At 32.9% G+C, this 288,358-nt stretch overlaps 2 protein-coding genes across 4 annotated transcripts in view; one reads left to right on the forward strand and one right to left on the reverse strand.

The window, feature by feature from the left end:
• Nucleotides 1-18,952: 18,952 nt before the first annotated feature.
• LOC114331037 (methionine aminopeptidase 1D, mitochondrial) lies at nucleotides 18,953-166,898 on the forward strand. Its single transcript, XM_028280500.2, has 5 exons — nucleotides 18,953-19,328; nucleotides 19,385-19,601; nucleotides 59,412-59,603; nucleotides 126,171-126,432; nucleotides 166,489-166,898. Exons 1-5 carry the CDS (start codon nucleotides 19,267-19,269, stop codon nucleotides 166,677-166,679), a joined length of 924 nt encoding a protein of 307 aa, XP_028136301.1. The 5' UTR covers nucleotides 18,953-19,266; the 3' UTR covers nucleotides 166,680-166,898.
• A 31,230-nt stretch (nucleotides 166,899-198,128) lies between these two features.
• Nucleotides 198,129-288,358, reverse strand: part of LOC114331034 (paired amphipathic helix protein Sin3b) — a 125,151-nt gene continuing 34,921 nt past the window's right edge. For all 3 annotated transcript variants that reach the window (XM_028280494.2, XM_028280495.2, XM_028280496.2), the window contains exons 3-12: nucleotides 270,478-270,705; nucleotides 255,727-255,993; nucleotides 254,316-254,710; nucleotides 253,976-254,191; nucleotides 234,989-235,253; nucleotides 234,635-234,875; nucleotides 227,448-227,629; nucleotides 221,337-221,798; nucleotides 201,010-201,561; nucleotides 198,129-199,790 (exon numbers count right to left, since the gene is read on the reverse strand). In XM_028280494.2, the coding sequence (XP_028136295.1) occupies nucleotides 199,545-199,790; nucleotides 201,010-201,561; nucleotides 221,337-221,798; nucleotides 227,448-227,629; nucleotides 234,635-234,875; nucleotides 234,989-235,253; nucleotides 253,976-254,191; nucleotides 254,316-254,710; nucleotides 255,727-255,993; nucleotides 270,478-270,705 (3,054 nt within the window). In that variant the 3' untranslated portion in view covers nucleotides 198,129-199,544. The remainder of the gene's footprint in view (nucleotides 199,791-201,009; nucleotides 201,562-221,336; nucleotides 221,799-227,447; nucleotides 227,630-234,634; nucleotides 234,876-234,988; nucleotides 235,254-253,975; nucleotides 254,192-254,315; nucleotides 254,711-255,726; nucleotides 255,994-270,477; nucleotides 270,706-288,358) is intronic.

The following is a 288,358-nucleotide window of genomic DNA, read 5'->3' on the forward strand; positions in this document are numbered from 1 at the left end:
AGCCCTACTACAATTTGGAGAAAAATGGCCAGTAGTATTAGAGAGACTGCTATTGAAATACTGGGGAAAACGTCAGGAAAAAAGTTTGAAGATAAAGAGACTTGGTGGTGGTCAAAGGAAGTTCAAGGAAAAATAAAAGAGAAGGGAAAATTATATAAAAAGTGGCAAGAAACCAGATCCAACACAGATCTTCAAAACTATATGGTCACGAAAAACGAAGCGAAAGTAGCAGTAGCGAAAGCTAAAGCAGAAGCGTATTCAAACCTATACGATGAACTTGATACCAGGGAAGGCGAAACGAAGATATATAAAATAGCCAAACAGAGAGCAAAGAAAGCAAAAGATTTGAATCAGATTAGATGTATCCGAAATGAAAATAATAAAATACTAGTTCACGAAAAGGATGTCAAAAAGAGATTGAGAAAGTACTTTGACAGCTTATTAAATGAAGAATTTGACAGACAGCCTGTGGAGTCAACGGACACAGTAGCAGCAATGGTCACCAAAATAACAAACGAGGAAGTGGCTCAAGCACTTCAAAAAATAAAGAAAGGAAAAGCGGTAGGACCAGATGATATTCCTGGGGAAGTATGGAAAGCATTGGGAGAGACAGGAACAAGGTGGCTAGCAGGTTTATTTAATAGAATTATGGAAGTTGGACAAATGCCAGACGAATGGAGAAGCAGTATACTAGTACCTGTCTACAAAAACAAGGGAGATATACAGCAGTGTACAAACTGCAGGGCTATAAAACTGCTTAGTCACACCATGAAAATATGGGAGAGAGTAATTGATAGACGGATACGTGAAGAGACCGACATATCCGAGAATCAATTTGGCTTTATGCAGGGCAGATCAACAACAGACGCAATTTTCATTATAAGGCAGTTGATGGAAAAATACAGGAGTAAAGAAACAAACGCTCATATGGTATTCATTGATCTTGAGAAAGCATATGATAGAGTTCCTTGAGAGATTCTGTGGTGGGCACTCAATAAGAAAGGAGTCCCTGGTGCATATGTAAAGATTGTGAGGGATATGTATGTGTATGAGGGAGTAACGACTAGTGTTAGGACAGGTGTGGGAGAGACTGATAAATTTCATGTGAAAGTAGGATTGCACCAAGGCTCGGTGCTTAGTCCGTATTTATTCTCATTAGTTTTGGACCAGATAACAGCGAAACAACAGGGTAACATTCCATGGTGCTTAATGTATGCTGATGATGTCGTGTTAGTAGGAAATAGTGAAAGAGACTTAGAACAAAAACTGGAACAGTGTTTGGAATGTTCATTTAAAGATGGAGTTACTACAAATAAAATGGTATCTTTGGATGGTGAACTGATTGTAAAAAGCAATAGTTTTAAGTACCTGGGATCGGTATTACAGAGTAATGGAGAAATAGATGGAGATGCATGCAGTAGAATTAGGGCTGGATGGATGAAGTGGAAGGAAGCGAGTGGTGTGTTGTGTGACAGAAAAGTTCCAATGAAGCTGAAAGGAAAATTCTATAAAACAGCCATAAGACCGGCTATGATGTACGGAACTGAATGTTGGGCAGTGAAAAAGAAAGAGGAACAACAAGAGAGAATGCTTAGATGGATGAGTGGAGTGACAAGAAAGGATAAAATTAAAAATGAGTATATTAGGGGAAGTCTAGGTGTGGCACCAATTGATGCCAAAATGAGAGCATAGGTTGAGATGGTTTGGTCATGTTCAACGTCGAGACGTTAATCATCCAATACGAAGAGTAGCTGAAGTGCAGATTCCTGGAAGGCGTAGGAGAGGAAGACCAAAGAAGACGTGGGGGGAGACGATTAGGCAGGACATGTTAGTAAAGGGGATTAATTTTGATATGACCCAGGATAGAATTGTGTGGAGAAATGCAATTAGGGAAGCCGACCCCGCATAGGAATAAGGCAAAGAGAATGATGATGATTGCATTTCAACAGATTATATAAAAAAAATTGTTTCAGTCCCTTCTGTGTTTTAGATTAAAATCATAGTATTTATTTATGTATGTATTGTAATTCGAATTTGAAATTCTGATATATTAGTCCAAATTTTGAATTTCTTCAAAATTATTTGTATTTAATTATGATTTTTTCTCTGCATGGTATTGCATCACTTATTTTAAACGTTTAAACTTATTTTAAAGGCCTAATTGTCTTTATCTATTATTTTTTTAGGCATGTCACAGTAACCCCACAGATTTTCACACTGTGGGGTTTCTGTGACAGTGAAACATGGGTATAGTGTGACATGTGACACTATCACCACTTACTACTTAAGTTTGATCATGGTTGACAGTAACTTGCAACCGTTCATCAGAAGAGCAAGTGATCGCTGGTTCATCATCTATCACTCTATTAAACGAGCATCAAATCACTGGCCAATCCTCCAGTCCATTACAAGGGTGTCAAATCACCGAACTTTCTGTTGGGCAAGAAACGCCAGAGAAAGTGTTTGAGCATATGCTTCTGGAAAAGATAGTTAAAACTAGCGTAAAAAAGAAAGTTACACGAAGAATTGATACTGCAGAAATAATATCAAAAGAAGAATACATCAGTTCTTTAAACACAAAAAGGCTGAGTCCATTAAAGGAAAACAGAAAACCTGTCCAAAAACAATCAAGAAAAAGTCAAAGAAAGATGAATCAGATAGTGATGAGGAGATAGAAGATATGTCTTTAGGGGAAAGTGACGAAGCAGAAGAGGAATTCTTAGAGAAAACTGCGACACTAAAACCTGTAAATGAGGAAGATATTAAACAAGGCTCTTTTATAGTTGCAACTTTCATGGGTGGGAAGCGTGGTAGAACTGCTTTTAAGTATATGTGTGTATTTGAAAACTTTGATGACAATAAAGATGAAATAGAAGTGGTAGGATTAAGCAGTGTTGATAAGGATAAAAAAGAGTTTTGTTGTTAATGAAAAAGACAGTTCATTTATTAGAATGTCTCAGATTATAGGAATATTTATGAATCCGATATTATCCCTTAATTGTGAAAGAATTCGGTATACTTTTAATGGAAAAGTTGATGTTTTTGAATGTAAGATATTACTGAATTTGTAAAATAAGAAAAGGTTCTCAATAAAATACCTACGTTTAATAAAAAAAATTGGTGTTTTAATAAGAAATTTCACATTTTTTTTTCTAAAATTGTCGAATTTTTAAATGCCAAAAATTATTACAATATTTTTGTATTGTCTTTCTTGGTCACACCAAGACACACTCAATCCTAGGTGCTTTTAAATGGCAAAAAAGCTAGTTGTCACACTATCCCTAATCCTAGTCACAGTAACCCCATAATGAAGGGATAGTGTGACAACTTACCCTCTTAAATAAAACATGTTGTAGAAGGAATTTTAAAAATGCAACATGCTTATGGACTCTGCAATGATTGTGACAATTAACCAGACAGTCTTCGTTAAAAATCTGAAACCGTTCAATTAAAAACAAATATAATTTTTTTATTTTAAAATCAAATTTGCATATTTTTAGGTCACACTAACCCTAGGTGACCCTATTTATCAAATACATTATCAATATTATTTAATCAACAACTCAAAATATTCCCGGGTCTTGTCATCATATTCTATTTGACTCAGTGCGTTGTATGACCAAGATAGCGAATGTTCCACCACGGACATGGTGTCCATTTTTTCGAATCCTGAAAAAACTAATAAAAATTTTTAAAGAATTTAAACGCAGAATGAAAGACTAAGTTATTATCGAGGGCCGAAAGTCCCTCAGAATAAATAAAAAGTTTCTTTTGAATGAGATATTTGAAACTAAAAATCATACTACATTTTCTATTAGTTTTTCACCCCTGTAATTTATTAAATTAAACATTATAGAAGTTGTCAGGGACTTTCGGCCCTTGATAAGAACGTAATATTTCATTCTGCTTTTAAATTTTTCAAAAATACTTATTAGTTTTCTAAGGATTCGAAAAAAAATGAATCCCCATTTGAATGGCATTGCAGCCGAAAATACGTACCCATCCCCTTTAGTGCGGCAGATTCGTGGAAATATTATAAGAATTGTGCATTTATTGATAGAAGCATATAATTTGGACCACATATACTACACATATAAAGGTTCAAAACTAGATATGAGGCCATCTCAGATTTTACCTTTTACAAAAATGGCGGGCATTCAAAATGGTGACGATACATATGTGACTAATAGCACGATAACTTTTAAACGAAAAGTCCGACTTCAACCAAATTTGGTACATAGGTTCTTTTTTTGATGTATAAGATCAAGCTCCTGAACCGGAAGAATCGGTTTACCAGAAGTTGTGTTTTTCCTGATTTTTAAGGAAAAATATGTTGTTTTTTTTTTCATTCTTTCACCCTGTATATATTAATTTTTTAAAAAGGTAATACCGGCATTGAAAATATCGTAAAAATATTTTTTAGAAAATATTTTGAACTTTTTAGTTATGTTAATTACCATGTAATAAATGCATAACTTATCTTTACATGTACCTATGTGCGGCAGATTCGTGCAAATATTATAAGAATTATTGTGAATTTAGTGGTAGAAGCATATAGTTTGGACCACATATATACTACACATAAAAAGGTTCAAATTTAGATATGAGTCCATCTCAGATTTTGCCTTTTACAAAAAAGGCGGGCATTATGGCGACTATACATATGTGACTAATACTTTTGAAGGAAAAGTCCGATTTCAACCAAATTTGTTATATAGGTTCTTCTTTTGATGCATAAGATCGAGCTCTTGAATCGAAAGATCGGTTTACCACAAGTTGTGTTTTTACTGATTTTTTTGTAAAAATAGGTTGTTTATTTTTTCAATTATTTCACCCTGTATATATTAATTATTAAAAAGGTATTACCAGCGTTGAAAAGAGCGTAAAAATATTCTTTAGGAAATATTTTGAACTCTTTAGTTATGTTAATTACTATTTAATAAATGCATAACATATCTTCACATGTAGGTACCTATGTGCGGCAGATTCGTGCAAATAATAATATAAGAATTATTGTGCTTAATGGTAGAAGCATATAATTTGGACCACACATACTACACATACAAAGATATACAATATGTTTACAATCTTTTTGAAAAATTTGTATAATCAGGGTGAAAGAATTGAAAAAGAAACAAAATATTTTTACACAAAAAAACAGTAAAAACACAAATTCTGGTAAACCGATTCTTCCGGATCAAGACCTCGATATTATTCATCAAATAAAGAACCTATTTACCAAATCTGGTTGAAATCTGATGTCTCGTTTAAAAATTATCGTGATATTAGTCACACTTGTATAGTCGCCATTTTGAATGCCCGTCATTTTTGTAAAAGGAACAAAAACTGAGATGGCCTCATATCTAAATTTGAACCTTTATATGTGTAGTATATGTCGTCCAAATTATATGCTTCTCCCATTAAATGCACAATAATTCTTATATTTGCACGAATCTGCCGCACGTAGGTACAGCTGGTTCCTAAAAAAACTGATACGACTCTTAGTAAGATTTGATCACTTTGAGCAGTGTATGTTTGGTCTGACATTATATTATATTTATTATGACAGACAAATAATAAAATAAACAAACAGCCATTTTTTGAGGTTGAAGTTATCTGACAAATTTTAAGATTTGTCAGTGACAGTATGTAAATAATTATTTCCGCAAATCGCCAGGAAATTTTGACATTCCTGTCAAAATTTCTTGGAGAAAATGTCAGGACTTCCTTACTGTAAGGAAATGTCATTTCCTTACTGTAAGGAAATGATATTTCCGTACAGTTGTTAGTGTTCTACATAAATGATAGAAAACATTGTCAAGTTTGACAATTCAACCTCAATACGTTTCCATAGTAACCCAAGTAATTTTATTAGGAATTTCAAAGCACCATTTATTTGGGAATAAAATTATCGCGTTTTTTTTTAAATCAATCAATATCTGTCGAATTTTAAACGATTTGCGGAAAAATAGTATGTTTACCTCGTAGGAAAAGCCACATTCCTGGACTCTGTGTTGCTAAGTCTCGGCTTGCGCCTCGACTTAGCAATCTTCACAGTCGTCCAGGAATGTTAAGCTTTTCCTACCCGGTAAACAATGTACTATTTATCCTTCAAAATATAATAAATTAAATATAATTAAACTCATATTCATTATATCACACCTCATCAAAAGCTTTTTACAAGAACATAGTCAGCGATTTTGATATGGCTTAGAGCCAGACTACATCAAGATCGCCTATAAATCGTGCTGGTAATTGCCTGGCAGCGAGACCAAAAACAAAAAGAAGAAGAAGAAGAAAGTACACTGCTCAATTTTCTACAAAATACGCTATAAGAGTCGTATCAGTTTTTTTTTGGAACCAGCTATGTACACCTGGTTCCAAAAAAAACTGATACGACTCTTGAAGCGTATTTTGTAGAAAATTGAGCAGTGTATTTTGAAGGATAAATACTAAATATTTACATACTGTCAATGTCACTGCCAAATCTTAAAATTTGTCAGATAGCTTATTCTGTTCCACGGTAATTAGACTTTATTATAAATCTTTATTATTAGGAATACTTTCTCCGCAGCTGAGGGTATCTTATCAACTGTATTGTTTTTAAACAATAGATGATAAAATAAAAATATTGACAGTTCAAAAATGTGAACATTATTGCATTGTGTGTGGCCTAAGTTTGGGCTGAAAACTGAAATGTATTACATTTTTACAAAATTTTGGAATATGTTTAATTATGTAGACCAATTTTAACAGTTGTTTTCAATACTCTACAAATAGTTTCTAATGTCTTTTGATGTCAAATAATTAGGGAAGCTGGAATTCAACAGTTTAGAATTTTACATTGAGTTAATGCAAAATTGTGACGCATGTCAAAATTCTCAATGTATTTTAATTGTAGGTATTCATTTTTTCGAATCCTGAGAAAACTAATAAATATTTATGAAAAATTTAAGCTCCGAATGAAAGACTATATTATTACCGAGGGCTGAAAGTCCCTGAAAACTTCTATAATATTTATTTTAATAAGTTACAGGGCTGAAAATAAAGGGGCTTTCCGCCCTCGGTAATAATGTAATCTTTCATCCTGCGTTTAAATTTTTCTAAAATACTTATTAGTTTTTTCATGATTCGAAAAAAATCATATTACGATTCAAATGACAGTACTCTCGTAACGTAATCCACGTTTGTTGTGTATTTGTTGTATAATTTGTTGTATAATCCACGTTTACAATAATTATGTGATCTATTTGATGTAAAAACTATCATTTATAATATACTCTTTATAAAATACAGGAATTCAAAATAATATAAACATTTAGACCTTAATAATTAGTACAATTTATGAATTAACATAATATGTAATCAGTTGCTTATTGTTTGTTTATTTTATTATTTGTCTGTCATAATAAATATAATGTCAGATCAATCAAATACACTGCTCAACATGATCAAATCTTACTAAGAGTCGTATCAGTTTTTTTAGGAACCGGCTGTACATGTGATACGTTTTGCATTTATTAAATTAATGGTAATTTAATTAACATAACTAAAAAATTAAAAATGTTTCCTAAAAAATATTTTTACGCTCTTTTCAATGGCAGTATTAACTTTTTGAAAAATTAATACATACAGGGTGAAAGAATTGAAAAAAAAAACAACATATTTTTACATAAAAACCAGGAAAAACACATCTTCTGGTAAACCGATTATTCCGGTTCAAGACCTCGATTTTATACATCAAAAAAAGAACCTATATACCAAATTTGGTTGAAATCTGACGTCTCGTTCAAAAGTTATCGTGCTATTAGTCACATATGTATAGTCGCCATTTTGAATCCCCGCCATTTTTGTAAAAGGCAAAATCTGAGATGGCCTCATATCTAAATTTGAACCTTTATATGTGTAGTATATGTGGTCCAAACCTACTTCTATTATTAAATGCACAATTGTTTCACATATCGGTTGCACTACTTAATAAAAAAAGTTTTTGAATCTACAAATTAAAGTTCAATTGGACGGGATTCTGCAGAAAGGATCCAAACCACACTTTGTTAAAATTGAGATATTAGCCCAAAACTTTAGATAAAATTTAAAATTCTCTATTAACAATAATCATGGTTTAACATTAAAATCGTGAATATGTATGCATTAGATTTGATTTCACACATACTGTTTGATTCAAGAAAACAGTTGTTGTTTTAAAAACTTGGTTCCCTTCTGCAAAATAACTTCAGGGGATTCACAGTTAACAAACATTTATTTTCCATTATTGAGTTGCATAATCAGGCGTATAATATAAAAAATGTTAATATGAAATTACTGAGATTTAATAATGTGTTCGATTTCAAAATCTGGAAGTCCCGTGAATTAAAAAAAACAGTTGTTTAACAAAAATTCACTTTTGTGGCTTGGTTCCCTTCTGCATAACAACTTAAGTGAATTCAAATTTAACAAACTTACTTCAGTTACAAAGTTACTTCACAAATCCACAAATTTTCGAAAATTTAAAAAACTCTTGCTATATTGTTTCTCCATAGTTTGTCCATGTTTGTCCACCACATATTTTTTTTTTGTCCACCCACTGATATTTTTAAAATAATTTATTTTTATATCATATATTGCTTACGGATAATAGGACAGTACCGCCGAAAAAGTACTTCAGACATTAGAATGAATGTTTATGCGGGAGCAAAATCTCAACTACCCATTTGTCCACACCCTCGCAGCGTTTGTCCAACCCCTTAAAGTGCAAAACAACCCCCTTGAAGACTTTAATTTATTTTTTTTAACTCTCAACCCGGGCAAATTTACGTCCGCTTAAAAACACATTTAAACGTTATTTCAGGTTCAGAATCCCAACTACCCGTTTGTCCACCCCTTCGCAACGTTTGTCCAACCCCTTAAAGTACCAAACCACACTCCTGCAGATTGTAATTATTTTTTTATTTCTTAATTCGGGCTAACTTCACGTCCGCTCAAAATGCGTATTTTAACGTTAATTCGGGTGGAGAATCACAACTACCCGTTTGTCCAACCCTTCACAGCGTTTGTCCAACCCCTTAATGTGCGAAACCACAACTTGTTAATTGTAATTATTTTTTTTATTTCTTAATTCGGGCTAATCTCACGTCCGCTTAAATGCGTATTTTAATGTTAATTCGGGTGCAGAATCACAACTACCCGTTTGTCCAACCCTTCACAGCGTTTGTCCAACCCCTTAAAGTGCGAAACCACCCCTTGGTAATTGTAATTATTTTTTTTATTCCTTAATTCGGGCTAACTTCACGTCCGCTTAAATGCGTATTTAAACTTTAATTCGGGGACAGAGTCCCAACTAACCGTTTGTCCACACCTTCACAGCGTTTGTCCAACCCCTTAAAATGCGAAACTACCCCCCTGGAGATTGTAATTATTTTTTTATTTCTTAATTCGGGCTAACTTCACGTCCGCTTAAATGCGTATTTAAACGTTAATTCGGGGACAGAGTCCCAACTAACCGTTTGTCCACACCTTCACAACGTTTGTCCAACCCCTTAAACTGCAAAACGACCCCCGTGGAGATTGTAATTATTTTTTTTATTCTCAATTCGGGCTAACTTCACGTCCTCTTAAAGGCGTATTTAAACTTTAAGTCGGGGGCAGTATCACAACTACCCGTTTGTCCACCCCTTCGCAGCGTTTGTCCAACCCCTTAAAGTGCGAAACGACCCTCGTGGAAGTTGTAATTATTTTTTTTAATTCTTAATTCGGGCTAACCTCGCGTCCGCTTATATGCATATTTAAACGTTAATTCGGGGACAGAATCCCAACTACCCGTTTGTCCACCCCTCCGCAGCGTTTGTGCAACCCCTTAAAGTGCAAAACGACCTCCCTGGAGATTGTAATTTTTTTTTTTTAATTCTAAATTCGGGCTAACTTCACGTCCGCTTAAATGCGTATGTAAACGTTAATTCGGGGACAGAATCCCAACTACCCGTTTGGCCAGAACTTCGCAGCGTTTGTCCAAGCCCTTACGGCCGGTTTCACAAATTAAAGTTAAGAGATAACCAGAGATCACCCCAATATATTGTAATGGGGGAACCTCTGGTTATCTCTTAGCCACAAGTTAACTTTACTTTGTAAGACCGGCCGTTAAAGTGCGAAATAATTTTTTTGGCTTATAAAACGTTTATTGTACATTTTAAGGAAAAATTGTTCAAATTAATAATAATATTGTTGATTTCAAAAACTTCTTTACTTTTTGAGGGATTTTAGAATTGACTGGGATAATTGGCACACACTGTCCACGAATTAACGTTTAAATACGCATTTATACGGACGTGAAGTTAGCCCGAATTAAGAAATAAAAAAATAATTACAATCTCCAGGGGGGTCGGTTCGCACTTTAAGGGGTTGGACAAACGCTGTGAAGGGGTGGACAAACGTATAGTTGGGATTCTGCCCCCGAATTAACCTTTAAATACGCATTTAAGCGGACGTGAAGTTAGCCCGAATTAAGAAATAAAAAAAATAATTACAATTAACAAGGGGTGGCTTCGCACTTTAAAGGGTTGGACAAACGCCGTTGAATTGTTGGACAAACGGGTAGTTGTAATTCTGCGCCCGAATTAACGGTAAAATACGCATTGACATACAGCGGACGTGAAGTTAGCCCGAATTAAGAAATAAAAAAATAATTACAATCTGCAGGAGGCTGGTTTCGCACTTTAAGGGGTTGGACAAACGTTGCGAAGGGGTGGACAAACGGGTAGTTGGGATTCTGTCCCCGAATTAACGATTAAATACGCATTTAAGCGGACGTGAAGTTAGCCCGAATTAAGAAATAAAAAAAATAATTAAAAATAACAGGGGGGTGGTTTCGCACTTTAACGGGTTGGACAAACGCTGCGAAAGAGTGGACAAACGGATAGTTGGGATTCTGAACATGAAATAACATGTAAATGTGTTTTTAGGCGGACGTGAAGTTAGCCCGAATTGAGAAATAAAAAAAAATACAATCTGCGGGGGGTCGTTTCGCACTTTAAGGGGTTGGACAAACGCGGCGAAGGAGTGGACAAACGGGTAGTTGGGATTCTGTCCCCGAATTCACGTTTAAATACGCATTTAAGCGGACGGGAAGTTAGCCCGAATTAAGAAATAAAAAAAATAATTACAAATAACAGGGGGGTGGTTTTGCACTTTAAGGGGTTGGACAAACGCTGTGAAGGACTGGACAAATGGATAGTTGGGATTCTGAACCTGAAATAACATGTAAATGTGTTTTAAAGCGGACGTGAAGTTAGCCCGAATTGAGAATTAAAAAAAAATAATTACAATCTCTACGGGTGTCGTTTTGCAGTTTAAGGGGTTGGACAAACGTTGTGAAGGTGTGGACAAACGGTTAGTTGGGACTCTGTCCACGAATTAACGTTTAAATACGTATTTAAGCGGACGTGAAGTTAGCCCGAATTAAGAAATCAAAAAATAATTACAAGCTCCAGGGGGTCGGTTCGCACTTTAAGGGGTTGGACAAACGCTGTGAAGGGGTGGACAAACGGGTAGTTGTGATTCTGTCCCCGAATTAACGAATAAATACGCATTTAAGCGGACGGGAAGTTAGCCCGAATTAAGAAATAAAAAAAAAATACAAATAACAGTTGGGTGGTTACGCATTTAAGCGGACGTGAAGTTATCCCGAATTAAGAAATAAAAAAAAAATACAAATAACAGTTGGGTGGTTTCGCACTTTAAGGGGTTGGACAAACGCTGCGAAAGAGTGGACAAACGGATAGTGGGGATTCTGAACCTGAAATAACATGTAAATGTGTTTTTAAGCGGACGTGAAGTTAGCCCGAATTGAGAAATAAAAAAATAATTACAATCTGTGGGGGGGTCGTTTCGCACTTTAAGGGGTTGGACAAACGCTGCGAAGGGGTGGACAAACGGGTAGTTGCGATTCTGTCCCCGAATTCACGTTTAAATACTCATTTAAGCGGACGTGAAGTTAGCCTGAATTAAGAAATAAAAAAACTAATTACAAATAACAGGGGGGTTGTTTTGCACTTTAAGGGGTTGGACAAACGCTGCGATGATGTGGACAAATGGGTAGTTGAAATTCTGCTCCCGCATAAATATTCATTCTGTCTGAAGTACTTTAAAAAAAAAATAAATTAATTTTAATTAAATTGATTTTAAAAAAATTATTTTAAAAATATCAGTGTGTGGACAAAAAAAATTATGTGGTGGATAAACATGGACAAACGATGGACAAACAATATAGCAAGAGTTTTTTTAATTTTCGAAAATTTGTGGATTTGTGAAGTTAGCCCAAAAAAAAAATTTTTGTTTATAAAAAAAAATTGATGGGTGGACTAACGAAATAACATGGTGGACAAACGTGGACAATCAATGGACAATCGAATGGTATCGATCACATTTTTTTCCCGACTTTTTCGGGCTAAGTTCACGGACCTATAAATATCAGAGTGGTTCCAATATTTAAATTTTATAATCCAGGTATTCAGTAACATTTTATATAATATGGTCAATAAATTATCTTAGATTTACACCAAGAAATTAGTTTTACCCATAAATGAACTCTTAAATAATTCAAACTGCTCTACTACATTTTTTGCAAATGAAATACATAAAACCTGTCGTAGCTCATTTTCATATTTTGGGTTGGTTCTCTTATGCATAACTACATCTTTAACAAATATTTAGTTTCCACTATTATATTATCTATAAGTATATTAAAAAGGGAAAGGGAAAGGAAAAGGCATACATTAAAAAGTTTGAAACCAAGAAAGGATTACAAGGAAAAGGAGACCCACTATCAACAACAGGATTCAATCTGATATTGGAAGGAATAATCAGGAAACGCAGAATAAACATGCCAGAAACAATATCCAAAAACATCCACCAATGCAGATGATCTCGACACTATTGGCAACAAGCAAGAAATAACTACAAAAGTTAATGAAAAACAATATTATAGAAGAAAAAAATTTGGACTTAAATTTAAATGAAGAACCAGACAAAATAATATGACAATGGGAGAGTTCCAAAAAGAAAAAATCATCATATTATTACAAATAAAGAATAATTGGGAAAAACATAATCGTTCAAAAGAGCCAAAGAAATTAATAACTTGGGAGCCAAAATAGATGAATATGGTCATAAGAAAAGGGAGATAAAGGCAAGAATAGATAAACGAAATAAAAAGTATGGAGTATTACAAACATTAACGAAATCCAAATACATAGATATCAAGAAAAACAAAAATCAGAATTTATAAGACTGTTATCAGACCTACAGCCTACAGTAACATATGCATGCGAAACATGGGTGCTGAAACAGGCCTTTTAGAAAGATGGGAGAGAAAAATACAAAAAGCAATATATGGATGTGTGAAAATACAAGGTCAGTGGAGAAGAACCAATAAAGAATTGGAAGAACTGTATAAAGAGCCAATGATAATGAAGACAATCAAAGTACAGAGAATACGATATTTGGGGCACATCGAAAGAATGGGAAGTGAAAGAATGCCAAAAATGGTACCTCTCACGTTGACCAATACAGAAGAGAAGGAAGGCAGGCCAAGAAAAAGCTGGGAGGACAGTGTGTACGAAGACCTGAAGAAAAGTAACATTGGGGGATGCAAAGAATCTAGGCCTACAAGGCCTGTTGAGCTTAATAAATAAATACGTAGGTATATTGCATGAATTTACAGATAAAGCAGGGCAATTTTTTTATTTACATTTTTGCTTAAGTCTAGTTAATCTCCCCTTTATCATCGCGCATACCTTAGAATAGGTTATATATCGGATGTAACACCCTTAAGTACCTAACAACCGTACATGTCTTTTTTTATTTTAAATTAAAGGCAAAGAGTATGGATCATTACGAACATTAATGAAATCCGAATACATAAGTATCAAGAAAAACAAAAATCAAAATTTATAAGATTGTTATCAGAGCTACAGTAAAATACGCAGGCGAAACATGGGTGCTGAAAAAGTCTGAAACAGACCTTTTAGAAAGATGGGAGAGAAAAATACAAAAAGCAATATATGGATGTGTGAAAATACAAGGTCACTGGAGAAGAAGAACCAATAAAGAATTGGAAGAACTGTATAAAGAGCCAATTATAATGAAGAAAATCAAAGTACAGAGAATACGATATTTGGGGCACATCGAAAGAATGGGAAGTGAAAGAATGCCAAAAATGGTACTCTCACGATGACCAATACAGAAGAGAAGGAAGGCAGGCCAAGAAAAAGCTGGGAGGACAGTGTGTACGAAGACCTGAAGAAAAGTAACATTGAGGGATGCAAAGAACCTAGGCCTACAAGGCCTGTTAAGCTTAATAAATAAATACGTAGGTATATTGCATGAATTTACAGATAAAGCAGGGCAATTTTTTTATTTACATTTTTGCTTAAGTCTAGTTAACCTCCCCTTTATCATCGCGCATACCTTAGAATAGGTTCTATATCAGATGTAACACCCCTAAGTACCTAACAACCATACATGTCTTTTTTTATTTTAAATTAAAGGCGAAAAGTATGGATCATTACGAACATTAATGAAATCCGAATACATAAGTATCAAGAAAAACAAAAATCAAAATTTATAAGGTACAAGAAAAAGATGTAGGACAGTGTGTAGGAAGACCTGAAGAAAAGTAACATTGAGGGATGCAAAGAACCTAGGCCTACAAGGCCTGTTGGGCTTTATAAATAAATAAGTAAGTATATTGCATAAATTTTTGGATAAAGCAGAGCCAATTTTTATTTACTTGTTGGCATAAGTCTTGTTAATCTCCCCTTTATCGTCGCGCATACCTTAAAATAGGTTCTTTATCGGATGTAACACTCCTATGTACCTAACAACCGTATGTACATGTCTTTTTTTATTTTAAATTAAAGGGCAAATTAAATTGTGTCCCCCAATACATTAAATTAGATGGCTAAAGAATTTTATAAAAAGTATACCTAAAAGAACTAACATGAAATCTTTGTATAATAATATTAAAAGTATAAATAACAATACCTGTAAGTATAGTATGTTTGTTTCTATGGTAGCACAGGAATACTTTACCAAAAATATTATTAAAGATTAGGCTAAACAAACACAACACTATACTATTACTATGGTATCTACTGGACACTATCTGAAACTGGATTGTGTTGTGGTGCAAGGAAATGCTCTATGGTATATCGAACATGATTTCGTTTTTGCAGGAATTGAGGAATTTATTATTAGCACTTCTGTTTTATTTTTATTAGTAAATCACATATCATCGGCGGATAGCTTATCTCAGCTCCGCCTTCTTCTTCCCTGTTGCCCACTGTTCTGACGTTCTGACTGTCACTGTCGCTTAACCACGTGACTAAAAAAGTGACATCGGTTAGGCCACGTTAGGCTACTCTTCCACTTGAGATTTGTAGTCGCGAACGCGAAGTCGCGCGAGTTTTTAGTCACAACTTAAACACAAGTCGGTTTTAAATACAAGTCGATCCATTTGCGACTAAATAATCACAGCGCTGTAAGAAAACGCAACCTGTCTTATAAAGCTTTTTATCGCTTTTCATTTGATTTTGGCACTTGTCTTATCCCTGGCAATATTATTATGACCACCAGACCACCTATGAATTTTTACAAAAATCAACTATTCCACTAGGTACGTTTTGTTTAAAATATGATTTTTAAATTTAATTTTGTTATGCAATGTTAATGTTATGCATTATCTATAATATATTTAATAATAAACAGCAATAAAATATTTGAAAATATTACATATAATTATATTTTTTAATATTTTGTTCAACTTCTGACCTTAATCAGATGGAAAATATTTGAGAGCTTTTAAAACGAGAAATTTTCCATGAAAAGGTCACTAACGAAATTGTTTTGATTAAAGGACTAATATATCGTTGAAACCACAATGACAAATTGAAGCAAAAAAATTTAACTGCATTCAAAGTATGCCAAGACGGGTACTAGCGGCAATCAAAGTTAGAGGGGGCTCGGCAAAATATTGAAAAAATAAAAATATGTGATATTTTTAAATGTTTTATCGGTATTTATTATTAAATATAATACATTTAATAATAATAAACAGCAATAAACCATTTAAAAATATCACATATTTGTATTTTTTTAATATTTTGCTGAGCCCCCTTTAACTTTGATTACTACTAATTAGTACCCGGCTTGACATACTTTGAATGCAGTTAATTTTTTTTTTGCTTCAATTTGTCATTGTGGTTTCAACGATATATTAGTCCTTTAATCAAAACAATTTCGTTAGTGACCTTTTCATCAGAAATTTCTCGTTTTAAAAGCTCCCAAATATTTTCCATCTGATTAAGGTCAGAAGTTAAACAAAATATTAAAAAAATGTAAATATGCAGTATTTTCAAATATTTTAGTGCTGTTTATTATTAAATATATTATAGTTAATGAATAGCATTACCATGGCATAACAAAATTAAATTTAAAAATCATATTTTAAACAAAACGTACTTAGTGGAATAGTTGATTTTTGTAAAAATTCATAGGTGGTCATAATAATATGGCCAGGGACTGTAAATAACCGGCAAAATAACGCAAAAAATGGAAAACATAATACATTGTGAAATAAATAGAGATGAAACTAGTAGAGGTGGAAATTATCGATATAAACGTATAAACTAACATTACATTACATAGTCTTCGACCTTTAGACGTCTGTGACAGGAGTATTTTATAACACGTCTAAAGGTGGGAAGGGGAAACTACGTAAGGTAATGTTAATTTATACATAATATATATTTATATTCATTATATTTATATATAATTATATCATTATATTTATATATAAGTTATACCTTAATAATAATTTATACATTTATATCGATAATTTCCACCTCTACTAGTTTCATCTCTTTTTACCTCACAATGTATTATGTTTTCCATCTTTTGCGTTATTTTGCCGGTTATTAGCGCGCTCATCCCTGCATATATCTACGTCATACGTTATTGGTATACATACTATAGGCGAAGCAAAAAAGCACTAAAATCAGCCTTACCTCCGAAAAAAAAAAAGACGGATTATCTTATAAAAGAATTATAAAGACGGATCTTAATAATTCTTTTTGCACTCGATCCGTAAATGCGCCAGGAAACTTTGTGATCCAGAGCCATGATATAATATTGAAAAACTGCACATATAAAATGCATTCTTAAAGTGCATCTCAAACAGACAATAAAAAAATTCAGAACTCCTCAATTATTATCGGCGGAAATGAGTTTAATTTTGTAACTTGGGGGTTCATGGGGTCGCTGAAAGCGAATATAACGTCGAAAGTGATCTCCGGAGTACCTGGTGCCCAGGGTACCTACTGTTTACCTCGTCTTGTGGAGTTTTCGTAAATTCATTAAAAAATTGGTCAAAAGTCATTACTCATGGGTTTTTGAGGTCTCTAACGACGAATATGACATCCGAAGTGATTTCCGGAGTAGGTTCCTGGTGCCCAGGGTACCTATTTTTTACCTTGTTTTGTGGAGTTTTCGGCAAAAAGTTTATTAAAAAATTAGTCAAAAATAATTACTCGGGGGTTTTTAGGCTCGCTAACGACGAAGATGATATCAGAAGTGATCTAGGGAGTACCTGGTACCGAGGGTACCTATACTGTTTACCTCGTTTTCTGGAGTTTTCGGCAAATTCATTAAAAAATTAGTCAAAATTCATTAATCGGGGGGTTTTTTGGGTCTCTGATGACGAATATGACATTGGAAATGATCTCCTGGGTACCTGGTGCCCAGGGTACCTACTGTTTACCTCGTCTTCTGGAGTTTTCAGCAAATTCATTAAAAAATGAGTCAAAAATCAAGAGTCACGAGATACACAGTAAGTACCCTATTCTCCAGGTACTCCGGAGATCACTTCCGATGACATATTCGTCGTCAGAGGCCCTAAAACCACCCGAGTAATGAATTTTGAATAATTTTTTAATGAATTTGCCGAAAACTCCAGAAAACGAGGTAAACAGTAGGTACCCTGGGTACCAGGTACTCCGTAGATCAGTTCTGATGTCATATTCGTCGTCAGCGACCCAAAAACCACCAAATAACGATTTTTGTCTAATTTTTTAATGAATTTGCCGAAAACTCCAGAAGAAGTAGGTACCCTGGGGTCCCTGGGCACCAGGTATTCCGGAGATCACTTCCGATGTCATATTCGTTGTTAGCGACCCCAAAAACACCCGAGTAATTATTTTTGACAAATTTTTTAATAAATTTTTTGCCGAAAACTCCACAAGACGAGGTAAACAATAGGTACCCTGGGCAGCAGGTACTACAGAAATCACTTCCGATGTCATATTCCTCATTAGCGACCCCAAAAACCAAAAACCCTCATGTAATGATTTTTGACTAATTTTTTAATGAATTTGCCGAAAACTCCACAAGACGAAGTAAACAGTAGGTACCCTGGGCACCAGGTACTCCGGAAAACACTTTCTAAAACATATTCGTTTTCAGCGACCCCAAAAACCCCCCAAGTAACAAAATTGAAGTCATTTCCGCCGATAATTGACGAGTTTTGAATTTTTTATTGTCTGTTTGAGATACACTTTAAGAATAATATACCGTTTTTTAATATTATATCATGGCTCGGGGCATAGCCACCTTTACTTTACGTTAAGTAAAGGTGGCTATGCTCGGGGTCACAAAGTTTCCTGGCGCATTTACGAATCGAGTGCAAAAAGAATTATTAAGATCTGTCTTGTCGTTTTTTTTCGGAGGTTCATTGCTTTATTGCTTCGACAAAAGAGTCTGCAAAATAGTTTTTACTTCACTTCAAATTACGTATGTAATACACAACATTTTACAGTCATCTGCTAATTTTGTTTCCATATCCAAAAGTAGTGTCGATGTCATCCACTGGAAAACTGATGTAATTCAACGATTTATAAATCACAGTGGAGTAGTGGAGGTACCCTCTAGATTTTTTGCGACATCGATTTTTTTGTCGCCGCGACTAAAAATCGTAAGTGGAGGACTAGCTTACCCAATATCGCCACCGAACACGATATCGCATCCGCTGCTGGTAGACACAGCATAAAAATAAAAGAAGATCTGAGAGAGAGGAGTGAAAATTTGAGATGTGAGGTTACGGTTACGTTACGTTAGGGTTAGGTTACATTTGGTTATGCTATTTTGGTTACAGTTACAAAAAGTTACATCGTTACCGTTACATTTTTATGTGTTTTACCGTTTGTTATTGTTTTTTAAACTATGAATTCTTCAAAAATTTATTCCGTATTCACCTATAGAAATTTATTTTGGAAAAGAAAAAAGTATGTATAACTGGGAAATATATTTATAATTTATAAAAATGAATTAAATGTTTTAGGTCATATTTTGGAAAGTACAATGTTGTTTCTCCTGGTAATGTTTCTCCAATGTTAACTGTTCCAGAAGAAATAGAAAAACCTAGTTATTCTTCATCTGGAAAACCTGGACCTTCACCTGACTTTGCAGAAATAAAAAATGTACATCAGATACACAAGATGATGGATTCATGCAAGTTAGCTGCAGATATTTTAAAAAAAGTAGAAAATATTATTAAGGTAAATTTGACAATGAAAAGTATTAAAAACGTAGAAATGAGGTCTTGATATTATATCCCTGATTATCCGTGCTCCACAGAACCGGATGTTTAAGAATAATTGCAATTTCATTTTATTTAGGCAATTATGTTTTGATTGTTATTGATAATTAATTATTATAGAGAGATAATTAGCAATAAACGTACCTTTTACATCTTGGCCACTGGTGGTACACGATGTCCTTGAACAACAAACTTATGTCATAGCCGTCATGTAGGTACCACTGGTGGTACATGTTTAAAACGACAAAAAACAAAATACCGTAAAACATATTATGTATATAAATATTTGTTGATCAATAATACACACAAATTTACTTGTTACTCAAGAGAAAAAATTACGGCTGTGAATTACCACATTGGTAATCCGCTACGGCACGAAAGTGTTAATGTGTACTCCCAACTAATATTTCAGGAGTCCAGGAGGCAGTAAGGGAAAGAACTAAAGGTGTAAGGATTTTAGGGAACATCATTAATAACATAAGATTTGCAGACGATACCTCAATCATAGCAGAGAATATAGATGATTTATAATTTCTTCTAGAATCCTTCCAAAAATTCACTACTTGTTCCATTTGCTGATATCATAAATCGAATGCTTGTTCCACAGTAAATGCTCCCAAATGTCCCCAACTCCCATGAAAACCATCCTGCATTCTCACCAATGCAAATGCCCAAACAGAAAAGAAATAACGACCTTACCTCGTACATTAAATCCTTAATACACACCAGATCCATAATTCTTCTTCCAGAATCCTGAAAAATGGAACATTATTGCACACTTTCTCAAGGAATTCTTAAACCGATTAAATGGATACGCAATTTCACAACTGCTTACAGCAATACTGTTAACTAAACATTTACACAATTACATACATCAACCTGCACAAACATACATACTACAACATGTACATACTCTATCAAACAACCTGAGCGCTCTCACTGGTCAACAAATCAACACAAAACACAATCATAAACATACCAAAATAACATTACCAAACACATTACACAACCTATAACTACACCGAAAACAGACATACACAACACAACTTATAAATACATCGAAAAGTGAGCAGCCTCGACACACTCTTTAATAGCTGCTTATCAATTAGACTGACAGGGGGATTGGTTTTCTGTGTTTCCCAATCTCATTGCACAATGATACCTGCTCATAGCTGATGACCTAGCCACAGCTAACCTCCACACTTTTGCTACAGAAGAAGTCCAACAATTTTGGAAGGAATTCTGTGTTATCCAAGGAGCTTGTAATTTGGTGGCAGGCTTGGTACGCAGTATATGGTGCATCTCTGTCGCACTTATACATATTGTTATGAATCACCTTAGTGTAGAAGGAATAGTTCTAGAAATTCCGTAAGTCGTATTATAATAATAATGTACTTATTTACAAAGGTCGCGTGTGTTCTTTTATCGGTGGTAATTTTCTCGAGTTCGTGTTTTCGAACATTCAGCTAAATTCTAGAACAGATGTTTAGTTATATAAGATGCTAGCGGTCTGCCTTTGTAGTTACAGTTAGTTAAAGTGTTTATGTGATTAAATGAGAAGTGATTATTAGGGTGGAACGAAAAATTCAAAGTCACTTTTTTTTCAATTCAATTCAAAATATCTTTTATTAAAAAAATTGTAAACAACACACTTATAGCAAATTGCCACAATTGAATAATAAGTGTCTAATATACCTACATACAAAATTACAATTACAACTACTATGAGTTAAAAGTTAAAATGTGTGATTCAAAAACTCATACAGAATATGGTTCTAAATCCAATAAAATGCTTTTTATTTCAGTTCTAAATATATTAAAATTCTGTTGCAATTTAATTCTAACAGGTAATTTGTTAAAAAATTTTATACGCCAATATGTAGGTCCTCTCTCTTTTGCGACTAGCCTTTGTATAGGGAAATTGAGCCCTACATACCTAGTGGGTATGCTGTGTTTTGGTTCAGAATGTGTATACCTATCCCTATTCTTGAACAAAAACAGTATAGTCCGTCCGCTCTAACTTTTCCCATGCGCTACGACTTATTTTCAAACAAATTAAGTCAAAACCTAAAGTGAACCGACCGTCGATGTGTATATACATTTTGTATACTGTACACTATATACTACACACATCAGCGTATGTTTCACTTTAGGTTTTGACTTAATTTGTCTGAAAATAAGTTGTGACGCATGGGAAAAGTTAGAGCTGACGGACTATAAACACTTATATATTATAAAGCCCTGCCACCATTAATCCTAACTCCTTAAATTTTCCCCTACAGGTCCTTTGAGCTTTTATCTTCGAGCATTGTTCTTATTGCTCTCTTCTGAGCAATGAATACTCTATCAACATCAGTTCCTCCGCCCAGAAAATAATACCGTATCTGAGCACTGAGTAGATGTTTGCAAAATAAACTGTCTTAAGGTGTTGTAAATTCAAATACTTAGACATTACTCATAATGAATAACATTCCATGTTGATTCTTTTGCGAACAACACCCAGATGCTCTGACCAATTCAGATGTTGATCTATATAAATACCCAAGAATTTTGTATTTGCTGATAATACAACAATTTGATCATCTAACTCGCAATCTCCTCTGGAATTATCTCATTATTTTGGTTTGTGTGAGAACAAACATAGTTAGTCTTCTCGGTATTTAAAACCAGTTTATTTTTTAAGAACCAATTCTGAGCTGTTTTTAAGTAATCTGAATACTCAGAAAATCTTCAAATGTTGATGCTAATGTTAATAAGTTTGCATCATCTGCAAAATTTACAAGGCGAGACTCACTGCTCAGTATTTCGCTACCAAGATTTTTAATGTAGAAAACAAAAAGAAGTGGTCCCATGACACTGCCCTGAGCAATACCAAGTTGTAAATTCCCTTCTTCTAAAGAAAACTGTTGTCCTTCTCGAGTTATAATAACTTTTTGTCGTCTGTCGGTGAGGTAATCTCTTATGCAGTCCCGAGCAGGGCCACGAATTCCATCTTTCTAGTTTGTCTAGATTCCCAAGGAAACCTCCCCGTTCTCCCATCCATTCAAAATCTTATCCACGAATTCGTATGTAGCTGTTTCAACAGACCTTCCCTTGAGATACCCATGTTATGACTCAGCAATTAGGTGATCATTATTGAAAAACGTTTTAAGTCTTGTGCACATTGCTATTTCGAAAATTTTTGAAAATATCGGTAGTAAACTGATGGGTCTATAATTTTTAATTTTCCAATTTGGTTTTATCTCCCTTTTTATGTAAAGGTTTCACTAGGGCTAACTTTAGTTGGTTAGGGAAAATACCATACTTAAAAGAGTTATTAATAATGTGGCACAATGGTACTGCAATCTCTTCTGCACAATGTTTCAACAGATTCGCTGAGATCCCATCATAACCTGCACTTTTTTATTTTTTAGCTTTGATATGATAATAAAAATTTCAGAAATAGTTACTGGCATGGTTACTGGTATAAGAAAAAAAGATTTGTTGTTATATGGAATACTGCATGAAAAAGTGGCTTGTGGTTGAGTTTTTATTAAATTAGGACCTGCATGAAGTACAAATTTGTTAAAGTTATTACAAATAATATTTATGGGGCTAGTGCGAAAAAGTTGCGTTTTGATGTAGAATAAAACTGTAAGAAATCTTTTTTGTATTGGGCCCTATCTTTAGATGCCATATTAAATTTAAATCTTTGAAATAACAAAAAAAATAAAATTTCAAAAATTTATTTTTTATCAGTTCTTTGAATTTAAATATGATGCAATATACATTTTATGATTGGTAGTCTGATTTTGTGTTAAAACGGCATAATATTTAGACTGCAACCTTGAACGAATAAAGTCATCCCTTGATTCTGGTCCACAAACAGCAGCTGATGCTTCAGTTACTAACTTAACAGTTCTTTTTACGGATTGGGTATGATAGACCCAATAGTTTAAGACCTCTTTGTTGTTGTGATTCCCAGAATCAATCATATCCCTTACATCTTCATTGGAAATATGTTTTAACAAAGGTGGAGTGGTAACACTGCATTCAGAAATAGAAATTTAGTCAATATAATCTGCATCACTGAAATTTAATGGTGGTATTTTGAATCTCCGGATCTTTTTTATTTCTGACTTTATCTAACAATAAAAAACTGAAAACGTTTGTTTTCTATACTTCCACAAAATTTATTATATCTAAGTGACTACAGCTGTTTCGGCGGAGTGCCTTTCTCAAGTAATATAGTTTACAATGTGTTTGCCTTTTTAATCTTCAACTGAAGAGGTTGAGGAGTGGGGAGCTGTTTGTCTCGAGTTGGTCATTCAGAATTATATCTGTATTTTTCAGTTTATTAATTTCCATAGATTCTAAAAAAGATAGCTTAAGGCCTTTATTTTGAATATGTAGAATTTTAAACTCTTCATTGAAAGAATGATTATGATCTAGAAGGTGAAGTGCGTATGTAGAAGTGTCTGTTTTTCTATTGTTGAATGCCCTTTTGTGTTCTGCTATCCGTTTGTCAAAAGTTCTGCCAGTTTGACCGATGTACGTTTTCGGACAGTCACCACAAGTTAGTTTGTACACACCACTCTGTAGTTGCTTTCTCTTTCGGCTTTTATTGTTCTTAATATATTTGCTTAAGTTGTTGTTAGTTCTGAAAGCTGGTGTTATTCCTTTCTTTTTTATGTATCTGGCTATTGTTGTTGTTATCTTGCCAGTATATGTGAGAGAGCAGAAGGTACTGGGTTCTTTCTGTGGTGGTGGATACACTAATTTCAGGGCTTTCTTATGGAGTTTTTGGTTTAAAATTTTGTTAACTGTTTGTTCGTTATAGCCGTTGTTTACTGCTATTTGTTTAATGATGTTTAGTTCTATTTCGAAGTTATTTTTTGTCATGGGAATTTCTGTCAGTCTATGTATCATGCTATGGTAGGCTGCTAATTTGTGTTGTGTAGGATGGGATGATGAATTGTGTATAGTTGTGTCAGTATGGGTAGGTTTATGATATATGGAGAACTCATGTTTGTTGTGTAGTCTGGAAATCGTTACATCTAGAAAGTTTATAGAGTTATTCTGTTCTGTTTCTACTGTAAACTCAATATTATTATGAAGTGAATTAATATATGATAGAAATTGGTCAAGTTGTCTGTTAGTTCCTGTAAAGCATACTAGTATATCATCCACGTATCTCCACCAATATAAGAACTGTTTAAATACGGGATGTTTAGAAATTGTTGTTTCAAGTTGGTTCATAAATATATCTGATAGCAATGGGCTTAGAGTATTACCCATAATAAGTCCTGCACTGTTGTTTGTGTATATTTGATTATTGAATTCAAAATCAGATATATTTATGAACCAACTTGAAACAACAATTTCTAAACATCCCGTATTTAAACAGTTCTTATATTGGTGGAGATACGTGGATGATATACTAGTATGCTTTACAGGAACTAACAGACAACTTGACCAATTTCTATCATATATTAATTCACTTCATAATAATATTGAGTTTACAGTAGAAACAGAACAGAATAACTCTATAAACTTTCTAGATGTAACGATTTCCAGACTACACAACAAACATGAGTTCTCCATATATCATAAACCTACCCATACTGACACAACTATACACAATTCATCATCCCATCCTACACAACACAAATTAGCAGCCTACCATAGCATGATACATAGACTGACAGAAATTCCCATGACAAAAAATAACTTCGAAATAGAACTAAACATCATTAAACAAATAGCAGTAAACAACGGCTATAACGAACAAACAGTTAACAAAATTTTAAACCAAAAACTCCATAAGAAAGCCCTGAAATTAGTGTATCCACCACCACAGAAAGAACCCAGTACCTTCTGCTCTCTCACATATACTGGCAAGATAACAACAACAATAGCCAGATACATAAAAAAGAAAGGAATAACACCAGCTTTCAGAACTAACAACAACTTAAGCAAATATATTAAGAACAATAAAAGCCGAAAGAGAAAGCAACTACAGAGTGGTGTGTACAAACTAACTTGTGGTGACTGTCCGAAAACGTACATCGGTCAAACTGGCAGAACTTTTGACAAACGGATAGCAGAACACAAAAGGGCATTCAACAATAGAAAAACAGACACTTCTACATACGCACTTCACCTTCTAGATCATAATCATTCTTTCAATGAAGAGTTTAAAATTCTACATATTCAAAATAAAGGCCTTAAGCTATCTTTTTTAGAATCTATGGAAATTAATAAACTGAAAAATACAGATATAATTCTGAATGACCAACTCGAGACAAACAGCTCCCCACTCCTCAACCTCTTCAGTTGAAGATTAAAAAGGCAAACACATTGTAAACTATATTACTTGAGAAAGGCACTCCGCCGAAACAGCTGTAGTCACTTAGATATAATAAATTTTGTGGAAGTATAGAAAACAAACGTTTTCAGTTTTTTATTGTTAGATAAAATGAACTTCCATCAAGTAACGGTCGAATCCATCAATTATTTCTGACTTTCTCTAGTTTTCAGCACTCTGCGTAGTCCTAACTCCCGTATATGTTTTCGTTCATCTTTCATCATACCGAGTAATAAATTTTCGGGATGGGCAAAACAAGCGTTTTCTATTCCAGCTAGAATACAGTTTATATAAAACCAAACTGGTGCATACACTTTTTGTACAAAACTTACTAACATAATTAATTGAGGGCTGGGACATTCAGTTCCAATATACAACCCAAGCAACCGATTAGCAAATGTCAGCCACCTTGTGTGTGGTATTTTCCCAGGTTAGGTTTTTTAAGGCTCAAATCGTTACATTTTCCCGCAGCAACTGCTTGACTTATTTGGTACAAGTAGGTACTTCTGATCATTACTAAGGTCTGTTTCTAATAATATTGGTAGGTTGTTTTCTATTGCGCTGAAATCGATGACAGTCTTCTGTTCACATCGTTTCAGAAGTCTCCCTATTGACCCTGAAAAACCAAGTGGTCCACTGGTGCGCTCATCTAACTGTTGGATTAAATGACGTAGAGGTAGTTCATTGCCATGAAATAAGCATACTAGTCATTGAATTGAGGTGCCGCAGTATTCTTCCAGTTTTCTTATACTTAACGCCTACTTAAGGGCTGGTGTTCACTACCGTACCATCGCATCCAACTGCGCTTAAATTAGATATTATATCCATATTATTTTTCTGGATAAATGTCTTTATGCTATTCGCGATGTTTGCTGCCGATCCTGATAAAGGAGACACGTGCCCTACATATTATCGAGAGCCTGATTCTTCAATAATTGTTACATGTTCTTCTGTAACTACTTTTCGATAAAACTTATTACCTTTTGTTGTTGCAAGACAGTCTTGTCTTTACGGCCATCAAAAAATATACTTCTGATTGACAGTCCTTCCTTCTGCTTCTGGAGATAACGTCTATGAGATGCACGATGTCGCCTTATTTTCATCCTATCGATTACTTTCGATTTATCAGTCATAGTTATAACTCCCATATCTTTTAAGACCGCTGATGCTATAATTGTAGCAGAACGATCAGACACTGGTTCTGTCGCACGCCGAAGCTAAACTTGGCAAGCAAATCCGCATTTGTGACGTAGATGGTTGGATTGTAATTGTTGACAAAGGAGCAACGAATTCCTCTTCATGATCAACTGCATCAGAAGAATTTGAGTCAAACAAAGCTGCTACTTATGGAACGATTAGAGAAATCAACGGTTTCTTCTTCTTAAAGTTCCCTCTCCTATCGGAGGTTGGATATCATAATGGCTATGGTCACATTGTTGGCTGCTGCTCTGAATAGTTGTAATGAACTACAGTTAAACCATTCTCTAAGGTTCCTCAGCCAGGAGATGCGTCTTCTTCCTATGCCTCTTCTTCCTTGGATCCTTCCTTGCATAATAATTCTCAGCAACTCATATTTTTCTCCTCTGGTAATGTGACCCAAATATTCCAGTTTTCTAGTTTTTATACTTTTCATAATTTCTAACTCCTTATTTAAACGTCGTAGCACTTCAACATTGGTAATCCTTTGAACCCACTGAATTTTCAATATTCTTCTGTAACACCACATTTCGAACGCTTCTATTCTTCTTATGTGTTGTCTGTTCAATGTCCAAGCTTCCATTCCGTATAGCAATATAGAAAATATGTAGCATCTTAGAGCCCTCAATCTGAGAGGCAACTGAAGGTCTTTGTTTGTAAGCAGTGTCTTCATTTTTATAAATGCTTGCCTTGCAGTTTCAATTCGGACTTTAATTTCTTTGCTTTGGTCATTTTTGTCATCAACCCAGGTTCCCAGATATTTGTATGTCTTAACTTTTTCTATTTGGGTTTGCTCTATCATTAACCTTTCATTTCCATGTTCTGTTTTTGAGACAATCATAAATTTAGTTTTTTTCTTGTTTATTTTTAGTCCGTATCGAATGCAATAATCGTTAATTCTATTTAGCAATTCTTGTAGTGATTCCAGGGTGTCTGCCATTATAACGGTGTCATCAGCGAATCTTATGTTATTTACTATTGTTCCGTTTATAGAGATTCCATCACTTAGCTCCGCTATCGCTTCCTGAAATATGGTTTCACTGTACAGGTTAAACAGTAGCGGCGACAGAACACAACCCTGTCTTACTCCTCTCTTTATATCAATATTCTCGGACTCCTGTTCTTCTATCTTTATATTGGCCTTTTGATTCCAATACAGATTGATGATAATTCGTAAATCTCGTCTGTCTATATCTCTGTTTTTCAATAATTCTATTAGTTTTTCATGTCGGACCCTGTCGAACGCTTTTTCGAAGTCGATGAAACAGGAGTAAATATCCAGGTTCATATCTAAGCATCTTTGAGAGAGGACATTAAACGCAAACAATGCCTCTCTTGTTCCAAGTCCTTTACGGAACCCAAATTGGGTATCATCCATATCATATTCTAGCTTTCTGTATAATCTTCCATGAATCACCTTTAGAAATATTTTGAGGGTATGGCTTATTAGTGATATTGTCCTGTAGTCCGAACAATCTTTGGCGTATATTGTTTTTGGTATTGTTACAAAGGTGGACACCAACCATTTCTGAGGGATTTTTCCGGTTTTATATACTTCATTAAACAGATCCAGTAGTACCGGTAGAGTTTCATCGTCTAGACATTTCAGTAATTCCGCAGGTATTTCGTCTGGACCTACAGTTTTTCCGTTTTTTGCGTTTCGTATTGCTTGTTCGATTTCCTCCATTATAATCTCCGGTCCCGTTTCGCTGTCGATTTCTTCCGGTTCTTGTCTATTATCCTCAAACAGATCTGTTATGTATGTCTTCCACTTTTTTAATTTCTCTTTGACTTCTATAATAATTTTTCCATTTATATCTTTAAGAAGGCCATCTCTCTTTTTTCGCTGTGTATTTGTGATTTCCTTAATTTTCTTGTGCATGTTAAAGCTATCATACTTTTTAGAATATACTTCTATTTCACTACATTGATTTGCCAGCCAGGTGGATTTGGCCTCTTTTATTTTCTTTCTTATTAATCTCTGGATTTCCTTGTATTTTGCCTTACTCCTGGCTTTATGTTTCCTTCTTTCCTCCATTAGCTCTAGGATTTCTGAAGTCATCCATCTCTGTTTTTTTATTATTTTTGTGGATAATATCTTCTTTCCTGCCTCTACTAACGTTTCTTGTATTACGTTCCATTTGTCATTTACATCTGTTGTCTTTATCACTTCTTGTTTGATTTTCTTTAAGTTATCATTTATTTCTGCTTTTAGCCTCTGACGTACAGGTTCTTCTTTTATATTTGAGACATCAAATCGTTGTATATTTGTTTGTTTTTGGATCTTTTTCAGTTTTATCTTCATTACGCCTACTAATGGATTATGATCTGAATTTATGTCAGCTCCGGGGTATGTTCTCACAGACTTTATAGTGTTTTTATATCTGGATTTGATTAAAATGTAATCTATCTGGTTTCTTACAATGTGATCTTCCGAATCCGCCGGTGATATCCAGGTATAAAGTCTTCTTTTAGGTAATTTAAATAAGGTATTCATTACTACCATCTCCTCAATCAACGGTAGATGTTTTAAAACAATTTCGTCAGTATTATATTTTTGAGAACTTGCCTTTGCCTTCATGGTTCTTTCCATTTTCTTCCTTATTGCAGCAGGTGCTGCAATATCCACTGGTTGACTTGACGTTGAACTTTGAATAATTTGATATAAGTACATACTATATACTTGATATACTGGAACAGATACTTCATACTACATCAAGCTTCAATGGTATTATGGAACCTGCAAACATCGCTTAATTTCAAAATAATTTTGAATAGGATGCTGTTCAATCCTAAAGACGACTTTTGATCACAGCCATATCGATTTTTTCGACAAAAATAATTTTTTCGTTTTTTGTTTTTTTAAATCCAATATGGAACCTCAAGATTTCTTTTTATTTTACAATGTTCTCGCACCGATTGCTTTCATCATCTGACACAACTTTTAAACGATAGCCACAAGAATTTTTACTTTATTTTATTTTTTTGACCTCTTTCCACCCTAGTGATTATTTATGTAAAGCGGTATACAGTAATTATTGAGATATAATACTTGTTATTTAGTGAGTTTTTGTAGTTAGTAAATTTAATAAAGTTGTTAAACCACGTCTTAGTTCACTTAATCCCCGACCCGAACCCACTTAGAAATACAACAATATTATACGAAAAGTTTCCAAAAAATATTTATGTATTAAATTATTTTTTTAATTTAATAATAATTTATTAATATTAATAATAAATGTCAAGTGTTTGTTGGGAATTTTTCGCTTAGGAACGTATAATATGTATAAGTGCAACAGAGACGCACCTTAATTTCAATCAGACTTAATTTCAATACGAAAAAAACAAAGTAATGGTAGTCAGTAAGCGTGAAATATTAAATGCACGGCTTTTGGTTAACCAACAACCAATTGACAGGGTGGACCAGGCCCGGCCCCAGGGGTGGGCGAACTGGGCGGCCGCCCAGAGCGGCTAATTTAGGGGCGGCAAATTTTAGAGGACGGCCAATTTTTGAAATTGAAGAAATAATAAATTATGTTTTTAATATTATAAAAGAACAAATTTATGAACAAAAGCGGCGAAGCCAACGACAGTCACCTAGGACTATCATCAGCATCCACAACTGCTGCCGCCCCCTCTCAGTCCAACGACAGGCATCTACGTCAGCTACTGATGACACTACTACTGTCTACTGTCACAGGTAACAATGTTATTATTTATTATGATCAGCAAAGTGGTCCAATAAAATTAATGATTTTGTTACAACAACTTTGACAACAAGAGGCCCCCGCCAAAATTATCCGTTGCAGAGGCTCAGTTGTGCCCGAAAGATAATTTAGATTTTTAGATAGATGCCCGTAGATTTACAACTAACTATACTACAGTTACAAAATCTGCAATGGTGAAATTCTTGAGAGAAAGTGGTTAATTTATTCTAAGACAAATACTTCTGTGTATTGGTTTTTTGTAAAATATTTTCTAATGTCAAAATTAAATTTAGTGAAAATGGATATAATAATTGGAAACATAAAATATGGCTGACTTCGTCCAGCCACGCTAAGTCTCCAGCTCATCGACAGTCACAGCGCAAGGAGCGAACTAGCAATTAGACAAGAATCGGACAAAACCATAGACGAAGCAACCCAAAAAGTTATGTAGAACGACTTATATCAATCATAAAGTTTCTAGCACAACATTGTCTTCCATTGAGAAGCGATTCTGATAAACTTTTTCATCACAACAATGGTAATTTTTTAAAGCTTGTTGAGCTTTTTGGAAAATTTGATTCCGTTTTACAAGAGCACATTAGGAGAACAACGATTGTTAGTAACAATCATCATCACTACTTGGGAAAACGTATTCAAAACGAAATTATTCAGCTCCTGTATGACCAAATCAAAAATAAAATTTTAAACTTTTTAAAATCAGCAAAGTATAATAGCATAATTTTAGATTGTACAACCTGATATTTCTGGAGTGGAACAGATGACTATTGTTGTACGTTTTGTCGATTTAGGTTCCTGTTCTTCAGAAAGTGTAAAAATTGCAGAACATTTTCTTAGATTTGTGCCTGTACTGGCAACCACTGGCTTGGGACTTACATAAGTTATTTTGCAAAAACTGAATGAACTGGGAATACCTTTGGAAGATATGAGAGGACAAGGGTATGATAATGCGGCAAACATGAAAGGGAAGAACTTGGGAGTTCAAAACAGAAGTTTGAAAATAAATCCTAGAGCATTTTTGTCCCATGTTCTAGCCTAGCCATTCACTCAATTTAGTCGTGAACGGCTGCTAAAGCCTCACTGTTTGCAGTTTCTTTCTTTCCCTTATCTAGTGACAAAAATTTACAACTTTTTCTCAGCATCTATTTATCGTTGGGCTGTACTGAAAAATCATATGTCTAGCCTAAAATTGAAACCTTTCTCCGAAACTAGATGGGAAAGTAGAATTGATGCCATTACTCCCATAAGATACCAAATTTTGGCAAATCAAATTCGTGATTTTACTTTTCTTTGCTCTGTGATAATATAACATGACATTTTACTTCACATCAACGTAGTCAGCAAATCATTGCAGAGTATTGATATGGGAGTGTATCAAGCTGTAAGTTTATTAGAAAAAACGGAAATCCATTTTAGGTCTCTCAGAGGTGATTTAAAATTCTAAAGTTAGAAATCGAGAATCCGAAAATCGGAGGCACAGTAAGTAATAGCAAGATAGAGAAAAGTAAAAAATGATTATTAAGTTGACTTCTATTTAAAAATTATAAACCGTTAATGCATTAAGTGATAAATTTCAGCAAATTATGCTGTGGTGAAATTTTTGAGTTTTTGGGTCTACCAAGGGGGAGGGCGGCAGTCGCCGATCTTGCCCAGGGCGGCAAATTCCCTAGGGCCGGGCCTGGGGTGGACAGCTACACATACCTTGGTACCAACATAAACAGTCAATGGGACCACTCTAGTGAAATACAACAACGCATAGGAAAAGCGAGATCAGCGTTCATAATGATGAAGTCTCGTTTCAGAAGTCACGATTTACCACTTGGTAGCAAAATCTCTATTATCAGATCCTATGTATTTTCTAGATTATTATACGGAATAGAGGCCTGGACTCTTTCCGAAGCTTCTTTAGGAAAACTCAAGGCATTCGAGATGTGGAATTACAGTAGCATTTTAAGAATTTCGTGGGTGGATCGTGTGACTAATGTTGAGGTCCTACGTAGAATGGGCAATGGGCAAGGAATACGAGATTATTAACACACATTATTATCGAAGAGCGCAAACTAGAATATCTTGGCCATGTTATGATGAATGAACATAGATTCCTGCTACTCATTTTTCAGGGCAAGGTATTTGGGAAGAGAGGACCAGGGAGAAGAAGTACATCTTGGCTTCAAAACCTGAGAAACTGGTTCAATACATCGACAAACAGACTATTCCGAATAGCAGCAAGCAAAGTTAGGATAGCCATGCTGATCGCCAACATCCGGAACGGATAAGCACCGTAAGAAGAAGAATTGCTTTTAGGCAACTTTCTTGCGTCTTGCAGGTAGAATTGCAAGCTGGCTTTAAGGGCGCTTTACAGCTTGCAATTCTACCTGCAAGACGCAAGAAAGTTGCCTAAAGGCATGCGCAGTATGTCGTCAGTTGATTATTGCATGCAACTTCTTGCAATTGCGCGATAATCGGTTTGGTGCCATTTTTTCTGCAAGTTTTCATGCAAGTCTAGGGAATTTGATTTTTCCACAATAGCAAATGTCATTGACGACACGGATTCACGAATACATGCCGATCAGCTGTTTTCTGTTTGTGAAATATATCAACGATGGAAATGAATGAATAATGAAATGGCACTTTCTGAGATTCTATAATTATTGTAAATTGTAATAAGTTACGGAAGCTCTCTCTCCTCTAGCTAAGTACCTTAGGATAATAATTAATTTGTGTTTCGCAGAAATAGTATTTCGAAATATAGATTTCTTTGTAATTGTTCAATTTTTCCCAAGGGTTTATTAAAATGTACATTCATTCCTAGAAAATTAGAGTCATTTTCATCATCTACTTGGATAAATTCTTTTGTTGGAGATACATTATTACCCCTCTTCTTGTTCAACTAAGACCTTACTCGCCATCTCCGATCTCGGCGTTCTAAATTAGTGACTAAAAGGCTGGCTGCAGCAATAATAATACTTAAAGTTGCTGCTACCGCCTTTTTCCTTTTATATTTGGTTATTTCTGATAGTCTTGGCATTTCGAAATTTACCAAGTTAAATAAACAGCAATAAAGTAATTAAAAAAAACAAAAGTTTATAAGTTAGGTTAAGGGTAAAACTTTCAAATTGCATGCAAGCCGGGTTGCAAGCTGTAAAAGACCATGCAATAGACTTTCATGAAAGTCTTGCATGCAAGAAATTGCAGCAAGTTTTCTTGCAAGCTGTAAAGCGGTCTTTGGCAAGTGATACCTCGTTTGAAAGGTATTGAAAATACCTATTCAGTCATACTAATTTTGATTGAGTTTAAGCTAATTTTGATGAATAAATGAAATAAATATAAAATTGTAGTTTCGCATTTAATTAATAAAAATTCAAAATTCCGCATATGATTACTTGTCAAAAAGGTTGACGTTGACGTAAAAACTACTAGAGAATTGAAAAACGTCAACTTTTTTGACGAAAAAACATAGGCGGACATTTGAATTTTTATTAATTAAATGCGAAACTACAATATTATATTTATTTAATTTATTCACCAAAATCAACTAAAACCCAAAAAAATTAGTATGCCTGAATAGGTATTTTGAATACCTTTCAAACGAGGTATCACTTGCCATAAGGTCCCATTTAAAATTATCGGTCACAGTGGCTCTGTAACGTCATCTGTCACCATTACGTCACCTGTCGTGACTAGTTAAGAAGCTTACGTCCGTTTATTTCCTTCCTCCAAATTTCACTCTTATAGGTATAACCGTTCAAAAGATACGAGGGGGGTACAGACTTTTGACTAGCACTGTATATATAAATGTAATTTGTAGTGTGTGTGTGTGTGTGTGTTGAGTAAATGTATTGTTACTTAGCAAAGTCGACGTCCTTGTCTTTGCAAAGAGACGCTAATTGTATCCGAACGTCTGTGATCCCTCCGGTGAGTACCGATCCCACAAGGAGAGAAACTATTTTCATTTATTAATTTTTAATAAATGAAAAATTCTTCACAAAAATGAAATTCGAACTCAGGACCTTTAGGTCAAAAGGTAGGCGTTCTTACCACTGAGCCACAGAGGGGTTACAATCATGATTGAAACTCAAACAAAGTCCAAAATGTTTCAAAACCACGTGATTCGTATTTCCATGGTTACAAAACTAGTTTTCAATGTTTTACAGATTTTTTAAAATCCTGCCAACACGCATCTGTCGCCATTTAATACATCACTGCTGCCATCTAGTAAATGACACGTGAACTCAGTTTCTCATCTATTAAGTGATAGCCGAACTAATTTATCATTAGAACAATGCCAACTTGTTACCGTTATATCAACAAATTCCCTAGATTGCAGCTTTTAAGGCTATGGGTACATAATTCGCAAATATTTTACGTGTATCCCTACTTTTTCTGTCTTTACACGGCAAATTACGTGTAGACATTACTATGTAAACATTACTAGAATGTCATTCTACTTGAAAATGTCATCATTAATTTAAAGAGATGGCTTTTGAATGTTCTTGGATAACTGTTATTTTTATAATTGCAAATTATTAATTCAGTTAATAAATGTGATAATTTTTTCACTAACTATGTATTCAGTGATTGTAATAATTTATTTGTACAATAAAAACTAATACTCAATCGAGAAAAGAGGAAAAGTGTTAAAAGTGATTTTTTAATAATATATTGTTATGGAACGCTTACAATTTTGAACATCTTTAACAACAAAATACTTGGATCACAGAATATATTATCCTGATGTATTCTCTGCTTGGATCTTCCACAAATAATACACAATAAATAACTTTTTATTAAGTTCACGTCTTAAATCAATTATTTATCAAATACACTATATACCAATAATATTTAATCAATACCTCAAAATATTCCCGATGCAATGTCAAATATTTAAAATTGTCACTGATTGTCAGTGTCTGACTGACAATATATGCTGACAATATTATATTCGGCTGAGTGCGTTGTAAGACAAAGATAGATTTGGAAAATATTACCACGTCATTGTGTTCATTTTTTTCGAATCCTGAAAAAACCAATAAATATTTTTGAAAAATTTAAACGCAGAATGAAAGATTAAATTATTACCGAGGGCCGAAAGTCCCTTAGAATAAATAAAAAGTTTATTTTGAATGAGATATTTGAAATTAAAAATCACACTAAATTTTCTCTTAGTTTTTCACCCCTGTAACTTATTTAAATAAACATTATAGAACTTCTCAGGGACTTTCGGCCCTCGCTAATAACGTAATCTTTCATTCTGCGTTTAAATTTTTCAAAAATACTTGTTAGTTTTCTCAGGATTCGAAAAAAATGAATCTCCATTTGAATAGCATTGCAGCCGAAAATACGTACCGATCCTCTTAACTATAATTTTTTGTCTTTAGGTACAGTTAATTTAAAAATTATGGAAGTATGGATAATGAACGTTTGCTTAAAATAAAGCTTATTGCATAGTTAGTCATTTATGGTAGTTATTTTGTACCGAAGTTCAAAAATTATTACATAAAACCAATTTTTAGGGCCAAGTAAGTTATGACATGGGTTCATTTAAGTACAGTTATAAAAAATTTAGGGCTTTCTTTGGAAATTTTAACTAGATACTATTAAAATAGAAAGTTTTCAGTTCACGTACATTCCCGTAAGTTGAAAATTGGTTTTGAAATAGTGACGGTAACTGTACCTAAAAACTATATAACATTGTGTCATACCACCTTAATCAGGTTAACAAAAATGACTATGGATGGATCTGGAGCTAAAGTAACGACAGAGGAAGGTAGCACAAAATCAATTGCAATATAAACAGGGTTGCGACAGGGCGATTCCCTGTCAACCACACTGTTCAACGTAGCCGTATAATGAATAGAATAGAATAGAAATATGCTTTATTGTCATGGAAAATTGTACAATTTTATCGACAAAGCTTATAAAATGTCATGAAAACAAAACAATAATATACAATTTACTAAAATTACATAAATCGTCAATATAATTAAAAAATAATAATAATGAAGGAAAACAGAAACAATCAATTGCAAAATTTAAATAAATTGCAAATTGCATAGTCTACCTTAGTGCTGCATATGACGCCCAAATATAGATACAAAAAATACTACTTGTACAAAGGGTACTGTAATTTCTTAGTTATTGATTAATGAACAATGAACAATTAAGGCTAGCGAAATTAAAGTAACTATAGTACACTCCTTAACACAAATAGTTGCATATGCAGATGGCATAGTTCTTATGGAAAGATTAACCCGCCATTACACGCGCTATGAGGGAATCCCTCACCATATTTGTTTATAACCAATGAAATTGTGTAAACTAATACGATAAACTTAAGCACCCAGGAATGCCTTTAGCATGGTTCATGAGAGGGTATGAAAAAGTTATAGAATATTTCAGGCGGTCAGTGTGCTGTGTGATAGTTGAAAGGAGAGACATCCCTCTTCAAGTGAGGGAATTGTTCACTGCGCGTGCAAACACGGTGAAATCACGTTTCTGTTATCTCAAAGAAACTTTTAGGTTTTTATTTAATATTTAGGTAGGTTTAATTAAAATATTATTGTTTTGATTAGGTTAGGAACAGTGGCACACCGAGGGGGGTTTGAGGGGTTAAAATCCCACCCAGAGCATGTAGAAATATATATAAAAGAAAGTAGGAAAATGCAACTTGTCTTTCACAAATAATACAAAAAACTTTGGGTGCCCAAGCAAACCCCCCTCCCCCGCCCTCAAAGGAAAATTATAGGTATGCCACTGGTTAAGAACCCATTTTTAAATTTACCTATTCTAATTGGGAAATAAGCCACAATTTAACTTGAAAAATTGATTTTATTGACGTTTCGAATTCCACCTCGGACGTCGTTATCAAAATACAAAATATTAATAGCTAATTACATAAATGCCACAAGGAAATAGCTTCAGAACAGTTGTTAATTTTAATTTGTATTTTTAGTAAAATGAATTCGCTTAAAGAACGTTAATTTCTTCAGTGGCTTGCTGAAATTGAAAATTAAGAAAACTTGCTTTTGATCTATATTATTTTTACTTTTGTTTTGTTAAATTAATAAAAAAAATTGGTTTACGAGACTTTCTATAATATGCGAGTACAACCCATTTTATATTTATAGATGTTGACATTCATTCTTCCTCGAAATAAGTCGAATTTATGTAGGTGAGGGCGACGCTCATACGCGTGCAACCACGTCCCAATAGAAGACGCGTGTAACGGCGGGTTAAAAGAAGCAGTAACAATCCTGGCAAAGGAAGCACGTAAAACAGGTCTAGAAATTAACGAAGGACAAACAAAATATCTACTCTGCTCTAGAAGAGAAGATAACAGAACGATAGAAATCTACAGTTTTGAAAGAGTTCAACAATTTAAATATTTGGGAGTAATAGTGATTGACCAAAATAAGAGAAGTGAAGAAGTAACGGAGCGAATACTCATCATCATCAATGGCGCTACAACTCTTCGTGAGTCTTTGCCGAGTTTACTATTGCCTTCCATGTTTTTCGGTCCTGTGCCACTAATTCCCATTGTCGCACTCCCATTTTCTCTAGATCTTCTTTGACTGCATCTTTCCACCTTTTTCTAGGCCGCCCTACAGACCTTCTTCCATCTGGCCTTTCCAAGAACACATTGTTTACAAGGCGATTGTCGCTACTGCTTATCACATGCCCTGCCCATCGGAGGCTATTAGCCTTTATATATCTGACTAGATTTTCTTTTCCGAATAGAGTCTAGCTCGTTATTGTATCTGCTCCTCCATTCGTTTGTCACACTGTCTCTGCAAGGGCCATATATCATTCGAAGGATTTTACGTTCCCACACCAGCAATTTATTTACTTCTCTATTTGTTACTGTCCATGTTTCGTTTCCATACGCGACTGCTGGTCGTATTATGGTCTTATATATCTGGATTTTTGCACCTTGTGAAAGAAGTTTTGACTTCATTAGATGTTTCATTGCAAAGAAAGATCTGTTTCCTGCCATTGTTCGCGTTTCAACTTCTCGCTCTAATTTGTTGTCATTTGTGATTGTTGCTCCTAGATATTTAAATTCTTTAACCACTTCGAAGTTATGATCGTTTATAGAATATTTTGCCTTATTCGCCGTCGTTCTTGTTTTGAGACGACCATGTATTTTGTTTTGTCTTCATTTATTTTTAGATCGATGTTTAATGCAGCTTCTTCAAAGCTTGAGAAAATATCCTTAATTTCTAATGTTAATTGTGCTACTGCGTCTACGTCATCGGCAAAGGCGAGTATGATTTTTGCTCCCCGAGCAGTTATGTCTGGTTTGATTTTTGGATAAATTTTTCGCATGACATATTCTAAAGCCAGGTTAAACAACAATGGGGACAACGGATCGGAGCGAATACTAGCAGGTAACAAAACATATTGGAGATATCATAGGCTAATGAAGGACAAGAACTTATCCAGGAAAACAAAACTGAAAATATACAGAGTTGCAATCAGACCAGTAGTTACGTACGCACCTGAGACAATGTGCCTCACAGAAAAAGATGAAGAAAAATTGAGAATATTCGAAAGGAAAATCTTCAGATGGATTATGGGCCCGATAAAAAGGGATAACGGAGAAATGAGAAGAAGAATGAACCGTGAACTAAGAGACATAATGAAGGAAGAAGATACAGTTAGATTTATTAAAGCGCACAGACTGAGATGGCTGGGATACATAGAGAGAAGAAAAAACGACCTACTGATAAAGATCACTAGATGGAAACCAGAAAGACCAAGGGGAAGACCCAGAGAGAGATAGAAGGACCAGGTCATGAGAGATATCAAAATTCTGAAAGTGAAAAACTGAAGGGAACTATGCACATAAGCGAATCAGAGAGCTCTAATTAAGAGCGGCAAACATTCCATCCGAAATGAAAAGCCTTGATGATGATAATGGCTGGCTTCGGTCAACCGTACAGAAGTTGCTAATGGTAAAACTAAATCTAGATTCAGAATTTACTATTATTGACCGGGTTCGGGTTGGTTTCAACCCTGTGGGGTTTATACGTTCAATTTATGAAAGTAAGTATGGATCCCGAATTTAATATTATTGACTGGGGTCGGGGTGGTTTCATCCCTATAGCTGTTTATATGATCAATTTATCCAAAAAATATAGTGCGACACATGCTTTTTATGGTGAAACTAAGTGTGGATGCCGAATTTAATATTATTGACTGAGTTCGGCGTAGTTTTGACCCTATAGGGGTTGATTTGTTCAGTTTTGGAAGAGAATACTTCTTAACGTACTTTAAAAAAAATATGATGCGGCACATGTTTTTATAGCTACTAAAACTTAATACTGGTTGAATAGCGAACAGTACACACGTGTTTAACTCGTATCTTAACTCGATTCTCGGGCAGATATAGCAATAAAACAATTGTGTTATACAAAATTGCAATATAATTATTAATCAATATAGGTGCATAAATAAACAACCTAATTAATTAACTAATTATACAGTGAAAAAATCCGAAAAAAGTAATCCCAACGATAAGGAATTAAATTCTTGTGTAAAGTGATAAAAACTTGTGTGATATCGAATATAAACAGATCAGGTTTTACAGTAGGTGAAAACAAAACAATATTGTTGTGAATGGTGTATTTCTACAGGAAAATAAAGCATATTAATAAACCGAATCAGCTGTAAGTAGAAAACTTTATTATAATATAAATATAGTAAATAATTTTATTATAAACAGATAACCAGGGCCGGATTTTGATTTTTTACATAGGAATAAAAGTGCTGAAAAATTAGTAACGGCCAGCGCGGGTGTGGGTGGGAATTTGAACTGTGAGTAGAGTTCTCCACGAAACTTCACCCGTGACGCATTGACTAATAACTCTAGCACGAAAAATTACTAGGAATTAAGAACAAAGAGTTCAGATAGCGAATTAACTGATGAAATGAAAAGAAGGGAAGAGGAGGAACACCCCAGCAAAAAATCAAAAATAACAGCTAGATTACCACAAAAAACAGATGAAGAAAACAAGTGGAATGGAACAAATGATGAAAATGATGAGTGAATTAACAATGGATATAAAAGACATAAAAAAAGAACAATGTAGATCTGGAGACGAAATCACACAAATAAAGAATGAAATAAAAGAACTGAAAGATCAACAAAGCGGCTACAAAGATGAAATAAGAAAACTGCGAGAAACAAATGAAAAAGCTATAAAACAAATAGGTCAATTAGAAAAAGAAATTGGTATAGTAAATGAAAAAATAGAGAAATTGGAAAGAGAAAGAAAGAGGAAAAATGTAATAATACAAGGAATAAAAATTGATACAAATGATCAGAAAGTTTTACGAGGGGCTATGGAGAATTTTATGGAAAAAGAGCTACAAGTTTCAGTTGATGTAAATGGAGCAAGGAAAATAGGAGAAAATACTGTCATAGTGGAACTTAACAGCGTGAAAAACAAAATAGAAGTAATGAAAAATAAAAGTAAATTAAAAATCAAAAAAGACGAAAGAATCTATATTAATGATGATATGTCAAAAGAAGAAAGAATTATCCAGAAAGAAATTAGAAGCAAGGCTATAGTAGAGAGGCATAATGGAAAAAATGTGAAAATAGGATACCAGAAGCTAATTATCAATGGTGAAATATGGACATGGAATAACAGCCAACAACAACTCATAAAAGAGAAAAATATACAAGCAAAAAACTGTTCAGTATCCTTTTTGAAATGGTCATCAGAAAAGCCGAAATTAACAGGACAGGACTTGTATACCAACGAAAACACCAATGCTTGGCATTCGCTGATGACATAGTGCTGATAGCCAGAAGTAAACAAGAATTAAAAGAAATACTAAAAAGACTAGAGGCGATAGGAAGAAAGAAAGGGATATACATAAACGAAGAAAAAGACTAAATATATGGAATGGACAGAACGAGAATACACGCATAGGCGTAACCAGGATGATCCTAAGGGGGGGGTTACAACTATCTGAAAGGGGGGGGGGTTACAACTACTGGAAGGTCTCTGAGGGCTATGGTGTTAAGCGTATAGAGCTCAAAGTACATCCCAATGGGGGGGTTACAACCCCCAAAACCCCCCCTGGTTACGCCTATGAATACACGCAAGGGCAATATCTGACAATAAACACAGAGGCAAAAATATATACATTTTTAGGTTTTATTTTTTTGTGAGCGCAATTTTACTTCAAAAAATCTGAAAAAATTCAAGAGGTTATATCTTTCGAATACAAAACAACCTAATTTTTTTCAGACTTTTGTAATGAAAAATGAGCCCAGGAAAAATTTTTGAAATTTTCAAAAAAATTTTAGGTTATGATAATATGATTTGGCCAACTTTTAAATAGTATTTTTTTGAGTACTTTTTGCCGTTCTTTTAACTGGCAGAGGCAGAATTTTTAATATCTGAGCGGAAAGACCGAAAAAAATCGAAAAAACCGTTTTTGGCTGTCTCGAGATGCATCTCGGGACAGCCAATTTTAGGATTTAGGATCCTGACTATAACAACTGAAAAGAAAACTAAAATTGTGAATTTTGTCATAAAATTTGGTATGTGGGGTTAAAATAATATTTGGAACAACTTTTCCAAATAACTTTTATCGATATCTGTAACGAGAAGCAAATCGAATCGCATATCGAAAATTCACCGCGTTTGTGGATTCGCAGTAGGCCGCGTTTAAAATTTAAAGTTCAGTTGACTATTTTAAAAATTGTGAACCATCACTCTGCATGACTGTGCAAAATTTCAAATCTGTATATATTTTTATAGCCGAAACATAGGGGTGTGTTCATCTTAAATGCGGCACACTGTACCTTATCAATTTGATAATTTATTGCAACTAATATAGTCGTTCATTGTCACGCAAAACGTCAAACTGACAGTGCCCATTAAAATGTGCTCTTAATAAAATTAACTCTTTAGTGAGTTAATTAGTAGAAAAAAGGACACTTTTAGTGTTTTTTGTTAATTAATATAGGTGTTTTAAAAACTAATATTGATTGAGTGCGCTAAACAGGTCTATAAGCGACCCCCCAATGGGGGAAGCTTTTTCCCCAGGGACACCATTAGGTGAAAACTTTTTAGGTGTCAGTGAGAATAGTGAAATGGATATGATTGAATCAAGTTTAATCGAAAATTTGGATGATTCTACTGCGAAAATTACAACTAAAACCAGAGATTTTATTAAAGTGCCGACACAACAAATCCCACCTCCGCAAAAAGTTTTAGAGAAAAAATTGTTCAACGTTGCATCAGATAAGTACAATTTTAATAACGTTTATGTATATATAGAAAAATCAAACAATCAGGATATTGGTCGTTTACATCCACTTACTGTTGCAGACATCTTGCATAAAAAATTGAACATTCCTAATATTATTGAAATTAAAGCCATTGGAAAAACAGAATTAAAATTTTGTTAAGGTCAATAGTAGATGCAAATAATTTGGTGAAAAATATAAAATTAAAAGACCAAAACTTAGTAGCGTATGTCCCTAACCATTTACTAGAAATTAGAGGTCTAATAAGAGATATTGATACACAATATGATGAAATGTATTTGTTAGATAATAGTAAATCTCCCTCCCCCATAGTAGCCTTTAGAAGAACTTACAGAAAAGTTGACACCGATGGAAAAACTAACTATGTACCCAAAAGGACAATGATAGTCACCTTCGAAGGAAATATTCTTCCTAGCTACATTGCAATAAATAGTGTATTTTTTCCAGTTGAAACCTACATTGGCAAAGTAAACAGTGTTACAATTGCTTAAGATTTTGACACATTTCCAAGCAGTGTCGCAGTCCACAAACACATTGCATAAAATGTGGAAAACTCAAAAATGAAGATCATATATGTCAAGATAATGATGTTCAGTGCATACATTGTAATAGTAAAGATCATGTTTCCATATCCAAGAAGTGTCCAAAATACGAACATCAAAAGAAGATAACGAACGTAATGATTGAGCAGAAAATTTCCTTTATCGAGGCAAAAAATTACTGTGAATCGTCCTTCTCGGGATTGTTCATTCAGAATAGATATTCCACACTAGACAATATCGGAGACAGTTTTCCTCCCCTCCCAACATCTTCAAAAAAATCAACCCCTTCTACTACCACGCATAAAAACCAAAACATATCATCAAATAATACATTCCAACCCTCCTCAAGCTATTATAATATAGCTAAAAAACGAAAAATATCACTAAACCAATCACAAAACAATTCACCCATGTTCCCTTTTAATTTTGGGCCCTCCAAACCCCTTCCTGCTAATTTAAACACTCCAATTTGTCAAAACAAATCAGATCAGAGAGTACTGGAAACACTCATTTCCAATTATATTTTTAATTTGATCACAAATTTCAAACTGTCGATGATATAAAAACTATGAGTCAAGATAGTATTTACCATGGTATAAAAACGATTTTAGAGGATATCACTAATAAATAACATGTACCCAGAACTTAAATCATTAAAAATTTTGCAATGGAACGGTAGATCCGTTGTTTCGAATAAAAATAGTTTAATTCATTTTTTAATAACTGAAAATATTGATATTGTATTATTAAGTAAACCTGGTTCAAACCAAATCAAAATTATACATTTAAAGGTTATAATGTAATTCGCCAAGATAGATATGACGGGTATGCAGGTGTTGCAATTTTAATTAAAACAACTATACCATTTTGTGAAATAAATATTAGAAAAAATTGTAATGAGGATATTTTAGTTTGCGGTGCTATCGTTAAATGCAACACAATAGAATTAAGTTTTTTATCTATATATAGACCACCAAATATTAGTACATCCAAAAATGATTGGATAAATATCTTCTCACAAATCAAATCACCTTTTTTAATTGGGGGAGACATGAATGCTCATCACTCACTATGGGGTTCACTGCGTAATGATCCAGTTGATAATCAAATTGTTAGCAGTATCGAAGACCTAGATCTTATAATTTTGAATAATGGAGAACCTACATATCTTCCTAGGTATGGTACGCAAAAATCTATGATTGACATTTCACTCTGCACAGCTAATATAGCCAGTAAATTCACTTATTCAGTTTTATCTGACACTTTAGGCTCGAATCATTTTGCTATAACTATGAATTTTTCAATAACCAACACCTCACAAGAAATAATTTATCCAAAAAGCAAATGGAATGTCAAGAAAGCCAATTGGTCCTTGTATTCATCCTTAATTGCAACCTTGTTTTCCAACTACAATAACTCTTTCAATACTTATAAAAATTATAGTTTTCTAATAGATTGCATTAATGATGCTGCAGATAGATATATTCCTCAATACAAAATTTTTAAATCCAAAAACCGATCGCCTACAACATGGTGGGACCCAGAATGCGATCTGATAATCAATGACAGAAAAGAAGCAGTAGCATTGTATAAACGTTCACCAACCCTTGATAATTATCTAAACTGTCAGAAAGTTACTGCTCATACTAAAAAACAGTTGAAACAAAAAGCCAAAGCTATTTGGATTAAATGGTGTTCTAATTTAAGCAAAAATACCTCCTCTAAGGAGATATGGTCACAAGCCAACAAAATGAATCGAAAAGCACCTATTAGTATAAAACCCTTCAATGATAATCTGTTAGACGACTTTTTTAATAAAGTATGTCCTCCATTTGCTCAAAATTCACCTACACGTTCTACACAAAGTCATCATTCAAATAATCACTTCCTGTTAAAACCTTTTTCTGAAACTGAATTAGATTTTGCCCTTAAAAACCGCATAAATACTTCTCCTGGTATCGATCACGTAAAATACCCCATGTTAACCAACCTACCAGTTGCTAAAAAACTTCTTTTAAATGTCTTCAATGATATCATCCAAAAAAATATAGTTATCGATTCTTTCAAAAACATCTTAGTTGTTCCTATCCTTAAACCCGGAAAAGACCCAAACATCGTAAGTTCATATAGACCAATATCCTTACTGTCTTGTATATTTAAAACTTTAGAAAGGCTTATAAAATTTAGATTAGATTGGTGGTTACAAAAAGAGAATTTACTCCCAGTAAACCAGTTTGGTTATAAAAGAGATTTTGGAACTCTAGACGCTTTAACAACACTTTTTGTAGATGTACAGAATAACTTAACTAAAAATAACTACTTAGCAGCACTATTCTTAGATATTGAAGGAGCATATGACTCAGTTTGTTTATCAACCTTAAAACATAAAATGGTAAATTTTTTTCATATGCCAATTGCTTTCGTTAACACAATAATCGGTTTCTATACAGATAGGGTAATTTATATCAGAGATCATAATAACAAACTAATAGGACCTCGACATAATTATCACGGTATACCACAAGGCTCAGTATTATCACCAATTTTATTCAATCTGTACACCTCTGACATACATAAGATGCAAATAAATTACATCCCATTCAAAATCATACAATATGCAGACGACTTTTGTGTCTATACAGAAATCAAGAAATATGAAAACGGTATGCAAAACCTAAGTACAGTTTGTAGTTCCCTCTTTCCGTGGTTCTTAGAAAACGGCTTAAATTTATCAATTAACAAATCAGCAGTATCTGTCTTTACAAGACACAACCTTCCTATAAACCAAGTTGTATTACTGAGAGATCAATCTTTTGAATTTAAAAATATTGTCAAATATCTGGGCCTCATTCTGGACAAAAAACTAACTTGGAAACAACACATACAATATATGCTGGATAGATGTAATAAAGGTAGTAATTTCCTTAGAATGACAACTAGAGTGTGGTGGGGCTGCGATGTTGAAACATCTTTATTGTTTTATAGAACTTATATACGATCCATTATAGATTATGGTGCTACTGTCTACGGTTCTGCTTCCAAAAACCTTTTAAGAAAAATTGACGTTTTCCAAAATTCTGCCTTGAGAATCTGTTTAGGTGCTATGATCTACTCGTATACAACCAATACATGTTGAAGCTTCTGAGCCTCCTTTGAAGATTAGAAGAAATTTACTAAGCGAAAGCACACTCTACAAATTTCGAATTATTTTCCAGTATGTCATCTTAACGAATCAGATCTTACTTACAAGTATTGGATTAAAAAACCATCTCCGCCTTTATGCACTGCATTACAGAACAATCCTATTTTTTCAAAGGAATTGAACACAGTTTACAAAAACTTACGACTACTTCGCTCTCTTCCATAACACTGATGTAATAATACCCACATACAACGAAAACAACATAATCAGCAACAATATCCTGAAATCTATTTTGAACTGCTACAGTGATGCCACAGTTATATACACAGATGCATCTAAATCAAGAGAAGGGACTGGCCGGACTGGCTGTGCTTATTTTTTACCCTCAGGAGGTTTCGAATGCAAGTACAAACTTCCCAATGAGTTTTCAATTTTCTCTGCGGAATCATTAGCCATACTCGAAGAGTTGAAATATATTAAAAACTCTTATACTAAAAAAACGCTAATTCTTTCAGACTGCCTATCAGTTTTACAGAATATTAAAAATACTTTTTTGCCCAAAACATTTAGTAATCCTTACATATTTTTAATAAAGGATATGTTAAAGCTTTTAGAAGATTCTGACTTCAATATAAAATTTATTTGGGTTAAGGCACATATTGGACTCAAAGATAATGAATATGTAGACTACTTAGCTAAATCCAGTATAACATCAGGAACTTTATTTTCATATTCTTTATGTGTATCAGATGTTATTACTATTTTTAAAAGAAACCAACTTATGATATGGAAAGATCAATGGAATCTTTACTGCTTAACAAACCCCACAAGATACACCACTTTACAACCAGTGATTCCACAAAGTTTTTGGTTTAAGAGTTTTAAAGCTCCACGTAAATATATAACAACTATAAATCGACTACGTTTTGGGCATGCTTGCTATCCAAGTCATTTATATAAAATAAATGTGATTGAAGATGATAATTGTAAACATTGCGGAAAACAGGGTGATCTTGATCATATCTTTTTTGAATGTACTAAGTTTCAACAGCATTCAAACTCTCTCTATGAAAATTTAATTAAACTTAATATGCATGCACCATTCAATATCCAGTCTCTGTTGGCTACAGGCTCACAACAAATATATAATATCATTATAGATTTCTTGTCAGATACACACACAGTCCTATAAAATTTGTACGCGGGAGTGAAATTTTTTATGATTTATGTTCAGATTTGCATCCTTTTATCATAAATGTTATATCAGTTTATCAGAAATCCATCATTGTTTTTATTGTATTATTACTGTATTGTATTTATTTTTGCATTAGGGATAGGATTGTATAGTCTTTATTGCAGCTGGCTGAATGACTAACGTCTATGCCATTAAATAAAAAAAATATAGTCGTATTTTTTATAGATTCAAAATATACAATCAAACTACTGACTAATTCACTAATTTTATCATAAAAAGTTCAAATTGATTGCATTGAAGTATTGAACCAGTTATTAATGTGTATTAATAATGTATGTGTAATAATATAATATAATATACAGATAGGCTATTGATTATATTCAAAATAAGATAGCTAAAAGGAACTACAACGTTAACGGGGTTTTATTATTTCATATGGTCAATGGACATCTATATATGAAAAAACCGCGGAGTGCTACCATTTAAAGGGGTGCGTTTTTGAGAAATGGGTGAATTAGTCCCTGGGCACAGGTTACATTAGGGTGAGTTCTATGCACTTTTGGTACAAACATATCTACATAAAAATTGTTCCTGGTTAAATTTTCTATCTAAATATCACTTTTTAAAGTCAATGATACTTTTTTTTACAAAAATATATTCGAAAGAAAAAGCACAAAGAAACCCAAAAGAAAGAAATAATAAAATTGTTTTTTGTCCCATAACTTTTGTCCACGAGGATATAGGTATAGACATTGCTTTACAGAAAAAAAACCTACATATTTCTTCTTTAAAATGTTGTTTAGTAGAGGTAATTAGGATTTATAGTTTTCGAAATATGATTTTTCAAAGCTCGCCACTCACAGCAATTTTGGGCAATTTTCCTTGTTATTTCGCAAATATTGTTCATTAACTTTTTTCTACGTAACTTTAGGTACATGCAATGGTACACGTAATAGGAATAGAAATCAATTACCTTTAAAATGGTCTACTGTATAACGTTGTACGACTTTTTTTAAAGGGATTATGGTTTTTCAAAGTTTTATACTTTTAACGATTTTTTATGATATAATATAAAAATAAAATAATATTATATAATATATTATATACCTATTATATAATACCTAATATATAAAAATATTTTTTACATTTTTTACGATTATTTTCAAAATTTCTCATTATAACTTTTTTTCTTCTACATTTAGGTATATATTATATTATATAATAAGGAAACCTTATTTTGTTTACTTTAAAATGGTGTAGGTATTACAAAAAATTCTAGGATTATTTTTGAATAAGATATTATTTTTCAAAATGTAATAAGTGCTTGCAACGATTTTTGATTTTAGGATTATTTTTTACATTTCTCATTATAACTTTTTTTTCTTGTACATAAATATACTATATATTGCCCAATAAAGAGGGCTTACTTTCTGTTGTTTAAAATGGTGTATCATCTATATTTAAATAATGGAAACCGAGTGATCCTTTGATATTTTTTTACCTGTATTATTTAAAATTATTTCTTTAACAAAAATTACATAAACACTTAGAAAACATCACTTTAGTTAAAATTATTTAAACGTTGACATTTAAAAAATTTTCAAAATCAAAGTCCATCTCTTCGTTAGCATTAGCTTCAATATCTTCCTCTGACACCTCAGTTGTCTTAGAGTTCCCACAATTAGTATCCATGCACATGCACCCTTTACAGAATATTGAACAACTAATTCCTATCTTCCTACAACCGCAGTTTTTTGTACATCCTTTGGTACATTTACATGCTATTTTTTCAAGCAAAGCTTGTGGTGCAAGAGCTTTGACAGTAAATATTGGAATTAATCCATATTTTGAAGTTTGCCCGGCCGAGTCAAGTGGATCCAAAGTATTACCTATAAAAAATAAGATTCAATCATAACACACAATCACATAAAAAAGTTATAATGAAAAATTTAAAAAATAATCCCAAAATCAAAAATCGTTGCAAGTACTTATTACATTTTGAAAAAGAATTTTAATAAAAAATTAATCGTATAATTTTTTTATAATACACCATTTTAAAGTAAACAGAATAAGCTTTCTCTTTTTTTATACAATATATACCTAAATGTAGAGAAAAAAAGTTATAATGGGAAATTTAAAAAATAATCGTAAAAAATATAAAATCTCATTAAAAGTATAAAATCTTGAAAAAGATAACCTCTTTAAAAGAAGTCGTACAACATTATACCGTAGAACATTTTAAAGAATTGAGTTCTATTCCTCTTACGTGTACCATTGCATATGCCTAAAGTTACGTAGAAAAAAGTTACAGAACAATATTTGCGAAATAACAACGAAAATTGCCCAAAATTGCTGCGAGTGGCGAACTTTGAAAAATCATATTTCGAAAACTGTAAATCCTAATGACCTCTGCCAAACATAATTTTAAAGAGAAAATATGTAAGTTTTTTTTTGTGAAGCAATGTCTATACCTATATCCCCGTGGACAAAAGTTATGGGACAAAAAACAAAATTTTTTTCTTTTGGGTTTCTTTGTGCTTTTTCTTTTGAGTATATTTTTGTAAAAAAAGTATCTTTGACTTTAAAAAGTTATATTTAGATAGGAAATTTAAACAGGAACAATTTTTATGTAGACGTGTTTGTACCAAAAGTGCCTAGAACTCACGCTAATGTAACCGGTGCCCAGGGACTAATTCACCCATTTCTCAAAAACGCACCCCTTTAAATGGTAGCACTCTGCGGTTTTTTCACACATAGAGATTCATTGACCATATGAAATAATAAAACCCCGTTAACGTTGTAGTTCCTTTCTATAGTACATAATCAATAGCCTAAGAGAGAGTTATGTATGGAAACCCTCAATTATCTCCGAAATGGCTTGCACGATTTTTGTGGATTGTGGTTGGGGTTTTCTAATGTGGCCCGCCGATATTATAGTAATACTTACATTGTTGTCAGATATTCCGTTTTTCTGAAAATCTAATTAACTTTGTTATTTCAAATGGAACACCCTGTATATTTTTTGCGTTTTGAAGTCCTTAACAAATACTGATTATTTTCCATGTTTCATTCCCTATACCTAAAGGCCATAATTTCGGAGTTATTGCTACATTTATTTAAAAAAACGTTTTAAACAAATTATAAAAATCAATTTTTTTGGCTTGCATAGACATTATTTTACGTTCTTTGGACCATTGGGAACAGAAAAGTTCTCTTGTAATTTTTCTCTAAAGTTAATCGTTTTTGAGTTATAAATAATTTAAAACTGAAAAGAAATCGAATAATTTAGGGGAGTGCAATTAGAACGAAAAGATACAATGTTTCGGAAAAAATCAAACAAAGTTACATTTTTCTAAAACTTTTTTGTTAGTTTATAAATATGTTAAAGTAAAAAGTTCTGCTCACAAATTTCGCCGCTAATTGTTTATTAATTGTTTAAACAATAACAATTGTTTTGTATAAATAATGTTAAGAATATGGGTGAATTCAACATTTTATTTTGATAAAAAATGTTTTTATTTTAGTTTTGACTATGCTGAACCCGAATCTGACATTACAATTTGCAAATTCAAAATTAGTCTGGGCTGATTATCGGAGAATAGGCCATTTTTAGGAAAAGTTATTTACCAGCAATTTTATTGCTGGAATCGAATCTTATGATTGTATATATTAATAATATAGGTATGCAAAGTCCGCAGATAGTGTGCTACTTTTTTTATAAACAAAATGGCGCCCGAAAATCGTGTTTTTTTCAATTTTTGCTCTATAACTCCAACGATTTTAACTTTACACCAAAAACACTCAAATAAAAAATCACCGCAATTAAATTCTGCATAGAAACGTGTTTTTCCCGATTCACTTCGACGAAAACTTTCCCCGGAAAAAGCGGGTTTTTCCAACAAAATCTTTAATTTTCAACTAAAATTTTAGATAGGTAATTGTTAATCAATAATTAAATAGCTTGGTAATATAAAAGCCCTTTTCGTATAGATTATAATTCCAGAAGCCGATGGAAACTGAATGAACAGTTTAGCAACAATTGAATTGTTAATTAAAAACTTACGTTCGCTATGATAACGACAATAATTATGATGCATAAGAATAACTATGATTTTTTCATAAAAAGCCACTATACCTATCTAATGTACTTTACAGAATTGAAATTGGACTATTTAAGCGGCCTCAGGAATATTTTAAAATTATAAAAAATTTTTTGGCTTATAAACAAATAGAATATCTCGGGAAATATTAAACTAAATTAAATTGTGAAAATAGTATTCGAAAAACAGCGGCAGGACGCTTCTTTTAAAAGAAAAAACATTTAAGGTACTAGTACACTTTAGAAGACCAAAAATGAGCATTTTTTCAAGATTTTTTTTCTCAGAACATTTATTAGAAATGAACATAAAACTTTTTACATATTAATATCTAACTCTTAGAGAATACAAAAAGTATATCTTTTTTCATTTATGCACATACACTAATATTGTAGAGGGCGCCAAAGTCGAGGCCTCGAAAAAAAGTAGTTCCGATGGCGGACAGTTAATCTCAGGATTGGGATCTCTGAAACAAAAGAATCGTACGGTATTTGAGAAAGGAAGGTTTCTTACGTGACAATTTACCACCGTTAGTGAAAAATTCCGTAAAACAAAGATTTTACGGAAACTCAAAAAATTTTTGTGAAAAAATCGCCCGTTTTCTTTCAGTTTTTCATAGTTAAAAAATATTTGTTTTTTATTATTTGGTCAAATTGTGGTAAATTGTCACGTAAGAAACCTTCCTTTTTTAAATCCAGTACGATTTTTTTGTTTCAGATATCCCAATCCTGAGATTAACTGTCCGCCATCAATTTTCGAGGCCTCGACTTTTGCGGCCTCTACAATATTAGTGTACGTGCGTAAATGAAACAAGATATATTTTTTGTATTCTCTAAGGGTTAGATATTAATATGTAAAAAGTTTTATGTTCATTTTTAATAAAGGTTCTGAGAAAAAAATTCTTGAAAAAAATGATTATTTTTGGTCTTCTAAAGTGTACTAGTACCTTAATTATGATGAGCAGTTCCTGAGATACAACCGGTCAAAGTTGACCGGAATTTACGGCAAAGATATAAACAGTAGGATCATAATTTTCAAACCATCACTTTTTTATTTTTGTCCTATTTCTCCATACCAATTTTCATATCTTTAAACTACTCGTAACATATATTATTATAATAAAAACTATCGATAATACGTGTGAAAATTGCCAAAAATAGTAAAATTCCAATCAAAAATTAGGTTGGAGAAAATGTAACCCTCAAAGTGCAAAATCGGTATACGTTAAAAAAATGCATTTTCTCGGCTTCCCATGCAGCAATTTCCTTCAGTCTTTTTTTGTTCCCAAGTAACTCGAGTAGAGCCATCGAACTAACGCATTATTAAATGTCAGACTTGCTTTTGTTTTGTTATAATAAATTAATTTATTTATTATAACACAAAATTTTAATTTGTTTAAATAAAAATTGTTTAAATAATTATACAGCTTATCTATAACTATAAAATGAGAATATTTATGTTTTTAACTTTAAAAGGTACACTTGTATTAAGTTTATCTAAAAAAAAAGCCTACAACTGGAAAACATATGTTGTTTTCTGTTCTTATAAATAAATTAATCTATTATAACAAAACAAAAGCAAGTTTGACATTTAATAATGCATTAGTTCGATGGCTCTACTCAAGTTATTAAGGAACAAAAAAAGAATAAAGGAAATTTCTCCATGGGAAGCCGAGAAAATGCATTTTTTTAAAGTATACCGATTTTGAACTTTGAGGGTTACATTTTCTCCAACCTAATTTTTGATAGGAATTTTGCTATTTTTGGCAATTTTCACACGTATTATCGATAGTTTTTATTATAATAATATATGTTATGACTAGTTTAAAGATATGAAAATTGGTGTGGAGACAGAGGACAAAAATAAAAAGGTGATGGTTTGAAAATTATGATCCTATTGTTTATATCTTTGCCGTAAAGTCCGGTCAACTTTCACCGGTTGTATCTCAGGAACCACTCATCACAATTACACGATTTTTCTTTAAAAGAAGCGTCCTACCGCTTATTTTCGAATACCGTTTTCACATTTTAATTTAGTTTAATATTTCCCGAGATATTCTATTTGTTTATAAGCCAAAAAATTCTTTATAATTTTAAAATATTCCTGAGGCCGCTTAAATAGTCCAATTTCAATTCTGTAAAGTACATTAGACAGGTATAGTGTCTTTTTATGAAAAAATCATAGTTATTCTTATGCATCATAATTATTGTCGTTATTATAGCGAACGTAAATTTTTAATTAACAATTCAATTGTTGCTAAACTGTTCATTCAATTTCCATCGGATTGTGGAATTATAATCTATATGAAAAGGGCTTTTACATTATTAAGTTATTTAATTATTGATTAACAATTACTTATCTAAAATTTTAGTTGAAAATTAAAGATTTTGTTGGAAAAACCCGCCTTTTCCGGGGAAAGTTTTCGTCAAAGTGAATCGGGAAAAACACGTCTCTATGCAGAATTTAATTGCGGAGAATTTTTATTTGAGTGTTTTTGGTGTAAACTTAAAATCTTTCGAGTTATAGAGCAAAAATTGAAAAAAACACGATTTTCGGGCGCCCTTTTGTTTATAAAAAAAGTAGCACACTATTTGCGGACTTTGCATACCTATATTATTAATACAGACAATAATAAGATTCGATTCCAGCAATAAAATTGCTGGTAAATAACTTTTCCTTGTATTTTGCTAATTAGCCCAGAGTAAATGGCGGATTCAAAATGGCGGATTTTTCCTAAAAATCCTTAAAAAGTTGTAAAATCCGAATTTTTTTTATAAAACGTGTTTTTTTACATATATGTGGATATTTTTGAGAGGTTGCTGAACCTGAATCAAATTTTGATAATTTAAATTATAAAATGGCAGATCCAAAATGGCGGATAACTTAAAAAATAGTTGTAAAATCATAATTTCTTTACAAAATGTATTTATTTCTACAAATATTTATTTTTGAGAGCCTTGATAAACCTAACTTAAATGTTAACATTATAAACCATAAAATGGCGGATCCAAAATGCGGATTTTCTAAAAAGAACATAAAAAAAACATTTTTCTAAAACATTTATTGTCTTTATTTTTAACAGGTTGTTGAATCTGAATTAAAGATTAAAAATTTAAATTTCAAAATGGCGTATCCAAAATGACAGATATTTAAATGAAAAACAAGTAGAATCCATTCAAACAAATATGGAATTTCATTCTTAAAAAAAGATAAACAAATAATTTTCACAATAATATTAAAAATTATAATGTATTAGAAAGAAAGAACAAATTCTTCAAAATCTATCTCTTCAATATTCAAAAAATTGTTGCAATGGGATCATAAATAAAAAAGTTATTCTTAGTAAAAAGCTCTCCATATTTTAAAACTTTAAATGCAATCATAAAATATCAATTTTTATCAATTTTGTACAAGATATGTCAATAAATAAAAATTTCAGTTAGGAGTAAAATACCTATATTTTTCATAATACTGAAAATTGTTATTATGGAAAGTTGTTCAGAATTAAAAACGATGTGTCAATATGCAATTACACTCTTCTAATCGAAATATTGTGAACTATAAAGGTACATATTTATTGAGCGAAATATATATTTTTTACATACCTCGTATAATATTGATAAAATATAATATTTTATATTTGCATATTAAGTGTTAGACCATGCACAGCTATTTATGACGAATAACTTTCTTCATAAAATTAATAATAAAACAGTTGTCATAAATAATAAGTGAAAATTAAATGATGTTGGGTATAATTAATTTGAAACAATATTAAAAAAAACAAATTTTCGATTAGAAGGATATAATTACATATTGGAACATAGTTTTTAATTACAAACAACTTTTCTTTATAAAATTTTCGATATTGTGAAATATAAAGGTACTTTACTATTGAGTAAAATTCATATTTTTTGACATACCTCGTACAAAATTAACAAAATTTGATATTTGATGGTTGCATCTTATGTTATATACGATGCAAAGTATTTTATACAGAATATCTTTTTTTCGTAAAACTGATATTAAAAAAGTTATCAATAGGTTCCAAGTTACGCAGACATACTGTATAAGAGCTAAAAAAATTTTTTTGTTGAACATTTATTATTGTTGAAGCTTATTATTAAATGCATTTTAGGTAAGTTTTACAGAAAAAAGTTTTGATCACTCTGTATATACATTTTTTCAGCTGGTAATTTTCGGTTTTTGTATTACATTTTTGTTATCTTTCTTAGTTTTCTCAAAAAGTAATTGTTTATTTCATTTTTAAACTAAAATAATCCAGTGTTTTTTAAAGATTACATCCTAAGCTTTAAAAAAATATCAAAAAAATTGTATTAGATTTATTCAAACTTAAGTAATACCGTCTTAAAGTGGTGGGAATTCTGTAAAACTACGAAGTTTTCAAAAATTACATTTTTTGAGACATCGTATTATTTGAATTAAATTTTTGAGATTTTTTTGAATAAAACATCATTTAGTAAGATGATTGAGAGGTAAGTTGTGCAAATTTGAGAGTTTTATAAGTAAAATTGTATTAGTTACACATTTTTAAATCATTTTTAAACAAAATTCATGTAAGGCTCACTATCCGCCCATACCGTCCTTATGTCCATACATTTTATTTCTTTTTATTACAACCATAAGATAGCTTATTTCATGTTCTTTCATGTCCAATTTGTAAAATTTCTTGTGATCCATTAGTTAAAGCATTACATTAAAAAAACTCATCCGTGCACTTCTTCCAACGCTAGTTTACAGTGCGCCAATGTGTGTGAGAAGGGTGACTTTAGCGTTATATATAACAAATTACAGAAGCTAGAGATTTAATTTTAGAAAAATCTTTATATAAGGTTTTTTTGTAAAATTTTCTTAATTTTTCAATGGTCAAGCCAGTTTTTTTCTAAAAAATATATTTTCGGAGTTATTTAAAAAACATCTAACTTCGCTGTTCATTTGTTTAATAAAAAATGAAGCACCCACTTCTCGAGTGGAACTTTTTGATATGTTGTTTATTAAACATTTCTTAATGAGATTACAAAAAGTTTTATCTTGTTTGATTTTTTCCGAAGTGAAAGTCTAAATGCACTCCCCTAATTACGATTTTCAAGGTTAAAAAACAAATCAAAAATATTATTTTTGAAACTGCCAAGTATAGAAATTCAAGCTAAAGCCTTATTTTATCAGTTACCAATAAGTAATTTGAGCTTGTTTCATTCTAAAATATTGTTTTTTAGTTGTTAATGCAGCCCGATCACCCGTCCTCTCATAAGCGCTTCATTAACATTTATCAAAAAGCAATGTTTTAGAATAAATCGTGCCAAAAAATTTTACAGCGAGCCCCTGGAAGAAGGGTTTGGGTACTCCGTAGTTTCAAAAATAATGTCTTTTATTTTTGTTTTTGAACCTTGAAAATCGTCATTATTCGATTTTTTTCAGTTTTAAATTGTTTATAACTCGAAAACGATTAACTTTAGAGAAAAATTACAAAAGACTTTTTTTGTTCCCAATGATCCAAAGAACGTAAAATAATGTCCACACGGGCCGAAAAAATTGATTTTTATAATTTCTTTAAATTTTTTTTAAATAAATGTAGCAATAACTCACATGGCATTTAGGTATAGAGAATATAACATAAAAAATAATCAGTATATCTTAAGGACTTCGAAACGCAAAAAATATACAGGTTCTATTTGAAATAAGAAAGTTCATTAGATTTCCAGAAAAACGGAAAATCTGACAACAATGTAATTATCACTGTAATATCGGCTGCATTAGAAAACCCCTACCCACCAAAACCTATGAAAAACGTGCAAGTCGTTTCCGAGATACTTGAGGGGTTTTATACATAAAACTCACTATATTTATTATAATAATACTATATTAATACGCATTAATTGGTTCAATATTTCAATGCAATCAATTTGAACTTTTTATGATAAAATTAGTGAATTAGTCAGTATTCTCATTGTATATTTTGAATATATAAAAAATACGACTATATTAGTTGCAATAAATTATCGAATTGATAAGATACAGTGTGTCGCATTTAAGATGAAGACACCCCTATGTTTCGGCTATCAAAATATATACAGATTTGAAATTTTGCACAGTCATACAGGATGATGGTTCACAATTTTGAAAATAGTCAACTGAACTTTAAATTTTAAACGCGGCCTACTGCGAATCCACAAACAGGGTGAATTTTCGATATGCGATTCTATTTGCTTCGCGTTACAGATATCGATAAAAGTTATTTGGAAAAGTTGTTCCAAAAATTATTATAACCCCACATACCAAATTTTATGACAAAATTCACAATTTTAGTTTTTTTTCAGTTGTAGTCAGGATCCTAAATAATAAAATTGGCTGTCCCGAGATGCATCTCGAGACAGCCAAAAACGGTTTTTTCGATTTTTTCGTTCTTTCCGCTCAGATATTAAAAATTCTGCCGCTGCCATTTAAAAGAACGGTAAAAAGTACACAAACATTATCATAACCTAAAATTTTTTTATAAATTTCAAAAGTTTTTCCTGGGCTCATTTTTCATTACAAAAATCTGAAAAAAAATAGGTTGTTTTGTATTCAAAAGATACAACCTCTTGAATTTTTTCAGATTTTTAAAGTAAAATTGCGCTCACAATAAAATAAAACCTAAAAATTCTCCTTTTCTCGATTTAAGACGTTTTAGGACCTCTGGGAAGCTAAAAATTTACATGAGGGCCTAATTTTATATCCTTTATCGAAAACATAAGTAGCGGGGCTGATCGGTGCGAGGCATTTTTGACCATCTTATCCCGCTATAGCCTTTGTGGGGAGCTATTATAATATTGTGGAACCATATTACATATTTTGATTTTCTTCTTAGTAAACGAAGTATTTTGATTAGTAGATTCTGTTATGTGCGTGGATCACACTCTTTAATAGGTATATTGGTGTACTTCATCATATTATAACTCGTCTTATGGGCAAATTTCGCTTTCGAACTATCATTCACTTAATTTTTCCCGGTACATATAACTAGATACATATGTAGTTCACCTTTGTTGCGCTGGCACATCTTAATTTATCATAATTGCATTTTTCTTGGCTCACACACTCTCTTTGGTAGTTATAATAGGTATCAGATTTTGTTTAAACACATTATTGCTTATTTTAACGCCAATTTGTAGCTCTGATAATTTTTGTCTAATCACTTTTTTCAAATAGAACTTTAAAATTTGTCTTTTATTTTAGGTTGGAATTAAAACTGATGAAATTGATATATTTGTTTTTAACTCATGCTTAGCAAATAACGCTTATCCCTCTCCTTTAAATTACAATAATTTTCCAAAATCTGTATGCACATCAATCAATAACGTAGCTTGTCATGGAATTCCAGATGATAGACCATTAGAAGATGGAGATATTATTAATGTTGACATAACGGTAAGTACAAAATGAGAATCATATTTTTTATTTCAATTCTTTTTGATGTACAATATAAATCAGTAATATATACCGGGTGGTGAATCGGAAAACGGGCCATAGGAAACTCAATGTAAAATTCTAAACTGTTGAATTCCTGCTTCCCTAATTATGTTACATCAAAAGTCATGAGAAGTTATTTGTAGAGGATTGAAATCTGTATTAAAAACAGAAGTTACAATTGTTCTACGATTTAAACACATTCCAAAATTTTGAAAAATATAATGTATTTACCGCAGTAGGTATGTGTGGGTATGTTAGGCCACACGTTACTATTTAACTGACAGTGAGCACATTATTGACTGAAGAAAATATCTTTATTATTAATATTTTCTCCTTAACTAAGGGTATCTTATCAACTTTATTGTGTTTTAAACAAAAAATGATAAAATAATTAAAAAAATTGACAGTTCTAATTGTTAATATAATAAATTCATTGTCAACAAATGCAATCTTATACACATTATTGTATTGTGTGTGGCCTAGCTTTGGCGTATTACTCTGAAAATTGTATTATATTTTTACAAAATTTTGAATAATTATTGTTCATAGAACAATATTAACAGTTGTTTTCAATAGAGAATTCAATTCTCTACAAATAGTTTCTGATGACTTTTGATGTAAAATAATTCGGGAAGCAGGAATTTAACAGCTTAGAATTTTACATTGAGTTTCCTATGGCCCGCTTTCCAATTCACCACCCGGTATATATATATATATATATATATATATATATATATATATATATATATATATATAACAGGTATATAATCTTTGCTGAACAGTTAGGAAACAAGGTTGAAATATTGGGGTAGCAGCAATCTCAAAGAAAACTCTTTATAATAATTCCAAGCTTTCGATAATGTTTATTATCATCTTCAGGAAACTACAAATATAAATATACAGTATTTAACAATTAGTCTAACTAAAATCAATAAAAATTGTTATCTTTGTGCCATCAAAAATCCAAAACACCATAGTTTTCTCTCACTAAACTAGGTGTCTAGGATCCCCAGAAACACAAAAATAACAAAATATTGCTCTGAGAAATGCAGAGCTAATACTCTCACTATAAACACCGCATATCACAGAACAATCTTACTAAAAAATTATTTATATGTTTTGGTACTTACATTATTTGAGGATGTAGAGCCTAGTTGTTAAATACTGACATAACAATGAAATTTTGTCTTGGTAAATAGTAAATAATATAAATTAAAGTAAAAACTATATAAAAACTTATAAAAATCTGAGTATAAAGCGATAAAAGCTAAAATATTTTTTAAAAAATTATGTATGTCTAATTGGCATTTTACAAAATGTCTAACAAAATGTTATGGATGTTTATTCATTTTTCTTTGAATTCATACGGAAACGTCACATTCACTGAACCAATTACAATTTTGTTATAAATTTCTAATAATTTTGAAATAGGAAAAGAGCGAAATGATAATATAAAAGTTTTAATAAATGCAAAATTGTTTCATAGTCCTTGTCTTTTATTATTATGTAGTATACTGAAAAAATCTACAAATTATGTATCAAATTAAAGAAGAATCTGAATTATTAAATTTAAATTGGTTATTTTTGTCTAAAGTGAGCAAATAAGAATAAATTTCACTGAGATGTCTTACATCTGATTTTTTGTTTATCGAATTTTCTTCTTGAAAGATAAAAGCCATTTCCAAAAAAAGTCTTTTTTTATATGAGTTCTCAGAAGCTAGTACTTTAGTATGTTGATAATCCATTACATGACCCTCTTTGGAAACATGTTCTGCTAAAGCACAACGTTCAGGATGTAGTCTAGAATCACTTTTATGTGAAATTATTCGAGATGATAAAGTTCTCGAGGTGATACCTATATAGCTCATATTACAACTACGACATGGTATATTATAAACTACATTTGAACAAGACAATGCAGGAGTTTTATCTTTCAGTCTAGTAAAAATTGAGTTAATAGATAATGTGATACTATTAGCTATTTTTATGCCACTAATTTGATTAAAGATTCTGCTTAGCTTTGGTGTGATGTTCTTAATGTAAGGGAGTGAAAAATATTTAAAGTTAATGGGTTCCTGGTTTTCTGCAACATTAGTAAGATTATTTAAATTTTGGTTGTTAATATTATTATTATTTGTGTATGAGATGTCAGATGTATTAAAAAGTAATTTCTTTATAAGGGTTTTTGGATAGGAATTGTCAATGAATATATTATATAATATTCTTAGATTTGTATTATGAAATGAGTTGTCTGATATTTTTAAAACCCTTGATTTCATTTGTTTTATTAAATTAACTTTTTGAGAAAATTTATGGTAAGACCAGTAATTCATATACCTGCCTGAGCTTATTGGTTTTTGGTACCAGTCAATCATTAAGGTGTTTGTAGTAGTATTACGAATAAATTTAGTATCTAAGAAAGGTAGAGTACCATTTTCATCTTCTCTTTCTAAGGTAAATTGAATGTAAGGATCATAACTGTTGAAGATGAACAAGATTTCATCCAAGGCATTGGAAGGTAGGCTAAGTATTATGTCATCAACATATTTCTTAATAAAACAAAGGTCAAAAGGTAGTACTGGTATTACTACGTCCAACAAATCGTCCATCACATAACATGCAATAATAGGTGAAATTGTCGCTCCCATAGGAGTACCAAATTTTTGAGAATAATATTGATTATTAAAAGAAAAATATGTGTTATTAAATAAAAAGCTAATTAAATTTAAGAAGGTGTCTTTCTCAATGTTACAGAAATTACGAATAGAAGACCATTTTTTATTAATAGCTCTTAGAGCTGCATCTAAGTAAACATTACTAAAAAGGGAAACAACATCCAAGCTTGCAATAACATAATTAGGTGGAAGTTTAAAGTTGTTGAATTTGTTAGCAATTTCAAAAGAATCTTTTATGTAGTAATCATTATTAGTGTCATAAGCTTTAGTCAATATATCAGTTAAAAAAGAAGCCAAAAACTGTGTAGGAGCATTAATACAAGCTACTATAGGATGTACTGATAGTGTAGGTTTATGTATTTTAGGAAGAGCATAAAATTTTGGTGAAATACCACTATAACACATAAGTTTCTTTTTTGTATTAGGATCTATTTGGTTTGTATCTACTAGTGATTTTATTAATTTATTACATTTTTGTTGAATAGAAGAAGTAGGGTCCTTTGATAACATAGAATAGGCTTCTCTATTATTTAGTATATTTGAAGATAATTCTAAATATTGTTCTTTATACAAAATTACTGTTATATTACCTTTATCAGATTTTGTAACAACAATATTAGGATTATTTTTCAGAAAATATTTAGTTTTAACTAGTAGTTTATGGTAAAAGACAGATGCGCTACTTTGGTACCTCCCATAATTGTGAATTTGATTAGTAATTACGTTTGTAGATTTAGCTATCAGTACATTCCTTACAAGTGTATCAGATATAGACGAGGTGATGTTGTCGATACAAGATAACATTTTTTTAATAGGAATGTGTATTCCTAGTATAGGTTCAATACTAAATTTGGGGCCAAGAGCCAAAAAACGAAAAATATCATCTGGTATCACAACCTCTGTTAGATTTTTTATCCAGTTTGGTTTAATATTTAACAAAGTATCAACATTATCTTTATATAGCTTATCAAATTTTTTTAAATTATTATTTTTAATTATGTGAAATTTACGGTTATATACTCGTTGTTGTTTTGATTGGAAATTTAAAAAAATTAATTCTGATGTTAAGTTAATAATGTCTATTTTAAATTTTGTTAAATCTGATTCTAATTTATTAATAAGTTTATGGTTAGATTTAATTTCAATATTTAGAACCTTAGATCCCATTTTATTACATAATCTTATAGATTCCTCAGTGTAGGTATTTTGTCTATGGATCAGTGAGAGGATCGGTTTCGTACTATGTCTAATGTGAGGTGGAAGTGTGCCCGTTGTTCGGCATTTTAAAAGGAAACATCTTCTGTTGTATTCATTTGCCAATTTTATTTTGCTTTTTGACCAAGACTTTAATTTCTGGACTGCAATGTCACCAAATTCAATACCGATGTTCTGGTAAAACCCCATTGTCTCTGTAGTTAACAGGTATATAATCTTTGCTGAACAGTTAGGAAACAAGGTTGAAATATAGCAATCTCAAGCAAGCAATCTCAAAGAAAACTCTTTATAATAATTCCAAGCTTTCGATAATGTTTATTATCATCTTCAGGAAACTACAAATATAAATATACAGTATTTAACAATTAGTCTAACTAAAATCAATAAAAATTGTTATCTTTGTGCCATCAAAAATCCAAAAAATTTTTATCTTTTTTAAAACTTTTATCTTTCAAGAAGAAAATTCGATAAACAAAAAATCAGATGTAAGACATCTCAGTGAAATTTATTCTTATTTGCTCACTTTAGACAAAAATAACCAATTTAAATTTAATAATTCAGATTCTTCTTTAATTTGATACATAATTTGTAGATTTTTTCAGTATACTACATAATAATAAAAGACAAGGACTATGAAACAATTTTGCATTTATTAAAACTTTTATATTATCATTTCGCTCTTTTCCTATTTCAAAATTATTAGAAATTTATAACAAAATTGTAATTGGTTCAGTGAATGTGACGTTTCCGTATGAATTCAAAGAAAAATGAATAAACATCCATAACATTTTGTTAGACATTTTGTAAAATGCCAATTAGACATACATAATTTTTTAAAAAATATTTTAGCTTTTATCGCTTTATACTCAGATTTTTATAAGTTTTTATATAGTTTTTACTTTAATTTATATTATTTACTATTTACCAAGACAAAATTTCATTATTATGTCAGTATTTAACAACTAGGCTCTACATCCTCAAATAATGTAAGTACCAAAACATATAAATAATTTTTTAGTAAGATTGTTCTGTGATATGCGGTGTTTATAGTGAGAGTATTAGCTCTACATTTCTCAGAGCAATATTTTGTTATTTTTGTGTTTCTGGGGATCCTAGACACCTAGTTTAGTGAGAGAAAACTATGGTGTTTTGGATTTTTGATGGCACAAAGATAACAATTTTTATTGATTTTAGTTAGACTAATTGTTAAATACTGTATATTTATATTTGTAGTTTCCTGAAGATGATAATAAACATTATCGAAAGCTTGGAATTATTATAAAGAGTTTTCTTTGAGATTGCTGCTACCCCAATATTTCAACCTTGTTTTATATATATATATATATATATATATATATATATATATATATATATATATATATCTTCATCTTTCTGCGTCCGCTACATTTATGCGTCCATATATGGACGCACAAAAGTAATCCGTGTATAATTCGGAAGAAAGTGGCAGGGACGACCTCTCTTGTAACACAACGAAATTCCTTTATAATCTAGATTGTAATAAGATAAAAATTCATTCTTTAGTTCGTATTCTGCTTTAGAAATAAATTAAATAAATTTAACATCCGGACGCAGAATCATTGCTAAATGAAAAATAATATTCAGAACAAGGTTTGTGCATTTGCTACAGACGGCGCTACCGTCGATCAGCGTATATTCGTGTCATGAATACTTTCTTTCCAAGTTTTCGATGATTCTGCTTCCAGCAGCTCGTTTGATTGCCGGCAACATTGCTTTCATAAAGAATTCTAAAAATAGAACTCTGGTATTTGTTTTTCGGTCCTAAATGTAAATTATATTTGTCACAGGTGGGTTGTCTCTCGATATACTATATTATATTACTTATCTAAGTTTGTCTCTGGTGACGAGTTGTAAATAGGTTATGTTTTCGTTAGAAGGGTGTGTTTTTTAAGAATATTTTGAGAAAGTTAAGTAACTAGGTTTAAATAGTAATAATAATAGTAATAATGTTCTATTACTAGGAATTTATTCTATACGGAAAATATTCTAATTATTGGATATTAAATTTTATTTATTAAGAAAATAAACAGCAGCAAGCAATCACATTAATTCCAATTTTGTATTATGATCTTTCTAACATTAACCTATTTATTGTAACAATAATTGTAATAAATACAATAATATTTTCATTACTGTCTATACGATAGTATATATATATATATATATATATATATATATATATATATATATATATATATATATATATAACACAAAGAAGAAATATTTTTATTTATGGTATTGCGAAAATTTATTCTGAAATAAACAGTAATAATTAATGATATTTTATTAATCTTAATATGTACATTTGTCTCATTTATTCTTATCCTCATAAATTAAATTCTATGTAGTTATTGTAGAAATAATTGTGTCCATATAATAAAAGTCCTAATATGCAAAAAAAAGTTGAAAATATAGCAGCTGGTATGGATTTCTCTATTGGAAATAAATAGACTATTGTTCCCACAATAAAAAGGCTTAAGTTACTGTCAACCATATTTTTCATCGAAATTAATAAAAAATAATTTTGTCCATTTTGCTTGCATAAAATATCTTGACACTCTTTTAGAACTTAACTAACTTGTATTTGTATTTTCTGTAGGTAAGTCTAATTTTTGTAATCCTAGTTTAGCAACCAATAATAGTTTTAATAAGATTAAACCCTAAAATGTCCGAGCCTAAGCCTTATAATCTAAGTCTCCCGTTTTTTTATACCGCTCACGTGGACTTGGGAGTATAGCAGAGTAGTCTGCTATATCTAGGGCCTACGGTATACAAGGAAGGTAACAGAGCCAGTGCTGCGCGTCAACCGCCTATTATTACCCCTGGTTTTACCCAAGGTACTCATTTTATTCAGGCTGAGCCGACATGGGGCCTATAGACATTTTTTTAAAATGTCTAGTTGTTCTTGCCGGCGCGGCGGTGGGATTTGAACTCCGGTCTACCAGCACGCGAGCCCAGCATACTACCGCCGATGTACGCCGGCCCTGCCTAAGCCTTATACTTATAAAAATTTTTGGTAATTTTGCTAAACTTGATAAATATTTAAATAAAGACACGTTGGTATCCAATAATTACTACTAACATAACAAATAATGTCCAATAGTTTTTAGATGTTTCAGTAACTTGTGTTCTATCAAGTAGAATACTCTATGGTAGGGGAGCAAAGTATACTAATGTGCATTCACTCGAGCGTTGTGGGGACCTATTGGGTTTTGATTATTAGGTCCTACAACCAAAAAAATTTAAGTAAAATTTTCCATTTTAGTGGGGACTTTCCATTGTTTAATTTAATTTTCCATTTCCAACAATCGTTTTTCCGATTATAGCGCTATCTATCCATGATTCGAAAAAATGTTTCCGGAAAAAAAATAGAAAAAATACTTGAACGTCTGCAATACTTCCTGAGATCCAATAATTTAATATGTAAACAACAAAGCGGATTTAGAAAAAACAGATGTACATGTACAACAGACAACATGATTAAGCTAGAATCTGTCATACACTAGGAATTTGCAAGTAATCGTCAAGTACTGACCGTCTTCTTTGATATAGTAAAAGCCTATGACACTGTGTGGAAGTATGATGTCCTAACAAGATTAAAACAACGGAATGTGGACGGAAATCTAGCTTTTATCAAAAATTTTGTTTATAGCAGAGATTTTAGAGTTACTAATCATTTTTCAAGTTTGTATACCCAAGATAACGGAACTCCCCAAGGATTAACACTAAGGGCCGGTTGTTCGAACGCTAATCAAAAATGATCATTATCAAATATTTAATTACTGTCACAACTGTCAATGTCAACTTTGATTGGGTTGCTGAAAACATAATTATTGATTACAATAATTATGAAATTAGTTAATCAATTATGTTAATAATTGTTATCTTAATTGATTAACTAATCTCATATATAATCAATACGTTTTCAGCAACCCAACCAAAGTTGACAGTGACAGTTGTGACAGTAATTAAATATTTGATAGTGATCATTGTCGATTAGCGTTCGAACAACTGGCCCGTAGGGCCGGTTGTTCGAACGCTACACTAATTTCAGGGCTTTCTTATGGAGTTTTTGATTTAAAATTTTGTTAACTTTCTGAAAGCTGGTATTATTCCTTTCTTTTTTATGTAGTGTATCCACCACCACAGAAAGAACCCAGTACCTTCTGCTCTCTCACATATACTGGCAAGATAACAACCAAAATAGCCAGATACATAAAAAAGAAAGGAATAATACCAGCTTTCAGAACTAACAACAACTTAAGCAAATATATTAAGAACAATAAAAGCCGAAAGAGAAAGCAACTACAGAGTGGTGTGTACCAACTAACTTGTGGTGACTGTCCGAAAACGTACATCGGTCAAACTGCCAGAACTTTTGACAAACGGATAGCAGAACACAAAAGGGCTTTCAACAATAGAAAAACATTTGACGTTCCGCCCCTTATAGAATCAATTATTGATGGGAAGATATTATTTAATTATTGAAAATATTATTTTATTATTTTCAGAATTATTTTCTTTCAATGTTCATTAAAATATAACGTAAACCAATCACAGTATTTTTAAATGCTTGCTGACGTCAGATTTAAACGTGGCAACATTGATTTCCTCACGTTGACAGCTGACTGATTAGTAGAGGGGTATAGAGAATTGAAACGACGATCGTTTAGCTGTCGAAAGAGGTCTATTGAGGAGTGGTTTAGATAGTGCGCGGGGTAGATTAACTAAAATTTTCACCTATAATTCTAAGTTCCAGATTTATTAAAAAAATATTATATTGAAGTCATCCAGCATTAGTGAACAGAGTGAATAAATTTGAAGAATTTTACTGCATAGCTACATGGAGTTCCGCCCCGGTAAATAGAAAAAATTTATTAATTTTATTCAGCCATGTTGAATGTCCTTGACTAATTTGCTAATTAAGTTTCATGTAGGTTATTTTCATGGTTTGATCAAACTCATCTAGAGAAAATTGTATATTCTTTGCTGATTTTTGCTTTCACTTGGAAAATAGAGCTCATTTAAATTAATTTTTTTATATTCCTTTCAAGTCTTCAGATCTCCTATCTTTTGAAAGATGATCAAATAAGTATCCATTGCATAGTCATACTATTTCAGCCTAATATAATATGTCTGTATACCTGTGTATATATTATAATAAAATATTATTTCACAGTAATTATATCTTGTAGTCAAATTGAAAATTACATGTGTTATTTGACCAAGGTCATCTGATAACAACTTAATAAAGAGTCGAGCTGTCTAGTCGTTCAAGTTTTTGGACTTAATGACCTATTTCTTCTTATTCCCATAGGAATAAAAACACCTCCTCGTTTCTCTTGCTTTTTTTGACACATTGGTAGATTGGTAGTAACACCGTACTGTGTTTTTTTTAGACACTACTATGAAATCTTAAAACTACCTAACAACACCAAGGACAGACCACTCCTCGAGAAACGATCACTAGGCGACCAGCCTGGATTATTAACAGCTTTGTTTTTTCCTCTTGAGTACCTCCAGCTGTTTCCACAGCCTTCCTGTACCTCCAGCAGGACAGCTGCAAGCGAAAGTTAGCACCACTGGGTGCTCATTAGATCAGCTCAAAGATTGTGTAAAAGGGGTTTGTTTGGGGACATTTGATGCGCTCTTAGTAAAGACAGACTGTTTTTTTGTGATATTCAGGACATTTTTTTTATAGTTTAATTGCACACAAATTTTTCCTGCTTCATATTTTTATAGTATTTTTTTTTAACAACATAATATTTAATTGATAGCTTTCCCCAATACTGCGTAATCTCTAAAGTAAAGATCTCTGAGCTCAGATATTTTCCCCTACAATAGTTGTCGGTACTCTCATTTTGATTATTTTTATGCTGGTTTCCCTTTTTATATAACTATTTAAACTTATTTCATTATTTTAGTCTATTTTTAAATTAAATTCTTCAAATTAACTTCAAATATTATTCAAAATTTCAATTATTTGCTTTATTGAACTTCAAATTTTAAATTCAAATAAACTTCTGGGCTCTATTCCCTCAGAATAGAGTTTGGTTTCACTTGTTAAGTAAATATTATAAACCACGAGTTATAAAAAGGATCTGTTGTATCCAACCGTAGGTTTATTTATTAGGTAAAGGCTTGTGCCGGCCCAACTCACATTGAGTTATTTTTATATTGTATTTATAGTATCAGGTAGTATTTAATTAAGGTGTACGTATAATAAACGTACAATTATTATTTGGTGAAGGTTCTACTAACCTAGGTGAGTTGTACTTTCTATATTAGAGGTACCCCATTTTGATTTTCTAACCTCATTAAGATTATTCTTAGAGTATATTTGTACGGTAATTCTGTAAATGACTTTCACTAGTATCTATCATTTCTTGTCATGTTAGAGTCACATACTAGTCACTTGTTTTAACTCAGAGATTGTGAAAATCTAGGAGTTATATTTAATAAATATACATTTATTGTGAATATTTTTTTCTTATTACTCCTTTATATTTATACATTTAATATACTTGTACTACAAATTTAATATACTCTATAGCAGCGTAGAATACCTGGAAGAGTGTTAACCTAGTTGGCCCCCTTCTGGCGCCCAAAATTTATTCTATTTTTATTATATTATTATATTTACTCTATCTCTTTTCTGAACACTATCTTAATATCTCCTCTTCTAGTCATCATTGTCATTTCCTTTAATTTACTGTCTTGCAAAATAGGCGTGCAAATTGGCCGAATCCTTCCTTGAGTGTCAAGTGGCCATTCTCTTGCATATTTAGCTAGCCATTCAAGTTACATCTATCTATTCATAATTTTTTCATCTCCAGTTCTATAGCAATTCTATACTCTTTGTCTTTGCATCTTTCCATACAAGTACTACTGCGAAGTAGTATTTTAGTTACTTCGGCTTCTTCAACGTAGAAGCCACACATTTTTGTTCCATTGGCTACATTAAGTAGATCTTCTTTTTCCTACGTCTGTTGGAGTTTATCACTCTCTGTGCATTCACTCCAACAGAAATTCTTTTTCTTACTTGTTACAAACAGACACCTCTACATACGCACACCTTCTAGATCATAATCATTCTTTCAATGAAGAGTTTCAAATTCTGCATATCCAAAATAAAGGCCTTAAGCTATCTTTTTTAGAATCTATGGAAATTAATAAACTGAAAAATACAGATATAATTCTGAATGACCAACTCGAGACAAACAGCTCCCCACTCCTCAACCTCTTCAGTTAGAGACTTAAAAAGGCAAACACATTGTAAATTATATCACTTGAGAAAGGCACTCTGCCGAAACAGCTGTAGTCACATAGTTGTAAATAATAAATTTTGTGGAAGTATAGAAAACAAAAGTTTTCAGTGTTTTATTGTGAGATAAAATGAACTTCCATCAAGTAACGGTCGAATCCATCAATTATTTTTTCATATATTATATTTTGCTATTGAATAAACTTAAAAACAACCTGCTAGTTTTCACAATCATAAACTTGTCAGGATGACAAGTTCCACAATTAAAACTTCCCCTTTTCCAGTGTTCCCATTTATCAAAGTTTGTCCGACTAGACACCGTGAAGCTATTAACAACTTTTCAGCTTGCTATTAATGAACTTTTTTTCTTGGTAGGCTGGATCCAGGCCTTCTACCAGATATCTATCGGTCACAATATTATTGGTATCAAAGCTGTTTTCATTAGATTTTATTTGAAACTAAAGATGAAGACTCTTCCATAAATTTACTTCAAATACAGGGTGATTCATTAAGAATGTCCAATATCTGAGTTGTAGATTCTATACCTCAAAATATTAAGATTTAACCCAAATCGCTTAAGGCTATGGGTACATAATTCGCAAATATTTTACGTGTATCCCTACTTTTTCTGTCTTTACACGGCAAATTACGTGTAGTAAAATTCACACTGGTGTGGATATGTAAACATTACTAGAATGTCATTCTACTTGAAAATGTCATAATTAATTTAAAGAGATGGCTTTTGAATGTTCTTGGATAACTGTTATTTTTATAATTGCAAATTATTAATTCAGTTAATAAATGTAATAATTTTTTCACTAACTATGTTTTCAGAGATTGTAATAATTTATTTGTACAACAAAAACTAATAATCAATCGAGAAAAGAGGAAAAGTGTTAAAGTGATTTTTTAATAATATGTTGTTATTTTGGAACGCTTACAATTTTGAACATGTCTAACAACAAAATACTTGGATCACAGGATATATCTGATGTATTCTCTGCTTGGATCTTTCACAAATAATACACAATAAATAACTTTTTATTAAGTTCACGTCTTAAATCAATTATTTATCAAATACACTATATATCAATAATATTTAATCAATTTCTCAAAATATTCCCGATGCAATGTCAAATATTTAAAATTGTCACTGATTGTCAGTGTCTGACTGACAATATATGCTGACAATATTATATTCGGCTGAGTGCGTTGTAAGACAAAGACAGATTTGGAAAATATTACCACGGCATTGTGTTCATTTTTTTCAAATCCTGAAAAAACCAATAAATATTTTTGAAAAATTTAAACGCAGAATGAAAGACTAAATTATTACCGAGGGCCGAAAGTCCCTTAGAATAAATAAAAAGTTTATTTTGAATGAGATATTTGAATTTAAAAATCACACTAAATTTTCTCTTAGTTTTTTCACCCCTGTAACTTATTAAAATAAACATTGTAGAAGTTCTCAGGGACTTTCGGCCCTCGCTAATAACGTAATCTTTCATTCTGCGTTTAAATTTTTCCAAAATACTTATTAGTTTTCTCAGGATTTGAAAAAAATGAATCCCCATTTGAATAGCATTGCAGCCGAAAATACGTTCCGATCCTCTTAAATAAAGTGCGGCTCGTTACTGAGTTACAGGTACAGGGTGTTTTATTTAAACATTTAATAACTACTTTTACCCAGTACTTTAAGACTATTTGACATCTCCTTGTCATACGTGGCAGAAAGTGTAGATACTGTACACTTCACTAATTTATGATAAATAAACGTTTCTGGCTACTACCAGAGGCCTTACGACAGGGGACAGTGAATGGTTTACCCTTCCCAAATTCTACGCCACTGGCAGAATTACTATTTTAGCGCAATATTTCGATTATCCAATACTTTCTATGTAAATAATAAATACTCTTCATTCGTAAAGATTAAGTCATTAGTTTTCGAGATATTTGAAGTTGAAAATGAAACGGCACAGCTATTTTGATTATTGTGTTGTGTCCCTTCATTTTTAACTTCAAATTATGCTAAAGTAGCAATTCCATCAGTGGCGTAGAATTTGGGAATGGTAAATCATTCACTTTCCCCTGTCGTACGCCTCTGGTAGTAGCCAGAAACGATTATTTAACATAATTTAGTAGGGTGTACAGTACCTATACTTTTTCGCAAATATGATAAGGATATGTCAATTACTTTTAAAGTACTGGGTACAAATAATTTTTAAATTAATTTATTTTTGGGTTAAATATTAATTGTATTCTGTAAAATTTTTTGGTATTTTTTTAGACAGCAACCTTAAATGGTCCCACCATATCGATTTGTTAAGGAAGAAACTATCCTCAGCTTGCTATGCTTTAAGATCTGTTTCGAATGAACTCAATTTAGCATCTTCCAAAATAACATATTTTTCTTTGTTCGAGTCCCATCTTCGTTATGGGCTTCCTTTTTGGGGTTCTGGTACAGCAGCCCAATTCGATGTTATTTTCAAATTACAAAAAAGAGCAATTAGATATCTGTTTGGCCTCAGAAGAACAACACATTGCAGAAGTTACTTCAAAGATCACGGAATTTTAACCCTTCCATCTTTGTATATTTTAGAAACTGTTTGCTTAATTCGTAAATATCTACATGTCTTTCCACCAAGACCTAATCATGACTACTTCACGAGAAATTCTACGTTTGACGTCTATATGCCGACTCCGTCCTCTGAATTAGTAAAGAAATCTATATTATATTCCGCAAAAAAACTTTACAACCATCTCCCTCTACAACTTAAATCTGCAGCATCTTTCCCCAAATTCCGTAAACTGACAAAAGCCTACCTATCTGAAAGACCATATTATTCAGTAGAAGATTTTCTTAATCAATAACTAAGAAATTACAGTACCCTTTGCACAAGTAGTATTTTTATTATCATTTTTTTTGTCTATATTTGGGTGTCATATGCAGCAGCTTAACTTTTAAACTTATTAATTACTAGGTAGACTATGCATTTGCAATTTACTTAAATTTTGCAATTGATTATTTCTGTTTAACTTCATTATTATTGTTATTATTGTAAATATATTGACGATTTATGTAATTTTAGTAAATTGGATTGTTATTGTTTTGTTTTCTTGACTTTTTATAAGCTTTGTCGATAAAATTGTACAATTTTTCATGACAATAAAGCATATTTCTATTCTATTCTATTCTATTCTATTCTATTCTATCCAGTACTTTAAAAGTATTCGACATATCCTTATTATACATACATCCTACTAAATTATGTTAAACAAACGTTTCTGGCTACTACCAGAGGCGTACGACAAGGGAAAGTGAATGGTTGACCCTTCCCAAATTCTACGCCACTGACGGAACGATTATTTTAGAATAATTTTTATTATGTAAATAATACGGCCTTCATTCGTAACGGCAAAATCATTAGTTTTAGATATATTTGAAGTTAAAACTGAAAGGGCATAATATATTAATCAAAAAAACTGTGTCGTTTCATTTTTAACTTCAAATATCTCGAAAATTAGTGACTTTATCTGGTTTACAGGATCTGGTTTACATCATATTCTTGTAGAGGATATTCAATTCCATGTTCTTTAACGACCAGGAACTTTGTATATTTACATACAATTTGTGTAAAGGCGGAAATACATATCCGCGCCGCGAACTCCGCGCCGTGTGTGCGCCGCGCGTTCGTGGCGCGGTTATTGTTCGTTAAAATTTTTCATTTTGACGATCCAGAGGAAACTTACGAACGTTTAGTAATTGTAGATAATCATGTCTCTGTCCTGTACTTCTACTACATCTTATTTTGGTATTGTTCTGAAACTATTTTCTTGTGTCATCTTATGCAATTTACTATTTTATGTGGAATAAGCCACAGTTTGAGAACATTTCGGGAACTACCTTTTTCGCTTCCTGGCAACACAAATATAATGGTAGGGGAGCCCAAGCGGGGATTTTTGCAGTTACTCGAGCGCGTCAGATTATTATATGGGGAGAAACGTGGTACCCTGCAGCTGTACCTCCACCATATATTGGCTCTTAACACAGGAGAGTTCGTTCGGGGGGCCCCGAAAAAAAATCTATCCTTAAAATATTCGAAATTGTCAGATTAAGATAAGGTAAGTTAAGTACATGCAAAAGAGTCTATATTTCAAAAATATGACGATTTGAGCGGGGCGTACGGAAATGGGTGAGTCAAAAAGTTTCACAAAAAAAAGCGAATATTTCGCGAAATGAACGTCAGATTGAAAAACTAAAAACTACGTGTTCAATATTTTTCAAAAATCTATTGAAAAATACCAAACTTGACCCCCCACTGAGAGGGGTGGGGGGTAAATTTAAAATTATAAATACAAATCCCGCGATCTTTCGCAAAATAAACATCATATCGAAAAACTGCAAAATACACTTTATCAATGTTTTTGAAAATTCTATCGAATGGTTCCAAACACGACCCCCCACGGAGGTGAGGTGGGGGTTACTTTAAAATCTTAAATGGCAGACCCCGTTTCTTATTGCAGATTTGGATTGTTTGTATAAAAATAAACAACTTTTATTCGAAACATTTTTTTGAATTATGGATAGATGGCGCTATAATCGGAAAAAAGATTGTTGGAAATGGAAAATTAAATTAAAAAATGGGAAGTCCCCACTAAAATGGAAAATTTTACTTAACTTTTTTGGTTTTAGGACCTAATAATCACAATCCAATAGGTCGCCAAAGCGCTCGAGTGACTGCACATTTAGCATACTTTGCTCCCCTACCATAATATATCTGCTTGTTCCTACAACCAGAAACAAAATTAGAGAACTATAGGTACTTTCAAGTCATGCGATACCTTTTTCGTTTTCCGGTGACACAATTGTAATGTATCTGCTTGTTTCAACTGCGTAGCTTCACTAGAAACGAAATTAGAGAACTATAGGTTCTTCCAAGCCCTGTGTTACCTTTTTCGTTTTCCGGTGACCCAATTATAATGTATATGCTTGTTTCAACTACGTTGCTTCACCAGAAGCGAAGTTAGAAAACTATTGGGTCTTCCAAGTTGTGCGTTAGCTTTTTGGCTTTCCGGTGACCCAATTATAATATATCTGCTTGTTCCAACTCAGTTGCTTCACCAGAAGCGAAGTTAGGAAACTATAAGCTCTTCCAAGATGTGCGTTACCTTTTCGCTTTCCGACGACACAATTATAACATATCTACTTGTTCAAACTCCGTTGCTTCACCAGAAGCGAAGTTAGGAAACTATAGGCTCTTCCAAGTTGTGCGTTACTTTTTTCGTTTTCCGGTGACATAATTATAATATATCCGCTTGTTCCAACTCCGTTGCTTCACCAGAAGCGAAGTTAGAACACTATTGGGTCTTCCAAGTTGTGCGTTACCTTTTTGGCTTTCCGGTGACCCAATTATAATATATCTGCTTGTTCCAACTCCGTTGCTTCACCAGAAGCGAAGTTAGAAAACTACTGGGTCTTCCAAGTTGTGCGTTACCTTTTTGGCTTTCCGGTGACCCAATTATAATATAACTGCTTGTTCCAACTCAGTTGCTTCACCAGAAGCGAAGTTAGGAAACTATAAGCTCTTCCAAGATGTGCGTTACCTTTTTCGCTTTTCGACAACACAATTATAACATATCTACTTGTTCCAACCCCGTTGCTTCACCAGAAGCGAAGTTAGGAAACTATAGGCTCTTCCAAGTTGTGCGTTACCTTTTTCGTTTTCCGATGACATAATTATAATATATCTGCTTGTTCCAACTCCGTTGCTTCACCAGAAGCGAAGTTAGAAAACTATAAGCTCTTCCAAAATGTGCGTTACCTTTTTCGCTTTCCGACGACACAATTATAACATATCTACTTGTTCCAACTCCGTTGCTTCACCAGAAGCGAAGTTAGGAAACTATAGGCTCTTCCAAGTTGTGCGTTACCTTTTTCGTTTTCCGGTGACTCAATTATAATATATATGCTTGTTCCAACTACGTTGCTTCACCAGAAGCGAAGTTAGAAAACTATTGGGTCTTCCAAGTTGTGCGTTACCTTTTTTGCTTTCCGGTGACCCAATTATAATATATCTGCTTGTTCCAACTCAGTTGCTTCACCAGAAGCGAAGTTAGGAAACTATAAGCTCTTCCAAGATGTGCGTTACCCTTTTCGCTTTCCGACGACACAGTTATAACATATCTTCTTGTTCCAACTCCGTTGCTTTACCAGAAGCGAAGTTAGGAAACTATAGGCTCTTCCAAGTTGTGCGTTACCTTTTTCGTTTTCCGGTGACATAATTATAATATATCTGCTTGTTCCAACTCCGTTGCTTCACCAGAAGCGAAGTTAGAAAACTATTGGGTCTTCCAAGTTGTGCGTTACCTTTTTGGCTTTCCGGTGACCCAATTATAATATATCTGCTTGTTCCAACTCCGTTGCTTCACCAGAAGCGAAGTTAGAAAACTATTGGGTCTTCCAAGTTGTGCGTTACCTCTTTCGTTTTCCGGTGACCCAATTATAATATATCTGCTTGTTCCAACTCCGTTGATTCACCAGAAGCGAAGTTAGAAAACTATTTGGTCTTCCAAGTTGTGCGTTACCTTTTTGGCTTTCCGGTGACCCAATTATAATATATCTGCTTGTTCCAACTCTGTTGCTTCACCAGAAGCGAAGTTAGAAAGCTATTGGGTCTTCCAAGTTGTGCCTTACCTTTTTCGCTTTCCGGTGACACAATTATAATATATCCGCTTGTTTCAACTGCGTTGCTTCACCAGACACGAAGTTAGAAAACTATAGGTTCTCCAAGTCGTGCGTTACCTATTTCGCTTTCCGGTGACACATAATATATATCTGCTTATGAATGTTTTTTTGATATTGATAACTATTTCCGAAGTGAAAGTCGAAAGGTCAAGTAAACTTGATTTCAAACTCGAATTGTGGCTTATGCCCAAATAAAATAATAAATCTTATTTTTAATACATGTTATTTTTAGTACAACAATGAACTAACATTTTTTAAAAAGGTCCGCATGTACATTTTTTATTTCAGCTTCTATTTCCGTTCAGATCGGATTTAAGTTGTTTCTTTAAATTAAATGGTTCTTTATTGAGGATCCCACAATAATGATTTTCCACGGTAAACATCAATTTCCTTCCGACAGTTCCGACCATTCCATTACTAACAAATATTCAACTCATGTTCGCCAAAACCAACAAACCACTCGCAAACCCGTCCAAATACGTATTGCGAACCATCAAAGTGTTTGTTGAAAAACCGACAGAATTTAGATCGTGGTGCGCCGTGTGCGTGCCGTTTGTGCGTCACTTGAAAACACGTACTAATCTGACGAATACGCTGCGCGCGAGCGGCTCGCACACCGAGCAGAGCGCATATGTATCTCCGCCTTAAGTGTGCAATAGTCATCAATTTTAAATTCAACGGGATTGTACTCGTGACATACGTCGGCAATTCTATTATGAAAAAATCTTCCACAATTTGTATAAATACCGCAGTTAGGATAGTCCACTCGAATGTAATAAAACTTATTTTTCGTACTGCTTGTGTTCGTCACATAAAACAATTGCTGGTGAAAACTGCCAGGCAGGAGAAATGCCAACTTGTAAACCATAACGTTCAGTTGGAAAGAATACTTCTAGTAGATAATATCGTTCATTTTTGATCGCTTCTTCATACTTTTCCAAAACTCATATCATACAGGGTGATTGATTAGTGGGGTAAAGCTCAATAAATCCGCTATGGTAATAGATAACAATAAAAGTTAATAACAAAAATTGTAGACAATTTTGAGATTCATATTACAAAATTAGTTAAAATGTTACAGGGTGTTCGATAACCTAGTGGCAGACCAAACTTATGTTTTTTAAAATAAAACACCCTGTATTTTATTTTATATTCGAAATCTCCTGAACTGTCCCATCACAAAAATATAAAGGTTTGTTATGTTATACAGGGTATGTACAAAGTTATGACCAATTTTATATGAAAATCGTAACAAGTTCAACATCCTGTATAAATAAAAATAAACGCAACAGAAATGGTTTATTAGTGCCATATTTTTTATTTATTGGCAAAATTTTCAAACATGATTGATATTGCTAATTTTCTTTATATCAAATACAGGGTGAGTCAAAACGCAAGTACATTATTTTCTCAGTAATTTTAAATGGAACACCCTATATTTTACATCACTATTGAAAAGTACCATTACCGTACTTTAATTTTTATATAACATTCCCTATGTCTAAATTTATTAGTTTTCGAGATACATATTTTCATTTTTCAGAGCAAATTATTAATTAGGTGTCTAAATTTTTCCAAATTTTAAGTAAAAAATAACTGAACCGTTTTTATGAAACGTAGCTTCATCTAAAAATAGTACATTATCAGTAGTAATTGCACGATAGTTCTAAAATTATCGATTTGTTTCCCGAGTGACACTTTGACAGTTTTAATTTCACGACCCGATGGGGAGTGAAATCTGTGGTACTGTGGCAAAACCCGATATGTCAAAAATTATCGATTTTTCGTTTTTAATGCCAATATGTACATTGAGCGCTAAAGAATATGATGACAAAACCCAACATGGCTAAACGCATCCATATAACCAGTAGATGATCAAATTAGTTTCCGATATGTCCACTATTACAACAACACCACGAACTTTTAAACTCATCTGCTGCAAAATAACGTTTTTTGACATATCGGGTTTTGCCTTAGCACCACAGAAATTATGTCAAAGCTTAAAGATTATTTCATGAATAAAACTGTCTTTTTAAATCATTTTAACTAATATTTTATTGATATCTTCACCTGAATATTTGCTAAACCTCTTTCTTGGTGTTTTCTGTGACAAGTTCTAAAACATTCATTAATTTCACTGAATGTATTTTTGCGTAGCAACGAAGGACATCTGACGTAATACTGGACGACGGGATATTATCAAAAATTATCGCTATAATTTTTATTTCTGTAGCTTTATATTGGTCAGAATCTGTATGAATGAAATAATCGCTGTAATTTTTATTTCTGTATTTTTCTATTGGTCAGAATCTCCTATGAATGAAATAATCCAGGAAATATATCTTGTTGATTGATTTTATCTAAGGCCCATTCACAAAATAATATTCACTTTTCAAAATCTTCCTGAATTAATTTTTGGTGCATTTGAATGCTGTAAGGGTGCATTCTATTTTTTGCAAGAATTTTTTGTACAGAGTAGTAAGTTTGTAGTATGTGGATTTTCAGTAACTGCCAGCAACACATTCATTTCGTTTTCCTCTGTTACAGTACTTTTTGTACGTTCGTGTTTTTTATACGTAACTGAACCAGGGCTGTTAAACTGATCATTTAATCTTTCAAAGCTTGCTGTTATAGGTTGTCGTCTTTCAGGAAACCGTTCATGTTCATGATAAATTGTTACTGATAATAACGCATTTTTATTGCACTCCCCCAATATCCAGCCAGATCAACTATTTCCTCAACAGTAAAATTCATCTCAACTATTTAATAACACATTAGCAGTTTTATCGTGATGAACTTTCAGTTTTCGACAATTTGGTCATGGCTTACTTAAAATTTGGAAAAATTTAGACACCCATTAATAATTTGCTCTGAAAAATGAAAATATATCGAAAACTAATAAATTTATGCATAGGGAATGATAATAAATAAAGTACGGTAATGGCACTTTTCAATAGTGATATAAAATACAGGGTGTTCCATTTAAAATTACTGAGAAAATAATGTACTTGCGTTTTGACTCACCCTGTATTCGGTATATAGGCAATAAAAAAATATGGCACCAACAAACCATTTCTATTGTGTTTATTTTTATTTAAACAGGATGTTGAACTTGTTACGATTTTTATATAAAATTGGTTATAACTTTGTACATACCCTGTATAACATAACAAACCTTTATATTTTTGTGATGAGACAGTTCAGGAGATTTCGAATATAAAATAAAATACAGGGTGTTCCATTTAAAAAAACATAAGTTTAATCTGCCACTAGTTCATCGAACACTCTGTAACATTCTAACTAATTTTTTAATATGAATCTCAAAGTTGCCTACAATTCTTATTATATTTTATTGCTATCTATTACTACAGCGGATCTATTGAGCTTTACCCCATCAATCCTTTCTTCAGCTTAACCCATCCGCCTTTATCAATCACCCTGTATATGTTTAATTGGCCCATTGTATCTGGAGAACCCATACCACTACTGCAACTGAACTACACCACTGTCTTGAGAACTCATCATCATCTCATTGGGTGCGTTCGGACGACCATAGCGGCTGGCTGGCAGCAGAAATCGGCTGAGTGGTTGCATCCAGCCGTGATAGGGAAAGCTTAGTAAATCTCTCAGCGGCTGGCTTCCAGCGGTGACGTCTGACAGCTACTGCTGGCTCAGCTGTCCAGCCGCTGTGGTCGTCCGAACGCACCCATTGTATTGATTTGCGTGTAAAGATAAAATGCTTTGTGGAAATGCTATCAATGAGTGTCCCCGTTTAGGATTTTGTCCTCTTCAGGGTTTGTGGTGAATGTATTGTGTTGGATCGCAAAAGCAAACAGTCCGAAAAACGCACTGGGGCAAGTGTGGTTTCCTGATGTTCCTGGGTTATGCCGGACGGTGGTGTCCAGAAGGCCAAAAGACAACAGAGAAGAAAGTTAGATGGAGTTGATGTTGGTTCCATTGACATTTACGTGTACTGTCCGTGCTTTGCCCTCGACCACCCCTCTAGAAACCATTGTACGCCAACTGGTAGAACCAGCGGCCCTCGTCGGCGGTCAAGAGGTGGTTTTGAGCGCAGCGTGGACAGTGAGCGTTCGAGTGGTAAAAATAGTTGCGGCTATTTTCTTGGGACGAACAGGTATAATTGTGCAATGAAGTTGGGAAACCGCAAAAAACCAACTTCTCCCTGTTAGGGGTAGGGAAGAGGATGTGTTATAGGTGGGTGCGGTAGGCTAACGGGGTAGCCTCGAGGATGTTTTCGTATTCTACTGGGAGTTCGTCAATGCATGTTTGCATTAGAGCAGACGGTGGATGAATCTTTTTGCGCTTGGGCTTTGCGCGGTAGAATACGTGGCCAGAAGATGAACAGGAACATTTGAGAGATTCTTGTGTGTCGGAGGGGGGATCGTTGATTACTTTGGTTGTGAAGTTCCTGTTCAGAGAGTTTATTCTCTCGATAATTGTGGGTATGTTTTAGAGGTTATGGATTTCGTTTGAGGGATATCTCCAGTGCTCGTAGTTGCATCTACGCAAGATTCTCCGTTCCACTCGCAACAACCTCTCTTTCTTTGCTCTAGTGCATAGAGAGTAGAGGCATGATTTATACTCAATGACGGGTCGAATATAGGTCTTGTAAGTGTGTAAGAGAGTCTTCTTGTGTGTCTTGCCAATACGTCCTGAGAGTGGATTGAGAAGTCTGGCTCTGTTCCTTACCCTATCTAAAGTTGCCTTTAGGTCTGCGTCCCAGTTAAGAGTCCTGGTAAACAGTACTCCCAAGTAGGTCGCAGTCGGGCTGAGAACAAGCCTTTCTCCCATCAATCTCAGTGGGTATTGGTCGTCATCATTTCTAATGATTTTTTCTGACACAGAAGGGGCGCGAAACACAATTGTTGTTGTTTTGTTCGCGTTCAGCGTGACTCTCCACTTACAACACCAATCCCCGACCGCGTCCAACAGAGCCTGGGCTCTTCTGTGGATGAGTAATGGGTTGTATTGAGAAGTTGTCGTGAGTAGAGCCGTGTCGTCTGCATAGAGAAACAGCCGAGTGCCTGGGATATTTTGGTTTGTGATGTCACTGTTGTAGATAATATACAGCAGTGGTGCTATGACTGAACCCCGGGGAACTCCAGCTTGTGGAGTGAAGGGAGTAGACTTTTGATCGCTTACTTTCACTCTGACAGTTCGGTTGTGGAGGTATGAGTGTACAATTTTGGTAAATTGTAATGGTAGCCCGATGTCCAAAAGCTTCCGAACAAGTCCGTCGTGCCAGACCTGATCGAAAGCTTTCTGCACATCCAGGAATGTGGCTATGGCGAATGAACCATCGTTGATGGTTTGAGTAACTTTAGTTGTGAAATCTATTAATGCATGTTTAGTAGATTTACCAGACTGGAATCCGTATTGAAATTTTGGGATGATGTTGTGTGTTTCGAGAAAGTTATTGAGCCTTTCTTTTAGGATTAGCTCAAGAACTTTACCCAGAGTGTTTATTAGTGAGATTGGTCTGTAGGATTCCACGTCGGTTCGGGGTTTGCCTTTTTTCAAAAGCATGATGGTATTGGCCACTTTCCAAGGACTAGGGAAGTGGCTGTTTTTGAGACATGCATTGAATATTTTAGTTAGAAGAGGGATGATACTCTCAGGAAGTTTCTTGAGGCACCTACGGTTGATGCCATCAGGTCCGGGAGAGCTGTTTTTACCTATTTGGCAAAAGCTCTCCGTTTCCCTGTTTGTGAGGGGGTCCATGATAGGATCATAGACTGGAACGTGGTAGTTGAGAGTAACATTTACTATGTATTCTGTGTGGAGTTTAAATAAGCGATCAAAGTTTGGGTTGTCTGGAGTTTGAAAGTTGTTTTGAAGCGAATTTCTGAATGTTTCAGCTTTCCCTTCTGGGGATTGACAATGTGATTGTTGACCAACAGATGAGATGGTTGAGATCGTTTTTGATTAGTTAGGACTTTGAGTTTGTTCCAGAATTTACTTCCATCCCTGTAGTCCAGTTTTGAGGTAGCATCCTCCCACCGGCGAGCCGTTAGGTCGGATATCTCTCTCTTTATCCTGGCACAGATTCGGTTGTATTCTGTTTTGATTAATGGATTTCTGTTGGCCTTATATTGGCGTAGAAGACGCCTTTTTTGTTGAATTTTGGCTATGATATATTGTGGAAGTGCCGGTGATGTACAGGTTATTTGTTTAAGTGGAATTGCGTGCGTGATAGCCTCGGTGATGAGGTTCTCAATTTGTGTTGCACTTGTGTCGATACTATCGTTAGTATCGAGTTCGCCTAACATAGGAAGATTTTGAGTGATGAAGTTTTGGAATTCAGTCCAGTTAGCGTGACGATAGTCTCTTATAGATCTTGGAGGGTTGGGTTGTTTTGGAGTTGTTATGTCTGTATTGACAAGAATGGGTACGTGGTCTGACGTTATTGAGTCACCAATGTGGCAACTATCAAACCGATCCAGAATGTTACTAGTAACTAGGATGTGGTCGACAATAGAGGCCCCATTGGCGTTCAGAAACGTGTATTCAGTGTTGGTGATTCTTGAGATAGGAAGGTCTAGTAGTAAATCCGTGAGGCGGATGCCTTCTGCGTTTTGTCGGTGATCACCAAACTGTGTATGTCTACAATTCAGATCACCCATCAACACAGCCCTGCCGAGCGTTGAAAAATACTCTAGCAAATGCCTGTTGAGTGGTTGATCCGGGTGTTTGTAGTAAGAGACTATCGTGAGGGTTTCGTTGTTGGGAATGTGCACGTCAATTGCCAGGAAGTCCACATCAGGTGGACGAAAATTTGGTGGGAATGTATGAGCGCTGTGTGGTATTCCGCGTTTTATGAGAATACCATTCCCACGTGAAACCTGACAGCGGTTTCGATGGATGATCAAATATCCTGCGAAATGTGGATCGCTTTTCGACAGAGTATCTGTGAGTGCGAGGATCTGGATGTTATGTTTCGACAGGATATTCTTGATGAGGGGTCTCTTTTCGGAGAGACCCTGACAGTTGACTGCACCTAGGGTGAAATCCATATGGGGTGCGCTTAGTGGTTGGAGTGGAATGTCAGTTTGACATTGCTTCCGTGTCCATGTACCACTGTGGAGTGGTCATAGACTTGGCTAATTAGGTTAGCCGTGATAGGAAGTTCGGGCAGTAGGTTCAGCAGCAAAGCGGTCTGGATCGACAGGATGTTTTTAGTCTCTGTTGGTAGATCGAAGGGAGGGAATGATCTTTCGATCGAAAGTGGCTGTACCTCGTGTTGTACGGAAGGGATTGTGTGTCTCTGTGGGCACTTGTTGGAATATGCAGGGTGTTCACCGCTGCAATTAGGGCATTTTGGTTCTTGCTGTTTGGTGCAGGCACTTGACTTGTGGTTGCCACCGCAGTGAGGGCAGACGAATGCTTTTTGAGGGCATTCGTCGATGGAATGTCCGTTTGTGCAGCATTTGCTGCAATATTTGGGGATTGGTATGGTTGGATCAGAGCTGTGAGGAAGTTCGACATTGTAGATCTCTCCATCTAGAGTGATGCCTCGGCTCAGTGCTGTGGTGTACTTATCGAGGGATTTCGTCACTACCTTGACCACCTTGGAATCCCTGCCGAGCCTGAAAGATTTGACCCCCTAACAGTTTTTCAACTGGGAATTCCTGTTCGGCAAGCAAGGTAGTGATTTCGTCCTCCGTGTAGTCCACATCGATACCTGTTATGCAGAAGAGGTAGGTAGGTTCTTTGTTGCTTGAATTAGAGTTTTTGTTACGGCTGTGGACCGTAACCATAGTTTGGCCTGTGGCTTTATGGATAGCTTTCTCCATATCTTCTGCATTAATAGAATTAAAGAGTCGCAAGTGAGCGATACCGTGAGAGAGAACTTTGCATGAATGTATTTTGTTCGCTAAGAGTCTTGTGGCATTTATTTGCTGAAAGAAGGTACGCTTATTGCAAAGATCTTTTGGCAGATCTTTAATTAAGTATTCGGACAGTGTAGGATCGTTTATGGCGTTGACTACGTTTTGGTTTTTGGGGCGAGAACTTGCTGCGGCGCTGGCGTATGATCGACGTTGTCTTCGTTGGAAGACGAATTCAGAAGATTCTTGGGAATTGTTATTGCTGACGTTTGCTGGTGGTTGAGAGACTGGAGATTGAGAAGAAGATTGAGTATTGGTGGTAGATGATTTGGGTTTAGAGTTAGTTTTTGGAACTCTAGAGATTGCACCCTGTTTTGCCTGTTCGCTTTGATGCTGAGAGCTCGTTTTAGCTTTTAGTGACGGAAAATCGTGGGAATATCGCTTAAGTAGGGGATTGCCGGCGTCTTCCTGCTCCATGCGGAGATAGACCTGTCGATACCTATCGCGTACAATTTGCATTTCCGCGTTTAGGCTCTCCAGGTCCAGCTCCGCCTGGAGCCGGTTGTAATCGTTGGATGGTGGCGTTGTACCTTCCTGTGATAGGGAGGCGAATTGGTTTGATGTAGTGGTGGTTGCGACATTTGTCTGGGCCGTCGTCCGTGAACGGAGAGACCGGGTAGAGGAGACAAACCTTACAGAGGAAGGCATTGTCGATTGGATTGGATGCAAGTCTGGCGATCCGGAGGGCACCTCAGCCTCAAGGTGTTCTGGGGGGTAAACCCCAGGGATAAGGGTGGCTTGTCCTACCCCTCCGTGCTTTTCCGGCGTTTTGACAGTGACTATAATTACCTAATTGGTGCGATTTACCTCGCTGCTATATGGTCCCTCGTTGAAAGCCTTATAGAGTTTGGTTTATCCCCGTACTGGCACTTGTTCTTGGAGCCGTACTTAACTCGTAGATAGAGTACGGGGTCGAGTGTATTGCACTTGGCCCAGGGCCAGAGTATTCCTCTGAAATGAGAACTCAGTATGTTAAGAGAATTTATACTTGTTTCACTCCCCACTCCTTGTGATTGTCAGCCTTTTCAAAAAAAAAAAGTAGATCCTTAAACTACATCTGAACTGTTAATCCAGCTGTTATATTTGCTACCAATCCTAAACATTTAACAACTTTATCCACCCTAACAATTTACATCTTGTTGCCTTTTCGTCTAAGTACTTTTTCAACCAAGTAAATGTCGGGATATTTTGTTTTCTGCAATTCTTCTTTGTAAAATCCTCGCTCCTTTGATTAGTCTTGCATGTCTGGTGGTATGACACAATGTTAAAATTTATATAATTTTTAGGTACAGTTACCGTCACTATTTCAAAACCAATTTTCAACTTGTGGGTGTGTACGTGAACTGTAAACTTTCTAGTTTAATAGTATCTAGTTAAAATTTCCAAAGAAAGCAGTAATTTTTTTATAACTGTACTTAAAGGAACTTTTTATAACTGTACTTGGTATCCTGCCCTAAAAATTGGATTTATGTAATAATTTTTGAACTTCTGTACAAAATAACTACCATAAATGATTAACTATGCAATAAGCTTTATTTTAAACAAACGTTCATTATTCATACTGCCATAATTTTTAAATTAACTGTACCTAAAGATAAAAATTATACTTAAAAGCTGCAATCTAGGGATTTTGTTGATATAACCCTAACAAGTTGGCATTGTTCTAGTGATAAATTAGTTCGGCTATCACTTATTAGATGAGAAACTGAGTTCACGTGTCATTTAGTAGATGGCAGCAGTGATGTATTAAATGGCGACAGATGCGCGTTTGCCAAATGTTAAAAAAATTTGCTAAACATTGAAGACGAGTTTTGTAACCATGGAAATACGAATCACGTGGTTTTGTTAAGAAAAGTGGTCCCTCCCCCTGCCAGTAAACATTTTGGACTTTGTTTGAGTTTCAGTCATGATATTGTGACCTCTCTGTGGCTCAGTGGCGTGGTAAGAACGCCTACCTTTGGACCTAAAGGTCGTGAGTTCGAATCTCACCTTGGTGGAGAATTTTTCATTTATTAAAAATTAATAAATGAAAATAGTTTCTCTCCTTGTGGGATCGGTACTCACCGGAGGGACCGCAGACGTTCGGATACAATTAGCGTTTCTTTGCAAAAACAATAAGGTGACCAACTGTACTCATTTACTGAGTTTTGTACTCTTTTTTCGTTAACTGTACTCTTTTGAAACCTGTACTCTGAAAGTACTCATTTGTATAATTTTATATTCATTGTGAATGGATAGAATGGCTAGTGAACTTTAGAGCATTAAATTGTTTCAAATGGACCCTTCTAAAACAGTAAATTTGCCTCGCACCATTTGCCTCGCACCATTTGCCTCGCACCATTTGCCTCTCACCATTCGCCCCGCACCATTCGCCTCGCACCATTCGCCCCGCACCATTCGCCTCGCACCATTTGCCTCGCACCATTTGCCTCGCACCATTTGACTCGCACCAGTTGCCTCGCACCATTTACCTCGCACCATTTGCCTCGCACCATTTGCCTCGCACCATTTGCCTCGCACCATATGCCTCGCACCATTCGCCTCGCACCATTCGCCTCGCACCATTTGCCTCGCACCATTTGCCTCGCACCAGTTGCCTCGCACCATTTACCTCGCACCATTCGCCTCGCACCATTTGCCTCGCACCATTTGCCTCGCACCATTTGCCTCGCACCATTTGCCTCGCACCAGTTGCCTCGCACCAGTTGCCTCGCACCATTTGCCTCGCACCATTTGCCTCGCACCATTCGCCCCGCACCATTCGCCTCGCACCATTTGCCTCGCACCATTCGCCCCGCACCGTTCGCCTCGCACCTTTTGCCTCGCACCATTTTCCTCGCACCAGTTGCCTCGCACCATTTACCTCGCACCATTTGCCTCGCACCATTTACCTCGCACCATTTGCCTCGCACCATAATCTAAAGTTTCTATATATAATAAACTAACTTTAAATTTGTATAATATTAATGTACTTTGGATGAATACATAAGACAAGTCATGTAAGACTGTATTTCAATCAGAGAAATAGAGACTTTGTCATTGTGTCGTTATATAAAGTGACTAATTGCGCGAATTAAGTGAGAAAAAACTATTATTTAGTAGATAGCAAAAACTCATATTATTTATTTAGCGTATACATATTTACAAGTTTTTGTTCGTAATCCTTTTTTTTTATGTAAATATTTTATGGGTCCGCGGTACCAGACACAGATTTAGTAGTAGGATTTAAATTTTTAGCCCAGAAACATTTTAGGACCAATTATTTTTGGCCCAGAAACAAATTGAGTATTAGGATTAATTATTTTTGGTCCAGAAACAGTAGGATTCATTATTTTTGGCCTAGACACAGATTTAGTATTAGGATTAATTAAATTTTTGTCCCAGAAACAGATTTAGTAGTAGGATTTAAATTTTTAGCCCAGAAACATTAGGATTAATTATTTTTGGCCCAGAAACAGATTTAGTATTAGGATTAATTATTTTTGCCCAGAAACAGATTTAGTATTTAAATTTTTCTGTAGGTTTAGGAGATTAACATATTTTCAATACTTGCAAAGTGTACTCTTTTTGAACAAAGAATAGTTGGTCACCTTAAAAAACAATGACTTCGACTTTGCTAAGTAACAAGACATTTACACAACACACACACTACACAGTACACTCATATGTATACTTTGGAAAAGTCGTCCACTCGAAATAGGATCAAACAACCGAAATACGGTCTAGAATTGAAAAGGCCAGAGCAATATTTATGACAACATGAGAAATATATTCATCAAATTCGATATATCTATCCCACTAAAAATACGGCTGCTAAAATGATATCTTTCCGGTCTTGCTGTATGGAGCAGAGGCCTGGACAATAACGGAAACATTGATGAAAAAGCCAGAGGAATTCGAAATGTGGGTGTACCGACCTATCCTCAAAATATCCTGGACGACTCACACTACCAACGTAGAGGTATTGCGCCGAGGGGAAAACAAAAATAAGAAATCTCTTTCACAATTAAGAAACGGAAACCTGAATACCTCGATCATATTATGAGACATGATAAATATCGTATACTGCCACTGACAATACAAAGTAAAGTAGAGAGCAAACGTGGACCCAGAAGAAGAAGACACTCATGGCTTCAAAACTTACGCCAATGGTTTGGAGTAACGTGCCAATGTCCGCAACGGACGAGGCACATGAATAAGAAGAAGAATAATTTAAAATGAAGTATACTTCTTCTTCTCACGGTGCTTATTCGTTCCGGATGTTGGCGATCAGCATGGCTATCCTAACTTTGCTTGCTTCTATTCGGTATAGTCTGTTTGTCGATGTATTCAACCAGTTTCTCAGATTATGAAGCCAAGATATTCTTCGTTTCCCTGGTCCTCTCTTCCCAATACCTGGCCCTGAAGAATGAGTAGCGGCAATCTCTATTCATTCCTCATAACATGGCCAAGATATTCTACTTTGCGCTCTTTGATAATAATGTGTGTTAATAATCTCGCATTCCTTGCCCATTGCCCATTCTACGTAAGACCTCAACATTAGTCACACGACCCATCCACGGAATTCTTAAAATGCGACTGTAATACCACATCTCGAATGCCTTGAGTTTTCTTAAAGAAGCTTCGGAAAGAGTCCAGGTTTCTACTCCGTATAATAATCTAGAAAATACATAGGATCTGATAATAGAAATTTTGTTACCAAGTGGTAAATGTAACTTCTGAAACGAGACTTCATCATTATGAACGCTGATCTCGCTTTTCCTATGCGTTGTTTTATTTCACTAGAGTGGTCCCATTGACTGTTTATGTAGGTACCAAGGTATGTGTAGCTGTTCACTCTGTCAATTGTTTGTTGGTTAACCAAAAGCCGTATATGTATATATTTCGCTCTTACTGCCTACCATTACTTTCTTTTTTTCGTATTGAAATTAAGTCCACGTTCACTACTTATATGTTATATGCGCGACATTATTCTTTGCAAATCATCTAGGCTATCTGCAAAAACTACTGTGTCGTCGGCATATCTAATGTTTAGATCTATCTAATCCAGTTTCCTCCAAGATGGTTATGAGTATGAGCTTATCATGTACTCTATCAAATGCCTTTTTGTAGTCGATAAAACAAATATATAGGTACGTCATAGTTGACATATCTGCACCTCTGCATAAGCAGTTGGACAGTCAATAGAGCCTCTCGGGTGCCTAAGGGCAAGGCATTGCGGAATCTAATCTTTGTCCATGATACTTGTTCTTCGCATTTTTTATATATTCTGCTGTACCTATATCACTTTTAAAAATGTTTTAAGTAAGTGGCTCATTAGGCTAATTATTATTCTGCCTCGCATGATGAAATGAGAAATGAAATGAAAATGTGAAATTTTCCGAGGAAAAAACTTCCCCTGTTGAAAAAACATTCAATATGAAAAAAGTTATTGTAGTGACGCTGTTTTTCAATTGACTTACGTATTTTACATTTATTAAAAATACTAATTTTATACTCGATCTTCATTCTGAGAATTAGCATAATAGGGAACTTGCACTAAAAATTTTTTTTTGCATAAAATTGTTAATTTATGTTTTAAAATGTTATATTTAAAATATTACGTCTTAACAATGAATAGTGTACGTACAACATATAATCAAAGTTCCGCGCCTAAAATTTCCGTTTTAAACAACTTCAAAAGCGAGACCTGGGGTCTGACGTCACAGGCCACTCGTATCGTTTGGCCGTTCGGGGTGGGCTATTGCATTTAATGCAGTTTGCCCATAGATAAATAATATAGTTGAAATATCTTGTAGCACTCTGTGGCAAAAATGATTTTTTCTGTGACAGGCAAAATATTAACATTTTATCTCTGTTGACCTGTATCAAAAAGTTCTTTTTTATGAAATTACTTTTGTCGTTTCTTGTGTTGAAGAACAAAGAAGAAACAAGTAACTTAAAAATAAACAAAACTTTTAGTAATAAAAGTAAGAGTAACTAAAAAGTATTGGTGCTACTATAGTATGCGGTCTACAGTCGGGTTTCTACTACAGCTTGCGGTCTACCGAGGGATGCGGTGTAAGTATAAGCTGAGATGATAAAGATATTAACTTGTAAAATTACAATAATGATTCTTCTTATTTATGCGTATTATTAACTTTGTAAAGAAGGATTTTGTTGGCTATGTACACGTTCTATCGGTACGTCTGCTAATCACCATAATCTTTTCTCAGAAGGCTTTGAACACAATAATGAAAGGCTCCAGTAGGTACTAATAAACATTACAATAAAATATAATCTTTATTATAATGCAAATTACACCGTAATCTTTTCCAGGATATACGAAATCCTTCGATTAGAAGTAGGTAGATCAAACCCACGGGGTAAACCGTATACTATAATATCATCATATATCATACATCTCCAAGTGGAGCAAAGGGCACCTTGCGGTGTTTCAAGTAGCATGAGGAATGATGGTGAGGTTGCTAGTCCCACGCATCATCTGTTGAGTTCCGTCCAATTTTGTTTACTAGTTTTCTCCATTCTCTTCTGTTTTTTGCTATCTTTTTTGCATCGTTCCATGTTAAATTATTTTCTTTGAGTTCTTTCTCTATTGTTCTTTTCCACGTATAAGATGGTCTACATATTCTTCTTTTGCCTTAAGCATTGTAATGTAGAGCTTGTCTAGCAATATTTGTTGCTGGTTTTCGTAAGGTGTGTCCTATCCACTTCCATTTCCGTTTTTTTATTGTATGTTCTATCCTTTCTTCATTTGTTATTCTCCACAATTCGTCATTAGTAATTTTGTTTGGCCAAAATATTCTCAGTATAATACGTAGGCACCTGTTAATGAAGGATTGTATTTTCTGAAAGAATTTTTTATGGTGTTTCCATGTTTCTGCTCCATATAACAGGACAGACTTTACATTAGTTTCAAATAATCGTAACTTTGTTCTTCTGCTGATGTTTGTCGAGGCCCATATCTTGCGCAAAGAGTTGAAAGCATTTTGTGCAAAGCTTATTCTTTGTGTTATGTCCTTTTCTATGCCTCCTGTTGTGTTTAGCAGACTGCCCAAATAACAGAAATCTTTTACTTCTTCTATTTGTTTCCCTTCCAAATATATATTGTTTCCGTTCGTTTCCCCATTTGATAGTATTTTCGTTTTTTTCGGATTTATTTTTAAGCCGGTTGTTTTTGCTATGTTGTTCAATCTGGTGATTTTGTTTTGCATGTGTTGTCTGTTTGATGTTATGAGACATATGTCGTCAGCGAACTCTAGATCCTCTAGTTTTGTAAATGGTGACCATTGTATACCTGTTTTTTTATCTTCAGTTTGTTTCATTATCCAATCTATGACTATTATAAACAATGTCGGTGACAAGACACAGCCCTGTCTTACTCCTTTTTTGATGCTTATTTGTTGGGATAGTTCCCCTTCATGTTCAACTCTGGCAAAACATTAGTCGTAGAAAAGCCTTATTACTCTTATATATTTGTCTGGTATTCCATAGAGTTTTAATATCCTCCACATCATATTACGATTTATTGAATCAAACGCTTTTTCGAAGTCTACAAAGTTGATATAAACTTCCCGATTCATTTCTGCTGATTGTTCCAGGATGATTCTTAGGGTATTTATATGGTCAATACAGGAACTGTTCGGTCTGAATCCTATTTGGTTAATTCTTAATTTTTCATTTATGGGATCTTTAATTCTCTCCAATATTATTCTGGCCATTATTTTGGTAGCTACAGTGAGAAGAGTGATTGGTCTCCAGTTTTCGCATAGTGTGAGATTTCCTTTCTTTGGTAGCTTTATTATAACTCCTTCACCCCAATCTTTTGGTATCTTTTCCTCAATCCAAATTTTTTTAAATAGTAAGTAGTATATATCCACTGAGAAGTTTAAGTGTGATTTTATCAGTTCTGCGGGAATTCCATCAACACCAGCCGCTTTGTCGTTTTTTAAAAGGTTTATTGCATACCTTATTTCGTCCTTCGTAAATTCGTCGTTTCTTATGATTAATGTTTCGTTTCTCTCAGTTTCTTCCATCTCTATTTGTGATTCAATTCCTTCTTCATAGAGTTCTGCGAAGAATTGTGTCCATCTTTGGGCAATTTCTTTTTGACTTGTGAGTGTTTCTCCTTCTTTCCCCATTAGTTTCGTTCTTTGCTGGCTCTTGTCCCCTTTAATTTATTTGGTTATTGCGTAAAGTGTCCTTGTGTCATGCATTATCGCTGCTTCCTGTGCTTTTTCTGGCATTTGTTCCATATACAGCCTTTTATCTGTTCTGGCTTGTTTTTTAACTTCTTTATTTTTTTCTGTGTATTTTTCCTGCATTTTTTTTGTTTTATCGGGTTTGTTGTTTTGATCAATTCAGTTTTGATTGCTCTTCTTTCCTTGATTTTTGTTTTAGTGTCCAGCGTTATCCATGGTCGATCAGCTTTCTCCTTGCACCCTAATATCTCTTTCCCTGCTTCCATGTACACGTTTTTATATATTTCCCATATACCTTCAATGCTAGATTTTCCTACTTGTTCCAAGTTCCCCACATGCCTCTCCAACGTTTGTTGGTATTTGTTTGTTATGCTAGAGTCTCTTAATTTATTTGTATTGAATTTTCTATGTTTTTTGTTTGATTTATAATTTGCCTTGAGGCTAATTTTTATTTTTGCTCTCACTAATTCGTGGTCTGATGCACAGTCGGCTCCTCTCATTGCTCTCACATCTTGTAAGGAATTTTTCCACTTCTTTTCAATGAGAATGTGGTCAATTTGGTTTTTAAATTTTCCTCCTGGTGACGTCCATGTTGTTTTATGGATATCTTTATGTTGGAATAATGTTCCCCCAATCATCATATCGTTTGTCGAGCAAAGTTCTATTAATCTCGTGCCATTGTCATTCCTTTCTCCCATGCCATGAATCCCCATTACATGTTCCTTTCCATTTTTATTAGATCCTACTTTGGCGTTCCAATCCCCCAAAACGATTTTTATATCCCGTTTATATGTTTTTTGTATTTTTGCTAGCAACATATACATCTGGTCGTAGAACTCTTCCTTTGTTTCATCTTCTTGTTGATTTTTTGGAGCATACACATTAATTATTATTAAGTTTCTAAATTTGCTTTGAAATCTTCCCCATATAATTCTCTCGGAGACATTCTCCCACTCCACCAGTGCTTGGGCCGATGCTTTATTTAACATTAATGCCACCCCTTTTTCTTTGTCTGAGTTTATATCTTTGCCAGAATAGATGACAGTAGTTCCACACTGTAATTGGATTCGTCCTGACCCATTCCATCTAGTTTCACTGATCCCTAGTATGCTTATGTTGTATCTACCCATTTCTGTTGCTATCTGATGTGCTTTACTTATTTCCACCATTGTTCGTACATTCCAACAACCTATAAATATGTTTTCCCTTGTATCAATTTCTCCTTCTATTGATTTCCAAGTTTTGTTTCTATTTCTTTTTTTCTTGCTATTTACCCTATTTCTCCCCACCTTGTCTGTTATATCAAACCATACTCATATCCATTTCGCGCGATGTTGTCTCCGTATGTTGTTCTGGTTTTAATCTTAGTTTTTTGCTGGATGGGTTACTTTCATCATTTTTTCTCTTTGGTCATTTTCGCTGTGTGGAGATCTATCACTCATTGTTCTGGCTCTAGTTTTATCTATGGGAGTTTCTGCAATATTTTCCTTTCTTTGTTCATCCGTTGGCCATGTTTTGACTTCTTCTATTCCGTATTCATCTCCGTTTATTATTAGCTTGTCATATTTAATCTTCGCATTATATCCTTTTGTTCTTGCTTCTTTCATGTGCTTTAAAAGTATTTTTCTTTGTTCCAAGATGGTTTTTGGGTAATCCTCATTCACGAACCATTTTGTTCCTTTTAATTTCCCGCTTGCCTTTAGGATTTCCATTTTTTTACTTCCACTTGTTAGCTCAACAAGGACCGGTCTTTCCGAGTTGTTAGTTTTATACTGTTATATAAATTACAATAATGATTCTTCTTATTTATGCGTATTATTAACTTTGTAAAGAAGGATTTTGTTGGCTATGTACACGTTCTATCGGTACGTCTGCTAATCACCATAATCTTTTCTCAGAAGGCTTTGAACACAATAATGAAAGGCTCCAGTAGGTACTAATAAACATTACAATAAAATATAATCTTTATTATAATGCAAATTACACCGTAATCTTTTCCAGGATATACGAAATCCTTCGATTAGAGGTAGGTAGATCAAACCCACGGGGTAAACCGTATACTATAATATAATGGTACCAAACTATTGTTATAAACGGTTTAAACATGCTTATTAATAACTCTTACTTATTTGCCTTGACACCTCGCATTTCTCCAATAAAATAGCTTTCACTACTTTTTATAAAAGTTGCCACGATGAAGACATCAACGGTAGGTAAGTTAGTCAGATTGACCTTTTGAAAAACCCTCGTCCGTCATATTATGCGTTTTAAACTCTTTACAAAGTAGCACTCAATATCAATTTCAGTTTAAAACTAAGCTGATTGGGGAACTACTTATTATAATATATAAGATGAACATGAATAATACCTAGTAATTTTCCATTAAAGACGATTAAAATGTAATATACCCGTGATACCTACCCTAATCGCGTTGTTTCCGACTAGCTAGCCCGGTTAAACCGTGGCCCGTGACGTCGAACCAATAAAAGGACGTTCAAGAGCCTCCTAAGATATTTGAATTTTATAGCATTTTCAAAGCGTCGTAATTAGCGTACGGGTTAAAAATATTTGTTGTTTTCGCATGCAAGCGTTTTAAGATCATGTTACCTTATGTTTTTTAATATCATTTTAATATTTAAAAATTTATGCAAGTTCCCTATTTTGGTCATTTAGATAGGCACTTACTTGTATTTCAAATAATTGCAAATTTCTTTAGTTTGAAATAAATCTTTTTGAGCAGGTAAAGAATTACGAATTGCCGTCTGTAAATACAATATTAAATAATAAACTATTTCCAAATGAATGAACGTTTAGTATCTATTAATCTATTAATGAGAATTTACCCTAGGCAGGTAAAGAAAGGATTAAAAACTGTCGTCTGTAAATACAAAGTACGATTGAGAGCGAGCTGTGCCGAGCTTAAGTTGCAATACGTGGCATCAATGCTGTGTCGTTCAGAGAACTAAATTTAGTAATAAAATATATGTACGTGCTGCCATCTATTCAGAGAATTGTTAAACGTTAGTTTACAAATTCTCCACCTATTTTGACCATAGCGTGCTAATACCCCCTTAAGTAAATACACAATGGGACTGGTAATAGGCCTGGATCCCGCGTAAGAAAAAAAGTTGAATAATAGCAAGCTGAAAATTTGTTAATAACTTAACGGTGTCTCGTCGGACAAACTTTGATGTATGAGAACACTGGATCAGGGGAGGTTTTAATTGTGGAACAGGTTAATAATTTGGAACGTCAGACTATGAAAACGTTCCATGTATTTTGTCGGACAGAACTTCCAATTGATTTGTTACCCTTTCATTAAACTCTCATCCAAAAATCAGACGGGTATTTATCACCAACTGGGCATTTTAATAAGTCCGACACGTAGAACATGTCAAATGACAGGAATTATGACAGGTGGTAAATAGCAGTCTGACTTGTGCATGAGAGTTTAAGGAAAGGGTAACAAATCAATAGGAAGTTCTGTCCGACAAAATACATGGGACGTTTTCGTAGTGTGACGTTCCAAATTTTTAAACTGTTCCACAATTAAAACTTTCCTGTTCCAGCGTTCTCGTACATCAAAGTTTATCCTACTAGACACCCTTAAGCTATTAACAAATTTCCAGCTTGCTATTAATCAACTTTTTTTAATACGCGTGATCCAGGCCTATAATATTCTTTGGTAATGCTAAAGAATTCAGCAGTCCGATTGGGTGTGTAGGCCTTTTCAATGAAATGTTTTGCCTTTGATATAAGTACAATGTCGCGGGCTATACCTACAACTTTAAATTTCCGCGGGCCGACAATCTTCAAATGGCTATATCTTTTCCTTGAAATGACTTTTTCGTTGAATTTGTTGACCTGAGATGGTTTGTATCCTGTTTTACTGTGTTTTGTATTGTTACATGTCTCAGTAAGTATAGGTATAACATCTATACTCTGGGCTAATTAGTAAAATACAAGGAAAAGTTATTTACCAGCAATATTATTGCTGGAATCGAATCTGATGATTGTATATATTAATAATATAGGTAGGTATGCAAAGTCCGCAGATAGTGTGCTACTTTTTTATAAACAAAATGGCGCCCGAAAATCGTGATTTTTTCAATTTTTGCTCTATAACTCCAAAGATTTTAACTTTACACCAAAATCACCGAAATAATAATTCACCGTAATTAAATTCTGCATAGAGACGTGTTTTTCCCGCTTTACTTTGACGAAAATTTTCCCCGGAAAATGCAGGTTTTCCCAACAAAATCTTTAATTTTCAACTAAAATTTTAGATAAGTAATTGTTTATCAATAATCAAATAACTTGGTAATATAATAGCTCTTTTCGTATAGATAATAATTCCAGAAGCCGATGGAAATTGAACGAACAGTTTAGTAACAATTGAATTGTTAATTAAAAATTTACGATCGCTATAATAACCACAATAATTATTATACATAAGAATAAATATGATTTTTGTATAAAAAAGACACTGTACCTATCTAAGGTACTTTACAGAATTGAAATTGGACTATTTAAGCGGCCTCAGGAATATTTTAAAATTATAAACAATTTTTTGGCTTATAAACAATTAGAATATCTCTGGAAATATTCAATTAAAATAAATCATGAAAACGGTATTGGAAAAAAAGCGGCAGGATGCTTCTTTTAAAAGAAAAAAGTTTAATTGTGATGAGTGGTTCCTGAGATACAACCGGTCAAAGTTGACTGGCATTTACGGCAAAGATATCAACAATAGTTTTCTATTTGTTTATAAGCCAAAAAATTGTCTTTCATTTGGCTTTCTACTAGTCTTTTTAGTACAACCAGACACTGTTCTAACTCTGGCTTTCTTTAATTGTAGCATTTAATTCACTTGTAACGCTGACCTGGAGATGATCTGTATATTGTAGGGATCGAAACCGGTCGTCGTAGTGAAATTAAAAGATTGTGAGTACGTCTGTCTTTCTTTACTTCATTTACTTCGATTAATTTCGTGTTTAATGCAAACTGTCATTATTTTTCATAACTATAGAATTACTCCTTAAAGTTTGTCACACTTAAAGCGTTAAAAGAAAAATAAGTTTCTACGATGATTAGAACCGAAGATATAGTTGAAAAACGGAAAAATACGTTTCTTTTTTTTTGAGATTATGTTCAGGTCTAGGGCTCCAAACATGTTTTTGATCTTTTTTGGGTTGTACTTAAACGAAAGTAAAGCAGAGAATGCTTCTAAAATTGAATCAGAGTCAAAACGGTTAAGGTGATACAGTAGCGATCAACAGGTAGCCAAAACGCGTTCCAAGATTGCGGCTGTAATTTTGAATATTTTTTCGAGATATTTGGCACACGTATTCGTAATATAATAAAGAATGGCGGTACAGAGCCCAATTTGAAAAATATATTAATATGTGGAAATTACTCTGTAACTAAATACAATATTAAAAAAACGAGCCTGTACCGCCATTAAGAAGAACAAAAAAATACACTTGATAGTGGTCTAAAAATTGTTTGGTCGAATACTCTTTGATGTAGTACATAAGTACATGGTATTTTTGTTTTTGGAATATCACTGGGAATATTTTTCACTACCTTAACCAGCTAGAACCTTTCTTTAAATAGATACGTACCTGAATCAGATTCTTTCACTTTTTATTTTTTTTTGTGTGTGTGAAGTATCTACTATGTATGATATCATTTGATTTCTCATAGATTTTTACAATTAAAACCACCTTTTGGAGGTTTTACCCTGGTCCTCTTTGCATCTCTCCTCATATCATTAAGTCTCATAAGTTTTTTTTCTATCTAGTCAGGTGTAATCAGTTGTTTTAAAAAAATGTAGTTTCTACTCTGTTCATTCATATATTATCAATTATACCTTGTCTTCTTTATAGATGTATTTTTACAAACAACACCTCTGTTTGGTGTTTTTCTCTTTTGTGGGTTCACTTTTAGACATTAAGGTATATTTTTCTATCAAATGGCTATCTATAAATAACTACGTTCTATCTATCTAAAGCCCTTGATTCGTCCAAAGCTGAACATAATACTTCCGTTCCTGTCTCCATTTTCGTATATCTTGGGCTATATTTGTCCACCTTGTCCTTACATGTTTTCTAATGTAATATGTCCATCTAAACTGTCCAACAAAACCAACAAAATCATCATAGCCAGAATGATCGCCGACAGGCACCCTAAGAAGAAGAATGTCCATCTCTTCTACGTCTGTATTATTCCTCTCATGGCTCTCTGTGTCTTTGCTATCTTTTGCATGTTCTCTTTTGCGAACGTCCACGTTTGTGCTCCATATTTAAGCACTGGTAGAATATATTGGTAGGGCTCTGGTAGGGAAGCCCAAGTGGGGATTTTTGCAGTTACTCGAGTGCGTCAGAAAATTACATACGGAGAAACCTTGTACCCTGTAAATGTACTCCTACCATATATGTATAGCGCTTATCTAAAAGGTACCAACAGCCATTTTGCAGTTTTGAGTAAAATAAGATTAAAAACTTAACAGCTTTAAAAATCGACATTTCATTATTTTTTAATTTTCTCAATTTTTTTAGGAGAAAGATTGAGTTTAGATATTTGTCTTATATAAAAAAATATAATAAAATAGTTTTTCTCTTTGTTGTAGTATGAAATGGCGCTTGGTTCTTTTTTGATAAAATCTAAATAATGTATGTGATTCTGTTTAAATGCTACTTTTAGGATTTGGATCTTTTTATATAAAACTACTGTTTACTTGGATCGGTTTATTAAATAACAGAACATTAATAAGTAGTTGTTCGTACCGTGTCAATTATAACCTTTTTTAATAACATGTCAACATTCATTAAGCGTTTCCACATCAAAGTCAATAATAGTCTCGCCAAATCCTTCTACGTCATCTTCAAAATTCGCACCTCCTAAATCTCTATAAAAATGTCTTACGTCATTTGGTACAAACGACATCAACGTTTTAAGATCAGCAATTTTTTTTGTGATAATTCCTTCCCGTCTGGATAGAGTTTAAAAAGTTTGGATGCAAAAAAACTGTTATTATTATCGGAAGGTCTACCTTTGGTAATCTTTTTTATATTTATTTCTTTAAATTCTTCACTCTCTTTGTGAGAATATTTCATAAAAATGTACTGAGGATGGTCTTTATCTAACATTATTACTCTAGCTTTAAGCCAACTGATTTTTTCGTTGTTAATATTTGTTTTTCTGTTAGTTATAGATTTTTCAATTTGTGAAGTGCCAAAGAAGTCGTCCTTCGTCATTTCACATGCAACGAACTTCTTTTTCTTAGAGCAATTCTCTAAGACTTGTTTAAATTCATTAAGCGTATACAAGCGTATTTGGTATTTTAGATATCTTTCAACTTCCCCAAAATCTGTGTCATTTGGAAGGAAGCTATGGCCGGGAATCAAATATTTAAAGTAAAGAGTTTTTAAAGAAGGGTGAGTTTCTAGCTTTCAACAATAACACAATTTTTATGTTTCTATTTTGCCCACCGCACGAGTCGGACCATAAAATTAGTTGTTCTTTTCCTTCAGCCAAATAATTATCAACAAATTTTTTTAAGCAGGACCCTACTTCCTGAGCTCCACGAGCAGCCATACTTTCTGTCCATATAAAGCAGTATGGTGTGTTGGTTGATCCTACATGTACTCCTTCATGGTAAAGTGAAAGTTGCCGTTTATAATACACTAAATTAGTTGGTAGTTTCGGTAAACCCAAAACCTTTTCCATATCGTATGTTACAACTTCAAGTTTACGATTACTTTTTGCTTGCTCCAAATCTCGTTTCATCGTTTCGCGTTCATCTTTTGAGTATGATGATTTTCATGCTCAGATTTATATTGTTCTTCTAAAAGATCCTTATTTCTAATTTTAATATTAAAAGAGTCGCATACGTTGCATGTATCTTTTACAGGGGGTTTGCGCCGTAGGTTAAAATTTTCGTAAAAAATTGTCTTGTTTGTGGAGAATCCGATCTTATCATTAGTTTCTTCTTCATTATATAAGTTATACATTTTGTTAAGTGTCAAATCTGTGGCCAAAAATCTTGCATCTGTTTCATTCCTACAGTAATGTGAAATATATGTAGGAAATTTAGCTATTTGGCTTATAACTTTATTTTTGATTTCTTGTGATATCTTGTTATGCCCACCAATTTTAAAACCCCTTTCGTCCTTAACATTTCCGGTCTTGATTTTGTTTAACGCAGTGTTAACTCTTTTTGGAGAAATTCTCAACGTCTGTATGTACATATCTCTGCATACCCTTACATTATTTATTTCATATATCCTGGTGTTTTGTCTTCTGTTGCTTTCTATGTTTCTCTTTCTTTTTATGCCTTGTACTTTTATTGTAGCAGCAATAAAGGCTGTTTGGGCATTATAGGATTCAAGACCCCAGAATTGTTGAAACCATTTTTCTCTTATGGAGGATAAAACGTGTTCATTACATTTTAATGTACATTTACACTGAAAGTCGATATATTGTTTTGGTTCCTTCAATATTCCTTTAACGGTGTAGTGTTTTTTGTTGCCGTCTTTTAATTTTTTTCTAGATTTAAAAGTCTGCCCGGGATATTTTGCAACTCTTCCTTTCTTTGGCCGACTTGTTTGACGAGTGTGGTGTTGTGGTTCGTCTTCTTGTTCGTCTTCTTGTTTGTCTTCTTGTTCGTCTTCTTGTTCGTCTTCTTGTTTGTCTTCTTGTTCGTCTTCTTGTTCTTGGTCTGTAGAGTCAGACTCATCAGCTATGGCTTCTTTCGGGTCAAATTCACTACCCGAGTCTTCAAAATCGGTAAAATGGAGCTCATTATCTTCGTCTGGCATACAATCAATGGAGGCGGTAAAACTAGGAACCTAAAATATTATTGAATTTTCAACACCGTTACAAGCATTTCTCTAAATTATTTAAAAGAATATGTAATTTAATACAGATTTAACATACCTCAGTTTTCGAACTGTCTGTTTCACCAGGCACTTGTTGCAAATCTAATAATTGGATTTCGATATTATTTGTTTTAGCACAGTTTGCTTCCAAACAGTTGTTTATCTAAAATAATAAACAGATCAGTTTCTGAATAATCTAATAACAAGATACATAATAATATAAATTATTAATAATTATGAAATTACTATTGTTTGTTATTATAAAAAATTAAATATAACATACCGAAGTTGTCATTGAAATGATTTCGCTGGAGGCTGTGGCAAATCAACAGTGGGGTTATTTGTTCTGACACCGTCCATACAGTTGTTTGGCTAAAATAATAACAAACGTTATTTTTTCTGAAATATCCAATTGACGAAATGAACAGAAATGTAATAATATTAACAGTAAGTGGTAATATGAATTTCTACTAACTATTATAAAATCAACAAGTAATATTTAATATCCATTACTATAATAATTTATACCGGAACTGTACATCAACATCGGAAACTATATTATTTCTAAACAGATCCAAGCGAATAAAATTTACAGAGATCCATGCGTCAATTATAAAAAAATCATTGTCATGTTTTGCTACGGATTAAAAAGAATATGCCTAAATTACGTTATCATGCCTGATCAGCGACAAAATCAATAAAATTTACAGAGATCCATGCGTCAATTATAAAAAAATCATTGTCATGTTTTGCTACGGATTAAAAAGAATATGCCTAAATTACGTTATCATGCCTAAAAGTAATGTTTTACATCGCTATGAACAAGTAATAGAGGATTAATACAAGTCCTATTTAAGTATTTTACCTCTCTGTGAAATGTTCTAACCTTAAAACCGAGTAAATATTTTATACATACATACCTGTTTAGTCTCTATGTCATTATACAATCCACAATCTGGTTGGACTAAGGCCATATTCAAAATCAAAGCACTTCTTCCGCTCATTTTATATATTTTAGCACCACTTAAACAGGATTATCAGAAGCAGTTTACGAAAACACGTTAATCGAAAGAAAACCAAATGATTGAAATGAAGAATGTCAAAAGTAATCCAAGCGACAAGATAAATCTTTTGTCGCTTGGATCCGTTTAGAGATAAACAGATTCCTGTAATTCATAACACGCAACTTGGTAACCTTTGCCAAAAGAGGTCTCTGACGCTCAGTTGGTGTTTGAGACTTTTTAGATAAACAAAGTTTAATATTATCAGGTAGTTGATATATTTAGGTCAGAAATGGCAATTTGGCGCTTGGTCCCTTTTAGATAAGCGCTATCCATATTATGGACTCTTCATACAGGGGAGTTCGTTAAGGGGGGTCCGAAAAAGAAAATCTATCCTTAGAAAAACTCGAAATCGTCAGATTACGATAAGGTAAATTAAGTTCATGCAGAACAGTGTATATTTAAAAAATCTGACGATTTGTGCGAGCGTAAGGAAATGGGTGAGTCACAAAGTTTCCACAAAAAAAGCGAATATTTCGCGAAATGAACGTCAGATCGAAAAGCTGAAAAATAGGTGTTCAATATTTTTCAAAAATCTATCACAGAGAGGGGGATCATTTTAAATAGGAACACGGCGTTATTTCGCGAAATGAACACCAGGTCAAAAAATTGGAAAATATGTGTTCAATATTTTTTTAGAAATCTATCGAATCACATCAAACACGACCGCCCACGGTGGAGGGATACTTTAAAATCTTAAATAGGAGCCACATTTTTTATTGCAGATTTGAATTCCTTACGTAAAAATAAGTAACTTTTATTCGAAACATTTCTTCGAATTATGGATAGATGGCGCTATAGTCCGAAAAATCGATTGTTGGAAATGGAAAACTAAATTAAAAAATGGAAAGTCCCCACTAAAATGGAAAACTTAACTTTTTTGGGTTTGAGAACCTAATCTTCACAACCCAATAGGTAATAAAATAACGCTCGAGTAACTGCAAATTTGGCATACTACTATTCGAAAGAGATAGAGGTACCATCTGGTGTACTTCAAGATTCGCACTTAAGCCTTCTTTTCTTTAAAATCTATGTGAATGATATTGTATCCTGTTTTGTCCATTCGCACTCCTATGTTCGCGGATGATTCATAACTTTATAAGATCATGAATATCTATGGTTACCAAGACTTACAAGCGGATTCGAACCGTTTGAACCACTGGTGTGAAATAAATGGTATGGAACTCAATGTTAAAAAGTGCCAGTTAATGGTTTTTATTCGTATCAGAAACCCCACCAACTAAATCTACGCTATAAAATGTTGTCCTTGATTCCATTTTATAATTCATACCCCACATATCGATGACTATTTTCAAAGTCATTTCAAATGCTGGGCTTTTGAATAATTTGAATATTTTATTAATATCCCTTCTATTAAATTATTATACTGTTCCCCAATGAGGCCTCACTTGGATTACTGCTCATATGTCTGGTCCTTCCAGTATAATGCTCATATTCAGGCTATTGAAGGGGGTTCAACATAAATTCCAAAGATTTATTTCATTTAAGAATCATGATACTGCTAACGAAATCAGTTACTCTACTTCAGGTCAGACGCATGCACAAGGATCTAACCACACCCTCTTATCTATGGATCTAACTATGCTGTATAATCTATTGCACTCCCATAGTTTCAGTCCACAACTGTTAGAAAGAATTAACCTCTATGTCCCTTCTAGCCAAAATCAGACTTATCAAACCTTTCCAAATTACCCACCATCGAACAAACTATGGATATAATTCTGATCTATCTAGGTCTGCTAGATTTGCAGATCAGTATACGGATAGGTTAGATTGCTTTGAAAAGCGAATAGCACAGTGTGTTATTTAAAGAAAATGTATTGTAAATTTAATTTTTTATCTTTTATTATTTACGATGATCAGGTTTCTTAAACTTCTATTTTTATTGGTAGATTTCCCAAATATTAAACGCCATCAAAGTAGACACACCGATCCATCTAGTTTGACTAAAAACGCAACGTGTAAGGAAAAGTTAGATGCTCTATGTATAACCAATAGTGGAAGCGATGAAAATATCAAGAGCCTTACATCACTTCCTTCAACACTCACAACTCATTCAACCCGTATGAAAGAGCAAACGAATTCTACCAGTAAGGCAAGGTTGGATAATTTAAGTTTTGAAGAACTGTTTACAAAATAAAAACGTTTATAAATTGTTTAAAAGGTAGTTTAACGCAGCTTTCATCTTTTAATAAAACACATCTATGTAATAATAGGTTAGCTACGTCATCTGTTGTTTACTTGTTAGTTATTTTAAAATATTGTTATCTTTCAACATTAAGTTAGAATAATTTTGATCTAAAAGACCACGGTATCATAAATTTTCAAGACCCTGTATATGGTAAATTTGTAAATAAAACAATTTAGCATTAAGAATTGTTTTCGCAGAATAGTGAACTTTTATAGTGAATTAGTTTCTAAGAACAATTAATAACGGTTAGTGTGGGCACAGTATAAAGAGGGAACCTCTATATACTGTGGTGTGGGGAAACTTTTAATGCATTATTTAAAATAACGAACAGAGGATGATTTACAAATAGACAATGCCTTTTGTATTGTTTTCCTCGGAGGCAGTACTGTTACTTAAGAAAATAAAGTAGAGATGGCTAGCAAATAGTATGGTGAGAATGAATGCGTGTGATTGGCTATGGGAAACGATGGAAGGAGAATAGAGAGTCGATGTTAAAATTGTATGAGAAAATTTTCATCATTATGTTGTTACCATCGAGAACAAGCAGTCCAGTTGAAAGAAGTGTGTTACAAGATTAGTGCAAGTTGTGTTAAGTTGGTGATAGCAGAATCATGGAAAGCGAAAAGGGACTAAGTCGAGAATTCCAAACTCCTTGTGTCCGAAGAGATTATATTTTCTGTAAGTAAAAAAATTAGTATTATATAAAATTGGCACGAGGTACCCAGTCTAGGAGAAAAATCTCTGGAAACTAAAGATTGCTATTGTTATTTTGAAACGAGTCGGAGATTTGATTTGTGGAGAGAATCCGAACGAGTGCTGTTTTGAAACAGTTGGAAGGAGAAATAGAGTTTGCAGAATCAGAAAAACACGTTTGTTTGGAGAACTTGTGACAGTTTGGGGATATCACAGTCAATGAGAATTGATAGGTGTCCGTCGGAGAATGTCCTAGAGAGGTTATCAAATTATTTGTGATATAAGATTTGTATCACATACCGTATTTGTTCACTGAAAGCCACATCAATTTACTATTATTGGAACATTAATTAAGTGCATTCGCGGATACCTGTCGGCGACTAGTCGTTAACAACTCATAACCTCACCTAATATAAATAATACCGTTAATAGATAAATATACAAGGTATATTTACTTTGAATTAATATTAAAGGTATTATTTATATTAGGTGAGGTATTGAGTTGTCAACGACTAGTCGCCGACAGGTATACGCGAACGCACTTATTATTTATCCATAAATTCATAGAACTATAAAGTAATTGATTTAAGAAGTAGAATTCACCTATCAAGTAATTTGAAAATAAAATTAAAATCAGAAAGTTTGTACATAATTAAAATTTGTTTTTTTTTTTTTAGATATAATAGAGCAATTTTCAGATTCATTTAAATTAATTTGATTCACAAAGGAGATAATAAAATGAAAGGTTTTTTTTTTGTGATTAGATAAGAAATTTTTCACATGATAAAGGTAATTTGATTTTTTATATGTTTTATGATATAATAAATAAATGGTGTTTGAAAGTTTATGTTTTGTGTTGATTATATTTATTTTCCTTGTTTATCCTGGATAAAGCAAGTAACCGAGAAATACTAGAAACCACAAATTAAAATTAATTCATATGATAAATTAGCCCTAAAAATTTTGATTCACTGCATAATTTTATTAAATTTTGAAGATAAATTAAACATGTTACATTAATTGTAACAACTTGAATGAAATAAAACAAGTCATCTCAAGAAACAGATTTGAACTTCTTCTGAACAATTGACATTTTACTGGTAACGAAAATTCATGTATTTCCAAAAGACAGTATGACCGTATAAGATAAAGTTGCTCATAAATCACTTCAGACGAAAATTTCAAAACTCTAAAATGTTGTTTGCAAAATTTTACAAGTGCTAGGTATATAGTTAGAGCTTCACGAAAAAAAAACTATTGCAATTTTGTTTATACGAAGACACCTTCAACCAATGTTTAAAAAAATAAATATGGGGAAATTTTAACTGAAAATGGAATTAAATTTTAAACGGGATAGTTCCCGGCAGGGTTGGCAAAAACCAAGGTTTTTTTCAAAAAACCAGGTTTTTTGGTTTAAACCAGGTTTATTTAGTTTAAATCAGGTTTATTTGAGATAAAGTATTATAAGTCTAAATACTTTAAAAATGAATAAATTATTTTATAGCATAATAGTAATAAACAATGCAAAAATGATTAAGACAAATTTTATTTTTATTTACATACACAAAAAATGAATATACCTAACAAAAAAACATCTTCAAACGTAATAATATTCAAATAAAAAATACATACGTTCGAAAATACAAAAATAGAATTTATTTATCTTCAATTTCTTCATTTGCGGCAGATGTATTAAAGACTTTAAATAAAAACACCAGTTTGGTTTTTTCTTTAAAAAGCCAGTTGGTTTTAACCAGTTTGGTTTTTTTCTTAAAAAAACCAGTTGGTTTAAACCAATGTTTCAAGCATGTTGGTTTAAACCAGCCAACCCTGAGTTCCCGGTAGTTTTAGCCTATATACCATGTAGTTAAATAACTCTTAACATCGAAGTAAAAAACTTCTTAGTTTTAATTATATATTATATAATTATATAATTCTTAGTATAGTTTTAATCGAAAATTAAAATCATAAAAAATCCAAATGGGGTAGATAAATATTGAAATGTTCAAAATGAACTATAACTGCTCAGTGAACCTAAAATAGAATAAGTAATCGAGTAATCCCACTAATGAAATTGAAAAAACGTGGTTGAAATTTTGACTGTTAATAAAAAAATGTGGTTATGATTACCTACTTACTCTTATGTGGTTATGATTACAATCTTGCAATAGTCCCAGAACCAAACAGTGGTTAGATTTTAAATGCAATTTCTTCTTCTTCTTACGGTGCCTATCCGTTCCGGATGTTGGCGATCAGCATGGCTATCCTAACTTTGCTTATTGTTATTAGAAATAGTCCGGTTGTTGATGTATTAAACAACTTTCTCTGGTTTTGAAGCCAAGATATTCTTCTTCTCCCTAGTGCTCTCTTTCCAAATACTTGCTCTCAAGGATGAGTTGCAACAAGCCGTATCTCTGTTCATTCCTCATAACATGGCCAAGATATTTTAGTTTCCGCTCTTTGATGGTGTTAATTATTTCGCATTCCTTGTCCATTCTACGTAGGACCTTAACATTAGTCACACGATACACCCACGAAATTCTTAAAATGCGTCTGTAACACCATATCTCGAGTTTTCCTAAAGAAGCTTCGGACAGTGTCCAGGCCTGTACTCCGTATAATAACGTAGAAAATACATAGCATCTGATGATAAAGATTTTGGTACCAAGTGTTAAATCGTGACTTCTTAAGAGATTTCATCATTGTGAACGCTGATCTCTCTTTTCCTATGCGTTGTTTTATTTCACAAGAGTGGTCCCATTGCCTGTTTATGTTGGTACCTATGTATGTGTCCGCATTTAGTCCACCCTGTCAATTGCTTGTTGGTTAACCAAAAGTCGTGTATTTAATATTTCGCGCTTACTGACTACCATGTATTTTGTTTTTTTCGAGTTGAGATCAAGTTCATGTTCCCTACTTATATCTGATATGCGCGACATTATTCTTTGCAAACCATCTATGCACCTGCAAAAACTAATGTGTCGTTGGCATATCCAATGTTATTTAGACGCACTTCGTTGACTAATACGCCTTTCTGTACTTCTCCCAGCGCTTGCTCGAGGATATGTTCAGAGTATATATTAAATAATACCGGGGACAGAATGCATCCTTGTCTCACTCCTCTATCTATGGAGTCTGCCTCTGTTAACGTCGTCGTCCACTTTAATGTTTAGTGCAGGCCGTGGAAGCATTTGAGTATGCAAAACCTGAGGACCGGCAACTATGTTCGGATTCTTTTACCTGAGACCTTGAACAATGAAAAACTGAATCTTGGCCGAAGGTGCGATAGTGCCTTGTTACCCCCTCCCCCCCCCCTATTTTAACGGCAGATCAAAAGTGATTTTTCGCAATACAAAACTCTTTTGTATTTTTTGGGTCATTCTAAGCAAAAAATGTTCTTAAAAGTTTTTTCGTAAAATGCATAGTTTTCGAGATAAACGCGGTTAAACTTAAAAAAAATCGAAAAATTGCAGTTTTTGAACCCGAATAACTGTTGATAAAAAAATAAAATAGCAATTCTGCTTGCAACATTTGAAAGTTCAAGTCAAATTATACTCTGTTGGATTATTTGCATTCCTAAAAATTAATTATTTTATTGTTAAACAAAGCTATAAACAAACAGTATTTGAGCGTTTTGTCACATGTCCGCACCGCGCCAAGGAAGTCCTACCTAGTCGGTTCCGTTCAGTTTTAATCCTTGGCGCGGTGGGGACATGCGACAAAACGCTCAAATACTGTTTGTTGATAGCTTTGTTTAGCAATAAAAAAATTATTTTTTAGGAATGCAAATAATCCAACAGGGTATAAATTATTATTTGACTTGAACTTTCAAATGCTGTAAGCAGAATTGCTATTTTATTTTTTAATCAACAGTTATTCGGGTTCAAAAATTGCCATTTTTCGATTTTTTTTTAAGTTTAACCGCATTTGTCTCTAAAACTATGCATTTTACGAAAAAAATTTTAAGAACATTTTTTGCTTAGAATGACCCAAAAAATACAAAAAAAGTTTTGTTTTGCGAAAAATCACTTTTGATCTGCCTTTAAAATAGAGGGGGGAGGGGGTAACAAGGCACCATCGCACCTTCGACCAAGATTCAGTTTTTCATTGTTCAAGGTCTCAGGTAAAAGAATCCGAACATAGTTGCCGGTCCTCAGGTTTTGCATACTCAAATACTTCCAGGGCCCGGTCTAGTTGGCGGTTTGGTTATAATATAATTTATGCATATGCGCTCCGTGCATGACTGACGCGACACCTAGCATAGTCGCCTGAAATTTTTGGCGAACACAATTTGACGTTAAATATATAATACTCATATGACATATTTGGCGTTAATATAATATTTTTATTTACCATTTTTGATAAAATTTATTATACAAACAAGTTCGTATATCAAATAAACGTCAAATTAAACACGGATATTAATTTGGAAGTCCTCTAAAGAAAATATCAATTTTAAGGGTTTTTCTTCTTTTTTCGTTATAGTTTAGTTGTCGGTGTTAACATGAATTAAGTGTACATCGAAAGCAGTTAGGCAGAGTAAATTATTATTATCAGATTTTAACATTAGCTATCTATTGAACTATTACTTTTGTGGTGTGTGTGTAACACAAATGGAAATATGTGGCGATAGGAATATTCCACCAGATCGGGGAAGGAAAGAAAGTCAGTATGAAAATATAAAAATAAATAATAAAAATCAAAACCGCAATAATAAGATAAGCGAAATATCTATTGAAAAAAATTATTATTCAATCATTATTCGCCAAAGTTGTCATATTTAGCCGCCACAGGCGCTGGCAAAGTTTCATATATCCCCACCATGGTCACGCACGGAGGCCATATGATTCTCAAGTCTCGAAAAGTTTTAAGAATTCTGAGAACTCTAACAAAAATTTCGATACAGGTTCAAAAGTAATGTCATTAAATTATCTGCGCAAAAAATGGAAGCAAACCATTAAACTTATTTTTGTGCTCTTTTCATGTCCAAACGGTTTTTGAAAATTTCAACATACAGGATGTGATTAAAAGTGGGTCGTTCCAATGTAACCCAGTGGGTCGTAATTATTGATTATTTTTAAAATGATTATTCATTAACTTTAATAATTTATTATTAAAAGTGCTTTAAAAACAGGCTTTTTTAATTTCAGAGTTCTTAAAAATTTCAATATATTTAATTTCAAAATTAGAGTACCTAATTAAATTTTTTGCGCAAAAAAAGTTAAAGCTAACCGATAGGGCTTTTCATCGATTGTCATTTGTTTCGAGCTTCTGTCATATGTTGTATAATCTGTGTACAATATTAATTTACACAGATTATACGACATAGGACAGAAGCTCGAAACAAATGACTGTGAATGAAAAGCCCTATAAACTCAGTTTTTGTGCTCATTTCAAATTTGCAAACGGATTTTGAAAATTTCAATATACAGGGTATTCTTTCAAGGTCACAATTACTTTATGTTTTTTTGTTAACCCGGACCTGGACTTTTCGTGTGATTACTAAATGGGTTGTTCCAATTTAGTAAATAAGTGCTGATTATTATTAAAATGAGTATTTGTTCAGTAACTTTAATACCTTGTTATTAAAAGTTTATAATAACTGCTTTTTAATCTAGGAGTTCTTAAAAATTTCAATATAATTTCAAAATAAAGTCATTAAATTTTCAGACCAAAAACTTGAAGCTAACCATTAAACTTAATTTTTTCTTTTTTTTTTTTAAATATGCAATCGTATTTTGAAATTTCCATATATACTGGGTGTTGTTTCAAGTTTACTATGAATTTATATCTTTTTAGACCGGACCTGGATTTTTTTTGTGATTAGTAGTTGGGTGGTTTGGATTCTAAATAAGGCATGTATGTACTAAATATAAAAAAAAAACATACAAGGTGGTTCTAAAGTTATGGATCCAGGAAGAAATCGACAAAATCGATAAAAACCCTGCCCTAATAGCACAAGGACGTCCATAGGACATCCTTCACGGACTTTAAGGACGTCCGTTTTCGTCCGAGGAACGTCCTTTATACGTCCTATTTTGGTCCAAATGTCGCGTTACCGAACGTCCGTTGGACGTCCATCTAAGGTCCGTTGGACGTCCATCTAAGGTCCGAGGGGACGTAAATTGGACCTTAATCGGACGTAAATTGGACCTTAATCGGACGTCCTAGGGGACGTAAACTGGACCTTCATAGGACATCCTAGTTTAGTCCAAATGCCACGTTGCCAAACGTCCACCTAACGTCCACCTAACATCCGAGTCGACGTTCGGTGGACGTCAATTAGACCTTCATAGGACGTCCCAGTTTGGTCCAATGTCGTGCTGCCGAACGTCCAAAAAATACCCTCGGTGGACTTCAATGAAGAATGTATTTTTATTTTGGAAACTAAACATGTTAAAGGAACTTTTATTACAAATTACATTATAATATATTAATTTATTGATATTTATTTATTAATAACAAACTGGACAAACAAACTTTCAAAATTATACATGAATGCAGCATTAAAGAAATACATAATGTACAATTATTACCTATTACTATCTATATAAAATTATAAATAAAAATAAAATAATAAATTAATACAATAAAGTACACATTTATTTAAACAATGTAACGTTTTGCATTTAATGCTTCAAATAGTACCTAAAGCTATTGATATTGCTACTGTAACAAATCATCTGAAGCACAGTATATAGAGGTTCCACAGTAAAATCACTCTTCTGTCGGCGCTTTGATCTCAGGAAGTAATACCGGCAGTAGGCAATTGGTAATTCACTAGTGGTGGATGCGGGTTTTCCCTGTTAAAAGCCGTACGGTTCTATGCGAATAGCAATGCGAGAGTGGGGCAAAAGCGACTGCCAACATTGCGCGGTCGCCATGCGCGACTACAGATTTTACTTCCAATTTTTCGGAGAGTGGTTCTACTGTCCCTCTTTATACTGTGATCTGAAGTAAGCGCCCTGTATTTATATCTAATGACCAAATGAACAGTGATTTACTGAACACTATGTAAAAATTCGAATATTTCGAGTAACTGTGCAATAGAGTAGTTTGAATGCTATAAAAATCTGATATATTTCAATTGTTTGAAAGACAATATGTCCATATTTCAATGATAATAAATATATAAAAAATTTGAATAATGCAACTAAGAAAATGATTGGATTAAACGTATTCAAAAACAACACCATGTCGACATAATGTACCTACATTGTTTAAAATAGTATTGTTTAAACAATGGTACCTAATTTATTATACCTCCGAGTTAAGTACAGAAATAAGACGACCCTCTCGCAAATTTATATACCTACATAAATAACAGTTAATACCGATGGGTATTGTATTGTATGAACGATAGAGAAATACGGAGAAATCTTTGCACTTGAAGACAACAACATCGCTTTCAGGTAAAAAGATTTTAGTCAAAAAATAGGAAAAATATATTGTGAGATGTATAATAATATCGAACTAAATTAAAAATTCAACGAAACTGCGTAGAAGATCGTAAATTATCAAAAAATATATATATATATATATATAAAATTGGATAGAAAATATACATGAGGTATAAAAAAGTATCCAATTGTCGAAAAATGTGCTAAAATGCAAATATGTACCTATATGATAAAATTGTAAAGAAATTTTTTGTTTATTGAATTTCGACAACACAACACATAAATTAAAAATCTCACTGTTTAAAATGATTACCATAGGCTATGTCCAGACGGTAGTAGCAGAGTCTGAATGCTTCTTATTCGGCGTTCAGTTACCAGAAAGAAAGTGACTGGCTACCCCGGGAAACTCTATGAGCTGTATGGGGTTGATTATTTCCAAAACTCCTCATCCAGTCGAAGAATCAGGAACATGGACTGCTTCGGGACTTCAGAAAAACTCCAGGAACAGGAATCCTCAGCGTAGTTGATTAAAATGTTATGCGCCTATGTCGTAGGGGCACATTATAATCCATTGGATGGACCTATGCATTGATGCTCTAAATGGCCCGATGAGGCGGCCGGACGCTGTGTTATGCTGTGAAACAGCGTCTTCATTTCTTTATATAATAATATGTAGTATATTTATGATATTATACAATTCGTATAAATATAATATAATTTCTTAAATTATGAAAATAAGTGGTTGATGAAGAAAACACTAGGCGGGAGCCCTAACGACGACAACGACTGAGAGATCAGCTCTCGAATTTCGAACTGAATCGGTGAATCGAAAATCTATCGCCTATCGTTTTAGTTTTTTGAACAAAGAAACCAGGTAGTGGGGGCGATTTTCAGACGTCCAGAAAACGTCCGTATTTCGTCCAGTACGGACGTCCAAAGGACGTTCATATTTATTCCACCCGAAGGACGTACATATTTAGTCCACCGAAGGACGTCCAACGTCCGAAGGACATCCATTTATAGTCCATAGACATTAGGACTAAAACTGGACCTATTTTGGGCACGTATTTTCAACTTCAAAAAGATGCTGTCAAGATTCATCTGTAGTACGGATACATTGATAAAAATTATATTTTTGCTTATTAGAATTACATAATTAGCAAACTTATGTTATCTTGGTAACTAGAATAATAAAACATTGTAACAAATAATTTACAAATAAGATTTTCACACTTTACAAAAAAACTAAAACATGTTTTGGATATTAAACTGTACAATTTTGAATTAAATATGATTATCTTTTCGATTTAAACCATTTTATTAACATAATTAATTATATTTTATTGAATTATTTTGCTATTTGATCCCGTAATTCATATATGTCCAATATAGACGATAAGAAAACGTCCGTATTTCGTCCAGTACGGACGTCCAAAGGACGTTCATATTTATTCCACCCGAAGGACGTCCAACGTCGGACGTCCGAAGGACGTACATATTTAGTCCACCGAAGGACGTCCAACGTCGGACGTCCGAAGGACGTCCGTTTTTAGTACATGGACGTTAGGACCAAAAATGGACCTATTTTGGACGTCCATAGGACGTCGTGTGCTATTAGGGTGTAACTCGGTTAAATATAAAAATCGGTGAGGCAATAAATGTAGTATATCTAGAACCGCCTCAATAACCTATATTCACCATTCAAGTATTTCCGCTTCCCAATGAAACACCCTGTGGAATTATGAAATGATATGTATTATGTCATTAAACAGAGAATGAAATTGATGAATAAACTGTTAATAGGAAATAAGTTGATAAAGATATAGTCAATGACATAGAAGAGAATTGTAACGGATTGAAATAATTACAGTGAATGGGAAATTATTCAGAATTATGAGAAAAAAAATATTTTTGACAATGTGGTAGGGGTGTAGAATAAACTTAAAGATTCCTGAAGTGTATCCTTGATACACAAAAATAAACTAAAATAATAGTATAGCAAGTAAAATAAATAAATTATAAAAATAAAATTGAGAAGGAAATATTAATATAAGTTTACTGAATTAAATTGTCTGATCAAAAATGAATAACCATTTTCCATTAAATAGCCGCATCATTATTCCAGTTCAATCAGAGAGTGCAGCAAGCACCTCTACCGGTTTCGAAACTTATTAGTCTCTTATCAGGAGGCACATATGCTGCTCTCTCTGACCCAACTAGGACAAACCCCGGCGTGCAGTCACAGATTGCAACGAACGAAATGGCAGGGATGCCCTAGCGAGAACTGCTAGCAAAAGACATAAGTTTTCAATCTAACAGCACATAAAACAACACCAAAAAATGTTACTCTACATCCTACCAGACTGAAGACAATGGGAACCTTCTCTGGTAACACCTCAGAGGCTTCTAAAATTTGCAAGCCATAACGGATGCTGAGACTAAGGAAGATGAGGGAATTTTACAATTTATAATTCACGTCCCATCTGCTCAGCGCGGTAAAGTTCCAACGAGACTGGTTCCCTTCGTTGCCGCTAGGGCATCCCTGCCATTTCGTTCGTTGCAATCCGTGACTGCACGCCGGAGTTTGTCCTAGCTGGGTCAGAGATATGTGCCTACTGATGAGAGGCTAATAAGTTTCGAAACCTGTAGTGGTGCTTGCTGCACTCTATGATTGAATTGGAATAATGATGCGGCTGTAGTTTCGTGTTGCAACGATATTAACAATGGTTATTCATTTTTGATTTACATGTTTACTCTGATTGGAGTACGAAGGGGACCATTCTCGTTGGAACTTTACCGCGCTGAGCAGATGGGACGTGAATTATAAATTGTAAAATTCCCTCATCTTCCTTAGTCTCAGCATCCGTTATGGCTTGCAAATTGTAGAAGCCTCGGAAGTGTTACCAGAGAAGGTTCCCATTGTTTTCAGTCTGGTAGGATGTAGAGTAACATTTTTTGGTGTTGTTTTATGTGCTATTAGATTGAAAACTTAGTCTTTTTTTTTAAATTGTCTGAGTTTAACTGTGCAAATTTAAATTGAAGGATTACATGATGGGATGAAATATAAAAAAATTATTTTTGGAAAAGATCAAAGACAAGATGAGAGTGTAAAAGGCCCGTAATGAAAAGTCAAGTAGACAAACTGTATTGAGGAGTAAGGAAGAAAGGAATGAAGTAGGGGATGTGAAAGATGTGAGCGAAATAAGGAATGAAAGATAATGCGAAAAAATGATTGGGTGAGTTAGATAGGTTGAGATTAATAGGGATTTGTGTAGTTAATATTGATTAATGTATGCAGGAAAAAGTGGGAAAGTGAAGAAAGAAATAATTGAAGAATAAGTTAAAAGCTTAAAGACGAGGACAGATGAAGCGTTGATTGATAAATACGGAAAGATACGAAAGCCTATGCATTATTTTGTTGTCTTTAAAACCTGCCCGTATAGTGGCGCGCCTAGCTTAAATTTGTTGGAACTAGTACGGAAACTAGTTGGAAAAATAGTACGTTTTTAGACGGATTTTCGCAAATAACTTAAAAAGGAAGTACTTCACCAAAAAAAAATACATTCATAGCAAAAATACAGCTTATCAAAAAGGGAAAAATATGTTTTATATAAATATGACATATGAAGTCGTAGACCCAGTAAAAGCAGAGTTGTAGCTAATGAAAAGTAGGTTCTTATTATTTGTCAAATTTAAAATTGAATAATTCTACATGAAATAACCAAAAAATTAAGAACTTTTCGGGGAAAACTCATCATAAATTTTTTAAAAAGTTTAAAAACAGCTTTATTTTTTTTGAGTTTCTAGTATCAGAAGTAAACAAGTTGCGCATAAAATAAAGTTGATCCCTTTTTTTTTTGTAAAAAAATGCTTTTTCACGCTTTTTTAAAACTATCTTTTACAAAAAAGGACCAACTTTATTTTCAGCGTAACGTGCTTACTTTAATGCTAGAAACTTTTTTAAAAACAAAAACAAAGCTTTTTTAAACACTTTAAAAAAGTTGCGATGAGTTTTCCCAGAAATGTGCTTCATTTTTTGGTTATTTCACGTTGAAATATTCGATTTGGAATTTGACGAATAAGAACTTACTTTTCATTAGCTACAACTCTGCTTCTACTGAGTATAAAGACTTGATACAGACATTTTTTTAAATTTTTTATAAACTATATTTTTATTGAATACTTTTTTCGATAAAATACTTACTTATTGTGTTATTTGCGTAAAACCGTCTAAAAACGTGTTTTTTTTTTGTTAAAAAACGAACATATTCACTCGCAAATAACTCGAAAAGTATTAGCTTAGTGAAAAAACTCAATAGAACAAAACTTGCTACAATTTAATCAGTTTATCCACTTGATAGATACTAGATAGTATTAGACTTATTGTTATTATAGCTACCTAGCCTTATACAAAGTGGATTTAGAAAGTCCACATCTACATTAGACAACCTAGTGGATATTGAATCTGTAATTCATGGGTCATTTGGATGTGATCAAGTATGTTTGGCTTATGGCTATCTTTTATTATATTTTATAATGCGTGCCATTTGGGGATTAGATGTAAGAATTCTATTAAGTTGGTCAATTCCAGGAAATATAAAATTTATTAGTAATTTCCTATATAATGAAACTTATTCGAATAGATAACGTTCTTTTAGACTCAAATATCCAATTAAACGACATTCCTCAATGGTCTACTCGTTGCACTTTTCCTTATTGCCATCAATGACATCGCTAAATCACTTAACCCACTAGTCATTTAGAAATTAGAGAACTGGTCGAACACTACTGGCCTAGAATTTTCTCCCACTAAAACGAAAACAATAATCTTCAGTAAAACTCGAAAGAAGCACATTATACTACCAAAAATCTACCTAAAGAATTTCTTCTTCTTCTTTTTTTATATAGGTAGTACTGCCTGTTTTTCTTCAATGGTGCCTTTCATTCTGCCCCTAAGTTGTCATTCCATCTTTTCCTTGGGCGTCCTATACTTCTTCTGCCTAACGGTGACTTGTCCCTGGCTATTCTTACTATCTTTGATTCAGACATCCTGCTCATGTGTTCATTCCACTCTTCTTTTCTATTCTTTACCCAGGTATTTATATTGTCTACCCCACATATGCATCTGATTTCCTGACTTCTTACCCTATCCCGTAGTCCTTTTCCAGCAATCCTTCTTAAGATCTTCAATTTCGTTGGTCTCCAGACGTCTTTGTATTTTGCTTGCATCTGGTCTTGTTTCGGCAGTGTAAGTCATAACTGGTCTAATAACTTCAGTCAAATGACTTATATATTCGGTCCTTTGTTTCCACTCTAAGGTATTTGTTTTTCCAAATTGTGTCGTTTAGGCATCCGGCCGTTCTACTGGCTTTAATTATTATTAGTCTTTAACCTCTTCTTCGATATTATTGTCGGCTGATAGATTAATTCCCAGGTATTTACTTTTATTGTCTAAGTCCAATTGGCATCTTATTGGTTCTTTGGATATTACTAAGCTTTTTGTTTTTTGGGCTGATATTTTCATATTCATTTCTTTTGCGTTAATGTTGAATTCGTGCAGTAATCTTTGTAGGTCGTCTTCGCACTCTGCTACTAACACGGTGTCATCAGCGTAACAGAGTATTTTTATCTCTTTATCGCCCATTTTTTACCCTCTTTTTTTCTTCACTTGTTTTATCATTGCATCCAGCATTATGTTAAACAGTAGAGGGCTTAGTGAATCTCCTTGCTTGATTCCTGTGTTTGCTTCTATATGGGTTCTGTTATTATTCCATTGACTTTCATTTCTATTTTATTTCGTACATAAATGTTTTTTATCAGTTTTATAATATCCAGTGGTAAATTTTTGTCATACAGTAGGTGTAAGATGTTTGTTTTTCCAAATTGTGTCGTTTAGGCATCCGGCCGTTCTACTGGCTTTAATTATTAGTCTTTAACCTCTTCTTCGATATTATTGTCGGCTGATAGATTAATTCCCAGGTATTTACTTTTATTGTCTAAGTCCAATTTGCATCTTATTGGTTCTTTGGATATTACTATGCTTTTTGTTTTTTGGGCTGATATTTTCATATTCATTTCTTTTGCGTTAATGTTGAATTCGTGCAGTAATCTTTGTAGGTCGTCTTCGCACTCTGCTACTAACACGGTGTCATCAGCTTAACAGAGTATTTTTATCTCTTTATCGCCTATTTTTTACCCTCTTTTTTTCTTCACTTGTTCTATTATTGCATCCAGCGTTATGTTAAACAGTAGAGGGCTTAGTGAATCTCCTTACTTGATTCCTGTGTTTGCTTCTATATGGGTTCTGTTATTATTCCATTGACTATCATACCCATTTTATTTCGTACTTAAATGTTTTCTATCAGTTTTATAATATCCAGTGGTAAATTTTTTTCATATAGTAGGTGTATCACATCTTTTAATTGTATTCTATTAAACGCTTTCTCTAGGTATATAAAACAGAAAAACCCTCGCTTGTTATATTCTAATGATTTTTCCGCTATTTGTCTTATCACAAAAACTGCATCGTTATGATCTTCCACTTCTAAATCCTTGTTGTTAAACCGATATATTTATGCACGCCATTATTTTCTTCATCAGTATTTTTGTTGTGAGTTTCAGTATAGTGCTCTACTGGGGTCTGCCCTATCACTTTTCTTAAATAACGCTATCATCTGAGTGGTACTCCATTCTTCTGGAATTCTTCCTGTATTTATTATTTTACTTATCAGGATATTCAGTTCTTTGTGAAGTCTCTCTCCTCCGTATTTTAAAAGTTCATTAGCTATTCAATCTTTCCCTGGTGCTTTTCGATTTTTCATCTGTTTTGAGGCGTTTGTTATATCTTCCTCTTTAATTTCTGTTTGTTCATCCGATTCTAATCTTGGTTTTCCAGTTCTTCATGATTAGCTGTTTGATACAGGTTTTCTAGGTAAGTTGTCCATGTATTTGTATCAATATGTTTTACTTCTATCAATTCCTTCATCTCTGCTGTTTGACCTCTTATCATTTTCCACATTTCGTTTTGCATCCCGTATAAGTCGTGCTCCATCTCTTTTGAAAATGCTTACCAATGTTCTGTTTTCTTCCTTCTTACTATTGAGTTTAACTCATTTCAAACTCTTTTATATTCTTCATATGTTTGTCTCGTTCTTTTGAATTTGTATTCTAGCTAGATTTTCTTTTTTTCTTGGCATTTTATTTTTATTTCTTCACAGATCCATGGTGTTCTCCTTTTCTTTCGTATATGTTTACTTATCGTACGTTCTCCAAGTGCGTCCGTTGCTGCCATTTTGATATTATCTCCAATCTTCCTCCAACTTTCTGGTATAGATCTCGTGTTGACAAGTCTTGTAGCTGTTCTACCTTTATTCTTGTCTCACATTTAATAGGGTCTTTTTTGCTGTTTTTTTTTTGTAGATGTATTCTGATTTTTCCAAGTACTAGGTTGTGATCACTTCCGATATTAGCTGCACTTAAACATCTTATGCCTAGTACTTGAGAATGATGGATGTTTCTGTTTTTCAATATATAATCAATATCGGATCTGTGTGCTCTTGTATTTTTGAATGTATATTTTTGTTGATCTTTGTGTCTGAAGAACGTATTGTTTATTCGAAATTCGTTCTGAGAGCAAAAGTTAATAAGTAGTTCCTAAAGAGTTTACAATAAATTATTCAGAATTGATTAACTTCTTGGGAATAAAACTGGATAATCGTCTATCTTGGTAAGACAATATCCACTCACTCCGACTGTCAGTTCAAACGGGCTCAACTTAATGAAAAATATGTCTCATAAACAATGGGATGCCGACTTCCAAACTCTTATGACTGTTTACTGAAAGTTGGGTTTCAACCTGAGATACAAACAATACGCTAAAGTGTTACGTTTTGCTTGTTCTCTTGTATGGAATGAAAGCATGGATAATAAAGGCCAGCTCCTAACAAGCTTAAAGCCTTTGAAATGAGGTGCCTGCACCGAATGCATGCTTAAAATATCATGGACATACTTAGGGACATATTGCGAGGAGAACGATATACTTGTCGGCAACTGGAACTCGAAGGAAACATAGAGGGTAAGAGAGGTCTAGAAAAAGATGTCATGGCTGGGTAATATTCGCCAAATGATATTAATGAAATTACTCTTAATAGAATAATGTAATCGTGACTATCTAATATCTCACCTGACAATACAATGCACGGTGGACGCCTACGCAGAAATACACGGCGCCTTTAAGAAGTAAAGTTAATAATAAATAATTCAATAATTATACTTATATTAGTCACTATTTTCCCCCTAACTCGGAAAATATCGACCGCACGAAAAAACTTGGAAGAAATTGTAGGAAATCGCGATTGCAACAATTTAGGAGTCCTTACCATTTTTCTCTCGAAGAGTTTAAAGTGGCCGAGCGGGTTAGTAAGTCAATTTCATTTAAGTAAATACGGTTGCAATATCTCCAAACAAAATATACAATCATCAGAAGAGACTGTAATTAACGAAAATAACTACCTAATTTTGTATCGAGATTATGAGGCAAATAAGAAATTTACAATATCTAAAATCACCCAGTGAGTATTTTTCTCGTTAAATAAATTTTTTATTAAATAAATAATATTATTATATATATTATATAAAATTATTAAATAAACTTTAGAATATTCAATGATTTGTTTCAAGAATTCAAATTAAAAGACAAATTACAACCACAATTATTCTTGCTAATTTAAAAACGAGTTTTTAGAAAGTAATACATAGGTACACTCGAATAATTATATTAAAGATTGCCATTGTTATCGTTGAATGAGAACTCAAATTTAAATGCATCAAAAGAAATAAATAATTTTTATTATAATCCGTTCGACCCGACTGACCCCAAATTCCGATAACCCAAGCTACCTGAATACGTCTCATCGTTGTCTCATGTAAATTCAATCTCGTACCTAGAAAGTAGAAAGCTGCTAACGCCATCTATTTCTAAAACCACTGGTGTCCTACATAAATGCTCATTTAGTTTCGTATCTTCCAGTATATTTATCAGTCAACGGATGAAGTATGATAGTTGGAATAAAAGAATAAGGTAATTGATGAAGTAATAAGAATTAAGAGAATAGCTCACGGTGAATGGGGACAAAGTTACGGTTCAGGGATGTTTGTCTATTGATACAATTGGGACTGTTCTTCAAGTCTTTGATAATTTCCAAATCCTCATATAAATCTAAGAGAGTGTGTTTTTTGTTGGATATTGCGTACCAATTGGACACATTCAGGAATCTTGAGTTCATGTCTATTAACTTTTAAGTGATGTGAAAAAGCTGAAGTGGTATCTCTCTTACTGGGTTCTAAAGATCTGGTGGAAAGGAATCTGTAAGTTCTACCGATGTAGGTAGCATCGCAGTCTGAACAAAAGAGTTTGTATACCCCACTACGATTCACGTAATTAATTGGATCTTTGGTGTTAGTTAAACTCCTATTGAGGGTGTTATTGACTTTAAACGAGATTTTGATGTTATTACAGGAATTACTCGTAGTAATGGTATGTTTGACTCTTTCTCTAATTTATAATTGTGAAATGGTATAGAAGCATAAATCGGAGTAGTTGTGGATGTTGAAGAGAAAGCTGACTGTTGAAGTAACCTAAGTTCTCTTTTGTGTTGTAGTTTGCGAATGATGTCTGGATCATAAACCTGTTTAATGATATTTAATTCATTATTGAATTCTGTTGTAGGTAAAGGAATACAATTTAATCTGTGAATAAAACTGCGGAAGGCGGGTACCTAGCTTATGAGTAAGAGGATGGTTCGAAGATTAATTGATTACATGATCTGTCCGCGTGGGTTCACGTTAGGTAGATACCAAAGTTGAAGTGGTAATTTAGTTTGGTAATAGATAAGTCCAGGAAGTGTTATTTTAGGATGGAAGCAGTCATCTACATAAATCCTGAGATTTTACACTGGTTCCGTTATATCGATGACTACTAAGTCTTCATATCAGGTAACTCCGATTCAGCTCACAGTTTACTTCACAAAATTAATGATATCCATCCTAAAATCACTTTTACTATGGAACTAGAAACTTCTAACTTCATTAACTTCCTGGACTTATCTATCACCAGACGAAATGACCACTTCAACTTTGGTATCTACCGTAAACCCACACAGACAGATCATGTGATCCTTCATCTTCTAACCATTCTCTTTTTCATAAGATCTCTGCCTTCCGCAGTTTTATTCACAGATTAAATTCTATTTTTTATTCCTTTATCTACAACAGAATTCAATAATGAATTAAACATCATCAAACAGATTGCAGTAAACAATGGTTATTCCAGGCATCATCCACAAACTTCAACACAAAAGAGAACTTAAGTTACTTCAACAGTCAGCTTTCTGTTCAACATTCACAACTACTCCGATTATGTTCGATTTTCTCAGTTGAGGTATACACCGTTAGACGCGTATGGAGTCCTACTACAAACGCTCAGTTATTGGCGCAATCGTTGGTGCAAATTTTGAGTAATTGTCAAAAACCAACATCTGCAAAGATTAGTTTGTGTGCTATACTGGGCCGTGTATATGTCAGATGCTGACCACTTAGGAACCGTTTGAAAGCTGCACTTTGCTCTTTGAACCCAGTCTTGAACCCTTTTACCCAATCCTGTACCTGGCTTATGGTTGGTCAAATGTCAACAAACTAACACACACCCACAAACAATTTCCCCTTTTTAAATAGAAACTGAGCCAAATTTCTGAGCTCGGTAACTTTTGAATGGTATAACCGATTTTCAATATTAGTTAAAATTAAAACTGCCATAACTTTGGCTCTAGAGTTTAGGTGTTGAAATTTAGGTTTTCTTATCTATTTTAATAATTTGTTGAATTTAAATATTTCAGAATAATAATACATATGAGAGAAATTATTAACGACAACGTGTATTGGCTTACTTATGAAGCAAAAAGCTAAATTTTTAGGCGGTAAAAAATAGTTCAAGGCATTCAAGTACATTCACCTAAATGTTTAGGCAATTTATAGTGTCAGGCAAAAGTACTATCAGTTTGCAAATAACAAAAAGTGCGATTTTCGATAACTGGCTATTTTTAAACAGTTGTACTTTTGAATATACTAGAAGAATTTTAATTTACAAATGCTCGTTTGAAAGGTACCTATTTAAAAACCCTTTGATTTTCCGGTTTCTACATTTTTTCCTAGTTTAGTTAAATTTTGACAATTAGATTCGTTCTTGTTAACCTATAAAATACAACATATATTTTACGATTTTTCAAATTATTTAATCAAAAAGTTGACATTATAACAAGAAAAATGAGATCTTGTGCGATAAAATCGGTCCACTGGGCTCAAAGCTCCTCAAATATAGCGTAAAATGGCTATTTTTGACCCTTTCGAGGGCCATATCTCAGGTACAAGGTTACCTAGAGGGCTAAAAAAATTGCTATATGGTACTTATTTAAAGTAGGTACAATAATTTACTATTTGGTAAAAATTCGCGGACTCTACCCACATAAGTGGTCGAAAATGAAAAATATTGCTCATATACAGGGTGTTTCATTAAGAATGTCCGATCTCTGAGTTAGACCTCAAAATATTAAGATTTAAGCCAAATCACTTAAATAAAATGCGGCTCCTTACTGAGTTACAGGTTTTATTTAAAAACTCTTTTTACCCAGTACTTAAAATCTATTTGACATATCCTTATCATACATATTTGGCAGAAAGTGTGGCTACTACACACCCTACTAAATTATGAGAAACCTTTCTAGCTACTATCAGAGGCGTACGACAGGGGATAGTGAATGGTTGACCCTTCCAAGATTCTATGCCACTGGGGGGATTAATATTCTAGCACAATTTTTCGATTCTTCAATACTTTCTATGTAAATAATATACTCTCCATTGGTAACAATAAAGTAATTAGTTTTCGAGATATTTGAAGTTAAAAATGAAACGGCACAGTTATTTTGATGAATGTATTGTGCCGCATCATTTTTAATTTCAAAATCCCGAAAACTAATGATTTTATCATTACGATTGAAGTTATTAGATATTATTTACATAAAAAGTTTTGGAAAATCTAAAAACTACCCGTTACAACATTTTATTTAAGTGATTTGGGGTAAATCTTAATATTTTGAGGTCGAGAACCTCCAACTCAGAGATTGGACATTCTTAATGAAACACCCTATATATTATTTTGGCTATATTAATATTTTTAAGGTGTATTACAATGGATACCATGGTGACTGTTCAAAGACATTTTTAGTTGGTAATGTTGATGACGAAGGAAAACAGTTAGTGGAAGCAACAAAAGTCTGTTTAAATGAAGCCATTAGCATATGCAAACCAGGTACTTATTTCCGTGATATAGGATTCTGTATTCAAGAAAAAGCCGAAAAACTTGGATTCCAGATTATACCATCATTTATTGGACATGGCATAGGAAGTTATTTTCATGGACCCCCGGATATATATCACATGAGTATGTATATTATTTAAAATATTAACAGAAACAACAAAAAAATCGCCTTTAGTCAATTCTTGAATTAAAATCCTTAGTTCCTTGTATTTTTTTTTTGGAGGTCGTCTGACATATGTCTCCGATGGCACTGCAGCCTCATGGGCTTATTGTGCCAACCATTCTACCTTTTATGTCACCCAATCCACAAGCTCGGTTCCACGTACCAAATTGTACATCCCTAGCATGGGTTGGGTGGCACATTCTGCTGGACTTAATTTTGGTTGTCCATAAATAGCCTGCCTCTTGTGATCCAAAGCCTCACATTCGTACAGTACATGATATCTGTTTCAGTTCCCCTATTGACAGTCTGCAGTTAAGGTTCCCTTCGTACAGCCCAATTCTATTCAGGTGTCCTTTCAGGGCACAGTGACCCGTGAGAAGACCTGTAATTATGCGGAGCTGACTCCTATGTAATTTTATTAGTTCCTCAGCTCTCCGTTTTGAGGGTTCCCTTATTAAGGGCCTCCCGTGTCGCTGACCAGGTCGTTCCCCCAGTATTCTTTGTGTTTGTTTTTGATCCATTCCCTGACTTGTCCCCTAATTATTGTTTTAGGTACTCCTAGAGCAGATTCTGGGCCAAAATATGAAGTTGATGGACCGTTCCTTGCCAGCTCATCTGCTTTCTCATTACCGTCTATCCCGGTGTGTCCTGGCACCCAAAATAGAGTTACACTATTTCTTTCGGCCAGTTCTTCCAGTTCTTGCCGGCATTTCCATACCAGCCTTGACGTCACTTTCGGGCTCATTAGTGCCTTCAGTGATGCTTGGCTGTCTGTGAGTATATTGATCCGTCTATTTTCTATTTTGTTGAAACACAGTTGTGTATGTTCCTAGTTTCTCTGTTTCACTAAAAATACCGGCTCCAGTGCCTTCATCGGTTTTTGATCCGTCCGTATACCAGATCGTTCCCCTGATTTTGCTACTGATGCTGTTCCACTCCCTTCGGTCATTGATTTCTATTTCGAAGTTCCTATTAAATGTGTATTTTGGTACCATGTGGTCAGTGTATGTATCAGATATACTTACCCCACCTTGGTTCCAAATCTGATTATGCCCAAGGTTCTCGTATTTATCCCTTGGTTTTCCTTGCAGCCTGTATGCTCCCATCATCGCTTCCCCTTTGATAAATATATCAAGAGGGGGTAGGTCTAACAGGGTTTCCAGTGCCGCCGTCGGTGTTGTTTTTATTGCTCCCGTTATTCCCAAGCATGCAAGTCTTTGTATCCTGCTTATCTTGTTTATTACCTTCGCCTCCGCTCTTTTAATTACTCTTTCAAGCTGTCGGTTCCAGGTAAGTTCTGGGTCCAGTATAACCCCTAGATACTTTACCTCTTTAGACAGCTCCAATTGTTCACCATTAAGGATCAGAGGCCCTAAGTCCTCCAGCTTCCTTTTTCTGGTGAACGCAATTGTGGATGTTTTGGAAGGACTGACTCTCAGCCCTTCTTCCTCAGTCCATTTGGTGACAATATTAAGGGCCTGCTGCATGCGTTCCCTTACTATGTTTTGGAATTTTCCCTGAACAAGGACTACCAAGTCGTCTGCATAGCCCAGGGTTTCATGGCCGTTCAATTCCAGGGACTCAAGCAAATCGTCCATGACAAGGTTCCATATTAGCGAGGACAGAACACCTCCCTGCGGACACCCTCGTCGGACCTGGGCGATAATACTCTCCCCTAGAATGGACGTATATACGGGTCTCTGTTGTAGCATGTGGTCTATATCCACTTGCAACAAATTTCATCGATCCCTTTTCTCTTCGATGCTCTTGAGATTGTTTCTAAGGATATGTTATTGAACGCTCCTTCTATGTCCAAAAAGGTCGCTAATAGTACCTCTTTGTGCTTGAGAGCATATTCAGCTTTTTCTACAAGCTGATGTAATGCTGTCTCTGTTGACATTCCTGCTCTATATGCATATTGGTTCTTATGTGTCGGTCTGTTTTCCAATACGCCATCCCGTATATGCCTATCTAGCAGTTTTTCTGGCGTCTTAAGCAGAACAGACATAAGACTTATTGGTCTCAAAGACTTTGCCCCATCCTGTCCAGTTTTTCCAGGTTTTGGTATAAAAGTTACTCTGATCATTCTCCATGCCTTTGGAATATATCCTAGAGCCAAACTGCTCTGAAGCACTTTACATATTCTATTTGCCAGAAGGTCGGATCCCTTCTGCAATAGTACTGGATAAATCCCATCTAATCCTGGCGATTTATAAGGTTCGAATGAGTGTAATGCCCATTTTACTTTTTCCCCAGTTACTACTTTCTTTGCTGCCTGCCATTTCTCCTTGGATGCCCACAGAGGGGTATCTAGTTCTGATTTCTGGCAGTTCTCCAAAATTAAGTCTGTAACTTGGGAAACGGGGAAGTGGACTTTCAGCAGTTCTCTGATAGTTCATTCCACTGTTTCTGTGTACTCTCCGTTTTCTGTTTGGAGAGTATATATCGAACTCTGAGGTCCTTTTGAGAGAATCTTATGGAGTCTGGCGTATTCTGGAGTTCTTTCTATATCCTCACAGTACCTTCTCCATGATTCTCTTTTCTGCTTTCTCAGAGTTTTATTGTACTCAGTTAGGGCCTTTCTGTATTCATCCCAGCTGATATTCTTGTTCATTGCGTTGTTGAATTTTTTAGGAACTTTCCTTCTTAATTCTTTAAGTTCCTCATTCCACCAGGGCACTTTCCTGTTGGATTCCTTATTGATTGAAGGACAGTTGTCATTATACGCCGAGATGATAGTGTTTTGCAGCTGCTCCACAACCATTTCGAGGTCTGTTGTATTTCTTATCGTATCTTTAGTCTGTTTTAAACTATGTTCCAGATCTGCTTTATACGCCTCCCAGTTAGTTTTCCTAGGGTTACGATAGGTTTCTAGGGTACATGTTTTTCCTCTACTTCAAATTGTATGTGTCTGATTTTCATTTCGGAAAAAATCAAACAAGATAGAACTTTTTGTAATTTCATTAAGAAATGTTTACTAAACAACATATCAAAAAGTTGTACTCGAGAAGTGGGTGCTTCATTTTTTATTAAACAAATGAACTTCGAAATTAGATGTTTTTTTAAATACATAGCTCCGAAAATATGAATTTTAGAAAAAAACTGACTTGACCATTGAAAAATTCAGCAAATTGTAAAAAAAAAACCTTATATAAAATTTTTTTTAAAATTAAATCTATAGCTTCTATAATTTTTTATTTATAACGCTAAAGTCACCGTTCTCACAAACATTGGCGCACTGTAAACTAGTGTTCGGCGAAGTGCACGGTTGAGTTATTTTAATGTAATTCTTTAACTAATGATTCAAATGACATTTTACAAATTGGACATGAAAGCAGGCGCGGATCCAAGGGGGGGTCAATGGGGTCAATTGTCCCCTCCTTGAGACTTCGCCTGGTGTCGCCTTTTTTAAGAAAGAGATAATTACGATTGAAAATAAATAGTGAGTTTTGTGTCCTGTTGACTGAATAACGGAATGAAACATAAAACAGAATTCTTTCTCCAAAGTACGTGTTCTTGGTCTTACACTTGGACACTGTATGGTGTCGAGTCTTGGACTGTGAATAAAGTCGATCTACTTACCTAAATCGCCTTGAGGCTTTCGAAATGTGGTTCTATAAAAGAAAAAGTATCTTGGGTGAAAAAGATTCGAAACTCCACAATACTAGAACGTCTCAGCAAGACTATCTGAGAGTATAGAAATCATCAAGAAGAGAAAAGTGGAGTATTTTGGACATGTAATGAGAAGTTTCAAATATAGGTTTCTGCAAAATATTATGCAAGTGAAAATAGAAGGCAAACGCAGTCCAGGACGAAAAAGCACTTCGTGATTGATTTAGGGTGGCAGTGAATAAAATTAAGATAGCTATGATAGTAACTAACGTTCTGAAAGGACATGGTACATGAAGAAAAATAAAGTAACAGCCCATACCGAAAGAGAATCCTGCGTACGCAAGTGACGAGAAATTTTTTATTTCATTGCCCCCTCCTTGCAAGGTTGCTGGATCCGCCGTTGCATGAAAGAAGAATAATTAAGCTATCTTATGGTTATAACAAAAGGAAATAAAATGTATGGGCATAAGTACGGTGTGGGCGGAAAGTGTTACATGAATTTTGTTTAAAAATGATTTAACAATGTGTAACTAATACAATTTTATTTATAAACTCTCAAATTTGCGCAACTTACCTTTCAAATATCTTACTAAACGACGTTTCATTCAAAAAAATCGCAAAAATTTAATTCAAATTATAGGACGACGTCTCAAAAAATGTAATTTTTGAAAACTTCGTAGTTTTACATAATTACCACCAATTTAAGACGGTATTACTCAAGTTTGAACAAATTTATTACAATTTTAGAGGTGTTTTTTTAAAACTTAGGATGTAATCTTTAAAATGCACTAAAGAACTTGTTTGTGAGACCTGTTTGTAAACACACGTTTATAAATTACTGTCGATTTAAACAAATTACCGCCAAATAAAAGCCTTTTAACAGCTAAGTTTTACTAGTGCAGTGACATAAAATACCAAGAACAGCAACTGTGAGTAAATTTTCAATATTAACTGCATCCAGACGATTTTGTTAGGCTGATTGAGGTTAAAAATTCATATCCACCCGACTGAATCCACACGACATTTCGCCTAGCGAAATAACGAATTTTTAACAACAAAAGGCAGGGTCGGCCTGAGAAAAATGTTTTGGACAATAATTATATTTAACAAAATAACTTTGAATAGCAAAGCAAATTGAATAGCAAATTTGAATATTTTAAATATAATGTCACAACCAACATTTACAAATCAATCTTCATCCACCAACACTCACCCAGATAATAATGATAGCTCCAATTTAAATAATATGAATACCTCCAACGCATCTTAGCAAGCACTGTCTCAAAAAATATCTACAAGTATCCTAACAAGGACCAGGCACTTATCTTCGGCTCCATTCAGGGAGCAAAACTTCAAGATTATCTTCTTCAATTGGGACCTCTGGTAAAACCAATAAACATTATTTTCTGTAGCAGAATTTCACACAACAGAATATGTGTTTATCTAACCAATAAATCACTGGTTGAGATGAGTTTTTAACTAATCATGGTCAAATTGTTGTAAATAATGAAGTCATCAAAGCAAGACGTCTAATTTCACCAGCGGACAGACTAGCATTATCGAATGTAAGCCCAACGATCCCACATGAATCTCTTGTAACCTTACTGGAAAATATTGGATTAAAATTAGTTTCTCCAATAAACTTTCTTAGAATAGGTGCATCAAATCCAGAATACCAACACATATTCAGCTTCAGAAGACAGGTGTATATCGCTCCTTCCCCAGATATTACCATACCCGAATTCTTAGAAATAACACATGAGAATCTATCATATCATATCTTTTTAGCCCTAGACAGTCAACGCTGATTCACCTGCAAACTATCTGGTCATGTTGCATCCCACTGCCCTTCGGGCAATATTTATCCACATACCCAACAATCATCACAACCTACACATAATGTTCAAATCTCGTCAATATCTCAACCTGAAGAAACATCTCCTAATGACTTAAATTCCCACACAATAAATAATATTCTACCCGAAAGTTCCTCAGGAGTAGAAAATTGTGCAAAAGTCCCCAATACTGCTTTAATCACATCCAATCTGGTAACAAATCCAGATCACACTGCTCAATCTGGAAATATTTCAACCTCGGACAAAACTACTAATTCAACAACTTCATCCGCAACAAAACGAACAGCTGAAGATATGTCTCCAGCTACTCCAGAAGGACAAATGCCACCCAATACTTCTACCTTCTCTCTTCCCCAAACAGTCGTTCAGAAAAACAAAAAACCCAAATCTAATACATCAGATCAAGAAATAGAACTTACTGAATCCATTATAAACTATATCGACTCCCATTCTCCTCCCTTCATAATCAACAGCCATCAGCTTAAACAGCTCCTAGAAAATACATACGGATCGAAGGATGTTCTTAGCATTGCTGAAGACTTCACAGAAGATATTTCAAAACTAATAGATATGTTAGAAGAACTTCATCCCCACGAAAACACTAAGAAGCTAAAAACTCGTGTCACAAGGCTAAAAAACAAATTACTAAAGCAGTCCCAAGATTTAAGTGATACCCAATCTGATATCTCAAATCCATCTCAAGATACCCAATAAATACATTCGAATCATTACTCCAGTGGAACTTAAATGGGTACTATACCCGTTTAAATATGCTACAGCATATCATAGCCCTCCATTCTCTGGGCATATTGTGTTTACAAGAAACTCACTTCCGAGACGAAAATGTCCACAAAATGAGGGGATACAATGAGTTCGTAAAAAACCGAAATGTACAAGTTGCGAGTGGCAGTGTAGCCATTTACGTCTCAAAGAATCTACAAGCAACACAACTTAGAATAAATACAAAACTAGAAGCGGTAGCCGTAAAAATTAAAGCACAACTAAATTACACCATCTGCAACATATACATTCCTCCTGATCATTATTTAATTGAGGATGAATTGGAATCGATAGTTAATCAACTTCCAACTCCTTTCATTCTTCTAGGAGATTTTAATGCCCACAATTACTCCTGGGGTTCTCAGAAAACAGATAGAAGGGGACGAATTCTATCAAACATATTCAACACCATGAACATAAGTCTACTGAATGATGGCAGTAATACTAGATTCAATATAGCTACTGGCAATTCTTCTAGCATCGATCTTTCATTATGTAGCCCAACTATTAGTCCTTACCTAGAATGGAGAGTTATGGATGACTTACTAGGCAGTGACCACTTTCCCATAAAATTAACGAATTCAAGTATAAAAGACAAAATATCAAACGGAGATAGTATCCATCAGAAATGGAAAATAAAGAAAGCCGACTGGAGCTCTTTCTCAAAAATCATTGAGAATAACATATACAAAATTAATGAGTTGAAGGACGCAAATACAGCATTAACTCAACTTAACGAAATAATTATAAAAGCTGCTTAATTTTCAATAGGATAAATCAAGCATATCAAGAAATTTAAACCGGTGCCTTGGTGGAATGATGAATGTGCCGAAGCAATACAAAACAGCAAATCTGCTCTAAATAGATGTAGGAAGGAGAAAACTGCAACAAGTATAATTGAATACAAAAAACATAGGGCAAAAGCAAGATATATTACTAACAAAAGTAAAAAAGAGTCATGGAAGAAGTTCGTCTGAAGCATAAACAGAAACACTACAATATCATCGGCATGGAGGAAGATACAAGGTATTTATGGAAACAAAACTTACCATGTCATTAAAGCATTAGATTATGACGGCAAACGAATAAACCAAACAAAAGAAATAGGTGAAGCATTCGCAGACTATTATCATAAGCTTTCCATAAACAGAAATATAACCAATGATAACATTGCTCTCCCTACGGAATTCAAAGAGCTGGAAAATCTTGATTCTCTAAACAAGCCACTGACAAAAGAAGAAATGGAGGAATCTCTCTCATCACTAAAAGACATTTCTTCTGGTCCCGATGACATCCCTACTATTTTTCTAAAAAATCTCCCAGAAACGGCGAAACAAATCCTGTTGAACATCTTTAATCACATGTGGAATAATAGTGGCTTCCCCTTAATTTGGAAGGAAGCAACAATCATCCCCATACTTAAATCTAACAAATCTTCACTCTTGCCTGAATCTTACAGGCCAATCTCCCTAACCTGCTCCATGAGTAAATTGCTAGAAAAAATAATCAATAAGAGACTAATATGGTTTTTGGAAACTCACAAATTATTGATTCCCGAACAATCCGGATTTCGACCATCTAGAAGCACACTTGATAACAACATTGACCTAGAAAGTCATATTCACGAAGCATTTGCTACTAAAGATAAATGTCTAGCAATTTATTTTGACATTAATAAAGCCTTTGATTCTACATGTCATAAAATCATCCTAAATAAACTACATCACTGGAGATTGAAAGGCAATATAATAAATTTCATACGCAATTTTTTATCTCGAAGAGAATTCCAAGTCCGAATTTCTGGAACAATATCATCAACCAAGAAACAATTAAACGGCACACCACAAGGATCAATTCTCAGCCCAACTTTATTTTTAATTGCTCTGAATGATGTCTTAAAAGACTTAAAGAAACCAGTTGTAGCCAGACTTTACGCAGATGACATGATCGTGTTTATCAAGGGAAGATGTCTTAGCACCATGGCTCAAAGCCTTCAGCAATACATAACATCCTTCGAACGTTGGTCTATAATGTCTGGGTACAATTTTTCCCCAAACAAAACAAATTGCCTATTATTCTCAAAAAGAAACATAACAGAGCAGCAACGACCATCAATATTCCTATACAACCAGAAACTCAGCTATACTCCACACATAAATTTTCTGGGCATGATATTCGACGAACGTCTGTCGTGGAAAAATCACATTAAAACACTAACTCTTTCTTGCCAAAAGGGCTTAAATTTATTAAGATGCTTAGCAAACAAGTCTTGGGGATCTGATGGTCTAATGCTGCTAAAAATATACAGAAGCCTTATTTGATCGAAAATTAATTATGGATGTATTGCATACACATCTGCTCGCCCTTCAATATTAAAATGCTTAGATACTATACACAACACCGCATTAAGAATAATTCTAGGGGCTTACAGAACAACGCCTGTAAAAAGCCTATACTGCGAACTGGGCGAACCAGCTCTATTTTTCAGACGACAAATTCTTAGTTTATCCTATGCCTCAAGAATAGCATCAATACCATCAATTCCTGCTCACAAAAACACTTTCTGTAATCGTTTCAAATCAACTTTTCAACATAGCACCTCTCCACCACACTTTTATGTTAGAATTCACCGGTATATATCAACGTTAAATCTCCAAAATTTCCCCAGAACGTGGTTAATGAATGAACCCAGCATTCCTCCATGGATTATCAAAACCCCACATGTAAACACCCAATTGACGAAATATAATAAATACGATACCAATCCACGTCTTATATATCAAAATTATAAACAAATAGTCTCAAAATATAAAAATTACACCCACTTATTCACTGATTCGTCTAAGTCAAGTCTTCCCAAGGCGTAGGAGCAGCAGTATACATAAACAATGAAACCAAATATTTATTTAAGCTTCCCAGTTCCTACAGTATCTTAATTAGAGAACTTTATGCCATATTACAAGCGTTAAAGCACATTTCCAATGCACAAACCAAACACTCTTTAATAATATCTGACTCACTCAATTCACTGAGACTCATACAACAAACCTTCACGAAAAATCCTATAGTCATATTAATCAAAGAAATATTGCACAGTCTGCATCAAACAGACTCAAAAATAGTTTTTCTATGGGTTCCCTCTCATTCTGGAATCGAGGGAAATGAAAACGCTGATCGTTGGGCTTACACAGCTGCGCAATTACCTTCATTGGCAGAACAATCAATTCCAGCGGCAGATACAAAACAGCTACTAAAATCGATGACCCTCAATTTATGGAATGAAAAATGGAAAACATCTACGAGCAAGTTAAGAGACGTTAAAGAAGATACTGGTCCATGGAATCCACATACAATCAACAGATCGAACCAAGTCATCTTATCTCGTCTTCGGTTAGGACACTGTAAACTTACTCATGAGCATCTCATTACCCATACCGAAGCACCAAAATGCAAAAGGTGTAATATACCATTATCAATAAAACATGTGCTAACAGAATGTGATGAATTTGCCGCTTACAGACAATCTATATCTGGTTATTCAAACAATATGAAAAACATTCTTAACCTGCAAACCGACTGTAAACCTCTTTTCCAATTCCTTAATAAATGTAACCTAGCAAGTAAGATTTAATTGTACACAATTTCATACTTTTGTAAACTTATTAATTGTATTCTCGTTACCCCGCTGATGACCTTCGTGGTTGATGCGGTTATTTCTAAATAAAAAAAAATGCACTAAATTAATTTTACTTTAGAAATGAAATAAATAATTTATTTTTGATAAAATTAAGAAACATAACAAAAATGTAATGCAGAAACCGAAAATTACCAGCTAAAAAATGTTTATACAAAGTGATCAAAACTTTTTTCTGTAAAACTTACCTAAAATACATTTAATAATAAGCTTCAATAATAATACATGTTCAACAAAAAAAAAATTGAGCTTTTATACAGTACCTACCTATGTCTGCGTAACTTGGAACCTATTGATAACTTTTTTTATTATCAGTTTTACGAAAGAAAGTTATTCTTTATAAAATATTTTGAATTGTATAGAAGATGCAACCATCAGATATCAAATTTTAGTAATTTTATACGAGGTATGTCAAAAAATATGAATTTCACTCAAGAGTAAAGTACCTTTATATTTCACAATATCGAAAATTGTTATTAAGAAAAGTTGTTTGGAATTAAAAACTATGTTCCAATGTTCAATTACACCTTTCTAATTGAAATATTGTGAACTATAAAGGCACTTAACTGTTAAGCGAAATTCATATTTTTTTACATACCTCGTATAAAATTGAAAAAGTTTGATATCTGATGGTTGTATCTTAGATTTTAGACCAGGTAGAGCATTTTATGAAGTATAACTTTTTTTCGTAAAATTGATAATCGAATAGTTATCATAATTGTAATAAAATGATGATGGGTATCCGTAATTTGAGAAAAAGTTAAAAAAAATCAATTAGAAGGATGTAATTTTATTAAACACAGTTTTTAAACATAGTAAACATAGTTTTTAATTTCAAACAACTTTTCTTATTAACAATTTTTGATATTCTGAAATATAAAGGTACTTTACTCTTTAACGAAATTCATATTTTTGATATACCTCGTATAAAATTGATAAAATTTGATATCTGATGGTTGAGTTTTAGATTTTAGACTATGCAGAGCATTTTATAAAGAATAACTTTTTTTCGTAAAATTGATAATAAAAAAGTTTCCCATATGGTTCCTAGCTACGCAGACATACTGTATAAGAGATAAGAGCTTCTGTATAAGAATTTTCAAATTGTAATGCCATATTCAGATTCAGCATAATCAAAAACAAAATAGAAACATATTTGATCAAAGTAAAATGATGAATTAAACGATATTTTTAAAATTATTTATACAAAACAAGTGTGATTGTTTAAACAAAATTAACAAACAATTAGCGGCAAAATCTGTGAGTAGAACATTTTATTTTAACGTGTATATAAACTAACAAAAAAAAGTTTTAGAAAAATATAAGCTTGTTTGAATTTTTCCAAAATAATGCATATTTTTGTTCTATCTTGACTCCCCTAACTACCGAAGTTGTATTTCGACAACCAGCAGTTTATTAAAATAAAAGTTAATCAAGTGGATAACGAAATGTATATATTTTTATTATATTTTTTTTATTATTCCAGCTTTTTATAGCGTTATCCTCCTTCCGGTTCCTAGTTTCCAGCTTCGTTGGTTGTTCCATTCGCCAAGGTGAAGGTTCCTTTCCGACATTGCCTTCTGAATGCTGTCTACCTTGCTTAGGCCTTCTTGTCTTCCTTCTTTCACTTGGTATCCATTTTAAAATTTGTTTTGGCAGCCTGGCGTCGCCCATTCTTTCTACCTGACCATACCAGATCAGTTGTCACGTTTTGCATCCATACAACACTATACTTTTAAAGATGGGGTTACAGTTAAGATGTTTTCTTTGATTTTATAGTTCTTTTGACCATAGCATCGGTTTTAGACATCCAATTACCCTTTTTCCTTTCACGATCCTTTGCTCTATCTCTTTTTCGGTGTGTTTAATATATAATGTAGAATATAAATATAAATTATAAATAATAAAGTATCGAACATCTTACCGAGGACTGCCAGGTATTTACTGCAACTGAATGTAAGGAACAGATTCAGTGGGAAAGATTTTTCACCAAGAGATATACATTTATATAAAACTGGAACTAATTCTAATCGACCATTTTCCTTATTATCAATACGTTCTTGAGAGTATACCTACGAATGACAACTACAAGCTCTATCGGAATCGCACTGTACTCACAAACAGTAGCATATAATAGACTAGATCTCAATAGACAAACAACACTAATTAATGTGGCTATACCTAACAACAATAAGAAAAAGATTGCCAAGTACAGTGTAAGGCAAGCCGCACACCAACGAAATATGAAACGTAAAACATGAAACATGAAACGTAAAACACGTTTCATGAAAATAAAACACGGTTAAACAAATCTTGAAGTCCGCCTACCAATGAAACGAGTGTGATCCATGCTCATAAAACATTTTTATTTTCGGAGAGTTTCATAAATGGTCAGACGTTTATTTATTTAGTAGTGTTTTATTTCCATGAAACGTGATTTACTGTTATGGACAAACTTCTGATAGAATGGACTGTAATATATTATATTAAAAACTTCTTGTATTCAGCTAAAAAATTAATTACAAATTGTTAAAAAATGTGATTTTATAATATGACAATCAATCTAATAATTTTAATGACAATCTGACAAATATATGTTGTGTATTTTTGATGCTTGTTTTTTCCCGTCATTGAGCAAGGGCGGAACTGTCTATCCAATAATAAATAATACTTTTCGTCCATACTCCCCGCCTTGAACAGCTCCAAGACCGTTCAAACACAAATCACCTAAGTTAATGAGGAACACTAGAAACAAGTCTCAGCTAATGGTAATGGACAAATTTTAGTTATTCCTCGTTTATAAAGTCCATGAGCGGTTTTAACAGTTACCACTCGAATTTCACCATCATCACCAGGGTGAACAGACACTATTCTTCCTAACTGCCACTGACAAGTGGGCAAATTGTCAGATTTTAAGAGCACTAAAGATCCGACTTGAATGGTGGAAGTACTACTTCTCCATTTATGACGTTGTTGGAGATCATTCAGGTAAATCTTTGACCATTGCTTCCAAAAGTCTTGCAACAATTTCTGAATCAGTTGGAATCTGGACAATTGGTTTATTTTTATCTCTCCTTGAAACGTATGATCAGGGACAGCGGTCATCGGTCTTCCGATTAAAAAATGTGAGGGAGTTAAAGGAGTGTAATCGTTAGGATCAGATGATAGAGCATATAAAGGACGTGAATTCAAAGTGCCTTCAATCTGAATTAAAAATGTACAGAATTCTTCATAAGTTAGAAGGGTTTGACCAATAATACGAGATAAATGATATTTTACCCCTTTTATATTACTTTCCCATAATCCCCCGAAATTTGGAGTACTAGGAGGAATGAAATGCCATATAATATTCTGAGCTGCGCAAGAGGTGACAATTTCATCCTCTGATTTTCTAATGAAATCATACAAAATTTTTAGTTCATTTTTGGCACCTACAAAACTTGTACCGTTATCTGAATACAGATGCCCGGGTTTACCGCGTCTAAAAACAAATCTTCTAAGGCCTGCCATGAAAGCTTCAGATGTCAAAGAACTAATTAATTCTAAATGTACTGCTTTCGTGGCGAAGCAAATAAATAAACATATGTACGCTTTATACGTTTTACATCCGCGACCTTTTCTATCCTTTAATGTAACTGGCCCTGCGTAATCTAATCCAGTTATGAAAAAAGGTTGTGATATATTAACACGATGTTCTGGCAAATCAGCCATAATCGTAGAACCAGGTTTGGGTTTAAACCGATAGCATCTAATGCAATTCCTTACAACTGTTTTAGCTAGGGACATTCCCGCAATTATCCAAAATTTTTGACGAACTGTCGCTAACAAGAGTTGTGGACCTGCATGTTGAAGTTGCACATGCTCATGTCTCAATATTAGTTTGCTTAAAACATGAATCTTATCTAATAGTAAGGGATGTTTCCCATCATAATTCCTAGAAGATTTTCTAAGACGTCCTCCTACTCTCAATAATCCAGTTTCATCTAGAAAAGGCGTTAAAGGTAATAATCTACTCTTTGACGAAAGGTCTTTACCGTTATTTAATAATGAAATTTCTTCAACAAAACTTTCTGTCTGAGCTAATCTAACAAGAAAAACCTCTGAATCAGTAAATTCGATTGCTGAAATCGGGCCATACCTTCTACTATTAGACTTTGACTTTGAATTATTAACAAATCTTCTACAATAAGCCATAATTCTAATTAATTTGTTCAGATTCGAGTATTTATAAAAAAGTGAATTAAAATCATTTTTTATAGAAACTAATGCCTTAGATTTCTTTCTCATTTCAGGAAGGTTTGATATATCAAGTAAATCATAGAACTTAGTTTTATCAAAATCTGTTGATAAAAATTGAGGGCCATTAAACCAGAGCTTACAGTGAGCTAATTGGTCTGGCAAAATTCCTCTACTACCAATATCTGCAGGATTCTCAGACGAGCTAACATAATTCCAATTTTCAATTGTAGTACATCTTTGAATTTCTGCAACACGGTTTCCAACAAAAACTTGAAGGTTTGCTGGGTCATTATTGAGCCAATGCAAAACAATTTGTGAATCACACCAATAATATGGAGTGTACTGAAAAGTAACAGAATCTGAAACAGATTTCATAAGTTGGACCAATAATAAGCTACCACACAATTCTAATCGAGGAATAGTCAATATTTTGACTGGGGCGACCTTAGTCTTAGCACATAACAAATGAACATTTATAGAACCTTGTGAATCAATGCATCGAGTATAAATTGTTGCACAATATGCGTATTGTGAAGCATCACTAAATCCATGTAATTCTATTATTTTAGGTTTATTACTCAGAACGCACCGTGGAATTCTTAAATCATTTAAGTGACATAACTTAGACTGGAACTTTTTCCATTTATCACACAAATCAAAGGGGACTTCGGAATCCCAATCAAGTTTTAACGACCAAAGAGATTGAATCATAATTTTTACTAGGATTATACAACAACTGGCTAAACCTAAGGGATCATAAGTTTTCATAAAAACTGAAAATATCTAACTTACTAGACCATTGAATACCAAGAGTTTTAATACACTCGTGATCTCCTAAATTAAGTACTTTTAAAGGATCGGAATAATCTTTAAAGTGATCTAATACCAATTGGCTGTTTGAAGACCATTTCCTTAAATTAAAACAAGCTGACTTCAATATTTTGACCACTTCATCACATCTTTTAATAGCTTCAGCCTCACTTGAAAATCCAGTAATGAGATCGTCAACATAAAAATCTCTCAGAATAATTTCACTTGCTTCAGGAAACTTGATTTTATTATCAAATGACAATTGCTGGATACACCTAATGGCTAGATATGGCGCACTGGTAGTGCCATATGTTACGGTTTTTAAATTATAAATTGAAATTGGCTGAGAAGGACTATTCCTCCAGACAATTTTTTGCATTCTTCTGTCATCGGGATGAACAAGTATCATCCTATACATTTTGCTGATGTCGGAAACAACAACAACTGCATGTTGTCTAAATCTAATCAAAATACTCAAAATATTATTTTGAATTGCTGGTCCTGAATATTGGATATCATTCAATGACTTCCCATTAGTCGATGGGGCAGAACCATTAAAAACAACACGGAGTTTGGTTGTCAGGCTTTCATTTTTGATAACACCATGATGTGGTAAAAAATAATTAGGTTCTGTGGTGCCTTCCGCATCTAAATTATAATCAATTGACATGTGATCTAAATCTAAATATTCTTTCATGAAATTTAAATAACCATTTTTAAGTTCGGGACATTTCTTAAATCTATCCTCTAAATACAATAATCTTTTAACAGCTAATTGTTTAGAATCGCCTAGGACAGAAGGATGTTCCTTCCAGGGAATTTTAACAATAAATTGACCAGTTTCTGATCGAGAAAATGAATTTTTAAAATGATTTTCAACATAAACATCATCCTTTGAATAAGAAATATGAGACTTTGGCTCTTCAACAGACCAAAATTTCTCTAATTGTAAATCATCACTACTAAATATTTGTGAAAAATGACATCTAATATGATTTTTTGTTGGATATGGAACTTTACCAACCACAATATAACCAAAAACAGTATTTTGGAGGGAGGGTAAATTCTTTCCAAGATCTATGCGACCATATAACATTATATCCCAAAACAAACTAGCATCAAGTAACATATCTACCTTACTGCTTACATTAAATGAATCATCTGCCAAAGTTATATTAGGGGGTATTGAGAAATTTGAGACATTAAAAGTATAAGTTGGCAAATTCTCAGTAATCTGTTGCACCACTATGCAATGTAAATTTGACTTAAAATTGTTTAATATAGAACCAATTTTTAATTGACATTTTTTATTTAAAGATGAAACGGAATTATTAATTCCTGAAACACAAATATTTGCTCTATTTGTGTCTAAATCGAGTTTACTTAGAAAATCCTCTGTAATAAAACATGATTGGCTCCCTGAATCTAGGATTACTCGTGCGATATGAGTATTTCCGTATCTATCATATACTCTAACTTTAGCAGTACTCAACAGTACATAATCATTATTTGAACAATTATTTTTTAAAACAATCTCATTTCTATTAACATTATTTTCTGAAGTATTAGTTGACAACTTAACTTTATTTGGTTCATTCTCGGAATCATTGTTCGGGTTGAAATTAATTGAACTGTTTTCTTTAACATGAATATCAGATGATTTATTTTCATGTAAAAGAGAACTGTGTTTGGCTTTACATATCTTACAACCGAACGATTTACATTGTTTGTAGGAATGTCCGGTACATAAACAATTTCGGCATAAATTTAATTGTTTTATTTTATCCCATCTTTGGGCTACTGAAAGTTTAAGAAATTCTTCACATAGGTAAATCAAATGATTTTGTTTACAAAAATTACAACTTCTGCTTTTACTAGTTAGCAGAGATCTAGAGCGTTTATCTTGGTAATTAGATTTATAATCCGGTTCTGTCACATTGCTTAACTCTATAGTTTCCAAAAAATCAGCACGATTCTTCAAGAATTCAAGAAATTCGTTTAAACTTGGCAAAGAATTATCTATTTTTCTTTTTTCCCATTCCCTAGAACTAAATTTATCCAATTTACCACTTACCAAATACACCATAATAGCATCCCAATGTTCAGTCGGTAGTTGAAGTGATTTTAAAGCGAATAAATGCTTTTTAACTGAATCTATCATGCTTCTAAGACCTAATGCAGATTCTTTATTTAAATTTTCAATCTCAAAAAGAGCTTTTAAATGATTGTTTACTAACATCCGAGAGTTGTCAAATCTGTTGCATAGAGTCTGCCATGCAGAATTGTAATTTTGTGCAGAAAAATCTAAACTTTGTATAATTTTCAATGCATCACCTTTTAAACTCGCACGTAAATAATGATATTTTTGAATATCTGCCAATACTTTATTATTATGAATTAACCCTTCAAAAGTATCTTTAAACTCAATCCACTTCAAATAGTCCCCATGAAAGACAGGTAACTGAATAGGAGGTAATTTGACACCTTCTAATCCACTATATTCATGATTTATATCTAACCTTTTCGACTCTGAACTGGATGAATCGGAACATTTTCTTTTTAAAATCGTTCTTGCTTTAGACAAAGTTTTTGAAAATATAGTATCTAATCGTTGTCTTTTCGCATACTCTTGCTGAATATCTTGATCCTGACAATTTAATTCAATTGACATTTGGATTTCATCAAATTCCGTAACTAAACTTTCAGTTCTTTCAGTATTCCATTCTATTTGCGAAAAATGGTCTTCGCTTAAATCATTAATCGCGATATTTGTCATCGACTCTATAAATTTAATAAAATTGTTTAATCTTTGTTCAATTATATCTCTTTTGCGATATAATTGACGAAAATCAGAAGCTTTCATAGGCATTTTTAGCTTTATATTAATCAAAATACGTAGCAAATAATATTATTTAATTGTACGAACTCAAAAATCAACGCTAATCAATCAACTAATAAAAGTCAAATCTAAATCTGTCTTTTATCTAATAATCAAACTTAGCCGAATATTGGCTATGGTCCTATAATCATTTATATTTAAATAAATCCAATAATAATAGCAATATCTACTAATAATAATCAGAAATCGTATAGCATTCCACAAACTAATACTCCAAATCAACTCAAATACATATTTGCATACACACAAAGGTGTACAAATCAATCTAATAAGTAATTATTTTTTAGCTAAATAAAATTATAGGTTATAAATCAACTATTCAATGCGCAAAATCAAAATTTTTAATTGAACCCCAAAATCCTCAAAAATCTAATAATTTATTGGCACTTTGTTGAAAGGAAATAAATATGAAGGATAAACAAAGAACAATCAAGATAATAAATGGAAAAACCTCACATTTAATTCAATCGGCAGAGCGGATCCAATCTGGCTGAATCATAAATTCTTCAAAAACCAATAATCTTCATACCCATCTGGATCTATTAGACCATTGTCTCAATCATCGGGTTCGATCGGACACAATTTTATGCTTCTCGGGCTCGAAGGTACCAAATGTTATGGACAAACTTCTGATAGAATGGACTGTAATATATTATATTAAAAACTTCTTGTATTCAGCTAAAAAATTAATTACAAATTGTTAAAAAATGTGATTTTATAATATGACAATCAATCTAATAATTTTAATGACAATCTGACAAATATATGTTGTGTATTTTTGATGCTTGTTTTTTCCCGTCATTGAGCAAGGGCGGAACTGTCTATCCAATAATAAATAATACTTTTCGTCCATTTACGTTTCATGTTTCTTTGATGTGCGGCCTGCCTAATAGATAGATCTTTCGGACAACAGACTTAGTAAGATGCAGGTTTAATTAAAATAAAAATATATTATTTTTATCACAATACAAAATAAAATCAATGTAACAAAATAATGAAATTATATTCTATCCTTCACCCCTGTTCGAAGGAAGTCCCCTTGACAGTTATCAAAAAGAAAAACAAAATTGTATTTACCTACTGATATTAAAATACAGTGACAGTGTTAGTACATATCGACAATAAGTTGGAAGCATTTGTTGAATACCTACACGATTTCATTAGACGCGAGCGATTCATCAATTCTGAATCATGTTAGTATCGACACACACTATCTTCACACACATATCGACAAATCTCCAAGATGCGAAATCATCGCGAGCGATTCATCAATTTTGAATCGCTCCGAGGCTGGCTTCGACTCAATTCATCTCGGCCCGATTGGTTTCCACTAGCTCAGTAATCTAGTTTAAACCAGTGAGTCTATTAGATAAATTCTTCGTAAGACTCCGGTTGGCTCCAACTCGATCCGTTGGAAGCCGGTTGGCCACCACGCAATTTCTTGTGGTCAGTGAGTTTCTGCCAGATCAATTCTCCAGCTGGAACTAACTTTCTGTTACTTCGACCTCTAATAAATATAATTCCGACGGACCATCTCCTAGTATTCATCGGTAGTGGTGGGAACTCTGGTGGGACGAAGTTTGTTCGATGCTCGTTCGGTGTCCACTAGCGACTCTATCGTTACAACAATGACCTGGAAATTCAAATACGCAGACAATGGAAAATGGAAATAACTCAGCTAATACCTATTATTCCCTCAACTACTGAAGCCATTCCAAAGAACCTCCTAGAAAACATAAATAGACAAGTCTGAATGAGTGAATGAGCATCTCTATGAGACCATGCAGAAAGCTGTACTACCCTCAACGTCTAGATGTGTACGAAAACTTTTGGGTGATTCTCTAATATACCAAGTCACCTAGGACTCGATAACACGGAGAGAGCTCCTCCAGAGCTCAATCCTTTCGATACCGTATCTGGGATGAATGAATTCCCCTTAGAGAAAGTGAGAGCCATATGGTTAAATCTGGGATAATAAACAAAAATGATAAATTTATATTATTCACCTTTTATACGAATTCAAAAATTTATCTGCAGACGAAAATTATCGCAGCATATATTGGCCAAAAATGTCAGCCAGAAATAAATATGTGTACAATTCGTCAACCATTCAGCCAATGTGTCGTCGATCCGAGACAGAGGATAATTATCTTTCTTGGTAACATTGTTCAACAAACGGTAGTCCACTCAGAACCTCGTAGTTCCGTCTTTATTCTTGACCAGGACTACCAGGGAGACCCATAAGCTCGTAGAAGGTTCTATACCCCGTCTTTCTTCATTTCCTGAACAATCCTTTCAGCCTCCTCTCTCTTCGCCTGCGGTAATTGTCAAGCTGTTTGACAACGGTAGTTCTTCCCGTTTTTCCTCCTTTCGGTACAAAGATGTCACGATACCGCCAAAGAAATGCCGATATTTTTCTTTTGTCCACCTGATTTCGCGACTGGCCTGCAACCATTTGATCGAACTTGTCGTTGGAATGTTCGGATGTTGTCGTCTGACGGATTATAAACGTCAGGGTACACAAGTTCTTACTTTTGTCTCTATCTTAAAAGTCACTGGGTAGTCATTGACATTAACCAGTCTTCTAGGAATTTATTTAACAGATGTAACCAATTCCTTTCCAATTATGATTCCTCGGCCAACCTCCTCGTCGTGGTTCCAAGGCGTCTTAACAGGTGTTCCTTCTTCCACAATAGGGAACTTGCAAAAAATTTTAAATATTAAAATGATATTAAAAAACATAAGGTAACATGATCTTAAAACGCTTGCATGCGAAAAAAACAAATATTTTTAACCCGTACGCTAATTACGACGTTTTGAAAATGCTATAAAATTCAAATATCTTAGGAGGCTCTTGAACGTCCTTCTATTGGTTCGACGTCACCGGCCACGGTGAACCGGCGGAAACAACGCGATTAAGGTAGGTATCACGGGTATATTACATTTTAATCGTCTTTAATGAAAAATTTCTAGGTATTATTTATGTTCATCTTATATATTATAATAAGTAGTTCCCCAATCAGCTTAGTTTTAAACTGAAATTGATAAAGTTGAGTGCTACCTTGTAAAGAGTTTAAAACGCATAATATGACGGACGAGGGTTTTTCAAAAGGTCAATCTGACTAACTTACCTACCGTTGATGTCTTCATCGTGGCAACTTTTATAAAAAGTAGTAAAAGCTATTCTATTAGAGAAATGCGAGGTGTCAAGGCAAATAAGTAAGAGTTATTAATAAGCATGTTTAAACCGTTTATAACAATAGTTTGGTACCATTATATTATCGTACGTATACGGTTTACCCCGTGGGTTTGATCTACCTACCTCTAATCGAAGGATTTCGTATATCCTGGAAAAGATTACGGTGTAATTTGCATTATAATAAAGATTATATTTTATTGTAATGTTTATTAGTACCTACTGGAGCCTTTCATTATTGTGTTCAAAGCCTTCTGAGAAAAGATTATGGTGATTAGCAGCCACAAAATCCTTCTTTACAAAGTTAATAATACGCATAAATAAGAAGAATCATTATTGTAATTTTACAAGTTAATATCTTTATCATCTCAGCTTATACTTACACCGCATCCCTCGGTAGACCGCAAGCTATAGTAGAAACCCGACTGTAGACCGCATACTATAGTAGCACCAATACTTTTTAGTTACTCTTACTTTTATTACTAAAAGTTTTGTTTATTTTTAAGTTACTTGTTTCTTCTTTGTTCTTCAACACAAGAAACGAGCAGAGTAATTTCATAAAAAAGAACTTTTTGATACATGTCAACAGAGATAAAATGTTAAAAAATCATACAGAAGTAAAAAACTTCATTTGTACAATGGTATAAAAAGTTTATTAAAAACTATTAAAAGTCATCCAGAAGGATCTGCAAAACGTTTTTTATCTGCTCGATAAAAAATCGTGGTTCTTGCCAGTTCAATGGACACAGACCAACCTGTGTCTGACCAACCTGTGTCTGACCAACCTGTGTCTGACCAACCGGTTGGTCTGTGTCCATTGAACTGGCAAGAACCACGATTTTTTATCGAGTAGGGAACCATGTTGCCCTTTGAGCACTCCTAACATATAAATTAATCCTTTAACATCGACTTGGAGTCGCTATAAATATTCTTCTTCTTCATGTGCCGTGCTCGATTATCGAACGTTGGCTATCAAATTGGCTATAGTAATTTTGTTAACGGCAGCTCGGAAAAGGGATGCAGAGGATCTGTTATACCATTCTCTCAGGTTTTTAAGCCATGACGTTCTTCTTCGACCTGGCCCTCTTCTTCCGTCTACCTTGCCTTGTATTATTAAATGGAGTATATTATATCTCTCTGGGTGTCGCATAACATGGCCAAAATATTCAAGTTTTCGATTTTTAACTGTTCTGACGACTTCTGTGACTTTTCCCATCCGGTGCAAAACAACTTCGTTACGAACTCTATCCACCCAACTTATTCGTAGGATTCTTCGGTATACCCAAATTTCAAAGGCTTCCAATTTCTTGAGAAGAGTATCTGTTAAAGTCCAACCTTCGACACCGTACAAAAGAGTAGAGAACACATAACATCTCACTAATCTAATTTTAAGATTCAAAGTAATGTTGTTTCCACATAAAAGTTTCTTTATCTTAAAGAATGCAGCTCTGGCCTTCTCTATACGTATTCTAATTTCTTTGCTCATGTCCCAGTTCTCATTTAGATTACAACCAAGGTAGGTGATACTGTTAGTTCTTTCTAATTGTTCACCATAAGCTGTTACTACTTCCGGTTGTATTGGCGTCTTACTGACAACCATCACCTTGGTCTTTGCGGTGTTTAGCTTGAGTCCATATTCATCACACGTTGTGGTAATCCTATTAATCAGATGTTGAAGTTCTTCATAATTGCTCGCAATTAACACCGTGTCATCCGCATATCTCAAATTATTAATATTGACTCCATTCATTTTGATACCACATTGAGCATTATCCACTGCTTTATTAAAAACAAACTCAGAATAGATGTTAAATATTAGTGGGGACAAAATGCAGCCCTGCCTTACTCCTCTTCGTATTTGAAGTTCTTCAGACGTGTCCCAGCCAATCCTGATGTTTGCACGTTGATGCCAGTAAAGATTTTTGATAATGCGTAGGTCTTTATCATCAATACCCACTTTCTGAAGAATAGCAATCATTTCCGTATGTTTTACCCGATCAAAGGCCTTCTCAAAGTCAATGAAACACATATAAACCGGATGTCCGACATCTCTGCATCTCTGTACCATAACCTGAATACTAAACAGTGCTTCTCTGGTCCCAAGGTTATTGCGGAATCCAAACTGTGTATCACCAAGCTGTTCTTCTATTTTTTGGTACATCCTAGAGTGCAAAATTCGTAGAAATATCTTTAAAACATGACTCATCAAGCTAATGGTGCGGTAGTCACTACATCTTTTCGCGTTTGCCTTTTTAGGTATCGTCACAAAAGTCGACAGCAGCCAATCCGTTGGTATATAGCCAGTTTGATAAACTTTATTAAAAAGATGAAGGAGAGATCTTTTACCTGAATTTTCGAAGAGCTTTATTATTTCATTCGGTATTTCGTCTGGTCCCGTCGCTTTTCTGGTCTTTGCTAATCTTATTGCTTGTTCAATTTCGTCCATAGTTATGTCAGGTCCTGTAACTACTTCGTTAATTTCAAGCTCGGGCCTTTCATCATTAAACAGTTCCTCAATGTATTCTTTCCATCTGTCTATTTTATCCAAATCAGTGATAATCAGTTTTCCGTCTCTATCAACGATGTTATTTGCATGTTTTTTGTTCTGACCGGTGAGTTCTTTTATTTTTTTATACATATTAAATGAATCATGTTTTCTCTGCAACTCTTTAATTTCTAAACATTTTTTTTCAAAGTATGTTTCTTTTGCCGCTCGTATTTTAGTCCTTATCTCTTTATTAATGCGTTTATACATTTCGATGTTTTGATTCTTAAATTTGCGTCTTTTTTCCATCAAATTCAAAATCTCATCGTTCATCCACTGTTGCTTCTTTTGATTTTTCTCTTTGAAGTTTGGAGTTGAGTTGTTTATAATCGTTTTGATTTGGTTCCAATGATCCTCGATGGATTCTTGTTGTTCGCTATTCTCAAAATTGCTCTCTAAATTGTTTGAAATCCCCTGACTGTTGTTTCTAATAAAATCGGTATCCAGTTTGTTAGAGGATCGTGGTTGTTTTATCCGTTTAAGTTTTAATTTTATTTCGGCTAACAATAGATTGTGATCAGATGGCACATCGGCGCCAGGATAGGTTTTTACAGACTTTACTGCATTTCTGTAACGCTCACTGATGGTTATGTAGTCAATTTGGTTTCTTACGATATTATTGGGGGTATCTGCTGGAGATTTCCACGTATATAATCTCCTTTTAGGTAATTTGAAAAAGGTATTCATTATACATAGATTATGTTCTTTGCAAAAATCTGCGAAATAGTCTCCCCTTTCATTTCTATCGCCCAGTCCATAACAGCCAATAATATTACTTTGTCTGCCTTTTCCTATCTTAGCATTAAGGTCACCCATCAGAATGGTGAGATCTCTAGTCTTGAGTTGGTCGGTAACAGTTTTTACATCGGCGTAGAACTTGTCAAGTTCTTCCAGTTCACTTTCCGCTGTCGGTGCATACACTTGTATTAAATTTATGTTTCTGGGTTTCGCGTTCAACTGAATCATTATGACTCGTTCAGATACCTGGCATACCGCTCTAACACATTTGCTAACCTCGTTTGAGACTATGAATCCTACACCATGACGATGGTAATTACTCTCTTCTCCTGCATAATATACTTCATGATCATCCACATGGCATTGGCCAGATCCGGGCCATCGCATTTCACTGATACCCAGAATTGATATTTGCAGCCTTTTCATCTCATTTATGGCATTGTGTGTTTTTCCTGGTTCATATAAACTCCGCACATTCCATGTGCCTATTCTACAACTTCTCTGTATATCAAATTTGGCCAAGCGGGAGATTCTTCGCACCCCTGCCCCATTTAAGAAGCGCCCGTACTCGGGGCCATCGTTTATTTCCTCAGCCATATTGATTAACCTGGGAAAAATAGTGTAGTAGTCATTCCCTTGGCTTTCTACACCGCTGTGTACACGCTGTTTAAGTGGTTGCCACCGCACCGAGTACTATTCTGTATTGACCGTTCTGGCCTAAATGACTTCCGCTCAATACAGATACTGAAAAACCAGCTGCCGATTTCCAGGTTCGATTTTATACAAGCCCTAAAACCAGGGGGCTGCCACCTCCGTCCTCCAGACCGTTGTGAAGACCTTCTTTTCCGCCCTGGATGCCGTTGTGGGCTTCATCCGTGACCCTGGACAGGGGACCCTTAGCAGGTACTAGTTTCCCGGGTCAGGAAACACCTGGAATCTGCAGAAGGCAGGGATTGATTCAATTTCCCTGATAGGACTATCCAAAAGGAGTTCCTACCTGCTACCGGCAAAATTAATATTAATAATATTAATATAAATATTATAGATTTAAAATGTAAACCATATTTCTCGATGTCACCATTTTCATAAGGTTGCTAGTTACATGTACTAGGCAGAACGCACTGAAGATGATCTGATCTAGATCGAAAACGTTTTGCAGATCCTTTTGGATGATTTTTAATAGTTTTTAATAAACTTTTTATACCATTGTACAAATGAAGTTTTTTACTTCTGTATGATTTTTTAATTATGGTATACAGCCAGCTACTGGGTATTTTCCCATTGAAAATGTTAATATTTTGCCTGTCACAGAAAAAATCATTTTTGCCACAGAGTAAAACAAGATATTTCAACTATATTATTTATCTATGGGCAAACTGCATTAAATGCAATGGCCCACCCCGAACGGACAAACGATACGAGTGGCCTGTGACGTCAGACCCCAGGTCTCGCTTTTGAAGTTGTTTAAAACGAAAATTTTAGGCGCGGAACTTTGATTAGATGTTGTACGTACACTATTCATTGTTAAGACGTAATATTTTGAATATAACATTTTAAAACATAAATTAACAATTTTATGCAAAAAAAATTTTTAGTGCAAGTTCCCTATTCCCTGCAGCCGCGCTACTATGATCGTTTCACTCCTTGCAGGCACAATTGTATATTCTTTAATGGCTGCTTGCACAGTGCGGTCATGTGGCATTCTAATGTTATTAGCACTCTGTGCTAATGTGCATAGAGCATTCTCGTTGCCAACTTTGATTATCCTATTCTTAAAATCCAATTGAAATCCATACAAATTTATTACGTCCATTCCTTTATAACATCCTCTTCGATGTCAGCAACTATGACAGTATCGACGAACTTTTCTATCCCAATTCCTAATTGTATTTTGATTTCTCCAAGAATGTTTGCATTTTCATCTGTAGCAGTCTGCAGTAGCAACCTGGTTGGTAAAAGTTTCTTACGGCTGTTTTTAAATGACGGTCGTATAATGGTCCTGGTCGCCCCGGTATCCACCAACAATGTATACTTTTTACCATTTATTCTCCGTATACATATAGAGTATCTTCACGGCATTTCAAAAAAGCTATTAGTATGAGAGGGTCTTTCGAAAAGTTTCGGGTCGAAGCTGTCTCCTTAAGACCGACCCGTTCTAGTTTTCCTGCTGGTGAGTCTCTTCATTTGTGTTGTACCTAGGGTACTTACATGAAATTCTTACGTGTCCCATTTTACCACAATTCCAGCACCTTATTGTTTTCGTTTTCTTGGATGTAATACCTTTCATCATATTAACAAGCTGGTCAAGTTTGTCTTCATCATCTTCCTCTTCACAGTCGTAATTTTACTGTAGCCGCCAGAGGCCTGCGTAACTGAACAGTCAACTGAACTGTACAATCAGAACTAACTCATATGTTTACCTAAGGTAATAAATCCAGAACGTTCCTGAAGAAATAGAACAAAGGTACAGACATGCGAAAGTAAACAAATACAATTTGGTCGCGAACCTTCTCCAGACCTGTAGAGAATTCGACCAACAAAGATGGGTTTCGGGTGCCCGCTTGTCTGCTAGCGTGGCTACTGGGATCGACGGGTTTTCTGGTAACAACAATATTTTCGTGAGTTTTCACCAAGAAATTAAGTCGAAATTTGATTGTGTTACTAATATTTTTGGGAACACACATAGGTATAATATTTTTATGCATTATTTGATGATGCTGTTTGGTGAATTTTATTTCGATTCTGGTGTATTTGAAACCGTAAATGATTTAACTTATTTACTTGTAATAATGTACAAAGTTTAAATTTTTGGTGTCTATTTTCAAACTATTTTTGAGGTGCTTACAAAATTAAATATTAAAATTAATAAAATTGCTATAAATATTTATCCAAACACCTTGACGGCTATGGCCTTACGCGCGTCCTTCCTTTCTACACCGTAATTGTCCATACTTTAAGAATTTGTCGCTTCGTATAATTTCCAGACCGTAGTTACTCCGGTCAACTTACACATCCGAGGTTACAAAAATTACCATCAAGCTGAAAATTGGCAGGATTGTTCAAAATACCATCATAAATGAAATCTAAAAAGTCCTCATAAATCCGACCCGAGCTAAAAAATTTACGCGGGGTCAAAAGTCACCAAATATAGTTTTTAGCGATTTTCAGCGAAACGGTAAGTTTTATCATAAAATTAGGTCTAACAAAAAATGTAGATTGGGTAATTATCTATAAAAAATGTCTTACTTTTTTTCCTAAGAGCCACCGTTTTTGAGATACAACGATTCAAAAAGTTGTAATCGTCATAATATCCGCACACGTTTCCACACCACCTTTGAGGTAGTGTCCTTAGCGCGTTTTTTTAACGTGGTTTCCCCAGTAGGCCTATTCCACGGATCTGTTATGATTCTGTTTAATGGCCCGGCTACACAGTACGTCTTGCCTGAGAGCATGCCTGCAGAGATTCGTTTGTGCAGGTAAGAGCGTGTGTATAGACGGCAAGACGGTATCGCGCGCAGGCCTCTAAGCGCGGCTTGTAGGTACTCTCGTCGACATGTTGAAGATTTTACCTGTGCAGTTTTAGGTGCTACAGTTTTACTTGAACGTGTGGCCGGAAGTTCAGTCCGTTCTTCAGTTCCGCAAAAGTTTTGAAGGTGGATAGACCAAGACCAGGCGAAATTAGCGGCATAAGAAGTGTTTCCAAACAATTCTTAACTGAATTTATAGACTTATACAAATCTTTGTCGGCATCATGGAAGGTGAAGAGTAGAGAATATTCCGACAGGAATAATAAAAATGAAGCATTCGCTTCAATTTTTAAGCTCTACCAGTTGCTAGAAACTTTAACGTACAGGATAATATTTCATGAGGAGATTTAGGATGGCGCATAACATTATCTTCTTTTTTAATTATGGGTGTCACCAGACGCAGTAAATCAGTATAGGCTGTTTCATCCATTCTAAGATAACCAAGCCAGTCTTCAGGATCTTCTCTCAAGTCTTAAATTAAGTTAACATGTGAATATATGTTTCTCCGCAGGAGCCACTTAATTTTACTCCACTTACTTCTACAGCGTCGTTGTTTGTTTGTTGCTTTTGTATTAATAAACAATACAATACGCTTCCATTAAAAAAACCTCTTCCGTGCTGCTCATCGTGTCGAGTTCTCGAAAGACTGAAGTTTGCGCAGTCCAGTTTCCAGTAGTCTTCACGTGTAAACAACGTACGGTATACCGTCTTTTTGTTCCGTCATACCTGCACAGTTTTGAACTGCACAGGTAAGACGTAGTGTGTAGCTGGGCTTTAATTTGAAGCTATTGAATAATTGAGATTGGCAAGGGTTAAAAATGATAAAAGGTATAAAAAGCTGTATAAATTAAAAAAAAAGGGAAATTTATCCAACTGGTTCATAATTTTCTAATACTTCTACTTCCTCTTCTCCTTGTTCTTCTTCTTCACCTTCTAGTTCTTCTTCTTGTTCTTCTTCTTCTTCTCCTTGTTCATCCAGGGTGCAAGTAAATTGCCCCAATAACGACACATCGCATGGCTCCTCGATAGAATCAAATGAATCCTCAATTGTTGGTGATTCAACATTGGAGCACGACCGGTTTTGACAATTAGTGCTTGCTTTTTTTGTTTTAATGGAATGGACTTTATGTCAATCAGCCAGTCACAACATGACTACTATATTAAGAAGATTACATATTTAAAGACCGTAAGTCCATAAAATATCAATAACGAAGAAAAATTAGTTCAATAGCTGTTGAGAGGTAATTTATGTACTGAAATAAAGAGATGGTACTAAGCTAAGGTAAGCTAATTATAGCCTCCTTTCAACTTCATAGGTGTGTTCAAAAACGATCTGCAAAAATTTAATAACAATAAAAATAAGATAAGAATAATAAAATAAGAATAATAATAAACAAGACGGCGAGGTCCTCAAAGTTCCATAGCAAGTTTTTTCTTTGTTTTTATCTTCCGCGGCTCCCTACTCAATTCGAAAGCCGCCTTGCTGTGGACTGTCCAAGTTGCTCACCATATTACACTACAAAACTATTTTGGTACTTGACAGAAACATCACCAACGCATTATACATACTCTCTTGTCCATTGGCTAATATACTAAGGATATTAAACGGAGCTGGTATCTTAAGTCTATGTAGCTGCTGAATAAATCGATCTGTTTCATTCTTATATTTTTGGCATTCAAAAAAATATGATCTAAATCACATTTTTTTATCACAATTTGGACATCGATCATTTTCGAGAACACGAATTTTATGCAGGTGTGTGGGATAACAGACGTGACCAAAACGAAGACGTGTTATAGTTGTGATGTATTTTCTTGAATAATTATATGGCTGGAACCACGTTCTATTCGGTATTTTCTTTTGTATACTACAGTACCTAGAAGGGTTGGTATAAGTATGATGAGACCAACATTCATTCCAAATTTTGAGGTATTTCATTTTAATATAAGAGACTGCATCACAAAAACTTACAGGATGTTTATTAGGCAAGCCATTTTTTACACTTTTTTTCGCCAGCATATCAACATGCTCATTATATTCAAGACCGATATGTGCTTTAACCCAAACAAAATGAATCTTTTTATTAACTTTATGTTCCAAAAAGCGTTTTTTGATTGCATATATGATATAATTGGAGGAGTAACTTGGGTACTTAGTCAAAACCAAGGAATTTAAAACAGACAAGGAGTCCGATATAATTATTGCAGAATCAATTATTGTAGACTGACTTACATCCGTCAAAGCTTCGTAGATTGCAATAGCTTCAGCACTAAATATAGAAAATATGTTATCTAGTTTTTAGGAATAATTAATATTTTTGGAGGGAATCTAAAAAGCACAATTAGTGCATGCTACCGAACAAAACAGTCCAACTTTTTTGCAACCACATTTAGCGCTACATCCCTTTTTACAGTTGCAAAAAATTGTGTTCAGGAGTTTTTTCCGGCGCAGGTGGGAGTAAAGTTTGAATTGGTTCTAATGAACTGTCGACTAATTTCCATCCCCAGTCTTTTGGATTTAGCTGATAGCCAAGCCACACTTTAACTTGGTAATATACCCGAAAAAGATGTTAATGAGCAGCCGCTGAGATTGGAGGAAGACAAGATAACTGCACTTGGGCGTAGTTTTTTAGGCGCTCCATACATAGAGAGAAGAAAGCTAATTCCGTTGGAAATAACTTCTTGTGGAGTTAAATTAGTTTTTTTAAAAACTTCAGCTCATTCAAGTAAATCTTGTTTTTCAAACATTTTAAAAACAGTCGTTTTACCGCTCCTGAAAAATACCGATGTCGTATCACAGCCAGTTATTGCGTGTAAAAATAGTATATGATTTGGACACTTTGCAAAAGTAGATAAACTTTTCGATGAATATATTTCCGATTGGTGTTGAGCCAGCTTCTCCAGGTTTTAAAAAAAGATAGTTTTTTCGATTGGAGTTCGAGCAGTGAGTAATACGAGCAAGTCTACATATTCACCTACAACAATAGTTGTATTTGTTAAATTGAATTGCTCTATGGCTGTTTCAATTATCATTACGTCATCTACCTGAATAGGTCTGGATCCTGCGTACGAAAAAAAAGTTGATTAATAGCAAGCTGAAAATTTGTTAATAGCTTAAGGGTGTCTAGTCGGATAAACTTTGATATATGGGAACACTGGAACAGGGGAAGTTTTAATTGTGGAACAGGTTAAAAATTTGGAACGGTCAGATTACGAAAACGGCACATTTATTTTGTTCGACAGAACAGACTTAAACTCTCCGAACAGAGATTAAACTCTCATGCAAAAATCAGACTGCTATTTATCACCTGTCATAATTCCTGTCATTTGACATATTCTACATGTTCCACTCATTAAAACGCCCATTTGGTGATAAATAGTAGTCTGATTTTTGCGAGTTGAGTCTGAGTTTTGAGTCTGAGTTTTGAGAGTTTAATCTCTGTTCGGAGAGTTTAAGTCGGTTCTGTCGGACAAAATTCATGTGCCGTTTTCGTGATCTGACCGTTCCAAATTTTTAACTGTTCCACAATTAAAACTTCCCCTGTTCCAGTGTTCCCATATATCAAAGTTTGTCCGACTAGACACCCTTAAGCTTTTAACAAATTTTCAGCTTGCTATTAATCAACTTTTTTTCATACGCGGGATCCAGACCTAGAAGGATTTCGCCACCCAGGAAGATTACGGTGTAATTTGCATAATAGTAAACAAACTAAATTTGCATAAAGTTTATTGTATATTGAAATGTTTACTAGTACTTAGCAATAAACATTTTGCCTAAAAAGTTGGCTTTCATTCTTATGTTCAAACCCTTCTGAGAAAAGAATATTATCCCTCGGTGGACCGCAAGCTGTATAGTAGAAACATTATCATATTTATAATATCTTATATTATTATGTGTAATATAAGTTAAGTTGACCGATAGAATATTATGTTTACTTATATTACAGCTTCAGTGATGTAGGTATATACGTGGTGTACTAATACATATTATGACGATTAGAACTCTTTCAACTCTTTGAATCGTTAGTATCTCAAAAACGGTGGTTCTTAGGGAAAAAAAGTATTAACGATATTTTTTATAGATAATTATCTAATCTACATTTTTTGTTAGAACTAATTTTATGTTAAAACTTACCGTTTCGCTGAAAATCGCTAAATACCATATTTGGTGACCTTTGACCCCGCGTAATTTTTTTAGCTCGGGTCGGATTTATAAAGACTTTTTGTTAGATTTCATTTATGATGGTATTTTGAACAATCCTTCCAATTTCCAGCTTGATGGTAATTATTGTAACCTCACTCCTATTTTTGAGTCTAACTAGACCGGTGTAAGTATAGTATAATATATTCTTCTTGTTGTGATGCTGTCTCCTTTAGTGGACTACACTGGCAAATCTGTCTCTGTCCAATGCGGTTCTAAACAAAGATGTTAAATCAAGGCCGGTCCAGTCTCTGATATTTCTAAGCCATGAAATCTGGCGTCTACCGGGACCCCGTTTTCCTTCAATCTTTAGCAGGTAGCAGATAGGTAGCTTTAAGCTGAGCTGGGCTAAGCTGGAGCTTAAGATTTTTGGGTGCAACCAGGCATAACTTCTAACTTTGATGATTTTTAACAGCTCCTTATCTGTACCTATTCTGTGTGTGGGTTGTCCAAGGTATTTGTTGAGTGTCCAGGCCTCCGTTCCATACATAAGTATTGACCATCTATTGCAATGCGGAAAACGACATCTAAGGCTGATATTAATGCCACTGTTACTAAATAAGCTTTTCATTTTGATAAAGCCTTTTCGGGCTATCTCTATTCTCGCTCTTACTTCTTGTTTATAATCAAGTTGATTGTTGAACCAGCAGCCAAGATATTTGTATTGGTTTACGTATTCAAGCTGCTGATGATTCACATATATTGGAAGGGGTAAACTTTTGTTCCTTGATATTTTCATAACTTTGGTTTTCGCAGTATTGATATTCATCCCCATGTGTTCACAACTCTCAAGTAACCCTATTTAACAGTATATTTAAACTATGGTCCGAATCAGTTATTAAAACAGTGCCATCTGCTTAGCCGATGTTATTTACTCTTTGACTGTCCTGATTCCTTCTGAAGAGTGTGATAAAGCGTTCGCAAATATTACCGCAGAGTAGGCATTAGAAATATTATATGTACAGTATGTCCCTGTAAGTTTGAACCATATGGAAAACTTTTTTATTATTAAGTTTACGAAAAAAAGTTATTCTTCTTAAAATGCTCTGCATCTGCATGGATGGTCTAAAACCTAAAATTCAACCATCAGATATGAACTTTTATGAATATTATACGAAGTATGTCAAAAAATATTAATTTCGCTCAAGAGTAAAGTCGCTTTATTTTTCACAATATTGAAAATTGCTATTAGGAAAAGTTGTTTGGAATTAAGAACTATATTCTAATATGCAATTACATCCTTCTAATTGAAAAATGTTTTTTGAAAAATTGTGGATAACCAACATTATGTTCAGTTATTTTAATTCTGATAACTCTTTTATTAATAATTTTACGTAAAAAATTTCTGCATGGTATAAAACCTAAAATACAACCATTCTTAGATCAAATTTTATTAATTTTATACGAGGTATATTAGTACAATCATTCAAGCTTAAAATGGATCCAAACCTCGCAATTCTAGTTGCCTTCATCGATTTTCTTTAAATTTTGGAATTCATTTCATTTTACCCTCTTCTTCAAACCTGACTTAATCGCAAAGTATGTATTTTATTTTTAGGGGGTGAAAATTACCCCTTACTCCAATAAATTGAAAACTAATTAATTAAAGCGGAAATGGGCTATAATTATGTTCAAATATGTTAAATGTTGATTGTTTTGAATCATGACTTTAATATTTTGATATTTTACAGCTCACAACCCTTAAAAACAACCCCTCATACAAAGATTATTTAAAAAGTATGGTCACGAAACATGAAATTTTTTTTATTTTGGATCGTAATAGGAGAATTTCTTTCCTTCAAGTACCTACCTACAATAAATCTGACACTTAATTTTTTTAATAATGCAGCCACCAAAAACCACCCCAGGAATGAAACTTAGGAAAAAGTTGAAAATTAATAAATGGAAGCAATTACAGACATCAATCTGTTTAAACACGTTCAATTTTTTTTGTTTTTTTTTACAATATAACTATTAGTTTGATATTTTTATATGTAGCTACCCTTAAAAACTACCCCTCATACAATTATTTAAAAAATGGCTGAGATTATGAAATCATTTTATTTTCGATCTTAAATAGAAAAAATATATGTTATTTAACTATAAAAAACCTGATACATACAAGATTTTAATTTGATTCAACTCCTAAAAACTACCCCTTATCATAAAAATTAGGGAAACAATCTTTTTGAAAGCTTGAAGTAATGGAATTCGTTAAGAAAATGAAAATTAATTGTTGCTTATGATATAATTATGTGTTTATAAAATTTGTATCCCATATAAAAATATATGGATGAGGGAAATTAAATATTTTAAACTTCACATTTTGATGGTAATGAAAAATATTTATTTTACAACATTAAATTAAGTATAAAATTAATATGATTTTTAAAATATATATCAATACTTTAACTTCAACTTCCAATTTCTTCTGCATCGCAGATCACCAGAGCAGGAACGCAAGATTGATTGCAATATAATCCAAGTTTGCGACACCCACCAGTTGAGCCACATCCTTTTTTGCAATTGAAAAATATCATTTTAAGTAGTTCTTCTGGTGCAGGAATATCCGTCATTTTGTTTGGTACCAAGGTGCCATTCACTTTTGTCCATCCCCAATCAGCAAAATTGAGAGTTTTGTTGCCCGATATGTAAATACATACAAAGCAAACATTGCATGTATAAAAGAATAAATACTCCAAAAACGTCCAAATTTAGACGCTCCGTAATTTTCAAACATTATCTCTAGAAAAATTTATTTGGTTTTTTAACAATAACTCGGCTTCCCTTTAAGCTTTCTGCATTCACTCACACATCATTTTGTAGGGAATTTCATAAGCTATGAGATCATGAGAGTTTCAATCTTTCTAGTCTCTTTTATTCAAAGAATTTTAATGTTAGAGGGCTAAAAAGACGCTCACTTTGCATTGAAATCAATACTTTAAACACTTATATCTCGCTTAATTTATAAGCTACGTGAGTTATAAAAAAAGCAAAATTTTAAGTAAAAAATAAGCTAAATTTTTGGTCAGAGTACGTTTTTTTCACAAATCCAATAGTTTTTAAGTTATTTTGAAAAAATAGTATATCTTTTGAGAAATCGAAAAAAAAAAGAAATTTATGTTGTTCTGAAGCTATTTCCTTGTGGCATTTTTATAATTAAGTATTTTCTATGGGAAATAAGCCACAATTTTACTAAAAAATGAATTTATTAACGTTTCGAAGCCCAAATCGGGTTTCGTTGTCAAAATACAAAATACTATTAAAATAAACAAAAATGTTGTTGCTAAGTAAAAAAATTCTTCTAATAATTTATTTAATCTGACTCATTTATATTGGCAATTCAGACGTATATTATACATTTTAACCCATTTAGCGCCAAAGGTGCGAAAACGCACCATTTTTCTGTAGAATTTTTTTTTGGCAATTCGTTAATTTTTTTTAAATCTTTGTATTTTTTAAGCAACCAGAAGATATAACTGTAACTAAATTTAATTTTATCTAACAATAAAACACGAAAACGTTTGTTTTCTATACTTCCACAAAATTTATTATAACTAAGTGACTACAGCTGTTTCGGCGGAGTGCCTTTCTCGGAGTGCCGAAACAGCTGTAGTCACTTAGTTATAATAAATTTTGTGGAAGTATAGAAAACAAACGTTTTCGTGTTTTATTGTTAGATAAAATGAACTTCCATCAAGTAACGGTCGAATCCATCAATTAAATTTAATTTTGTTTAATTTCCAAACTCATGCTTTCATCACAAAAATATTTTCTAAATGTCCGACATTTTCAATCCTTCGACGCAACTTTATTTTTACTGTAGTAATTTTATCGGCATAACACTTTTGTGGTCAAATAAATTAAAACATTATTTTTTTAACATATTTGTACACCAATTGTTATAAAAATACAAAAAAAATAATTTCTGAGTCATCAAATCTCGTGTTTGAAAATAATGGTTCGATAACGAACCATTGGCGGAAGTCGACATATAATCCTGTCTGATCAGGAATAAGTTCAAGGTGATGCACAGGCAGTAATTTGTTGGGATATTTCTTTATTATGTGTAAAAACACGTATCCACTATGCTTTCACTCCGAGCTCCTGCAACTGCTCCACATAGTGGACACGTTTGGCGCTCCCGGGCTGTGCAATTTTGCGCACTCTGCCTCGGCGCTCCAATCTGGGGCGGTTTATATGTAAGGGAGCGCATACCATATCGATTGGAGCAGTTGCAGGGAGCGCGGAGCGCAAGAAGTTCGTGAACATAGTGGATGGTTGGCGCTCTCGGACGATGCAACAGTGTGCGCTCCGCCTCAACGGTCCAATAGGTGGCGGTTTATATGTAGAGGAGCGCATGCATGTAGATGGGAGCAGTTGCAGGGAGCGCGAAGCGCAAGAGGTTTGTAAACATAGTGAATGGTAGGCACTCCCGGACCGTGCAACAGTGCGCGCACCGTCTCGGCGTTCCAATTGGTGTCGGTTTATATGTAGAGGAACGCATACCGTATCGATTGGAGCAGTTGCAGGGAGCGCGGAGTGCAAGAGGTTCGTGAACATAGTGGATGGTTGGCGCTCCCGGACCGTGCAACAGTGCGCCAAAGACCGTGCGGCAGTGCCTCGGTGGTCCAATATTACGAACATAGTGGATACGTACCTTTAGAAAGACGGGTATTCTGGTATTCAGTTTTGTTATAATCTAGGGTGGGGGAGGGGGGGGGCTCCATAAGGGAGGATGTGTAGTGTTGTAGACAGTAGACAATATGTCGATTCGTCAAATTTATGCAACTGGCACAGTGCAAGATACAGGATTGGAAAGTGTAAACTTCAAATATCTAAAATAATTTCTAAAAAGGATAGAGGGCCGTTCGACTTCATTTTTGACAAAGAAGCTGAAGAAGGTGTAGGCAATGTTCTAACCATATTATTTTTGTTTATGAAAACTTCCAGGTCCATTTACACTCTTAGGGCCGGTTGTTCGAACGCTAATCAAGAATGATCATTATCAAATAATTAATTACTGTCAATGTCAACTTTGTTTGGGTCGTTAAAAAGTCTGTGGAGTCTATAATCAATTAATATAACAATAATTATTAACATAATTAATAATAGATCTCATAATTGTAATTAATTATGTTTTCAGCAACCCAAACAAAGTTGACATTGACAGTTTTGGTGACAGTAATTAAATATTTGATAATGATCATTGTTGATTAGCGTTCGAACAACCGGCCCTAAATGTTTTGAGACTTTTCACAAAAATATAAAATTGTGTATTTCAATTTTTATATCTCATTTCCGCCAAAGGTTCGAAAACGAACCATTTTGTTGTTGTGACACCTGCCATTATCAAAGTGTAAAAAAATTTTTTTAAGAATGTTTAAGTTTATTTTACTCTAGTTAATCAAATTTATTACATATTAATGCAGTATTTCTTTGCTTGGCGGTTAATGGGTTAAAGTAGAAGAGTTTAAAATGATATCGCCAATATTTATGAGTTGCGTTCCTGGGACGACTTTACTAAAAGATAGTTCATTCGATTACATGAAATCAATCCCAACTCAAGAATATCCGTCGCAAAAAAATCATAGCATGTGATCTGTCTTTAAAAAGACAACCAAATGCAACGATGACAGTAAAATTCTCGCGTTAGAGATTCCATAGTAAATCACGAGGGAAAACCAGGAAAAAAAAACCTCGTGATACTATCCCGACATCGTAAGTATTTGGTCTTACATTTAATTTACCTTCAAAAAACTAATACCAAATTCTGACTTTAATGTCTTTGAATTATAAATATTATTAATAATACATAGATATACAATAAGTAATACTAAAATATAATTATATTATAATACATTGATATACAATAAGTAGTACTAAAATATAATTATATTTTAGTATTGCTTATTGTATATCTATGTATTATTAATAATATTTATAATTCAAACATATTAAAGTCAGAATTTGGTATTAGTTTTTTTAAGGTAAATTAAATGTAAGACCAAATACTTACGATGTCGGGATAGTATCACGAGGTTTTTTCCTGGTTTTCCCTCGTGATTTACTATGGAATCTCTAACTCGAGAATTTTACTGTCATCGTTGCATTTGGTTGTCTTTTTAAAGACAGATCACATGCTATGATTTTTTTGCGACGGATATTCTTGAGTTGGGATTGATTTCATGTAATCGAATGAACTATCTTTTAGTAAAGTCGTCCCAGGAACGCAACTCATAAATATTGGCGATATCATTTTAAAGTCTTCTACTTTAAAATGTATAATATACGTCTGAATTGCCAATATAAATGAGTCAGATTAAATAAATTATTAGAAGAATTTTTTTACTTAGCAACAACATTTTTGTTTATTTTAATAGTATTTTGTATTTTGACAACGAAACCCGATTTGGGCTTCGAAACGTTAATAAATTCATTTTTTAGTAAAATTGTGGCTTATTTCCCATAGAAAATACTTAATTAAAAAAAAATTTACTTAAAACAAATTTTTTCAAAATGTAATTATTCTAAATATTTCAGACTTTTGGAACGTGTTGTCGGAACATAAAGTTAATTTTACGTGGCCTACATTAATATTAATTTTGACGCACATGGCATACATTTTACCGTCATTTTTTCTTTTATAAATTTGAGGTATTTGACTAAATTTCATTATAACTTGCCTAATTTTCATGCTAGAGGCTTCTGTCAAAGCATATTTTGAAGGTCTAAAAATGTAGGTACTTTAAAAATGTGTATTAACATTTTCTATGAAAAATTAAGCATTTTTCCGTTATTTGTACTCAAATCTTTGCACAAATTTACGAAAAACAAAAAATTCGTTTTCAATGACTCATAAGTTGCGTAATATTATCTAAAAAATTTAATTAAGACTGATTAGTTTCTTTGCTTTTTTATAAGCTTCAATTTTAATAAGGATGATTTTTCCCGAAAATGCGTAATTTTCGAGTTCTTCGCGAAAAACTATTGAAAAACGTGTTGTGTAAGTTAGGTAAAAATTGTGTTCTAGATTTTCTTCATAAAATTCAATTTTCTATCGATTCCCGGTGTCATTTTGAAATTTTAAATTTCCACTCTCGAGAGAGGGTGGCATTCACCCCCGGGGTTGAATCATACATTGGCACCAAGTCAGGTTTGTTATTTGCATCATTTTTGAGCTACTTTCAAAATTTCAAACAAATCCATGAAGGCCTTTAGAATTGCGAGGTGAATTGCTTGAATTAATGTACTATATCAAAAAAGAAGAATGTCGATCAAGAGTAAAGTATTTTTATAGTTTTGAATATTTCAATTAGAAGGATGTAATTACATATTGGAACATAGTTTTTAATTATAAACAACTTTTCATAATCACAATTTTCGATATTGTGAAAAATAAATTTTACTCTTGGGCGAAATTCATATTTTTTTAATATAAGATGGTTGGTTATATTTTAGGTTTTAGATAATGCAGAACAGTTTATAAAGAATAACTTTTTTCGTAAAATTAGTAATAAAATAATTATTTTAATTGAAATAACTGATGTTGGTTATCCATAATTTAAGAAAGATTTACATTTGTTTTTTAATTAGAAGAATGTAATTGCATATTATAATACAGTTCTTAATTCCAAACAACTTTTCATAATAACAATTTTCACTATTGTGAAAAATAAACCTACTTTACTGTTGAGCGAAATTCATATTTTTTGACATACCTCGTATAATATTCATAAAATTTGATATCTGATGGTTGAATCTTATGTTTTGGACCATGCAGAGCTTGTTATGAAGAATAACTTTTTCTCGTAAAATTAATAATAAAAAAGTTTTCCATATGGTTCCAACTTACAGGGACATACTGTATATTACCTATTTTTTAAACACGTGAATTTTTATTTATTTATTTGTTATAGAAAATAATTATCCAGGACGAATGGAATCAGGCATGACATTTACAATTGAGCCCATATTAACACAAGGTGATCAATACATTGTAATATTAGATGATAACTGGACAGCAATTACAGAAGACAATGCACGTACGGCGCAATTTGAACATACAGTGGCAATTACTGATACCGGTGTGGAAATATTGACTAAGTAATAAAATGAAAAAGAGTTTAACAGTGTTAAGAGTTTAACAGTGCTTAAAGATGTGCGAATAACATCTTCCATTTAAGGAAAAAATTTTGTAATTGGTTTATTATAATCATTTTAAACTTTTAGATTTACCATATCTAACGATAATCACGGTAATCCTTGTGAATTAATAAAATATAAATTGTTATACCTATTTGCTAATAAATATGAGTGTGTCATTTAATATTTTTACTTTAATACCAATATGACAAACATCAATACGATTACAATTTTATTAAAACTGGTTCGTTGTGATCAAAAGATTTCTTACTATAACAATAACACATTTATTATAATTAACTATTTTTAATGGGAAATAAGCCACAATTTTACTAAAAAATGATTTTATTAACGTTTCGACTTCCAAATCGGATGCCATTGTCAAAATATAAAAATGTTAATAAATTAAACAAAAAGGTACTTGCTTAGTAAAAAATTCTTCTAATAATTTATTTAATCTGACTCATTTATATCGGCAATTCAGACATATTATACATTTTAAAGTAGAAGACTTTAAAATGATATTTCCAATATTTATGAGTTGCGTTAATAATGTATAATATATGTCTGAATTGTCGATATAAATGAGTCAGATTAAATAAATTATTAGAATAATTTTTTACTAAGCAACAACGTTTTTGTTTAATTTATTAATATTTTTTGTATTTTGACAACGGCATGCGATTTGGACGGCGAAACGTTAATAAAATCATTTTTTTTTAGTAAAATTGTGGCTTATTTCCCATTAAAAATAGTTAATTACAAAAATGCCACAAGAAAATAGAATTCAGAACGAACAACATTTATTATACTTCCCACAATACTGTTTTTTCCAATCTGGTATGCATTGGTATGCCTTAGGCCTGCTCTGGAATTAACAATCTACAGGTCCGTCCACTTAAATTATACCAGATTGTATACGCTTGTTCAATTGAATCTCATCTTTGGTCATGTTAGCCTTGGAAAAACTATTATTGTAATCACTCAACTGACTTTTTTTTGTTATGGCATGGACTTTATGTCAATCAGCCAGTCACAACATGACTACTATATCAAGAAGATTAAATATTTAAAGACCGTAAGTCCATAAAATATCAATAACGAAGAAAAATTAGTTCAATAGCTGTTGAGAGGTAATTTATGTACTGAAATAAAGATATGGTACTAAGCTAAGGTAAGCTAATAGTCTCCTTTCAACATCATAGGTGTGTTCAAAAACTGACCTTTTGCAATGTTAGATATTGTTTATAAACGTCACACTGCTTTAATCCTACCATTTGTATTTGACGGCAATTTTAAGTACTGTGACTTGAAAATGACGTTTGTTGTCAACAATCCGTCCACATACATATACTCGAAGAGTGCGGTCATTCAATTTTTATTAACATTTTTTTTCAACCATTAAGGACCCTTGCTCTTACAGTTTACAGTACCTAGAGTGTACATCAATCAAAACCTGTGAAATGAATCTTTGAAACAAGCTCTATCAAGCAATTTGATGAAAACATTCAGGGACGTTCTCATAGGTGGGTCAGATTTCAAATCGATAAAGAAATTTTCAATCGAATGAAGTAAAAGACAGACGTACTCTCAATAATTTATTGTAACTTCCGACGACCGGTTTCGCTCTCTAAAGTATGCAGAGCATCTTCAGGTCAACGGTTACAAGTCACTAAATGCTACAAATAAAAAACCAGAGTTAGAACAATGTCTGGTTGTAAAAGATGCTAAAGATCCATAAGATCAAGCCAATGTTGAACATACATAAAAGTAGTGAAAATAGCAGAAAAATACATATGCATGTAAAATCGGGGGCGGTAATAAACGTCCCCAAGCTTACAAACACATGCAGATGTATGCCGTCTATAATCATAAAATTATAACGTGTCGTACTTACATTCGGATACAAGGAGCTACTACCTCAGTATTCATTAACATGATGTTTTTGCTTAAGTTATGCTAACGGGATATGGTGGAATAGACGGAGAATGTTGCAAAGGTAAACAAGTTTATGGGATTTGAGAATTCTTGAGGGTGAAGAGATAGTTGTTGAAAGGCAACCAACAAATCTGTGCCTGTTATTATGTTTGTGAAGTAAACTACAGTGAATGCCATATATACAATTTTTGAAGTTATACTTTAGGCGCGATTAAGAGTAAAATTTTTCATAAATCTGCGCGCATGCGCACACAGACAGTATGACGTTTAGTTGCTAATCTTTCAAATTATGTATCAGCGCAAATACATAAGCCATTAAAATAATAGATTAGTGTTTTTTAGTAAATGTATTATTTATTATAATTTTGTGTCTTTGGATTTGTCTTCCTTGGGCGTAAAATAATAAAACATCTATTTTTATAATAAATTAAAGAAAAGTCTCAGGTTTAAACTACTATTTACCATTTTAATTTTTATTAAATTGGTGGATTCTGCATCTGAGACTCTTCAATTTGTTATCTATTTTTATATTTCACTTGTCACCGTGATGTGTAATTATGTATATCTGAAACGTCAGTAACATGCGCCTCGATGGCCTGGTTGGTAGAGCATTGGACCAGAGATCGAGAAATCGCGAGATTGCGGGTTCAAATCCCGGACAATTCATACTTTTTTCTTTTTTTTTAATATTTGGCATTGTTAAGTTTTGGTTAATTTTTGGTAATTATTGTTAATTTTTTGTATTGTAACTGTAAAAGTATATTTATTTCGTTGAAATGATATAATAGAAGTATAACTTCTTACGTGCGTACAAAGTACACACAAATTCTTTTTTTTTTAAATGTGATGGTGTTAAAGATTTTTATTTCTATTTATTAAAAGATTTTGTTTTTATCAATATTTATTAAAAGACTTCTATTTAAATAAATAAATAGAAGTCTTTTAATAAATATAGATAAAAACAAAATCTTTTAATAAATAGAAATAAATATCTTTAAAACCATCACATTTTAAAAAAATTGTATATATGACATTCACTGTAGTTTACTTCACAAACATAATAACAGGCACAGATTTCATCATGTTAATGAATACTGAGGTAGTAGCTCCTTGTATCCGAATGTAAGTACGACACGTTATAATTGCATGATTATAGACGGCATACATCTGCATGTGTTTATAAGCTTGGGGACGTTTGTTACCGCCCCCGATTTTACATGCATATATGTATTTGTCTGCTATTTTCACTACTTTTATGTATGTTGTTCAACATTGGCTTGATCTTATGGATCTTTAGCATCTTTTACAACCAGAGATTGTTCTAACTCTGGTTTTTTATTTTGTAGCATTTAGTGACTTGTAACCGTTGACCTTAAGATGCTCTGCATACTTTAGAGAGCGAAACCGGTCGTCAGAAGTTACAATAAATGATTGAGAGTACGTCTGTCTTTTACTTAATTCATTTAAAATGAACTCTCACATGCAACCCATTCAACAAATTTTCAATTGTTTGAAATACAGGTCTAATGTTGGTTAGGAAATACCTAATGAATTAAAAAGGGATTATGCTAATTCTCGAGAGAATGAAGACCGAGTTAATACTAGGTATTTATTTATAAGAACAGTATTTCTAAGAAATCTAAAATACTTAAATCAGTAGAAAAACAGCGTCAACTACAATAACAATTTTTTTCGTTAGTAAATTAACTCACAGTAAAATATTGCAAAACCTCCGAATTTTAAACAACTGCTTGGATTGACATGAAATTTTGCATACACATAGCTAACAGTCAAAGAAAAAAAGTATATTACGTTTTTTCACAAATAACTAAAAAAGTAAGTATTTTATCGAAAAAATATTCTTAGCAAAAATATCTTCTTACGGTGCCTTATCCTTAAGGACGTTGGCCATTACATTTGCCCATTTAATCTTATTTGCAGCCTCCCTGAATAGTCCTATAGAGGTCATATTCGTCCATTGTCGTAGGTTTTCAAGCCAAGAGTTGCGTCTTCTTCCTGGTCCTCTTTTGCTATTAATTTTGCCTTCGATTATAAGTTGGAGCAGTTCATACTTTTGATTTCATACGATGTGACCAAAATATTATGTTTTCCGTTCTTTTGTCTTTGGATGAATAAGAAAAGAAAGCATAAGCTCTCTTTTCTTATTCATCCTCACTTCCGCATTTGTTGTATGGCTCATGTAGAATATTACTGAGCATTTTACAGTAACACCAGAGTTTGAATGCTTGGATTCTTTTTGTGTTGCTTCTGTCATTGTCCAGGCTGCAACACCATAGAGCAAGGTGGAGAAAACATAGTTCTCAATGAGATACCCAGCTGGCGATGTTGCATAATATAGTCCAAGAACCGAAGCTTTTCACCTCGCAATTTTTACAGAATGGATCGATTTGCTTGAAAATTTGAGAATAAGTAGTGGATAGTCCAAGGATCAAAATCTATCTGATGCCGAAAGGCGCTTTTACCATGGGGGTGGTTGCCACCCCATCTCGGGGGTGGAAAATTTTTATTATATTGACCGCAAAAGTTGATAAAAACATTCATTCTAAGCAAAAAATGTTCCATACATTTTTTTGATAAAATTAATAGTTTTCGATTTATTCGCTATCGAATGTGTTAGTTTTATATCGAAAAATTCAATCCCTTTGAGATCCACTCCGACCAAAGGCGAAACTTTGATAAAAAAAAATTAATAAATAAGGGGGGGGGGGCGTGAAAGGCAGTTTTGTTTTAATTTGATTCAGAATTGGACCACCATCTACAGATAGCTATTTCTGCATCTTATGCTTCATCAGTGTAGCTCTGCAGTCCCAACTCTGAATCAAAAATCAAACAAGCCTGTCTTTGCATTAATTCCACCTTTGAGACGCAAAACATCGACATCTCTAATAAAACTAGGAAGACGACGAAAAGACCTAGATGCAAAGTTTACTGTAATAAAACAATTAAAATAATTGAAATAAAACAATAAACAATACAGTAAAACCTCGATATACCGGACCTCTATTTAACGGACTTCTGATATAACGGACAAAAAATCTGGTCAAATGTAAATTAATTTTTTAATATTAAAATTAATTTTAATATTAATTAAATTAATATTAAAACATTGTGTGGACACCACACGCTGTATTTTACAAATAATTTGAAAGAATCGAAATCTGTAAGAAAGATCAGCAAGGACAGGATCTCGGGACTGCTTTGTGCTAACGCCGATAGATCGCATAAATTAACTCCTGTAATTGCTGGCAAATCTTGTAAACTTAGGGCCGGTTGTTCGAACGCTAATCAAAACTGATCATTATCAAATATTTAATTACAATTATATTTGATTAAGCGTACTTCTGACAGATGTCGCATTTTGAGGTTATGTTGACTGATTTATTTTATTATTTTGGTTTTAATTTAAAATAAAACATAATTACACTGTTTCTGATGTTAATTTCTTGTTTTTACTTACAAATCAATAATAATAATAAGCAATTTTTAATAATTTAAGAGCTGCGGCTATATTTTAATTACTGTTTTACCTACAATCAATAACTGATTAGTGTTTTACATGTATTTTTCATGTCGCGATTTGATTCACATCAAGAAAATTTATTACAATAAATGATTGAGTATAATCAACTTCTTGATTAGCGTTCGAACAAGCGGCCCGAGTTTTAATACTTATAAAATATCATCTGCTCATTTCATATTACAGCATATATTTTCAAAAAAAAAATTTTTAAGAATTTTTACCTGCTTTGAGAAATCTTCAAGCTAAGAAACTGGGAATATAGCTGGAAGAGGTGAAACCTTTATCGATTTTGTCCTGTTCATCTGTCTGAAAATATTTTACGATCAGAAGATGGCAACTTTAGTTGTAGTATGTTTTTGCTATACTAATACAACACCGCTTATTTATCCAATGGATCAGAAAATAATTTTGGCAACCAACCGAATACATCGCAGAAAGTTTTTAGATTGTATTGCATGATGAAGATAATGCAGAAGATACAAGAGGACAGTGTTACAAGAGGGCAGTGTACCTTGTAAAACGTAAATTGTTAGAATTTAAAATCAACAATTTTTTGCTGCGGCATGGAAAGAGATGAAAGAACAAACATTAAAATATGATTGGAAGAATTTGTTTGATGGACAAGATGTAGACACAGACTTAGAAGGGTTGGAAGTTTCTGATTTCTGTAGGATAATACAGAATAATGCCGGAGAAGAAGTAGCTAAGAAAAATGTTTTATAATGGCTAGAAGTAGGTGAAGGTGACCCTGGGTATAACATAATGACTGAAAATTAAATAGCAGGTGAAGTTATGAACCTAAAAAATGAGAATGGAAATGAAGATAGCGAATAAGACAAAACAAGACCGCCAATTTCTTTATTCGGTTATTCGCCAGATAACAAATTTCAACTGTATTATACGCATTTTCGTAATTTTAGAAAGTTGATTATAAAAAAAACAGCAAACTTCAAAAGAGCAAAACGTGGTTGATTTTTTGTATTTTTTATTTATATCTAAATACAATGTACCTAACTACATATTTTCAAAAAACAGTGTTTTGATTTATGTTACACCTATTTTTATATAACGGACTTTCGGCATTAACGGACACTTCGTCCCTCCAATTAGTCCGTGATATCGAGGTTTTACTGTATTTTAAATCCAAGACTTTTCGTCGAAAGAAACTGCTTTCTGGTTACATCCTGAATCTCCGGCTTTATAAGCACGGAGACGACGAATATAGAAGAAAGTAGAAAGGACAGTGGTCACATATCTACTCCCTTTTCGTCCAGGAAAAAGTGCCGAAAGACAGTTTCGAATACTCAAAAATCTGAGTAAAAAAGAACAAGGGGGAAAGGCAGTTTTGTTTTAATTTGATTCAGAGTTAGACCACCATCTACAGATAGCTATTTCTGCATCTTATGCTTCATCAGTGTAGCTATGCAGTCCCAATGAATCAAAAATCAACATTCATGAACTTGCCCGACAACATATCCAGATAGCCAGTGACAGAATGAAAGATCAATATGATTCTCGATGCAAGAATGAAAGCTTCGAAGTAGGTGATCTTGTCTGGCTGTATAGTCCACAACGTCATCGAGGCTTGTGTCCTAAACTGCAAAGACAATGGGAAGGTCCGTATGAAGTTAAGAAGAAAATAAATGACGTAATATACAGAATTAAGAAGTTGTCAAACGGTAAACCAAAAGTTATTCACATAAATCGTCTTGCACCATATGCTGGCTCAAACGAAACAGAAGAAGCCCGAGTCCTCCAACAGGAGATGAAAAATGCCGCACAGCCAAGTTTTAAGGAATTTATGTCCAATTACGCAGAGAGAAAGAGTGCTAGATTCGGCGTGACCACAGAAGTTCAGCAAGATCTGTTTAGTGTTTCAGAAAACGTCTCTCTATTCAATAGAAAGTTCGGCCGCCTGGACGAGTTAAGAAATCAGCAGCCTAAAATTGGAAGATGGTCCTCCATCTTTGCTGTATATCGTGACCAGGGAGTCTTATACGGACACGCCAAGCTACGAGAACATATGGCGTGCTCTAACTAATTTGAAGAAAATCGTGTGTAATTATGACATCAAAGATTTGGCTTTACCAAAAGTAGGCCATGCAGTAGAAAATCTGGATTGGAAGATTGTGAAAGCATGCTTGAAGTGATTTTCAGAGAAACTGGCGTACGAATTACTGTGTGTTGCATGAACCCGAAGATGTCGTACCCTTCAAAGACAGTAGACTGTTATTTCTTCTTAAAGGGTGTATGCAGAGCTGGAGAGTCGTGTAGATTCCGCCATCCCTGGGTCTTCATCTAGAGTTGCTGATCGGAACGCTCAGATCTTAAGAGGCGAGCAATGTACCAAAAGAATGAATCACCGGCCGCAAGTAGCCGCTCCAAACGGTTCCATCTCCAGAACATTCTGGCGGAAGCACGATATACGTGGAATCGGTAGAGAAAGACGTGCGGTATGTGGAAGGTCACACAATAGCTAGAGGTGGCGAAGTCTGGAATGATCGAGAATAACGTTATTTGCTATTTAAGCGGAGCGCGCTTTTATTTTAGTTACTTTAAGCTAGAGATTTGTAAAGAAAACTTGTATATAAATAAATTAATAAAGTCGTATATAAATACGAACGCTCGTTTGAATATTACAGTATATTTGTATTGTTGAGACACTGTGACAAACAAGGTCCAAAATATTTACTAGGAGGGGGAGGGGCCACTTTTCTAAACAAACCACGTGATTCGTATTTCCATGGTTACAAAACTCGTTTTCAATGTTTTGCAGATTTTTTAAAAATCCGGCAAAAGCGCATCTTTTGACATTTAATACATCACTGCCGCCATCTACTAAATGACACGTGAACTCATTTTCTCATTTATTAAGTGATAGCCGAACTAAATCACTAGCAAAATGCCAACTTGTTACAGTAATATCAACAAAATCCCTAGTTTGCAGCTTTTTACTATTATAATTTTTATCTTTACAGTTAATTTAAAAATTATGGCAGTATGGGTAATGAACTTTTGCTTAGAATAAAGCTTTTTGTATAGTTAATCTTTTATGGTAGTTATTTTGTACCCAAGTTCAAAAATTATTATACAAAACCAATTTTTAGGACAGGTTACCAAGCAAGTTATGGCATGGATTCTTTTAAGTACTATTACAGTCATTACTAATTTAAAACAGCTCCCGAGGCTCTATATCATTGTAATGATTTTAACACTTGTTTATTTAGGTCTTATTTTACTTTATTTACACTTATTTTGAATTTGTTTATAGACTGCGCGTTAGAGAGAACGGGCCACCCACAAAATTTAGAAAATGGTATATTTTTTATATTTCCTCCTTTTTATTATTTTATTTTATGTTAATTAAATTAAAGGGATTATCACGTAGACTCAAACAAAAAAAATCTCAGAACTTATTATTTAGGTACGAATCAACGAATCTTGTATTGAAGTACTGTGTGAACTATTCTATGTAGTGTTCTAAAGAGTTTATGAGACAGCTTACGCCCGGTTTCATAATCAACTTAAAGTGAACATTAACTAAAGTTCACTTTAAAGATGACATTTGCCCATATGAATTGCATTGACCAAGGTACCAACTTAAAATTTAAAGTCCACTTTAACTGATTATGAAACCGAGCGTAACTATTACACTGGCCTCCTCAGTGAACTACATATATTGCTTAATAACAATGGAAAATATCGAACTTCTGTTCAGATTCAGACATTGCTGGAAAATGGAGCAAGCCAAAACGACGCTGCAAGACAATTGTATGTTAGTCATCCAACTGTGCAGGGAACTTGCCAACGACTTCTTGACACCGAATTTCATCAACAGCAATCCGGCACTGGTGTAAAAAGGAACATAACAGTCAGAGAAGACCGCGTTCTCACTATTGCTGAATTGCGAAACCAGACGCAAACTGCTAAAATGCTCTGAACTCATATTCAGCAATCTCATGGGCCAGTAACCAACGTTTCTACTGTTCGACTAAGGAAAACAGAATAAGGCTTGATAGCTTTCAGTACAGCAACGGAGCCATTACTTACTTCTGTTCACAAAAGACGCAGACTTGCATTTACCCGTGAGCATGTCAATTGAACGATTGTGAAAAGGTATTGGTTACGAATAATTGTAGAATGTTTTATAACAGTCTGAATGCGTGTCTTTTTTATCTGAGCATTTTCGACTTGTCATGTAATCTTCAATACATCAAATCAAGCTTTAAAAGATGTCTTATGGATGGTTTCACCAACTATTAATTTTAACTTTAAATTATCAACATTGTATTGAAACAGAATAAAAGTATAATCAACTATCAATTTTATTCGACGAATAACTTTCACTGATCTATCTGTTGTTGGTGAAACCAGCCCTTGTATATTTAGAATCTACTGCTTAACATTAATTCTTATTTAATTTCTAAAGTAGGTACTATTCCATTGTTCCGTTTTAACACACAGCAGTATAGTGATGAGCGTGCTAATAACCGGCAAAATAGCGCAAAAGATGGAAAACATATTAAATTGCGAGATAAAAATAAATAAAACTAGTAGAGTTGTTACATTTAGCGATAGTAACATGTTAATTGACATTATATTGATTGTTTCCCACCTTTAGACGTATCAGAGGAGTATGTCAACTAAAACTGTCACTGTGACAGCGGCATTTCTCAAAATCGTCCGATACGTCTTAAGGTGGGAAACAATCAATATAATGTCAATCTATAAGTTACTATATATAAATAGACAATATGAAATCATTTAATGTAATTAAGAATTTACATGTTTTGTGGCAAATAGATTTTGTCTGATGCCAGGATCTCCCTCTCACACACACACACACACAAGTTACTATCGCTAAATTTAACAACTCCACTAGGTTTATCTCTTTTTATCTCACAACTTAATTATGTTTTCCATCTTTTGCGTTATTTTGCCGGTTATTAGTGCGCTCATCACTGTATAAACCTCAGTTTGTAGAGCCGAGTGACGACATCGCCTTTTTTTGTGGTTCGTTATGTCTGTCTTACATCAAGTAAGTATAGCAGAGACTATTTTTCGTGGGTGACAGAGAAAGAGAGTGAGTGAGGAGTTTCAATGTGCTACAGAGAGATAGATCCAACAACCGCAAGAGCAACGGCGTAACCAGGATGATCCTAGGGGGGGGGGTTACAACTTCAAAATGGCTTGATTTGTCAACCACACATATTGTTGTTAAGAGTATAGAGCTCAAAGTAGATCCCAATGGGGGATGGGGTTATAACCCCCAAAACCACCCCCTGATTACGCCTATGCGCAAGAGACCTTGTTGTCAGTACGCGCGGCCTGTATGCTCGGTCTATGTTAATATATAAGTTTATGATTCAACTTTGTCTTCTCAACAATGTTCCATTTTTTTAGTATTCTACTCTCGCAGAGGAAGAGCGTAATTCCTTCAGTCTCAGTCTACACTCAAACAAACTGTGATGAAACACAATGTATTGAATACTTACTGCCTTGCACGATATATCTGCCAATTCATCCTAAATCATCTACTAAACTGTAATAAATCTGATCTATAATCTTAACTAGTTTGCTGAACGCATATCTCAGTTAAAATGCGTTTTTTTTTTCGATTAACTTTACTTGGATATGCTTATTTACCAAGTCTTAGTATGATTTACATTAACATTCTCTAGTTAAATCAATTATCTGTTATGTACCTTGATTCCGTGCACGTGATCTTTCCACACACACACACACATATTGTGAGCGTGACGCCATACCCCTGTCATTTCAATATATGTGAAAAGTATATCTGCTGTGGAAAAATAAATAAAACTTCAAACATTTAAATCAGTTTTTTTATAAATTGTATGTACAAGATTTTAAAATCTTAGATGTGTACATATTGCCTTCCACTTTTAATTTACTACATCTATTTTTACAGAGATTAAAAGTGGATAAATGTATGTGAAAATAACCAAATATTTTCTAAAATTCCTCTTTAAATGATTTTTTACTCGCGTATAAAATGGAATGTTTTTTACCATATAAAATATTTTGTTTGGTTATTTTCCCATTTTGAAATGTATATACATATATGGATGGTTCAGAATGCTGATATATCTTAAAGCGCTATACTCTATCTATAAAAAATAGAATTTGTACTTTTTATACATCTTCGAGACAATTTCAAGACATAAATAGTTAAAATGATTATCTAAACAAAGTATAAATATGATTGTTTGGAATTATAAATGCCAAACCTTATACTTATTAACCTCTTTGAAAATGTTTTATGGTATAATGTCAACATATAATAAAAATTGAAGAGATAACCTTGCGGATAAATAGTTTAATTTCTTGTGTTTTAAACAATAAATAGCGTTCAAAAAACTTATAATTTTTGTACTATAAAATTCGTATGAGAACCTTTTATAAATAATCAAATGTGTTACTAAAGTCATAAAAACAATCCTCGATCATACATTATAAAATAATGAATTTAAATTTTCCTTACCAAGTATTGTAAAAACATTTGATTGAAAAAAATCCCTTTTAGTAATAATATTCTTAGAAAACTTTTAATTTCTTCACTTACACAAGTAAGGGCGGCTTACAAAATTGGTCATTTTTGGTGTCTCGAATTTCCTAAACCTGTTCTCCGATTTAAGTAATTTGTTAATATGTTATAGCATAGCCTTATTCTTTAACAATATCGCTGTAATAATATTGTTGCTAAACAGGTAAATTTTCATTGCATACCGGGTGGACCAATCGAACTGTGTTTTTTTTCTCAAAGTTCGCAACACCCTGTGGAATATTCTAGCATTTATTACTAGCATTACTGAAATTAAAACCCAACTATAGCCTCAGGTTTTCTTAACATTATGTTTTTTGATTCATTCGCTTATGTTGGATAATAAAAAGTTAGGTAGTTTAACAACTAGCCATGTCGTTTCATAAAATACAGGGTGTTTCTAAATAAGTGCGACAAACTTTAAGGGGTAATTCTGCATGAAAAATAACGACCGTTTGCTTTATAAACATAGTCCGCAAATGATTCGTTTCCGAGATCAGGAATATTGAATTTTTTCTTACAAACTGACGATTTATTTATTGCTCTAAAACCGGTCGAGATATGCAAATGAAATTTGGTAGGTTTTAAGAGGTAGTTGGCGTGCTTACGGATAATATGACCGTTACCATTTGTGGGGTTACGAACTGTCATAAAACTGCCCAGGACGTGCATATCAGTCACCGTGGATACCTACTAGATGCTCCGGGTGTCGGTAATGAGGACGTATCCGTGATCAGCGATCTCAAAAACCCCCGAGTAATCTGTTTGTATCATTAAGTGCGTTCGCAGAGGCTGCCGGGGGCATCTAAACATTCCGTATATGTATTTGGCACTTAGGACTTTTCTATTGGTTCTTTGCAGCACGCGGCCATATTTCAACCAATAGGCAGCGAGGTCCAAATACGTATACGGAATGTTATTCGGTGCGAAATTCATATACGGAATGCTAAATATTCGTAGACCGAAAAAGACAACTTTTTATTAGAGTCGGTTAAAAGGAGATTGATTAAAATACTTTTTAATGTATTATTAAATAAAAATAAAACAATTATATAGTATTAGGAATGTTATTTGGTGCGAAATTCATATGCGGAATGTTAAATATTCGTAGACTAAAAAGATGACTTTTTATTAAAGTCAGTTAAAGAAGACTGATTTTAAAATATTTTGTTAATTTTTTAAAGAAAAATAATCACACTACCTCGTTTTTAAGTCCGAAGGAGTAATTCAAATTTACCGCGCCGTATTGCTTGTTTGTAATTGATCTTCTTCTTCTTGTGCCACTCTTATCGGAGATTGGAAATCATCAAGGCTACCCTGACTTTGTTTACAGCTGACCTAAAAAGTTCATTAGTGGTGCAGCCAAACCACTCTCTCAAATTCCGCAACCATGACATTCTTCTACGGCCTGGATTCCGTTTTCCTTCTATTTTTCCTTGCATTATATTTTGAAGTAATGCGTATTTATGACCTTTCATCAGGTGACCCAAATACTCGAGTTTTCTTCGTTTTATCGTTAACAAAATTTCTGGGTCTCTTCCTATCCTTCGTATTACTTCAAGGTTTGTGATTCTTTCAACCCAACTTATCTTCAGCATTCGACGGTAGCACCACATCTCGAAACTTTCAATATTTTTTATGTTGTTCTGTTTGAGAGTCCAGGCCTCTACACCGTATAATAGCGTGTTAAATACGTAGCCTCTTAATCGTAGAGGGATGCTTATATCTCTGTTGCAGAAGAATTTTCTCATCTTTATGAACGTGGCCTTGGCAATTTCGATACGTCTTTTTATTTCATTGTTCTGATCTCCAGTTTCGTTTCTTAAAGTTCCCCAGTATTTGTAACTTGATACTTTTTCAATTTGAATGCCGTTTATACTAATATGTGCTGGTTGTGTCATGATTTTACTGAAGACCATATACTTGGTTTTTTTGATATTAATGTTTATGCCATAATTGTTGCACGCAATATTTATGTTTGTAAGTAATCGTTGTAATTCTTCTACTGTTCTTGCAACTAGTACAGTGTCGTTCGCGTATCGAATATTATTTACAACCTCTCCATTGATTACGATTCCTTCATTTGCTTGCAAAAGGGCTTCCTGACAGATGCTTTCACTATATACATTAAATAGCAGTGGTGACAAAATGCATCCCTGTTTTACTCCTCTACGTATTTCTATTGCTTTTGATATCTCATTTTCTATTTTGATGTTAGCTTTCTGATTCCAATATAAGTTGAGAATTATTCGCAGATCTTTATTATCTATGTCTTTTCTTTCAAGAATGTCTCTTAGCCTATCGTGGCGGACTCTGTCAAACGCTTTTTCAAAATCGATAAAACATGCATGTACTTCTTGATTAACGTCTAGGCATCTTTGTGTAAGAACATTCAAACCAAAGAGAGCTTCTCGAGTACCTAGTCCTTTTCTGAACCCCATCTGTGTATTACTAATATCTGACTCCAACTTTTGATAAACTCGGTTGTGGATGATTTTTAGAAATATCTTTAGTACATGGCTCGTTAAAGAGATTGTTCGATGTTCTGAACATTATTTTGCATTGGATTTCTTTGGCAGTGTAACGAATGTAGACAGCAGCCACTCTTGAGGTATAATACCAGTATTGTATACTGTGTTAAATAAGTGCAATATTATACCTATTGATTCATCATTCAAGAGCTTTAGTAATTCAGTAGGAACCTCATCGGGTCCATTTGCCTTTCCAGTTTTGGAATTTCTAAGTGCCATTTCTACTTCACATTTTAGGATTTCAGGTCCCGTTTCACCATTTACCTGGACAATGTTATTTCTGTTGTCCTCAAACAATTCTCTTATGTATTCACTCCATCTATTAATTTTTTCTGTTAAGTCTATAATAATATTTCCGTCTTTGTCCTTAAGCAAACTTATTTGATGTCTTCTTTGGGTTCCTGTAAGTTCTTTTAGTTTTTTATGTATATTGAATGTGTCATACTTTCTTTCATAGTCTTACATTTCTACACATTGTTCTTTAATCCATGATTCTTTGGCCTTCTTTATTATTTGCTTTATGTTCTTATCAACCTCTCTGTATTTTTCTGAATTATTCTTCAATTTGCGTCTTTCATCCATTAGTTCTAGTATGTCTGGTGTCATCCACACCTTATGTTTTTTTGTAGATTTGGTTAGGTGTTTCTTTCCCGTAGTTCTTATTATAGTGTTTATATACTTCAGTTTTTCATCTATGTTGTCTGTTCTGCGGATTTGGTTTTCTGCTACACTGAAGCTGGTGTTGATTTCTTCTCGCACTGTATGTCGTCGGTGTTCACTTTTAAGCTGGCTTAAGTCTAACGCTGGGATGATGGTTTTTCTCATTTTCTTTGGTCTAGCTTCTAACACAGATACTACTAGATTATGATCCGAACCGATATCAGTTCAGTTTAACTGCAGGCGATTTCAGTCTAACTGCAGGCAAGTTTACTCCTCTAAATTATGAAATTTTGACACTACTGACATTTATGAAATTTTGACACTACCGACATTTATGAAATTTTGACACTAATGGCATTTAAAATTCATAGGTTAATTAAGTTATATCGACGATTTTTTTGTTTTCTGCGTTATTCCTTTAATTTTTTTAGACTCTTCAAACTGCTTTTACATAAAAACAATTCTTTTTGGAGTAATTTAGCGACGTATTAGGATAATATAATATTTATGTATAACATGATCAATCAAAAAAGAAGATGAATCTGGTTATTTTTCTAGTGACATTATTGGGTGTGAATCTGTCTTTTGAGTTTACTCCTCCTGGTTTAAAAACAGGGTATAATTATGTTTGGGTTTAAGCTTATTTTGACCAATAAATCAGATACTAAAATTATAGTTTCGCATTTAATTAATACAGATTCTAACATCCGCCTCTGGTTATTTGTCAAAAAAGTCGACGTTTTTCAAATTGTCTAGTAGTTTTTTTTATTTTGCTAAGTTTTTGCAGAAGTGTTATACCTTGACTATTTATTTTATAATTATTGATGAATGTAGAAACAATTTCCATGCAGCCTAACGTCTTTTTAATGAGAGATGCCCCGATCGCCCTATATCGAGGACTTATTTGAGGAAGATTCTTCTGAAGAAACAGGTAGTGTTTATTGTATTAGTGTTGACAAAAAAATTGACATAATTGCAGAAAATGTCGTGAACCCTACTTTTTCTACAGCCTAAGTTGTGTCTATTCGCGGTGTGCAAGTACTTGGAGGGGATACGAGAAACGATCGTGCGAGAATAGCGGAGAAATATTTCAACTTTCTCAAATAATTCATATTGTCAATTGAAATTGTCAAATTGACGTATATTTCATACCTACTGCCATTGAAGAAGAAAAATTATATATTCCTCCACAATATTGATATGGTATGCAATTATTATATAAAGGTAAATTTAATTAATTGTATTTTGCTTGCAGTACTGCATTTTAATAACTAATTTTATTTACTACATACAATTGTTTACGTTTTAATAACATAACCTGAATCTTATTTTTTCTTCTTATTATTTTTTGGACTATGGCCTTGACAATTATCCAGTAACCAGGACTAATATAATTGGCCAATATAATTAAAAGTGCGAATAATGTTGCTAAGCGTAGAAACCAGGTGTCGCTTTGCCGAACTTCCACGGTCCCAATCTGGAAATCAGTCAAAGGACAGTACACCGAGTGATGGATAAAAACAACTTTCATCCATACAAATTAAAAATTGTGCATCAACTTTCAGATGACCGAACACTAGATATCTGTGAAAATGGGTCCAATCAAATTAACCAAAAGTCAGATTACAGAAAAACAATTGTTTACAAATTATTGCAAATTTTCTTAACCTTTAACACTCTTTATTTCGGTTATAATAAATATTTTAAAACTACGTTTGTGTTAATGACTTGATCTCTTATTTCTCCAGTATGATTTATGGGTTCCTGTATACAGGGTGAGGCAGATAACTGGCCTATTAGAAATATCTCGAGAACTAAAAGCAACAGAATCATGAAATTTGGAATACAGGGGTTTTGAAGGATGATCTATTAAATGAAAATATTTTCATCTCTTTGCAACTTCCGGCTATACCGGAAGTTGCTTATAACTTCGTTTTTTTTTAAATGGGACACCCTGTATATTTTTACATTTTTGGATTCTCTTCGATGTCTTCTTTCTTAAAATATGAGGATTTGTAATGTTATACAGGGTATTTTAAAAGATAATTACGTTTGTTTATTAATTTCGTAGCAATATTCACACCCTGTAGAATTGTAGTAGTTTGACAACTAAAACTCTACTTACGTTCAAATGATTTTTAATATAGTCTACTATTGTTAAGAATCATTAGTATAGCTAAATTTTTAATTTTAGTATACAGGGTTGGCCGAAACTCGGAATGAGTATTTTCTGAGTTTTCTTAAATGGAACACCCTGTATTTTAGTATTGTAATGAAATGATATTTTATGGTACTTTTTTATTTCTTAAGCATTCCCTATACCTAACTGCTTTAATTTGTGCTTAATTGTTAGTCGCACCAACAATCTTAACTACGTAGCTATTTTGATAGCTAAACCATTATTGGTAATTTTAAGGATCGGTCTGGATTAATATGTATTTATTTCTGAAAAATTGTTTGTGATTGAATATTTCCATGGCCAACCTAATAAAATTTTACGTATTTTTTGTTGCAATTAATGTTTAGCTTGAATCACCAATAACTCACAAATTAAAGCAGTTAGGTATAGGGAATACTTATAAAATAAAAAAGTACTATGAAATATCATTTCATTACAATACTAAAATACAGGGTGTTCTATTTAAGAAAACTCAGAAAATATTCATTCAGAGTTTCGACCAACCCTGTATACTAATATTTCAAAATTAGCTATACTAATGATTCTTAACGATAACAGACTATATTAAAAATCACTTGAACGTAAGCAGAGTTTTTAAAGTTAAACTATTACAGTTCTACAGGGTGTGAATGTTGTTACGAAATTAATAAAAAAAACGTAAATATCTTTTAAAATACCCTGTATAATATTACAAAATCTCATATTTTAAGAAAGAAGATATTGAGAATCCAAAAATGTAAAAATATACAGGGTGTCCCATTTAAAAAAACCAAGTTATAAGCAACTTCCGGTATAACCGGAAGTTGCAAAGAGATGAAAATATTTTCATTTAATAGATCATCCCTCAAAACCCCTTCATTCCAATTTTCATGATTCTGTTGTCTTTAGTTCTCGAGATATTTCTAATAGGCCAGTTATCTGCCTCACCCTATATATTCCTCTATCTTCCTCTTTTATCTTGTAGTACACTACTTAAGAATCAGTACATAACTAATTAAGAAATTCCCTAGCTATGCATTTTTGGTGTTAGACTAGGTCTTAATTAGTTATTGACTGTTTCTCAAGTCGTGTAGAAAAAGTGGTAAATTATCCTATTATCGTGTATGCCATCTTAATGGGCAGTAACTGATTATTATTAAAGGAACATTAACTTACATGGACGAGCAAATCAATTTACTTTCAAAATTTAAGTGTTAAACGTTATTACCATATTATTTGGTTTATGTTATGGATCGTATAAGGATTTTAAAACCAAATGTTTTTACAAAGTTTTAATAAAAAAAAGTTATTACCATATTACAGATCATCCCAAACCCTTTTTTCAGTGCGTCACAGATTATCGAATTCTCTCTAACGCACTACAGTTGGAAGCGACAGAAAAAACGTACCTCTGTGATTATTATACATTGAACTTGAAAATTATGTATTCCTGGACGGGTATTTGCATATTAAAACGACTTATACTTGTAGATGTATAATTGGTTGACGATTACAATACTCTAAATAGATAACCAATCAATGATGAGAATAAAGATAATTTGACACAAAGGGAATCGACGGTGACAGTATTTTCACAAGATCATATGGTAAAATGACAATTGTAATTTCTAGGTTAGTATTTTTGAGCGATGTAAATATAAATTTTTATGTCATTGGTATATTCGAACATTGTATAGTGAAATTTGATTTTATATTTTTATTTATTTTTACATTAAAATATTTTAAAAATTATTATTCTGGCAAATATTTGTATAAATAATCATGTTTATATAAATATTCTGACAACTGTCAGTGTCAGTTTGAACTAAAATGTCATGAAATGATTTGCGACATTCTTAAAATCCTATATATCAAAATTAATGACGCACTGAAAAAAGGGTTTGGGATCCACTGTACTTGGTTTTTGTTATGGATCGTAGAAGGATTTTAAAACCAAATGTTTTTGCAAACTTTTAATAAAAAAGTTCCCTTTACAGGAATGCTGGCCGATTTTGTTAAATCTTTTAAACAATTGTAAGTAGATCTTTATGCAAGACATATCGGTCGATCAATTTTATCTCTACTACTCTTTTATATAAATAATGTTTTAATACGGAAGGCCTTTATGGATTTTGTAATCTTTTTGTTCAGGAATACATATGTAAATACAGTGATGAGCGCGCTAATAACCGGCAAAATACCAGGAAAGATGAAAAACGTATTAAGTTGTGAGATAAAAAGAAATGAAACTATCGAGCTGGGAAACTTAGCGATATTAACCTACAAATTTACATTATATTGTTTGTTTCTCACCTTTACTCGTATTAGAGGAGTATGTCAACTAAAACTGTCACTTTAACAGTGGTAGTTGCCAAACTCGTGCGATACGTCTAAAGGTGGGAAACAATCAATATAATGTAAATTTATAGGTTAATATCGCTAAATTTCCCAGCTAGACTAGTTTCATTTCTTTTTATCTCACAACTTAATACGCTTTTCATCTTTTGTGACATTTTGTCGGTTATACGCGCACTCATCACTGTATATAAAATAGTTTAGAGGAAATTTAAAAACACGCAATGAAAAACCAGCACACGCCGTCCCAATTAACACAGCAGTAAAATAGAGAAATGTTCAAAAATAAGTTTTAATGCAATCAACTTAACTAGATTTATTCAGTAATCCAAAGCTAATCCAAAAAAAGGTCAATGTGTCAAAATAATTGTTTATTTAAATAGGGGAAATCTTTAACAAATTTAATTTAATACAATGTTAATATATTTGTACATATAGAATATAGAAGGTATGCAAATCTATCGAGTGATAGCTAATGCCTGTTAACCATTCATAAAAAATAAAAGGACACTATTTTAATATATTCTAATCAATCTATGTATTTTAAACAATCAATCAATATGATTTCAACTCAAACATGATGACTTAAATGCATAAGTAAAATGCAGTTCATGACATATTGAAGACTATTGCCCAAAGGACGGGAGAAAAGTCCAATAAAATTAACCATTTTTTCAAGAATTTTTTTCTTAGTCCCTTTATTAAAAATAAACATAAAGCTTTTTACATAATAATATTTGTCTTAGACAGTACAAAAATTTTTTTTTTCATTTATACATTTACACTCACATTTTAGAGGGCGTCAAAGTCGAGGCATCCAAAAAAAGTTGTTCCAATGGCGAACAGTTAATTTCCGGATTTGCTGGACCGATTTGAATAAATCGTGGTGCGTTTTTATTTGTTATTATATCCTGTATGACAATTTACCGAAAATTGATAAAAATATAAAAAATTATTTATCATGAAAAAACAGCAGAAAAAATGACGATCTTTTTACAATTTTTTTTACAATTTCCCGCCATTTTTTCTGTTTGGGTAATTTTTTACTAACGGTGGTAAATTGTCACGTGAGAAACCTTCCTTTTTCAAATGACGTACGATTTTTTTGTTTCAAAGATCCCAAACCTGAGATTAACTGTCCGCCATTGGAACACCTTTTTTGGATGCCTCGACTTTGGCGCCCTCTAAAATATGAGTGTAAATATATAAATGAAACAAAATTATTTTTTTGTACTGTCTAAGACTTATAGTATTATATTAAAAGCTTTATGTTCATATTTAATAAAGGGGCTGAGAAAAAAAATTCTTGAAAAAATGCTTAATTTTAGCCTTCTAAAGTGTACTAGTACCTTAAACAGAAACATAAGCTATTGAAAACATGTTAATGTTAACATTTGTTATAAATAAGCGGACAGGCGACGAAATTTGATACATCATTGCCTGCCGTTTTAACAAATAATAATAATTCCTGCCAGGCATTTGCTACAACTGAATACAAGGAACGGCATGACCCAGTAGGAAAGATCCTTCATCAAGAAATAGCTATTAAGCTGGGACTTCTCCAAACAAACCATCTCCCATATTATCAATACGTTCCTGAGAGTATGCTTGAAAATGACAACTACAAGCTAAATTGCGACCGCACTATGTTGACAGACCAAACAGTAACACATAATAGACAAGATCTAATATTAGTTAATAAATCAACGAGACAAGCGACACCAATTATTGATATGGCGAGACCTAACAACAATAATCTGCGTGTCAAATACAATGAAAAGATCGCCAAAAAAAGTACAGAGATCTGGAAATTCAAATGCGAAGACAATGGAGAATGAAAAGTATCCTTACAATACCTAATATTCTCTCTACTACCGGTGTCATTCCAAAGAACCTCCTAGAAAACATAAAAACATCTCTATAAGACCACACAGGAAGCTGTACTACTCTCAACGTCCATACGCGTACCTAGGGATCGATAACACGGAAAGTCCCACCAGAACTCAATCCTTTATTATATTAGTATCATAGTAGTTTAGATATTAGTTTGCAGTTCGGTCTAGGCAAGTGCCGTGTTTTGAATATAGTTAGAGGAAAGATATAGTCCGGAGGATTCGATATGCAAAATGGCCAGAACATCGAGACCATGGGTGAAAAGGATATGTATAAATATCTCGAAATACTCGGATCTTACACGTGTTCTCTGCATAGCTATTCATTTGGTATGGTTAAGTGGACATAAACGGATATAGAAAATCTTCAGCGAAAAATACCAACACACAAAACTAACTAACTCACAAAAATACCATTCTCTAAGTGCAGTAGAAAGAACTGCGGCGGCATTTAAGAGGACGATAACTGATGGATATAAGTGAGCAATTAGACAAACAGATCGCTAATTTAAGAACTTATTTTCAGATGCAGGCAGAGCCATCTACTCCGCATCGCTCGATTTGCGCATTAGATGACGCAGTACCGATCAAACTGAGGGGACCAGAAATGCGCATAAACTACATTACTAAGGTCGGAGAAATGCGCACTTGAATGGGTAAACCTCTGCACGGGCGACATCCCAATGAAGTCAGTCAAGACTATATCGACAATATAGCGTCGTACTACTGGTTGCCATCAGGAAAGATGTTCCGTGAAACAGAAGGTTCATTACTCGCCATTCATAATCAGGGTATACCAACCAAAAATTACCTGAAATATATCTTCGAAAACCCTCGGCTCCAAATTGAAAAATGCCGATATGAATGCCAAGTCCAAGAAATCATCAAACATCTTACCGGGGGCTGTCAGGCATTTGCTGCAACTGAATAGAACGAAGGGCATGACTCAGTACGAAAGATCCTTCACCAAGAGATAGCTATCAAACTGGGACTTCTCCAAAGAAAACATATCTCATATTATCAATTCGTTTCTGAGAGTATGCTTGTGAATGAAAACTACAAGCTATACTGGGACCGCACTGTGCTCACAGACCACGCAGTGGCGCATAATAGATCAGATTAGTTAATAAATTAACGAGACAAACAACACTAACTGATGTGGTGATACCTAACAACTATATCTTGCATGTTAAATATAATTGAAATCTTTTCATGATAGCCAAGTACAGAGATCTGGAAATTCAAATAGGGACAATGGAGAATGAAGGCAATACCGATTATCCTTTCTACTACTGGAGTCATTCCGAAGAACCTCCTCGAAAACATAAAAAGGCTGGGTCTGAATGAACATCTCTAAAAGACCACGCAGAAATATTACTTTTGACATCCAGAGGTGTACGGAAATTTTTGGGAGATACTCAAGCATACCAAGTCACCTAGGGTTTGATAACATGGAAAGAGCCCCACCAGAGTTCAATCCTTTTTATAGGTACCGTAGGTATCTGGGATGAGTAAATTTCCCATTTGAGGGAGTGAGAGATATATGAGTAAATCTGGATAAGATTAGCTTCCAATCAATTTATGGCCGGTTTCACCAACGACAAATAGTAGATTAATCTATGAATAAAGTTATTCGACCAATAAACTGACAGTTCTCCATTTTAATAACGTCAAATAAGACTTATTTTATATATTTATCAAATAAATATTTATTCTTCGAATAAATTGGCAAGTTAATCTCGCTGTAAATATCTATAAGAAAGTAAATTCGCCAGTTTAACTTTAAACTATCAAAATTGTAAAATAAAATAAAAATGTATACCATTTTTATTCAGTTGCAATGCGAAGTCAAAACAATCTTACTTTTCAATTAGAATACGGAGCGCAGTCCAGTCCTCTGAACTACTTCATCTATCAAAATTGTATTGAAACAAGATAAAAATATAAACGTCTAATAAATTTTATTCGACGAATAAGTATTCATTGATTTATTTGTTGTTGGTGAAACCGGACCTTAGTGTTATAAAATATATTCGATAGTTTGCTAAATTTTATAAACTAGAGTGCAGGGGGAAAACAAAAGAGGGAGACCAAGAGTTATGTGGGTAGATGAAATCAGGAAAGAAGTCGAGAAGGAGGGATTGACATTGGAAAGTGCAAGAAACTTATAGCAAGATCGGAAAGCATGGAGACTACAATGCCAAACTAAACTCCACCAGTCTTACACCTAAAGGTAGAAAGGCTTAGGACTAAGTAAGTATGTATTCATTGATTTATTTGTTGTTGGTGAAACCGGACCTTAGTGTTATAAAATATATTCGATAGTTTGCTTAATTTTATGTTAATATTCAAAATAAAAAAATGCAACTTTGAATAATAATTTTTTTGAAGCGATTGTGACATCAAACTAGATATTCTTTGTTAGACAAATAGATCCCAGGATCAAAAACTGATGGAAAATGCTTTTTATGAACTTTTATTAATTATTATTATTTTATATTACTATACTTGAAATAAAAATATTAAATAATTATATATAAAACCCAAAATATACAGAGTGAGTCTGTAATTTGGAATAAATTAAATAGTTCAAATATGTACTAATAATTACTGCTTTTTTTGAAAAATGCTCAGACTTCTCGATTAATATTTCAAATCGAATTTTTTTCCATACAATAATAATGTATACAGGGTGTCCCAGAGATATGACGTCATCGTTGATTTTCTTAAATGACAACACTGTAATTTTGATAGGGTGTGTAAAGTTATATATAACTGCAAAATATCAAATTTTTATTTTCCACTATTTACAAGATAATAAAAAATAACAAAGTTATGTCTATAATTTGGAATAAATTCAATAGTTCAAATACTAATAATTGTTTTTTTGAAAAAGCTTAGACTTGTCGATTAGTATTTCAAATCGAAATTTTTTACATGCAATAATAATGTATACCCAATTTAGAGATATGTCATCGTTGATTTTCTTAAATGGCAACACTGTCATTTTGATAGGGTGTATAAAGTTATACATAACTGCAAAATATCAATTTTTATTCAGTGTTGCCATTTAAGAAAATCAACGATGACGTCATCTCTAAATTGGGACACCCTGTATACAATATTGTTGTATGTAAAATATTTCGATTCAAGATACTAATCGACAGGTATGAGCATTTTTCAAAAAACAATTAGCATTTGAACTAGTGAATTTATTCCAAATTACACACATAACTTTCTTATTTTTTATTATCTTGTAAATGGTAGGGAATAAAACTTTGATATTTTGCAGTTATGTATAACTTTACACACCCTATCAAAATAGCTATAAAAATTACAGTGTTGCCATTTAAGAAAATCAACGATGACGTCATATCTCTAAATTGAGACACCCTGTATACATTATTACATGTAAAAAATTTCGATTTAAAATACTAATCGACAGGTCTGAGCATTAAAAAAAAAAACAAATAGTATTTGAACTATTGAATTTATTTCAAATTACGGACTCTGTATGTATGAAAATAGGACAAAAGGATTGCACGCTGGAGGTCATATCGCTGGTACCTATGATTAATGTGATTCCTAATACATTTCCAGTGAAAATAATAACTCTTTCATAAGTATTGGCGATTACAGTTTTTTTATATGCGTGTCCGCGAAGATTATAACTCCCAAAATATTTATAATGAAAAGATTTAGTTCATAATAGATGCCGACGAAAACAATTATTTCCCTTTCTGTTTCCGTTTCTGCCCACGAAAACAATTATTTCTGAGAACTTTTTACTAATTATAATTTTCGTGGACCCACAAACAGAAACGATGTTTTTTGACGATACTCCTCAAAAAATAAATTTTTTCGCTAACACTTTATTAGGGGTTATAATTTTCACAATCATATACTCGAAAATAATATTTTTCGCGGCGTTCATTGAAAGTTCTACTCTTAACGGCATTTTTCGGAGTTATACTTTTCGTAGACGGCGGCGATATACTGTATCAAAAATATCAAAAGGCTGACAGCAAATAAGATTGGGAGACGGTATTTCCACTATGGAAATAAAGACTCAAGAACGGAAGACAATGATAACGGAGAGACAAATAAATAGAATTTACTAATTTTACTAGAGATGAGCCATAATTTTGCTTTAAAATAAGTTTATTTTGACGTTCACTTTGGAAATCATTCTCAAAATACAAAATAAACAAATGTGTGAATTATTTGAATAATTTTTTTATTACTAAGTAACAAAATCAAAATTTGTTCAATTTGTATTTTGAGAACGATTTCCGAAGTGGAAATCAGAATATAAAAATAAAATTATTTTGAAGTAAAATTGCGGCTTGTTCCCAATAAAAATAGTAAATTGTATTAGCATGCAACAAGAAAATAGAAGCAACAGAATAAATAGAATGAATGACTCTAGACAGACGGAATATTGTTTTAACCTAGGGCATAATAAAATTGTCAAAGAATATTACTTTGTCATAACCTTTTTAAAGAATATTACTTATTGGAATCGATAGCTAAATTCTTACCTGAACTTTTTATTTGAAACTACTTAAAGTCTTCAAGTATTAAAGAACAAGTCAGGCCCTTTCAATATAATTTTCGTCTTTTGGATGTGGAGATTTCTAATTAATGAAATCATATTTAGATATACAGCCCAATAGTAGGTAAGTATGTGTATCGCCATCCGAGATAGTAACTAATTTCGTTTAAATACTTCAACATGATATTGGTTATGGTAGGGGAGCCCAAGCGGGGAGTTTGCGCATTACTCGAGTGCGTCAGAAACCTTGTACCCTTTAAATGTACCCCTAGCATATTATATGGTCTCTTAATACAGGGGCGTGCGTGTAAGGAAATGGGTGAGTCACAAAGTTTCACAAAAAAAGTGAATACTTCGCGAAATGAACATCAGATCGAAAAACTGAAAAATACATGTTAAATTTGCGATTGAAAATGAATATATAGGACAGGTTGAACGCAGTTACATGGAAGAAATAAATGGTATAAACAAACATTTAATTGAGGAACAGAACAATACCGATTTGATTTAAAATATTTTAATGTTCTCCTAATGCTGAAGTTTACTAAATTTTTTTAATAGTGATCAAATTCCATTCAAATCAACAGCTTTCTGGTTTGTTTATAGCACTTTTAGTAGTTTAAATTTATTCCACCAGAGGTCAGATACTTTGTTTTCAATTGCGAATATATTTCAAAAATCTATCGAATGACACCAAACACGATCGCACGGAGGTGGGATTAAATGGAAACCCTCATTATCCTGTGACGTCATCATTTTTTTTGAGATTTAGAGTCCTTACGTAAAAATAAACTACTTTCGAGACATTTTTTCGAATTACGGATAGATGGCGCCATAATCGGAAAAAAACGATTTTTGGAAACGGAAAATCCCCAATAAAACGGAAAACATAACTTTTTTTGGTTTTAGGACCTAATCTTCACAACCCAATAGATCCCCATGACGCTTAAGTAACAGCAAATTTAGCACCCAAGCCTCTTAGCATTCCCTACTATTACATATTTGTTAAAACATAAAATAAAACCGTACTCACAGTTATACTCGTATTCTTGAGTAATAATCTTATCGTATCGATATTTTCTTTGGAAATTTTTATTAAGTCGACGAATTTGTGACTTTTTTTTTAAGCACAATATTAACCATTTAATCCCTATTCCACGAATATACCACTGTGTTGGATTATTTTGACAACGAATATTTTATTGTGCAAAATATGAAGAACGAAAATAAATTGCAAATTACATTGTTGGTTATTGGAATAATTATTAGGGCCATTTACTTTCGTACTTCTTATGTTGCACACTGAAATATTCGTTGTCGCGATAATCCAAAACAGTCGTATGTTGGTGGAATGAACCATATAAATGCTTTCTAAAAAGTCGGGCATGACTGATTTATCTAGATGAAACAGATTAATGTGTGAATATGAATTTTCATTAAATAGTATTTGTAGAAGATGCATATTTCAAATTATGTAGAAATTGCGATAAGTCTTGGGTAGACATGATTTATTCGTTCATCCAAAATTGGGCAGCAAAAGAATTAAAACAATTTGCTTCTCGTTTTTTATCGGTGGTTGTCGTTATTCACATGTAGCCAAATTGTTCTTTTTTATAATGTATCTATACATTTCTTGACATATCACTAATTCAGTAACTTCCTTAACTTGGCAAGTAATTCTACTTTAAACATTTATTAATAAAGCAGCTATAAATTAATTCATTATGACGCATAATATAAAATAGTTGAAAAATCACTGTCACGTCTAACGCACCTCAATATTTTATCGGTTAAATGCGCGAAGTGGTGGGCGTTCTAGATATTACAACGATCTATTGGACGATTAGAATCAGGACTGCATTCCGCAAAAGGTTAAACATGATTTCTAGTTCCAGTCAACTTTTTTAATAAGTTTCAATATTTTTCAAAATAAAGGCACTTTCCATACCTACCTTCATTCTCTATAAAATGATTTATCACTTTTGTAAGAGGTACCTATCGGAATTAAAGGACTTATGTGGTTCATGCATGACGGTGCTGTTCCACATGTTGCAGTAGTAACACGGGAGTTTTTAAAATAACGTTTTCTCTGACTGTTGAGATAAGATGTCTACTTGTATTGACGCCCCAAGGTCACCTGAACAGGCATTAAGTTTTAGTGTCGTGAGATATTTAAAATCGATAGTGCAAACCGTACAATTGAAGACAATATGTTTGGCCTCTTTTCTGCATTTCCACAGAACCATGTTGCTATTTCCATCTCGTAAGAGTTGTCTAAGAGCATTTTTGAATAGAGAGTAGAAGCTGGTAATAACATTTTGCTTGCCTTCTTGCTTGACAGATTCTTTGGACAGGTTCCGGCGCCATTTACATCTTTAACCCTGTTTCAAGTAACAAGTGTCGATGTTACACTAGCCCAGGGGGACCGAAAGCTTAACGTACTTTCCGAGGCATGGTGAACAGTATCATTTTTAGAAATGAAAAATGGATTGTCTGTGCCGGGGCTCGAATCCGGGCGCTCTGGCTTATGAGGTCAGTTGTCATGGCGCTGAGCTACGGCTGTTCACTGTAGTATAGTTTGTCCGATAAAAGTAGTATTGGCTCCTGCTTTAGCCAGACTATCAGCAGTCTCATTATCAATAACTTTATGGCGTCCATAATAAAGTTACTTTGTTGTGCTCCGCCAGTTGCTTAGAGTTATACAATTATATATGTTTAACAAAGATTGATAAATGGAGGAGACGTAAATATTAGAAAAGCCGACCCCACAAAGGAATAAAGACAAAGAGAGCGATGATGACTAATGGAGGTGCATGAGGAAAAAAATTTTCTCCAAACATGAAAAAGACAAAATAAATGTAACATATAAATATAAATGAAGACTTAATCCTTTCAGTCACCATGTTCGTTTAAACGAACATCAACTTTTCATAAGCGCCAACCATAGCTAATTCTCATTTTTTTACATTGAATCACCATGATAGTCTCAAAGACAATCGTCTCTGTACGTTGTACTAGGAATATTGTCCCGCTTGTTTTGAAGAGCTCAGTTTCGTTGATGAGTACCGCATGGTAACACATGCTTTGAGGTTAGCTCCAATTCGTGAAATTTCATTTGTGTTTAAACTTATAGGTAAAGTTAAAATCTGATTATAAAATTATTTTATAGGTACTTACTTTTTTAGGTAGTTAGTTTTTACATGTATGCATGTACAAAATCATAAAGAATATTAGATACTTCATATAGTTTCATACAAAAAAATCATGTTATTTTAAACGAACATGGTGGCTCAAAGGTTACTTAATTTTCAGATTTCTTATTTCGAAAACATTTCTAGAAAGCCACTAACTTAAGCTGAACTCCTTGATATTATCAATAATTTGTCAGATATCGAAGTTATAAGCGATGATGAGGAAGATGATGAATTACAGAAGTCACAGGATACCTCAGATGTTGATAATTCTAATTTAGAAGGTAAATTATCAAGTAATACCATCAAGGGATACCAATAAAAAAAATTTAGGACGTCCATTAAGCACCAATCGATCTTGTACACCACCATCCACTAAAAAATTGAAGATGGAATAAAGGACATTAACCCGGCACTTGCCACGTGGCTTTGCAAGGCGTCAACTGCCACGTGGGGTGCTCACAGCACCCCTTAAAAATTTTTTGTGATCTACTTGTTTAAAAAACAAAATAATGTGTTGAGTAACACAAGAATATAAAAAAAACATGTTTTATTTACTTATTAGCCACTAATATGTTATAAAAGTTAAAAAATAAAATGAAAAAGGTGTTAAAAAAAAGCAAATTAGCAAGTACCAAGCCGTAATAAATGAAGTGAAGTAAAATATCTAAAAAATTGAGATTTAGTGAGTATAGAGTCTATGTTAATAATTTAAATCAGTTATTTCAATAAATAATGTAAATTTGACCTGTTTATCAAAAATATAAAAAAAATTAAAACTTAAAGTGCCAGATGATGACACCCCAATTCGACTTTAGAGCTACAAGTTCAGAATGACACTAAATAACCACTTTAAACGCTAACACATCTATGCTATATAATATTATGGAAAGCTAGTATGACGTACAGCATGGTTACCAAACTTGAAATACCAAATATTTGATAAAAATGTGTTATGGGGTGCTAGTAGCACCCCACGTGGCAGATGCCGGGTTAAGAGAAATGGTTTTGAGAAATCGTTTTGACGGCGTGGATCATTTGCCCATATTTGACAAGAGCAAGCAAGCTGCTCACAGGTGTAAAGACACACATTAGTTTTAGTAGATGCAAAGTTCTTTTATGTATTGTCAGTGAACGCAATTGTTTCATTGATTTTAATTCAAAATATATTTTTTTACTGTTGTTCTGAAGCTATTTCCTTATGGCATTTTTATAATTAACTATTTAGCTGGGAAATAAGCCACAACTAAATTGAAAAAATAATTTTATTTTTTTATAATATTTTTTTACGATTTTTTGGGTATTTCTTTTACATGCGCGACTCTTAAGTCACCTTGGTTGTTTTAACAAACATCAATTTTTCGAAAAAAAATTGTTTTTATAAGAAATTTTTTTTGTTAAATCTCTAAATTTTTTTGTTAAAGTTTAAAATTTTTATCTCTGCAAACAGAAACTCATGACTGAAAGAGTTAAAATAGAAAGCAATCTAAGAGAACGTGTAATAAGAAGAATACACTTCGGGTCCCATTTATTGAATATCAAAAGACAAATGTATCAAAAACTTACATACAAAACTAAACATATTAAACTATTAGAAAATAAATGAAAAAGGTAGGCAAGTTTGACCTGGATTAATCACCTCATTATTCTTTTGCGAGTAGATCATCATAAATATTTTGCTAGGATTTGCAAACTTAGAAGGCAGAATAACGAAATTACTTTTAATTTTGTAAAACTTTATAACGAATTTGTCCAATTTTATTTTATAAATGTAATTATTGTGGCGAAAAGATTCTACTACTAAACTATAGTAAAACAAATGTTGCAAAATACAACCTTCAGAGATCATAAAAACCTAAAAATTAGCGATTTATGCCATAACCTATTGTTTTTAATCTTGTTACTGCAAATTATTTTAAATGAGATAGATTCGCTAAAAATAGCCTCCGCAACACCGTCAGTATGCTAGAATATTACTGTGCATGGGCTGGATCGTTCGTTTTCAGATGACATACAATAAAACAAAAGTAACAACTAATGTACATTTATTAATTTAATATCTGATCGACCGATGCATACATGCATGCTAAGATCAAAAAAATCTCAGCATTAAATTAAAATTAAAAAATCTGAACAAACAAGTACAATGAGTTTTGGACTTAAATAATAGGTTACATACACATAAAAATAGTATCACTGCGAGGGCTTCTTCTTAAAAAAAAAATAAATAAATAAAATACTTTCGAACTTTGTTTAGAAATTTCGAAAAAAAATAAACAATGGTGCTCGGACGATTTTTTACAAAAGTGGTAAGTGATCAAAGCGGTCATAGTTATGTTAATTTTCACATAACAGTTAAAGTATTAACAGTTTAGTACTTACTGGAAGACCAAGATTTTGATATAAAAATCATATTGAACATTTAGTGAAGCATTTTCCATTGTCAATTCACATAAATGAACTTTTAACTAAAATTGGTTTTGGAAAAATATTTATTATGATAAAAAAAATACAAAGAATATTTATTGTCTAATGAATTAAATGGTTAAGTACTTTGGATTTAAATCATTATATTCAGATACTATTTTGCTTTGAACACCTACATAAAAAATCCTGTAAGTGACGAGACAAAAATATAAAACTTACGAATTGAAAGCCCCGCCACAACACCATACAAAATATGCCTTTATAAGGAACCGGATTAAGGTCTTGTAACAAACAACAATTATAAAAAAATAACACAATATTGCAAATCTGAGCCAGTTCCTAGAATTAAAGAAAACAAAACTAATAAATATGTAGGACACCACATATTTTAATTTATATTGGCCCTCTCTCAAAATATCTCGTAACAAAACATTTAAAACGTGCGTTGTTTTAAATGAAACTAAAAATAGTAATTAAACAGTATGTCTACTAGATGCAAGAAACAAAGGTTATGTGGATAAAACCCATTGGCAATTTTATAAAGAAAGAAAATAGTTGACCCCATTTGACAGTATCAATTATTAGTTTTATAGCAATGATCACATAAAATTAAATTTCGAATAATTTACGAAACAGTTATAATAATCCCGGCTAGAATTATAGATTATTAAAATATGAAGAATTGTTGAATAAAATATTGTGACGAAATAGATGTGGCTTATGAAGTTTAAACCACCTAATATTGATTATTTGATCTCGTAACTCCATTTAAAAATAGATTTTAACCTTGCCAGCCCAGTTCTTATTGTAATAATGGAACTAGTCAACATATAAAATCTAACACAAAAGTTAGAAGGAGAAAACCTGAATATTAAAAATATATTACAAAATTTTAAAATATAAACATTTTTTAATCTAGTAGACATTGAAATGTAATTCAATTATTGATTCGTTGACAAGTATTATGGAAAACTATTAAATTCTAGGAAATCGCCCGTTTTTAAATATTTTTGATTTTCAAACGCTTGAAGTATCGACCGAGCTCAAATGTTCAACACGATACCTGTTGTAAGATACATATGGAGTCCTAGTTAGATCGTTATCAGTTAGTACGCGCGTTCTGTTGGGTACCACGCCGTCACATCTACCCATCAGCCAATCTGTACACTGCTTCACTTGAATGTCACTAACATGCTCGCTAGTCCATTCTTTCAGCCACGAGCGGAAGCGACCCGCTTTTTTTCTCGTTACCTGGGGATGAGACTGTAAAAAAAATAAACATTAGGTACTATATAGTATAAAGCATCATAAAATGGTTGTTTTAGACACTACTAATAGTATGGTTCTTCTCATAGGCTTTTTTTCAGTGTGACGCAAGTGACAGAAAAAAGGCATGTCGTGATACATACACATGTATAACAGTTATTCCAGTTGTTGATAGATGGCGCTATAATCGAAAAAAAAAATATTTAGGTTTACCGATTTACTGATTATTTACCTATTACATATCTGTACGACAATAATTTAAAGTTCTTCTCAGTCTTTCAGTGTGTCATTAATGATAATATATGATTTTAATAATGTAGAGAATCATATCATAGCATGACATTTCAATTAAAACTGACAGTTATCAGAATCGTAATCGTAATTTGGTATAAAAACAAATCAATTGTGTTTATTTCATTTATAAAAAGGTATGTTCTTTGATTTGTATAGTTTTATAAATTGTACAGATTATAGTCGTATAGATAATACATAAATAATTTTTTGTTCGATTATAGCGCGATTTATCAACAACTACAATAAATGTTATAAATGATTTTAATCACTAATCGCGTTAATCACGGACGTACTTTTTTCTGCCACTTCCAACTTAATGCGTTAGAAAGAAATCGAAAAACTGTGACGCACTGAAAGATGCCTATGAGAAGGAGAATAACTATTGGGGCTTAGTAAAGAAATTAAGAACTTCGTATTGTGGATAGTTTATTTTTATTATTTCGTAAGTAACTTAAAAAAAAGTAACTATTAACTTTTAAATCTTTGAGAGTAATACTAAATTTTTGACTATTCATTAAATTCTAAATAAGTAGAATTTATTAGTATTACTGGATCTAGAAATTGGCAAAAATTGTAATTTTTTTTCCACCGTTAATAAGTGTGACACATACTTTCCAATTTCTGACTTCGGGTTTTTATTATCCGTCATATTTCAATAAATCTTAATAGAAAAATGAATGTGTTAATTTTGTTTTCTTTCTTTGAGTTCTCGAGATATTTCTAATAGGCCCTTTATCTGCCTCACCCTGTATATATATATATATATATATATATATATATAAAAATAAATAAGCAAAATCATTGGCTAATACTGTATATATATATATATATATATATATATATATATATATATATATATATATATATTGTCAAATCTAAAAAACTAAAGATAATAAACATATTTATATATAATTACAATTACCTTTCTTGCTCGGTGGAAGGCACTTATGTTGTATAGATAACTATCTTTTTGTATGGTGAACATAATTTTCGAGTCTTGAACATTAAATTTACATTCTGTTTCGTCATTAACCTCATAACCAGGATGATGTGTATGATCTCTTAGAGGTACTGTCCTTTCATTAAGCTTTCTTTCGATGGCATCTAGAATATTGAAACTTTTTCCATCTGTCTTTTTATTCTCTCCAAGTGATTCGTCATCTCTATTTGATTGGTGATTTTTAATTTGGCGCCTGTTCTTACTGGAACAATTCACCACTTTTCTCTGATACAGCCTGAGATTTCGATGCAAGTACACAGGTGATCTAGGCTTTGCTTCATCAACAATATTGGCATAATGTTCCTTGTAATCGCTCCACTTTTTTCCATCTTCAACTTTCTTCATGTCATCTGAATCAGTATCTAGGAGTTCAATCGTCATTCTACAGTCTTCCTTATAGATAAAAATTTTAAAACAATTTTCTTCTTGGACTGCCTTTTCAGCTGTTCGTTGGTAAGCCATTTCCTGGTATACCTGTCAAATAATTATTGATGCTTAATAACAATGGATATAAAAAAACTATTTAAAAACATACAGTGCTAGCCAAACGTCCCCCCTCGTATCTTTTGAACGGTTATACTTAAGTAGTGAAATTTGGAGGAAATAAACGGAGGTAGGCTTCTCAAATAGTCATAACAAGTGACGTAATAGTGACACGATAACGTTAAGGTATGTATAGATATGCGCCGTGCGTTCTTGGCACCGACAGAAGTTGGATCGTGTACGCACCGTTTGTGTGTCACTTGAAAACACGTACTAACGCGTACTAATCTAACGAACCCGCCACGAACGGCGCGAAGTGTTCGGCGCGCATATTTATACGTATCTTAACAGAGCCACTTTAGCTGATATAATTTTAAGTGGGACCTTATGGCAAGTGATATATTCTCATTTTAAAGATATTGAAAATATGTACTTATTCAATCATGCATTTTGTTTGGGTTGAAGTTGATTTTGATGAATAAATTAAATAAATGCTAAAATTGTAGTTTTGCATTTAATTAATGAAGATTCAAACGTCCGGATCAATATTACAGAGTAATGGGGAAATATATGAAGATGCATGCAGTAGAATTAGGGTTGAATGGATGAAATGGAAGGAACCGGGTGGTGTGTTGTGTGACAGAAAAATTTCAATAAAGCTGAAGGTAAAATTCTATAAATCAGCCATAAGACCGGCTATGATGTATAGAACTGAATGTTGGTAAGTTAAAAGAAAGAGGAACAACAAATGCATGTGGAAGAAATGAGAATGTTTCGTTGGATGAGTGTATTGACAAAAAAGATAAAATTAAAAATGAGTATATTAGGGGAAGTCTAGGGGTTGCATCAATTGATGCCCAAATGGGGGACCATAAATCTAATTCACAAAATCATAACACTAACACCAATTTTTTTTCAACCAAGGCTAAAAAACCTGTAAACAGTTGTCTTTAACAAACATGAACTGAATTATTAAATCTACGTCTCCAATACTCCATTCTGAGAAAGGTTTCTGAAAAAGACCTTCAGCGTCTCTGAATTGAGCTAAAATCAGTATCCAAAATCTCTGTCCTATTAAATAAAAAAACTTCGATCAGAAATTCATGTTTCATAAGTATAAATAAATTCAAAAATAAATATATACAGTATGGTGCAAATGAAAGGAATAAATTCGTTATTTCGTAAACCAGACACTTTAAGGGAAAATCCCGAAACAGGTCGATTTTTATTTTTAAATTATGATATTTTGGCATATATGTCATACTAGTGACATCATCCATGTAGGCGTGATGACGTAATCGATAATTTTTTTAATGAGAATAGGGGTCGTGTGCTAGCTTATTTGAAAGACTATTCAATTCTCTATGCAGTAATACATATAAACATTTACATAATTATTTATACAGGGAGTTCAATTTTTTTTAAATTAAATTATTTGACAAAGAAAAAAAAGAATGTATGTAATTTATTTAATTCAAAATACATTTTACTGCTATCAGAAATCAGACAATAATGTTTACACATACCCAAACCTATATGGAATCATCTGATATTTCTTATTATTTCGGGCGTTAAAAAACGAACACGCGGAGTCAAACAATATTTATTTTAAAGCAATTTAATAACAAATAAATAACAATTAAATAAAACAATAAAGTATTTAACAAACAAATTGAATCTAGTTGTTTTACAGTCAATAGCATAAAAAATTTCAATGTAAAACGAATAATGTTTAAATTGTTTTTATTTATTTCTTTTGTTTTTCTTGGTAGTCAGTGTTATCACCTCTAGTCCTTATGCAAGCTTCAGTTTGCGTGGGCACGCTCCTAATCAAATTATCAACATTTTATTGTGGTAGGTTGCTCCATCCTTCAAGAGCAGCTTGTACTAGCCGTGCGGTGTTTTGTGGATTATCTCGGCGAGCTCTAAATTTTCTTTTAGGCATATCCCACAAATACTCTATAGGGTTAAGCTCGGGTGAGCAAGCAGGCCATTCCAAACAAGGGATACCTTCTGCTTCAATGATGTCTCTAGTCAATCTAATGGTATGTGGAGGTCCATTATCATGCAAGAAAATTAAATTTTCTCCCGTTGCACCTTTCTAGAGCCTAACTACAGGTTATCAACATACCTGTGAGCTCTTAAAGTTGATTGGATGAAAACTAAAGGAGTTTTTTACGGATCACAATTCCTCTCCAGAACATTACACTTCCCCTTGTATATTTGTGAACAGAACTGACAATTTTCGTTCTTGCTTGTCTTCCTCGACCTCTAAGTACACGATTTCGTGGGTCATCTGATTTTACACAAATCCCGACTTTTTCTGAAAATAGCACATTTTGTCAATTTCCAATGTTCCAGTTTTGGTGGGGAAGACACCAATTTTTATAACTGTCTCCTGCTGTATACTTCTCGGCACGAACTCTTCTTATCGTTTCAACTGAAAAGGTTACACCTGTAGCTTCCAAAAGCTGCCTTTGGAGCTACAGATGAGTGTCTTCCAGCTGATTGGACAATTAAACGATCGTGGCGAGCCGTTATCACTTTTTGGTGACTTTTTCTTACTTTATTTTTGAGCTTTCTTAGTCCTGTTACCTAGCATAGGTTTTGGACAGAACGCCCTGTGTTACGCCTAGCTCTACTGCTATGTCCCTCTGAGAACATTACTTGGTCCACAAGACCAATAATCTTTCCCCGTTGAAAGTTCTATAACCCCACATGACGCATATTTTCATATTTGGACGCAAAAGTTAGTTTATTTATTTTCGTTCAATTTGCATCTCAAGCAAATAACCTATACCGTACCGAGCTGTACTACTTGATTGCCTTATAGATTTGTTTATTTTCAATAAAAACCTTCATTCTTCGCAACAATAACAAGTTTTTTCAAAAGAAATAAATATTACTTAGAAATGCATGGTAATTCCATATAAGTTTGGGTGTGTGTATATCACAAATAAACATTGCTTTTCGCTTAAATTAAATGTTCAAACTTCCAAGAGGCAAGTGGCTGGCGGGAGCTGTCTTGAACATTGAATTTAATCGAAAAGCAATGTTTATATCTGAAATAAACATTTTTTTTTGTTTTCGGGAAGCAGTAAAATGCATTTCGAGTTAAGTAAATTATATACATTCTTTTTTTATGAAATAATTTAATTAAACAATTTTTTCGACACCCTGTACAAATAGTTATGTAAATGTTTATATTACTAAATATAGAATTGAATGACCTAGCACACGACCCCTATTCCTATTTAAAAAAATCATCGATTACGTCATCACGCCCAGACGGATGGCGTCACTAGTATGACATATATACCAAAATATCATAATTTAAAAACAAAAATCGACCTATTTCGGGATTTTTCCTTAAAGTCACCAGTTTACGAAATAACGAAATTACTCTTTTCATTTGCACCATACTGTATATATTTTATGCCTTCTAATAATTCTAATCCCAATGTTTCAAATATCTCCAAAATGCTTCCTCCTTTAATTTACCCTCTTCTTCTTACAACGCATATTCTACCTCTCCATTTCCTCAACTTTCAGACAAGAAACGTTTAGACCAGGGGTGGCCAACCTTTTTGGCAGCCGGGCCAAAATTAGGAAACACAATTTCGCACCGGGCCGCACTACTAAATAATCTTATGTAGCTAAGTAACGAACAAAAAAAACATCATTTTTGAAGATATTTTTAAAAACAAAACAAATTTCTTAGTAAAACAATTTAATGAAAAAATAAAAGCACACATTTTTTGTTTTATGTATCATTTTCCTAACTGAACAAATTTGTAAATTAATGAGATACCTGACTTTGTTTAGTAGAACTAAGCTCATCATTATTAACCCCGACTGAAGTCGTTGCTACACGCAGACAGTTTTCTAGATGAACATCGGTAATCCGTGTTCTGATATGGGATTTAATACGCTTCATCCTACTAAAATGTTTCCAAATAATGACATCATGAACAGAGCATGTTTGTAAAATGTAGCCAAATGTCAAAAATAGCCAAAAAATGTAGTAAAATTGAATTCTTCCAAGCCAACCTGATCAAATTTTTCTTTCAGCTGTGCATCACATTGCATTTCGCAACATTCCATTTGTAAATGTCCCGGCAAGGAATTTATGTCTGTTGAAAATGGTGTTGCAAATGCAGAAAAAAGCAGATAATGCTTTTTGAAATCTTGGAATCTGTTTTAGAATTCGACTTTTAAATCAGATATCAAAGATGCGTGTTTAGTTGCTGTCTCCGATGTGATATCTGGTCGTTCAAAGTGTAGTAAAATGAGTGAAGTTTTTAGTTTGGAGCTACTGTTCCAAAAGCCCTAGTTTTATTTGAAACGCAGATATAAGATCATACATGCCATTAATAAATCGATCTTTGCCTTGTAGACGAGTATTGAGTTCATTTAAGTGGCTAGTTATATCTACCAGAAATGCAAAGTCGGAAACCCACTCGTCGTCTTGAAACTCTGAAATACTCTTTGATTTGCTTTCAAAAAATGATTATATTTCTTGCCTCAAATTAAAAACTCCTTTTAACATTTTTACACGGGTCAGCCATCTTACTTCTGCATAAAATATAACATCTCCATATTCTGATTCGAAGGACTTGAGAAATTCTTGAAATTGACGGTGATTCAAAGCTTGTGAGTTAATAAAGTTCACTATTTTGATAACTACCTTCATAACATGGTCCATTTTGGGAGATTTGGCACACAAATTCTCTTGATGAATAAATACATAATGCAATGAAAATTCAGCATCGAGGTATTGCCTACTTTACAGGCCTCGTTTTCCATTGCTGGAGCACCATCAGTTGTGAAGCCCACAACTGGTTTAGTTGCAATGAAAAGGGATTGAGTGTGGTGTGAACGGCCTCTAATAAATCTCGTGACTTATTGATATCCTTAGTGGAAATAATGCTGCTAGTTCTTCAGTTTTATTAAAATAGGCATCAACACCTCTGATAAAGCACCATTGCACTTGTGCGGTATCCGTCATATCGGTGCTTTCATCCAATGCCAGAAAATAATATATGAACTCAGATGCGCCATTTTTTAACTTATCTTCGACATGTTTTCCAATATCATCCACACGCCTTGTAATAGTTTGACAAGGTAGGCTTATTTTTGAGAATTCCTTTTTCTTTTCTGGACATAAAAATTTCAGCGACACTGTCCAAACACTCCTTAACAATTTCACCGTCTGAAAAAGGCTTTGATTTTTTTGCTAGGATTGCAGCTACTGCATAACTCGCTTTTACATAACATGTTGACTTTGAACTCGCTCTTGTAAATACTTGTTGTTCTGCAGAAAGTTTTCTTTTTAAGCTATTGACCTGGTCCTGTCGAAACTGTTCTTTGTACTTGTCGAACTTATTTACATGTTTAAATAATGTCATAACGACGTTTAGTGTTGTACTCTTTAATAAAAGAAACTGATTCATTAAACATATTGGTTTTAGTTTGTTATTTGCTATGCTATTGGCATAGCTTCGCGGGCCACAAGCTGACAGTTGACGGGCCGCATGCGGCCCGCGGGCCGCTGGTTGGCCACCCTTGGTTTAGACCATTTCAAAACTCTTAAATCAATCAAAACCAAAGATAAATGCAACAATTTTATCGTTAGCAAAGCAGACAAAGGAATTTGTCTAATAATTCTAGACCACACCCTTTACATTGATAGTCACTACATTTCTCTCTATAACTTCACTTTAATCCCTGAATATCGTTCCAAAAGTCCATAAATAACCACAAACCGTTTACAGAATTTTTCTCAGAACAATTTGCCCTTGTTATATACATAAAGAGGACATCCCTATTCGTTCAGTTGTTTGCTTCATAAACACTTTTTTCATTCTTTCGAAATTTATGCTCAAACAACAAGACGAAATTCCCCCCTAGCTTTTCAGTCAAAAACACCAGTCGTCTAGTCAATAAACTCCAGCAAATCAAGCTTTATCCAAACATTACCATCCTTTCATTTGATGTTAGCAATCTTTTACTTCTGTCCCTAAACAAGAAACTATTAATCTGGTACACTCCCTTCTATTACCATGTCTACTACTAATTAAATTATTGCAATTATGTCTAGCTCAAGACTTTTTGTATTCAACAATAAACATTACAGACAATCTGATGGTTTAGCCATGGGCAGCTGCCTACCTCCTCTCCTAGCTGATATTTTCATGGATCATTTGGAATACATGCATATCATAAAAAATCCTGAAATTCTCCAGTGGTTTTACAAGAAAGAGTTAAATATCCTTCGTCAAATAGCTTTCAATAATTGTTATGATCCCAACATTATAAACAAACTCATTCCCAAAAGACAGCTTAGGGTCTTGAGACAGGCTGCGTTCCCTGGAAATTTGACCACCTAGCCCATTTATGCGTTTTTACCTTTCCACCAAGAGAGTCTTTCTGGTGATATTGCAAGTATTATAAAAAGATCAGTTAATAACATCCACATTTCTTTAAAAGTACCCAATAATTTAGGACAGTCTCTTTGATTGTGATGCTACACATATAGGAAGAACCTGTAGATCACTTGCTTCTCACTTTTTCGAATACACTAGAAGATAGAACACTTCTTCCTTCTCCCAACATCTAAAACAAATCAACAATACTCTTAATAATCCAGAAGATGTCTCTCTACTGCACAACATTCCGCAGAAAAATTTGTTAAGATTGGACACGTACAAAGACCTAGAAATAATCAAAGAAAAGCAAGGAAGCCCTAACTGTGTTAACCTTCATGTCTTTCCATCGTGACTTTCAACCTTTACATCGCCAACTTTTTCATAACCCGTATTATAATTTTACCCCCACCTTCTTTTGCTTTTCCTTCACGCTTCATCTACTTGACTACATCTACTCTACTCCTAATCGATTTGGTATAAACAAAGAATACAGCACCCAGTTGGGTGCTGTATTGTTTGGTATAAATCACAATTATCTACTTCTCATTCTCATCTAATTATTCTCATTCAATCATCTATACTCATTTAAATTATCGATACCCATTCATCCACCTGCATTTCTATTATTAACAATTTTAATCTCTAGCCCATCAGCCCCCTATTTCTCAATATGTTTAACTCTCATTCCATCTATTCAATCAGTCACATCAATAACACAATTACATCACAACCCCTATTCACACTCTATTTCTCCCCCCCTTTCAGTAGAATGGTAGGGGAGCCCAAGCAGGGATTTTTGCAGTTACTCGAGCGCGTTAGATTATCATATGGGGAGAAACCTGGTACCCTGCAGATGTACCTCTACCATATATTGGCTCTTAACACAGGGGAGTTCGTTAAGGAGGGCCGGAAAAAAAAATATATCCTTAAAAAAACTCGAAATTGTCAGATTAAGATAAGGTAAGTTAAGTACACGCAAACGAGTGTATATTTAAAAAATCTGACGATTTGAATGGGGCGTAAGGAAATGGGTGAGTCAAAAAATTTCACAAAACAAAAGCGAATATTTCACAAAATGAACGTCAGATCGAAAAACTTAAGTTTTCAATATTTTTCAAAAATCTATCGAATAAACATCAGATCAAAAAACTGCAAAATACACTTATTCAGTATTTTTGAAAAATCTATCGAATGATACCAAACACGACCCCCCAAGTAGGTGGGGTGGGGGGTTACTCTAAAATCTTAAATAGGAGCCCCAAATTTTTATTGCAGATTTGGATTCTTTGCGTAAAAATAAGTAACTTTTATTCAAAACATTTTGTCGAATTATTGATAGATGGCGCTATAATCGGAAAAAACGATTGTTGGAAATGGAAAATTAAATTAAAAAATGGCAAGTCCCCACTAAAATGGAAAACTTTTCTTGGTTTTAGGACCTAATAATCACAACTCAATAGGTCCCCACAGCGCTCGAGTGACTGCACATTTAGCATACTTTGCTCCTCTACCATAATGACCACCATCCTTCTAAATTATTAACTTGGTAACATACAAATTTAAAATTTTTCGAGGTTAGAGTCTTTATAACGCCACTTTAAAAAATGTACAAATTATTATTCATCAGGTACCAGATGTTTATAACATTAAGGGCCTTAATTATCTCTAACTTTAAAATCACTTAATATACCAACATTAGAAAATCGTCGTTTAATGCTAGATTTGGTTTTTCTTTTCAAGATTGTAAACGGAATGATAGATTCGCCGCAAATTTTGCAGAGAATAGGTCTTAGGGTTACTCAAAGGTGCACAAGATCTAAGGACGTTTTTCACTTAGAATTCCAACAAACAAACTATTGTCTAAATATACCTATAAGACGAATGTGCCAAAATACAATGTAGGCTGTCACTGTAAACTGTCATTTATAGACCAAAAGGCAGCGCTGAAAAATCTATTTGAATTTACTAAAGCTAGATTTTTCACAGTTGATTACTGTGAGTGTGTAGAGAAACATACTGCGGTCGGTCAAGCGAAACGTAGAACATGGGTTACTGAGAGGGCATCAAAGTTGCTTTCCTACGAAGGTAATTATTTCCATTTACTAAGGCTGAAAATCAGTACACACGTTCTAAATTAAATATAAATAAAAGTTATTATAGTCGGTCAGCTGTATGACGGGACAGAGCCGGTCGGTCGGCCGCAATAGTCGATTGAGGAAATGAAGCATTTTGGCTCGCAATTTTTTCGTCCAGCATGGATTTACTTGAAATTTTCACAGAAGGTAGGGAATAGTCCAAGGATCATTTTATATATCATACCGCTATCATAGGCTAAAACCTTGGGGTGGTTGCCACCCCATCTCGGGGGTGGGAATTTTTTATTACATTTTAACCATGTAATTCGATAAAACGTGATTCTAAGAAAAAAATATTTTTTACATTTTCTTCGTAAAACTAATATTTTTCGAGTTATTCGCGCTTGAAAATAAGTTTTTCGACGAAAAAATCGACTTTTTTAGACGGTTCTTTGAGAATACCTCGAAAAATATGCATTTAATCAAAAAAACTGTAGATATCGAAATTGTATCCTTTAGTAACGCAAATCAAATTCTTTTCCTATGATATCTTTAAGACCAATACAAACCGAGATACGGCATGCATGTTCAAGGTTAGCTTTTTTCTTCAAATGCATAATTTGAAATATTCAAAGCCAAATAATGGGAAAAATGTGCATTTTTCGAGGAAAACTTAAATAATTTTTTTTCAAGTATACAAATAGACCTTTCAAAGAAAAATAATAAAACCTTCCTAATTCAAAATTGGTCTTCACCTTTCTGTAGTTCCTTTTATATTTATATCATAAATACACTCAAGGAGTTTGACCTATTTAAAATGCCTAATTTTGGAAAAATTGGAGTTTAAACAAAAATTGATTTTTTACAATTTGGTATTTTTTACCTTTTACTTCAAAATATCTCCGAAAATACTGAAGATACGAAAAAAATTAAAAATTACTAAATTGTAGCATTTTTAATGACTAAAATTACCCTTTGCATAGATTTTCATTACAGTAAACAGTTAGCCAGTTAGCTGTTTAAACCTCTATTTACCAAACACCCCCTTATTCGAGCCCTTTAAACCCGCCCCAATTAAAAACTAAGGGATCTTACGGAATTTAATTTACAGTCTTATAGCTCTTTAAAAATCCTACAAAATCATTTTTGAAGAAACTTTTTGTCGCCAAAAATGTATAGAATATTTTTTGAGGTATTCTCAAAAAACCCTCTTTGTCGAAAAACTGTTATTTTCAAGCGCGAATAACTTGAAAAATATTAGTTTTACGAAGAAAATGTAAAAAACATTTTTTTCTTACAATCACATTTTCCATCGAATTACATGGTTAAAATGTAATAAAAAATTCCCACCCCGAGATGGGGTGGCAACCACCCCAAGGTTTTAGCGTATGATAGCGGCATGATATAGAAAATGATCCTTGGACTATTCCCTACCTTCTGTGAAAATTTCAAGTAAATCCGTGCTGGACGAAAAAATTGCGAGCCAAAATGCTTCATTTCCTCAATCGACTATTGGGGCCGACCGACCGGCTCTGTCCCGTCATACAGCTGACCGACTATAATAACTTTTATTTATATTTAATTTAGAATGTGTGTACTGATTTTCAGCCTTAGTAAATGGAAATAATTACCTTCGTAGGAAAGCAACTTTGATACCCCCTCAGTAACCCCTGTTCTACGTTTCGCTTGACCAACCGCAGTATGTTCCTCTACACACTCACAGTAATGAACTGTGAAAAATCTAGCTTTAGTAAATTCAAATAGATTTTTCAGCACTGCCTCTCCGTCTATTAGGCATTTATTCTATTTATTTGTCTTGTGTAAATTGTATGTAATTATCATTGAGTTCTAAAACTGTTAATATGATATGAATTATTTAATGATTGTAATTATTGTAATTGGTATAACCGTAAATAAACTATTTATTTATTTAACTTATTAATTTACTCTTTATCCCACCCTCCTCCCACTACTGTCACAGTTTCCAAGGCAGTGCTGAAAAATCTAGCTTTAGTAAATTCAAATAGATTTTTCAGCACTGCCTCTCCGTCTATTAGGCATTTATTCTATTTATTTGTCTTGTGTAAATTGTATGTAATTATTATTGAGTTCTAAAACTGTTAATATGATATGAATTATTTAATGATTGTAATTATTGTAATTGGTATAACCGTAAATAAACTATTTATTTATTTATTTAACTTATTAATTTACTCTTTATCCCACCCTCCTCCCACTACTGTCACAGTTTCCAAGGGTTCGGTGTCACAAGTGCTCTCAGCCTCCCAAGCCTCTAAGAATTAGTCACTACCATTTTAATATCCATTCATAAATTGTTAAAATAAAAATAAACGGTTTCATTTTAATTCAATTCGAGTATCTTACTATCCTCTGACACATGTTTCTAGGTTTACCCGTCATTAAAGAGGCTTTGTAAGAAGACAGAATCGAATCAAAACGCACCGACTGGTTGGTAAATATATTTGAATATTATACCAACGTATGCGTTTGATCCATTTGTCCATTTTGTTTGATCCATCCAAACACTTATTCCAATAAGATTAATACCTAAGAAATTTACACCTAAATTTTTTTTCAGTGTTACCAAACATAAAACGACTTTCTAAGGTTACTAATAATTTTAATAATCCCTTAATTCTAATATTTTTTCTCTTTATTCTATTAATTATCCCTTTAATTAAGAAAATCTATATCTATCGAAACTGGATTAATGACGAAAGTCTATGCTAGAAAAAAAACCTGTATCACCTTAACGACTGAGATGTTTTTAAGTACATATAAAAGGGAATCTTATTTTCTTGTAATTTCTTGTATCATCTTTTAAATTAGGTTTTTTTTAAGTTTTTCTCATATTTACGTTTATATAGACATTTAATGCCATTATTTATAGCAATCTTATGTTTTATATATCTTAAAATGACATTCAAACAATTACTAGGTGAATGGCGAAGAGGTAAATGCGCACCTTTTCCCGTAAAAGCAATATACAGGGTGTAACAAAAATGCAGGTCATAAATTTAATCACATATTCTGGGACCAAAAATAGTTCGATTGAACCTAACTTACCTTAGTACAAATGTGCACATAAAAAAGTTACAGCCCTTTGAAGTTACAAAATGAAAATCGATTTTTTCCAATATATCGAAAACTATTAGAGATTTTTTATTGAAAATGAACATGTGGCATTCTTATGGCACTAGTATCTTCAATTTTATGGGGGTTTTGTACCTTTAACCCCCCCCCCAAACTTTTGTGTACGTTCCAATTTAATTATTATTGTAGTACCATTAGTTAAACACAATGTTTTAAAAACTTTTTTGCCTCTTAGTACTTTTTCGAAAAGTTAGTTTTTATCGAGATATTTTGAATATTTGTCAAATCCACCACATATTTGTAGTATATGAATATACGATTATAGAGACTTGGTAAAAATATGAAAATTTAGTACACAAACATTTGGGGGGTTTAAAGGCACAAAACCCCATAATTTTTTTATGTAAACATATTAAAAAAGAAGCCGCATCTCAATAAAAACTGCCTTATCGAAAAAATATTAAGAGGCAAAAAAGTTTTGAAAATACTGAATTTAACTAATGGTACCACAATAATAATTTAATTGGCACGTACACAAAAGTTTGGGGGGGGGGGGGGTTTAAGGGAACAAACCCCCATAAAATTTTTAGGGGTGCACAAATTTCACTATAATTTTTCTTTAAAATGTTCCTGGCATAAGAATGCCACATGTCTATTTTAAATAAAAAATCTCTAATAGTTTTCGATATATTCGATAAAATCGATTTTCATTTTGTAACTTCAAAGGGCTATAACTTTTTTTATGTGCATATTTGTACTAAGGTAAGTTAGGTTAATTCCAACTATTTTTGGTCCCAGAATATGTACTTTAATTTATGACCTGTATTTTTTTACACCTTGGATACAGGTCATTGAGAGTATACGACTTCCACTTGTAATGTAATGGATAACATACTTCCACCATTTGACCAAAATGTGAAATATACTAATATCAGGTTTTATTTTCGCCAGCATACAAACAATGTATATTTGTTGATCATTTTACAATAGGGTCATGTGTTCAACAATGAACCACAGGTACACAATGAACCAATCAATCTTTCGTTAGTAATACGCATTTTAGAAAAACGCCGGCACCACTGTACGAATGTACTAGATAACCTAGAACTAAATCCCAGTTGTTGTTTTGCCACCACCAAACCTGCACGTGTTATAACGGATTATATGAATTTGAACACATCGAGTAAAATTTTGAAGGCAAACATTTTCGCTTTTATTTCTTACATGCGTGAATTATTTTAATTTATTTTCTGTGGTACGGTACATTGATACATTAGTTAGTGTTTGGGTATGTAACTCTAAAATACACTGTTGCAGATAATGAATTATTGGTTGTTGATTGTTACAAAGTGCGGTACGTACAGTAGTCCGTGAGTCTTTACCCGTGCGTCATTAATACCTGGCGAGATAAAACCAATGAACTGTCAATACGGATGGAATAGGCACAAAGACAACTAATGCAGCCACGATACAAGAGAGAGGTCCTAGAGAGAGACAGACAAGGTGGTGGAAACTTTGACAGGCCGTGTAATTTGAGTTGCCTATATCAACTGAAATCGGGGAAATATAAAAGTCTAAATATAAAAGTAACATAAAAACATAATCAAGGACTTCTTCGCTTTGTATAAAACAGTCACTAATTTAGTATTTAAATAGTTTTAAAATTATTTAACTCCCAAATACTTTAGGAAAGTAGGTATTTGTTTTGATAAATACAAATAACAATTCTGAAAAGTATCTAAACACCAAGTATGGCACTGTGTACTCTATTTATCCCCTAAATACAAAAAAGTGGTTAAATTTTGAAATATGTACTGCCAATCAGCATTAGGCCTTAGCCAAGTTAAAATATAAGTTAAAATATTCAACGAACTGTAAATACTGATTAAATCGGGTCCATTTATATAGGCAACTCAAATTACACGGCCTGTCAAATTCTCCAACACCTTGTCTGTCTCTCTCTAGGACCTCTCTCTTGTATGTTGGTGTCAATCTTGCTTCACTATTTGAATGGGACATGGCCATTCCATCCGTATTGACAGTTCATTGGATAAAACACATACTTTTTATCTAGCATCATTCTCTTCCACGCATAAAACTCATGACAAACCAGCTGCCGTTTGTTATTAAGTAAAAACATGTTATTTTTATGAACCGTCTAGACTCAGTGCAGTGAAAAGAGATAGGTACAGAAAAAGACGATTCGGTATGTTTTCATATTTTAAGCACAATTTGTTTGACGTTTCTGCTTTGTTTACTTTTGTGGCTGTCAGTGTGTTGAATTTTTTGCGGTTTTTGTCGAATTTTTGTGTTTTGAAGTTTCTTTATATTACACAAACAATTGTTTTCACAACTAATTTTATATTGGGCTTTGAAATTTTAGGGTAAATAATTATATTTTGGCAATTAATATTTAAAACATACAAAGCTAACGTCATTCACACAGTAAAGAAATGATTGTGTTTAGATTTCCGTCAAAGTAAAATAACAAAAATAAAATATGTTATTGAATTTTTTTATAAATTGTTTATTTATTTATTAATCAATAATAATAAAAGAATTTATTAAGCTACTTCAAATGTAGTTGTAATTCTGCACAAAAATTTTGAAGCAAAACTTACATTTGGCATTCTATATATTGATAACGTCAAATTTTATAATAAAACGCGTAATCGGAACAGTAGCCACTTTCTGTCAGTTGTTGTTGCGTGAAATAGATTTCCGACTTATTTCGTATGCTTTAAATGATGACGCACGGGTAAAGACTCGCGGACTCAACTGTACACAATGAACCAAACTATGTTGGGACACAATGAACCATGGTTCACTGTGTACCCTTCCAATTTTTTAGATTTATTTTTATTTTCAGGATGGGTCGCGTTAAGAAAGTAGAAAAAAAGAAAGGCGCACGTACTGTTGATCAAATGAGGGCAGCACTGGACTTAGTAACCAGGGGTATGAGTATTCGAAAAGCAGCAGTATTCTTTTTCTCATAATCATCTTTCAGTGCGTCAGTTTTTCGATTTCTTTCTAACGCATTAAATTGTATGTGACAGAAAAAAAGGCACGTCCGTGATTACAGACATTTACAACATTTATTCTAGTTGTCGATAGATGGCGCCATAATAAAAATAATATTTTTTTAATTAGATAATAATATTACAAATAATAATCTGTATAATTTATAAGACTATACAAATCAAAGAAAATACCATTTTAGACAAGACGAAAACGGCGGGCGGGTTCGAAGGGAAAAATATTCCCATGAGATTTTTTTGCATAATCACATTCGTGAGACATCCCAGAATAAGGTTCAAGAAGTCGCCTACGTGAAAAGTGGGCCAATTTTTTTTAACAATTTTTTTTTAATCAAATTGCAAGAATCAATATTTTTGGCCCGAACAATTTTTTCTTTAATTTTTTGGACCATTCTGGACAAAAAAGGTCTCTTATAATTTTTCTCTAAAGTTGATCGTTTTCGACTTGTAAGCAATTTAAAATTGAAAAAAACGGAAAATGGCGATTTTCGAGGCTTAATAACTCGGTTAAAATTTATTATTATGAAAGTCAATATATGACTAAATCAAAGTTTAAAGCCCCCCCCCCCCCTACAAGATCCTGAAGAAATTTTTGTCATTATTTTATTACTAAGCTGTTATTTTTAAGAAATAATAAGCGCCATGCACGTGTGCGGCGGCTGTAAATGCTGAGTGCGAGAGAGAAGCCATTCCAGCAGTCCAATTGTGCATCTTACTCGCACTCACATTTAGAGCCGAGTCAATACGATCTAACCGCACATTGTTATTAATTAAAAATAACAGCTTAGTAGTAAATTAATGACACAGATTTCTTCAGGATCATGTAGCGGCGACTTTAAACTTTGATTTAGTCACTTTCTGACTTTCATAATAATCATTTTTAACCGAGTTATTAAGTCATAAAAATGGTCATTTTCGCGTTTTTCAAATTTTAAATTGCTTATAACTCGAAAAAAATCAACTTTAGAGAAAAATTATAAGAGACCTTTTTTGTCCAGAATGGTCAAAAAAAACTAAAAAAATTAGTCCGGGCCAAAAATATTGATTTCTTGCAATTTGATTAAAGAAAAATTGTTAAAAAAAAATTGGCTCACTTTTCACGTGGGCGACTTCTTGAATCTTATTCTGGGATGTTTCACGAATGTGTTTATGCAAAAATATCTCATGGGAATATTTTTCCCAACGAACCCGCCGTTCCCGCCTTGTCTATTTTATAAATTCAAGAAACACATTTGATTTGTTTTTATTCCAAATTGAAAATAAAATGTGACAACTGTCAGATTTAACTAAAATGTCATATTAGAATAAATGTCATAAATGTGTATTATCACGGACTTACCCTTTTTCCTATCATTTGTTACGCACTGAAAAATGTTCATGAAAAGGACAATAGAAAGTAATTTAGCATATCCTACATTAAGGCGATACGTTGAAAAAAGAAAGTGTGCTCCAAACGAAAACATAAGATTTGTTCCTAACTACGAGACGAACATAATTTTCACAAGTGAACAAGAAGATGCTCTGAAGACCTACTTGAAAACTTGTGCACTTATATTTTATGGATTGACATCTGTTGAATGTAGAAATGTTGCATATCAAATGGCTCAAAGGAATAATATCAAAATTCCCGATTCATGGAAGAATGCAGAAATGGCTGGCAGGGAATGGCTCCGAAGTTTTAGGAATAGGCATACAGATCTGTCTCTGAGAAAACCAGAACCGTGTAGCCTGGCACGTGCGACATCATTTAACAGAGATAATGTTAATCGCTTTTTTGACAACTTATATGCTGTAATAAATCGGAATGCCGCATTTTCTGACGGTACAAGAATTTACAACTTGCATGAAACTGCAACCACAACGGTGCAAAAAACTCAAAAAATATTGGCACCAAAAGGGAAAAAGTGTTTGGGTAAAGTCACCAGCGGTGAGAAAGGGACACTAGTAACAACGTGCTGTTTTATATGTGCCGGTGGTTATACTTTACCTCCAGCAATAATTTTTGCGCGGAAAAATTATAAGGATTTCATGTTAAAAGGCAACCCCACTGGCCCTTTAGGTCTTGCTACGCCGACAGGATGGATGAATTCGGAGTTATTTGTAGAGGTAATGAAACATTTCATTAAACATAGCAAAAGCTCTCCTGACAATCCATCAATTCTATTATTCGATAATCATGAATCTCATGAATATCCATCGAAGCCTTAGATTTGGCAAAAGCTGCAGGGGTTAATATTGTAACTTTGCATCCCCACACATCGGCTAAATTACAGTCACTTGACGTTGATTAATATGCGCCATTCAAGACGTATTATAATGCCATAGAGTCTAGGTCTGGATCCTGCGTATGAAAAAAAAGTTGATTAATAGCAACCGGAAAATTTGTTAATAGCGTAAGGGTGTTTAGTCGGATAAACTTTGATATATGGGAACACTGGAACAGGGGCAGTTTTAATTGTGGAACAGGTTAAAAATTTGGAACGGTCAGGCTACGAAAACGGCACATTTATTTTGTCCGACAGAATAGACTTAAACTCTCCGAACAGAGATTAAACTCTCATGCAAAAATCAGACGGCTATTTATCACCTGTCATTTGACATATTCTACATGTTCCACTCATTAAAACGCCCATTTGGTGATAAATAGCAATCTGATTTTTGCATGAGAGTTTAAGTCTGTTCTGCCGGACAAAATACATGTGCCGTTTTCGTGGTCTGACCGTTCAAAATTTTTAACCTGTTCCACAATTAAAAATTCCCCTGTTCCAGTGTTCCCATATATCAAAGTTTGTCCGACTGGACACCCTTAAGCTATTAACAAATTTTCAGCTTGCTATTAATCAACTTTTTTTTTCATACGCGGGATCCAGACCTAGTCGTGGCTTCTAAGAAATCCTGGTAGGCCGATATCTATTTATGACTTAGCTGAATGTGTTGAAATAGCACACAGTCGTTCCATGACTCCTACAAATATAGCCAATGCCTTTAAAAATGCGGTATATCCCTTTGATCGGGATATCTGTACAGATGACGATTTTTTGCCAAGTGAGGTAACAAACAGACCATGCCCAAATGATGAAAGTTCTAATAGTACAAGAGACCTTCAAGGAGGTGAACATAACGATGAAATCACTGTGCCAAATGAAAATGACAAATCTGCAACTAATAACATTCAATCAGAAAACCCCGAACATACAGAAAGTCGAGCGGGACCATCATTTTTTATTCCACCACAACAATTACAGAGGCCAACGATGAAAAAACTTTTTTGATAAAATTACCCCTATCTTATGTATTTTGGTGTGCTGAGTCCGAAAATCATATTAAAAATGCTGTATCGCCCACCATTCTTTCACAATTTAACATTTAAAATTGCATAATTATCTTTGAAACCAAGATTACTACTAAGGAAAAAGAAGCTTGGATTGGATTCAAAAAAGTTGTAAACAAGTTTTTAGGTAATGTGAAAGACCCTAACTACGAGCTTATAGTAGCTACTTTATTAGATAAGTTTTTTAAGATTTTAGATAAGATTTAAGATTTGGGATGTCAAATTAGCCTCAAAATCCACCTTTTGCATAACCATCTTGATCATTTCCCTGAAAATCTGAGTGCAGTCAGTGAAGAACGAGGCGAACGCTTCCACCAGGATATCAAGGTGATGGAGTAACCATACCAGGGATGTTGGAACACCAACATGATGGGTGATTACTGTTGGTCACTTCATCAGGAACAACAGAGTGCCTCGCATAGGAGAAAAAGCTACTTGAGAAGTTTTACAGAAAAAAAAAAAGAAAATACAAAAGCATATATTATGAGAAGATAAAAAATTAGACAAAATTCTAATAATGTATCATTTTAATGCATTCGGGTATTTTGTGTTTTTCAAATTATTATATTGTAGAATAAGCCAGTGCCATATTGTGGGAAAACTGTGGGTGATACCTACGTAAAATCTAATTTCAGATTCTTTTTTAGCGCCAAAAAATACATACGATTCACATTCATTTATAAGAAAAGTTTTTTAAATCTTTTTCTTTTCGTTGGCCTGTGTTATTTATGCCTGCATTGAAAGCCCAACCTCGTCAAAATAATAGAAAGAACAGAAAAAGTAAAAAAAGTATTATTGCCACAGATACACCGGAAAAAACATTATTGAAGAAGAAAGGATGGAAGCTAAAAGAAAGAAGCAAATAAATGAAAATAGGCAAGCTAAGAAGAGAGTGCAATTTGTGAATGACGATAATACAGATTCAGATGAGGATGAAATAGATATTTCCCTTGGGAGTGACAGTGATAGTGGAGAGTATGAACAAGATCTTCCAGTTTTAAATCCAAATTTGTTTAGTACCCAAGGTTTTAACCCTAACGCCACCAAGGTCAATAGTATATTATGTGGGGAAAATATTACAGATAGAACAAGATGGGGAATATCGCATATCATTTTTAAGACTTAAGGATAAATATAGTGAGCAGTTTATTATGCCCAATATTCCTGATGTAGCTTCCGTCAACAAGAAAGATGTGAAATATATTTTGCCGAGACCAAAACTATGTGGCAGCACAAAACGACAACAATCTTATTTTGCGTTTACAGTGTCTTTTTCTTTATTAAATATCAGATAGGAATAATTATACCTATCTTCAATTTTATTGTTCTTTTCACCTATTATATTGCTTTTAAACAATAAAACTTTGAAATCTTACAGTAGTTTCTGTAAACCTAATTTTTATTAGGTATGTTTAAAATAAAGTAGTTTGGTTCACTGTGTACGCAGCACTAGTTCATTGTCTACCACCCGTGGGACACAATGAACCAACGACACTTTAAGGAAAAAACAATATTAACTCAAAAACGTTAATCTTTATTGATAACCAAATTATGTGTAATATATTACTAATATGTGTTTGTTATATTCGTACAATTTCGTGCTTCTAGGTTAAAAAGGGGCTGATATAGACAATTTTAAATTTTGAGTGGTTCATTGTTGAACACATGACCCTACATACTTTAAACTACTTTGTCGTTATAGATCATTTAGGAATCTAATTAGTAACACAGACTTAATGTTTAGAGTAAAAAAAATTATTTATGAGTACATGAAACTCACCCTCTTATATGCCGTGGCACATGGTCCACCTGTTCCACCCTTTTTAGACTCCTTCAAAAACAATTCTTGACACGCAAGAGCTGTCCTTTCGGTAACACAATGTTGTAACTGTCGCACTGCGTTGGATATAACTTTGTCTAACGTAAAGGCTACATACGCGTGAATTCCGAACATTTCTCGTAACGTATCTTCATAGGCATTAGATTCCATGTTGCCATCAAGGAGATTCTTCACCATGTCGAGGAAAGCTGGATAGTATTCTTCAATTTCAATTTGAGGTTTAGGTTTAAGTCTTAAAGCTATTGCTGTACTTTCTTTGCGATTTGAACGGGACTTTGCTTCTTCAGTTGCCATGATTACAGCCCGTTCATAGATTTTCGCCAAACGCTCACAAAGAATGGCGTGTAATCGGAGAAAAATGTATAAGTTGTTGTTGGCCATAAATAATGTGTATGCTTCATCCTAAAAAAAAAAAAGATAATTATACATCATTGCAAGACTTTGGTTAATAAAAATTAGAAATTCCAATTTTTAATGATGCTATTTAAGGATGTTTATCTATTAGTCTGACTAAACAGTTGTTCGAAGCTTGTTGCTTTTTTTATTACATATAAGATAGCAAATGTATAATATGATCGCCTGATTTAAATGTATACGCCTGGATTTAAGGGGCTATCCTAGTGTAAAAGTACGAAATTCATATACTTTTTTGGGAATTTCTAAAATAAAAAGTACTGTACCAATAATTGTTTTGAAAATTTGCACGAGCATTTATTATAAAACGAAGTACATGTAAAACAATTGTCATACAAAAATATTGAAAATAAAGTATTTATGGGCCATCTACTGTCACCGTGAAAATAAAAACAACTTCACTGCTGCAGTGTGGGACTAATATTGATCCTGAAACATAAAATTTCAAAGTTATTATTGAAATACATATAAGTTATTTTCTATACCATCAACTAGGGGTTTTTTGATCGGATAAAAAATGTCAATTTGGCGGTTTTTGAAAATGAAAATGTTTTAGCTAATTTCAAAAAAAATTGTCAACACTTCGTCATTTTTCCAAATTTTAATATTTTTCAAAAATTCTAGTTGATGGTATAGGAAATAACTTATATTTCAATAATTACATTGAAAATTTATGTTTCAGGATCTCTACTAGTCCCAATCACTGCAGCAGTGGAGCTATGTTTTTATTTTCACGGTGCCAATAGATGGCGCATAAATCGTTTAATTTTCAATATTTTTTTATGAAAATTGTTCTACATATACTTCGTTTTATAATAAATGCTCATGCAAATTTTCAAAACAATTCGTACAGTACTTTTTATTTTAAAAATTCCCAAAAAAAGTATATGAATTTCGTACTTTTACACTAGGATAGCCTCTTAAATGTGTAGCCTTATCTGGGACATATAGTCAGGGGAAGTCGATATAAAATATTACAGCTGATCCTTAAAGGCAAATTAGAGGGCCGTAGAGGTGTAGGAAGAAAACAAGTTTCTTGGTTGAAAAACATTCGTGAATGGACTCATGATATCAAATGCAGGACAATTATTCCATATTACAGAAGATCGAGAAGCCTTCGCAATGGTGATCGCCAACGTCGGATAATTCTGATATGGCACGTGAAGAAGAAGGCCTGGATCCCGCGTACCAAAAAAAAGTTGATTAGTAGCAAGCTAAAAATTTGTTAATAGCTTAACGGTGTCTCATCGGACAAACTTTGATGCATGGGAACACTGAAACAGAGGAAGGTTTAATTGTGGAACAGGTTAAAAATTTGGAACGTCAGACTACAGAAACCTCCCATGTATTTTGTCGGACAGAACTTCCAATTGGTTTGTTACCTTTTCATTAAACTCTCATGCAAAAATCACACTGTTATTTATCACTGACTGGGCATTTTAATGAGTGGAACAAGAACATGTCAAATGACAGGAATCATGTTGGTTAATAATAGGAGTCTGATTTTTGTATGAGAGTTTAATGAAAGGGTAACAAATCATTTGGAAGTTCTGTCCGACAAAATACATGTTAGGTTTTCGTAGTCTGACGATCCAAATTTTTAACCTGTTCCACAATTAAAACTTCCCCTGTTCCAGTGTTTCCGTACATTAAAGTTTGTCCAACTAGACACCGTTAGCTATTAACAAATTTTCAGCTTGCTATTAATCAACTGTTTTAAGCTATTAATCAACTAGTACGTGAGATCCAGGCCTACAAAAAATAATGTAGAATATAGAACAATTAATTGCTGAATTAGGTAATAATATTTGGACAAGCTGCGAGAAACCAGACACTGAAAAAGAAAATGTCCTGTGTCCATCCTCCATAGCTCATTTTATATGATTTTTTATTTCATAACAATTATTCTGACATTGAGAAATTGCGGTTTTTATTTGAAAATCTTGACGAACACAATGTCCTATAAGCACTGAAGTGGATGATAATGCATTCTTGGACAGTGACGATAATACATCCACAGGCCTTAGCCTGACCCCTGGATAAACAACTGGGTTGATAGAAAAACCGGTCAGGTATAGTTGGACAAGGATTTAGGATAATAAACTAAAAAAACACTAAAAAAAAACTAAACAAAAAAAAAAGATGGGCTCAGGTTTCACAAAATATATTAAATATATTATTTTAAGGTAGTTGTATGAATGATTAACATATGCATAGACAATTTCCTTGACTGGTATTTAAACAGACCAGGGTCGAGACAAACACACAAAAAGATAACTGCAAATGGAGAGCAAAATAAAAATAAGAAAGCAGAGTACATGTACAAAGTACAAAACCCCAATTGCCATATGAGCTGATAATGTTTTTAAAAAATTTATTCTTGTACGGATGATGGAAAAAAAGAGAAACTGCGTGTTAAGGTGCAGTCTCCTCTATGAGACTGTCGCTTGCGTTTGACGAAAGCAGCAGTCGCAAGCGACTAATGCACTGGTTGGGTAGTCTTTCTTGTGCATTTAGATAGACATATATAAAACAGCTGATATTGAACTGAACAACAGGAATTTTATTCATTAATTCATATCATTGTTAGCTTGCATTTTTAAAATAAGTTTAAAGTAAAAAGTTACTTCCATATCGAGACAATTCAATTCTAAGATAATCTCTCTCTCTCTTCAATCCTGACCCCCCGTAGGGAGTGTAGTGGTCGACGTGATGTCGTGTATTGCCCGTCTCCAAAGATCTCTGTCTCTGGTCATTTCTTTTAACTCATGCATAGGTCTTTTGCATATTCCTGTAATCTGATCGATCCATCTTGTTGGGGATCTTCCTCGTGATCTTCGGCCTTCCACCTTTCCTTGTATAATGAGTCTTTCCATGTTTTCTGTGTTGGCTCTCATAACATGTCCAAAGTATTTTAATTGTTGGAGATGGACTTTACTGGAAAGCCGTTGGCTAACTTTTAGCTCTCTTAAAATCGAATTATTTGTTCTATGGTCGGTCCAAGGAATTCATAGCATTCGTCTCCAAAAGAACATTTCAGTGGCGTCTATTTTTCTTCTTTCCGAATTTCTCAGGGTCCAAGATTCACATCCGTAAGTCAGTATTGGGAGTATTAAGCAGTTGATCAACCTCATCTTTAACGCTCTTGAAATTTGACAGTCCTTCCATAATGTGGTCATTTTTGTTGTGGTGATTTTTGCTAGATCACATCTACATTTTATTTCCTCCTGTAGTGACCCTGTGTTTGTGATTAATGATCCCAGATATAAGTATGAGTTCACAACCTCAAACCGATCAATTGTGGTTATATGTGGATGATTGTTATGTAGTCTATCCCCTATCATGATCTTTGTCTTTGATATGTTTAATTGCAGACCAAATATTTGACTTTCGTTTTCAACCAGTCGTATAAGATCAATCAGCTCTGCTTGACTATTTGCAAGAAGGGCTGTGTCATCTGCGAAACGTAGGTTGTTTATTTTATGACCATTTATTGAGATGCCTTTTTCCCATCCTTCAAGTGCTCTTCTCATAATATGCTCTCCATATATATTGAATAATTGTGGCGATAGTATACATCCCTGTCTGACACCCCGTTCTGGATGAAATTCGTTTGAAAGTGTGTCAAGCACTTTAACTGATCCAGTAGTGTGTTCGTATAGTTCAGTTATAAGCGAAATAAGGTGTTGGGGTACGCCTGTCGAACGCCTTACGATAATCTATAAAGCATATCGCACCATCAATGCAAGACTATCACAACTCAAAAATTACCATTTTTTGTTTTTTATGAATCTGTAATGGTAATGGGTAGTCTAACATAATGAAAGAGTATTATAACTCAAAATTTAATATAAGACATTATTAAACAATATTAATATTAAGTTATAATACTCTTGCATTATGTTAGACTACCCATTACCATTACAGATTCATAAAAAACAAAAAATGGTAATTTTTGGGTTGTGATAGTCTTGCATTGATGGTACGATATGTACAGTGGATTATTGAATTCCCTAGATTTTTCGATTATCGGTCTTATCTTTAACAAGTGTTCTCTAGTACCCCTACATTTGGTAAATCCAGTTTGCTCTTGTGGAATTTCTCTTTGATGGAATGTTTTTAGTCTCTCGTTGATTATATGTAGCATTATTTTACTGGCATGTGATATAAGAGAAATAGTTCTATAATTGTCGCATTTATGGAAGCTGCCTTTTTTATGAATTGTGGTTATTGTATATTTTGTCCAGTCTTCAGGCCATTGTTTTGAATGCCATATTTGGTTACAGAGTAGATGAAGTAGTCTAAGATAATATAAGGGGATAATAAAAAGGGTAACTAAAAAGACGAAGCTTTCTGCAAACGCCAAACCTACGGAAGATTATAAACCGTTAAAACCAAATATTAAGTCTGTTGGAATCATCGGCATACGCGGGATTAAGACATCCTCATCTTTGTATTTTTCGTTAATGATTGTTACATCAATGACAGTATCCATTAGCAGTTTCACAGTCATTTTCGTTCCATTGCATATCCTATCGAACCTACTTAATTGTAAATTGTGAGGTGGGAGTCCAGAGTCCAATGAATTCAAAATCGCTGTAGGATAGTAGTTGACTATGCAGTAGTAGAGAGATAATAATATATGAACTAATATGTAACTTTTTTTAAAGTTGGTTATATTATTTAAACCCAATATCTTATATTACAATTCTGTGGCTAAAGGTCTAGCTTCCAAGCCAACTCTCCAAACACACATAGTTGACTATGTAATGTCTAACAACTGCATTGAAAACACAAATGTACTTTGTTGTTGTAAAAACATTCACATTGGTTGTGAAAAAGCATCATGCATTTAGCAAATTAAATCATTTTGGACATGCATTTAGTTCATTCGCAGCAATTGATCGGGGAATAATTGGATAACGGAGTAAAATTAAGAATGAATATATTAAGGGTGTCATAAAGTCAGTCTAGAGGTGGCACCAACTGATGCCAATATGAGGGAACATATATTAAGATGGTTTGGTCATTTTGGTTCAGTGTTGAGATATTAATCACCCAATATGAAGAATTGCTGATATGCTGAATCCTGGATGAGCAGGAGAGTAAGACCGAAGAAGATCTGAGGGAGATGCTTAGGTGGGACGTGTTGGTAAAGGGGATGGATATTGATATGACCCAAGAAACTTATAGAGAAATGTCATTAGGGAAGCCGACTTTGCATAGGAAAAAAGGCAAAGAGGATTCTGATTATGATATATGAATTAAAGGGAAGAAAAACTAGTACAATAGCATTCTCTGTTCTCTTTTCTTTAAAGGGCACAAGATGGTGCCTGATATTTTCATAAAATATCTTAAACTCCCGATATGTAAAAATAATTGAAATAAAAATAAGACGAGGAGAATGAAAAATGTCCAGATAATTTAGCGAACTCGTTTATACTGTTAGCGATGTTCAGTTTAATGAAAGTTTGAGAGCTACTCCAATACCGGGGATGACTGAATTCTAAAAATTTATAGAGGTTCTTAAACTGTTTTCCCAATTTTATTATTTTAAAAACCTTTTGCATACAATCATGCAAATATGCCAAATACACTAGATATTAGACTCCTGTAACTCAATCGACAAAAACTCACCGGATCACAGTGCTGTGCATGCAAAGGTACTTTCTGATCTTCTTCTTTGCTGTCAATTTCAAGTAAATCTGGACTAGCATCTCCCCTAGCAGGTGATTTACCAGGACTGCAACCTTCTTTTTTAACATCTTTTTCGGACTTAGGAGAACTATTTGGACTATCATCACAGCCTTCTTTATCATCTGTAATTAATTAATCATATATATTATCGACTGACTAATGTATGGGACATAAGTTTTGAGAAAGAAGTAACACGATTTAGATTTAGAATAATACTAGATCCACTCTCCTTCTAAAGACTTATATTTTCATATTCTAATGTAAATAAATGCATAAAAAATTTTTCAATCTCTTATTTCGGGTTTGAAAATAAGGGGACAAATTTCGTTAAAACATTTCACAAAAGTGAAGCGGCCCCTATATATCCTATGAGTTTTTAACTTGCAGATTATTGTTGCTGAAGATAAAATAAAGATTTAAAATAAAATAAAAATTTTCTACAACCAATTGAAGCCGAGATAATTGTTTTTGTTTTCTTAAATCGTAGTGACTTTATTTATAACAATTAAGAAATTATTTCACTGTCATTGACTAAAGAAAGACTTATATTATCTTAAAATAAAAATTATTTTAAACGAAAATTACATTTAATTATTAAAAATGATTTTTAAAGTGGAGTGGAGATTTATTTTTCTTTACGATTGTAATTTATTGTATCAGTTGCCCTTAGCAACCGTAGCAACCTAGCTGTACACCAAATCACGGTTTTTGGTCTAAATTTTAAAGGACCGTTTGGAATGACATGAAATTTGGCATACAAATAGTAACATGTCAAAGAAGAAAAGTGATATTGGGTTGATGTGTGCTTTTGCTCTGGGGGTGAGTTGCACCCCTTATGGGGATGAAAAAATATATGTTCAAAATAAGTCCGTAAATGGATAAACTGACTAATTCTAAGCAACTTTTGTTCTATAGCATTTTTTCAACAAAGAAAAAACACCATTTTAGGCGGTTTTTTGCAAATAACTTAAAAATTATGTATTTCATTGAAAAAAAAAACATTCTTATGAAAAATGTAGTTCATTAAAAATTTTAAAAAACTTGTGTATGTACGAACTCTCTAGATCCAAAAGAAGTAAAGTTGTCGCTAATGGAAAATATGTTGATATCCGTCAAATTTCAGAGTGACTATTTAAACGTGAAATAACCAAAAAATGATACATTTTTGGAGAAAATTCATTAAAACTTTTTAAAAGTTATTAAAAAAAGCTTTATTTTTGTTTTTTAAAAAAATTTCTAGCATCAAAAGTAAGCAAGTTACGCTCAAAATAAAGTTGGTCTCTTTTTTTTTGTCAAAAAAACTCATCAAAAAGTCATCCCTAATAATTACCATTTTAAATTAAATTAATCGTTGCCGCTTCAAAGGTTACTTATGTATTATTTACATGATTTGTAAGTATCATCGGTTCAAAGGGTTTATAAAAAAAAATGGTTTTAAAGTAAATTTTTTTAATATTCAATAAAAAAATGCTTTTTTCAAAATAACTAAAAATTTATTAATCATACCGAAAATCACAAACAGTAAAAAATGTAGATTTTGCTTTTCTGCATATATTCTGTATTTTTTTTTATTTAAGGCAAAAATTGGTTAAGATAAGGCCGTTCAAATTTTACATACACTCGTGATTATTGACTAGTTCAAGTTTTTTCAACTACAGTTCCCTTCAAAATTAAGCAATTTGAATCGATGAAACTTACATACATATGAAGAGTACAGGGGAAAAAGAAGGAATGTAACTTTTTCATGAATTTTGGTTTTTCTCGTCATGTGGTAGCAAAAATGAGTACTATGGACTAGCCTATCAATTTATGACAATAACTAGAAAGATCAGTCTATATAAATTTTCTAAGAATTTGTATTCAGGCGAAGAACCAGGATTGTGCGCACGCCACTGAACAAAAATAAGGAATGTTAGCAGTTTTTTGGTGCATTATTAAATTAATAAGTTAATATAGATTAATATGATAGAAACATTATAGCATAATACATACTTGCTAGCATTCTGCTAAGAACCTTCAAAGTCATTTTTAGTTTTAGGTATCATAAGAATTAAACCTTTATTGATGTTTATCTCAATATGTACAAAACGTGACATTCCTTGTTTTCCCCCTGTACTCTTCATATAATATATACAATACATACACAAGTAAAGTAACTTGTGAAGTGGTAACGATTAATTTTATTTGGGATGATAATTACGGGGTGATTTTCACAATTATTCACCAAAAAGAAAGGACCAACTTTATTTTCAGCATAACTTCCTTACTTTTAATGCTAGGAACTTTTTTAAAAACAAAAATAAAGCTTTTTCTAATAACTTTAAAAAAGTTTTAATGAGTCTTCCTCAAAAAGTGCTTCTTTTTTGGTTATTTCACGTTGAAATATTCGATTTTGAATTTGGCGAGTATGAACCTTTTTTTATTACTTAGAACTCATTAGTATACTAGATCTAGGGATCTCATACATAAAACATTTTTTTTTACTTTTTTATGGGCTATATTTTTGACAATAATGTTTTTGTAATGAAATACTTACTTTTTGAGTTACTTGCAAAAAACTGACTAAAAACGTGTTTTTTCTTTGTTGAAAAATGAACGTATTTATTCGCAAATAACTCGAAAAGTATTAACTTAGCTCTTCATTCTTAGCGTTTCTTCATTTTAAAGCCTTAAAAAATACAAAAGTTATTTTTACAATAAATAATGCAATTGCAATAAGACTGCCATTTAGGACCTTTCGCAGACCGTTTTGCAATAACCAACTAAAGAAATGAAACTTGCCATAGCTCAAATTGTAGGTTTTTTAATTTACTACAACTTTCTATTAAAAGTTTTCCTGTAAAATGAATATTCCTGTAAAAGGACCCCGCAGAAACCTTATGGAAAATGGCTCTCTGTCAAATGCTCTGAAACTTTGGGTTCTTGTAGTCCTTGATGTGTAGAACAAAAGACTCAATGGGCGCGTAGCTCAAAAAAATCATGGTTTGAAGATATAAGCCTCTTGAAGTTATGTAAAGTGAGGACATTTAGTTGGAATAAATTCATTTTATCGAGAATGGGCGACGGAGATGAATTACGAATCAGTTTGATTTTTATTTTTAAATTAAAATTTTTTGGCATATATATCATACTAGTGACGTCATCCATCTGGGAGTGATGACCCAATCGATTATTTTTTTTTAAATAAGAATAGGGTTCGTGTGATAGCTTATTTGAAACGTTAGTCAATTCTCTATTCACTAATGTAAACATTTACATAATTATTTATACAGGGTGTCCAAAAATGTTTTAGGATTAAATTAATTGAGACAAAAAGAAGAATGTATATAATTTATTTAATTTAAAATACATTTTACTGCTGTCAGAAAACAGAAAAAATGTTAATTTGAAAAATAAACATTGCTTTTCGCTCAAAATTAAATGTTCTAACTGCTAAAAGGCAGGTGGGTGGCAGCTTTAGTATTGAATTTAAGCGAAAAATAATATTTGTTTATCAAATAAACATTTTTTCCTGTTTTCGGACAACAATAAAATTTATTTCGAATTAAATTAATTATACACTCTTCTTTTTGTCTCAATTAATTTAATTCAAAAAATTTTTTTGGGCGCCCTGAATAAATAATTATGTTAATGATTATATTATTGAATACAGAATTGAATAACCTTTCAAATGAGTTATCAAACGAACCCTATTCTCATTTAAAAAAATTATCGATTGCGTCATCACGTTCAGATGGATGACGTCACTAGTATGATATATATGCCACAAAATTAAAATTTAAAAATAAAAATCGACCTGATTCCTAATTTATCTCCAGAGTCGCCCATTCTCGAGAAAATTACTTTATTCCAACTCAAACGTCTTCACTGTACCTATAACTTCAGAGGCTTATATCTTAAAACCATGATTTTTTGGAACTAGGGGCCCATTGAGTCTTTTGTATTTTTTTGTATAATTTTAAAAATATCGTTAAATTCATCATTTTACTTTGATCAAATATGTTTCTATTTTGTTTTTGATTGTGCTGAATCCTAATATGGCATTGCAATTTGAAAATTCTTATACAGAAGCTCTTATACAGTATGTCTGCGTAGCTAGGAACCACATGGAATACTTTTTTATTATCAATTTTACGAAAAAATGTTATTGTTCATAAAATGCTCTGGATAGTCAAAAATCTAAAACTCAACCATCAGATATCAAATTTTATCGATTTTATACGAGTTATGTCAAAAATATGAATTTCGTTAGAGAGTAAAGTACGTTTATATTCCAGAATATCAAAAAATGATATTATGAAAAGTTGTTTGAAATTAAAAACTATGTTTAAATATACAATTACATCATTCTAATCGAAAAAAAAAAAATTCAATTTTTTCTCAAATTACGGATACTCATCATTTTATTACAATTATGGTAACTATTTTATTATCACTTTTACGAAAAAACGTTATTCTTCATAAAATGCTCTCCCTGGTCTAAAATCTAAGATACAACTATCAGATATCAAACTTTTTTAATTTTATACGAGGTATGCAAAAAATATAATTTTTCTTAAGAGCTTATGCCTTTATTATTCACAATATTTTAATTAAAAGGATGTAATTGAACACTAAAACAATTTTTTTAATTCCAAACAACTTTTCTTAATAACAATTTTCGATATTGTGAAATTTAAAGGTACTTTACTCTTGAGTGAAATTCATATTTTTTGACATACCTCGTATAAAAATAATTAAACTTGATATTTGATGATTGCCTTTAAGATTATACCGGGTGGTGAATCGGAAAACGGGCCATAGGAAACTCAATGTAAAATTTTAAACTGTTGAATTCCTGCTTCCCTAATTATGCTACATCAAAAGTCGTGAGAAGTTATTTGTAGAGGATTGAAATGTGTATTAAAAACAGAAGTTACAATTGTTCTACGATTTAAACACATTCCAAAATTTTGAAAAATATAATGTATTTACCGCAGTAGGTATGTGTGGGCATGTTAAGCCACACGTTACTATTTAACTGACAGTGAGCACACTATTGACTGAAGAAAATATCTTTATTATTCATACTTTCTCCTTAACTGAGGATATCTGATCAACTTTATTGTGTTTTAAACAATAAATGATAAAATAAATAAAGAAATTGACAGTTCAAATTGTTAATATAATAAATTCATTGTCACCGAATGCAATCTTATACACATTATTGCACTGTGTGTGGCGTAACTTTGGCGTATTTCTCTGAAAATTGTATTATATTTTTACAAAATTTTGAATAATTATTGTTCATAGAACAATATTAACAGTTGTTTTCAATACAGATTTCAATTCTCTACAAATAGTTTCGTATGACTTTTGATGTCAAATAATTAGGGAAGCAGGAATTCAACAGTTTAGAATTTTACATTGAGTTTCCTATGGCCCGTGTTCCAATTCACCACCCGGTATACGATGCAGAGTATTTTATAAAGAATAACCTTTTTTCGTAAAACTGATAATAAAAAAGTTATCAATAGGTTCCAAGTTACGCAGACATACTGTATGAGATAAAAATTTTTTTTGCTGAACATTTATTCTTGTTGAAGCTTATTATTAAATGTATTTTAGGAAAGTTTTACAGAAAAAAGTTTTGATCAATTTGTTTAAACATTTTTTAGCTGGTAATTTTCGGTTTTTGTATTACATTTTTGTCATCTGTCTTAATTTTCTTAAAAAGAAATAGTTTATTTCATTTCTAAAGTAAAATAATTCAGTGCATTTTAAAGACTACATTCTAAGCTTTAAAAAATCGCTTACAAAACTGTAATAGATCTGTTCAAACTTGAGTAATACCGTCTTAAAGTGGTGGTAATTCTATAAAACTACGAAGATTTCAAAAATTACATTTTTTGAGACGTCATATCATTTGAATTAAATTTTTGAGATTTTTTTTGAATGAAACATCATTTAGTAAGACGCTTAAAAGGTAAGTTGTGCAAAATTAAGAGTTTTATAAGAAAAATTGTATTAGTTACACATTTTTAAATAATTTTTAAACAAAATTCATGTAAGGCTCACTTTCCGCTCACACCATACTTATGCCCATACATTTTTATTTCTTTCTATTATAACCATAAGATAGCTTAATTATTCTTCTTTCATGTTCAATTTGTAAAATTTCATTTGATCCATTAGTTAAAGAATTACATTAAAATAACTCAACCGTGCACTTTGCCGTACTCTAGTTTACAGTGCGCCAATGTTTGTGAGAAGAGTGACTTTAGCGTTATAAATAAAAAATTATAGAAGATACAGATTTAATTTTAGAAAATTCTTGTATATAAGGTTTTTTTTTGTACAATTTTCTGAATTTTTCAATGGTCAAGTCAGTTTTTTTCTAAAATTTATATTTTCGGAGTTATTTAAAAAAACATCGAATTTCGCAATTCATTTATTTAATAAAAAATGAAGCACCCACTTCTCGAGTAGAACTTTTTGATATGTTGTTTATTAAACATTTCTTAATGAAATTACAAAAAGTTCTATCTTGTTTGATTTTTCCGAAGTGAAAATCTATATGCACTCCCCTGTTACTACAATCACAATAAAGATGCACTAGAAATAAACAAACCAAGACACATTAAATGTTATGAGGAGCACTCTACCATGCTTAGCAAAAACGCTGTGTCTACAAAAATCTGAAAAAATTAAATTTTTTACTTCTTTCTAACCCAAATGTGCATATCTATCTTATTTGCTTATTAAAAATGATGTAAGTTAAGCCAAAACACATTAAACACACCGCATCTTATGCCATATCCTGTGTAAATGTATACGAATACTTAAACAAAAATCGATTTTACTTGAATGTGATGTCTCTGTAGATACGGCGTTTTGGCTAAGCACTCACCAAATCATAATTTACAATGTATATACATTGTAAACGCCAAATGGTGATTTACAAAGTTTATACACTGTAAATCATGATTCAGGAGTGCTCTTGTAACATTCGAAGTGTCTTGGTTTGTTTATTTCTAGTGTATCTTTATTGTAATTTTAGTATATCTTCTTTTCATGAATATTAAAGAGTAATACATAATATATATTTTTAAAGAAAAATGAGTCGGTACCCATAAATAATTAGTTACCTTCTTCTTCTCTTTCGTCATCGCTAAGTTGAAGTCTAGGATGGAAGAATAAATCAGGTATAAACTGACTTAATAAGCGCTTAATTCTCCTTTTTTCTCCTTTCTGAATGCCTGTTTGACGTTTAACGTGATGAATAAGCAAATTTGTTGCATCATCTAGTATTGTACGATCTTTATAATGCAAAACTAAATGTGGACCAACAATTGGTTCTGTATTTGTATTATCATCAGGTTCATGCCTCTGAAATTTAAACATAAATAATTAATTTGCTTGCTATTCATTGTTAATATTAATTACTTTTTTATAATATATAAATTACCAAAATAAAATTTCTAAATATATATTTTACTTGCCTCGTCAAAAATGGTTTCAATCTCATTAAAAAGACTTTTTGACCGCAACGCCTTAACGTCAGTCTGTTTAAAATTAATGCCTTGGTGGTCAAGACTCTTTAAATAGTATTTTTCGTTTTGTTCCCTCCAAACTTTATTAAAGCCTTTTTGTGCTTCTCGCCATTCTTCTTCTTTAGCTTTAAGTCTTCGCAGCACCACAGGCACAGCTACGGCAGGATTTCGCTTCAAGCCATCAATTATGTCCTGTGCTTTATCCCCATATATTCTGTAACAATAATTATTATAAATAATTTTGAAAAAACTTACAAAGTTAAACATAAAACTAGCGAAATAAAGTTACAAAAAATCTTATTTATTTTTAAAAATTTAGGAGGTTGATGTTTACAGTTGAGTCCGCGAGTCTTTACCCGTGCGTCATTAATATCTGGCGAGATAAAACACATACTATTATCTAGCATCATTCTCTTCAACGCATGAAACTCATGACAAACGAGCCGACGTTTGTTATTAAGTAAAAACACATGTTATTTTTATGAACGATCTAGACTCAGTGCATTGAAAAGAGATAGGTACAAAAAAAGACGATTCGGTATGTTTTCATATTTTAAGCACAATTTGTTTGACGTTTCTGCTTTGTTTAATTTTGTGGCTGTCATCAGTTGAATTTTTTGCGGTTTTTGTCGAATTTTTGCGTTTTGAAGTTTCTTTATATTACACAAACAGTTGTTTTCACAACTAATTTTATATTGGGCTTTGAAATTTTAAGGTAAATAATTATATTTTGGCAATTAATATTTAAAACATACAAAGCTAAGGTCATTCACACAGTAAAGAAATGACTGTGTTTAGATTTCCATCAAAGTGAATAAAATAACAAAAATAAAATGTTATTGATTTTTTTTATAAATTGTTAATTTATTTATTAATCAATAATAATAAAATAATTTATTAAGCTACTTCAAATGTAGCTGTAATTCTGCACAAAAATTTTGAAGCAAAACTTACATTTGACATTCTATATATTTGATAACGTCAAATTTTATAATAAAACCCGTAATCGGAACAGTAGCCACTTTCTGTCAGTTGTTGTTGCATGAAATAGTTTTCCGACTTATTTCGTATGCTTTAAATGATGACGCACGGGTAAAGACTCGCGGACTCAACTGTATGTTCGTATTATTACGATCTACTGTCAAAAAAGTAAACACATTATATGCTTGCATTTTAACATTTCGCTAATTGATTCACTTACAATATTTATTTCAGTACACATTTATTAAAAAAATATTTTACCAATATAATACTATTATGAAATTTTATTTTAATTTTAAATTTTGCATTACATTCGCTCTACAATAATTTACATTTAATTTGAATAAATTAAAATTAATTTGATTTAATCTATTAGTTCATAACAATTTTCTTGCAGGTGTAAAGAATATTCGCGAGGAACCGCAAAATTGGTGACGCCTGGTGGTAAATTTCAAAACATTGAAATTGTCATTAATTTGAATACACATTTACGGCCGGTTTATATTTGGTTTGTTCCAACACGACCGAGAACCGTCAGGAAACGGTAACGATCCTGCGCAGTAAAGAAAATCCGTTCCAACAAAAATATGATCGTCATCGGATCGTCCTTCCCACTGTTCCAACAAGAATTGTGATCTTTCGGTGACGGTTTCGTGATGATCATTTCAGTAATCGGGCAAATGCATAATGTGCTGGTTGGACTGACTTGCGCACTAGGATTTAATTCTTTAAAGTTTTTGAGCCTTTGATCGACTAAAAGCACACAAGCTGTCACCAACAAAAATGACAAATATATGATTACCGTCATGGGACGATAACTGGGCGATACAATTACGAACATGCGCACAACAAACGGTACAAGTAGTTTCGTGACGGTTTTTGGGCCGTCCCAAAGTTCATGTTGGAACAAACCTATTGTAATTAAGAATTGTTGGTAATATTTAGTTCAAAAAGTAATGTTCTATGAAGATGACTTATGTCATATGCCATGTATAAGAATTATGTGAGGTTATGTATAATAAAGCATGGTTAATACTGAACTCTACAAAAGAGCACATGGCGTTTTACTTATTTTCTAATTTCCCAGTAAGATATCCACTGTGTTGATACTTTAAACAACAGGTTATGGTCCAGTTTGATTCGTGTTATATCCAGGGTTGATTATTAGAAAATTGATAGTAATACAAGTAAGTGCAGATTTTGTTGTAGAGATAATGGCGTCCAATTATTTGATGAACGTGCCGAAGTTAAAAGGTCGTATTAATTATGACGATTGGGCATTCGCTGCTCAGAATTTTCTCATCTTAGAAGGACTTGCTGAACGTGTCGAAAGTGAACCAGGAACTGACGAAGCCACGAAGAGTGAAGATCAGAAAACTAAAGCAAAACTTATCTTAACCATAGATCCATCTCTTTATATACATATAAAGGAGGCGAAGACTGCAAAATCGTTATGGGATAAATTGAAGTCAATGTTTGACGATTCTGGCATTACACGACGCATAAGTTTGTTACGCAATTTGATTTCTATTCGTTTAGAAAATTGTGATACAATGGTTTCTTATGTTAATCAGATTGTAGAAACAAGCCAGAGGTTACGAGGTACCGGATTTGGGATTGATGATGAACTGGTGGGTTCCTTAATGCTTGCGGGCTTATCTGAGAAATTCACACCCATGGTACTAGCAATTGAAAATTCCTCTCTTAAAATTACCACTGATAGTATTAAAACAAAACTCCTTGATATGGAAAGTGATAGTGATAATAAAAGTGGTGCATTTTTTACCCGTCACAGAAATAAGCCAAATCGAAATCAGTCAAATTCGACAGTGCGCAACAATTTTGGTGAAAGTGATAGAGTTGAAAAAGAAGAACGAACTCGTGAAGTTAGGTGCTTCGGATGTAAACAGTGGGGCCATTATAAAAACAAGTGTCCTTTGTTAGCAAAAGAAAAATCTCAAAACAAAAAGGAAAATGCCTTTAGTGTTGTATTTTTGAGTACGAACTTTCAGAAAACAGATTGGTATATAGATTCAGGAGCTAGTTCGCATTTAGTAGCTGATAGAAATTTGTTAAACAAGGTATGTACAGACTCTTTTTGTCAAGAAATTATGGTAGCTAATAAAACGATGGTTCCAGTAGTAGCTACAGGTAACATACTTTTAAAAACTATTGTAAATAAAGATGTTTTTGATGTTACTGTAAAAAATGTTCTCTGTGTACCACAATTGTCGACAAATCTTTTGTCAGTTAGTCAGTTGCTTAAAAATGGAAATAAGGTAGTATTTGAACCTATGTTGTGTAAAATTTTTAATGCTGATAATAGTCTAATTGCTGTTGCTGAACTTTGTAATGGTGTGTATAAACTTAATGTAGCTAATGTACAGTATTCTGAACAATGTAATTTTAATGTCTCTTCTGAATTATGGCACCGTAGACTTGCCATATTAATAGTTTGGACATGGATAAAATGAAAAATGGTTCTGTTTTAGGACTCAGTTGCTCAGATGTTACAAAGTTAAGTAAATCTAATTGCATTACTTGTTGTGAAGGTAAACAGACTCGTATGTCTTTTAAAAACACAGGTACAAGAGCAGAAAAGCCACTTGAAGTTATTCATGGAGACTTATGTGGGCCCATGGAAACTAGGTCAATTGGAGGCTCTAAGTATTTTTTTATTTTAATTGATGACTATACACGAATGTCATTTGTTTATTTTTTAAAAACAAAAGATCAAGTTTTCGAAGTGTTTAAAAAATTCAAAGTGTTAGTTGAAACACAACTTGACCTAAAGATTAAATCATTTAGATCAGATAACGGGGGTGAGTTTGTGAACAAACAATTTGACAGTTTTTTAGAAAGTCATGGTATTGTACATCAGAAAACAAACCCTTATACCCCAGAACAAAACGGTATGTCTGAACGATTAAACCGTTCCATTGTAGAAAAGGCAAAGTGTATGATATTTGATGCTCAACTGGAAAAGAAATTTTGGGCAGAAGCTGTTAATACAGCTGTATACATTAGAAATCGTTCTACTGTTTCAGGATTAGGCAGCAAAACTCCTTATGAAATGTGGTATAATAAAAAACCTGATATTAGCCATTTTAGAGTTTTTGGTAGTCATGCAATGGTCCATGTTGCTAAAGAAAAGCGACTGAAATGGGACATGAAGTCTAAGAAACAGATTTTTATTGGGTATTCAGAAAACGTTAAGGGTTTTAGGCTGTTTGACCCAGAAACAAACGTAATCAATACTAGCAGAGATGTAATTATATTTGAGGATAAAATTATTAATCCTATAAGTGAAAATTCTGCGGAAGATGTGGAAGTATCAGTTTCAGTGGGGGAAAATGAAAACTTTCCAGAAAACCCAGAGTTAGTAGAGCAAGAAACTGACACAGAAACCTTTGCTACACCTGATAGTTCTTCTGTAAATGAATCGAGTGATGTTAGCGAATATGAACCTGAAGAAGATGTGCAGGGGCAGAATATACCAGTGGAGGATAGAGACAGACCTCAGCGTATCCGAAAACCTAAAGATTTTTCTGATTATGTGACATATCTATGCACAGAAAATAATCTAGAAAATGATCCGATTACTGTCCAACAAGCTCTGGAAAGACCAGATGGGAATAATTGGAAGCAAGCAATGTTACAAGAGATGCAATCCTTCAATGAAAATGATGCTTGGGAAATGACTGACATTCCAGAAACAGGCAGTGTGGTAGACTGTAAATGGGTTTTTAAAAGAAAGACTGACAGTGAAGGTAAGACTAGATATAGAGCTAGACTAGTGGCCAAGGGTTTTACACAACAATATGGTATTGATTTTCAGGAAACTTTTTCTCCAGTAGTCAGGCATTCCACTTTTAGGTTATTGATAGCACTATCGGTTAATTTAGGCTTAGATATAACTCATTTGGATGTGGCCACAGCTTTTTTGAATGGTCAGCTGGAAGAAAATGTATTTATGCGGCAACCAGAAGGTTTTATCATTCAGGGTCAGGAAAATAAAGTTTTAAAGCTCAAACGTGCCATTTATGGTTTAAAGCAATCGTCTCGGGTTTGGTATAAGAGGGTTGAAGTAGTTTTGACAGAATTAGGTTATAAAAAGTCAAATTATGAATCTTGTGTTTTTATTAAACGAGAAAATGGTCTTATGACAATAATTGCTTTGTATGTAGACGATTTTTTCCTTTTTTCGAATAATGCTTATGAAACTGAGTTTATTAAGAAGGAATTGAGTTTAAAATTTAAAATCAAAGATTTGGGACAGGCTAAAAACTGTTTAGGTGTTAGAATTAATATTAACAAAGATAAAAATATTATAACACTTGATCAAGAAAAATATATTGACAACTTATTGGCAAAGTTTAAGATGACAGGTTCTAAAACTGTGACCACACCAATGGAAGTTAATCCAATTTTTGAAAAAGGCAATTGTAATTTAGATGTGCCTTATCAACATTTGATTGGAAGTTTAATGTATCTTTGTGTTATGACTAGACCTGATATTTCTTATTGCGTAAGTTACCTAAGTCAGTTCAACAATTGTTTTAATGAATCTCATTGGCATGCAGCAAAAAGGGTTTTAAAATATTTAAAGGCTACCAAGTCGTTTTGTCTGAAATTTACTAAAAATGACAAAAATTTGGAAGGTTTTGTTGATGCTGACTGGGCACAAAATGTGAGTGATAGAAAGTCTTACACTGGTTTTTGTTTTAAACTTGCTGGATCTGTGATATCCTGGGAGAGTACGAAGCAGAGATCTGTGGCACTTTCTAGTACCGAATCGGAATATATGGCAATTAGTGAAGCTTCAAAAGAGGCTATTTATTTGAGAAATATTTTGATAGAACTCTTGGGTAAATCTTTTACTGTTGTATTGTACAATGATAATCAAGGGGCTCAAAAGCTTTCTCTGAATAGTGTATTTCATAAAAGGTCGAAGCACATAGATGTGCGTTATCATTTTGTTAGGGATACAATATCCAGAAAAGAAATTGAACTGAGATATTTAGAAACAGCTGATATGCCAGCAGACTTATTAACTAAAGCTTTGCATAGTGCTAAACATTATAAATTTATGAATTGTTTGAATATTGTTTGTTTGGTTTCTTAGGGTTATATTGTATTTTGAACTAGTGGGGGTGTTGGTAATATTTAGTTCAAAAAGTAATGTTCTATGAAGATGACTTATGTCATATGCCATGTATAAGAATTATGTGAGGTTATGTATAATAAAGCATGGTTAATACTGAACTCTACAAAAGAGCACATGGCGTTTTACTTATTTTCTAATTTCCCAGTAAGATATCCACTGTGTTGATACTTTAAACAACAAGAATGACTTCGACTTTAAAAAACATTGCGGTTTTCCTCAATGTTCATCCTATTATACTCCACGTAATGACATAAACTAACCAATACCAACTTACATATTTTGTTAATTTAACGTTTGTATTAAACATATTGGTTTTTAATGTTAAGTGACTCCAAAATTAAATAAATAATTAAAACGTAGTACATATATATTCTCTGCACAGAATGTAAATTGCTATGCAAAATATTCCGACCACCTCATAATTTCCAAAACACAATTATAAAATAAATTTACTTAGTTTGCAGTTTTTATTTAATTAAAAATTGTTATCTGTTGGTGTAAAGTAAATTGTAAGATATATTAATTATTTTTTAAACACTGTGCGATTAACGGGCGCATGATTTCTTTGGTGGACTGGGTATATCGAGCGGGATAAAAGGTAATGGCGACTTTAGTTTAATTTTTCTTTTTCTTAGTATGGCTTAGTATAAAACCATTGTTAGAGTTCCTTACATTAAATTACGATTATCGCAGATGCAAGTATTTGAATTATTGATAGTCTCTAGTTAATGAAAAATTGGTAAAAACAGATCAGTAGTTATCATCAAATTTTAATGAATGCATACAGATGATACATAAATTTTGAATCCTCTTTAACCCATAAGACGTCTTGTAAAAGTTGTGGCCACTTTGGCAAAACACACCTGTAAACGATTTATTGTCAACGTTTTAGGGCTTCGAGATCAAAGGACAAATAAATTGTTTTCCCAAAGTTATCGTTCATAAATTTTGAGCTCTCTCTCTAGCGGGATTGGTTTTTGAGAATAACTAAGATTCCAAATTAATTAAAACTGATTTGCTGTTGGGTAAGTCTTTAGATGAAATGATTAATATATTTTACGATGTCTTATATTCAATAATCGAGATTCATGTCCCCATCAAAAAAAATTCTGACAAGAAATTTCCTCCGTAGTTTACACCTGAATTACGGGAACTAGTTATACGGAAAAAAATGGCACACCAAGAACACAAGACATTGTTGAATTTAGACAGTTACGACAAATTTTCATGTCTTAGATCTCAGTGTAAAGTACTCTCTAAACAATGCTATAATCAGTACGTGAGTGATGCCCAGTGTTCCATACAGGCTGACAGTAGGTTGTTTTGGAAATTTGCAAATGCCAATAAGGACCAGAATTCTCTACCTTCTGAAATGTTCCTTGATAATGTTAGGTCCAATTCTATGTCTGAATCTGCCAATCTGTTTGCTTCTCATTTCTATCCGTGTATCGTAAGGATAATATAACTCAACATCAAATACTCATAACTGATAGTGATAAGAATGTTTCTAATTATTCTGTTAGCATCTCCGAAGTCTATTAACATCTAACTAATCTGAAACCACGGAAAGGTCTAGGTCCTGATGCAGTACCTCCTATCTTATTGAAATACTGTAGTTTTGTATTAGCTCGTCCCCTATATTATACAGGGTGTAACAAAAATACAGGTCATAAATTTAATCGCATATTCTGGGACCAAAAATAGTTCGATTGAACTTAACTTACCTTAGTACAAATGTGCGCATAAAAAAAGTTACAGCCCTTTGAATTTACAAAATAAAAATCGATTTTTTCCAATATATCAAAGACTATTTGAGATATTTTGTTAAAAATGGACATGTGGCGTTCTTATGGCAGTAGTATCTTAAAAAAAATTATAGTGAAATTTAGACACCCCATAAAAATTTTATGGGGGTTTTGTTCCTTTAAACCCCCCCAAACTTTTGTGTACGTTCCAATTTAATTATTATTGTAGTACCATTAGTTAAACACAATGTTTTAAAAACTTTTTTGCCTCTTAGTACTTTTTCGAAAAATCAAGTTTTTATCGAGATATTTCGAATATTTGTCAAATCCACCACATATTTGTATATGGTTAAGTACGATCATTGATTATAAATATTCATCTAGATAGCTCACCTCTTGGTAACCGAAAGACGTATCAACAACTAGATGGCGCTACTCGAAAACCGTATCGAGATTTCTCATTCCCTCTCTGACTTGCGAGGAGGTAGGAGTAGTGTCAGGGCAGAACTTACCCTATAGGTGTATTATCTGTGACAAGTGTTGTGACAAGTTATAGCAAAATTAAAAAAAAAGGACTCACATTTTAGATAAAATGGCCTCTGTAACGTATAAGTGTGTTTACGCGGGATGTTTTGAAAGAAACGATGGAACAAATAATAATATATCTTTCTTTAAATTTCCCCTGAAAGACGTATAGTCCATTCTTTCACGGTTTTTGGTCTAAATTTTAAAGAACCGCTTGGATTGACATGAAATTTGGCATACGTATAGCTTACATGTCAAAGAGAAAAAGTGATATTGTGCCGATGTGTGCTTTTTCCCCGGGGGTGACTTTCACCCCCTCTTTTGGGTGAAAGGATATATGTCCAAAATAAGTCCGGAAATGGGTAAACTGACTAATTTTAAGTAACTTTTGTTCTATAGAGCTTTATTATTCTATTAGTTCTATTAGAGAATTATGACAGGTGATAAATAGCAGTCTGACTTTTGCATGAGAGTTTAATCTCTGTTCGGAGCGTTTAAGTCTGTTCTGTCGGACAAAATAAATGTGCCGTTTTCGTGGTCTGACCGTTCCAAATTTTTGAGCTATTCCACAATTAAAACTGTCCCTGTTCCAGTGTTCCCATATATCAAAGTTTGTCCGACTAGACACCCTTAAGCTATTAACAAATTTTCAGCTTGCTATTAATCAACTTTTTTTCATACGCGGGATCCAGACCTATAAGTATTTTGTCGAAAAAAACGTTCTTAGCAAAAATATAGCCTATAAAAAAGTAAAAAAAAATGTTGTACGCGTTAGGTCTCTGGATCTCGTAGAACCAGAGTTATAGCCAATGAAAAATAGATTCATATTCACCAAATTTCAAATAGAATATTTCGACGAGAAATATCCAAAAAATTAAGCACTTTTTGGGGAAAACCCACTATAACTTTTTTAAAGTGTTTAAAAAAAGCTTTATTTTTGGTTTTACAAAAAGTTTCTAACATTAAATTTAAGCAAGTTACGCTCAAAATAAAGTTGGTCCCTTGTGTTTTTGCAAAAAAAAATCGGGAAGACCACCCCCTAATTAGCAACTTAAATGAAATTAATCGTCACCGCTCCAAAAATTATTTTACTTATGTTGTGTTTATATGATCTGTAAAGTAAAATTTTTAAAAATTTAAATTTTGAAAAATATGCTTTTTTTCAAAATAACTTAAAAATTGTTAGAGATACCAAAAATCTCGAAAAACAAAAATAGTCAGATTTGCTTTTCTGAATATCATGTATTTTTTTGTTTTACTGTTAGACAAAAATTGATTAAGATTTGGTGTTTCTAAATTTGCATACATTCGTGATCAGTGACTCGTTCAACCCCTTTTAACTACAGCCTTTTCAATAATAAGGACTTTGAACCGATGAAACTTACAGATCATATAAACAATATATACACAGGTCAAGAAACTTGTGAAGTCGTAACGATTAAGTTCATTTAAGATGCTAATTAGGGGGTGATTTTCTCGATTTTTTTACCAAAACCAAAAGGGACTAACTTTATTTTGAGCCTAACTTATTTAATTTTGATGCTAGAATTTTTTTTTATAAAGCAAAAATGAAGATTTTTGAACACTTTAAATAAGTTGTAATGAGTTTTCCCCGAAATATGCTTCATTTTTGGTTATTTCATGTTAAAATATTCCATTTGGAATTTGACGAATATGAACCTATTTTTCATTAGCTATAACTCTGCTTCTACTAGGTGTAAAGACGTGATATATACACCATTTTTTTAAATTTTTTACAGGCTATATTTTTGCTAAGAATGTTTTTTCGACAAAATACTTACTATTTGAGTTATTTGCGAAAAACCGTCTAAAAGCGTGCGATTATTTTGTTGAAAAAATGAACATAGTCACTGACAAATAACTCGAAAAGTATTGACTTAGTGAAAAAACTCTATAGAACAAAAGTTACTTAAAATTAGCCAATTTATCCATTTCCTGACTTTCTTTGGACGAATATTTTTTCACCCATAAGAGGTGGTGAAAACCACCCCCAGGGCAAAAGCACATATCGGCACAATATCACTTTTTTTCTTTGACTTGTTAGCTATGTGTATGCCAAATTTCATGTCAATCCAAGCGGTTCTTTAAAATCTAGAAGTTTTGCAATATTTTACCGTTAAAGAACGGACTAGTAGAGCGCACAAAAATTTGGCAAAAAAACTGCGGAAATATTGATATTATATTGATGGATATCAGTGACCTGAAACAGAGGGTAATTTGCCAGTACCATTATGCAGTGGAACATATTTACCAAAGTGGCCAAACAAAGTTATTAAGGAAAAATGCTGTTCCTCTAAAATTTGCACAGTTAGCAACTGATTTAGGTGAGTACTCAACTTTGGAAATATTTTTATGTTTGCCTAATGCGCTTTGTCAATGAGAATACTATTAAAATATATTTTATATAAAATCAGTTGATATTGAGTGATTTATATATTTTTTATACAATTAAATCAAAAGAGATTTTTTTTAAATATGAATGCGTTGTTAGTATCACTCCAGAAATAACGAAGATGCTTGTTTTGCTTTAATTAAAATTATTACACATACATTTCAATCATTACCTATTTTAGGTGATACCCCACCAGTATTATGCTCGACATACGTTTATTGCGGTACGAAACGTAAAAAATCTACAAGTGGCGATTGTATGGTTAGGTCAACTCCATCGCCTAAGAGATCAAGTAGTAGTCTCAGTGATATTTCCAGTTTTGATATTAATTTGCCCACAAAACTTGAAACTGAATTGACGGAGAAGGTAAAAAAATTGGAGTATCAAGTAAATGCTTTAAAGAAGAAGTGCCGTCAGAAGAACAGTCAGCGTTGTAGAAGAACAAAAAACAGAAAATCGGCAACCAAATTCATGATAGAGGTACTGTTAGAAAATAAAAGCATATACGTGCACACTTTTGTTAATATGCAGTTTTCACACAAAACTCGTTCACAATGGAGTCACAATGAAAAGGATTTAGCTCTGGCCATTTATTATAAGTCTCCTAGTTGTTAAAAATCCATTTATTATAAGTCTCCTAGTTGTTAAAAATTTGTAATTAGATCTCTTAACTTAATCTTAACTTCACTAAAAACAATTCAAACTTGGTTGCGTGTCATAAAATTAAGAACTGGTTTAAACATTTCCTTAATTGACAAGTTGAAGAAAAAAGTAGAGACAATGGATGAGTGGGAAAAAATTTGTGTGTTAATGTTTAATGAAATTTCTTTGAAAAAACAATTGGAGTACAATAAATTAGATGACATTATAGAAGGGTTTCAAGATTTAGGTGCTTTAGGAAGAACAGAACAAACCCTAAAACCCATAACAGAACCCTAAAATTTTAATTTTACTATCTTCGTTTGAAAAGAATTAACATTCAAATATACTTATTTACTTTGTTTTGAAATATGATCTAATTAGTGATGTTTTAAACTTTCTAATGCCCAGTTGCACCAACAGACTGTAAATCAACTGATTTGCTAACCGTCAATTCGACGATTTAAATCGATGATCAATGGTTATTTTTCAAACGGGTTGCACCATTCAAAAAAACTGTTGGTTTACAAACCGACAATATATAAGTGGCAACATCGTACTTCATTCGATTATTTCATTCGAATCCGAGTGTCGTCTGTCAAAAAAGATTTGTCAAAGAAAGTTTTGTTTGTAGTTTGTAAGGTTATGTCTATGTTATGAATTGAACACTACATTGTTTTCTTGCAGATTTGTTTGTATTATACTTATCATACTATTCATACTTACGATGGAAAATAAAGGAAGCCACTTCTCTAGTTTAGAGAAAGATATAATTTTAGATTTAGCAATTAAATATAAATTTATAGTAGAAAATAAACAAACAGATGGTGTGAAAAATAAACAAAAAGCCATTGCATGGGAAAATATTAGCTTGTTATATGGGAAGATATACCTTATTTTAAATTCATCTTCATTATACTTACTTATTATACTATACAATTCATTGCGATCTCTTACAGATCTTATATTTGGTAGCATATGCATTATATCTTCCAAATCCTCAAGATGAACTTGATGATAAATCCATTTTTATAAATTATAATCTATGATGATACTATGATACTTTATTAGATAATAGAGAGATATCGAAACCCTATTTAACATCGATCCTTTAATAAAAGTTCCTTCTTCTTCTTACTCTCTTTCTTGGCTTGCATATTTGTGCATCTGTCAGTACATTTGATTGTATTGCAGCTCGTCTTGCTCTAATCAATGCTGCAACACTGAAATGAAAACCTAAAAATGTTGCCTTGATTTACCATTTTGTTAATGTTTAAATGAATAATCACTGCCTCTAGTTGTTCATGGGTAAGATGTTGCAATATATTTTGAACATTGGAATTCTTTGGTACTCCTAATTTTGTAAGTTCGATTCTCAAATTAAACTGCTTGGATACTCTTATTGGACACTTTGGAAGAATATGATCTAGATACTCAATTTTTCCGCATTCACAGTAAGATGATTATAAAAGTTCCTTTATTTTGACATAACGTGTTAAAAATGTGAAGAAAGCTCTAACTTCACTTGTTTTTTGAATTTATCGTGTTGTCGCTTCTTTGGATTAATAATTTATATATTATTGTGGGATTGATATTTGATTAAACTTTCATCATTAAAGTTGTATGTTGGGTTTTATTTATTAAAAAGAACTCTACAGTAATATTCTCAGATATAGATTATTGATGTTTTGACTTTTGACCCAAACGAATATAAAAAAGAACATTTTATTGAAGCTAGAGTTATTACAAAAAGTAAAAAGGAATATTATGTAAATAATTTTAAAGTGTTACTACTTACAGTGATCAGACATAGAATATCATTAACTCATTTATTAAACTCAATATATTTTACATTTTTGTATAGAAATTAATATTTTTTATTATAGATATAAAGAGGTAATTTCAATAAATTTTAATATCGTTAAAATTCTAGATTCAAAATAGAGTTCAATTCAACAGATATATAACAACAGGTTAACAAAATAAAACAAAGGCTCAAGTATTTATATTTGAAAATTTAATCTTTTTATAGATTAGAATCTATAAAGTTTTTAGTCAAAAGTATTAGGTAATACACTTTCATTTTCATGCCATCTTCTTTTGATTCCTATCTGTTTCGAATGTTGGAAATCATATTAGCAATCATAACCTTGCTAGCTGCGATTCGAAACAGTTCCATTGATCTTCTCCCTCTACTGGGTCTTCGCTTAGCTTTGACTGTACCTTGCAATATGTACTGCATCAGGAAGTAACGGTGTTGATTTCTCATATGTGTCCCAGATACTGCAGTTTTATGTGTTTAACGGTAAACACAATCTCCAATTCTTTTTTCATTCCTCCTAGAACATCCTTGTTCGTGATCCATTTCATGCCCTCAGTATTTGTTTATTTAAACACTGCCAAAAAAAATTAATAAAAAACCATCATAAAGGTTAATTCTTCTATTATATTTTTGTCTATCAGGAAGTTTATCTGACAGATTAGATATTAGAGGTCTTTTCATTTCCAGATAACTAATTATTGGGAAGTTTATATAGCAGTATCCTTTCTATCTTTTCAGCTCCGGATAACTAGTTAACGGGAAGTATTTCTCTGTCAGATATCTGTTAGTATCTAATCTGTCAGATAAACTTCCTGATAACTAGTTATCCAAAGGTGAAAAGAGAGGGTCATAATGGATAGTAATGAACATATTTTAAATGATAAAAGATTAAACACCAATAGCATGTATAATATTTATAAATTTATTATTGAAAACCTGCTAATGAACATAAAGTACTTAAACTCAGTCACCGATATAATATTAATATTAATTTATTAACAAACTGCAGTCCAACAAAAATAAAATTAATTTAAGCTAGCTTTAAATGTCAAACAATATTTTTAAGCAAACACACACACAATTTAGTTGCATTAGATTAGCTTCTGGTTGAAAATGTACTGCCACAGCTTCTAATATATCAATATCAACAGCACACTCATTTGCCACTATTTCAAGGTTTTCTCTATTATCTATCTATTATCTACTGCAATATTGTGTAAAACTGAACAAGCTGATATTATTCTTTGAAGAAAAGGTAACTTGCATCTCATTACATATGTTAAAATGGGAAATCTCTTCAAAATACCAAATGTTCTTTCAATAACAACTCTTGAAGGGATTTGTGATTGATTGTAAAACACAACTTCTGTCTGAATATTCTGCAATGGTGTCATGTGTCATTGGGTAGTTGTAGTTGAGGACTGGGATATCCACTATTCCCTAATAATATTATATTCTCCAGAAATTCCCCATTTTATATACCCATAATGTAAAAGTATTTAAAAACTAAAATAGTATTTTCAATTGCACTTCCATATTATTGAACGATTAGTATTATGGGATATATGATGTTCTCTAAACATCTTTAAATGACAAAATAATTAAATTTAACGTTTTACGTGGTTTTACTCTTTTCAATTATCTTATTTTAATTTTTATCAACAACTGGAATTTTATAGGTTATTGGAATAAACGTCAAACGTCAGGTAAAAAACAGTCGATTTTTTAAATAACCGCAGAAAATCGGGTGGTTAATTTTGACACATCAAAAACTGTCGGTTTTAATTGAGTAATGGTCGGTGCAACGCATTTTAAAATAAACGGGCAATCCAAATCAAAAAATCAATCGTTTATTTGTTGGTGCAACTGGCTATAATCCTGTCCGTTTATCAGCTTTTAATACCTATTGTTCCTAGGCACATGGCCCTCAACTATTTATATGTTGGAAATTCCCTGTCATTTTATCAAGATATATGTATACCAAATTTCATGCCAATCCAATGGATTCTTTAAAATTCGGAGGTTTTGCAATATTTTACCTGGGGTGAATGGGTAAGATCTGGAAAGAAATTCTGTATATCAACTTCAAATAGTTTATTTCGCATTAGTTCTGAAAATATCATTCTTTTACAAATTGCAAAAAATAATTTACATGTGAATTATCACTGCTAATTTTATTATGTATTTTCTATTTTGTTGTTTTTTTGTAGTGTATTAATAATTAAATAATTTTTAAGAAACCTCTTCACTATTTTTATTAATCAATTTTTAGCGTTTTATCTGAAGTAAAATCGGAATTCCAAAATAGAGATTACAATCGCGTTAAAATTATTTGTTAAAATGCTGAATACTACCCTTATATCGTTGTCTATTACGCCAGCCAAGCGACTCAAATTTATTTTTCAATCTTGGCAAAAATTTCAATAAATGTCGCCACCGTCCAGCCAGTTAGTACTTAGACTTGAGGGGCAAAGAGGTGTAACTGGGCGGAGTTTAACACTGAATTCGGTTTTACCTAAAGGTGAGGTATCTATGTACTTATTAATCAATGGTACGATTATGGCGACTTGGTAATAATATGATATATATAATATGGTATATACAAATAGACAAAAAAGTTTTAAAAACACTGTGTTTAACTAATGGTACCGCAATAATAGTCTAATTGAAACGTACACAAACATTTGGGGGGTTTAAAGGAACAAAACCCCCATATAATGTTTATGTAAACATATTAAAAAAGAAGCCGCCAGTCGATAAAAACTGCCTTATCGAAAAAATACTAAGAGACAAAAAAGTTTTAAAAATATTGAATATAACTAATGGTACCACAATATTAATTTAATTGGAACGTACACAAAGTTTGGAAGGGTTTAAAGGAACAAAACCCCCATAAAATTTTTATGGGGCACACAAATTTCACTGTAATTTTTCTTTAAGATGTTCCTGCCATAAGAATTCCACATGTCCATTTTCAATAAAAAATCTCTAATAGTTTTCGATATATTCGAAAAAATCGATTTTGATTTTGTAACTTCAAAGGGCTGTAACTTTTTTTATGTGCATATTAGTACTGAGGTAAGTTAGGTTCATTCGAACTATTTTTGGTCCCAGAATATGTGCTTTAATGTATGACCTGTATTTTTGTTACACGCTGTATATTCAGTGAGTCATTATCAGGTCAATTCCCAAGTTACTGGAAATTGAGTTATATAACACTAATTTATAAAAGCGATAATAAGCATGATATAAAGAACTATCGTCCTATATCTCTCTAGCGTTAGGGTAAAAGGACTTAAGTCAATAAATGGAATATTGCAGAAATAATTTTTAAAGATTTGATGAAACATGCTAAATCTATTTTTATTCTAATTAAATATTTTGTCAGCACATATGGGTCAAAAACAGCTTATTTACAATACATAATATAGTTTAATATGAAATATTGTAAAATAATAAAGTTTGATCTGACTTAAGTCCTTTGGATCAGAGAATAAAATACTTAAGTTTTTTTGACCAGATATTTTAATCATAATACACAAGTTTACATTTTAATAACAGTAATATTTAGTTTTTATATTATAATATAACTATGACGAAGTTATTCGTCATCAGAAACAAACTCCTGTAAATCTGGGTCCGTATCGTTCATACTTGTAGTTGGCAGTTCTTGATAAAAATTGTTGTATACTTCTGGTACGAGCGGTAAGAGATCTAGAAGATGTTGCTATTTTTCAAGAGCTATAGGTATTAACCCATCATACTTTTTCTTGAGTTCTATTGCACTTTGTCGACCTCTTCTAGTAAAATTAATTTCCTTAAAATTTTCTGACACTTCCAGAGAACTCTTTTAAAATATTGTAGCATATTTTTTTCTGTATTGCAGCCAACGACATTTCTGCAATTTGAACAACTCTTCATCAACATTTTTTTGCTTCTTTAAAAACGTTGTCCATTTAATGGGCGTTTTTTGTTTGTCCATCTAATGAGAGTTGCCTAATCATAAGGAGGAGCAAGGGAATGGTCGACATCGCATTACATGTGTGAATGCCCAGAGATCATAGATTTATGGTTGATCTCATTTATTGAGCTTTTCATTTGCATGACTGACATGAACATGGCAGCTACGTGCACATGTATCTGAGTAAAAGGTTATTTTAGTGACTTCAGGTGGCAGGTTCATTATTTCCTTGAAAAGACAAGAAGCGATCTCATTTGCACCATGGTGAGCAACTGATTCATGCCAGATATAACAGGAAGCTGCTCCTGAAGCACAATTATGTACAGTTAAATTGTAAGTCCAGTACTTTCTCTTATAAAAAGAAACAGAAGAAGAAGAAAACTTTTAGCGTTTCTCAATCAACAAGTGAGTGTTTTAGCACGATCAGTAAGATTTATGTCATAAACACTTACACCGGCACCTACGCGTGGACTATTGATACAGAGGACTTAAGTTTCATAAGCCGTTTATATCGGACAAAACTAAGAAAATAGCAATCGGTAAAAAGGATTTAAGTTACATATATTCGTTTGCTCAAAGAAAAATAGTCTAATGTAACTTATGCGTTGAACCAGTCTTAATAAAAACCTTATATTTTAAGATAGACTTAATTCTTTTTTACCAAAACAAACTTCTTCACAATTTACAACCAAATGTGTAGATAACTCATTTTGGCCAAAAATGGACTTAAGTCCGTTTGCCCTAACACTAGAGATCTATATTAAGCAGAATTCCAAAACTGTTTGAAGCCATATTAACAGAACATCTATCATTAGTATTTAGGCACAAAATAGCGTCTCAACAATTTGGATTTTGCAGTGGCAGATCTACAGAAGTCAACCTTCTATATTTTATTAGTTATATAACACAAGCAATGGAGGCAGGTCATTAAGTTGATGCTATTTATACAGACTTATCAAAAGCATTTGACAGAGTTAATCATGAGCTCCTATTAACTAAACTTGAAAGTTTTGGTATCACTGGATACCAAAGTTTGGGACCTTTATTGTTTAATGTGTATATTAATGATATAGTTAAAAGTTTTCACCATGGTGTGGTACTCCTATTTGCTGATGATTTAACGGTATTTTCTGTAATAAGGTCAAGTGAAGATGCTGAAAAATTACAAGACGACTTGACTAAACTTTAAAGTTGGTGCATCAATAATGGTATGGAACTGAATACAAGTAAGTGTCACGTCATGCGTTTTCATCGAACTAATAACCCTTTACTATATGATTACAGTATTAATACATCTGTTCTTTCATCACAAACTGTAATCAAAGATCTTGGAATATGGCTAGATACTTCACTAACTTTTCATGAGCACTTTAAAACCATTATTAACAAATCTTTGAGGCTTCTTGGATATATCAAACGAGTTACTTCTGATTTTACGTCCATCCAACCATTAAAGATTCTATATTGGTCGTTGGTTAGGTGAAGCAGATTGTAAATTAAAATATGTAATATAAAAAAAGCACTGGGAACGCTTCTCAAAAGAATTGGAGTATGATTTTATGGTTTACAAAAAGAAATATGGTAGGCGCTTTATAAGAAGTCAAATATAATAATATATTTGTACGATCGTTAATACAAGACTAGCACTTAATAAATAAAATTATTAGGCCAATAAATGCTTACCTTCTGATTGCTCTTTGATGCAGTGTGGGAGAGTTACCTCCCAAACAATCATCTAATTTGAACTTGTTAAGATCGTCAGTGTTCATTCTGCCCATCTTTTTGTTGATCCCTTCCAAAACCCTGATGGTAGAAGCATTTACTTCAATAACAACATCCAATTCAAACCGTTCATCTTCACAACGATACATATATTCCTCATACTGAGTTTTGCGTGAACTGAAATAAAAACGATAGATAAAATAGTGATCTTAACACTTTATGTTCGTCATTCATTATAAAAATAAGTAGTAAAATTTAAACAAAACAACTTGTAGTTAAATGTGTACAATTTGAAACATACCTAACAAAAGTACTATCTTCAGACCATGTAGGAAATGACACCCACTGATCATTCAGTACTTCCTTGCAGAGTTGCGTCCTACCGGAACATTTCAATCCTTCTTGTGCCTTTGGAATGATGCAATAACTAGCTCCAAGCCTCTTTGCAGTTGCCAAATCAATTTCCAGGGCATGATCGCCTTGAGGACGCTCGTTTCTAGCTACGTTAAATAGTACGGGTTCACTTTCATTTTGGCCCATAAATTCACGGAACCAACGAAGAAGTTCGGGAAATTTGCCAAGAAAGGGTGTAACTATTTGAATAAGTTCGGACTTTGAAACAATTTCTTGATTAAAGAGTGTGAGGCAACGTAAAAAGTTGTTGTAAACTTCTTGAGAACGGACAGCTTTTCGGACCTGTAAAGTAGAAAATTAAATTAAATAATTAACATATAAATACAAATTAAAATAATACAAAATTAAAATAACACAATTTAAAAAAAAATTAAAAATTATTAGTTATAATTGAGTAAAAAAATGCCAAGAGGCAAAAATAATTATTTATGAAACAGTTCGTGAAGTTTTTTGCGAATGCACGCGATGTTTAGATCACGAGCGGAGAGAGTGCTATACATCGCGTAAGTGATGAGAAATTAAAATATGTTGTTATTCCTGACTGAACACGTTCATAGCTGTGATTGATTTATAGAATGGTAGTCGAGATCGCTGGCTAACAGAGGGGACCAAAAACTCATGTTCTGCAAAAATTGACATAACACCTTTTTTGCCTGTACCCTTCAAATATTAGTCAGAAATAGCAACTATCAAAATATTTATATATTAAAAACTGAGTGTCAGTGTCAAAACGAATGCCAAACCTAATAAATTAATGGCGAGGACATCCAATACAATATGTCGTCATGACCAATGAGGGTGCATTTTGCGCCCTCAATTTTAAATCGTCTTTAGAGGCCAGACGAAAGACAAAAAAAGCTTTTTTTTTTCTTTGGTGTTTTAAATTATGTTCTGTTGTGATTTCTAGCATTTTTTTCGAATTTAAAATTTTATGCAAGTTCCCTATTACATAGTTAGTTCATCCATTTCCTTACTTATTTTGAACACATATTTTTTCACCCCCGAGAAGGGGCGATACTCATCCCCAAGGCAAAAGCACATATTAGCACACTATCACTTTTTTCTTTGAAGTGTAGCTATGTGTATGCCAAATTTCGTATCAATTCAAGTAGTTATTTAAAATTTGGAAGTTTTACAATATTTTACTGTGAGTGAATGGACTATAGCAACTGAAGTCACATTCGCAATAACTTACGATTTACACCACATCTCTAAAGTTTCTTTTCTATTTTTGTGCAAAACAAAGGCTAACTTTCACTTATTGTTTCTTTTTAAAATACACAAATTGGAAAACATACCTTATCAAAAAATGCGTAATCGTTTAGAGTTCCATATTTTCCAGCCTCACTTAAACTCACATCTCGACATGTTTGAGAAATTTTGTGCTTCTTTGGGGGTGGTGCATCACGGTGTTGATACGAGGAATATGGAGGAGATCTCTTAACAGTGCTTCCTGAGATATGGCTTGGTTTATGATGAACTCCGTGTCGTTCTGGCATATGATCTCTGTGGTATGGCTTGGCTGGAAGTTTTTTCACAGAGTTGGAGTGTTCAGAAACTGGTACCTGTAAATCAAAACAAATTATAATTGAAGCGCTTATTGTATAAAGGGTATAAGTCCACAACATTTAGTTTTGAGAAAAACGAAAAAAACTATTTAGTTTAGAAACTTGATGACCTATCAAATTTTGTTCTACAGATGAAATGTAGAAGAAGACTAGTAGAATGACATGTGATACAACAAACTTGGCTTTGAAAACGATTAAGGCCAAAAAGTCGTTTTTAAAAGCTGGGACTTGATTCCTTTATACAATCAATGAATAAAAGACCAAATAGTGCTGCTTTTCTACAGTTAAATTATTAATTTATTTATAAAAAAAGGTTTATTATTACAAACAAGACCTAAAATACATAACGTAAGCTAATCGAAGTAATAAAATAACTGACTCTGTAAACAAAATGCCACAAACGATGGTGGCGCCACAAGAATTATTGTATAAAGGTAATTAGTCCCGGACTAGTTCCCTTTATACGCTCAACAAATATTTTATCGTGCGATATTTCGCGTTTGGTGAGAGATACAAATTTCCTTTATAGGAAGCGGTTCAATTGTGTTTGTATTTTCAATCCACTAGCACTTAAAATAATTTTACTATTTCAATAATCATTGTTAATTATTAATTATACATTTAGAGACATAATGACAACGAAGGAGATGGCCATTTTAAAAATGGCAACATGAAATGTTTGAAGCATAAACGGAAAGAAATAGAACATAAGAAGATTGAAGTAGTAGCTAGAACAGAAGGAAAAAGAAAAGGAAGAGGAACCCGATATTGGAAAACAGAAACTTAATTAATATACAGTGGAGTAGAACAGAAAAAGAAAGCTTAGACAGGGGTACCCAAGTAGCACCGAACGGATTTATTAAGTCTTTTAAGGATGCTTTAAAACTGTAGAATAAAACTAAAATTACAACCATTTGGTTTTTAAGTAAACCTTAAGGTTGCAATAAAACCGCTTTCAGCATAAAAGGGCCCACTCTGAAAGAGGTCAATAAAACCAAAAATAACAACCTTCTTAAAACTTAAGCAACTGGTTTTAAAGCTGCTGTGAAGTGCTTTTAAAACCATGTTAAAAGACACTTTAAGTGTAGACAGTTTTATAGCAAACTTAAAAAGGTTTCGTAAATGGAGACTTTTAAAGACGATTTACCATATTAAATGATTCTTTAAACCCATATACTCCATATAGGCCAACAAATTTTTACATGTGTTATGATAGGTACATACGCATTTGTAATCATAAAATAATAAAAAGTACTTGGTTATTTCGGACTGTCAAGGTAGAAAAACACTTGCGCACCCAACTTTATCGATAATGTTAACAAAAAGAGGTCTAAATAACTCACGCGCCCTAAAATTTCTGACTTTTGTCGATTAAAGAATAAAAATAATAAAAAAATTTAAATCCGAAAAATATTAATTTGAAAGAAAATTAACTTTATCTACAATTTTAATGTTTAAATGTTAAAATAAATCGAATTTATGTCTTTAAGTCGCTTATTTATAATTTTTATGTAAGCCTTATATTGTAATCTATCATGGCTTTTAGCATCTCCAGAAAGCAATATGGCCGAAATCCAAATAAAACTATTTGGTCTATCGACAGAATTGATAAGATCAAATGGTTTTATTTTATACCTTGCCAAGAGCAAATTATTATATCCTACATAAAAGCAAGGTTGCCTTGGAATTAAAACCGTTTAGTTTTAATGCTGCTGTCAATAATGCCACTCAGTTTTAATGTGAATCTAACCTAAAATCGAGGCGTCGCGCGTCGTAGTGCTGTGTGTGTTGTATTTTTCTTTTAAAATGGACAGTTTGTTTATATTTTAAGTACTTGCGACATATTTCTTCCATACTAACTGTAAAACAAATGGCCGACCATTTTGGACATGAAAGAAGAGGGGATGGGTTTAGTTTTTGTGTTTCTAATAAGAAGCATAGTTTAGTCTATACGATAACCAAATTGATTCAGTTAAGAGCGTTTGGTTTTAACATAGCCTACTAATTGCTTTTAAGAAAGCAACTTTAAAGATAACTACAAAAATAGTTTTAAGGCATATGTTTTACTGACATAATAGTCTTGAGATCAAGTAGTTTTAATAATAGGTTTTATTAGTCATATTAGTAGAATCTTTAAAACTGCTTTAAAACTAAAAAGTAACAAACAAGCATCTAATAAAACCAAACAGTCCGGAAGTTCTTTATAAAACTGATTAGTTTTAAAGTGAACTGAGAATAAACCATTTTAAAACTACAATAAGACAAATTATCTATTAAGATTAATTAGTCTTATTTGATACTCTTATTAGATACTTTAAAACTAGTGACAAATGCCTTAACAGTTTTAAAGTTCTGGCAGTATATCTACAAGGTAACTTTAAAACCATTATCTTCTTATTTACCACAATAAAACCTTTATAAACCTAGAATAAAACTAAAATGTTTTTATTGTGCTACTTGGGTAGCATCAATAAAGTAACAATATATTTAAGTTACGATATATTTCAATGGGCATATACTTAAGAGTAGATATATGGATGGGCACAAAGGAAGCAATTATTACAAACCTAATTATATGCTATGGACCTGATGAAGATGCAAAAAAAATGGAAATAATAAGTTCTGAGACAAACTGCAAGAAGCAATAAATGATAGTGCAGCGAAAATAGTAATCACAGGAGTTATGAATGCTAGAATGGGAAAAGAAGTAGAAAAATGGAACGATGTTATAGGACCATACGGACAGGACAAAATCAACAATAATGGAAAACTATTACTTGAATTCTGTTTAGACAATATCATGATGATCATGAATACACATTTCTAACACAAAAAGATACATAAGATCACAGAGAAATCATATTGAGGAACGAACAATCAATTATTGACAACAGTGCAAAGGTGAGAAAAAGCTATGAAATAGGCCACTTGTTATTTCTGCCACTACTTGTTATTAGTAGTAGTACCGAGTTTGCTAGTACTTCACGTATTACAGATTGAATTGGAATGTTTGCATCCACAATACAGCTTGTCCCAATGGCCAAAAGGAAAGTCCTATGAATATATAGAACCATAGAACAGAACAATGTTCTAAATCCATACACTGCAACAGTAGTTGAACCCCGCTCTAGATCATGACCCCAATGTTACAGATAAAAAAATATTAAATTGATGTCCCAAGAAAACATCATCATCATCATCGGTGACCGCTGACAGCCCATGGAGGGCCATGGTCGCCCGTTGGGGTTTCTAGGCTCTAAAGTTTTACATGGTGTGGAGGCCAGCCACACGCATAACTCCTCAAAAGTTCTAAACGATATTTATCTAAAATATTACTATCTTGTTTCTTTTTTTGAGGAGGTCTTGTCGGCGTTATGTGTGCTTTGCTTGTTTGACTATAGCTGCCCATGTTTTTCTTTCCTTTGCTTGTTTTTCCCATTCTCGTATTCCTAGGTCTTTCAAATCCTGGTTAATACCATCAATCCATCTCTTTCTAGGCCTACCTCTCGGTCTTTTCCCATTTAATTCTTTTCTAAGTACTTTTTTTGTATTTCTCTTATCATCCATCCTTTCTACGTGTCCTAACCAACTCAGTCGTTTACTTCGTATTTCTTTTGTGATAGTAGGTCTGTTAAACACTCTGTTTATTTCGTGGTTCATTCTTATACGCCATTCTCCATTCTCCTGTATAGGTCCATATATTTTCCTTAAGATTTTTCTTTCCCATCTAAGTTCTAAGTTGTTCCTCTTGTTCACTAGTCAAGGTCCATGTTTCTGATGCATACATTACTACAGGTCTCATTACTGTTGTGTATATTTTTACTTTTGAATTAATAGATACTGATTTTGACTTTATGATATTTTGTAGGCTGTAGAAGCATTTGTTTCCAAGCGAAATTCTTACTGTTACCTCATCACTGTTTTTATTTCCTTCTGTTATTGTTGATCCTAAATATTTGAAACGGTCCACTCTTTCAAATATTTGCCCACTCAGAGATATGTTGCCTTTCGTTTGTACTTTTTCCCGAGTTGTTATCATGTACTTTGTCTTTGAGACATTAACTTCTAGACCCATAGTCTGTGCCGCTTCTTTAAAATATGTATAAATTTTTTCTAGGTCTTTTAATGTCCAGCTGATTATGTCTATATCATCTGCGTAGGCAACGATCTGATTGAGCTTTGTAAATATTGTACCATCCCTATCTATAGGAGTTTTCCTGATTACTTGTTCCAACGCAAGATTAAAAAGTGTTGTTGACAGTGCATCCCCTTGTGTTAGACCTTCATTAATGTTAAATTCATCGGACAGTTGATTTTGGATCCTTACTTTTGCTTTGGTGTTGGTTAGGCATAGTTTTACTAATCTGATTAGTTTTTTTGGTACATTTAACTCTTGCATTGCGCTATATAATTCCTTTCTAATTATTGAGTCATACGCTTGTTTGAAATCTACAAATAGATGATGTAGTTCGGTATTCCGCTCGTAGAATTTTTCCAGCGTTTGCCTTACTGTAAATATTTGGTCTATAGTTGACCTGCCTTTCCTGAAACCTCCTTGATAATCCCCTGTTGTTTGTTCCATTATATTATTTAGTCTTAATTCCAATATTTTGCTAAATATTTTGTATCCAACATTTAGTAGTGATATTCCTCGGTGATTATTGCAATCTAACTCTCCCTTCTTACTCCCTTCTTATGTATAGGGCATATCACTGCAATTTTCCATTGTTCCGGCATTATTTCTGTGGTCCATATTTCTAGTATTAACTTTGATATTTCACTCTGTATTCTATGTCCTCCATATTTTAACATTTCTACAGTTATTGTGTCGCATCCTGGGGCTTTGTTATTTTTCATTTTTTTTATTACCTCTTTTATTTCTGCTTCTGTTGGTGCATATTGGTCTACTTCAATCTCTCCTACTAATCTTAGCTCTTCTGTTTCGTAACGTTGATTTGGTTTATTCAACAGTTCATTAAAATGTTCTCTCCACCGTTTTAGCACTCCTTTTTCGTCTGCTATTAAGTCCCCATTTTTATCTTTGCATAATTTTGTTCTTGGTTGGAAACCTTTTTTTTCAAGATTTATTTCCTTATAAAATAGTTTTATTTCACGTTTTTGTTCATATTCTTCTAGCCTTTCAATCTTATCTTTATTGTGTTTCCTCTTTTTAAATCTTAGATGTTTTTTTAATTGTCGTCTTCTTGTAGTATATTCCTCTTTGGTTTCTTCCGTACTGTTGTTCAGCAATTTAAGCCTAGCTTGGTTTTTTTGTTCCATTAGTCTCTGGCAGTCTTTGTCATACCATCTTTTTTGGCTAGGTTCTTTGCTTTCCCCCACTACTTCTTTTGCAGCTGTTATCACTGCTTCTTTTAAGACCCTCCATTTATCTTCAATATTTCTGACCTGATTTTCATTTACTTGATCATACTGTTCAATTATGTTCTCTATTTTCGTTTCATATCTTGCTCTGTTTTCCTCATTAGAGGCCAATATATCTGAGGCGTATTTGATCTTTTTTTCACCTTCTTCTGTTTCTTTGGCGGTAATTTTTTGTTTATATTTAATTAGCACAAGGTGGTGATCGGAGCTGCTGTTTGCCCCTCTATGACTTCTCACATCTGAAATGTCTGAAGCATGTCTTGCTCCTGTCCCAAGAAAACATAACTAATATATTATGAGGAAAATAAAAAAGATCCTAAAATATCACAATTTTGCTATAACTCAAGACAAACAATCAATATAGTTTTTCTCAAAGCTCCCAAATAATCTAAAATTTTACTATGAATAAAAGCAACAAAAGACAAATATCATGCCCCAATAATAATAGAGATAACAAAATATTAAATTGATGTTCCAGGAAAACATACATTATGAACCGAATAAGAAATATTCTAAAAGAATCCATTTTCCTATGTACTAAGAGAAAAAAATAGAACAGTAGAATTTTCCTAAGAACTGCAAAATAAATAAAAAATTTATTATGAATAAAAGCAACGAAAGAAAAGCAGGTTGAAGATAGGAAGAGTGCAGAAGTACTGCAGAAATTCTGGAGGAAATAGAAAAAATTGAAAATGGTGAGGATATACCGGATGATATATACATTTTGCCTCCAGATAATAATGGCTGGTTAACGGATTCGGATTCTGGAGACGAGGAATGTAATGATCCGGATAGACTAAATGGAGGTCAATTAAATGCCCATGCTGAAGTATAATTTCAGAATCATGAGAAAAACATAGAAAATGAAGTTCTTCAAGAATCATCTGATTTTAATGTAAAACATCGAACAAAGAAAATAAAGAAAATGCCACGCAAATGGTTGAACGTGATAAATTTGCCAACATTACATGCTGCTTTCAATCTACCGAGATTACCAGTTTTAACACTTACTTCGAAAGTAACCCAGTTCAATTTTTTGAATTGTTCATGAGCAGAGAAATAATAGAGTATTTAATTAAAGAAACAACAAATTACGCTGCCTCGAAAAATACGAATATTTCAATTGAAATTGACGAATTGTAGGTATTCTTGGGAATTTTAATTTTAAGTGGTTACGTTCCATTACCAAGGCGAAGAATGTATTGGGAAAACTCCGATGATACACATAATATTTTAGTAACGAAATCTATGAGACGCAATAGATTTGAAGAGATATTTAGATTTTTTCATGCTGCAGACAACAACCACCTTGCCGAGAATGATAAATTGGCCAAGATTAGACCTTTCATTGACAAATTAAATACAAAGTTTTTAACGTTTGCACCCATTAAAAATCAAATTTCTATCGACGAATCTATGATTCCCTACTTTGGTCGTAATGGGTGCAAACAATCTATTCGTGGCAAACCAATAAGATTTGGCTATAAAGCATGGGTAATGGCTTTATCAAATGGATATTGCCTAAATTTTGACATATACAGGGTGTCCCGAAAAGATTGGTCATAAATTATACCACACATTCTGGGGTCAAAAATAGTTCGATTGAACCTAACTTACCTTAGTACAAATATGCTCATGAAAAAAGTTACAACCCTTTGAAGTTACAAAATGAAAATCGATTTTTTTCAATATATCGAAAACTGTTAGAGATTTTTTATTGAAAATGGACATGTATCATTCTTATGGCAGTAACATCTTAAAACAAAATTATAGTGAAGTTTGTCCACCCCATAAAAATTTTATGGGGGTTTTGTTCCCTTAAACCCCCCCATACTTTTGTATATGTTCCAATTAATTCGTTATTGTAGTACCATTAGTTAAACACAACGTTTTTAAAACTTTTTTGCCTCTCAGTATTTTTTCAATAAGCCAGTTTTTATCGAGATGCTTCTTCTTTTTTAATATATTTACATAAAAATTTTATGGGGGTTTTGTTCCTTTAAACCCCCCAAATGTTTGTGTACGTTCCAATTACACTATTATTGTGGTACCATTAGTTAAACACATTATTTTTAAAACTTTTTTGCCTCTTTGTCTTTTTTTGACAAATCACCTTTTATCGAGATATGGCTTCTTTTTCAAAATATACCTAAAAATGTAAATTATAAATACATTTTCAGATTATTAACAGGTCTCTATAATCGTACTAAACCATATACAAATATGTGGTGGATTCGACAAATATTCAAAATAAGTCGATAAACACTGGCTTATCAAAAAAGTAGAAAGAGACAAAAAAGTTTTAAAAACATTTTGTTTAACTAATGGTGTCACAATAATAATTTAATTGGAACATACACAAAAGTTTGGGGGGGTTTAAAGGAACAAAACCCCCTTAAAATTTTTATGGGGTGCACAAATTTCACTTTAATTTTTTTTTAAGATGTTGCTGTCATAAGAATGCCACATGTCCATTTTCAATGAAAAATCTGGAGGGGTTTTCGATATATGAAAAAAAATCTATTTTCATTTTGTAAATTCAAAGGGCTGTAACTTTTTTTGTGTGCACTATTGTATATAGGTAAGTGAGGTTCAATCAACATATTTTTGACCCCAGAATCTGTGGTATAATTTATGACCATTCTTTTCGGGACACCCTGTATATCAGGGCCGAAAATCAACAACTGGTGCTGATAAGAAGTGTGGATTAGGAGAAAGTGTGGTGTTGACCTTTGCAGAGATTTTGCGAAACACATACAAAGATATAAAATTTTCCTTCTATTTTGATAACTTCTTTACGAGCATATCTTTGATATCATCAATTGCAGAAATGGGGTTTAGTGCCACTGGAACTGTACGCGAAAACAGAACAGAAAAGTGTCCTTTATAAGATAAAAGCAGTATGACAAAACAACCAAGAGGATATTATTGTAGCTCTTTTGACGACAGCACTGAAATTGCGGCTGTAAAATCGAAAGATAATAATGTTGTCACCTTGTTATCTAATGAGCATGGAATTGAACCAATCCAAAAATCAAGCCGATATTCAGCAAAAGAAAAACAAAAAATTCAAATAGATCAACCATTTGTAATTTCGCAATACAACACATTTATGGGCGGACTCGACTTGATGGACAACAACATTTTGAACTATAGAATAAAAATACGTGGAAAAAATGGTACTTTCCAATATGGATATGGATGCTGGATGTTTGTGTAACTAATGCCTGGACACTAGCACGACAATTTGGATATAAAGATGACAACTTAGAATTTAGAAGACATATAGCTTGTACATTATTGTCTAATTATGGAAAACCAGCCCGTTCTACTGGACCTCAAAATATTGCAATAATTCCTGCTCCATCCACATCAACACAGCATCTAATTATTACTGGTGCTCAAAGAAGAAGATGTCGTGTATGTTCAAATAAAACTACAAAAGCATGCGATAGATGTGAAATTCCACTCCACGATAAATGCTTCAAAGATTATCATACAAACTATTTTAGGCCTTAATAATATTTTATAAGTAATATAATTAAACTATGCCTGCTTCACTGTTTTTATTTTAGGGAGTAAATGTTTAATTTGTTAGAAGAAAATAAAATAAAATGTAATTGCATAAAAGGTATTATTTTTATTTTGTACCCCTATGTGCCCAACGGGTCGTTAACGACCCAGCCTGTTTTTCAAAAATCGGTTGTCGAAAAATTTTTTTAGTAATTTTTCTATGCATTTTAGGGTATTTTATAACATTCTTGAGAAAATCATTAATAAATTTGACAAAAATAGTTGTGGGCATAAATGGGTTAAGGTGTTAAATGGTATTAGTGTTGCACCTAGCATTCTGGGTCGAATAGATTTTTATGTTCCAGCTAGGAATTTGAGAAGATGTCCCTTGCTATCCGCTAGATCGTGCAATACACGTCATGCAGAAAATATGCCTTTAAATAGAATTGTTTCTAGTGTAAATGAGTTTCCAAATATAGACTTTATGGGAGTCACACTAAATGCTTTTAAAAGGACTATTTCACGTGAATTATTTTAATTTGATTTTAATTTTTTGATGTCGTTAGTTTAATTGTAAGTAATGTAAGTTAACTTGTGTTCAATGTTTAATTTTGACTTTTAATTTTAATTGTAAAATAGAGTTTTCCGTCAATAAATATTAATTTAATTTTACCTAAAAATACTTTTCTATTTATTGTTATAATATACAAATACATTTCTATTTTCACTTCGGAAATCGTTGTCAAAAGAAAGAAATCAAGAACAATAATTTGTTAACAAGGTGTGTACAACCCACGGTTATTAGACACTTACTACGGTTGTCTTGTCTGACTGTGGTGGGGAGACTTAAATTTTTGACTTTACGTCACAAGAATACACCCATATTTTTAAATGATTTTCGATCATTGTTTACTTTATATTTTTGCGTTTGTAATTTTATTGTTGTTTCCCGTAAAAACTTATTTTGAATTATTTATGAAGTTACTTATATATGGACCTCGGAGGTAAACTACACTATGTCAGTTCGAGCAACTGTGTTTAGTGTGTGTTTGCAGCAAAGTTTAGAGTAAAAATCTTATATATCCCATAATTGGTTGAAAGACAATATGACCATATTTTAATGATATTATATACAGTGATGAGCGTGGTAATAACCGGCAAAATAGCACAAAAGATGGAAAACATATTAAGTTGTGAAATAAAAAGAAATGAAACTAGTCGAGTTGCGAAATTTAGCGACATTAATCTATAAATTTACATTATATTGATTGTTTCCCACCTTTAGACGCATCACACGAGTTTGGCAACTACCACTGTCACATTGACAATTTTAGTTGACATACGCCTCTGATACGTGTAAAGGAGAGAAACACTCAACATAATGTAAATTTATAGGTTAATATCGCTAAATTTCGCAACTCAACTGGTTTCATTTCTTTTTATCTCACAACTTAATACATTTTCCATCTTTTGAGTTATTTTGCCGGTTATTAGTGCGCTCATCACTGTATAACCAGTTTGTAACACTGTAATAAGTGGATCAAAACAACACCATGTCGACATAGTGTAGTTTACCTCCGAGGTCCAGATATGTAGTTGTACATCGTACCTATTGTAGGAGCTTAAATAAGAATATATTTATAAGGTAAGTTAAAATGTTAACATTTCATTATGTATTAACGTAATAATAATGTTGATGACATTTTAGAATGCCAGGTACAGGCTGTAGTGTGGCCAAATTTATTACCTATTATTTAAATTCTTACAATAAATTATACCAGTAATTCTAATTCTCATAATCCTAGCTGACCTCTAAGGATGGTATTGTCCTGTTCATGAGCATTTTTCAGTGCGTAACAAATGATAGGGAAAAGGGTAAGTCTGTGATAATACACATTTATGACATTTATTCTAACATGACATTTTATTTAAATCTGACAGTTGTCACATTTTATTTTCAATTTGGAATAAAAACAAATCAAATGTGTTTCTTGCATTTATAAAATGGTATTTTCTTTGATTTGTATAGTCTTATAAATTATACAGATTATATTTGTAATATTATTATCTAATTAAAAAAAAATTATTTTTTTTATTATGGCGCCATCTATCGACAACTAGAATAACTAGAATAAATGTTATAAATGTCACTGACGAAATGTAATCACCGACGTGCCTTTTTTTCTGTCACATACAATTTAATGCGTTAGAAAGAAGTCGAAAAACTGTGACGCACTGAAAGATGTAAAAATAAGAAATATATAAATGAAAAAAAGAATATATGTATTCAATAGTTAATCCAGTATTAATGGAAATTCAGCGACAAATTTTCAGTGTAGAATGGAGATTGAAGTCCTAGATTTCCATAAACGTTGCATTAACTGTTGGATAAATATCAACAGTTTTCCATAATTAGGTATTATAATCCATTAAACATCTTTATTTCTTAACTTTCTTAACTATCTTGACTATTTTCCATACATTAAAGACATAAAAATACCGATTAATCATATGACGATTCAAATTATAGTATACTCGTGACGTAATCACGCCCTTAATGTTCATTGGTTAGTCGATCCAGACAACCGTAGTAAATGTCTAATAACCGTGTGTACAACCGCCAAATTGTTATTATTGATTTATGTCACATCCCAGTCAACAAAAAATTGTACTTTGCCTATGTTGTAAGCAACAGCCAGCTATGGCTGGAAAGATATGAGGGTGGATATTTTTATGCTCTGTGATACATCAAATTCTGATTAGGTATTCTGTCTATCTGTGCAATATATAACTGTCAAAGACATCTGTATAGAGCTAACACTCTGAATCCCATCAATATAATTGAATCGTTTATTGTTGAAAGGGGGTAAGCGCCGTTTTCTACTTTCCGGGTTATAGTAAAAAACACTTCTATCTTTCTTTATCCGCGTCATTTGGTGTTAAATGCAGTATAAACTATATCCATGCAATGCATCAGTGTCTGCTTCCTTTCAACTCCAAATGACGAGGATATGGAAAGAGAGAAGGGTTTTTTTGCAATTAAATCTTTGTAACGCAGTGCAATTGTATTCCAAAAAAAAAGGCTGACACAAGTTTCAGAAAGATAAAACTGACAAAGTAGTGGTCATAACGATATCACAGCATAGAAAACGCAACAGCAGTGACACACTAGTAGGCGGGAAAAGTTCGCGCACTATTACTGCGCAGATCGTCGGCCATTTTGTGCGTAGTACCAGACAGTGTAGAGAATCGACGGTGTTGCCGATTTGTACATAATTATCAGATTTACTTAACTTTTATGACATTCATATTTTTTAACATAATTTTATACGTATGCATGTGGGAATTATGTCAATCATTGGGACATAACACAAAATATTGACGATGAATGGCGATTGTATTGTTAATCTTTTGCATAAATTCCAGAAATTATTCAAAAAGAATCTCTTACGGGTAATAAAGTCAATAACTGATACTGCAGCAATGCAGAAATAAAAAAAATCACGTTTTCTTAGATATCGTTGTCTGTCGACGTTTAAATGCGACCGGTGAGCAAGCAAATATTAAATTAGTGTTAGCAAAAGTGAAGGAGTAAAAGAATGTTACTCCTTTCAAACAGACAAAAAATGTTAATGTAAATGAGGAAATATTATTTGAAAGCGTTCTAGATGTAGTTTTATTATAGTATAATATATTACAGATAATTTTGTTACAAGTATTTTTGAATTAACAAGTTGAATAAAATAACTTTTTTCTTAATGCATTTTTATTGCCCTTAATCTACCGAGATAAAAAATTTTAACATAATTTTTGGCAAAATCTGACCATTTTAGCAGTGGCTTAATATAATTTCATTAAAGGAAATCGGCAACACTGATGAACCAACACATCACATCACCACTGAGATGTACTGATGAACCAACACATCACATCACCACCGAGATGTACTACGCGAAAAATGGCGACCCTGTACTTTTCAACTTCAAAGGCGGCATCAGGGAGTGTCCTTGCTGGTTTCGTTTATTATGCTGTGACGATATGTAGAGAAAACTACAAGCCCCTTCCCATATCAGTTGGCTCAAATTGAAAAGAATATCCAATTTTAGAGAACAAAAACAAACGTCCAGCATAATCCCAAATATGTACATCCAAAATTCTTCAAGACATAGTTTTTAAAAAAGTTCTGGCATATTTCTTGCAAGTTTTGCTTCAATTCGTTGAGGGACCTGGCAGAATGTTTCCTGTATCCTTTTTTTTATTTCGCGCCACAAAGTTTCTATTGGGGACAAGTCGGGACTTAGAAAATCATTCCAGAAGTGCTATAATATAGTTTCTGATCCAGTGTAAACTCTTTTTTGATGTATGGCAACCTGCCCCGTCCTGGCGGAAGACAAAAACTTTCGTTATTTTGATTTGTTTGAAATTACTTTGTTCCGTAATCGGTAAAATATTCATGATTGAACAAAAATATTCTGATCGATAACTTTATCTCCGCTCATTTCAAAACTCACAAACGGCAACTGGCTTTATAATATCACAAAATACGTTTGATATTAATTGACAATTTTTTTTAGGTCATTTTTCCACATTCTGGTTTTAAGATAATTGTGAAAAAATCAACATAATATGTTGATGTAAGTTTGTAACCCTCACGATTATAAATTACTTAAAGAACCAAATTCAGAAAATCGTAAGTAGACATCATGCAACACTAGAGCCTCTAGAGGAGAATTCTCACGCAATAGCATCCATGGTTAATAGTTACTTGAGATAAATACAATCCGACAAACGATAGCTGGCGGGTGACCTTGAGCGAAAATACACAACCATAAATACACAATACGAGGTCAGCCGCCAGGTCTCGCTTGTCGGATTGTACCAAGTTTCAATTATAACTTATAACTCATTAATGAACACCAGCAAACTATATCTGGACCTCGCAGGTAAACTACACTATGTCGACATGGTGTAGTTTTGAATATATTATGCTCCTTTATTCCACTTATTTTATTAGTTGGATTATACAAATTGGCTATATTTATTATGTATGTATCTCTTATCATTAAAATATGGGTTTTCTTATTTGTTTTTTGTATTAGTCACATTCTCTTTCAAACAATTATGGGATATACATAGGTGTTTATTATTTTTTTTAATGTTGTTCTGAAGCTATTTCCTTGTGGCATTTTTATAATCAACTATTTTCAATGGGAAATAAGCCAAAATTTTGCCAAAAAAATGATTTTATTAACGTTTCGAAGCTCAAATCGGGTTTCGTCGTCAAAATACAAAATACTACTAAAATAAATAAATAAAATAAATACTCAACAACATTTTTGTTTATTTTAGTAGTATTTTGTATTTTGACAACGAAACCCGATTTGGGCTTCAAAACGTTAATAAAATCATTTTTTTGGTAAAATTGTGGCTTATTTCCCATTGAAAATAGTTGATTATTATTATTTTTTCTTTCTTTTATTAACATTCAAAGTGCTCGAAATGACATAGTGTAGTTTACCTCTGAGGTCCAGATATTACTTTTTACTTAATTTATCTACTTACAAATTTATTAATTATAACAATTACCTGACTTATGTGACTGGTGGCATCAGGAAGAAATTGTCCAAATTCTGTTAAGAGATCGCTTTGATTTTCAAAAAGTTTAGCTACCTGACTATAGACTTCTTGTTCTGTGAGATGTTTTAGACTGCTACCTATGCTTGATGATTCCTTTAATGTGCGTTGTTCTTTTTGATACGTATGTAGTATTTCCAAGAACTTCTTATATTTTTCGGGTTGACCTTGGAAACGACTCTAAAACAACATAGAAATAACAATTATTCATTTTACTGAGGAAGAGAAATTAGTGTATATACTAACTTTAATAATGTTGAAACCAGTAGGATAATGTAGAATTGATCATTAAAATAACTGAAATAATTCAGTGTATTGACATTGAGAGGTTAATCGATAAATATAAAGGGCATTATGTTTTGCAATAAAGAATATTACCAGAAAAAAATTAAAGGAGAGAAAGAACTTTATATAAACGATATAAAAACAGAGGAAAGAATAGTGGTTTTATTAAAAAAATTAACTAGAACTTGTACAATTTAAAAACAGTGGTAATAAATAAAAATTACACTTCGTATTGTGTAATGGTGACAAGTATATACAAACAAATCTAGTAAAAAAAGGAACAACACTTGAACTGAAGTACTTGATTAGTATTTCTATTTCATCTAAACAAGAAGTAAATAGAAAAATTTTAGAATCAGCTTAAAGACCTATGATTTTTTGTTTATATTACTATTAAATGTGAGATATATATTACGTAGGACGAGGGTTGCTTTTTTGAGAGCCTCCTACGTAACAAATACAAATGTGTCAAACAAATGTATCAAACCCATCAGAAGAGTGTAGCAGGCTTTGGTTGACAATAGTAAAAGAAGAAGTCAAAACAACACGAACATACCAACAATAGCGGAATGAAGGAAGTCAAAGAACACCAAGACAATCTCAGACACAATACATATGCAACACACAATACACAAACATACTCTACCTACAAAACTTTTCGACACCCCTAGAGTAATAACATTACCTTCAAGCAATTATTTTCAGCCACACACTTCCTGTGGCTTGTGACACATAGTATGTCAATTTTTGAAATCTGCATAACCTAATAAATCTAGATACCATTTTCCCAGAATTTTGAGAATAATCTTTTTGAAATCAATTTCTGGAGGGGAAATCGAAAAAAGTCAAACATCGGTCAATTAAAAAATGTAATTTTCATTACACCAATAATAGTGGCTCAATCCCACATAAACATAATACATACTTAAATTAGACGTGCCAAAAGAAAACAGTTTCAGAAAGTTGTAAATTAGGTTTTCAAGGTAATACACATGAAAATGACATGTGAAATTTTATTAGCTTAGTTTTTCACTTTTCATTTAAGATGGAGACGTTCCTATATTTCAGCTATCAAAATAAATAAAGATTTGAAGTTTTGCACATTCATATAGGTTGAATGTTCCCGTTTTTTAAGATATCAACTGAAATTTAAATTTTAAACTGTTCTGACTTCACAAACATGGTAAATTTTCGATATTTTGCTTCGCGTCAGATATATAGGAAGAAGTTGTTTAAAAAAAGTAGTTCCAAACATTATTCTAACCCCACAGGCCTAATTTCATAATAAAATTTGCACTTTTAGTTTTTTCATTGTTTGTAGTCAGGACCCTAAAATTTCGGCTCAGCTGTTCCGAGATGAATCTCGGATCTCCAATTTTAAGTTTTAGGGTCCTGACTACAAGTAATGAAGAAACTAAAATTACGTTTGTCATGAAATTTGGTACGTGGGGTTAGAAATAATATTTGAAACTTTTTCAAATAATTTTTTCCGATATCTCTAGCGCGAAGCAAAATATCGAATATTTACCTTGTTTGTTGAGTCACAGTAGGTTGCGTTTAAAATTTAAATTTCAGTTGAGTATCTTAAAAAATGTGATTTAACTATGACAGCAAAACTTCAAATCTGTATTTATTTTCATAGCCGAAATATGGGACCAACGAATATATTACTCTCCTAGAACAAGAGTTTATATGGAACAGATGGTCACGTTAATTTGTCACGTCAAAAAACTCATTGATACTCGTGTGACTGCATAAACTGAAAAAGCCAACGACGCGGCAGTGTAAATTATTATTAGGCTTGGGGGAAGTGGGAAAGGAATACAAACGGAGCAATGTAACTTTGCATCCAGATCAAATAAAATTTCGATGCCATATGCCAAAGACTTGCCAACTCTTCACAATAAAATCTTTATTTTTAATATATTAAATTGTTACATTTCTAATTTAAAAATAAAATTTTATAACTTTGAATTAAAAATGATTTTGTTCCAACACAAAAACCGTCGTAACTCTTTATTATAATTTATTCCTGCCCAAAAAAATCATCCACAAAACTTTTTAAAAAAAATTCGAAATACATTCGACCAAAAATTTCAACTTTGTCAAGACTTTTTTTGGTTAAACTTTTTAGAACATTTTCGAAATTAATTCATTGAATAATTTTCCTGTTCACAAAAGTATTCAATGAAACTTTTTACCAAATTTTGAAATTTTCTATTTCGCCTAAACTCTTCATCAATAATTTTTTAATAACAACTAAAATTATAGCTTTGGCAGCGCATGTGATTAATGATGATCATGCTTTCATTTTACAAGAAGCAAAAATTTGGGAAAGGGAAATAAATTTGCGTAAAAGGGAAATGGATTGGATAAACAAAAGTTACAACGAGTACAGAGACAGTTTCGCCATGTTAATCGCCAACGTCAAGGGGACTTGATGTTGACGTTAAGAAGAATTGGATAAAAAAATCAAATTGCATTAATAAGAGATTAGGCATCAATATCTTAAGTAGTATTATTAAGTTATTAATAACTTAAGTAATATTTATAACAATATTTTTTCATATTAATTATTTAAATTTAAGAGAAGAGTTCTTTTATCTTCTCTTCAATCGTTAGCCAAAGTTTTTGAAAGATTGCTGTTACAAAGAATATATCAGATCATGAATTCCTAACATTACTGCCAGAACATCAGTTTGGTTTTCGGGAAAATCACTCTACTACACAAGTCCATCGAATAATAAATGAAATATCAAAAACTCTTGAAGAAAGGAAATACTGCAACGGTATATTCCTAGATATCTCACAAGCGTTTGACAAAGTTTGGCACAGAGGTCTGCTTTACAAAGTAAAATTAGCACTATCCAGTAACTATTTCCTCCTGGTCAAATCCTACTTATCAAATAGATATTTTTCTGTAAAATTCAAAGACCAACAATCCAGTCTTTGTACTATCAACTCCGGAGTTCCGCAGGGTAGTGTTCTCGGGCCGCTGCTTTTCTCACTCTACACAACCGATATACCAGAGTCTCAATACTATGATCGCTTCCTTTGCTGATAACATAGCAATACTAGCTGTAAATAAAAATCCCATACAAGCCTCACAAGACCTGCAACACCATCTGAACATACCTACTCAGTGAATGGTACACAAAATGGCGAACAAAAGTAAACAAAACAAAAGCATCTCAAATAACGTTTACCAACCGCCACAACACATGCCCACCTGTAAGAACGGAAAATGTACGAATACCAACAGTAACAGACGCTAAATACCTTGGCCTCCATCTTAACCAACGTCTCACTTGGAAGAAACATATCCAGACCAAAAGAAGACCACTCGACTTGAAATTCCCACAAATGTCTTGGCTCCTTGGAAGCAGATCAAAACTCAATATCCAAAACAAAATTCTTCTGTACAAAGCTATACTCAAACCTATTTGGCTATGGGGCTGTGCAAAGTCAACATCACTGAATATCATCCAAAGATTTCAGTCTAAAGTCCTAAGATCAATAGTGGATGCACCATGGTATGTAAGTAATCAAACACTTCATGAAGACTTAAATATACCTTCCATCAGAAAAAAAATCCATCGAGCCATAGTCACAAAATGAGCGTACCATTCACCACGAAAACCAGGGAATTATTCCACAATTGCCCTGCCACAAGCAGACTAGATAGAACCTGGCCTCAAGACCTATTTTAAAACTTAAACATAAATAGAATAAGGAGAGACATCATTGAAAGTCTCTCCTTCATGCCCAAAAACATGGAACACATTTACTTAATACTCTTACGAATACAGGAGATTCCTCAGATAATTTTAAGACAATTTAACCCAATTCACTTGGTCCGAAAACGCTTCCTAAGGGAACTAGAGCTCTTTGGAGATGGCGTCTGGTAATTAGTTTTTCTTAAATACCTCCGGAACGCTTCTATTTAGAAAAACAAAAATTTTCTGCAAATTTCGCAAATCATCCATTGCAAATTTCTAGTACCGGTCATAGGCGTCTGTTTTGAGTAGGGCAACAGTTACTTTATCACGTAAGTTTTTGTCTTTAAATTTTAAGCATTTTTGACTCTGGATTATTAAATTTTGAGGTATTCTTGTACTAAAAGGTACTCTTGTTTTAAGTCGATAGGATACACTGTTTTCTAGAAAAATTGATTTGAAAATTTTTTGAAATTTCAAAAAAGATTTCAAAATAAAACTATTTAGAAAAACAAAAGCGTTCAATTATATTCCAGAGATGAATCGATTTCATTAATTGCGAATTTCTAGTATCGATCATATAATGTGTCAGTTTTGGGTAGGTCAACGGTTATTTTATTGCATAACTTTTTTGTCTTTAAGCATTTTTGACACTAGATTATTAAATTATGAGGTATTCTAGTAGTAAAAGTTACTCTTGCTTTAAGTTAGTAAAATACGGTTTTTTTTGAAAATTGTTTTCAAATTCAAGAGACGAAAAATTTTCAAATCGATTTTTCTAGAAAAATGGGTGTGTTCTACCCACTTAAATCAAGAGTACCTTTTAGTACTAGCATACCTCACAATTTAATAATTCAAAGTGAAAAATGCTTAAAATTTAAAGACAAAAAAGTTATGTGATAAAATAACTTACCCTACCCAAAACGGACGCCTATACCGGTACTATAAATTCGCAATGGATGGAATCAGGGCCGCCGAGAGGGCGGTACAGCCGGTACATTTTACCGGGGCCCGGCGATGTAAGGGGCCCGGCCCGGAGCGGCGTCGACCAGACCAAAGACGTAATTTTTCCTGTTTTTTTTGCTCTTCACTTTATGTCCATAATACGTTTAATTAATCCTCGGCTTTATTTAACATGACCTGGTGTAAACATTGATTTGGTGTAAAATATTAACAGCAATAAATCACAGAAGTCAAATGCTGCAGTGCAGTCAGATAACTAGAGATATGCAGATTAAAATTATATCAGGGCTTCTAGAAGATTTACAAAAAATCAGAAATTGATTGAAAAATATAAATGGTCAGAATCTAAAGGGATCAGGTCTTCCATTGTTGAAGAATCTAAATTAGTTATCAGCAATTATGGAATAAATCCAGAATTTACATCAAATAAAGAAAAACGGTGCAAGAACCCTGTGAGATTTTTTGATGATTGCCTGGGCCTAGTAGTGACGTGACTGATAATTTTAAGCCCGATGCAATATTTCGCTGTGAACTATTTAATATTGTCAAATAATAAGCAATTTAAGCAGAATATTTAATGCGGCAAATGAAATTCATTCGTTATTTAACATTTTGTGGACATTCCGAGATGACGATGACGAGAATATTAAGAAAAAAATTGATATATTGCGCGAGTTTTATAAAGAAGACATCAGTGTAGAATTGATAGATGAAATTTTTCATTTGAGAGCGATATACAAGGATAATATTGGCAAATCTCATCTTTCTCCAATCTTCTTCTTTATGTGCCATCTCCGCGGCGAAGGTTGGCAATCATCATTGCTATTCTAACTTTTGACACTATGTACAGCCCGAAAGAGTTCAGTTGAGCTGCATTCTCTGAGATTTCTCTGCCAGTACATTTTTCTTCTACCTATGCTGCGCCTTCCTTGAATCTTTCCCTGTCATTTCTCCAATAGATTTACTTAACACAATTAAACATCTCAAATTAGATTCATTATTTCCTAACGTCGTTATTGCGTTAAGAATATTTTGCACATTGCCGGTGACAGTCGCAGAAGTGAAAAGATCCTTTAGTTTTCTTTCCCGCATAAAGAATGTTGTGATATCTACAATGAAACAGGATTGGTCAACTCGCCTATCAACTTTGTGCATTGAGAATGATTTGGTAAAATCATGCGATTTTTCGAAAGTTATAGACATCTTTTCCAATCAGAAAACTCGAAAAGCACCTGTATTATAAATATTTTCACTAGGCATTATAAATATAATCAAAATTTAATAAAATTTATATTTGAAATGTTTCTTATTACATATTTTTACTATTGATAATTTTATTTCTATAAAAGTTGAACAATTTTTTTCGCTCTTCACTTTTTGTCGGGGCCCGTTCGTCACTTCTTGCCGGGGCCCGCTCATCCCTCTCGGCGGCCCTGGATGGAATCTACTTATTTCTGGAAGATAAATATGCGTACCAATTTTTGTTTTTCTAACTAGAAGCGTTCTGGAGGTATTTAGGAAAAACTAATTACAAGACGCCATTTTCAAAGAGCTCTAGCTCCCTTAGGGAGCAGTTTCGGACTGGGTGAATTTGGTTAAATTGTCTTAAAATTTCTGGACACCCTGTATAAAAAAACAGACGCATGTACTGAATATTTTTAGTAGGAATAAATAAATACAATAAATAAATAAAGGCTTAGTGTCACTTTTTACTGGAATGTTTTTTATTTAGTTTTTGATATTTTGATTTTTATTTATAAAATTAGGTTATAATTTTAATTTGTTATGTATTAGTAGGTACACAAAATTGATTTATAAAATCTGTAAAAACATAAAATATATAGTTCTTCTCTAAATATCTACAAAACGAAACATGCTATTAGGTATGTGCAACCTCATACCATAAGAAAATAATACTTTCTGCAAAATACACTACATGATGTTCCATTAAAAAAATGAGAAAGTTTTGTATTTGAAAATAGTGGTCACAGTGTATATTGTATGAAAAGATATTAAATATATTAATTATTTAAAAATGACACTAGCCTAGAAAAACTTTGGGACATGTACTTACATTTTTATTATCTTGAAAAACTTATCCACACAATTTATAGAATATTTCATATCTTACTATTTTTCACAATATAAGTGTAAATATTTCGAAAATTATGTACTTTAGACCTATAAAACTTACTCTTTATTTTTCAAAAAATATATTCAAAAATGCTTTAAGTAATATACCCAGTGGTAATTATACACAATACATAAAATGCAAACAAAATATTAATGCATTTTAACAAGTTAATTTTAGACATAGGACCATAGGTTAAAACAACTAGTGACAATGAGAACCATTTTCAGATACAATATTAACCCGCCATTACACGCGCTATGAGGAAATCCCTCACCATATTTGTTTATAACCAATGAAATTGTGTAAACTAATACGATAACCTTAAGCACCCAGGAATGCCTTTAGCATGGTTTATGAGAGGGTATGAAAAAGTTATAGAATATTTCAGGCGGCCAGTGTGCTGTGTGATAGTTGAAAGAAGAGACATCCCTCTTCAAGTGAGGGGATTCTTCACTACGCGTGCAATCACAGTGAAATCACGTTTCTATTATAGACCAGGGCGCATCTGTAAAAATATTGGTACATTTGGACGTTGAGAGGTGACTCAAATTTTTTTGCAGAAATTGCTTGAAAATAAATCAAATAATAATATTTGAGTTATCCTCCCTCTCAGAAACGTCCGGACAATTGTTTAAATAATCAAAATGTCAAAAAATTAAGGAAAAATTCGATTTTTTTCTTGGTTTTTTTATTATAACTTTAAAAGTGTTAATTTCCGAGAAAAGTTGTACTGACATAAAAGTTGCATAATTAAATTTCCTACAATATAGAATTAGTTAAAAATTTAAAAAATGGTCACCCTGGTTGCAAAATAGCAATAATTGTGAAAAAAACATACAAAAACAAGTAATTGCATTTTACGTTTCTCAACCACTTATGCTACACTTAGGACCTTCATATTTCACCCTGAGAAACTGTATGATACAGTAAAACAACACTGTAAATTTCATTAAGATCGGTTCAATAGATTTTGCAAAATAAATTTTGCAATCCAGCTTTCGTAAAAAAAATTCATTTCTTAAAATGTTACAGGACTGAAAATAAAGCAGATAGCAAGTTGAACATTTTTTTTTCATATAGAAGTGTACTGTTCCTTTTATTTGCAATTTTGCAAAATTAAAATCGATTAACACCACGGCGTCAGGAATTTTTTTAAATAAACATTAATTATTGGTGCTACGCGCAGGACAGCGGATAGTTTGCTCTGATTGGGCATTCCAATGACCTTTGATAATGACTGATACATTTTAATTTTTATTACATTTCGATGTAAACAAATAAATTTGTTTATTACAAAATAAAAACACATACTCTATCTTTTGAAACAACACTTTTATTAGCAAAAACTTTCTGTGTTCATATATTTTAACTTAAATAATAAAAGTTTATTATTTTTAAACATATGCAATTGTTTAAATAATATTTCACAAACAATAATAAAATTAGTTTGATTTTTGTGGAATTAAAATATTAAAATACAACAAAATATAGAGTAAGATAATAATATATTAGATAATGATTGGAAGAAATTTTGGTGGAAATCAACTTGTGTGAATCGAACACCGCTGTCCTGCGCGAAGCACCAAAAATTATTGTTTATTTCAAAAATTTTCTGACGCCGTGGTAATTAATCGATTTTAATTTTGAAAATGGCAAATGAAAGGTACAGTACACTTCTATAAGCAAAAAAAATTTCAACTTGCTATCTGCTTTATTTTCAGTCCTGTAACATTTTGAAAAAATGAATTTTTTTGCGAAAGCGGGATTTCAAAATTTATTTTGCAAAATCTATTGAACCGACCTTAATGAAATTTACAGTATTATTTTACTATATCATGAAGTTTTTCTGGGTGAAATATGAAGGTCCTAAGTGTAGCGTAAATGGTTGAAAAACGTAAAATGCGAATACTTGCTTTTGTATGGTTTTTTTCGCAATTATTGCTATTTTGCAACTAGGGTGACCATTTTTTTTAATTTTTAACCAATCCTGTGTTGTAGGAAATTTAATTACGCAACTTTTATGTCAGTACAACTTTTCTGGGAAATGAATACTTTTAAAGTTATAAACAAAAAACGAATAAAAAAATCGAATTTTGCCTTCATTTTTTGACATTTTGATTATTTAAACAATGTTCCGGACCTTTTTGGGAGGGAGGATAACTCAAATATTATTATTTGATTTATTTTCAAGCAATTTCTGCAAAAAAATTTGAGTCACCTCTCAACGTCCATCTCAAAACAGATGCGCCCTGGACTATTATATCAAAGAAACTTTTAGGTTTTTATTTAATATTTAGGTAGGTTTAATTAAAATATTATTGTTTGGATTAGGTTAGGAACAGTGGCACACCGAGGGGGGTTTGGGAGTTAAACTCCCACCCAGAGCATATAGAAATATATATAAAAGAAAGTAGGAAAATGTAACTTGTCTTTCACAAATAATACAAAAAATTTTCGGTGCCCAAGCAAACCCCCCCCCCCCCAGAGGAAAATTCTAGGTGCGCCACTGGTTAAGAACCCATTTTTAAATTTACCTATTGTAATTGGGAAATAAGCCACAGTTTAACTTGAAAGATTGATTTTATTGACGTTTCGAATTCCACCTCGGACGTCGTTATCAAAATACAAAATATTAATAGTTAGTTACATAAATGCCACAAAGAAATAACTTCAGAACAGTTTTTAATTTTAATTTGTATTTTTAGTAAAATGAATTCGCGTAAAGAACGTTAATTTCTTCAGTGGCTTGCTGAAATTGAAAATTAAGAAAACTTGCTTTTGATCTATATTACTTATTTTTACTTTTGTTTTGTTAAATTATTTAAAAAAATTGGTTTACGAGACTTTCTATAATATGTGAGTACAACCCATTTTATATTTTTACATGTTGACATTCATTCTTCCTCGATATAAGTCGAATTTATGTAGGTGAGGGCGACGCTCATACGCGTGCAACCACGTCACAATTGAAGACGCGTGTAACGGCGGGTTAAGGTAATATTCCACTATACAGGTATGGCAATTTATTTTCGGAACACAGAGCTTTCAATACAATAAGTTAGATTCTTGATTTGCAATTAACCAGTGTAAATTTAAAGGCAACGTCGCGATGTTTCATGTTTAATTCATTTGTTCCACTGGATACGCTGCACTGGTGCGATAGCTAGCAGTAAATAGATTACAGTCGAACAAATCAATTAATTTTAAAACATCGCGACGTTATACTGAAATTTACCCTGGTTAATTGCAAATCAGAGATCTCATGTCAGTGCAGCGTATCCAGTAGAACAAATGGATTAAATATGAAACATCGCAACGTTGTCTTGAAATTTACACTGGTTAATTGCAAATCAAGAATCTTATTTATTGCATTGAAAGCCCTATGTTCCGAAAATAAATTTCCATATCTGTGTAATCGCAACGTTGTCTTGAAATTTACACTGGTTAATTGCAAATCAAGAATCTTACTTATTGCATTGAAAGCCCTATGTTCCGAAAATAAATTTCCATATCTGTGTACTATCACTAGAAGCTAAAGGTGCAAATCCGAAATTGTTACCTGCTTGGTGGATTGTGTTGTTGAAAAAATATCTATTTTAGGCAATATCCATGTACTTTAATTAAAAAAAAGCAAGTCATTTGTCATTTATCTGTGAATTTATACCACTGATCTGATTTATTATCACTATTCTAGTACCTTAGGATTGTATTTTCAATTTTTACCTCGTATTCATTATTTTTTTATGATGATGAATTGAGTGGCTATTGCACTACATATCAATGATCATTTGATGGTGTGAAAACATCTACAACAAATCTATACCAAAAAATGCCTAAAGCTAACCAACGAAAGAGACCTGGATGTCATAAAGCACTAATAGAAGTTCACAATTTGGAACTGAAGAGGACATGGAAAGTAAGTAAGTACGGTAAAACTAGCATATTAGAATACCAGTTATATGAATATCCTGATTTAAGAATAGAAATTTGTGGTCCCAACACGTTTCCATTTACTTCTTAATAAATTTATCGATTTAGGAGTACATTATTATTTATCAAAGGTGTCAAAATAATACTGCTTAATAGCATATTCTTCAGGTAACTTTTTATGTCCACAATCCTAAAAATTTAAATTATGTACGGTTTGCTAGGGTCTGTGAGGTCTTGACTTTTTATCAGCACCACTTTAAGCTTTTTCTCATGAGCATCTTTCAGTGCGTCACAGTTTTTCGATTTCTTTCTAACCCATTAAATTGTATGTGACAGAAAAAAACGCACGTCGGTGATTACATTTCATCGGTGACATTTATAACATTTATTCTAGTTGTCAATAGATGGCGCTATAATCGAAAAAAAAAAATATTTACAAATTATATAATATATTTACGATTATAATCTGTACAATTTAGTAAGACTATACAAATCAAAGAAAATACCATTTTATAAATGCAATAAACACAATTTGATTTGTTTTTATGCCAAATTGCAAATAAAATGTGACAACTGTCAGATTTAACTAAAATGTCATGTCACTAAAATGTATATTATCACGGACTTACCTTTTTTTCTATCATTTGTGACGCACTGAAAAATGCTCATGAAAAGAAGCATAACACTTCTTATTGCCTGTTAATACATTTTTGGATACAGTAACAAAAAAATCAGACCAAGATTAATAGAACAATTACGTTGCATTGGAATAACAAAGTACTAATTGATTCAGGTGCCATTTTTAGTTATGACTGTTTAAAGATTCTATGTTACATATTTATTTTACTACTATCGCTACTTGTATGTTTTAACAATGTGAATTTAAAAAAAATATATAATTAAGGCCATCGGTACATAATTCGCAAATATTTTACGGCTATCCCTACTCTTTCTGTCTTTACACGGCAAATTACGTGTATTAAAATTCACACTGGTATGGATGTGTAAACATTACTAGAATGTCATTCTACTTGAAAATGTCATCATTAACTTAAAAGGGATGGTTTTTGAATGTTCTTGGATAACTGTTATTTGTATAATTGCAAATTATTAATTCAGTTAATAAATGTGATAATTTTTCACTATCTATGTATTCAGTGATTGTAATAATTTATATGTACAAAAAAAACTAATACTCAATCAAGAAAGAGGAAAAGTGTTAAAGTGATTTTTTAATAATATATTGTTACTATGGAACGCTTACAATTTTGAACATCTTTAACAGCAAAATACTTAGATCACAGAATATATTATCCTGATGTATTCTCTGCATCTTCCACAAATAATACACAATAAATAACTTTTTATTAAGTTCACATCTTAAATCAATTATTTATCAAAGTAGGGGAGTGAAGTATGCTAAATGTGCAGTCACTCGAGCGCTTTTGGGGCCTATTGGGTTGTTAAGAGTGGGTCCTAAAACCAAAAAAAGTTAAGTAAAGTTTTCCATTTTAGTGGGGACTTTCCATTTTTAATTTAATTTTCCATTTCCAACAATCGTTTTTTCCGATTATAGCGCCATCTATCCATAATTTGAAAAAATGTTTCGAATAAAAGTTGCTTATTTTTACGTAAAAAATCCCAATTTGGAATTAAAATTTGGGATTCCAAGTTAAAATTTTACACCCCCCCTCCCTCCACACCTCCGTGGGGGGTCGTGTTTGGTACCATTCGATAGATTTTTCAAAAATATTGATTAAGTGTATTTTGAAGTTTTTCGATCTAATGTTTATTTTGCGAAATATCGCGGGATTTGTATTTAAAATTTTAAATTTACCCCCACCCCTCTCCGTGATGGGTCATGTTTGGTATCATTCGATAGATTTTTGAAAAATATTGAACACGTATTTTTTAGTTTTTCGATCTAACGTTCATTTCGCGAATTATTCGCTTTTTTTGTGAAAATTTTTAACTCGCCCATTTCCTTACGCCCCGGTCAAATCATCAGATTTTTGAAATATATTGTCCTTTTCATGATCATTTTTTAGTGCGTAACATATGATAGGAAAAGGGTAAGTCCGTGATAATACACATTTATGACATTTATTCTAACATCATTTTAGTTAAATCTGACAGTTGTCACATTTTATTTTCAATTTGGAATAAAAACAAATCAAATGTGTTTCTTGCATTTGTAAAATGGTATTTTCTTTGATTTGTATAGTCTTATAAACTATACAGATTATATTTGTAATATTATTATCTAATTAAAAAAAAAATATTTTTTTATTATGGCGCCATCTATCGACAACTAGAATAACTAGAATAAATGTTATAATAAATGTCACCGACGAAATGTAATCACCGACGTGCCTTTTTTCTGTCACATACAATTTAATGCGTTAGAAAGAAATCGAAAAACTGTGACGCACTGAAAGATTATCATGAGAAAAATAATACACTGTTTTGCATGTCCTTAACTTACCTTATTAGACAAGACGAAAACGGCGGGTTCGTTAGAAAAAATATTCCCATGAGATTTTTTTGCATAATCACATTCGTGAGTCATCCCAGAATAAGGTTCAAGAAGTCGCCCACGTGAAAAGTGGTCCAACTTTTTTTTAATCAAATTTCAAAAATCAATATTTTTTGCCCGTACAAATTGTTGTTAGATTTTTTGGACCATTCTCGATAAAAAAGGTCTCTTGTAATTTTTCTCTAAAGTTGATCGTTTTCGAGTTATAAGCAATTTAAAATTTGAAAATAGCGAAAATGGCCATTTTTAAGACTTAATAACTCGCTTAAAGATTATTGTTATGAAAGTCAGAAAGTGACTAAATCAAATTTAAAGCTCCCCCTTTATGATCCTGAAGAAATTTGTGTCATTAATTTATTACTAAGCTGTTATTTTTATTTATTAATAATGAGCGGTAAGATCGTATTGACGCGGCTGTAAATGTGAGTGCGAGTGAGATGAGCCATTGGACTGCCTGAATGGCATCTCTTTCGCACTCATCATGGACGACCGCCAAATACGTGCATGGCGCTCATTATTTTTACTTAAAAATAACAGGTTAGTAATCAATTAATGACACAAATTTCTTCAGGATCATGTAGGGGGGCTTTAAACTTTGATTTAGTCACTTTCTGAATTCATAATAATAATTTTTAACCGAGTTATTAAAAATGGCCATTTTTGCGTTTTTCAAATTTTAAATTGCTTATAACTCGAAAACCATCAACTTTAGAGAAAAATTACAAGAGACCTTTTTTGTCCAGAATGGTCTAAAAAATCTAAAAAAAATTTGTCCAGACCAAAAATTATAATTTTTGCAAATTGATTTAAAAAAAATTGTTAAACAAAATTTGGACCACTTTTCTCGTAGGCGACTTCTTGAAACTTATTCTGGGGTGTATTACAAATGTGATTATGCAAAAAAATCTCATGGGAATATTTTTTCCAACGAACCCGCCGTTTTCGCCTTGTCTATATCTCAATCTGGCAATTTCGAGTATTTTTTTAAGGATAGGGATAGATTTTTTTTCGGGCCCCCCTGAACGAACTCCCGTGTGTTGACCGTTTAATGAAAGACCAAATTATTACCGAGGGCCGAAAGTCCCTTAGAATAAATAAAAAGTTTATTTTGAATGAGATATTTGAAATTAAAAATCACACTAAATTTTCTCTTAGTTTTTCACCCCTGTAACTTATTAAAATAAACATTATAGAAGTTCTCAGGGACTTTCGGTCCTCGCTAATAACGTAATCTTTCATTCTGCGTTTAAAATTTTCAAAAATATTTATTAGTTTTCTCAGGATTCGAAAAAAATGAATCCCCATTTGAATAGCACAGCCGAAAATACGTACCCATCCCCTTAAATTAATATATATTATGAAGTAAAAGATTATTTCAATTTAATACAAAGGAGTTTTGATTTGAGAAATGATTTTAACGTAATGATTTTAACGTATTTAATAAAGTTCTGTCTATCAAATATACCCTCGTTTAACAATTAGTATATAATAAAACAACTTAATTAATAAAAGTTACTTAATAACGTCTTATTGTTAACTTATAACCACTTTTAGTTCTTGCAGATAGGAGATTGTGTACTTAAGTTGACTATTTTTATGTCAGTTAGAACTTTGTTAACTTATCCACATTTTTGCAATTCTCGCAGATAGGACCTTGTAAAATCCGTATTTCGGCCACCTATTAATAGATGTCGGTGCTAGTATCATATTAACCCTTAAACGCCCACGGGTGGGTAAAAAATGTCCACCAAATGCTTATTCCCTTGTAACATATTTATTACGTGTTTAAAAATTTTTCAAAAATTATTTATTGTTAAAAAGACAGCTCTTGATCGAATGTTAATTTGGTTCTACCGATATTTTTGAAAATAAAAGTAATATCTTGAGTTAAATATGGGTGGGCACCAAAAGTACACCCTTGGTAAAAGTTGTTACTAAAGGTTTCTATATTATTTCTCGTTGGTAGGAACATAATACATATAATTATCGACGTATAATTACATAGTCGACATAATTATCAGCCAATGAGGAGGTTGAAAGGAAGAATGTGGAGAAAATCGACAAATCTGAATTACTGGCTTTTACTGGTATATTAATTTTTATGTACATTGTAATTTTGTTGTAAGGTTTGTGAATTGTGTATATTAATATTTTAGAAGATGCTGTGTTTATTAAGCATAAGATTCTTAAGTTTAATCCATTTCCAACAACTCTCAATAAATATATTAGCTATTTTCGAGGTGGACATTTTTTACCCACCCTTGGGCATACATGGGACCTAAAAAAAGGTTGGGCGTTTAAGGGTTAAGGTGAAGAACATGAAATAGAACTACGTTACATAAAAAACTCATTAAGACAAAAATGGCAGATAGAACCTTGTTATTCTGACGCAACGATTAAATAAATTAATAGAATAGAATTTTCAAGAAAAAATAAGTGTGTGATTTCATACTTATTTATTAGTGTATGCTTGTTCATATAATGTATTTTTTGGTTTTCCTAATAAAATAATTAATAGTTACCCTACCGTATTATTGACATGAAAAAACATACAACCAGATGTACAGGGTGGGCCAAAGAAAACAGTCCACCTCAATATTTGGCAGTATTTATTAAATTTTCAGGAAATGAAGAAACAGGTTGATTTTTGATCTAAGACGGACACATTTTTACGGTACATACATCTGTCATTTGTCAACCCCCTCCCTTCCACTTCCCCCACTCCCCATTTTTAAATATCGAATAGGGGTCGTGTGCTAGCTCATTTGAAAGGTTATTCAATTCTCTATTCAGAAATATTAACATTGACAATTATTTATACGAAAAATTATTTTGAATTAAATTAATTTACACAAAAGGAAGAATGTATGTAATTTATTTAATTCAAAATACATTCTACAGCTGTTCCAAACAAAAAAAATGTTTTTAATTCAAAATAATTTTTCTTGGACACCCTGTATAAATAATTATGTCAATGTTAATATTGCTGAATAGAGAATTGAATCTTTGAACCTTTCAAATGAGATAGCACACGATCCCTATTCCCTATTTAAAAATAAGGGGTGGGGGAAGTGGAAGGAAGGGGGTAGACAGATGTATATACCGTAAAAATGTGCCCCCTTAGATCAAAATTCGACCTGTTTCTTTATTTCCTTAAAATCTAATAAATACTGCAAAATATCGAGGTGTGCTGTTTTCTTTGTCCACAGTGTATATACTTATACATACACTTATATCACGCGCTGGCGTATTCTGTACGCCAGATAGAAGAATTCTACTGCAAATATATTTAAAAATTTAATTTTTGACCTTGTTTATCTCTCTAACCCAGTGGTTCCCAAGCTTTTATGTCTGGCGACCCACCTTCTGATGTTTTTTCATATTCGCGACCCATCTCTTACTCATGATGATACGCTATTCTGTACTCTGTACGTCATTCAGCTACTGTAAAAGCCAAGCCGCGACCCACCTGAAATCTGACCGGTTGGGAAACGCCGCGTCTAACCTATCACTGGAATGTGCTTTACAATTTGGTTTTAGTTTCGTTATAATCGTTTAGTTTAGTTTAGTTTCGTATATAGTTTATTATTTGTTGTTTCGGGTGGTGGACAATATACGCCACGATTATATTAATATAAGTAGTAATATAAGTGCATATTTCAATTGCTTTTTAGTCATTATGGCAAAAAATATATGTTTCTTTATAAACAATACTTTTTCTCCTGTAAAAAATCACATTTCAAAAAAAATTTTATTATTAATTTTATTTATCATGGAATCCAGTCATTCCATGATTCCAGTTATAAATCCCAATTGGCTTACTGAGAAGGAACTCCAAGTATTCACTGATGCCGAATAAGGTTTATACCAAACAACTAAGTGTATTTAAAAAAAAAAATAAACAAATCCGCTGTTTTTAAGGGTATCTTCTTGTGGCGTATAAAGTACGCCACGCGTGTAGTTACAGTCCCTGGGCCATATTATTATGACCACCTATGAATTTTTACAAAAATCAACTATTCCACTAGGTACGTTTTGTTTAAAATATGATTTTTAAATTTAATTTTGTTATGCAATGTTAATTTTATGCATTAACTAAAATATATTTAATAATAAACAGCAATAAAATATTTGAAAGTATTACATATTTATATTTTTTTAATATTTTGTTGAACTTCTGACCTTAATCAGATGAAAAATATTTGGGAGCTTTTAAAACGAGATATTTTCGATGAAAAGGTCACTAACGAAATTGTTTTGATTAAAGAA

The sequence above is a fragment of the Diabrotica virgifera genome, chromosome 7, assembly GCF_917563875.1.
Source record: "Diabrotica virgifera virgifera chromosome 7, PGI_DIABVI_V3a".
NCBI classification, from domain to species: Eukaryota; Metazoa; Arthropoda; class Insecta; order Coleoptera; family Chrysomelidae; genus Diabrotica; species Diabrotica virgifera.

Excerpts from the sequence above, each read along its gene's own strand:
- LOC114331037 (XM_028280500.2), top strand. The coding sequence starts at position 19,267 with ATGAATTCTTCAAAAATTTATTCCGTATTCACCTATAGAAATTTATTT. Across the intron at positions 19,602-59,411 it reads AAGTAGAAAATATTATTAAG|GTTGGAATTAAAACTGATGA; the intron begins GTAAATTTGACA and ends CTTTTATTTTAG. Across the intron at positions 59,604-126,170 it reads TTATTAATGTTGACATAACG|GTGTATTACAATGGATACCA; the intron begins GTAAGTACAAAA and ends AATATTTTTAAG.